Here is a 288,358-nt window from a genome sequence, read left to right as displayed (position 1 = left end):
CACTATAAATCTAATTTGAAAATCAAAATTTACTGTTATTAGCAGTCTGTCATTAAATATTAATGGTTTTAAATAGTTATAAAAGAAGAAGATTTCTTAAGTATTTCAAAATAAATAAATCAGATGTAGTATCTCTGTAAGAGATGCATTTATTAGAGAAACATATGCAGATATTTGGGCTTAAGGGTATGCAGTCTTATTCTACTTTATAAGAGAAAATAAGAGGGACCGATATTTTATAAATAAATAAGGCAACTGTGCTGGACGTTCTATATTCATATAGTGTTACCAAGAGAATGCTTGCAGGATAACTACTGAATAATAAAAAAGACGTATTGCACTAGCTAATGTGTATTGCATATCACTACCTCCAGCAGATTTGCACAACATATTTAAACATTTAATAATTTAAAAGGTATTCTGGTTCTAGAGGGTAATTTAAGTGTATATAATATAAGAAAGTATGTAGTTCAAATAGAGACCCTGGACTGTCGGCCTCTCCTAAAGCTCTTAAAAATTGGGTCAATCTCTTGAATCAAAAAGATCTAAATGTGCAGAGCCAGTCTTATTGTTTTCTTATTCAGTATCTGTGGACATGTAGTGACTGAATTTACATTTCTAATGAATTAAATATGTGCATAATTATTCAAGTACAAAGAGTGATATCCTGTCCTTTGTCTGATCACAGTAGTCTTTCACTCACATTGACTATTACTTTGAACAGATTGAAGAAGCTGCCAAAGTGGGGGGAGGGTACACTCAAGGGGGAGAGTAATTCACCCCACTGGACCAGCAAGCTGACTTGCTCCATACCATCTAACTCTCACAGAAAAATTGAGGGCCAATCATGATCTCTGGCTAGAAGCAAATATGCCATAGGGCTCTTACCTAGCCCAGGAATGCCTAAGTCTTGTCAGAATGAATGGCCTGAATGGGTGACAATAGTAAAGTCACTGGGCAAGGTCCTGGTGAGAGCAAAAAAAAAGTGATACTATTTTTCTTGATTTTTTAAGACCCTAAATAATATCAATTAATGTTAAATCACAAAATCGCAATGTCTCTAAAAAAGGTAAAGTTACAGTTACATTCAATAACTCTAATAGGCCTATGTAGACTAGCAACTAGTTATAGAATTATAGCTAGCTGAAATCAAATAAAATGTATTCAGATCCCAGGAAGTAGCAAGTACTATGGGTAATAATGACATGCAAGTAACAAATATTTTGAAAACATCTGTAAAGAAAAAAAAGAAAGTCTAAATGAAAGTTTATTAAATTCTATTTAAAAGTATGAATATAATGAATTATCAAAAGAAAATAGAAGATTTTTTTCTAATCCTATACTAAGAAACAAATGAGAAAATTAAAAAAAGGCAAATAATTATTTTTGCTTGGAAATATACGAGGACAGTTCCTTTACTTAAACTGAATTTTATAGACCTCTTTGCTTATTAAATATAGATTTTTAACCTATTTGTCACTCTTTTCTAATAGATTAAAACTAATACGGTCAGTTCCAAAAGACAATGACCAAAATGGATTTATTATTAGAAGGCAAGCATAAGATAACATCAAAGGAATGAGAACATTCCCTGGTATTCAGAAACGTTTGACACATTGGGGTAGGCAGTTGTATGTGACAAGTAGCCACATGTAAGGTGAGTACAATTCAGAGGCAGACTGAGTGCAAGTGGTAGAGGCCTGGTAGCAGAGCTGCTCACAGTATATGCTAATGACTGGCTAAACAGGTGGTAATGAGCAACGGTATTAAAATGTAGTGCTCTGAGTATGCAGATGAGGTAAATCAAGATGGCAGAGCGATGCAGAAATGTACAAAGAGCATAATATGGTGTACCAACACTAATGTTAATGGCGACAGCAAAATCCTTTTGTACATGCAGGGGAATAATGGAAATATGCTAGGAGTTGCCACAGCATTAGTGAATGTGCATATGCAGCCGGCTATAATTGCTTTTACAAGCCATGGTGATCTGCATCTTTGCCCTTGAAGGTGCCATATCATATGACCACATTCTGACAGGCACCTGTACATGCACCCATGTGATCACACCCCTCCTATAGGGCTTGTGGCAGACATTGATGTCTTAGGCAGAGAAGGTGATGCACTGCCCTGACTGTGAGTGTCTGCACTAATCTATTCTTCACTGTTGTATCTCTTCTTTGTCCACAGGAACCAAGGCTGTGTTTGCAATGTGGATATGGAATCTTGTGATCATATTTCCTGTGCCCTGGACAGGCATTGTTCTCCCTGACTTTGCTAGCTAGTCACTACCATTGTCCAAGTCAGGCAATTCTTCAACATCAGGTGGTAGAAGTTGCATGGCATTGGTGTCAGATAAAGAACTGCCTGTGAAAACAGCAGATAACAAAGTCCAGTAGAAATATTAACCTATTACCTAACTCTCTGATGTCCATACATTAAAGTAGGAAATAACCCTCATAAAGAAGTGGTGTACAGAAAAATGACTAAAATTAAATACAAAAAAGTGTATTATTGTCACATTTGGCAAGCAGATCTAAACAAATGCTGTTTGGCACAGTAACTATTGTGACTTCGCCCTCATGATCAAACCACACCAACCATGAGTAAATCCTGGTATACCCATGCACAGTTGTGGATTATTACTTTAATACCTTTACCAGGTCCAGGTATACTGTGTGCACTGCATAACCACCTTTACCTGCTTACATTGCCCTTTTGAAGGAGAGTACACAGTTAAGGAGGCAAGGTGTACCTTTGACAAAGCCAAGTTGATGTGGCTCCAGAGCTAAGAGATTAGCAATGTCTAGCTTTATGAGATCAGTACTGATCTGGTTCATGGCTTTACAAGCATGGATGGTAAAAAGAATGGGTCTTTAATTACTGAATTTAGTGGCTGAACCTGAAGAAGAAGAAGTGGCTGAACCTTTTTTATGCATGGGGCATCATAATGGCTATTCCCCAAATTCTGGGGACTAGATCATACTTAGTGCTAATTATTAAGAGCCCATGGCAGTCGATCTTTGTTTTAAAAAGGGTTGCAAGAACTTGTTTCATAATGATTTTACGGATGGGGGGCAGGATCTAAGGAATTTCTGTATGCCTGTGTGGAAGGGCAGCAATAATTGTTGTGTAATACTTACAGGTAAAGTGTATTATTTTGTACTGATGCATTTGTTTTAAAGGACAGCAGTATCTGTTGTTTACCTATATTTATATGTAAAGTATTTTACTCTGCACTAATGCACCTGTGTTACAAGATGGTCATGTCTGTTGTAAAGTACTTACAGGTAAAGTATGTTGTGGTTTACCTATGTACCTGTATTAAGGGAGAGGAGCATCTGTTCTACAGTACTTAGAAGTAAAAGTACTACTTCCACATCTGCCCTATCCCTTCCCTGCTACATGTCTAATAAACACTTCTCCTGTTATTAGCTGTTCTGTTGCAGCTATTAATATTCTACAGTTTCTGTTCTATTCACTGTTAAATTTTCCCTCCACATTTATATATGTTATACCTGGTCTTTTGGATGGACTACTTTAGCTAACCTGTAACACCTGTGTTTGGTATTGTATAATCCTGATCCTATTTCCTTTTAACCTTTCTTGTAAGTATGTGTATATGTCTCATCTGTGTTATGCCATGTTATGTCACTATACTGTAGAGTTTACATTTTACCTTTAATCTTACTTTTCTTTTCTTACTATGCATGTAACCCGGGATCAGCCTGCAAATGGTCATATCTGATCAGTGCTCTACCCGGGTAAACAAAATTAAATAAATAACTAAAATGTATGGTATATTGTCCCTATGCACTGTGGTAAAACAGAGAAGTGTATGTTATGTAATACTTCTTAGTGAAGCAAATTATATTACATGCATGCACTTGTGTTAAAAGACAATGCAACAGTGTCTGTTGCATGTTATGCTGCATCCATGCACGTGTGTTAAAGGACAGCAGCCTTTGTCAGACAGCACTAGCTAAGGCATGTTACACTTTTCCAGGCACATCTGTTAAAGGACAGCAGTTAAGATTGCAGTAACTGTTGCATTGTACGTATAGGTAAAGCATGTTACACTGCTCCCTGGCAGCTTTGCTAAAGGACAGCAGTTAAGATTGCAGTAACTGTTGCATTGTACATATAGGTAAAGCATGTTACACTTTTCCAGGCATATCTGTTAAAGGACAGCAGTTAAGATTGCAGTAACTGTTGCATTATACATATAGGTAAAGCATGTTACACTGCTCCCTGGCAGCTTTGCTAAAGGACAGCAGTTAAGATTGCAGTAACTGTTGCATTGTACATATAGGTAAAGCATGTTACACTGCTCCCTGGCAGCTTTGCTAAAGGACAGCAGTTAAGATTGCAGTATCTGCTGCATTGTACGTATAGGTAAAGCATGTTACACTGCTCCCTGGCAGCTTTGCTAAAGGACAGCAGTTAAGATTACAGTAACTGTTGCATTGTACGTATAGGTAAAGCATGTTACACTGCTCCCTGGCAGCTTTGCTAAAGGACAGCAGTTAAGATTGCAGTAACTGTTGCATTGTACATATAGGTAAAGCATGTTACACTTTTCCAGGCACATCTGTTAAAGAACAGCAGTTAAGATTGCAGTAACTGTTGCATTGTATGTATAAGTAAAGCATGCTAACACTGCTCCCTGGCAGCTTTGCTAAAGGACAGCAGTTAAGATTGCAGTAACTGTTGCATTGTACATATAGGTAAAGCATGTTACACTGCTCCCTGGCAGCTTTGCTAAAGGACAGCAGTTAAGATTGCAGTAACTGTTGTATTGTACTTATAGGGAAAGTGTTTTGCACTACTACCTGGCAGCTTTGTTAAAGAACAGCAGTTAGGATAGCAATGGCTGTTGAATTGTACTTTTAGGTAAGTTATCTTACTCTGCAACTACACATGTTAAAGGACAGTGATGTCTGTCAATAGTGCTTTTATGTAAAATATGGTCCACTGCACCATCACTCCTGTGTTAAAGGATTGCAGTGATTACTGTATATTATACAATGACCCCCCAATAATATTCCAAAACATGCACACTGATTGGCCAGCATGCCCATTGTAAATCCCACAATATACCAACGGAAAAAGGTCCAGTCACCCGGACTTTTTTCCGTTGGTATAAAGTGTCCAAACCTTTTTTTTTAATAAATAAAAAGAAAAAAGAAAAAAAACGGAGCAACGGAGACTTTCTTTTCTCTGTTGCTTCCATTTCAAAGCAAGTCCCATATGCATGCGCAGTACATCAACACAAGGAAGTAGTATACCACACCGATGGAAGAACAGTAATGCGCCATTATACAAAGACATTATTTAAGAAAAGTAAGTATTTTTTTTCTTAAATAATGTCATTGTATAATAGCAATTACCGACTCCGTGGTTGTGGTATATTGAAATTTACCCACTGTTGGTTCATAGGTTAGTACTAGGCTAACTGCCCTTGTCAGACATTTTAAGCCTAGCCAATTACCCCATGTGAGAATCAAACCCTGCACCTTGTGTATGTAAGGTAAACACCTTAACCTATATGCCAACCTCCCACCCTCTCGTGGTTAAACCATGCCAACCGTGGGTAAATCTTCAAAATACCACACTTCTCACGTGTTAAAGGACTGCAGTTGTTGTATAGTACTTATAGATAATACATGTTGCACTACATCTACACACCTGTGTTGAAGGACAGCAGTGATTGTTGTATAGTACTTATAGATAATACATGTTGCACTACATCTACACACCTGTGTTGAAGGACAGCAGTGACACCGGCATAGTACTAATAGGTAAAATGTTACACTGCATCTACACACATGTTAAAGAATGTTTGTGGCTGTCGCACAGGAATTATATGTAATGTGTATTATGCTTCAGCTGTGCTGAAGGACAGCATTGACTGTCATATAGTATTTACAGGTAAAGTAATTTGCACTCCAATTCCACACCTGTGTTAAAGGACAGAAGTGATTATTGTATACTGTTTATAGGTAGAATATGCACCTATCCCAAAGGACAGCTTTCACTGCTGTATAGTATTCATAGGTAAAGTATGTTAGCCTGTGCTTGTGTGCCTGTATTAAAAAGCAGTAGGGTCTGTTATGTAGTACTTACAGGTAACATGTTATGCTGCGTCTGTGCACCTGTGTTAAAAGATAGCAGCATCTGTCATGTGCTTGTATGTAAACTATACTACACTGCATGTATGCACCAGTGAAAGGACAGCAGGGCTTGATGTATAGTCACACAGGTAAATTGGGTTACTCTGCACCTGTGCACATATCTCTCAAATGTCCAGATTTTTGCCTCATATTTTTGGTCTGTTCTTCATGAAATTTGTGTTTTTCTGGTAAATCACTGCTGATTAAAATTACTAAATAATGACTTCATATTTCTCAGAAAGTGCATGGTAACACAAATCCTGTTATTCTAACAAGAGCAATATTTAAAGTCTACCCCTATTTTGGGCCTTTGTTCCCTCATTATTTTAGGTTTTGTCCAGCTTTCTTGCTCTAGAAGTTGACAGGTATGCCTGTGCACTGACTGTTCTGCAGTACTTCTAGACGTAATATGTTCTGCTGAACCTGTAAACTTGTGTTAAAGGACAGCAGTGCCTGCTGTATAGTACTTGCATGTAAAGTATGGTGTGCTGCAGCTGTGCACCTGTGTTAAAGGATAACAATACCTTTTGTGTATCACTTGTAGGTAACGTATGTTACACTAATCATATGAAGTATCTTAAAAGACAGCAGTCTGTGTTGTATAGTACATAAAGATGAAGTACATTAAGCTACACCTATATGCTCATGTAAAAGAATAGCAGTGCCTGTTGTACACTATTTATATGTAAACTATGTTATGCTGTACCTATGCACCTGGATTAAAGGACAGCAATGACTGCTATATAGTACTTATAGGTATATTATGGTACACTGCACTCATGAACATGACTTAAAGTTCATCATTGTCTGTTGTAAAGTGCTTATGGGTAAAAATTGTGATGCTACACCTACATACGTTAAATGACATACATGTATATAATGTATTTTGTTCAAGATCATAGATCATACTGGAACAACTGCAGTCTGAACAAAATGTGGCTGTAAATTCAAAGCCATTGTTTACCTGAAAACTGAACTTATCCTGCTTATATGTATATTGTCTTTTTCATATATTAGAGTAAGTATAGCTGTAACACTAATTTATTTTTACTCCATTGTTTTTTGTAAATTAGTGTACATATAACTGTAACATCACTTATTTTTATTTTATAGAATTTTTATGCTATATTTTCTATGACTAGGTTTTCTCAAAGCCCAGTCAGACTATCCCACTAATCAAAAATAAGTAAATAATAAATGCTTACAGGTAAATTGTGTTGTACTGTACTTACGCATCTGCATTGATGCACAGCATTGTCTGTTGTATGCATCATATTGGTAAAGTATATTAAAATGAAAGTGGAGTGGATGAGTTAGGAAGATGTCATGACGAATAAGGAAACAATGGGAGGGTATATTATAAAGTGGCTATATTGTAAGCATTCTAGTTTAAGAAATTAAGCAATTATACTTGTGATCATCAGCTTAATATTGTCATTCAAAATGTATAAAATCACTTACATACAAGTTAAAAGTTTTTGTTAATTATGAAGGTTGGTTTGACTTTATTTGCAAGAAAATGAGGAGTTAGTAGTGGTGACTCAATGGGGATACTAGGTTGTGGATTTATTTTTTAGATAGTGAGCCATCCTTAACTAGTTTAGTGACATGATGTGAAATAGGTGGGGTTTTTAAGATGAGACAGTATTTTGTATATTTGATTGTGCCTTTATTTGCTTATAAAGGGAAATGTTTTGCTAATGTTTAGTCATTTCAGCCTGGAACTTCAAAATCCAGTAAGCAATACTTTGCAGTATTAATGATTTAAGAGAATGGTTCCTTGGTGCAGAAAGATACATAGCTGGTTGGGCTAAAGATTAGTAATTTCGTCAAAAACCTGTAAAACCCTTCAAATAATACTCAGCAACAGTAAAACTTTAAGAGACAAGTTTCCTCTTCCTCTATACAACAAGACACCTTATTGCTTGGGATAGTCAGTGAATATGGTACCTTTGTAGTAGCTGGGAATGAGGTAGGAGGGGAAACAAAGGGAAAGACTGTGACAACGGGACCGTTTGTAAGGCAAACATCATATCAGTTAATCAAATGTGGAAACAAGATAAAGAAAGGAAACATTCTAGTGGGAAGAAGCCTATGTTTTTAAACCCTGTCTGCAGGCCTGTAGGAAAATAACAGAATAGTATACTCCAAGAACAACATAAGACAGTGCAGAATAAGCACTTTAGAAACCAGGGGCTTGGCAGATGAGAACATTTTTTTATTTATTTTTATGTGCTTGGTAAATGAACTCTTATACAGAAAAATAGGTTGTGATTCAGAAAGGGCTGCCACCAGTAGTAAGCCCTAACACTTGCAACCAGCCACTAATGGACGTCCTTTCTCATACAGAGACAGGCCCACTGCAGTGATTCTACTTGGTCAATAGAATCACAACAGTGGTTCATTTCTATAGCCATGCTGCATGCTATGTTAATTAGCCATGTGCTCTCCCTGGAAATGCCTACATGAATGGATTTACTCAATCGAGCAATTCAGAGACTCAGCTTGTAACTTAGCATAGCTAGCTATGTTAGTGAACATGGACAGAATGCTGTGGTCCATCACTATGATGATAGGATAGACGACGTTGTAGATAACATTAAACTGGAGCAGCAGAGATGCATTGGTGGAATATGTGTTTGCATGTATGTGCAGGGGTATAACTGGTCTGTGTGTGTGTGTGTGTGTGTGTGTGTGTGTGTGTGTGTGTGTGTGTGTGTGTGTGTGTGTGTGTATGAATGTCCGCAAGTATCTGGGATAGTGCCTGAGGGTCAACATCATACCTAGGCTGCCTATGGTAAGTATCTTCAACAAGTGCTGTTTACCACTGGCAGTGCTTAAGTGGGATTTAGAGACATATACATTAGATGATAATGAGGTCTTCCTTATTGTGGATAAGTATGTCTCTGAATCACATTCCCTGCAAATACATAAACTGACCTAGCTATGGTAGGCACTTTACTCGAATTTGGGAACATTTCTCTGAATCCCAGCTATAGTCCCTGACAATTGGGAGTGGAAGGGCTCAACGAGCTAAGAGAAGGTAGAGAGAAATAGAGAGAAGACAAAACTTTTCAGGTTTATTTATTTATTTATTGCCTCTTTTCACTAAAAAAATACTCATTCTGTACTATATATGCAGGAGGGAGGTCAGTCTAACAACAAAAATGCAGTTAATAGCAATTTTGCTTGGCACAATATAACTATGTAACTAAACAGAAATTAGATTTAAGCATAAGTACCACAAAATTAGTAGTATAACTTCCTACATCAGATTTTGTTTTACTTTTACTAATGCCATACAGTATATTACATTCATGTGAAGTCCTCATGCATACTGCAATTTCCCTGCTATAATAAAATGCATTTGCCCGGTTTTGTGTACTGGGCAGTGGCAGCGCAGGTTAGCTAGGGTATAACTATTCCTGGCTCCACAAAGTCTCCTCTTCAATTTTTCCCGTGGAACTATACAAAATTTCAACTTAAGCACTCAAGCAATTTATTTCTCAGCCCAGCACATGCTCAAAACTCATAGCAAGCACTTATAAACCCTAGCACTAGACCCCCCCCCATACTGTACAGAAGGACAAGGCTCTCTATTCAACCTTACCAGCCAATCAGTAAAACAGTTCACTGTACCTATCCAGGCATGTCCAAAGGGCAGTTTCAGGTGTACTCTCCAGTCCAACTGGTGAATCTGGGCATTTTGAGGCAATGTTACAACTGCCTCATGTACACAGACAACCCTCTCCCCCTACCACCAAACACTAATACATGCGAGAAATGCAATTATACAGCCAAACTGGAGGCTAAGCTCTCTCAACCCATGACCGGATCAGACAGTCAAGTGGAGAAGGGAAATACTTGCATCACACCACCAGTCTCACATAAACCAGCACCGGCAAAAAACACACATAAATACAAGAAAACATACTCGGAGGCTCTAAATAAAAATCTGCAAAAGCAACAGAGACCTCCAGAGCAGACATCCAAGCAACCTCCACCCCCCAACACAAACCCTGAAGCACATACTTCACAAAACCAGTGTGCCACGCAATCACAGCCCTTAAGGCAAAATAACATACCCAACACATTAGTAATAGGTGACTCTATAGTCAGACACACTGATGCCCCACTCACTAGGCTGAATAAGGAGAAGGTTACTGTTAGTTGCCTGTCGGGTGCCAGGATCCGCTACATAACACAAGCACTCAGGTCACTCCAGAACAAGTACAAATACAACTCTGTCATTGTCCATGTTGCTGTGAATGACCTGAGCCATACCTCCCTGGACTACATGAAAAGAGACATGGAAGAGCTCTCTGATCACGTAGCCCAGGCCGGTATGACCTTGACCCTGAGTAGCATCCTGCCCTCACCAAGAATGATACCACAGTATAAAGAAAAAAATTATCAATTTCAACAATTGGCTAAGTTTCTGGTGTCATTCAAAGGGGATCCAGTGTCTGTCTGCCTGATATGACATGCTCGACAAGCCACGCTGCTTCACTAGAGATGGCTTGCACCTGTCACCCTTAGGCTTTTGAATACTGGCCAAGGCTCTTGCTACCCCCATAGTGCCTTTTTTAGGCAAGGCTCAAAAGACAAACCCATCACCATCAATAGCTCAAGTAGCAAACAACTGAGGGTAATGCTACTCAATGCCAGAAGTCTAAACTTCAAAATGCATGCCTCAGTATGGAGAAAATCGATATATGTGCAGTAACAGAAACCTGGTTTAAGGCTCCAGAGAGCACCCCAGCACTACCAGGCTACAACTCATACCATACATTTTGGTCACAGAACCAGGACCGAAATACAAAAGGTGGAGGCGTATCCATATTCATCAAAGATACTCACACCTCCAGGTTAGTGACACAGCACGATGCTTCAGAGATCATACATGTGCAACTAACAATGGGTAAAACTGCAATTCAAATTGCAGCTTGCTACACATCACCCACCATGTCCCAGGACCCCCATTCTGCATTTCTGGAAACACGGGGAAATATAAAGTTCCTACCAAACACCCTAATATTGCGTGATTTCAATTACCCAAACATTAACCTGATCATCGCCAAAATGGGTGATCGGTGTTCCACCGAGGTCAACCCCCTTGCGTAAACAAATCACTCTAGATATCCACATTCTGCCCCCACCCCCCAAAGCCTTCAAAAGCAAACTTCACGCTACTAACAACAACGAGGTGGAAAGTTTCACCCCCATGCTAAAGGATAATGCTGTCCAAGCTGTAAAACTTTTACTAATACGCATCATACTAGCACCAGAATGCATGGATCGTGCTATCCAAGCTCTAGTGGACCCCTGCCATAAACAAGCTATACAATAGAAGGAGGAAACCAGTACAAAAAAAAAAAAGATGATCAGTATCAGCAAGAAACTACGATCCTCATAAAAAAATCATCAAAGGTGAGCTGAAAAAAAAAGGCCAAGGAAGATAACCACAAGGCATTCTTTAGCTATGTCACGATCTCTAAGTGGTAATCAGATCTGCTGAGTTACACAAAATACACTGAACCGACCCGACATTGCCAACATCCTGGCAGACAGGTTCAGTCCTCTCACCTTCAAAAGGTCCCATAACCATACCAAGAGAATGTAGAACCCTGAACATCCTCTACGAGCTCAAAGACCGATAACCAACCTTCACCACCACACACTGTTGTTCAAACTCTTCTCCACAGGCTATATGTACCCACAGACCACCACACAGCGGTTATTCTGCTCTGCTCCACAAAAGTGGAGCCACAACAGACCCTGGGAACCCTATAAGCCTAAGCCTGACTAGCTTGGTCTGGTGCTATGGAGCGCATCATCATTAACAGAGACATGGGAACCTCAAACACTGGACCCTACCCAGTTTCGCTTTGGTAATAAGCGAGGCTAGCCTCTAAACCTGGTGGACTTCTTTGAGACTGATTACCAAGCTATATTATGAGGAAGGTGGTGGACAGTCTACCTAGACCTCACAAACAAAGGCCTTCACCACCATTCCATTATCTGGTATTAAGCTCAAGCTCCACAGCCCTGAACCCCACAACCACTCGTCACACCATGGGTTGCCAACTGGCTCAACCCACATGGTACCCACAGGAGAGAGAAGTCCAACTCTAAACCAGTTACAAGGCCCAGCCCCAAGGCTCAGTTCAAAGGGCTCAGTTCAAGGTTACCTCATAGAGGGCATATACCAACAGGCAAATCTAGGGCTGACCAAGTTCGACCAGCTGGCTGAAATGTCTATAAAATTCTGCTTTCTAGGGGCTATCCACGTGACTCAAAAGACACAGACATCCTCACTACCTGTCTCACTATGATGATGGATAATCATAGTCAAAATCATACTCAAGCTAAATGCAAATAGTGCCTTAAACAAAAACAAAGTAAACACCACACCCACCACATACCACATAGTCCCTTAAACAGGATAAAAGATGTAAAGGGGATCTGGGGACCCAAGTAGATAGTAATCTCTCCATCACAAATCCACATTTCACAGAAAAAGAAAATCCTTCTATACAAACCAATCGTTCTTGGGCAAAAAGAGGTCATTGTGCCCCAGAAAAAGAGGTCATTCAGTCACTCATCAGACCCATCATAGAGTACCAGCATTTGGGATGTACACTTAACAAGGGGATGTACCTTAAAAGACACCAGAGTACCTCCCCCGAGAGGAGGATCTCAAACAGATGCCCTATGCAGCTCGACTGAAGACTGAAGAATCAGCCTATGTGCTAGGCATATAGCCGCTCCCAGCAGAGGAGTGATGCCTGCCTGACGCCACCATGCCCCATCCAGCATGGACATACAATGGACACCTAAAACTAAACAAAACCATATCCTCGAGCCTAAAAGAGATCCCTATCCCAACCTCACCACTCTCTAGGATGGGACATGATTAGATTCTGGAAATCTATGGGACATACTGGAGAACATGTGACAAGTTAGATTACTCAGAGCTAACACCTCTAAGAAACTTCAAAAAAAGGAGAAACAGTGGATGAAGTGAAGAAACCTTGCGGAGTGGTGGGGTCACTCTGCTGGCAAGAGGAACCAATCTACAGGTCTAGCAGGAGACAGAGAGTACGGAAGATTCTGATAAGGCTTATAAATGCCTTGAGGCAGATAACCTATGTTATCAGTGATTGGCCCCTTGAATTCTCTTTAGGCTGTCCTTCTTCATTCCCTATTTGTGATATTCACTCTTGTGGTATTCTAATACCTCTTTGCATTACTTTTTCATTTTCTCTTCCCCCTTTCCTCATTCTAGTTTATCTCTGCCATCCCTTACCAATGTCCAGGAACCTCTTATGTAATATATGCTCTTGTACTGTTTTTGCTCCTTCTGGATTTGAGTAATGGTGGTTTTAAATGTGGTTCTCAGCAGTGTGATACTGTTTAATTATCTTTCTTTCCAGATGCTGTCCTCTTTCTTTGTACCCCATATACAGATTTCCCAAGTATACTCTTCTTCCTTTTGAAATATGCATCCCCAAATCTTCTGTACATGGTTACAGACTTCTTGTGCCCACCAGCATTCTCAGAACATGTGCATAATTCCTACTTCTGCTTCCTGATACCTCCAGCATCTACTTTCCTCCTTTCTAACTTCTTTTATCAATCTCATTGGGATTAGACTTCACTGTCTGAATTGTTTGCTGGCAGTATTGTGCAATCCTCTTTCATCTTTTCTCCCTCCCTTGCACTCTCTTCCTTGACCTCATCCCTTCTTTCCCTTAATGCTTCATAGAGCTCTTTGGTCCTTTATCTCCCTAACCTTTTCCATTTCCTGGAAGGTGCCATCCCTTCTCTCTTTGCTCTCCCTTCCTGGCTGTTCCTTTCGCCTGTTGTCCTGTCTGTATTCTTTTTCCAGGTCTCCCTGAGTGCCAAGTAGTACCACCACTGGGTCCCTGGTATACTGTATTTCTGTATTAACTCCTCCATTATTTTAAATCTCTCCCCACCACCCTTTTCTCGGGGTACCAAATCTTCCTGAGCTATTCCACTTCTTCTTCTTCTCCGGGTTTCTTCATTTTCTTTCCTATTTTTGGCCTCTACCTTTCTGTTCTCCATAGATTTTTGAGGTTACCTTCACCTCACTTCATGTAACCCAGTTCTTTTTATGCTGTTTCAGTCATGTCCTTGAGTAAGTCTCTCCATGACTCCATCTCTCTTACTTTCTTTTGCTTAACAATCCTTCTGTTCTGTTTCTGTCTAGTGAATGATGTTACGTTAGTGCATACATTGGGATATGTGCTAACAGAACCGAGTCCAGCACTAGGCAACATAGGCAGTCGCCTATGGCCCTGTGGCTACAGCTGTCCACTCTGGCCAGGAGGCTTCAACATTTAAAAAAAAATACTTACCACAGTGGCAGCATCTTTTCCTTTTAGGAGGACCATGTGTGCATTGCATGCACGCACACCAATGTGGATGTAAATCCATTCCGCACTAGCGCATGGAAAACTAGCCATTCCATTTATAGAGAAGGTAAGAGTGTGTGCGCGTGTGTTTGTGTATAATGTTTGTTGTTCAGTTTGTTACTATAAGAGAGAGGGAAAGTGTGTGTATGCATATGTATGTGTATGTGTGTATGTAATTTAAACTATCCATTTTGTTTGTATGAGAGATGTGTATTGTTGTATGAGAAAGAAGGTGTGTTTCTGTGCATATATTACTATGTGGGAAAGTGTGAGAGAGTGTGTGTGTGAGTAGGTATGTATTTGTGTCTATTGCTGTGGGAGAGCAGAGAGAAGGTACATTTGTGTGTGTGTGTGTGTGTGTGTGTGTGTGTGTGTGTGTGTGTGTGTGTGTGTGTGTGTGTGAGAGAGAGAGAGAGAGAGAGAGAGCAGAGAGATGGCAGGTCTGTATGTGTGTATAAAAAAGCAGTGTATGTGTATGTGTGTGTGTGTGTGTGTGTGTGTGTGTGTGTGTGTGTGTGTGTGTGTGTGTGTGTGTGTGTGTGTGTGTGTGTGTGTGAGTGTTTAATATACCTCTGAATTATCCAGATTTAGCCTCATAGTTTTAGTCTGTTTCTCATAAAATGTGTGTGTTTTTGGGAAATCACAGAGGATTGAAGCCACTAAATAATGACATATATATATATATATATATATATATATATATGAATATCAGGCTTCATATCCTGCAGAAAATGCATGCTAACACAAATCATGTTATTCTAGCAACTTTCTAAGTTAAAAAGAGCAATATTTAAAATCTGTCCTATTTTTGGCCCATTGTATCCCCATTACTTTAGACTTTGTCCAGATTTATTGCACTAAGAGGTTGAGAGGTATGCATACCTTTAAATGTTCTGGCAAATCACTGAGGATTTAAATAATTAAATAATGTCATACATTTGAGTTTCAGACTTCATTTCCTTCAGAAAATGCATGCTAAGACAAATGCAGTTAATCTAGCGACTTTCTAAGTTTATAAGAGCAATAATTATAATCTGCCCCTATTTTGGAGCCTTTGTCCCCCATTATTTTAGGGTTTGTCCAGATTTCTTGTGCTAAGAGGTTGAGAGGTATGAAGATATGGTATGCAATGCCACAGTTGGGGGGGGGGGGCAAGTTCGTCAGTTAACTAGATCAGGCTTGACACTGTAACTTGGTTATAGAAGAGAAGAGCCTGAATCCTGTACACCATTACCAGACTGCTGACAGAATTGTGATTTTGAGTTTCAGTGCATTTTCAAAAGATTACGAGTTTCAGTGTATTTTAATGGAATTGTGAGTTTCATGGGAAGACAGGTTTACTGTTGCTCATGCTAAGTCTGTTTTCAATGTGCAATGAATGGTTTTGTTTATCAAATGGCAGTTACTGTTTGTGCAGTAGAATTTGAAAGCAGTGTTAGTAGCAAAATTGCCTTTGGTGCAAAAGGCTGTGGATTCTGCTCCCACATTTTTTTAATTTCTCCAAATCTTTTGGGTATCTAATACCATGACAGGAATGGACCCCATTCCTAAGTCAGAGTATGATTAAAGTTCATGAAATTAGTATTGTTTCAGTCTTTGATGTCAGCTGGTAACATATCTAAATCCAATTGTAGATTCTTTTTTTATAAGACCTGTTGCTCCTACTACTGCTGGAACTGTCTGGGTATCCTTCTTTTACAGTGCTCTCGTTTCACTCTGCAAATCCTGTATTTTATAACTTTGTGTCTCACTGTACGCAAGACACTGTAGTCACTGGGTGTACTGATTTCCGTGTTCAGTGCTACTTTTGTCTTCTTTTCATGGAGCAGTATATCTGGTTTTCTTGCATCTATCTTTTGAACTGTTGGCAATGGGTGATCCCATGTGATGTAGACTTCATCATTTTCTGTGAAACTTTGTGGCTCATGTTTCTAGTGTTTTTCAGCCACTTCAATACCATAATGTTTACACAGTCCCCATTGCAACAGTCTTACCACATTATTATGATTTTCAGTATACAGTCCTTCTGCCATTAGTATGTCACAATCAGCAATGAGGTGTCTGGCTGTTTCCAGTTCTGTTTTACAAAACCTACATTTGTCTGTTTCTCCCACATGTTCAATAGACTTTGTAAATCAACGTGTATATAGCCCATTACCTTGGGCTGCCAGTATTAACCTTTCCTCTTTTGGTTTTAATTCACCAATCTTTTAACTATTTCTGCATTCCATCTAGATCAACATGAGGTTCTTCCACAAGTTTTCTATACTTGCAACTATATTTATGCATTTTCCACATTTCTTGCTTTCTCATCTGATCCCTCACGTTATAGTCTTTCTTTTGTTTTTTGGTACATTCAGTTGCTGCCTGATTTTTTATCTACGTCTGGTTTTATTTCCATTCCTGCTTGATGCCGATATGCTTCTGCTAGACTAAGCAGGAAAGTCATCTTAGATTTATTCTCCTCTTGTTTCAAAACTTTCATTATGTTTGGGTCTTGTGAGGTCAGCAGATATGTGTGCAGTCCCACGATTGCAGATCTGTTCATGTAATCAGTTTCAAGGATGCCCATGCCTCCTTCAGAACAGGGAATATATAATCTTGGTATGCACTGATTTTTATAAATCATTTGGTGAGCATGAATAATCCTTCTTGTTTTCCTGTATAATCTATCCAACACTTTTTGGGGCCAATTAATCACTCCAAAGCTGTGAGTTAGGACAGGAAGAGCAAATTGGTTTATGGCTTGAATTTTGTTCCTAGATGTCAACGCTGTTTTCAGGATTAATTTAAGTCTTATAAAATATTCCTTACTAAGTTTTATTTGCATTTGTTCATGCTTTTGTTGATCCTTCATCAATTCCCAAATATTTATACACTCGCTCTTGCTCAAGTTCTTTTATATCACGTTCTTGTCCCAAATCGATGTTTTCTTGGTGCTGCAATTTTCCTGCTTTAAAGGTTGCTTTTGCACATTTATTAAGACCAAATGGCATTCTTGCATCATCTAAAAAAGTTTTAACAACTTGCACTTGTGCTTTCAGTTCCTCATCTGATGAGCTCTACAGTTGTAAATCATCAACAAAGAGAAGATGAGAAGTCTTTACACTTTGTTCTTTTCTAGGAGTCAAATTATAGCCATGCCCTAAGCTGTTAAGTAGACAGCTTAATAGGTTAAGGGTAAGACAGAATAGCAGTGGTGACAAAGTGTCACCCTGGAATAGCCCCCTTTGAAATGTGGTTTACCTTCATAAGGTTGAAATGCACATCTGTGATGGCCAGATGTATGAAAGTACAATTTCAAAAGTCTGTAATAACAAACTACGACTTGCCAAAATTACAAATGAGCAAATCCCAGTGTGCATTTGCTCATGTGGATTTGGCGTTCTGGGTGGAGATCGCACTACAATGGGGATTGGAACATGCACCCCTTCCCTCAGTGTAGTGTGATCTTGGAGTTAGTGTTTTAAATTAGCAGGGAGTGTGGAGGGTGCAGGGGGGGCTTGACCCCCTGCATAACGGTGTTTGAAGACATCTGGAAATGTTGGGTGTTTTGAAAATATTTGACATTCCCAAAATGTCAAATTCGTTTTTAGCACTTTCGGTGTTTTCAGCATTCAAAAGTGCAGTTTCTGACCTTTAGAGTCAGATATATGATGAGTCACACATGTTATTTGTGACATTGTAAAGGAAAATCTGAAATTTTTATCCCTGGATTAATAATTTGTCCTTTATCATGGCTTAATTGCAAAGAGGTCTGCCACTGTTTCATGATCCCTGTAATATAGTCCATCAGTGTAGGGTGTATCTTATACATTTTTAAGCACTCTTTTATCCGTGAATGTGGAATACTATCAAATGCTTTTCTGTAGTCAGTCCATGCCATGCTTAAATTTGTCCCCTTTTTACTGTTCTTCACTATGACTTTATTTAACAACAAATGATCCTTTGTTCCATATGACTTTCTTTTATTGACCTTTTGTTCTATTGTCATAATTGAGTTTTTTTCTAAATGACTATAAACAGTTCTAGTGTATAGTTTATATGTCGTCAGAAGCCAAGTTATTGGTCTATAATTTTTAGGGTAGCTTGCAGGTTCACTCAAGTAGGAGCATTGTTTTTCCTGCTGTTAGCTAGGTTGGTGTCTGTTATGTGCACATATAAATAGTTCTTCCTCATGGCTAAATCTTCATGCAAAGATGTTAATACTTTTAACCAGAAGTTAGGTACCGTGTCTGGGGCTGGGGTTTTCCAATTAGAGGCTTTTCTTAAGTTTGTTTCAATCTCTCTGGCTGTTACTTCATCCCATTTCATATCCTGTACCTTTAAACTTCTTATTCTTTCTTTTACTTCTTCTATCCATTTAGCATCTTTGTTATGTTCTACCGGATCTTCATAAATAGTTCTCCAAAACGTATCTATTTCTTCTCTTTTTGGTGGTCTTTCAATTCTTTTTACCTTGTTTGCCAGTTCTCTTTTTTTGGGTCATCAATAAATTGCTTATTTTTACTTTTTCGTTACATTTATCTGTTTATTTTATAAGTTTTTTTTAACGTATTTTTGTTGATCTTTCCCTCTTCTATACTCTTCTAACAGTGACACTTCTTGTCTTAATTGCTTTATAGTTTTCTCTAGTCAATACTTCCATGATGGTATTCAATTTCTCCCCTTCCTTTCCCTCACTACCCTGTGTTCTTGTGGTAGAACCTTTCAGTTATTAATTTAGCTGCACAGTAATATATCCTGTTTACTTCTGTTATATTGCGTGGATCTCTATGGACAGTCCTAATTACTGAGTTCATTTGTTTTATCAAACTTCTGACTTTTTGGGTTATATTGACCTTCTGCAGTCTATTCCGTTCATTGATCTTAATATATCTCTATCTATATTAAATCAAGCAGCTGTTCTCTTAGCTCATTTTCTTCTAAACTGAGGGCACATTTTTTGTTTTCTGTTTCCTGCGGGCATTCCATAGAAAGTTCTATAGCATCTTCCTGTGGCACATACTCTTCAGTTTCATCCTGTGCCATCCGTTGCTCTGTCATATGGGAACTCACTGGCCTATCACTCCTCAACATTGACTGTGTCAGAGTTTCTACAGTTTCCTGTTCCTTCCCTTGCTGACCAGCTTCAAGTGAACATTTATACTAATTTCCTGTGGAAGGCTCCAGAATATCTTCATATGGCATCTGACCAATTGCTTGAGGATGATTTCAGTTTCAGCAATACTACTGTCCTTTGCTGACTTATCATCTCTCCATTCAGACCCCATGTAAATGGAGTGCTGATATTGTAGTGTCCTTTTAATTGCCGATTATTTAGTGCATTTTAAGGGGGGATAGGGGTTCTGCATTCCTAAGTGTGTCCTACTTTGTTTGAGATGCCTGGTAACTATGAACTTGTCGGTTTCTCAGTCATTCCCTATTGCAGTATTACCAGCCTACTATTTTTTTTTTTATGTAACATAAGCAATTAATTCTTCCAGGACAGCAGGCACTGAATTTGCAGATGAAACACTGAAATGTAAAGTTGTTTGCAGTAGCAACCTCTTCATTAGTTATAAATCTATTTATGTGGAATGATTTGAATAACTTTTACTTCTGCATAGTTTGTGCTTATTGACTGATACAGGTAGATTGTAATGACAGAAGTCTGAGGGGCCTTTTATGGTTAAAATGTTCTGAAATAGGTATTTTTGTCATTATATTAGGTCTTACATTTTGTTTCATTACTTACTGGAAAAATGTTCAAAACTACAAATTTAAAATATGCTGTAACAAGTGGTGCTGTATTATATAAGGAATATAATTTAGTTAAATCAGGAAAGCGAATCAAAGAACACATGCATGTATGCATGGCCCTGAAAATGTGTGCAAGGAGCCCATGGTTTGAAAACAGCCCAAAGGTAAACTTAATTCTCCAGTGGCCAGATGCAGTTCATTTGAATGTGGGGTTTAATGTCGTTTCAATGAATGTAAATTTCAGTGTCAGAGAAGTTTACTGCTCATGCCAAGTCTGTTTTCATTGTGAGACTGTATTGTTTGTTTTTCAAATGGCTATCAGTGTTTGTGCTATTTTATTTCAATATCTGTAATCATTGTAGAAGTAAATAAGAAAACAGTATGCACACTGATAGGTTTGAACAATATTTATTGTACGTGGGGAGAAATAGCCAAGTAATGGAACACTGGAATGGCTGGGGAGGGGGCTGCTCTGGGCCCCCAGTCTATAACCCTGCCTAGAGCCCCATTTGACCATGAGCCAGCTCTGTGTGTTAACTTCCAGCTCCCACTTTTCCGATTCAATCTCATTTTTGCCTTGCTCACATTTTTCCCCTTACCTGAATTGACCCAGTCCTCTATGTCTATTTGCATGTGTTGTAGCCTTTTGTCTCTAGGGTCTATTTGTACCTTTCATAGTTGGTGGAGTATTGTATGTAGGTAGTATCATCACCCTTGCTGCATATATTCTCCCGATTTATGCATAAGCCCCCCCCCCCCCGAGAGTGTCCTCCTTACCTTTTTCTAACTTTCTTCAGAATTTTCCTATTGTCTTTCTCACCATGTTGATACATTGAGCCCTAGGTACTTTAGTAACTGTTCCTCTTTTATCTCACATATTCCCCCTTTCCCCTTCCCTTCTCCTAATCTTACTACCACGGTCATTTTGTTGTTGCATTTCAGTCCTACCACTTCCTTAAACTTTTTGAATGTCTTTCTTATAGTTCCCATTGATGTAGCCACATCTTCAACATTAATATATAACTAATATTAATCTATAGTGTATGATTAATGTGCAGTCATCTACATATAACACGAAGTGAGATTTTATCATGTAGTCCCTTCCTTTTCTTCAACCATTGCCAAATTATATCCGGCTTCCACTGGCAGCTCCTTGATTACAACTGTGAGCAGGCCTGGAGACAGTGGCTCCCAAGTCTGGTCTTCCTCTCTATTCTTGTCTCCTCAGATACTGACTAGGCTTTTGATCTGTGAGGATCTTAAGAAGCTTAGTCCTGCATTAATATAATAATTATTAGCCCTTATATTTTGCAATATGATGCTCCAAAATTAGGTCCAACAAGTATTTGTTGGGGTAATTACATGTGTCTCCTATCCATGAAGGCCAGTGGTGCTAATCCAGGGGTGAATTTGTTGTTACCCATTCATTTATCCAAGTTACATGTCAGTAGAGTAAGAGAAGTATTCTGCTTTATGTGAAAGGGGAGACGGTTGCATAAAAATGGTGTTCTCTATGATATATACCTATCCTTCTAGCATATTCTGTTACTCTTGCAAAAGAACTTGATGTCCTTTAAGTGGGTGTTTCTGATACCACAGGACTTCTGAATGTGTAATAGGTCTGACAGAACAGCATCAGTTGAGGGTGTGTATGGGAGACAGAGGTCACCTCTCAGTAGCTTGTATGATGCCATGAAGAGAGACAAGGCTTTGAGATGATCTATGCAGTCTTAAGGATTTAGGCCCTTGACTTTTTAAGGGAGGAAACATTGTAGTTCCATCTTTGACAAGTGCATTATATTCAATGATTGAGCTAAGGATTGCCGAGTAGAGGGCATAATTACAGCCCTGGATCTAGATACCATACCTTTAGATACAAGCTGTGCAATGAAAAAGGACTTCCTTACAACAGCGGATATATAGTGATCGAAAGACAATTCATCATCAGCGTAGGTTCCCAGATCTCTAACTATGGTATCATTCTTCAAGGATTTTTGTCAATGTGAAAGTTACAAAAGGAGTCATGCTTGCCAAAAGATGCAATTATACATTTCTTGGAATTTAGTTTCAGTCAGTGGTTTTGGCACCAACTATTTGTTTGCAATATGCCCTCTTATAGGATCTTGATGTCCTGTGGGGAGTTTATGATGCCACCAAGTTTGCAATCATATGCAAATCTGATCAGCCACAATCCCTTAAAATTAGCTTTACTTCTGAGAAGTAAATGCCAAAGGAAAGTGGCTCTAGAATTGAATCAATGGGTGCTCCACTAGTAACAGGTCTTTTGGAAGAGATACAGCCACCCAGCCATACTTCCTGTGTTCTATTTGTGAGATAGTTTGCTATCCACTGAGTTACATAGGGGTTAACATTTAGCTGGGAGAATTTATCTATGAAGCCTAAGTATGGGAAGGTGCTGAATGCCTTTGCAAGGTCCATTTGGCAAGGTACACTGATTTACCATCATCCATATGGCCTGAATGTTCCCCTACCTGCTTTGCTGCAGTGTCTTCCATAGGAATTTACACCTCAGTATATCAGAGGCCTTATGCAGGTCAAAGAACACAATCCCAACTTGCCCTTCCTGCTTCTATTTCTCTCTTTGCATAAATTTCAGCAAATACCCCCAGTTTTTTCTGCCTTCCTTCCTTCCCTACACAAAACCCACTTGCCCTATTTGCATTATTTTTTACAGTACTTCATCCAGTCTTTCCACCAGTACATTTGCCAAAACATTGATATTTTCATTAATCAAATAGAAAAGCCTACACTTTCTCACTTTCTCTCCTTCTCTTCCACTTTTAGGTATCATGGTTATCCTGGCCCTCCTTATACTTTTAAATATTTTGTCTGAGTCCTGTATTCTCTTGTATTCCTCCTCTAGGACCTTCCACATTTCCTTTCCTCCCAGTTTGTAGAACTCTGAGGGGAATCCATCTGGCTCTTCAACCTTTCTATATCACTTTACTTATCTTCCACCATTAACGTGGTTTTCTGTCATAGGTCAAAATAGGCCAGGTCCTCAACCCACTTATCACCGGCAAATATCCATGCCCATTTAGTGACATAATTTTACATGACAGAATCACGCATGTCACCACACAGAAGATGCTCTAACTGAGAATCGAACGGGCAACGTCTAACTGTGAGGTGATAACGCTTCTATAATGTAAAAATTCCACAATCCCAAAGATCTGAGTACCAATGCTCAAAACTTCAATGGAGATTGCTGTACAGTGAGAAACGAGAACTTTGCCTTTGTCTTCACTGTAGTGTGATTTCAGAGTTGGTCTTTTTAAGTTGCAAGGGATGTGGGGGGTGCAGGGGGCTTGCCCCCAGCAAGAATGTGATTCCTGATGTTTTTGTGTTTTAGTTTTTTTTTTCAATTCGAGATTCTGCAGTCTCGAAGTTCTGAGCGTTGGTATTCAGAGCTTCAGGATTGTGGAATTTTGACATTAAGAAGTGGACCCTGATCTGGACTTTCTTTTGTTCCCTTCCAATGTCCCTTACACTAATGCATCAAATGCCAACCCAGTAAAAATGTCACAATCTTTTTATTTATAGCACCTTCATTCATTGGTCTTACATCCTCACTGTCACTTATTGGTTGGTGTGCTAGCTTCATTAGTGTGATAGTCCAACATCTTTTTTTTTTTTTTGCAGTTTTAAGGCTCTTTACTATAGTGCTTATACACCACCATTCCTTTATTGTATGTTTGTCTGTGGGTTTTTCCTTACCTTATCTTCTCTTTGTTTCTCCATACATTCTTTTTCATGGCCCCCTTTTTTAAATGAACAATTATCACTTATTTTTTCTATGACTTAGACATTAAACTTATGTTTAGTGCAGTTTATTGTGCATCAGTAAGTAGTTATGAAAAATATATTATTTACTCTGGAGGCTAGCCCCTATGCTCCCCTTGACTGCATTACCCATCATTGCCCCATGGACTGATTAATTTCCTCATTGTTTGTAAAGTTTAGATGTTGCATTTCCTGGGGCATGTTTCGTATGGTAAGTATCTATATCATTTATTACATCCTTCCTGCACTGTCCACAGCTGCTTGCCTTTCAGTATCAATTCATTCCACTTATTTATTGTTTTTCTTTTCTGTAGTTACTTTCAGTCCTTCTATAGTCCAGCATTCCACCTTGTTGACTCTGTCATCCATAATGAATGCTTCTGTACAGTTTGGTTAGTTCCTCGTTTGTTCAACAGTTCACTTCTGAGTTGCCTGAATAATCCCACATACCATACCCTCTTCTCCTTACACCCATCCCTTGTCTGTCACTGCTTCTACTCTGTTTTTGTGCCTAAATATCCCTTGGAAGAGGCTTCCTGATCTTCTGTCCCTTTGATGTAACTCCTTCATTTGTTTCCTATCCTCAGTCTTGTCTCTTTTCTCACCTCCTTGTGGTTACTTTTGTGATTTGTTTACTTCCTGCTCATCTTTTTTACTGACATGCTGCCCACTGGTCCTGTCTTCTTCCCTGAGGATGTTTCAGAATCTGACATTGTACATCCTCCATCTGTCTCCATGTCACCTCTCCTATGTCTGAGGTTGCTGTACCAGTTTATGTCCTGCAGATTCACATTTTTACTTCCTCGGTTGTTTAGCTGTTAACCTTTGTTTAAACATTTGAACATCCTCTATATTTTGTAGCCTGAATCATTCCTCTCCAGCAGTACTTCCCGAATTGCAGGATATTTTAGCCATGCAGCTGTTCCACTCATTCTTAGTTGATGTAATAACTCCAGCATAGCTTTCCTTCTGAGTAATCCCCAACCAGCTTTATGAGCATCCCTGCAAATAGGATAGCATTAAGTCTTTTTGCTTGCTGTATTAGTTTGTTTTTGCTTTTTTTTTTTTTACAGAAAAGGAATAGAAACATGCAAACATATCTGGATCTGCTTGCTGCTGCCCGATTCTGTTAATTCTTTATTAGTATTTCTTGATTTCCAGGTATCACAAAATTCTCATGTAAAGCTGCAAAACAAATCGTTCCATTTCACTGTTGCTTACTATCTTGTATTCCAATGAGCCCGATGTTACTCTTCCTGGATTTCCAAGATCATCCATCTTTTCTTCCTGCTTTTTATTATGTCTGTTAGTTCCTGTATTCTTTGATTCTGTTCCTGCACCCATGTATCCTCTCCACTTCTGTTTTTTGCTGTTCTCTTGTTTTTTTTTCATGGAGATCACACCCTAGCCTACTGTGATACATTTGCAAACAAAATGAACAATTGTTCCTCTTTATTTGCATTTTTAGAAGCAGCAATCTTTCTTTTTATTCCTGTTTATTCATCTTTCCTTATGTGTTGCATTTTTTTTCTCTCTGTCTGTGAGAAAACCATTTTCATTCATATTTCTGCAGGCCATGTCTGATGCCTTGGGCTTAGGCAACCTTCTTTCCTAGGCTCTTCTGCAACTTATCTCTTTTCCTGCAACAGATTTCTCAGTATACTACAATAAACTCAGTAGAGTCTAAATAACTAAAAAAATTCTCTGTCATCACACACACACACACACACACACACACACACACGCACACACCTACCATTCATATCAGCCCAGAGATTCTGTAAGAAGGAAATATAAAGAATGAAGAATATAAAGAGCAATGGTGTGTGTGTGTGTGTGTGTGTGTGTGTGTGTGTGTGTGTGTGTGTGTGTGTGTGTGTGTGTGTGTGTGCACACGCACGTAATATCACTAATGGTACACTGCCTGCTGGTAGTTCACAGGGTATAGATAATTGTCCACTGTAATTTGTGTCTTCACACGAATAGACTGCCCATACATGTCAAGCAGAGCACCTCTTTGGCCCTCTTCAAAAGGAACTTTGATGACTGGATGGGAGAAAGGAAATTCACCCTAGGGATCACGCCAGTCGCCCTGCTAGACAGGGGTCCAGGGAAGTAAATAGTGTGGGAAGAAATAGCCAGAGAATTGTTATGGCTAGGCTTGTATAGGCCCTAGGGCCGATAGTCTAGTACCAACCTATGAACCTATTAACCTATGAACTTAGGTTGTGTACCCTTGGATTCTAATACTTAGCTTAGTATGGGGATCATACCTCTCAACCTCTTACACAAGAAATCTGGACAAAGCCAAAAATAATGGGGGGATAAAGGCTCAAAAATAAGGACAGATTTTAAAAATTGCTCTTATAAACTTAGAAAGTTGATAAAATAAAAGATTTTGTGTTACCATGCATTTCCTGAAGGATATGAAGTCTGATACTCAGATGTCTGCCATTATTCATTGACTCCAATCCTCAGTAGATCAAAAGTATGAGGCAAAAATCTGGACATTCTGCAAAAGCCTGGACAGTTGAGAGTTATATAGTGTTGAAATTCAAAATATATACAGCTTTATATAATAAAGTACGCTGATGTTAACATTAGCATATAACAAGGGTGGTGTTTTTGCTCTAAACAGTACCTGTGTAACCCTTTTTTTTTTTTTGGAAAAAATTTTAAAAATGCAGCCACACAGAACATTATTCCTTTCTTCCAGTTGAGAGTTATGTTCGGAACTCTGGCATTAAGTGGTTTCAAAAGCTCTTAAGAACTCACTTATTTTGCATAGCTTACTAACCCATTTTATCTACTTATTTTAGGCAGTTCATTCATATATTTTAATATACCAGTTTCTATGTGCCTCAGCTGACATTTTGTGCTAGAGGTTGTCAATTTCTGGGATTTCTTCAATTTATGTTTTTATTGGACATTGCCTAGTTATGTGCACAAGACTACCTGTATGACAGGTGTAAGCATGCCTACATTGTGTGCCATACATGCCATATGGTAGTCCTGATGTGCAGCTCTAGCCCACAGGTAGATCTTTTCTCAATGTAGTCCCATGTTCATGTATGCAGGGTATCAACAATATTGTAAATGCTGCACTCTATGAATTTGTCACATAAAATGATTTTGCCTGCATCCCTATTCAGTTATAGCTCTGGAACATTAGGAATGAATGTTACTGTCTGTGGAAGGAAACTGGAATGACTCATGTCTAAGCAGGACATTTGCATCAGTAGTATTATTGTGCATAATATGCAGCCTGCAGTAAGAGTACTGGTACAATAGGTGTTTATACTAGTAGTTTTTCTCCATTTGCAATCCTTTATGGAGAGGAATCTCCAAGAATGACAGAAGAAGATGGGGAGCCTATGGGGAGAGTCTTCTTTCTGTAGTGATTCTAGGCCCAAAGACCCTGCAGTAGAGCCACCATAGGAAGTTCCTACAGAAGCACTGCAGTCTCCTGAGTGCAGGGCTTGGAGCAAAGAGGATGAAACAGCATTGACCTCAACACTTCCCCTCATCCTGGGTGAGGTACCAGACTGCACTAGCACTGGGTTCTTGTACACTTGTTGTACTGTCTGGAGAGGGGCCCCAGGGTGAAGCCTGTATGCAGCTTGCACCCACTATGTGATCACATCCTCTCCGGCATCACATCTCTAACCACTCTGTCCATAGGTGTCCTTCCAGTGCAAATGCCCACATGTGTTTTATTTTCTTCCCTGTCTGTCTTTGTTTCTTTGTAAATCTTGGGCAATATTTCCTGTCAGAGCCTTGACTCAGGTGTGTCTTATGCTTCTAAGAACTCTCCTACTGTTTTCACTTACTTTTCATTAAAAACCTTTCTGACAGCATATCCCCACAAACTTTATCATTACTATTCCCTGTGATTTTTCCCATATGCTTTTCATTTAAATAGCAGTGGCCTGGGGATTACCCCTCCCCCAAGCCTGGGTGGAGGGTCTTCATTTCTCCTTATGAGTCACCATTTTAGATTGTGCCCAGGTAGGCAATGAGGTAGAATTTACAGAGAAAATTAGTAAAAAAAAGCCAAGGCTTGAGAGCAAATAACTAGAGAGAGAAAGGTTATAGAGTGGGATAAGGCAAAGCAGAGGTTTGGACTGCAGATTAGGGACTGTCTTCCCTACCAGTGATTGATAAAAGATGTATAGGCAGAGACATCGGGGAGTGCTAAGTGAAAGATCAGCTCTGGTAGAGCTTTAGTTGAGTCTAAAACAGACATTGCTATTAAAAATGAAAACTTTGTTTTTCTTTCGGCTTTTCTCGGTTAGGGGTCGCCACAACAGAACTCCAGTCCGCTAATGATTGGCAGTTGGTTTTTATGGTGCCGAGGTGCCAGCCCGACACCCAACCTTCAACGAAGGCACACCCATTTACGCATGTCTTTCGAACGCCACTCGACGCATATAAAATACTGTAAGATAACTATAAGAATAAATCAAAGGTTAGAAAAGTTTTGGAAAAGGGACAGAAATAAATAATGTGAGGGCATCTGTAATGCTCATAAGTTTGCTTTGAAATGTTTGCAAAGGAATGTTTATGCCCCAAGCAGACTTTTTTTTTTCTCAGACAGCAAATGCTGGAGTTGTGATAAGAAACAGAGATGTAATTTGGAACATATTTGTTGGGAATGTAATGAGATGGCAGATTTTAAAAATTCCCTACAGAGTACTTTGTCAGAAATGTTGGGGAAGCAAATGGTTGTAACTTCTGAGGTGGTATATACGATCCAAAATGCCTAGGCATAGGAAGGCCTAAGCTTAATACTATCGGATGCCAAAAAAAGTGATTCCTAGAAAATGGAAATCAAAATGTAAACCAACTGTAATCTGAAGTGCTGACTATTGTAAACAAATAAAAGAACTAGAGGTGAGATCGTTAGAAAAGGGAAAGAGCGCAAAGTACATAGAAATTTCATGGTAATACTACATGCAAAATAATGTTCAGGAGAAGGAGGAGTGAAATTTAAGGGAAGGCAGGAACTGAACAGTTTATGTAATGCTGGAGTGAATGAAAATTGTTAAAAAGAAAAAGTATATATGTATACTGCATGATCAAAATACACAAATGTCGAATGGCTATACATTGATCTCAAAAGTTCAAAAGTAAAAAAAAAACCCATAAAACCAAAACATTTAAATTTTTTGTCGGGGGTTAAAACCCCACCCCCTGCTAATTATGTATGCCAGCTCTGACATCACTCTATATTGGGGAAAGGACAAATTCCCCAATTCCTACTGTTCACAATCTCATATAGAGTCAACACCTGCAGAACTGATCAAATATGTTTCAGTGACTTCTGGTGGTGTAAAAAACAATAAACATTATGAGCGTTTGATTATATGTATGACTTACACACACACACACACACACACACACACACACACACACACACACACACACACACACACACACGCACACGCACATGCACACACACACACACACACACACACCCACATCATACATATATATATATATATATATATATATATATATATATATATATATATATATATATATATATATACACATACACACACACACACACACACACACACACACACACACACATAAACTTATTTCACTTTTTTAAAAAATATCATGTTTAATAAAGTATTAAAAATATAATTTACACAGCTCCATACTATTTAAATGATTTTAATGTGCTTTGCTTAGTTAAGTAGTTGGTAGCAGTTATTTTTGCTTTGCATCACAAGATCTGCAAACCGTGTTTATACTAATGCTGCTTTCTGGATATCTTGTTTGTCTGCAGTAATGTTGTATATGCATACCTTATCTGATATAAGAACAGCTTGCATATATTAGCTGTTACACTTGACCTATGCATAAATTGAAGATTCAGTACAAAAAAAATGGTTGCCCAGTTTCATGACACTAGACCTGGCAGTTTTACTCAATGCTGGCATTGTGTATTACATACCATCTCTGAACAGTTTTTTTGCATCTCTCTGCTACTTGTATTTACATTCACAACTTTGGTGGCTGAGGTGTAAAATATTCAACATGTGCTCATATGTTTTAATGTTTATTATATATGGAGGCTACATCTCATATTCGTTAACTCTCGTTTATCTTTTCTGCTATCTGGGACATGCGTTAGTCTCTGTCTCCAGATCTGGTTTTGGGTTCCTGTGTTGTCATTCATGACATTTGTGCACTGGTGAATTGAACATCTAGTACTTCTTACAGCTGTTGGTGGACTGTGTTTCGTACTACATGTGGTAGACATGCCTATGTTGGCATCCTGAAGCCATGTTACTTCTTGGCACTCCTACAGTGAGTTTGAGGATATTGTGGGGGCAGTATGTACTCAGTACAACATCGCTGTATCTTGGTGAATTCCCTTTTCTCTGAGGTACAGCAGTTTTGAAGTTAGTATAGTAGGAGTGTGTCCCTGCCAACAATGTTTTAGTTGTGTAACAGTGATTTTCACAGTTTGCTGTTAGTTCTTCTTGATGATACTTACATTTTCCTAGATTTGGGACTCACACTGTCACACAAAGGACTTCTACAAGGGCACCTAATTCTTGGTGCTAGAACTGCATTATCCTCCCTCTCTTTGGTATTTGATGCTCTGTTCAGTGTACATTCTGCTGTGTGGACTCCTCACGCTGCCAAATAGCATGTATGAATAACTGCTCTGCACATATAGAGATCTGTTATGTACTGCTGATTAGATCTGATTCTAGCATCATCAGAGGCATGACTTAACTTTCTCAGATATATTGCTCAGTACAGCAATGTTATCCTTTGTGGAAGATGTCTCACATGTTTAGCCAAGTAAGTATGCGCTGAAGTCTCTTTGCTTCCACAGATCAGGTAACTATCTTTTAATCTGATAATACATTACTGTTATGATCTTTTTTTAATGGCATTTGTTTGACATTTGTGTTTCCTGTTTATTGCTTTGCTAAATGGTTGTGGCCAGATTTGTTGCCAGGGTTTGACCCATGCAAGTCTTACGCATCCTTCCCCATAGTTCTGGGTATGACATTTAACTGTATGTCTTTCCTAAATTGTGGATGTGTAGCATGGATAGCTTTTGTCCTGCTATACATGTGTGTGTGTGTGTGTGTGTGTGTGTGTGTGTGTGTGTGTGTGTGTGTGTGTGTGTGTGTGTGTGTGTGTGTTTGTTTGTGTGTGTGTCTCCTGCCAGCACAAATGATACAGTACCGCAATGTGCCCTGGCTCCCAGTTCTGAATATACCCATTTGCCTCCCAAGGTCCAGCACTATAAAATCGTGGAATGTCTGCCGCTCTCCTGATATGAGGCCATACTGACCTACACTATGCTGTTCACAGGAGGTGCCATAACATGGGCTCAGTCTTCAACTGCGTTTTTAAGCCACAGTGTAATCTTTTATGGCTGTAGCTCTTACTGCTGCAGGCATCATGTCTCTTGCTTTCATCATTACACAGTATATCATTCCTCAGTTGGCATCTGCCTGCCGAGGAGGGCTGTTTGGCTCACAGTCCTCTGCATCTGCTGTTGTACTACAGGATGTAGTCCTGGCACACACGTTAGTCCTGTGTGCCTCAGATGCCTAGGCATGATGCAATAGTGTTTACTGGTCCAGCATGTTACGTTTGCCTTTGGTTCTCATTCTTTTTGGGGTTCTGGATTTTGGTATGCCTTTGTTGGTGGCATGTGTGGCGTTTTAACACCATGTCTATGTTGCTGCTCTTCATGTCTTTACACTGTAGAACTTCCTTGAAAAGTTAGTATTTGTGTTAGAATTCTGTTTGATGCCAGTAATGTTTCCAGTTACATATTTCCTGTATTGCACTAATTTATTGAGTATGTTTAATGTGGCTTTGTGCTGATGTTACCCAGTAATTTAATGCAGAACACAAAAGCACCATTTCTTAATTTTTGGTGCCAAACAACTGCACTTCCAGCAATGTAGCTATGGTTGTATTCCCATAAATTTGTGACTCAATTTCCCAGTGTAGTGTGCAGTCAACAGGTTTGTGAATCACTTACTATGCTGTGAATCTGTGTTTGCATAAAAGGTGCACACATAGATGTATCTAGCTATGCAGATGTGTATTTAGCATCCCCATTGCACATGAGCCCTTTTAGGAATCATTTTGTGATTTGGTACATATCTTAGACCACTCATCAGCCCAGCATGATTGTGCAACATGTTAATGAATAATACCCACCTTCATTAGATTTTATCTTATCTGGGGAGTGACTGTAGTCACTTCTAACAAACTGCTTTTCAATAAAACCCAACAGGGTCCTGGAATTCCAAATTTCATAGTATTTGGACTTCCACTTTATCAAAGTAGTTAAATATGTTACTTAGCACAGCAATCAAAATGCATAAGCTAATTGTTTATATAACGTTCTTCATCAATATGTTGGGAAATGCAAAATTTAACTGTATCACTTATGATTTGGATAATGTACACAAAACACTTGTCCACTAAACTGCTAGCTGTGGTTCACAATAACTGTCTAAAATGCATAACTAGGCTGCTACTCTGGGCAATAGGTCTTTTTCTGCATGATTGTGTCCCCAAGTAGAAGATTCAGTGTCCTTTTTTCGTTACTATGGTGGCTTGTGGGCATTTGCAACATTATTATACTGTTTACACTACCAGCTAGGTATCCTGTTCTTATTTTATAACCTGAAAGCTTGTTGTTAATTCAGAGTCAGGAAATATAGACAAGTATGGATCACTGGACTCAGGTTTTCTTTTTTTTTTCAGTAATAAATCTTTATTGTTTTACCATTTTCCATACAAACTTAAACAAAACAGAAATATCGATAGGTTCCAACTAATGTTTCTAATAATAACACAACAGCATATATGCAATATTTACATGAATGCTTCCAGCTGTAACAATAAATTATAGAAGAACATATTGGACTCAGGTTTTCAATATGACATCACAAGCTTTTTCCAGTCCTAAGTTATGAACCTTATTTTTCAGACTTCTCTCAGCTTTAAATCTACTTCAGTTATCAGACTCGTCTGGGCTTCCAGTTTTGATCAGTGGTTTGTTTACCTTGGAATGAAACTGAAAGCATTATCTTGGTGTAATTTATCTTTAAGTCAATTAATGCAGTTCACAGCTAAACTATCTTGCATAACTCTAATCAAGAATATGCAAATTGTGCATGAATGGTGCTGATTTTTTTTCACAGGGTACTCATACAACTTTCAGACGTCAAGTGAAACCATCGATTTATTATATCTGTAGGGAAAAATGTGTTAAAGCATTTAATTACATATCAGTTTATAAATAAGACATAATCTTACAAAACTTGTCTTGAGCATAGCGGACAAAAGACTTATAATAAAAAAAACATAAACTGATTATTTAATTATGTGCTTGTTGATCAGGTATTATATAACCCTTAATTTGAGACATTTATTAATTAATCTAATGGTTGGGCCTCTACTGTGATAGCAACATTAATTTTTTCTAAAGTGACTCTTCGTTTAAATACCAAGATGTAAGGAACTCTCGAAGTATTACTAATTGGGTCTGCTTTAATGAGCAGAACACCTTTCCTGTTGATTTAAAACACAATTTGCATTTTTTCCATATTATTGCATGCATATAATACCAGGGAATTACAGTTCTTGTAGTTAGTCATTTGGAATTGGTACTGATTCTGTAGCAAAACATATATAGGGTGTATTAACTGTCATTACTAAAAATGCTTTAGGGCAATCAGCGAGATTTGAGAGTAAAGGCAGCCAAAGCATGATTCATAGAGACCATTTATGCTAAAGCACAATGGCCACAAATAAACCTATACAAATTTAAAAGTAATAATGAGACAGCAATAAAAATGATAAGTGATGTATTCTAATAAGTTGTCTTCCCACCTGTTTGTGATTTATAGTCATAATTTGATGCATTTCCAAATCATGCACAGATATGCTACAAAAGGCAGAACCGTGCCTTTTCTAACTACTTTGCAGTATGTGGATATGCTTTCTCTTTGTGCTAGCTTTGCTGTTTGCCAATGTGAGCTGCTTGTCTTGGCTGAGCTAGAACTGCTTGTGCCCAGCTACTGTATGCTTTGCAAGGAGCCATGGAGGACACTTACCATGTACACTCTGTTCAATGTCATGATGTGTAGAAGTAGAGGCTTCACCTGTTAATAGTAAATGCCAGGTGTGGCATGCAGTCATTTAACCAGATCAGTCATTCTGTTTATGTAAATATGTTATGGAGCACAAACTAACTTTCTTGAATGAATCTGTGTGGATGCTGCTAATGTGGATATTTGCTAGTATGCACACTAAAACCAAGTCCATGGTACTCAGGAAAGATACCACCAGCAGAGCAGTTCCAGTTGAAGCAGTTTTAATATAAAATAGAACTTACATAAATGCATACACTTTAAACAAAAGCGTTTTTATTTCTACCAAAACTGCCTTTGAGCTTTACTTCATGCAGAAAGCTTTTAGTCAAACTATGTTATTTTATTTTAAGACATTTTAGTATATTTTATATTTCCTGAAGTGTGTTTTAAAAGATTTTAGAGATATTGACATGAATATTTATTTATTTTTTAATAAAATGTTACACACACACACACATATATATATATATATATATATATATATATATATATATATATATATATATTTTTTTTTTTTTTTTTTTTTTTTTAAGTAAATGTTTTATATTGTTTCAGAAACTTCACAAGGTCATGAATATTCATGAATTTTATGGTAATTAACGTTTCACTGTTTTTTTTAACTTCCTGTTTAATTTTATTGGTTAACCTGTGTTTTAGAAGGGTATAAAAGTAGCATTGTAGTTGTCCATCCACATCTGATGAAGTCTACTTGATAGAAATGAAAACGCTTTTGTTTTAAAGTGTATGCATTTATGTCAGTTCTGTTTTACATTAAAACTGTTTCAACTGGAACTGCTCTGCTGGTGGTATCTTTCCTGAGTACCTTGGACTTGGTTTTAGTGAAAGTTTGGTGCTTTTTGCCATCTTTTTGTGGATTATAGTATGCACACTACCTTTAATTATACCTGTGCCATTGTCATCTGTGACACAGTTATATGGCGAGGGGGTACTCCTCAACAAGTGTTAAAGGAATAACTGTTTGAGCCTTCCCCAAGGAGTGCTACCTAAATTGCATTTTGCCCTGCCTTTGCTCAGGCATGTCCTGCCTTATCATTCTGTCTCTTCTTGCACAGTGTTAATGTGTGGTTCCTTCCGCCAACAGCATTTATATACATATCCACTTGGTTCCAGGCCTTTGCCATCTCAGCTTGTCTGGGTCCCCCTTTTCCAAAAAGGCATTTGCCATATGTCCTAAGGACAATAATAAAGGTGCAGTTCTCGCCATTGCAAAAATTGTCTTTTCTCTGTCTGGATCACTGTTGCTGCATGTTTCATGTACCTAAAATAACATGCAAAAGTAACACACCAAAGTTTGATTCACTCATCAGGCAAAGATCATGCCAATGAAGCTTTCATCACAGATAAATCAAAGATCTGATTACAAATCCATTTTGGTGACACAACATTCATGTACACATAATGCAAGTGAAACATTACCCAGTTAAAATTATCTTTTATTAATCTGTACTGAGTCATCAACAAATGCATAATACTACTGCAAACTTTTCTATTTCTAACAGACTAGAACATCAGCCCCCTCTCACTTATCTCCATGTATGCTGCTATGTTTTTGTTTTATAATTGAAAGTCACAAATGCCACAGTAAACTAGCATTTATCCTGACAGAGCAGTACATTTATATAAATGCAGCACATACATCTTTCTCTGTAAATGTGTAAATGCCAAAAAAAAAAAAAAAATTCTTACAAACATTTATCTTTCACTTTGTCATCAGTAGTATTTCCCCATACATTTTTCATTACTCCTGCCATGAATTCCCATTGATAAGTAACACTCCCATCATCACTGTTCACATAAATCAACAGAAAACACAATTTTCCCACTACTCACGTGCCGTATTAACTAAATATGTTCTGCTTACAAATCATTTGATAACTTTATTGCTATTTTATCTTACTTGTTAATCTTCGTAGTTTCCCAAAACATTTGCCACCTAATTCAACTGATCAAAACTAAATATGGAAGTATTAAAGTTATTCATGTAAAACCAGGCTCATTTACACATTTTGCATACAAATTAGGCTGTATTGTGCTTATTTATGTGAATTGCAGTAATATGTGAGAATGCAAGTCAACAGAGTCATGTACCTAGTCCTTGGGCAGCTGTGGACGTGCTAAGTTGACTGGTGATGAGCCAAACTGGCCTTGGGAAATGCAAAAAAGCCTAATGTATCACAAATATCGCTATGCTTAGAAAAAGGAAAATGGAGTCAGCAGCAGTTAAGTTCACATAAATATGGTGCCTAATCCATGCCCGCCCTGCATACTGTGAAACACCATCACCTCAAAACACTCAGTAGTTTCTATTATGACATCAACAGAAACATTTATTTATTTAAAAAGGGAAGTAAAATAAAGAAAAAAAAAGATTTACTGATGCAATACTGAACAAGGCTTAAAGAAATGTTTAATACATGACCTTCAGGTTTATTGTTCATTGGAAACTTTTGCATTCCTGTGAACCAGGTGTCTTCCTGTGCCTAATTCCTTTCCCCTCCCAGCTTCCCCTATCTTCTCTTCTACTTAAGCTATCCTCTTACATAAAAAATATTTGAAATATAAAAAATATTTGAAATGTAGTGGGTCTATCCCCCACCAGAAATATAGTACCCCTCCTCTCCCACCTACTCCAGCACAGCCCTCTTAATGTGTTCCTTCTGTATGTCTCCCCTTTTTTGTCTTTCCTATCTTCTCCTTTCTACTGTTTTAAAGAATTCATAGATTAGTTCTAGACTAACTGCCCTTACTAGCCATTTTAAACCTAGCCAATTATCCCTTGTGAGACTCAAACTCTGCACCTTGTGTTTGTAAGGCAAACACCTTAACCATTAGGCCACTCTCCTAACCCAAGAAGTGAACAGTATGTCCAAATAAGGATACCCCTATATAAAACATATATTACCTCTACATTTTTTAAAAGTTAATAAAAATAGCTGTGTGATGCCTGCCTTAAATGTTCATAACATGCCTGCGTATATCGTTTGACCATAATACCCCAAAACTTCTGAAATTACACAAGCATTTAAGTTTTCACATAGTATTTTGCATATACTTAAAGATTAAATTCACCAGCTTTATGTATTTCATGAAAGTTGGCATTTCCTTGCAGAAACTTTTGCATTGCTGTAGTCAACACAAATAACCTGTGATTAGTGTATTTTCATAAAGGCATAATGGTGCTCTTCTTGAATAACAACTATGAAACTGTGAACTTTGGGGCTATATCATAGTCTCTGATATTCTCATTTAAATGCCACTAATTCCACAGATGTTGATATTGCAGATGTGCAACTAAAACCCATTCAGATGTCAAATGTTAGTCATGTAAATATATATTTTTGGAAAATAAACTATTATTAAATACAAATGTTGTGAAGCCACCCGAATCTGAAAACAGAACTCTTCTGTAAATGGATGCCCCAGTTGTAAATTTTAGACTAACAGCTTTCTGGCTTGGAAGACTTGACTTTATAAATAAACACATTTTTTTGGAATGAGTGATGCTACTATACTCTTCTTTCTAGTGACTTGCTTCTCTGGCTGGTTATTCCCAAACTTTCACAGCCTTCTACATCACAGATGTGTTCTATTGTTGGACTTATTGAAAAGTGTTTAAAAATCTTGTTTGCAAAAAGAAAATGAAGTATGTTACACATAAAAATAGTAAACAAGCAACTCTGTGAAATTCTGAATTTAAGAGTAGAAACAGACCTACGTAAGATACTTGGGTGTATCACAGGCAACTCCCAAATCCAGAAACTTGTTAACTTAGACACTCCAAAAACAAACAGCTTAAGTAATAAAATAAAGCACTAGAACAACAGTGGATGAATGTTACAAGGAGTTATTTTGAGCATGTTGTTATAAAAGCCAGCAAAGTGTTTTTTTACATATAATTTTAGACCGACAGTAATCATTTTGGAGCATTCAAAAGTTATAACAAACAAAATGGGCTCCATGGTGCGGGGTGGGGGTGGGGCTTACTGGGACCCACGTGACCTGGATTTGACTAGTGCACCTCATAGTTGAGAAACCAACTGTGGAAGATTGTAAAGACAATCTTACTTATAGGTTCATAGGTGCTTACTAGGCTAATGACCACAAGGGCCTTTTTAAACCTAGCCATGTATCCCAAATCTCTGACTAGTTCTGATACCCTTGATAAGTGCAAGCATGGGCCTGGGAGATGAACAATTTACAGGTTATCTGTGTCCATTAGAGACATAGGTGCTAAACCAGGGATGAATTTCCTGTTTCCTATCCAATTGTGAATTGGATTAGGGAGGAACTCCATGTCACATGGATGGGGAGCCTGTTCCATAGATGGGGTAGTGTCTGAGATACATACCTATCTCTCCAGCAGGTCCTATTTATATCACAGGCAAGGTTTAAGTCTTTAGAATGGGTAATTCGGTGCTGTTTGTTTTGTGGATATGCAAGAGGTTCATCAGAGTGTGGTCTGACAATGCCTTGTATGCCAGGCATAAATCCCCTGTAAAAAGTCTGTAGGAGACAGAATACAGGGAGAGGGCCTTGAAGCAGTCTACAAAGGGCATTTTACTTACACCCTGTATTCTTTTAGTGAGGAACCTCTGTGGATGTTCCAGTTGTTGGATATGACTGGTTAGGTACATACCAAAGGGGCATTGTACTCAATGATAGGTCTGATGAATGCTGAATACAGTGGAGCAATGACTTCCTTGGACTTAGATGCCATACCTTTGTTTATAAGTTAGTCAACATAGAATGATTTCCTCACCACTGTAGACATGTGATGGTCAAAGGCTAGACTACTATCTATGTGTGTCCCTAAGTCCCTGAGTACTAGGTCAACTCTAAGGGGTGTGTTGTCAATGTGATAGCAGGGATGGATGACTTCCCAAAGGATACTATTATGCATTTCTTGGCATTTAGTTTTAGTCCATGGCTATGACACCAGGTGTTTGTCTGTGTCAGCCCCTCCTGGAGAACCTTTATGTCAGTGTGAGATTCAATGATGGCTCCTAATTTGCAATTGTCTGCAAACTTAGTCAGCCAGAGATCACTGACATTGGCTTTAACTTCTGAGAAGTAAATGCCAAAAAGGAGCGGTACAAGGACTGATCCCTGAGGGACTCCACTTATGACTGGCCTCTTTGCAGAGGTGGATCCCCCAATTCTAACATCCTGGGTCCTGTCTGTGAGCCAGTTACCTATCCACCGGGTGACATATGGGCTTGTACCTAACCTCTTGAATTTGTCAACAATGCCCGAGTGGGGTAAACTGTCGTGCTTATACAAAGAGGGAGGTGAAGGATCATAAACAGAGATGGTAGCCCTGGTGGTGATACTAGAGTTTGCATCCCATGCTTACAAATACCAGGGCATGCACCAATGGATATTCTCAGATGTAACAGTCTTACATTATTGCATATTAGGTTTTGGAGTGGGGAAATGGCTAAGGCATATAAACAAAAAGTCTCAATGGAAACAACACCACAGGAATTTGTTGGGTTTCTTATTAGGTCCTGGGCATCAGGAATGACTCCTGGCATCTGAGATCGAGCCGATTGACCAGTGACACCTGATAGTCTACTCCACGGGTACAAATAAAATAATTAAAAATATATATAACAGAAGAAGAAATGCATACAAATTGGGATACAATAAACAGAAGAACTCTATTATGGATGGCCTGACTGTAGAATTTCAAAGAAATTATTCAGGTAGATGACCATTGCTTGATCACAGTGACTGCTGTTATTCCCAGGCCTGGAAAGGGGTCATAGTTATTTCTCATATGTAGATTGTATATTTTCAACTTATTTTTTACAAGATGCTTAGACAAATTAAGCAAGTAGGGATTACATGAGATCGGACAGGATTTGTGGTAAGAATACCTTTAATAAATTTAGAAACAGCAATTGTATAACAAGGATTTATGACTTCTTGCGATCCTGGAAGGATTCTTATTTCCTGAAAATAAAGAGGGCTGGTCACCAAAATATATAAAATATAGTGGAAAAGGGCAAAGTGAATAAGAAAATAAATGCCCTTTTCCCTTAGAGTTATTAGGCAAAGTACAGTTTTGTACCAACCATAAATGTAGATGTCCGATAGGTATGCATCTGCAGTCCTTACATATGGGTTGTCCTGCCTCAGGCAGCCCTTTGGTCGGCCGGATTCCAAAGTCTGGGTCCGGCGTCGGCTGATGTCGCCCCTTCCCCGACATCAGAGCGCCTGGGGTATAAAAGTGTCAGCCGACGCCACCTTCCATAGTTTTTCTTGCCCCAGATGCCAGGTGCCCTCTAAGGAAGGCTAAATTTGGTAGAAATACAAAATATTGCAAACATGCACAGTAATATAAAACAAATACACCATAACAGATAACCCCAGCTAGCTATAAGAGGGATAAGTACCCAAGAAGTACCACAGAGGGGAAGGAGGGAGGGTAAACTTGACTGCACATGCATACCTATCGGACATCTACATTTATGGTAGGTACAAAACTGTACTATGTCCTTCAAGGATGCATCTGCAGTCCTTACATATGGGTAGAATACCATAGCCAAGCTGGGGGTCGTAGGCTCTAAGAAAATGATGGTGTAGCTAAAATGCCCTGCAGGACTGCCGTAGCAAAGCCTGCTCTGGATCTGGAATATAAGGGTAAATTGTAATGCTTAGAAAATGTATGCACGGAGCTCCATGTAGCAGCTTCTAAAATGTCCTTGGTAGCCACCCCTCTTAAGAAGGCTGTGGAGGTGGCTGTAGCTCTGGTGGAATGAGGTCTGATGTTAGCTGGCACAGCTTTTCCATGATAAGAGTAGCAGAATCAAATGCAATTTCCTATCTATTTTGAAATTGTCTGTTTGGAAATTGCTTTTCCTTGAATGCCTGCAGCATATGCTACCAACAGCTGGTCAGTTTTTCTGAAAGTCTTAGTTCTGTCCAAGTAGTAGCGTAACTGTCTGTGAATGTCCAGGGTATGCAGAAGTTTCTCTCCCTTGTTTTGTGGGTTTGGAAAGAAAGTAGGCAGGTGAATAGCTTGGTTCAATGAGACCCTGGATACCACCTTTGGCATGAATGAAGGATTGGTTCTCAAGGAGACTCTGTCCTGATGAAAAATAAGAAATGGTTGTACTGCCATGAGTGCCTGCAATTCAGATACTCTTCTTGCTGAGGTTATGGCCAGAAGGAAGGCAGTCTTCCAAGACAGGAACTGTAACTCTGAAGATGCTGCTGGTTCAAAGGGAGGTAAAGTCAACTTTTCCAACATGAAGTTAAGGTCCCATGTAGGCACTGGTGGTTTTCTTGGAGGACTGATGTTTTAATTCCTCTTAGAAACTGCCTTAGGAGAGGATGAGAGAAGACAGGTGGATCAGTATTGTATTCTGCTGAAATTGCTGAAGCATGAATTTTATGGAAGAGTAAGAAAGGCCATTATGGAGCATGTCTGCCAAGTATTCCAGGATATGTGCCATGCTCATCACTGTGGCATCTAGGCCCTTTGCGGTGCTCCAAGTGTGGAATCTTTTCCATTTTGCTGAATATGTCTTTCTCGTGGAAGGTCTGCGAGCTTCCATGATGATATCCTTCACTCTCTTGGATAGCTTTTCCTGGTGAGGAGTCAAGGTATTCTCCAGGCTGTCAGCTGCAGGGTTTTCAGGCTGGAGTGCAGAGTTTTGTAATTGTGCTGTGTCAGAAGGAGTGTCCATAGTGGTAGAGGCCACGGTTTCGTGTGTGACAGGCTCCGTAACAGTGGGTACCAGTGCTGCCTTGGCCAGTCCGGGGCTATTAGAATCATTTTTGGCTGCTCTGTCTTGATTTTCAGTAAGACCTTGGTCATTAGTGGGAGTGGTGGAAATGCATACACTGTTAGAGTATTCCAACTGAAAGAGAGGGCATCCACTTTCCATGCTTGTGGGTGGTATGTCCTTGTGCAGAATTTCTTCAGCTGATGATTGTGGTGGGAGGCAAAAAGATCTATGTCCGGCCTCCCCCATGATTGTGTTATCTGAAGGAAGATGTCTGGGTGCAGCATCCATTCATGTGGGTCCATGGTATTTCTGCTTAGGCTGTCTGCCAGTATATTGTCTTTTCCTGGCACAAACTGGGATTGCAGCTCTATATTGAGTTTTAGGGAAAGTTCCCAAAGATTCATTGCTAGTCTGCAAAGAGGGTAGGAATGGGTACCACCTTTCTTGTTTATGTACCACATAACTGTGGTATTGTCTGTCCTTATTAGCAGGTGGCCGTGATGTAGAAAGAGCTTGAAGGCCTCGATTGCATGAATCACTGCCAGCATTTCCTTTTGGTTTATGTGCATGCGCAATTCTTTCTGAGACCATAGATCTTGGATGCATCTGTCCTCCATATGTGCTCCCCATCCATGGTCTGAAGCATCCGAGGTAATGGTTTGGCTGGTTACTGGTTTGCTGAAAGGCAGGCCCCTGTTTGACTGGCTTGCTTGGGCCCACCACAGGAATTCCTTTTGAAGGCATGGAATGAGTGGTATCAAAGCTTCTAGGCTGTTTTTGTGCTGAGACCATAAACTCCTTAGGTACCATTGTAGTTTTCTCATATGCAGCCTTGCTTGTGGAATCAGAAGAATGCACGATGCCATGTAACCCAGGGCCTGCAGGATTTTCCTTGCAGTCATCTGAGTTTGTTTTGCTAGATTTTTGAAGTAATCCGGTAGTTGTCTTTGTTTTTCTTCTGTGAGAAAAGCCATTTGGGTGGTTGTATCTAGTTCCGCACCCAGAAAAGTTATTCTTTGGGATGGCACAAGTCTTGACTTGTGAATGTTGACTGTGTATCCCAAGGCCTGCAGTAGGCAGATGGCATAATTCAAATGTTTTTCCAAAGTTTGTTGACTGTCCGCTTGTATAAGGCAGTCGTCCAGATACGGGTATATTTGAATCCCCTGAAGTCTGCAGTGTGCAATTACTGATGCCAGGCATTTCGTGAATACTCTGGGCACAGTAGATAAGCCAAAGGGCAATGCTGAGAATTGATAATGCTCTGAACCTGCAAGAATTCTGAGGTGTCTTCTGCAACTTTGTCTGATAGGGACATGCAGGTATGCCTCCTTGAGGTCTAGAGTTACCAGCCAAGACCCCTTGCCCAGCATGGGAAGGAGTTGCTGTAGGGTCAGCATTTTGAATTTTGGCACAATGAGATAAGTATTCAGTGCGGACAAATCGAGAATAGGCCTCCATTGTTTTTCTTTTCTTGGGACAAGGAATAGTCTGGAATAAAATCCTTGGCCTTGTTCTGCAAGAGGAACCTTTTCTATAGCTTTCATTTGCAATAGGTTGGCAATTTGTTTTAAAGCCTCTGCCCTCTGATTTGGTGGCAGGTTTGGCATTCCCTTTCTTTCTGGTAATGTATGGAAATGGAACCTGTATCCTTTGTCTATTATTTGCAGTGTCCATTTGTCCCTTGTAATACTGTGCCAATTTTTTGAGAATAAAGACAACTTTCCACCCAAGGGTGCTTCTAATTGAGCCCTGGTCGGCGGGGTCAAGGTGAAGTCATTGAGTCTGTCCTTGTGCAGCAGTTGTTGGACCTGCACTACCTCTCTGGTTAGGAGGCTGCCATTGACGTCCTCTGTAGGAGCCTCTAGCTTGCCCTCTACCTCTGGCACGCCTGTTCTTGCCTCTTTGAAATCTCTCTTCTGGAAAGGACCAATTCTTAGAAGGCCAATTTCTGCTGAATCTTGGTGGTTGTACCTGGAGGAAATCTTTCACTGTTTGTACAGATTTTGCCTTATCCTCAAATTTCTTTAAGACCTCTTGAGCAGTGGAGCCAAATAACTTTTGCTTTTCCAGTGGAGCATCCAGAAGCTTAGCCTTAACATGATCTGGCAGAGATTGTTCCTTCAGCCAGGCATGTCTACGTATGACTGCACCTGTCATTGCTGACCTACATGAAGCTTCCAATGCATCATAACCACACTGCAAGAAATGGTTGCTAACCTGTTGTGAATTATGTACCAGATCCTGAAGTGACTTACGATCTAGGGGTTCAGGCGAAGACAGTTTTTTCTGCAATTCATCTAACAAATACTCTTGGTACTGTATCATATGAAATTGACAATTTAAAGCCCTCATAGACAGAGTGGAAGAAGTGTACACTTTTTTACCCCATCTCTCTAAAGCCCTGGACTCCCTTTCAGAGGGGAGTGGATTTTTAGAAGTGGCAGCTGCAACCCCTTTAGGACCCTGGGAAATAGTTTCTGGGTCAGCAGAGTGGGCCTTATAAAGGAAATGATGTGAGTCCAGGACCCTGTAGTACCTATCGGGTTTAACAGGAGCCGGAGGAAGGGTGTCAGGGGTAGTGCTAGACTCAGAATACACATCATCAATGACACTTAAAACAGGAGGAATAGCCAAAGGTCTATGCTGAGGTAAATGAAGAAAAGTCTTTAATCTCTTCCTGGAATCGGAGAATTCCTGGCCCTGCCATTGGAAATGCTCTCTCATGGAGTGAAGGGTCTCCCCAAAGGACAGCTCTTCAGGAGGGGAGGCAGAGGGAATAGATTCCTCTGCATCAGAATCCTCGTAGGCCGTGAAGGCCTCCTCCTGGTAGTCTGATAGAGCAGAGCCATCAGAGGCCTCATCAGAGGACTGAGGTTCAGCAGACTCAACCCTGGGCCTTTTGTCTAGTGGGGGTTGAGAGCCCCTGTCCGGATGAGGCTGAGAGCCCCTAATTAAGGAAATAAGGTCCTCAGCCAAACTTAGTATCTGAGAACCTGTAGTGGATCCCTGAGAAATAGACTTGGGAGGCAGAGTTTTTTGTTGCTTAGCAGCTTTAGCCCTAGTGAAAGCTTTTATGGACACGGATGCAGGGGGCCTGGCTGCCCCACGTGCTGGAGTAGTTTTGTCTAGGGGAATGGTGTTGGTAGGTTCCTGAACACCGATTTCCAAGGGTAATTCTATAACCGACTCAGAAAAGGCCTCCAGGACCGAGGCTGTCGGTTGAGCGGTTTCTACGGATGGAAGTACCAAGGACTCGGTTTCAGCCGAGACCGAGACACTCGCGGCAGGCCTAGGAGCGGTTTCAGCCGAAACCACGGTCCATGTGTGTCGGTCCTTGTCCTTCCGTTTCTTGGGTAAATGAGAAGTCGGAGTCTCCGACGGCATTTTATAACAGAAACTAGCCCCAAAAAATTCCTCTGCAAACTCCGACCGACGCCTAAGAGTGCGTCGATTAAAGGAGGCACAAGCAGTACAGGCCGAGACGTCGTGGTCTGGGCCTAGGCAGGGGAGGCAGTAGGAATGGAAATCCTTATGAGGTATTTGTTTCCCACATTCAAGCAATTATTAACTTTAAGCGTTTGATCTGACATCGGCTGAGGCAAGAAAGAGTCCCCAACGGGGTACTTAGCTTTTTGAAGTCTTCGGTAGCTGAAGTTACAGGAGCTGGCCGACCGGCACTTGCGAACTGCTTCTGCTTCGGGCACCACGCGGCAAGAAAGACTGAGGAAGATGGCGTCAGCTGACACTTTTATACCCCAGGCGCTCTGACGTCGGGGAAGGGGCGACATCAGTCGACGCCGGACCCAGACTTTGGAATTCGGCCGACCGAAGGGCTGCCTGAGGCAGGACAACCCATATGTAAGGACTGCAGATGCATCCTTGAAGGACATCTGTTTTCTCATAGTTTTTGCTTTTAAATTATTATCACAAATTCACCATCTGAACCCACATACACAAAGAAAAAGAGTTGTGGGTATAGAGCAAAACATAGAGTTTTATACTTACAATGTAACTTACTTAGCGTGCTATTATAAATAGAATAAAAGATAATCAACAAAAGTTTTTGAGGCTTCAGGACATGCACTGAACCCTACAAAAAAGATGAGAGGTTTGTGAGAGCAGAGAATTATTCTCTAGATATGTGGAAGCAATCTGAAATGAAGTGTGAAAAAATACAACCATTGCAGTGTTTATAAACAAGCAGTAAAGATGTAAAATGTAAAAGGCTGTACAAAATATGATGAAGTTATTTTGTCAGCAGAGCTGGAATAAATATGTGAAATGTAACAAGTAGTACTGTACAGAGCAAAGTTTTTGTGTAAAAATGCAGAAGAGCTAAATTCTGCTTTTAATGAAGTTGTTTTACTTTTAAAATTTTAACTTAGGAAGTGAAGAATCTGTAATTGTCTACATAATGCAGAAAGTGGGTTTGTCTAAAAGGATTTTGCTAACTGAATATTTCCCAGTGATAGTTCATCCCATAACGCTCCTCTGGGGGGGGGGGGTCTAAGGAGACTTTTTCTTTGAAAATCAGTTCAGCAGTTAATTCAATGTCTTTGCCTTTTTCTTAAGAATTTTTGGAGGACTCTTAACAAATTTTGGAACAGTGAAGAAAATATTTACAGGGACAGCAGATGAGTTGAGAGCCATAACTCCAGAGTCAGTGAATTTCCACCTATGTTTACCTATTCGCTTTTTTTTTTTTTTTTTTTTTGTGGCTGCTAAAGTCATAAAAGTCACGGTAAGAGCACATTACATTTATCTTCCATTAGTAGAAGTGGTAGAACTAGCTAGCTGTTAGTGTTTTCCTTATGCTTTTATTTGTGAACTGTATACCAGGTGTACTTGTCTGTATATTTCATTTTCAGACTGTATTGCTTAATTTATTTAAGTACAGAATTTCTTTGTTCTATCTAAAAAGCTTTTGTGTGGTTACTTATTCATAAATATAAGGGTAACTGTAGAAAAAAATGGTAAATTACAACTGTTGACGTCAATCTTTTGAAGAGAGACAGATTGCTTAAGTATAGCTATTAGTTAATTATTCAGCTGGCTTATTTTAAGAGGTTACAACACAATGAATGAGTGTTTTCGACCCATAAATGAGAGACTTCATCAGATAACAGATTTCCACAGTTGGTCCAGTATAAATACTCTTCCAACAATAATTGATGTCCATCATTAAGTAATCACCACCATATTAACTCTTAAATGACTCCAGTATCAAGAAATTATTAACCACACTCTATAATGATTAAAAGTTGTCAGTTTAAACTTCAACATCATAAAAAATAATATCAATTATCACAATATGAAAACAGAAAATAAAAAGTAAATGTAAAGTGAAAAAATATATAGAGAGAAAGATATATATTTGTATGTATTTACACCTTAAAACTATGTCATGGGTATCATTTGCCAATTTTTATACTAAGGACGCTCTCTCCTGTAACACAGGCATAGGAGACACCGAATTGTTGAGTCCAATGGGGAAAGTAGCTCTCAATCTCAGCTGCCATTTTAACTCCCTTTTTAACAAAATAAGTTTCCAATCCCACCCAAGAAAGAACATCAAGAAGACATTAATTGTATGTAGTACAGGTGCTTCTATTTTTATGGTGTTCCTGTGCTCGGTACTGTTGTGAGTCTAACAGCTGTAAGGGTGCAAACATCCAGTGGCGACAGCTAAATTCCCATCCCATCCCCTGTAGCCTCCCCACTACCTTTTTTGCTTTTTTTATTTTTGTCAATCCTCCTTGGGTAAAGTTATAAATTTGATTTATTTGGCACTAAACAACTTCTAAAATAAATGTGCTCAACCCAGTCCCTAAATTCAGTGAGAAAGAGTCAGCTCACCAGTTCCCCAAGCATAGATTAAAAGAGCAAGGCAACAAAACTAACAGGGGAAAAAGATAAGCAGGGTCTCCTGCATATTTTTTTTTCCTTTCACTCAGGTCCCATCAGGAGCAGTTAAGCACCAGCAAGACTGCAATCCCTGCTACCCATAATTGCTTATCTCTACCAAACTATTTTTCTTCTGACTGTTTCTTTGGAGAAGAGTATTCCCTTCAAGGGTGATACCACTCTGTTCACCCCTTGCTTCATTTGGGATCACAGTGCTCCCCTACCCTACCCCCATTCCCACACACTACCTCTTTCATTTAATTTATATCCAACCATTTGTCAGCCATACCAGTATTTCCTTACATCAATCACATCCCAAGAACAAAACCACAACCTGTACTAATCTCACAATCATCCCAATCAATCATACCTCAATTAATTAACTCACCCCTCTCAGCCATCCCACATACTCAAACACTAACACACCCTTTGTTCACATCCACTCTCCTACAGCCCCTAAATAACTATCATACCCCTCAACTGATAATTAAAAAGAAAATACCCAAATTGAAAACATTAACATAGATCTGTTCAATCTAAAAAGCAGAACTAACCACCTCTAACTTAAAGCTGAACACCCTCCTTTCTAATAACCTCTGTCTCAAATCCAATCTTACTCCTATTTCTGTATGTATCTCCTGTTAACCATACTCATAATATCCCTCCCCACAGCAACCATCCTTATTTCCTAACATCATTCCCTTAGCTGGAACCTAAACTCTAATTCCTGCACTGAATTCAACTATCTGGTAACCCATTCAGAATTCTTACATATCTCACCTGCCATGCACAGTCACTCCATTATAGATTTAGCCCCATTTAAAATCTACCATTACCATTGTAAAGGACACATCAGTGTACAACAGAACCTCGTTATTTCCGACTACCTAATGACTCTTGTTAACCTAGCATCTCAACTGATACTCAGTGGTGATATCAATCCAAATCCGGGTCCCCTTTTAAATCCCCAATCCCTTTCAATCCCAAACACACAGCACCTAAATCCCCTAAGAAAGCATGCAGACCTACTAGTTCTTAGCATGAACATTAGAAGTATGCTAAACAAAATAGACAAACTCCACTCAACTCTTTTACTATATGGCCCTGACTTATTACTCCTTACTGAAACGTGGCTCAAACCACACAAGGATAATGAAATATTTCCTTCAGGGTATAATATATCCAGGTCAGACAGACTAGTTAAGAGATGAGGTGGTGTTGCCCTTCTTTTTAAAAAACAACCTAACCATTGACTGCATTAGCATGGACATCCCTATATTTAACAATGCAAAGACTCTTTTTACCAAGGTGAAAACTAATGATCTAAAACATATAAACTTACTAGGTATATATATATATATATATATATATATATATATATATATATATATATATATATATATATATATATATACCTCTTGGGGACAATATTAACACACTGGAATACATTCTCCATTGGGCATCCCTAACCCTCCGTCAGTAAACACTCATCTTAGGAGACTTTACTATAGACTGGTCCTCCCTTAACTCACTCCTCCCCTCCAAGCATATAAATCTCTATGGTTTCACGCAGCTAATACAAACTCCCACCCATATAGATAAAACTACAAATAAAGAGTCCATACTAGACTGGATACCTACCAACCACCCATCCTCAGCACAGCAATTCAGTACACTACCCAACACTTTAAGTGATCACCCCCCCCCACCTTCGTACTAAGACAACAGATCAAACCCACAAAAATACCATTCTTCCAACAAATACACTACTCTAAAAACTTCAACTCAGATGATTTCATAACAGCCTTAAACTACTGCAACTGGTCTCTACAAACCTGCCTTCCACTGAACATGGCAGTAGACCACTTTAACAATACCTTTCTAGATAAACTTAACCAGCTAGCTCCTCTCAGAACAATTAGAATTAAATCCAACCATGCCTCCTGGCTCTCCAAAACCACCCGTCTACTTCTAAAAGAAAGAGATAAGGCCTGGGATACCTGGCGTAACAATAAAACTAACTCAAATAGACAAATATTTCTTGAACTAAGAAATAAAGATAAAAGACAATTAAGAAATGATAAAAAAAGTCATTTCTCCAACATCCAAACTAAACATAGCTCAAAGCCACAGAAATTCTGGTTGGCTATTAACAAAATTCTACAACCAGGTAAAACTACTATCCCACCACCAAACATAAATGGCACCACTAGCAACATAACTACCCAATTCAATGAATATTTTCCAACTCAGTTATTCAATTGATTACTCCTTCTTCTACCACTAATCTCCCTAACCTACATAATCCCCCAAACAACCAAAACCTTTTTTCACTCAGACTAGTCCCAACCAGTCTCATTTATAAACACCTGTCCAAACTAAAACCTACTACCCTTACAGCAGACAAATTCCCAGCTGAATACATATGGATCTCAGTCAAAGCCATCTCATATCCTGTTTCCAAATTAATCAACAGATCCATAGCTAAGCAATCGGTACCTTCCCTCTAGACAATCTCCCACATAATACCATTACATAAAGGTGGTACATCAACTGAATTATCCAACTACTGACTAATAGCCATATTATCCCCATTTTCAAAAATACTGGAAAAAAGTATCCACTCTCAGATACTAAACTATCTCTTATCCAACAGCCTTCTTGCCAAAACACAGCATGGGTTCCACCCATGCTATAGCAGTACCACTGCCATCATCAGTTTTACCAACAATGTCAATCAATAATCGAACCTAGGTAATCTAGTCTCCACTGTCTTTCTAGACCTGTCTAAACCATTTGATATGGTCTCTCACAACAAACTCCTGCCCTCTCTGAACTCAACTTAGGCAACTCCACCCTCCTCTGGTTTAAAGACAATCTCTCCAACCCCCAGCAAGCCATTAAATGGATGGACTCCCTATCTTCCCTTCTTGCAGAAACCCTAGGTGTAACACAGGAATCTATACCTGGACCCTTGCTTTTCACCATTTTCACAAATAACCTACACATAGCCAACCATCAAGCAAATTAGGTCCAATATACCAATGACACCACACTAATCTGCTCAGCTCCCTCTCTCCAAATTCTTCAAAAAAAAAAAAAAAAAACAGGAAGCCTTCATCACCATAGAAACATGGCTGTCAAACTTTCAACTTATTCTAAATCCTAAAAAAAAACAACTCGAGCTTTTCTATCCCTTCAAAGCTATTGAACTTACTCTCCCTTTTAAAATATCTTCTACAGACACCAACCTCATCACCCCAGTGCCACAAGTCAAAATCTTAAATTCGATAAACATATAGCACAGACCATAACTAAAGTTCATAAAAAAACTTGGCAACCTTTATCAATGCAAAAACTACCTGACCACAGACAGTAAAGCCATCATAGCTAGAACTCACCTACTCTCCACATTAAGATATTCATCCCCTGTTCTAACCAACCTAAACAAAGGTGATTTAAACAAATTAACCACTTGCTATAACAAAATATCAAAATTTGCTACAAACTCCTCCTATCAATCCCATCATTGTCTAGCCCTTAAGCAATTAGGCTGGCTAGAATTGCTCAACTTATTATACTTTAATCAACTTACCATGGCACATCAAATAGTCTACCACTACAATAAAACACCAGCTGTAACAGGCCTACTCAACCTCTGCAACAACTGCTAACTAAGATCCATTAGCAAAGCACTTATAGAAATATCTAAAAGCAAATATACATCAGGTGACTCCCCTTACTCATGTGCAATTGGCAAAATCTGGAATTCTCTTCCCCTTGATATCAGAATGCAACCTAAAAAACTAACTTTAAAAATAAACTGAAGTCCTACCTATCCACTTCCTGGCTATGCAAATGTCCAGACCCAGACTAATTAACTTTGAATTGAAGATCATGAATATTTTTTTATTGTGATGTTCTATGTGGAGCTTTTCACCCCAGGCCTCCACTGAAAATGCGCAATTTTTGCCCAGTTGGACTTTCCAAGTAAACAAATGTAAAATAAATAAATAAATTGTAAAACTACAAGTGCTTATATCTTAAAATTGTGTGACACTCTTAATATGATAAATATCAAAATATTTAAAAATCCTTTAGAGTAAATGAATTCATAAACATATGTGCATTACTAAGGTCAAACAGAATGTCTTGCTATTTCTACAGAGTCAATAAAAAATTGCTGTCTATACTGTATTCAAAAGTTACAATGTGCTTAATTCAAATCCCATTGTCCCTTCCAGTGTTCAAACATCTTGAAAAAAAATCTACTTTACTTTCTATCAAAATGGATGTACTGATTCAGCAATAAAACACTCAAATTTCAGCTTTGACTTATGAAATGAGTTATTTCTGATAGTCATAGAGAAAATAACTTACAAATGCAAGAAGCTGCAAAGTTTACATGACCAAGTTTTAACTTTTAGCTTTCAGAATATTTTTGAATATTTTTATATGATTCTATATATCAATTATATGATATCTTGTACAGTCACATTCTGTGAAATGCAGGTATATATAATATATATCTTTTTATAAGCAGCTTGTTATTTAAATATAGTTTTCTGTCTTATTTGTACACTGATATTCTTTCATATTTATATAACTTGTATTTCTAAAAACCTTGCATCAAAGAGCTATTTAATCATCAGCTCTCTATTAGAGATTATAGTATGTGTATATATTTCTTAACATAATAATATTGCTGTTTTATTAATCTTGCATAGTAGAGGTTTCATTCCTTGTGCATTTGAATAATACTCAAGATGTTTACTCTTCTTATTGATTCTAGTATTATAAGCAATATTGACTATATATAAAATAATTCCTGCTTGTTTAACTTAAATGTGTGTTTCAGAAATTGTGAACTGCTGTTCTAATCTAAGCTTCACATCCTGACATTAGAATTTGATTACAGCATGTAAAAATAGCAACTCCCAGCACACAGCAGCTGCTAATTTCCTCTTTAAGGTTGTCATTCTTCTTAATTCTTTTAAACTGTTCTAATAAAAAAAAGCATCTAAGTTTACTTCTTCCCATTAATATGTACAGTTAGTTAGTAAAGCTACAGCATAAGCTATTAACATTCAGCAAAATGTAAGCAAATTATATGTCAGAAACAGCTCAATATAAAAAGTTATTATAGTTTTTGTTTTGCCAATTCTTCACTACTAAATAAGTATTTTAAAACAAAAGGTTATTTTGAGCAGATTTCGTATATATATATATATATATATATATATATATATATATATATATATATATCTCTAAAAAGAAGTTCATATCTTTTCTCCACATCACTACACATGATTAAGGGACTTCCTTTTTTCACAGACATCAATGATAAACTTTGAGCTCTTCTAGGACCCGGATTTTCTTCAAAACAGCTTGCAGAGCAGGTGGGAAGCAAGGCAAGCAAGAATCAAGCATTTTCACACAACTGGAACATTCTTTGGTTTTCAAGTTTTTTTAAGAGTTTATTGCTTCATAATCAGTCTGTGAAAGGAATGTGTTACACAGGAACAAAGAAAACAAAATTGACAGCACTTTAACACTTCTAATCAGCATATTATATAGATCTGACATTCAGTTAACACAGCATTGCACATACTAAGCAAAGTGAAAACAAAATACAATTCTTAACTTGTATAGTGTTAAAATTACCAATTCTATTGCATATAATTTAATGATATTCTCTTACAAGATGTATTTGTTTAACATTTAGAAATACATTTATAAGTTTAGTTAAATGAAATATACTGTATTTTACTGTAAATATAGTAAAACAGTAAAACTAATCATTTATATTCCTCATCATGAAAAATGATTTAGCTTAAAATATAAATACATACTTACATATGCTTTGAAGCTTGAAGTCTAATATAGACCTTTTATTTAAAAGGTAAATCTATCATTTCAGAAAATAAAAAGTCCTGCAGTCAGAGAATAAAAGTTACTTGTTTATAAGCTTTTTAATTTTAGAAGGAGTTTTTCAGGAATTCAGCTCACCCTGTCTCTTGAGGTACATAGCTTTCCAATCCATTTCTTCAGTATTATTAAGAATTTTATTTTTGTTAATAAAAGTATATGTCTCCTCCAGTGTGTCAAATATTTTAGTTCCTTCAGAAAGAAACAATTTGATCTTTGCAGGAAATACCAAATTGACTTTAATATTGTTCTTTTTAAGTTCTTTAATCAGTGGTAAGCAGGACTTTATTTTACTCATTACTTTACTGGAATAATCATTATCAAATCTGACAACATCTTTACCTATTTTAACATGTGGATTGGACCATGCTGTTTGTAATATTTTATCTTTTTCTAAGCCGGGCATAAACTAGAACATTCACAGTTTAAGTGGTAATGGGAGAAGTATGTGTCCCATCTCCTGTTTGTGTGCAGAGAGGTCCCTCAATAGTCCACATTTTTTTACCATTTGAACTACTTTATAGCCACTGAATGAGGGGCCTATTGATTTAATTTATGAAGAGTAAATTCAGATCCTAGAAGGAATCTGTTTTGGAGTATGTCCCATGTTTTAGGATCAGGTTTGGGGACTTCCTATATTTGGCACAGGTGTACCTAGCACAAGTGCAGCAGCAACAAAATTTCAGGTATGAATAGTCAACTACAGCTGAAGAATGAATTGCTGGAAAAAAAGTGAAGGAATTTATTTCTTTTCAACAGAATTTTGACAGGAAAAAATAGCCGAGTCCTTTCACCATTATAAGAAAGGTTGTAAAAATTAATTATGTTTTAGGGATGCCAGGCATGAGGTAAAAACAACATTTTTAACAAGATGAAACCCTACCATGACAGAGAGATACAGGTGCACAGTATATTCAGTGGGTTACAGGAGGAATATGATGAGGAGCTGGTGTTAGGCCTTCTCAGTTAGGCTTGGACTGACACCCAAGTGGATGAGGCATTGCTTCCACAGCAGCTGTCCCTACCTAATTTCAGGAAATGTGAGTAGCACTGTACAGATTTATTGACATATTTGCTAAGAGAGGGTGTACTCAACTGGTGGAGCATTATGTGAACACAGACCCAATGGTCAAACAGGCTCTTCACAGTGTTTCTGAGGGGATCAAACAAACAAACTGTGTAGGAATAACAGTTGAAGAATTTGGATTTGGGGGTACTTAATGAATCCAGCTGTCCCTGGCCCTCACTTTTTGTGCTGGTACAAATAAAAGATGGGAGCACTAGGTTCTTTGCACAAAACAGAAAACTAAACAAACAGTTGGATGTTTACCCCATGCCTGAGCCAGTTGAAACCTTAGAGCAGTTGGGTAAGGCCAATTTCCTGACTAATGTTGATCTGAGTAAGATTAACTGGCAAGTACCCTTGACATGATAGCAAGAGAGAGGTCAGCATTTGTTGACCCCCCCCCCACAAGTTGTGCACATTTACCACAATGCCTGATAGAATGAAAATGGCCTAGCAACTTTCTTGAGCTGTTAGTGCATACCCTGGTAGGAGCTGGCAATTATGCTTTTGCTTATATAGCTACTGTAAAAGTCTACAGTCAGTCTTGCTAGGAACATGTTCATGAAGTTAAGAAGATATAGGACAGTCCAAAGAAGAACAGGGTTACTGGACAAAGAAATTCTAGGTTGGAATGGCAGAAGTAGCTTTGTTAGTTAAAGGGTGGGTGGTGGAAAAAATCTGTCCAGAGACTACCAAGGCAGAAGCTTTTCATGCATGACATGCCACTACTACCAAAGAGGAGGCAGAGGTGTTCCTTGGGCTAGTGGGGTATTGTAGAAAGTCTGCCCTTAAGTGTAGCACAACAGCCACTCCTCTTGCATAACTTACCTGAAAGAACAAGCCAGCTAATAGGTATTCCAAAAACATCAAGAGGACTTCACCAGACTCCACAATTACAGTCGAGAGTTTATTGTGCTGGTAGATGTTTCAAGCCATGGTCTTGGAGTACCTGTAATCTAGGACTCCTCAAAGGGAAAGGATCATGCAGTAGTATATCTCAGTCATCACAAACTGCAGCTAAGGAAGAAACCATATGCACCTATAGAAAAGGGGTGTTTGGGAATAGCTTGGGCACTCCTGGAGCATAAAAGTTACCTAATAGACAGAAAACTAACAGTAGTTAAAGATCACAAATCATTAAAGTGGATACATAGTATCATTAGGTAATACAGTACACTTCTCAACTGAAGCTTGGAATTACAGTCCTAGAGAATGACAATTTAGCACAAGAGTAGTGTTATTTATACAAATACTGTCAAGACAAGGGATTGATTTATGCAACTAATGGGATGCACCTTCTACCCAAACAGTGTTGCTTAACAGTGTTTCGGGAAAGTTCAGTTGAGGTCTAGAAAGACGGGAGTAATGTGAAAAGCAGTGCAGAACCTGCAGATGTTTTGTTTTCAGTAAAGATACAACAAATCTGCAAGAAGAGAAAAGTTACACAAAATGTGGAATTGTTTTCAGTATAGATACAACAAAAATGTGAAGTTTTACAACCTAAACAGAGCAAGCATGTTTTCACTGGAAGTGCAGTAGAGCTTTGGAAAGTAAAGTAAAACTATCTTTCCTCTGTATCTTTCACATATATTGAGATTAAGTGAATTATTTCCATATGTTAAAAATAAAACAAATAAAAGTGAACTGATCACGGCTGATTGAGAAAAACAAAATTTTTTAATGAACAAAAGTAAGCGCTTTCACGATATATAACCAATCACTTCTTCAGACTCTAATTAACACGTACACAATCTCTGAATTTGAACCATAACATATCCAATCAGAAAAAGGTTCTCATTAATGACATCATTCATTGAACATCTATAATGGCATAGTAAAATACTGAAAACCAAGAAAACCAAAAATAATACATTAATATGAAGTGCAAATATACAACTCATTCTATAAAATATTGAGTAGTTTAAAAGTATGAATACAAAAACATATATAAAACTCAATAATGTTATCAATGCTTTAGTGACCTTGCTCTTAAGAAAGGTTTAAGTGACACTGCACTATTTAAACCTGGGGATTTATCTGCCTTCAATAATAAAATAATTTTTGTTCCACTTTTTCTACAATATTACTCATATCCCCTCCCCGAATATTTGGTTGTACTACGACACAAAAGCGCTTACTTTTGTTCATTAAAAAAATTTGTTTTTCTCAATCAGCCATGGTCAGTTCATTTTTATTTCTTTTATTTTTATTCTTTTAGGTGAAAACCAAGCGTTGACCCAGTCTAGGAAAATTTGTTTCTCTATTTTCCATGTATTCCAGGGAGAACAGGGCAGTACATGTATAACATATGCCAGCATGGTTAGCTGAAGTTTTGTAAATAGTTTTGCAAATAATTTTCTGTCGTTTGACTTTCACACTGACTTGTACAGATGCTTATGTTGGAGATGTGTCAGCAGTGGGTTTTTTTTCAAATACCTTCATTGAATTATCACTTCTGACAAAGGCAAATTTACATTCATATAAAAGTAATCAAACTATAGTAACATAACCAACATTATACTTCACATAAATTGCTATATAGCATACAACCTAAGTGACATTACATACATTATTCAATACCTGCCTTGTTTTTAAACAAGAAACATCTTTAGTAAACCATTACTTACTGCATAGGCAATCGTACAGTTACATAAATGAAAACCAACCATACCAAAACAATCCTAGTTGCAAGCATTTTACATCACAAACCATACTGACACACTCCCAGTTGCAAACATTATACATCACTTATAATTTACCCAGTCTTTCTCACTCAAACATTACATAAGGGATGTGTCAGCAGTGTTGTTGTAGCTGACTGGATGTCTATGTTTAAACAAAGAATTATGTAGTTTTCAAATACTGCAGCAGATCTTGGAAAAGCTCTGAGTCTGTACTCATACAGAATCATGTGATCACATGTGATGTCATCCTATAACCAGCACAGAGGGGATGGACCTCACAGATTAGCTTAGTTTGTTTTTTTTGGAATCTGATATAAAAATCAATGACAGTTATCACATTCATTTCAGTTGATTTCAGTTAGATCAGTATAAGTGGGAAGAACATCACATTGCATTGTGGAAGTAAGCAACTCAGCATCTAATCTTGCCTTGCTGTATTAATTAAATTAGATAAGGAACAGTTCTTCTTTAGACAGTCAGGAATTACAGTGAGATTAGCTAAGTACTATTTTTCTGCATCTGCTTGAATCTGTTCAACTGTGTTATTTGTATTTCTCCTGTGATTGAAACTCTGATGTTTATTGCACCTAAATATTTAATAATCTCATGTTTTCTATTTTGCTATTTATTATTAAATGTTTTTTCACCTTTTATTGTGTCTGGTCTTTTAGAGATTACTTTTAACATCTTGAGAGTACTTTACCTTGCCACTCCAAAAAGCCTTGCTGCTTGGGTTACGCTCTACCATTTATGTTAGTATTGATTTTACTCAACATAATTGGATACCCTTGTAAGATCCTGACAGTGACTGGCTGGTGGCAGCATCGTTACCTTATTGCCGGCCTTTCCCAGAAGTGTTTGTGTGTGTGTGTGTGTGTGTGTGTGTGTGTGTGTGTGTGTGTGTGTGTGTGTGTGTGTGTGTGTGTGTGTGTGTGTGTGTGTGTGTGTGTGTGTGCATGGGTGTGTGCGTGCACACATAAATCAAACATGCAGGTGTGGGTGTGTCAGTCACTTGGAACTGCTCTTGGGTGAAATTGTATTTGATGCAGAGAGCTGTACTGGAAAATACTGAGTAAATCTATTCGTGTTCTTAATGATGGTCTCTCACCACTGTTAGTGGTGAGGATTGAGGCATCTTGATTGCTGGCCCAGGTAAATAGGGTCCATTACATATTGGTGGCAAAGTAGTGGGATATTAATTGAACTTCAGTAACCTGTGGGCAGTTGTCACTGAAGATGTGTGTACTCTCAACAGCCACAAGGTAAATATTCAGAGTTTTATTCATTTGTGTTACTTTAGTCAGGGAAAGCAGGCAAATATGTCAGCAGAGGATTATGGTAAACTGACAAAGAACCAGTTGGCCAAGGTGTGTGAAAGCAAAGACTGCTGCATGCTAACTGAACAAAAGAGGAAACAATGTCAACTTTAATTGCAGCTGCAGTGTGGACCAGTGGCTAGGAGGACAACCAGTCTATTGATGGAGATGTGCAATTTTTAGAAACAGGATAGTTCACTTTTCCTCAGAGGACTTAAAAATCCATCTGGAGTTAAACTGACTTAAACTGGATGCCAAATGTTTAGAGAATGAAGAGAGACTGTGACAATTGAAGGCTGAAGAAAAGCAGAAGCAGAGTCAACTGCAGGCCAAATGTTTAGAGGCCGATGCAAGACTGTGACATTTGGAGACTGAAGAAAATGAGAGACTGTGGCATTTGAACATTGAAGAGAATGAGAGACTGTGGCATTTGGAGATTGAAGAAAGCAAGGGACTGCAGTGATTAGAGTCTGAGGAAAAAGAGAAGCAGTGACAAAATACAGTTGTGTACACTTACCATAAATGTAGATGTTCGAGTGTATTCACTGTTGCAGTCATTACATTTGGGTAGTCTGCTGGCAGGTTGCCCTCAGTTGGCCTGAATAACAAAGTCTTGGGTTCTGCACCAGTTGCTGTCTCCTCTTCCATGACATCAGGTCGTCAGAGGTATAAAACATGCAGCCAACGCCATTTTATTCAGTTTTTCTTGCCCCAGATGTTAGGTGCTCCCCCCCAAATGGGGAGCATAAATATATATAGATATATATAAATAAACAAAAATATATGTAAATGCACTTTTAGCAACATAAACTTTACCTTCATCTAACAGCAAATACACCACAAAGGCTTTAGTATATAGTGAAGAAAGAAAAGGTATAGAAAAGGGGGATGGCGGATGGGTAACCCGGACTGCAACAGTGAATACACTCGAACATCTACATTTATGGTAAGTGTACACAACTGTACTATGTTCTTCATGTTTCACTGTTGCAGTCATTACATTTGGGTAGAATCCCAAAGCTATGGATGTGAGGATGGAACTAAACAGCATTAGAAGCGGCTATGAAGCCTTGCAGAACTGCAGTGGCAAAGCCTGCCCTGGATTTGGAGAAGAGAGGCAAATGATAATGCTTTGTGAAGGCATGAAAAGAGCTCCAAGTAGCAGCCTCTAGAATGTCTTTGGTTGTACCCCCTCTGAGAAAAGCTGCTGAGATAGAAGAAGCCCTGGTGGAATGAGACCTGATCCCCTTGGGCACAGGTTTACCATGGTGCAAGTAGCAGAAATGACTGCAGTGGCTTATCCAGTTAGAAATAGTCTGCTTTGATATAGCCTTCCCCTCCGACCCTGCAGCAAATGCTACTAGTAGTTGCTCAGACTTTTTTAGAGATTTGGTCCTGTTTAAGTAGAATCTTAGTTGTCTGTGTACATCCAATGAATGCAGAATCCGCTCCCCCTTGTTCTGCAGATTTGGATAAAATGTTGGCAGGTGAATTGTCTGGTTAAGAGCCACACTGGATACCACCTTAGGCATAAAAGAAGGATTGGTCCTGAGGGACACCCTAACCGGGTAAAATGTAATAAAAGGCTCCACAGCCATGGGAGCCTGTAGTTCTGAAACCCTTCTTGCTGAAGTGACTGCCAAGAGAAAAGCTGTTTTCCAAGATAGAAATTTTATATCTGCAGTAGCTGCTGGTTCAAAAGGAGGCAGGATGAGTTTTTCCAGCACAAAATTGAGGTCCCATGTGGGAGTTGGTGATCTTCTGGGAGGCCTTAAATTTTTGGTCTCTCTAACATACTGTTTAAGCAGAGGATGAAAATAGGGGAGGCTCTATGTTGTAATGAGCCGAGATGGCAGAGGCATGGATTTTTATTGAAGAAAAAGATAAGCCCTTGTCAAGCATCTCAGTCAAATATTGTAAAATCTGAGGAATATTGGGTTTTGCTGTGTCTGTTCCTTGTGTTTGGTTCCAAGCACAGAATCTATTCCATTTATCAGCATAAGATTTTCTAGTACTAGGCCTTCTGGCTTCCAGAATGACATCCATCACAGATTTACTGAGAGGTGTTGTTTGAATAATTAAATGATCAGCCATGCTGCAAGGTTCAGAGTTTGGAGCTGAGTGTGCAAAATTTGATTGTTCTGCTGAGACAGTAGATGAGGTATTTGAGGCAAGTACCAAGGGGGAAGTTGAGACATATTCCTTAGAAGTGGGTACCAGTGTTGGCGAGGCTAGTCCGGAGCCACTAGGATCATTTTTGTTTTTTCCTATCTGACTCTTAGTAAGGCATTGGAGAGAAGAGGCAGAGGGGGAAAGGCATAGACTGATAGGTTTTTCCAACTGAAGGATAGGGCATCCACTTTCCATGCTTTTTTGTGATGAGTTCTTGTGCAGAATTTGCCCAACTGATAATTTTGTGGAGAGGCAAATAGATCTATGTCTGGGCTCCCCCATTTCTGTGTTAACATGCTGATGATTTGTGGATCCAGTTTCCATTTGTGTGGGTCCATAAGATTTCTGCTTAGGTCGTCTGCCAGAGTATTTTGTTTTCCTGGCAGGAATTGAACTTGAAGATGTATTTGGTAAGTCAAAGCTGTGTTCCACAATGCCATCGCTAGTCTGCAAAGGGGGTAGGAATGTGTACCCCCTGCTTGTTTATGTACCACATAACCGTGGTGTTGTCCGTCTTTATCAGTAGTTGTCCTGGAAGAAGTAAGTTCTTCAAGGCTGTCAGAGCATTCTGAACAGCTAGCATCTCTTTCTGGTAGATATGCAGAAGCATTTGATTTGGGCACCATTTGCCCTGAATGCATCTTCCTGCCAGGTGGGCCCCCCAAGCATAGTCTGATGCGTCTGTAGTTAGGGTTTGGGTGGCAGGGGGTAGAGTGAATGACAGTCCCTTGTCTTGGTGACATGTCTCTGCCCACCAAAGAAACTCCTGTTGTAGGCAGGGAATGAGAGGAATCATTGTTTACAGACTGTGACAGTGTTAGCTCCATTAACTTTTTAGGTACCACTGAAGTTTCCTCATATGCAGTCTCGCATATGGAATTAGTAGAATGCAGGATGCCATGAACACCAAAGCCAGCAAAATTTGTCTTGCAGATAACTGGGTTTTTGTTGCCATTTGTTTGAAATATATTGTCAGTTGCCTTTGTTTGTCTGGCATAAGGTAAGCCATCTGGGCAGTTGTATTCAAGCTTGCACCCAGGAATGTAATTATTTGACAGGGTACCAGTTGGGATTTCTTTTTGTTTATTGTGTACCCTAGGCATGTTAGAAGCCTTGTTACAAACGCCAGATGTTGAAGAAGAATGTCCTTGTCCTCTGCTTGAATGAGACAGTTGTCCAGATAAGGATAAATTTGTATGCTTGCAATTACTGGTGCAAGGTACTTTGTAAAGACCCTGGGCGCAGTAGATAAGTCAAAGGGCAGTGCAGAGAATTGGTAATGCAAAAAACCTGTCTTGAAGCGCAGGTATCTTCTGCATGATTCTCTTATTGGTATATGCAGGTATGCCTCTTTTAAGTCTAGAGTCACTAACCAAGCATTCTTGCCCAGCATAGGCAGTAGTTGTTGTAAAGTCAGCATTTTGAAGTTTGGAATGTCCAGGAACATGTTCAAAATTGATAAGTCCAGTACTGGACACCAAGAATTGTCTTTTCTGGGTACCAGGAAAAGTCTTGAATAAAAACCTTGTCCTTTTTCCTTTTCTGGTACTGGTTGAATAGCCCCCATATCCATGAGGGACATAACTTGTTTCTGAGCCTCTGCCCCTCTGGTATTGCATACCCTAGGCATGTTAGAAGCCTTGTTACAAATGCCAGATGTTGAAGAAGAATGTCCTTGTCCTCTGCTTGAATGAGACAGTCGTCCAGATAAGGATAAATTTGTATGCTTGCAATTACTGGTGCAAGGCACTTTGTAAAGACCCTGGGCACAGTAGATAAGCCAAAGGGCAGTGCAGAGAATTGGTAATGCAAAAAACCTTCCTTGAAGCGGAGGTATCTTCTGCATGATTCCCTTATTGGGATATGCAGGTATGCCTCTTTTAAGTCTAGAGTCACTAACCAAGCATTCCTGCCCAGCATAGGCAGTAGTTGTTGTAAAGTCAGCATTTTGAAGTTTGGAATGTCCAGGAACGTGTTCAAAATTGATAAGTCCAGTATTGGACACCAAGAATTGTCTTTTCTGGGTACCAGGAAAATTCTTGAATAAAAACCTTGCCCTTTTTCCTTTTCTGGTACTGGTTGAATAGCCCCCATATCCATGAGGGACATAACTTGTTTCTGAGCCTCTGCCCACTGATTTTGTGGTAGATCTGGCCATCTGTTTGGAATTGGCAAAGTATGGAAATTAAATCTGTACCCCTGGGATACTATGTTCAATACCCACTTGTCCTGGGTAATTAACTGCCAATTTTGAGCATGAAGTGCTACTTTTCCCCCCCAAGGGGGCTGCCAAAAGATAAGTGTTTAGTGATGGTAGAGGAAAGTCATTGAGACTGCTTACTACAGATTTGGAGGTGGAGGCACCCCAATTGTTTTGACCTGTAAGAACCCTGTGATTGGTATCTGGAGCATTTTGAGCACCTGGATTTGCCTTGAGTGGCTCTGTTGGACACAGGAAAGGACCAATTTTTAGTAGGCCAGTGCCTACTAAACCTGGGTGGCTGCACTTGCAAGAAATATTTTACAGTTTGCATAGATTTAACTTTGTCTTCCATTTTCTTTAAAATCTCTTCTGCCTTATTACCAAAAAGAGTATCATGCTGCAAGGGAGCATCCAACAATTTAGCTTTAACATGATCAGGAAGATTTTGCTCCTTGAGCCAGGCATGCCTTCTAATCACAGATCCAGTAACTGCGGCCCTGCAAGAGGCCTCCAAGGAATCAAAACCACATTGCAAAGTATGCTTTCCAACCTGTTCTGCTGAATGCAATAATTCCTGTAACTCTTTATTTTCCACACAATCAGAAATCAACATAATTTTCTGTTTCAGTAAATCCATAACATGCTGTTGATATTTAAGCATATGAAACTGGCAGTTTAAGGCTCTGATAGCCAAGGTAGCAGATGTATAAACCTTCTTTCCCCATCTATCCAGCACCCTGGAATCTCTATCAGAGGGGGTAGGATTTTTGGCTGTAGAGGCCTTTACACCCTTGAGACCCTGAGACATAGTCTCTGGATCAGCAGCAGGATTTTTGAATATAAATTTGTGGGAGTCAGGAACCCTATAATATCTCTCTGGCTTACTAGAAGCCGGAGGTAGGGAATCAGGAGCCATGCTTGATTCCGAAAACACATCATCAACAATGTCTAATACAGGAGGTATAGCTATGCTGAGGAAGAAGAAGGAAATCTCCAAGCCTCTTTTTTGATTCAGAGAAGCCCTGACTCTCCCAGTGAAAATGTTCCCTTAAAGTATGCAAAGCTTCTCGAAAAGAGTAATCCTCAGGAGGAGATGCAGATAGGATGGATTCCTCTGCATCAGAATCCTCATAGGGTGGAATAGAAAATTCCTGATCAGAAGAGGAATCAGAAGAAATGGAAACCTGATCTGAAGATTCATAATCAGTGCCTTGCCTAGGCTTCTTAGCGGGGGGGGGGGGTTGGGAACCCCTGATCAAGGTAATTAAGTCCTCAGCCATTTTGATCATCTGTTTTTTAGGCATAGGGGCCTGAGCGCATGGTTCATGCATCAGTTTTTTAGACATAGAAGATGTTTTTGACCTTGTTTTTGAGGCTGGCATCGGTTTAATGTAAAAATGTTGAGGCCTGAAAACACCCTCAGACGCCGGTGCCTGCTCAGTCGCTCCAGACCCATCCAAGGGAGAGACATCCACGGGTTCAATACTCTGAGAATCCCGCGGCATACCGGACTCTGAATGGGTCTTGGTAGAGGCCTGTGACTCAAAAGTAGCGGGTATCAGGGGCTGTGAAAGCACCTCACTGAGTACCGGCGACTGGCTTAGGAGAAGCTTCGTCGGTTTTGGACCTCGACGGTCTGTCTCTGTCTTTTTTTTTTTTGCATTTTTTGTGAACTCCGGTAGTCGGATTGCTAACTGATGACATTTCAGGATAATTAAATCTTGATCCAAAATATTTAGAAGAAAAACTATACCGACTCTTAATAGTGCATTGGTTAAATCTAGCACAAAACCGACAGCAAGGCACGTTATGATCTGGGCCTAGGCAAGGAATACAGTACAAATGAAAATCCTTATGAGGTATTTGCTTCCCACAAGTAATGCAATTATTAACTTTTACTAACATCGATAAGGAGCAAGAAAAACTTTCCCCAACAGGGTACTTAGCTTTAGTTTGAAGACTTCAGTTCTGAAACTTGAATGCAAAAATTGCAGGAGTCGGCCGACCAGCACTTGCGAACTGCTTCTGCTTTGGGCACCGTATGGCAAGAAAGACTGAATAAAATAGTGTCAGCTGCATGTTTTATACCCTGATGACCTGACGTCATGGAAGAGGAGACAGCAACTGACGCAGGACCCAAGACTTTGTTATTCAGACCGACTGAGGGCAACCTGCCAGCAGATTACCCAACTGTAATGACTGCAACAGTGAAACACAAAGAACATCACGAGAGGGAGATGCTGACTCTCCATCAGAGTCATGGAGGTAATGGGGAAGGGAATAACTGGACCCCAGAAGCAATAAATGGCTGTAAATTTCTTCCACAAGTTGCAGAGGGAGATGACTTTGATAGTTTTATTCATATATTTGAAAGAGTATGTAAACAGTATAATGCTGACCAAGAGCTCTGGGTATGGTTCCTGACCCCCTTACTCCATGGTAAAGCTGTAACTACTGTTTCTAAATTATCTGATACTGATTGTTTAAACTATGATAGTGTGAAACAATGTTTATTGAACTGTTATAAGTTAACACCTGAAGCTTAAAGGAAAAAGGTTTTGTGAACATAGATGCAAGGTGGATGAAAGTGCATGTGATTATATTGCTGAGTTAAGTACTTACTTTCATAGGTGGGTGAGTGGGTATCAGGTTACCACTTTCAAAAGGCTGGCAGACCTTTTGGTGAGGGAAAAAGACCACGATTCTTTGCCTGAGGATTTACAGACTGAGAGTGTAACTCTGCAGATGTGCTGAGGAGAAAAGGAGATCTCTACTTAGCATGCAGGGCATCATTGCACAAGAAGCGAATACCCAGTGCTGCATAAGGCTTTAAGGGAACCCATGGTGGGCAGCCTAAACCACCTCAACAGAGTCTACTAGTAATAGGGTAAGCCACTAGTTCAGGTACACAGCCCTGATTAGGGGTTAGATGTTTTAAATGTAACCAGAAAGGCCATGTAGCATACAGATGTCTACTGAAGAAAGGTGGGGAACAAAGGTGAGGGCACCAGCAAGTGAGAATAACAGCATCCCAGTAGTAAGTTGTTTGGAGACAACAGGGGTACCAAACTATCACCGGAGTTTGTATCCTGTCTTAGTGGATGGAAGACAGGCCACTGCTAAGACAGACACAGACTCTGACATAACCATTGTGAAGCCTGCAGTAGTTAAAGAGGAGCAGTACTTGCCTGGGCAGTCCACTCCAATCAGAGCTTTAGGAGAAATCCCATTCCAAACACCTTTGGCCAGGGTTCACCTTGACTGGGAGGGTTGAAAATGAAGCAAGCAGGTAGCTGTGTTTGTGGATATTTCTGCAGATGTCTTGATAGGGAATGATTTTGATAATGCAGTACCTTATGTGCATGCAGTTACATGCAGTCAGGCTTGGAGACAGGCATGTAGGGCTGGTAGGCTGGGGAAGACCCAGGCAGACTCCACACCTGAAAGTGGGGCTGGGGATATTTCAGGGAGGGATCTACCCTGTAGCAGTGAGCATGAAAGTGAGCCACAGCTGCTGGTAGGTACTGATGTTTGAGTAGACTGGGTGACTGCAAGGACAGAGGTGAATAGTAGTACTAAGGCTGACATTGATGCACCACTAAAAGAGGATACTAGACTTCCTGTGGAAGGGGGAGCTGGGAGGGGTCACAAAGGTAGAATTGAGACAGGTTCAGCTTTTGGACCCTACTTTACGAAGCTTGAGGGAGGTAGCTAAGGAGACATCTGATGCTCAAGGAAAAGGTGAGTCTGTATACTGGAACAAATGGTTACTCTATAGAAAGTGGAGCCCTGAGGAAGGGCTAGAGGGTGAGGTAATACAGCAGTTGGTAGTTCCCAGAGCCTACCATCTGGAACTTCTTGCCATAGCCCATGACATTCCTTTTGCAGATCATATGGGCATAAAACATACCAAGAGGTGTATTATGCAGAACTTTCATTGGCCTGGGATTGCAAAGGATGTAACAGCACAGTAATGCAGGACCTGTGAGCAATGCCAAAAGGTAGGCAAGGCAGGGGGTAAGGTCAAAGCTCCATTTATGCCTTTGCATGTGACTGAAGATCCATTTCAGATGGTAGATATGGATATCATGGGGTCTCTGAGTACCCCGGTTTCCACAGGGAAGAAGTATATCCTGGTGGAAGTAGATTATGCCACTAAATACCTTGAGTCGGTGGCTCTGTCCTCCATTAAGGCAGAGAAGGTGGCAAATGCTTTGTTAGAGATTTTCAGCAGGGTAGGTTTCCCAAGAGAAATACTGACTAACAGAGGTGCTAAGTTCATGTCAGACCTGCTGACTTGTCTGTGGAAGTGTTATGGAGTGAAGTGCCTAAAGACCACCCCCTATCATCCCCAGACTAATGGTCTTATGGAGAGGTTAAACTCTACGCTAAAGACCATGCTACAGTAATTTGCAGACCAGTTTAAGATAGAGTGGGACAAATATTTGCCCGATCTACTGTTTACATAGAAAAAGGTACCCCAGGAATCCACAAGTTTTTCACCCTTTGAGTTGCTGTATGGGCATAGGGTAAGGGGGCCTTTAGATTTGATTTGTGATGAGTGGGGTGGTGAGTGTGAATCCCACATGGAGTCTGTTGTGGCATATGTCCTACACCTCAGTACAAGGCTTAGGGGTCTCCTGGGCTTGGCCCAGGAGAACCTAGCAGGAGCCTAACAACAGAAAAAGATCTGGTATGACAGGAATGCTCAAGCTTGAGAGTATGCTGTGGGACAGCAGGTTATGGTAGTCATTCCTGTCAGACATAATAAGCTGCAGTTACATTGGGAGAGACCCTTCAAAGTGGTAAGGAAGGTCAGTAATGTTAATTACATGGTACACCTACTAGGCAGGAGGCAGGGGCACAAACTGTACTATGTTAACATGATGAAGTCTCAGCATGTCAGGGAGGTCCTAGGCAGACTGAAAAGGCAGAATTGACCATTTAGCCTATTAAGTGTCAGGTGGGCATGGCAGAGGTCTCCTACCTGGGACATAGAGTGAAAAATGATAAGATTAGGCCAGAACCTGCCAAAGTGGAAGCTATTCAGGTGTGGCCTGCCCCTGCCACCAAAAGGCAGGTGAGGGCATTCTTGGGGACAGTGGGGTACTATAGAAAGTTTGCTCCCAATTATAGTACAATAGCTGCTCTCCTCACAGACCTGATAAGAAAAAACAGACCAGATAAGGTAGTGTGGACCCCAGCCTGATAGCAGGCATTCCAAAAGCTTAAAGCAGCTTTGGGAGGACCTCCTGTGTTAGCCAGTCTAGATTACAGGAATGCCAATGCAGATGGACTCCCAAGAAGGGTATTGGTTAAGGTGTTCCCAGACAGGCCCATTTCTCTCAAGCAATGTTTTCTTGGGTCACTTGAAAAACTAGCTTGTATCTTCAAAAGGGGGGGGGGGTGATGAGGTGAGTTATTGCCATCTGTACCATGGAGTATAGGGCAGTACATGTGTAACATATGCTAGCATGGTTATCTGGAGTTTTGTAAATAGTTTTGTAAATAATTTTCTGTCATTTAACTATCACACTGACTTGTACAGATGCTTGAGTTGGGGATGTGTCATCAGTGCTGTTGTAGCTGATTTGATGTTTACGTTTAAACAAAGAATTCTGTAGTTTTCAAATACTGCAACAGATCTTGGAAAAGCTCTGAGTCTGTACTTTGCCAGAGTCATATGATCAAGTGTGGTGTCATTCTATAACCAGAACTGAGGAGATGGAACTCACAGATCAGCTTGTTTTGTTTTGTTTTCTTAGGAACCTGATATAAAAATCTATGACATTTATCACAGGCAGTTCATTTAGATCAATGTAAGTGGGAAGAACATCACATTGCCTTGTGGAAGTAAGCAACTCAGCATGCAATCTTGCCTTACTGTATTAAATAAATTAGATAGGGAACAGTTCTTCTTTTGACAGTCAGGAATTACAGTGAGATTAACTAAGTATTGTTTTCTGCATCTGCTTGAATCTGTCCAACTGTGTTATTTTTATTTCTAATGTGTGATTGAAATTATGTTTATTGCACTTAAATATTTAATAATCTCATGTTTTCTATTTTACTGTTTATTATTAAATGTTTTTACACGTTTTATTGTGGCTGGTCTTTTAGAGATTACTTTTAAAATCTTGATAGTACTTGTGCTTATTCTAGTGACACCTTGGTCACTATGAAAAACCTTGCTGTTTGGGTTACACTCAGCCATTTATGTTAGTATTGATTTTACTCAGTATAATTGGATACCCATGTATGAGCCAAAAGTACAATTATGTACACTTACCATAAATGTAGATGTTCAGAGTGTATTCACTGCTGCAGTCATCACACTTGGGTTATCTGCCTGCAGGTAGCCCCTCAGTCGGCCCAAATACCAGAGTCTTGGCATTTCTGCGTTGGATGCTGTCGCCTCTTCCATGATGTCAGGTCATCAGGGGTATAAAACAGGTAGCCAATGCCATTACATCAGTTTTTCTTGCCCCAAATATCAGGAACACCCAAATAGGAAGCTAGTATATGGTGTAGAACACCACCACTAAAATGTAAATACCACTGCCATTAAAAATGGCCATAGAGAGGACAGGTAGAAAGGATAGAGAAAACCAGGGGGCTGGAGGGAGGGAAACCAGGACTACAACAGTGAATACACTCAAACATCTACATTTATGGTACATGTACACAACTGTACTATGTTCTTCATGTTTCACTGTTGCAATCATCACACTTGGGTTGATTCCCAAAGCTGAGGAAAGGTGGTGCAGTCAAGAAGTGTTAGGGCTGGCTAGCAGGCCTTGTAAAACTGCTGTAGCAAATCCAGCTATGGATTTAGAAAAAATAGGTAAGTGGTAATGCTTGGTGAAGGTGTGTACAGAACTCCAGGTTGCAGCTTCCAGAATGTCCCTGGTAGGGACTCCCCTGAGAAATGCTGTAGATGTGGAAGTAGCCCTAGTGGAATGTGTTCAGATCCCCTGTGGGGTAGGTTTTCCATGGTGCTTGTAGCAGAAATGGATGCAGTGTGCTATCCATTTGGAAATGGTTTGCTTCGAAATGGCCTTGCCCTCTGCCCCTGCAGCAAAGCTGACTAGCAACTGGCCAGATTCTCTGAAAGGTTTAGTCCTGTCAAGGTAGAACCTGAGCTGTCTGTGCACATCCAAGGAGTGCAGGATTATTTCTCCTTTATTCTGAGGATTAGGGAAGAAGGTTGGCAAATGGATGGATTTGTTTAGAGCCACACTAGACACCACCTTAGGCATAAAGGAGGGGTTAGTCCTGAGGGAAACCCTGTCATCATGGAAAATAATGAAGGGTTCCACAGCCATTAGTGCCTGTAACTCAGACACTCTCCTTGCTGAAGTTATGGCTAAAATTCCAAGAGAGGAATTTTAACTCTGCTGAAGCAGCAGGTTCAAAAGGGGGAAGCATTAAGGTCCCAGACAGGGGTGGATGCTCTGCTAGGAGGCCTTAAGTTGTTAGCCCCTCTCAGGAACTGTTTGATGAGAGGGTGGGAAAATAGAGGTGGCTCAGTATTATAGTGAGCTGAGATGGCAGAGACATGAACCTTAATGGAGGAGAAGGATAGTTCTCTGCGGAGTAGCTCTGCTAGGTAATCAAGGATTTGAGGTAAGGAGGGCACTGCTGTGTCCTTTCCTTGAGACTGATTCCAAGAACAATCTCTTTTCCACTTTTCAGCATAGGATTTCCTAGTACTAGGCCTTCTGGCCTCAAGAATGACATCCAACACCTGTTTGCTGAGGGTTGCTGGTGGTGTATTCAGGGGATAAGCCAGGCTGCAAGGTTTAGGATTTGCAACTGTGGATGCACAATCTGTCCCTCCTGCTGAGACAGCAGGGAAGATTTCTGATGAAGGTGCCAGGATGGCACTGTTGTCAGACTGCGTAAGAGTGGGTACCAGTGCTGGTGTGGCCATTCTGGGGCAATAAGAATTGCCCTTGGCCTGTCCTGTTTGATTTTCACTAGTACTTCTGAGAGGAGTGACAGAGGGGGAAAGGCATAAATTGAGAGGTTTTCCCATCTGAAGGATAGGGCATCCACCTTCCAGGCCCTGCTGTGAGGGTTCCTGCTGCAGAATTTGCTCAACTGGTGGTTCTCGGGGGAGGAAGAGAGGTCCACCTCCGGTGTCCCCCACCTCTGGATTAGAAGGATGAAGGTGTTGGGCTCCATTTTCCACTCATGTGGGTCTAGGAGATTTCTGCTTGTCGTCTGCCCATGAATTTTGTTTGGCTGGCAGGAATTGAGCTTGTAAATGCAATTGGTTGCTCAAGGCTGTGTTCCACAGGGCCACGGCTAACCCGCAGAGTGGGTAAGAATAGGTTCCCCCTTGCTTGTTTATGTACCACATAACTGTGGTGTTGTCTGTTTTTATCAGAAGCTATCCTGGAAGGATTAGGTATTTTAAGGCTGTCAGAGCATTCTGTACAGCTAGCATCTCTTTTTGATTGATGTGCAGGAGAATTTGTCCTGGGCTCCACTTGCCCTGAATGCATTTGCCTGCCATGTGAGCCCCCCATACATAGTCTGATGCATCTGTTGTCAGGGTTTGGGTGGCAAGGGGTTGAGTGAAAGGCAGTCCCTTTTTGTGGTTGCATGCTTCTGCCCACCAAAGGAACTCTGCCCTTAGACAAGGTATGATAGCAATGACTGTTTCCAGGTCCTGCGAATGTTGGCAAGAGACTTTTTAAGTACCATTGAAGTTTCCTCATATGCAGTCTTGCATATGGAGTTAGCAGAATGCATGAGGCCATGAACCCTAGGGCTTGCAGTATTTTCCTTGCAGACAGCTGGATTTTGGTGGCCATTTGTTTGAAGTAGTTGGTCAAATAGACCTGTTTTTCTGGAGTGAGAAATGCCATCTGGGAAGTTGTGTTCAAACTTGTTCTCAGGAATACAATTTTTTGACTGGGCACCAGTTGTGATTTCATTTTGTTGATGGTGTACCCCAATGAAGTTAGGAGTATTTTTACAAATGCCAGGTGCTAACGTAGCAATTCCTGACTGTCCGCCTGAATCAGACAACCATCCAAATTTGGAAAAATTTGGATATTTCTCTGCCTGCATTATGCAATTGCTGGAGCCAGGCACTTTGTGAATACTCTGGGCGCAGTAGATAAGCCAAAGAGAAGTGCAGAGAACTGCCCTGAAACGTAGATATTTCCTGCAAGACTCCCTTATGGGGATGTACAGATAAGCTTCTTTTAAGTCTAGGGTGACTAACCAGGAATCCTTGGCTAGCATAGGGAGAGGCTGTTGCAGATTAAGCAGTTTGAATTTTGGGACCACCAGAAAGGTGTTGAGAATTGATAGAGCCAGGATTGGGTGGCAAGAGCCCTCTTTTCTGGGCACCAGGAACAGTCTGGAGTAGAAACCCTGTTCCCTTTGTTCTACTGGAACAGGTTGAATAGCCCTGATATTGAGCAGGGAAAGTAATTGCTTTTGAGCCTCTGCCCACTGTTTTGGAGGAAGGTCTGGAAACCTGCTTGGGGTTGGCAGTGAATGGAAGTAGAATCTGTACCCCTGGGATACAATGTTTAGAACCCATCGGTCCTGAAAAATGGACATCCAGTTTTTTGCATGAAGGGCAAGTTTTCCTCCTAGGAGTGCAAGTAATTGGGCAGGGCTGGGAAGGATAATTGAAAAGTCATTGTGAACTTTTTCCATAAGGGGGTGGCTTACCACTCCCTGTTTTAGAGGTGGGAGCACTCCATTGTTTAGATCTCTGCATACCCTGAGACTGTAGTCTTGGTGGTCTGTTTCCCCTGGGTTTGGACTGAGAACGTCTGGAAGGAAAGAATAATCCACGACCTTGAAGAAAGGAACCAGAACTCTGCTAAAGTCCACAAGGCTGTATGTTTATTTCTGAAGTGTTCCAAAAGTCACAGATAAAATCACACTGAAGTATTCCAAAAGTCACAGATAAAATCACACAAGCGCTTTCGCTCAGGCAGTCCTGAGCTTTATCAAGTGAAAACAAAATGCAGTATGCAGTAACCTCCATTAAATAGCCTGGCAATTATACAATTAATTAATTAGTAAGTCTAGTACTAAGGTGTGTGGAGTTGGATGTTAAAAAAGTTAGTCATTATACCAACTCAAAAAATGAAATGTTTGCAACAACATCTGCACTTAAATAAAAATGACTAACCATAAAAAACATTTTAAAATACCAGTTTCCTAGGTTTCAGAACATAAAAGTCTGAAGTCTGGTTGGGGTTGTAGATTGTTAAGGAATATGCTTAAAGATGTGTTTGGATTGTCAGTGAATTGTTAAAAAATTTTTTCTTTTTATTATTACTTTGCACTGATAAAGACATGCAATAAAATGTGCGTGAGATATTTTTGATGCCCATCCATATACCATTTCATATAGAATTTGATTTATTAGTCAGAATCCTAAAACCGTGGATGTTCAGTAATTTAATATGCTGTGTGGGGATGCTGTAGTATGAAGAGGGTCAAGTATGAGAGTTATAACCTAGCCCTCCTAAGCTTGAGGACGGTTTAATGCTGATCATCCCATTCAGACCTGGTGGCTTCCCTGCATTCAGTCTCAACTGCCATAATAGTTCACGGTAGCCCAAGGTGGATTCCCAGTCACCACCTCTTGCATCTGGCTCAACCTGTTCCAGAACTAGAAACTGAATTTTGGGATCTGGGCAGGAGGTGAGTGTTTATAGAAGGCATTGGTTTCCTTCTTCCTGGTCATGTCATAAAGATGCTCGTGAATCGTTTCCTTAATTCCCTCTCAGTTTTGCCCACATAGAAACTTTGACAGTTGGTGCACATCCCCAAGTATCGACCCCTCTAGAGGCACAGGTGTAAAATCCAGTGGGGTGTATCTTGTAGTTCCTAGGCAGGAGGTATGGTGCTGTTTCTTTAGATATGGCATGACATTGGGCACAGGCACCACATCTGAAAGTGCCCAGCCTTGGTTGTTTACCTTCATCTTTTTCTTTGATTTCTTTCAAATAATTCCTTTAGATTGGCCCCTCTTTACGAACAAAACTGGGTTTAGGTGGTATATAGTCTTTTAGTTCTTCAAAGAGGTTAAAACCGCCAGTGATGTAAGATTGTTTCTTCCAATTCATAGGAATTTGATGAGTATGTGTGTGCAAAACTGTTAGTGTGAACAGCATCCTTGTTTTGTGTATTGTTGGTCACTGGTACAAACCCCTAGTATTGGTTTGTAGAGGGAATGTCGTGCAGATTTTACCTCTGCTGCTAGAGTTAGAAATAGTTCAGAGGGTAACCTCTCTCCAAAAGTTTTTCAAAAATTCCACCTCAGAATCAAAATCTTTCTCCGTACTGCATATTCTACTTGCTCTGATGAGCTGCCTTAATGAGCCCCTCTTTTGATATGGTGGGTGGGCACTTTCGAAGTGTAGCAAGGAGTTAGAAAATGTTGCCTTGCGATGTAGTTTGGAATGGAAAGTTTTCTGATTGTAGTCCTTGTAAAGTGATGTCCAGATAATGAAGTTCGTGCTGATCCACTGTGTGTGTGAATTGTAGGAAATTCGTTGTTGAATTGATGTGTATAAGGAATTCAGATAGGTTCCTTCAGAGCCAGACCATAAAATACAGATGTCATCCAAATAGCGTCTGTAGAACAGAATGTGATCTTTCCATGGGGGTATTAGAGCGAATGTATGCTCCCACATGTGCAATATTACATTTCGTAGAAGGATGCACAAGATGCCCCATGGCAACCCCTTGCGTTGCGGTATAATTCACCATTAAAAAGATGAAGTTGTTGGACAAAACCATCTCCATCATTTCGGTAAGCAAGTTGGACATTTTGTTGCTAAGGGTTGTCTTCTGGCCTAGAAATTGGGCAAACCATTCCAAACCTATTTGATGAGGGATGCTGGAAAACAGATCTTTGATGTCCACTGTGACCATTAAGGTGTCTGGGGAGTAGCAAGAGGTGGGAATGTCCCGGAGGAAGTGCCAAGAATCCTTGCAAGCGTGGGACAATAAAGGCGTGTATTCTTTAGTCATGTAATCAATAAATTTTCCCAGGGGCTCAGTCACTCCACCTGCTCCTGATACAATCGGCCGGAATTGTAGTGGATTTATTCCTTTATGGGTTTTAGGTATCCCAAAGATGACTGGTATTCTGGGCTTTTCCACATGTAAGTAGTTATAGACCTTTTCATTGATGGCCTGTTGTAATAGAAGGTCAGTAAGATAGTACTTAATCTCAGCAAAGGCTATATTGATCTCGTTTCGTGAAACCGTCTCGTATTGTTAGTCATTCTGCAACATAATGTGCATGTGGGCTTCGTAGTCCTCTGAGAACATAAGGACAATTCCCCCTCCTTTATCAGGTTTCATGACCCTGATTTTTTCTTCATGCAAGTGTTCAATAAAATTCATTTCTTGTTCAGAAAAATTTGGATGAAGTAGAATTTCTTGATTATTGTATACTTTCCTGAAGTCATTCTCCACTAACTTTTCAAAGAAGAGAATTATTGGGTGTAGTGGGGGGTTAAAGAGACTTGTACGCGTTGGGCCTGCTGCATTAAGTGTTTGTCCTTTAAAAATCAAATTTAAATTTACAGCTCTGGTAAACATTTTTAAATCTATCAGGGCTTGTGTTAAATTCATGGGTTTAGTTGGGACAAAATGTAACCCCCGGGTGAAAATATCAAAACATTTGTAGGAAGGTTCATGTCCGTGTAATTGTATATGGCAAAGTTGTTTCTCCTTAAAATAGTGCAGTTACCCTCAATATTAGTAGGGTTTTGATTGTGTAAACCCAGATTTGGGGCTTGGTCAGTTGTAGGGTCATCCAGGGATGTTAGGGTAGTGGGTGTGTGGTGGTTTGTTAGTGAACAAAATTCCAAGACCTCGGTGCCTGTCTTTGTCTCTGTCCCAAACCCGGTCTGGCGGGTTCTGCTGAAAATCCTGGTTGTTAGTACCCCTTCTGTTCTTCTCTGCTAGCCTTTCACTTCTTCTAAGGGGTTCCTCTTGTCTGTCATATGTGTCACTAGCCCTATCTGTGTTTGTGGTGTTGTTTTGGAAGAAGTTTTATTGTAACCATTGGGGCTAGGGTAGGCGAGGCCATCCCTGTATTCGATGAGATCACGTTCTAATTTTCTTAGTTTTCTGTTAAGAATCTTATCACAAAAACATCAACATTATCAAAAACCTTGTCATAGTTTGATTTAAAAGCACTAAAATTAGTACTAGATGTTAACTCATTGTTTAAAGTGTCTAGCTCAGTCATTAATGCTTGTGCTTTCAGTTCATATTCCCCTACCATTAAATGCAACATCTCCAATCCAGCTTTATCAAAATCTCACACAAGTTAAAATAATAATCAGTACCATACTGAACATTGTTTGGAAATTTAAATGCGTAGCCCTTTCGGGACACGTTTTACTCTCAGACATTCATTCAAATAGTCTATCTCTAGCTGTGTACTCCTTAAGGAGTATAATTTGTCCTTGAACAAGTCCATGCTCTGATCAAAGTTAGAAAAATTGTTAGTGTTGTTACTACCTTTAGAAAAGGTGAAGCGTTGTCCAGCCCATTTTGTAAAGTTTACATCCTTGTTTCTATGTTTCAGAGCAGGATTACTAGTTCCATTGGTCCCTGGTTGTACGTTTGTTTCAGGAGCTCTGGTAGCTTCATGGCGGCAGTAAAGTTGTTTCTTTTGGATCCGGCCAGACATGTCCGTGGAGGATATAGTGGAGCTTGTACCCTCTTCGGGTCCGCAATTACGGTAATCCAAAGTTGTTTTGTAGTGCTTGCTGCTGGTTGCAAGCTAGCCCTGGTGAAGCAGCCGTGGTGGGTTTCAGCAAGTTAGTGAGCTCCTTGAGTGCAACCAGTACTTGGTTGAACTCCGCTCTGCTCACCGGAAGATCATTTGTAGTGTTTTTCAGCATTTCAGGAGTTTCTCCTGGGTTAAAGGTTTCTTCTCCATTGGCCATGGCAGACAAGATCAAGTGAAGTAATGCACAAAAAACCAAAGACAAGCAAAGAATAATCCACGACCTTGAAGAAAGGAACCAGAACTCTGCTAAAGTCCACAAGGCTGTATGTTTATTTCTGAAGTGTTCAAAAGTCACAGATAAAATCACACTGAAGTATTCCAAAAGTCACAGATAAAATCACACAAGCGCTTTCGCTCAGGCAGTCCTGAGCTTTATCAAGTGAAAACAAAATGCAGTATGCAGTAACCTCCATTAAATAGCCTGGCAATTATACAATTAATTAATTAGTAAGTCTAGTACTAAGGTGTGGTGCTTTGGAGTTGGATGTTAAAAAAGTTAGTCATTATACCAACTCAAAAAATGAAATGTTTGCAACAACATCTGCACTTAAATAAAAATGACTAACCATAAAAAACATTTTAAAATACCAGTTTCCTAGGTTTCAGAACATAAAAGTCTGAAGTCTGGTTGGGGTTGTAGATTGTTAAGGAATATGCTTAAAGATGTGTTTGGATTGTCAGTGAATTGTTAAAAATTTTTTTCTTTTTATTATTACTTTGCACTGATAAAGACATGCAATAAAATGTGCGTGAGATATTTACAACCCCAACCAGACTTCAGACTTTTATGTTCTGAAACCTAGGAAACTGGTATTTTAAAATGTTTTTTATGGTTAGTCATTTTTATTTAAGTGCAGATGTTGTTGCAAACATTTCATTTTTTGAGTTGGTATAATGACTAACTTTTTTAACATCCAACTCCAAAGCACCACACCTTAGTACTAGACTTACTAATTAATTAATTGTATAATTGCCAGGCTATTTAATGGAGGTTACTGCATACTGCATTTTGTTTTCACTTGATAAAGCTCAGGACTGCCTGAGCGAAAGCGCTTGTGTGATTTTATCTGTGACTTTTGGAATACTTCAGTGTGATTTTATCTGTGACTTTTGGAACACTTCAGAAATAAACATACAGCCTTGTGGACTTTAGCAGAGTTCTGGTTCCTTTCTTCAAGGTCGTGGATAATTCTTTGCTTGTCTTTGGTTTTTTGTGCATTACTTCACTTGATCTTGTCTGCCATGGCCAATGGAGAAGAAACCTTTAACCCAGGAGAAACTCCTGAAATGCTGAAAAACACTACAAATGATCTTCCGGTGAGCAGAGCGGAGTTCAACCAAGTACTGGTTGCACTCAAGGAGCTCACCAACTTGCTGAAACCCACCACGGCTGCTTCACCAGGGCTAGCTTGCAACCAGCAGCAAGCACTACAAAACAACTTTGGATTACCGGTAATTGCGGACCGAAGAGGGTACAAGCTCCACTATATCCTCCACGGACATGTCTGGCGCGGATCCAAAAGAAACAACTTTACTCGCCGCCATGAAGCTACCAGAGCTCCTGAAACAAACGCATAAACCAGGGACCAATGGAACTAGTAATCCTGCTCTGAAACATAGAAACAAGGATGTAAACTTTACAAAATGGGCTGGACAACGCTTCACCTTTTCTAAAGGTAGTAACAACACTAACAATTTTTCTAACTTTGATCAGAGCATGGACTTGTTCAAGGACAAATTATACTCCTTAAGGAGTACACAGCTAGAGATAGACTATTTGAATGAATGTCTGAGAGTAAAACGTGTCGAAAGGGCTACGCTTTTAAATTTCCAAACAATGTTCAGTATGGTACTGATTATTATTTTAACTTGTGTGAGATTTTGATAAAGCTGGATTGGAGATGTTGCATTTAATGGTAGGGGAATATGAACTGAAAGCACAAGCATTAATGACTGAGCTAGACACTTTAAACAATGAGTTAACATCTAGTACTAATTTTAGTGCTTTTAAATCAAACTATGACAAGGTTTTGATAATGTTGATGTTTTTGTGATAAGATTCTTAACAGAAAACTAAGAAAATTAGAACGTGATCTCATCGAATACAGGGATGGCCTCCTACCCTAGCCCCAATGGTTACAATAAAACTTCTTCCAAAAACAACACCACAAACACAGATAGGGCTAGTGACACATATGACAGACAAGAGGAACCCCTTAGAAGAAGTGAAAGGCTAGCAGAGAAGAACAGAAGGGGTACTAACAACCAGGATTTTCAGCAGAACCCGCCAGACCGGGGTTTGGGGACAGAGACAAAGACAGGCACCGAGGTCTTGGAATTTTGTTCACTAACAAACCACCACACACCCACTACCCTAACATCCCTGGATGACCCTACAACTGACCAAGCCCCAAATCTGGGTTTACACAATCAAAACCCTACTAATATTGAGGGTAACTGCACTATTTTAAGGAGAAACAACTTTGCCATATACAATTACACGGACATGAACCTTCCTACAAATGTTTTTGATATTTTCACCCGGGGGTTACATTTTGTCCCAACTAAACCCATGAATTTAACACAAGCCCTGATAGATTTAAAAATGTTTACCAGAGCTTTAAATTTAAATTTGATTTTTAAAGGGCAAACACTTAATGCAGCAGGCCCAACGCGTACAAGTCTCTTTAACCCCCCACTACACCCAATAATTCTCTTTGAAAAGTTAGTGGAGAATGACTTCAGGAAAGTATACAATAATCAAGAAATTCTACTTCATCCAAATTTTCTGAACAAGAAATGAATTTTATTGAACACTTGCATGAAGAAAAATCAGGGTCATGAAACCTGACAAAGGAGGGGCAATTGTCCTTATGTTCTCAGAGGACTACGAAGCCCACATGCACATTATGTTGCAGAATGCCGAACAATACGAGACGGTTTCACGCAACGAGATCAATATAGCCTTTGCTGAGATTAAGTACTATCTTACTGACCTTCTATTACAACAGGCCATCAATGAAAAGGTCTACAACTACTTACATGTGGAAAAGCCCAGAATACCAGTCATCTTTGGGATACCTAAAACCCATAAAGGAATAAATCCACTACAATTCCGGCCGATTGTATCAGGAGCAGGTGGAGTGACTGAGCCCCTGGGAAAATTTATTGATTACATGACTAAAGAATACACGCCTTTATTGTCCCACGTTTGCAAGGATTCTTGGCACTTCCTCCGGGACATTCCCACCTCTTGCTACTCCCCAGACACCTTAATGGTCACAGTGGACATCAAAGATCTGTTTTCCAGCATCCCTCATCAAATAGGTTTGGAATGGTTTGCCCAATTTCTAGGCCAGAAGACAACCCTTAGCAACAAAATGTCCAACTTGCTTACCGAAATGATGGAGATGGTTTTGTCCAACAACTTCATCTTTTTTAATGGTGAATTATACTGGCAACGCAAGGGGTTGCCATGGGGGCATCTTGTGCATCCTTCTACGCAAATGTAATATTGCACATGTGGGAGCATACATTCGTTCTAATACCCCATGGAAAGATCACATTCTGTTCTACAGACGCTATTTGGATGACATCTGTATTTTATGGTCTGGCTCTGAAGGGAACCTATCTGAATTCCTTATACACATCAATTCAACAACAATTTCCTACAATTCACACACACAGTGGATCAGCACGAACTTCATTATCTGGACATCACTCTTTACAAGGACTACAATCAGAAAACTTTCCATTCCAAACTACATCGCAAGGCAACATTTTCTAACTCCTTGCTACACTTCAAAGTGCCCACCCACCATATCAAAAGAGGGGCTCATTAAGGGCAGCTCATCAGAGCAAGTAGAATATGCAATGGAGAAAGATTTTGATTCTGAGGTGGAATTTTGAAAAACTTTTTTGGAGAGAGGTTACCCTCTGGAACTATTTCTAACTCTAGCAGCAGAGGTAAAATCTGCGACATTCCCTCTACAAACCAATACTAGGGGGTTTGTACCAGTGACCAACAATACACAAAACAAGGATGCTGTTCACACTAACAGTTTTGCACACACATACTCATCAAATTCCTATGAATTGGAAGAAACAATCTTACATCACTGGCGGTTTTAACCCTCTTTGAAGAACTAAAGACTATATACCACCTAAACCCAGTTTTGTTCGTAAAGAGGGGCCAATCTAAAGGAATTATTTGAAAGAAATCAAAGAAAAAGATGAAGGTAAAACAACCAAGGCTGGGCACTTTCAGATGTGGTGCCTGTGCCCAATGTCATGCCATATCTAAAGAAACAGCACCATACCTCCCATCTAGGAACTACAAGATACACCCCACTGGATTTTACACCTGTGCCTCTAGAGGGTCGTATACTTGGGGATGTGCACCAACTGTCAAAGTTTCTATGTGGGCAAAACTGAGAGGGAATTAAGGAAACGATTCACGAGCATCTTTATGACATGACCAGGAAGAAGGAAACCAATGCCTTCTATAAACACTCACTCTCCTGCCCAGATCCCAAAATTCAGTTTCTAGTTCTGGAACAGGTTGAGCCAGATGCAAGAGGTGGTGACTGGGAATCCACCTTGGGCTACCGTGAACTATTATGGCAGTTGAGACTGAATGCAGGAAGCCACCAGGTCTGAATGGGATGATCAGCATTAAACCGGTCCTCAAGCTTAGGAGGGCTAGGTTATAACTCTCATACTTGACCCCTTCATACTACAGCATCCCCACACAGCATATTAAATTACTGAACATCCACGGTTTTAGGATTCTGACTAATAAATCAAATTCTATATGAAATGGTATATGGATGGGCATCAAAAATATCTCACGCACATTTTATTGCATGTCTTTATCAGTGCAAAGTAATAATAAAAAGAAAAATTTTTAACAATTCACTGACAATCCAAACACATCTTTAAGCATATTCCTTAACAATCTACAACCCCAACCAGACTTCAGACTTTTATGTTCTGAAACCTAGGAAACTGGTATTTTAAAATGTTTTAAAATGTTTTTTATGGTTAGTCATTTTTATTTAAGTGCAGATGTTATTGCAAACATTTCATTTTTTGAGTTGGTATAATGACTAACTTTTTTAACATCCAACTCCAAAGCACCACACCTTAGTACTAGACTTACTAATTAATTAATTGTATAATTGCCAGGCTATTTAATGGAGGTTACTGCATACTGCATTTTGTTTTCACTTGATAAAGCTCAGGACTGCCTGAGCGAAAGCGCTTGTGTGATTTTATCTGTGACTTTTGGAATACTTCAGTGTGATTTTATCTGTGACTTTTGGAACACTTCAGAAATAAACATACAGCCTTGTGGACTTTAGCAGAGTTCTGGTTCCTTTCTTCAAGGTCGTGGATTATTCTTTGCTTGTCTTTGGTTTTTTGTGCATAACGTCTGGAAGGAGCTGGAAAGGACCAGTTTTTAGAAGGCCAATGCCTACTGAATCTAGGTGGCTGCACTTGTAAGAATTCTTTAACAGTTTGCATGGATTTAGCTTTTTCTTCCATCTTTTTAAGAACCTCTTCTGCTTTGGTGCCAAACAAACAGTCCTTATTCAAAGGAGCGTCTAGTAATTTTGATTTGACATGATCTGGCAAGGTTTGTTCCTTCAGCCAAGCATGCCTTCTCAATACAGACTCAATGACTGCAGCCCTGCAAGATGCTTCTAGGGCATCAAAGCCACACTGCAAAGTATGCTTACTAACTTGGTTTGCAGAATGCATTAACTCTTGTAAATCTTTATTTTCTGCACAATGTGGAAGTAACACCATTTTTTTGTTTAATTAGTTCCACAGTTTGTTGCTGGTACTTCAACATGTGAAACTGGCAATTCAAGGCCCTGATGGCAAGAGTTGCAGAGGTATATACCTTCTTACCCCATCTGTCTAAAGCTCTGGAATCCCTTTCTGAAGGGGTAGGATTTTTGGCTGTAGTAACCTTAATACCCTTAGTTCCCTGGGAAATGGTCTCTGGATCCGCAGTAGGATTCTTAAAGAGAAATTTGTGGGAATAAGTTACTCTGTAATACCTGATAGGCTTTCCTAGAGGCCGGTGGTAAAATGTCTGGAGTAAGAATGGATTCCATGAAGACATCATCTACAACATCCAGGACAGGGGGGTATAGCTAGAGGCCTGTGCTGAGGCAACTCTACAAATTCTCTGAGTCACTTTTTGGACTGAGGGTAGTCCTGGCATTCCCAGTGGAAATGCTCTCTTAAAGTATGCAAGGTTTCACCAAAAGAAAAATCCTCTGGAGGAGAGGCAGAGGGAATGGATACCTCTGCATCTGAATCCTCATAGGTTGATAAGGGCATGTCCTGATAATCAGAAGGGTCAGAGTCATTGGACTCCTGGTCTGTAGAATCAGAATGAAACTCAATTCTTTGTCTTCTTAGCAGGGAAAGGCTGGCTTCTCCTAATTAGGGTAATAAGGTCTTCAGCCATTCTAAGCATTTGTTTTTGTGGCATGGGAGCTTGAGCATGTACTTTGGCCATCGGTTTTCTAGGTGTAGTGTGTACTCTGGGGCCTGAGAAACTCAGTAGTTTTAACTAAAAATGAAGTTGTGCAGGACCCAAGACTTTGTTAATCAGGCCGACTGAGGGCTACCTGCAAGCAGATAACCAAAATGTAATGACTGCAACAGTGAAACACGAAGAACATCATGCCAGTATGTGGACAACTGACTCCATTTTCTCCTTACTTTAATATTTTAACATCGCCTTTCCCTTTCAAAAAAGTCAACTCCTATAAATTTGTTAGTGAATTGTTAAGTAATATTAAGCTTAAAATAAGCGCATAATTATTATACCCTTACTTTAAGTTGGATGTTAATTTGCTTGTCAACAATCTAACATAATACAGCTTTTCAATTTCTTTGCTGTAGTCCAGTATTATTGAAATAGGATGTGCAGTGAAAGAATGCATAGAGCCTTTGTTCATAATATTTGACTACAGTTAATATATTTTTAAGCTATAAAACAAAATATTCACTCTAAAACACAAAAAAACTACCATTTTACCTACTTGCAACAAGTACTCCTATTTCATATGTAAAATAGGACCTTTTTGTTGATTTATTTATTTATTTAACTTAACTGCAACAAGTACTCCAGTTTCTTCAAATCAATCCCTTGGGGCTGGTGATAATCCTAATTATAGTTTTATTTTCTTACCCAGATCTCTAGAAGCTCTTCTACAGGAGGTGGAGGTAAAATCATTGTGTCAGTATTTCATATAAAAAAAAAATGAGCACAGCATCATTCACTGTTTTCCATAGAGAATCATTGCTGGTGCGATTTGAGTTGGTATCTATTTATATATTTACATAAGTTCAAGTTACATAAGTGTGGAGGTCTAAAATGCTTAGAGTTCATTTTTTACCCTTCCACGTTTTTGGCCTTATTTTTCAGCATTTCAGCTCCTTGGCATAGTGTCGGTCAGTGTTTAATAGTAGAACTCTCCCCAGACGTGATGTCACTCTTGTCTGGAGTTGGACAAGATTAATGGTGGGGAAGACACCAAATAAAAACACAAAACCATCAGTGAAAACAGTAACTCCCTACAGGAAATGTCAAAATGGACAGCTTCACACAAGCAGTGCTCAGAGGTGGTTTTGATTGCAAACCAGATTATTTTTCTAAATGTACTTAAATAATTAAGTCCAGAAGAGTTTCACTGGCTATTAAGAGTACTCCAGATGGTGGGCAAAGAGTTTAACACCCTTGGTCTGATTCACTTACTTGATAGTCCAAGAGCTCTATATTTTTAAGACCCAATAAAAAATAAAAGTTCTGCAATCTCTGAATATGTTGGAGACCTGTGAGTAACTTGGTTGTATCAATTTTAAATACAAAGAGTTTTTAAAGTTAAATCAGGTGACTAGTGGCACAACTTGATGATGTGCAAAATGAAAACTATCCTCTTCAATGGAAACTGTTAAAAGTAAAAAAAAAAAAAAAAAAAAAAACACTACACATATCTGTTTGAGAGTTGCAGACAAGTGCCACTGTGCATAAAAATGTCTGCCACATAAAAGCCCTGCAGTAATGATGTGGATATTGTGCATGCAGTGATGAAAAGTTAATTTACTTTCATAAAATTAAGCGGAAGGACATAGACATTTGTCAGCCTATGCGTTTAGAGATATTTCTTGGCTTTATTACATTGGTAACATTCTGAGACCGAATGGTCATACATGCGATATTATGCTCTACATGTTTTGATGTTTATGGGACAGCTTTACACATTCTTCTTTTGAAACGCTTCCTTTTTATATGAGGTAGCCACCTGTTATGTAAATGCATAAATAGTTCATGTAAATTGCGACACATTTCAGGTTGCACTGCTGTCTCATATGGCATTTCTAAGTAACAAACAGGCAACATCCTTTTGTTAAGAATAAAACAGTAGCCATACATAAATCAAGACCACATTATGCTGTATATGTGCTATATTTTAACTCTTTAATCTGTATCAGTAATAAAACGACAGTCACCATCAAAAATTCCTTAAAAAGTTTATTTTAAGTATAGATCACTAAAATGTTTCCTCAGTTTTATAACAGTACTATATTGTATATCCAGATCACATTTGAAATAGAAAAAATTTTAATAATACAGAAAAAAAAACTCCACACACTTAGAAATCCCACAGCTTGTTTAAAAAATGGTACATTTAAGTAATATACAGTTAAAATCAGCGCACATTTTTCAGTTTACAATACCAGCTCAGCAAATATGACATTAACAAATTTCTGTAAATTGGTTACCACAAAATAATTACTGCAACAAATTGTAAGGAAAACTGGAGGTACACAGACCATATAATATAGAAATTTCACCCCCTGCAAAAATGTACTTTTAGTTATTGAAACAGCACATTTTAAATTAAGCAAACTTACTATGTTTCAGCCAAGGAAATTTATTTATTCTCCAGCAGAAGTTGTATAGCTTCATTATTTAAAACAAATACATTGGTTTTATCATTTGATACATAAAATGTGGAAAAACTATTTCTTCACTGAAAATAAGTCTGCATGCATATCTTTTTAAGATAAGTTGCTTCCAGTTATTTTCAGAGAAACTAGAAAACACAATGTTAGCGTATATTTACTACGTGTACATTCAGAAAGTCAACAGCAATCAAAAATGATTGTACTGCATCCAGTAGAAAATCAATATGCTTATATTTTATAAAAGCATGTAAAGTAGCTTACACAGTTGTAAAGTATGCTGATCTTTTTCAGTATTGTTTCTAGAAAATAGTCTGAATATTTTTTCTTAATGTTAGTTAAGCCCTGTTTCTTATTTAACAGTAGTGTTCATGTGAGGAAGAACTGACACTGTCCCTTAAATAGCACCTAGTACTGCAGTGATATCACAGTGGCATGACTGTATCAATGACTGCCATCAGTGGACTGTGTTTTAATGACCATGCAGCCAAACATAAGTACACTGTAGAAACAGATGCAGTGGCAGCAAAATATTTGCAATCAGTGTTTGCAGAAGCGATAGCTTCCAATAATGTTTGATCGACAAAACACTAGAGTGTCTACTCATGTTTCTATACTATATCTCCTATTTTTCATGGTTAGCACCAGAATGCAGATTATTTATTCTTAAATAAACTGCTTTGTTAAATAATGACTACCTGCATATGATACTGTTGTAAAATCCATGCAGACCTGTATTTCTTACCTATATATTAAAGTAAGGTGTGATAACACAATGTCACTGCCAAAAAGTCAAAAACAGAATTTGAAACTATTGCCATTTTCCCACTCTCATTAGTAAATGCCTGCATTATTTTCAGTATCTGTATGACCACAATTTCAACTACAGTAATATCAAGTAAGAATAAAGAGTAACACGATTTTTATCATTTAATGTTCTTTGCAGAAAGATTATCAAAGCACTGTGCATCAAAGGCACTCTGGGATACAGAAAGTACACCTGGATTAGCAATATAATCCATTTAACAGTCTAAAATATTGAAGATACCTGTTCCAGTACCCCAGCTGCTAATCCACGCAGAATGCAGAAAGCATAAGACACAAATATCTGGATTAGCAACCTTTAATCAAGTAATGTTTCTACATATAAATATAGTAAATAGATATATACAAATAGCCTATGCATTTACTGCAATGGCCTCAGTGCACATTTTTTGTAATCGTGGCTGGTTGCATGTAATTTCTGTCTGATGGAATGAGTTTGTACAGTGTGTCATAAAGCACCAGTTTTGCAAGATGAAATTAAAACAATGGTTTCCAAAGCATGTTTGCAGCAAAACTTTTGAAGATGTATGTTTAAATATCAGTGATGGTAAAAAACAAATAACTACATTTCCACAAAGCATGCATTTAAAGTATGTTCTCCCATTTATCATGTTGCATCTCTGCCTTTCTTTCATAGTCCTGTGTGCCTTCCTCAATCACTATTTGCAGTTCTGGTTCTTGCATTCTTTGAAAGTGTTGAGGCTCCCTCAGTTTCTTTTGCAGCCCTTTACTGTAGAGGAACTTACTTCACTGTCTCCAAGGACTAGCATTTATCTGGAAAAATAGATGTTGGTTACAGAACATTAAAATACTTCTCATAAAGGGAACTACTTATTTTACAAGACATTCAATTCAGTTCGCAATGCCAAATGAACACCAACAAAAGAAATACCTGCATGTCTGATAAGGCATTGTTTTGTGTCATATTTGCCAAGGTAAAACAAATGTATCTAAGATAGATATTTACTAGGTATGTGGTCAAAATAACTATTAAGTAGCCTAAGAAAAGCAATCCAAAAGACTTGCAAATCTGTTTGTAATGTAATACATTTACCCGTGAATTAACTGCCCTGTTCAGTGATCACCTTCCTACATTTCCCAAGTGTGAGTCAATGATTACCCATCCAACTATCAAAACTAGATTTAAAGGTAGCTAAGTTGTTACATTGTTTGATATGGAAGGGAAGTTTATTTCACAGATAAAGAATGCAGTGAGTTAGATATCTATCATGCCAGCTGGTCCTATTTGACAACGAGGACCACAACTCTTAGTGTGCATATTAATGGTGCTACCAGTTCCTGGATGTGAAGGAGATCTAATAGGACAGGGTCATTCCTGGAGTAAAAGGCCAAGGATAGTTCATCTCGTAGAAGGCTGTATGATGTGGAGTACAGTAGGCTTTCAATCTGGCTGGCTTACATAAAGTCCCTAATCCAGGGAGCTTCTTGGTTAAAAATCTTTTGATCTTTGAAGGTCAAGGTCAGTGATGAGTTTGGAGAGAATCATGCTGAAGGGGGCTTTGTATTCTAAGATGAGCTTTATGACAGAATGAAAACAGAGGGATTATGACTTCTTTGGATATAGAGGATGTTTACTTGAAAATTAAACAAGCAAGGAATGAATGATTTCATAACTATAGCAGAAAAGATTAAGAAATACAGTGTTGGCCTGCAAACAGAAAAAAATACAAAGACACTGGCGCACAAATGTTATATAATACCTTTATTGGACTGATATAGATGTTAAAATTACTTGAGCTTTTGGGCTAGCAGAAGCCCTTCATCAGAAAGTACAGTTGTGTACACTTACCATACATGTAGATGTTCGAGTGTATTCACTGTTGCAGTCATTACATTTGGGTTATCTGCTTGCAGGTAGCCCTCAGTCGGCCTGATTAACAAAGTCTTGGGTCCTGCATTGGTTGCTGTCCCTTCTTCCATGACGTCAGGTCGTCAGGGGTATAAAACATGCAGCCGATGCCATTATATCAGTTTTTCTTGCCCAAGATGTCAGGTGCCCCACTAATGAGGAGCAATTAAACATAAAAACGCAAATGTATACCTCCAACAAAAAAGAAAATACACCAAAAAGGCTTTTAAGCATAGTAAAGGAAAGTAGAGGTATAGCCAAAAGAAGTTGGGGGCAGGAGGGAGGGTAACCAGGACTGCAACAGTGAATACACTCAAACATCTACATTTATGGTAAGTGTACACAACTGTACTATGTTCTTCGTGTTTCACTGTTGCAGTCATTACATTTGGGTAGATTCCCAAAGCTATGGTTGGGAGGAAGAGCTTAGATAGCATTAGGGCCAGTTATAAGGCCCTGCAAGACTGCAGTGGCAAAGCCAGCTCTGGATTTAGAGAAAATTGGCCTCTGCCCACCAAAGGAACTCTAGGCATAGGCAAGGTATGACAGGAATCATTGTTTCTAGGCTGTGAGAATGTTGACTCCATAGGCTTTTTAGATACCACTGTAGTTTCCTCATATGCAGTCTTGCATATGGAATTAGAAGAATGTAGGAGGCCATGAACCCCAAGGCTTGCAGTATTTGTCTTGAAGATAGGAGGGTTTTTGTGGCCACTTATTTGAAGTAGGTTGTCAAATGAATTAGCTTTTTTGGCGTGAGGTAAGCCATCTGGGAAGTTGTTTTCAAGCTTGCTCCCTGGAATGTAATTTGTTGGCAGGGTACCAGTTGTGATTTCTTTTCCTTTATGGTGTACCCCAGACAAGTTAGAACCCTTTTCACAAATGCCAGATGATTCAAAAGTATGTCCTGGCTTTCTGCTTGAATTAGACAATTGTCTAGGTATGGGTATATTTGAATACTTCTTTGCCTGCAAAATGCAATAACTGGAGCTAGGCACTTTGTGAATACTCTGGGCACAGTAGATAAGCCAAAGGGCAGTGCAGAGAATGGATAGTGCTTGTAGCCTGCTTTGAAGTGTAGGTATCTTCTGCAAGATTCCCTGATTGGGATGTGCAGGTATGCTTCTTTTAAATCTAGTGCTGCCAACTAGGCATCTTTGCCTAGCATAGGAAGTAATTGGTGAAGAGTCAGCATCTTGAATTTTGGAATCTCCAAAAAGGTGTTAGAGTAGACAGGTCCAGGATTGGATGCCATGATTTGTCTTTTCTGGATACCAGGAAACGTCTGGAGTAGAAACCTTGTCCCTTTTCCTCTTCTGGCACCAGTTGAAAAGCCCCCATGCTTAAGAGAGAAAGTACTTGTTTTTGAACCTCTGCCCACTGATTTGGGGGTAGGTCTGGCCACCCACTTGGCATTGGCAACGTGTAGAAGTGAAATCTGTATCCCTGGGACTTTATATTTAAAACCCATTTGTCCTGGGTAATGAGTCCCCAGTTCTTTGCATGAAGAGCAATCTTTCCCCCCAAAGGGGCAGTCAGAAGATAAGTGCTTGGAAATTTTAAAAGTAAGTCATTGAGACAGTTTACCATAGGGGGGTGTCTTGCTATTCCCAGACTTGGAAGTGGAGGCCCCCCACTGCTTAGTTCTGTGAGTTCCCTGGGACTGAAACCTGGGGTTTTTGCTGTGTCTGGATTTGGCTTGAGAAGACCTGGAAGGGGCTGGAAAGGACCAATTATTAGAGGGCCAGTGCCTACTAAATCTAGGAGGCTGAACTTGTAAAAATTCTTTAACAGTTTGCATAGATTTAGCTTTATCTTCCATCTTTTTAAAAACTTCTTCAGCCTTGTTGCCAAACATACATTCCTGATTTAAAAGAGCATCCAACAATTTAGCTTATTTAGCTTTAACATGATCAGGAAAAGATTGCTCCTTAAGCCAAGCATGCCTTTTAAGCACAGACCCAGTAACAGCAGCCCTGCAAGAGGCCTCTAAAGAATCAAAACCACATTGCAAAGTATGTTTTCCAACTTGTTCAGCAGAATGCATTAAATCCTGTAAGTCTTTATTTTCCACACAGTCAGGAATCAACATAATTTTCTGTTTAAGCAGACCAATAACATGTTGCTGATATTTTAACATATGAAATTGGCAGTTTAAAGCTCCAATTGCCAAGGTTGCTGAAGTATAAACCTTTTTACCCCATCTACCCAGCGCCTTGGAGTCTCTATCAGAAGGGGTAGGATTTTTAGCAGTAGAAGCCTTAATATCCTTGGGCCCCTGTGAAATAGTCTCTGGATCTGCAATAGGATTTTTGAAAAGGAACTTGTGGGACTCAGGGACCCTGTAGTATCTGTCAGGTTTACTGGGAGCAGGAGGCAGGGAATCAGGGGCCAAACTGGATTCCGAGAAAGCATCATCAACAATGTCTAGTTCAGGAGGAATAGCTAAAGGCTATGCTGAGGTAGGAGAGGGAAATTCCTAAGCCTCTTTTTTGAATCAGAAAAATTCTGGCTTTCCCAGTGAAAACGCTCCCTTAGAGTATATGTAAGGTTTCCCCAAAAGAAAAATCCTCAAGAGGGGAAGCAGATGGAATGGAGTCCTCTGTATCAGAATCCTCATAAGTAGGTATGGACAAATCCAGGTCATCAGAAGAGTCAGACAAAATAGAATCCTGATCAGAAGACTCATAATCAAGCTCAGCCCTAGGCCTCTTAGGGGGGGGGAGTTAGCTACCCCTGATTAGAGTTATTAGATCTTCAGCCATTTTTATCATTTGTTTTTTAGGCATAGAGGCCTGAGCATGTGGCCTGGGCATCAGTTTCTTAGACATGGATCGAAATTTAGGCCTTAGTAATGAAGGAGGCATTGATTTAATATGCAAATCCGTAGGCCTGAATACACCCTCAGAAGCCGGTGCCTGCACAGCGGCTCCGGACCCATCCAAGGTAGAGAAATCCACAGGTTCCATAGCTGAAGTATCTCGCGGCATACCGGACTCCGAATGGGTCTCAGTAGAGGCCTGCAAATCAGAAGTTGCGGGTATCAGCAGCTGTGGAAGTGCCTCACTGAGTACCAGAAAACTGGTGACTGGCTTAGGAGAAGCGTCATCAGCAGTTTTGGACCTTGGCAGCCTGTCTCTGTATTTATCTTTGCGTTTTTCGGAATCCCGGTAGTCGGATGGCTAACCGATGACATTTCTGGATAATTAAACCGAGAACCGGAATATTTAGAGGTAAAAATATACAGACGATGGATAGTGCGCTGATTAAATAATGCACAAAACTGACAGCAAGGTACGTCGTGGTCAGGGCCTAGGCAAGGAATACAGTACGAATAAAAATCTTTATGAGGTATTTGCTTTCCACAAGTAATGCAATTATTAACTTTTACTGATATCGGTAAGGAGCAAGAAAAAGTTTCCTCAACGGGGTACTTAGCTTTTAGTTGAAGACTTCGGGTCTGAAACTCGAAAATGAAAATTTCAGGAGTCGGCCGACCAGCACTTGCGAACTGCTTCTGCTTCGGGCACCACACAGCAAGAAAGACTGATGTAATAGCATTGGCTGCATGTTTTATACCCCTGATGACCTGACATCAAGGAAGAAGGGACAGCAACCGAAGCAGGACCCAAGACTTTGTTAATCAGGCCGACTGAGGGCAACTGGCAGGCAGATTACCCAAATGTAATGACTGCAACAGTGAAACACAAAGAACATCTTAAGTTACAGAGGGAAAGTGCATCAGTTCTTTTAAATTGTCTAAAATAGATACTTGAAAAATGCTAGTGTAGAAAGAAAGTGAGCACATTGGATGACTAATATAACAACTACTCCTCAGAGGCAAACACAGTGTGTGTGTGTGTGTGTGTGTGTGTGTGTGTGTGTGTGTGTGTGTGTGTGTGTGTGTGTGTGTGTGTGTGTGTATATGTCTGTGAACCAAAAAATCTTGAAAGTCTGAAAACAAACTACATAACTTGAGATGTGGGTTTGCTGTGAATTTAATCCCAGTGTTCTTAACACAAAGCCATAATTAATGACTTAAAAAAAGACACATGGAAATAATTCTAGTCTTTGGAGTCAAATATTTTCCCCAAGCTGGTGCATGCAAGGCCCATAGTATAAAAAGTAGCTGTAAGTGATTATTGTAACTCAGGTGCAGAATAAAACACTAACCTACATTTTCAAGTTAATGAATGTTTTTTTTTTTTCTCTTTTCTTATTTTTTTTAGGTATTAGTGAATGTTAGCTAATATTTTAGCTAAGCAAATTGCAATGAAAATGAGGCAACTAAATCAGCCTGTGATTATTTAATAACCATGTATCTTTATAGTTTTCAATTGACATCACAGCGCAACAATGAATACAGTCATTAAATGTGCAAAACTTTTTTCCCTGATCCTCATTAAATGTTTGATTTTTTTCCCACTGGTAAAACACTGAGGATTACAAATAGTCAGTAATGACAGAGTTTCATGTGTCTTATTCTTCAGAAAATCATACTGACGCAAAACATATTACTCTGTTAACTTTTTAAGTGAATTGGGATAACATTTAAAAATTGTCTCTGATTTTCAGCTTTCGTCCCCTATTATTTTTAGCTTTGTCTAGAATTTTTCAGGAAAGATGTTGAGAGAGATGCTAGTTCACATCCTTGTCAGAAGGTATTACAGGTTTGGTGCATGGGGCCTTAGAAATAAGAGTTAGTCCTTATCCATTTGCTTTTTTAAACTTGTAGGTAAGATATTTCACAAATATTTAATAAATTATAATTTATTAAATTTGTATCAGCCCCACAAACATGCATTTAGGAATTTTATAAGACGCAGTCCTTAGCCTTGCTCTAATGCATATAATTAACTATTTTTATACAACCTCTCTGTATTATGTACAACACAACATAATAGCTTCTATGTGACTTGTTGATTTTTGATAACACAGTAGCTGAACTGGTCTACAGATCCTTTTCAGCCACCGCCTGATCCAAAATAGGCAGATACAAAAACTACAAAATGCAGACTATATAAAAAAGCTGTGAATTCAGCCACTAGTTACACTAAAGACTATTTATTTCATAAAAAAAAGATCAGAAAAGTAAAGGAGTGAGCAGTAAAAGTAACAAGCAAAAGCGGGGTCTGAGCAGTATGACCCGGATAGCAGTAGCATGCATGCACATTTAAGCCTGTACTGAGCTTAATTCACGAAATCCTGCTTACTGTTGTATAAGCCATAAAGCACTTATGTCACAAAACAGTTATAGGAAGTCAACAAAATAACTCTACTCAGAGCAGGTTGAATACACTTACATTTCTGCTGTAATGACATAATAAACTGACACAAAATGATTGTTGAAAATTCTTTAAATGTTGTAGTGTATACAGTGACCGCTCATTTAATCATAAGATTTAAAATGTAATCTCCACAAAGATGACATGACTATAATAAGCACAACACTACTACAAATGGCAAACATTACAACTCAATTTAAACAGCTAAAAGAAAATATATATTTTTTTCTGTTGGTTAGATCCGCTGCAATCCCTTACTTTAAATATACTAACACCAAAATTGCATTAATTCAGGGAGAAAAAAGAAAAATAGATTGTAACAAAAACGAAATTCCTCTTTTTTGACTCTATATCACATTGTATTTTGTATAGACTGAAAGTATTCAGAAATAACTTTAAGCAAAATGATCTTTTCACAAGTTATGCATCTACTCTGTTATGTATTAACTGTCCAATATTTCCAGAGGCTTGACTATGCATAATTACTAACAAGATGTTTTGAAATCAAGTGATATCAACAGCTTATACTCACTGTTATAACATTTGCCAATAAAGACATGATCATATATACGTTCCTGAATGTTTTGAAAGAAGACTGCTAATATGAAACTGGTAAGTCTATTAAGTATGGCCATTTTTCTACAACTTAAAGAAAAAAAAGGGGGAGTCTTGAGATGCATATAAAAATAGTTCTGAATGCAACCTAGGTGACCTGGGTTTGATTAGCAGATGTAATCCTTTAGATGTTGGCTGAGGGAGAGGGACTGAGCAGAAATTTTGCTGGATTGTCTATCCTGGAAGGAGGAGAAGGATTTGTCGGTTTGGACTACAAGTCCTCAATGAAGACCTGGAATGTTAGTGCTGAAGTGTGAGCTGTGGTCTAATGTAACTGCACATTTTGTGATGGTTGGGACAATGGGTAGATCATAACAAAAAGTCATTTACTGTTGTCAGGATGATGCTATTCTAGCTCAGCCTAATTTTCATTTCACCTGCTTTCTAGACACTTGCACAAAGGATTTCCTCACTCAAAGGGATGCAGTCCATAAGGTGTAAGGCTGACAAATGTTAGGAATGTCAGAAAGAAATATTGGAGGGGAGTACCAGAGACTTGGTTGATGTCAGTGGGCTGTGAAAGGGAAAAAAAATAGAACAACCCAGGATCTGATGAACGTAACATTATTCAGTAAAGCACTATTACAGTACACAGAGACATCACATGCAACATAATGATACTTTGAAAAAGATCTGGCTTAGAATTTTTCCCAAATTTCCAGGAAATTCAGGATGCACATACTCACATTAACAGGGGGGACTGAGGATAAATGCCATTACCATTTTATGAGTGGGTACCTATTTTCATAGGCTAAGCCAGGCTCTTTAAGCTGTGTCCAACTGATTTATAATGCACCTGAATCTGAAACATTACTGAGGCCTCCCAACCATGAGCTAATAAAGAGGGTATGCGGCAGGGCTAGCCATCTGGCAATATAAACCTTGGCTCTAAATGATTGTCACTGGTGAAGTGACACCCCAACCCCATGTGTAAAAATGGGGAAAAGGGGTTGTGGATGGATGGATATAAGTATTTTGTAATACTGCACTACATGATTCCTGCAGTTTAACTTGTTCAAAATTATTAAATGTAATGACAGTCAGCGAATGTCGACACAATAAAAAATAAAGTGAAAACTCCGTTCGCTGTACTGGGTGTCAGGATTCACAAGAAGCACCAATGTTACATATAGAACGAACACTTCTTTATTTAACAAACGAACCACTTCAAACCACATTAAGCGCTTTCATCTACTACAAATAGACTTCATCAGAACACATTCATTAATTTCATGCTGGGTTGTATACATAAATCCAACCTATCAAAACATTTAATTAATCTGTCAATTAAATATACTCATTCATTTAAAGTGCTCAGTGCTTAATAAAATCACTCATACATACTACTCGTTCATTCCCACTTCTTATCACAAATAATAATGTGCAATGTGTTAAAAACATGAAATAATAATACATAAACCCTATCATAAACTTTTGTAAAATGTTATAACACTTTATAAAACTTGTAAAACCACCATTCAATCATAACTTCCATTACTTGTGTTGTATACTATTCAGTTTTTACTTCCAATACAGGCGTAATAGAAATATTATCATTTATACCTGGGTATACAGATGCATTTAACAAGATCTGCCACCTAGTTTCTCTTTCCCCTAATTTCTTGCTAATATTGCCGCCCCTAGGATTAGCCATTATTTGCTCTAAAATTGCAAATTTAAATGTGTCACAACTTGGACTTTTGACAAGGTATCTGTATAATGCATTTTTTTTATATCTTTTTTCCTTACACAATAGAAATGATCATATATTCTATTCCTTAAGCACCTGTCAGTTTTGCCCACATAATAACACGGACGTTTTGTACACTTGGCTAAATATATCACGTGTTGGGTACGGCAATTACCATTCTTAAATCTTACCACAGTCTGGTTGTTATCTTCCAATGTAAGAGAAGTATCTTCCATTACAGCACAACATTGGTTGCACTGTCCACACTTACGCGTGCCCCCATCCTTTCCTTTACTATTGCTAGTAAAGGGCTTACTTTCAAATTTGCTCTTCAAATTTTGTCCTGTTTTGTGGATGAACACCGGATGTTCACCTAAGATCTTATATGTATTATTGTCAGTTTTCAATATATTCCAACTTTCTTCTACTATTTTTTGTATTTCTTTAACATAAGAACCATATTGAAATATACAAGCTCTTTGGAATTTATTAACCTTACGTTTGTCTAAAATATTGCTGTTGTCTGGAATTCTGCTGAGCCCAGTACCTAATAAGGGTTTGTACTTTTTGCCCCATTCTTCTTTAACATATTTTTAATGTTGTCAATCAATTCAATGGGATATGCTCTTTTACTGAACATATAACCTATGTTATCAAGTTCCTCTACCATGTCATTATATTCAGAAGTCATTCTAGCTGCTCTAATGTACTGACCTTTAATTATACTATGTTTCTGACTATATGGGTGACAGCTAGAATATTCTAAATATGAATTACTAAAAGTATTTTTCCTAAATATTTTGGACATAAATCGACCATTTACTATGGAAATATAGGTATCTAAATAAGAGATACCTTTCTTATCAAAATTATATGTGAATTTCAAATACTCACTAGAAGAATTAAGATACTCAAAAAACAATTCCAATTCATTAATGGTTCCTTTCCACAGAATAAACATATCGTCCAAAAATCTTACATAACAACTTATGTAATTATACCATCTACTGTTAAATATATGTTCAGTCTCCCAGTCAAGAAGAACTAAATTGGCAAAAATGGGAGCGCAAGCTGCCCCCATTGCCACCCCCATAAATTGTCTATAGTGTTCTCCTTCAAAAAAGATATAATTGTATGTTAAAACTATATCCATAAATTCCAAAATCAACAACACCTTCTCCCATGACAGTCCAGCAAATTTTTGAATACTATTAGTAAACTGCCTCATTCCATCTTCCTTGGGAATACAAGAGAATAAGTCAACTACATCAATTGTAACAGATATTGTATCCTTTTTACACAAGTCAGGGGTAAGTCGACCTAAAAAGTCCCATGAGTCAATAACTATACGTGGTACTTTTTTGTATATAGGTTTCAACCAAGTGTCTATGACTGTACCAAATGGAAAGGATTTGGATTTATTCCCAGATATTATAGGATGAAAAGGAGGGTCAATTATGTCTTTATGCACTTTAGGGATCCCCACTATCATACCTAAAACAGGAAGTCTCACTTTTAAAAAGTTGTACAACTCCGTGTCTATCCTACCATCCAATAAGAATTCTTCCAAATATAAATCTATCTTATGGTGTCCTACATTTACTTCATTTAGGGATGACACCTCATAATTCCCTGAATTAAGTAATATAGTATTTATTTTATTAACATATTCAAACGTATCGTATAACACTACACCACCCCCTTTATCAGGTTTCATAACCCGGATTTGATTTTTTTCCTCTGAATTTCTTTTAAAACTAGGAACTCACTTTTGTTTAAATTGTATCTCATCATTTTATCTTTACACTTGCTCCAATATGCATACATCCCATCCGTTACTACTTTCTCAAAAGTTGCGAAGGTAGCATTCATAGGGGGAGTGTTAAGTGCTTCTCTTTCTGAAAGGTTTTTCTATTACTTCGTCCCTATTTTCCACAAAAATGGATGGCAATATTAAATTTCCGCATATACAGCTTAAATTCCACTACACAGTCAGTTACATTGAAATTAGTATTGGGAACATACTTCATTCCTTTAGAAAACAAGGAGAAATGTTCCTTCTCCAATTCTAACTGTGTATAATTAAATATACTAAAGTCACCTAGACTATAATGTATATCATTGTGTTTAATTATGGTCACCGTCTTGTCCAATTCTTTCTGCCCTTGTGTTGCCAATTCTCCTGACCAGTGGGATTGCTCCAATTTTTGTATGTCGGTGGTCCCTGTTTTTCTACTCCTTGCCACCCTTGTTTTTTTTCCTAAAAAATTCCTATTATTGTTTTTCCAACCTCTTCTCCCCCTGTTGTCATATACCTCATCCACACACTCGTCTGTTTTATTACCAGGATAGACACGGAGTTGTACAACTTTTTAAAAGTGAGATTTCCTGTTTTAGGTACTATAGTGGGGATCCCTAAAGTGCATAAAGACATAATTGACCCTCCCTTTCGTCCTACAATATCTGGGAATAAATCCAAATCCTTTCCATTTGGTACAGTCATAGACACTTGGTTGAAACCTATATACAAAAAAGTACCACATATAGTTATTGACTCATGGGACTTTTTAGGTCGACTTACCCCTGACTTGTGTAAAAAGGATACAATATTTGTTACAACTGATGTAGTTGACTTATTCTCTTGTATTCCCAAGGAAGATGGAATGAGGCGGTTTACTAACAGTATTCAAAAATTTGCTGGACTGTCATGGAAGAAGGTGTTGTTGATTTTGGAATTTATGGATATAGTTTTAACATACAATTATATCTTTTTTGAAGGAGAACACTATAGACAATTTAAGGGGATGGCAATGAGGGCAGATTGCGCTCCCATTTTTTCCAATTTAGTTCTTCTTGACTGGGAGACTGAATATATATTTAACAGTAGATGGTATAATCACATAAGTTGTTATGTAAGATTTTTGGACGATATGTTTATTCTGTGGAAAGGAACCATTAATGAATTGGAATTGTTTTTTTGAGTATCTTAATTCTTCTAGTGAGTATTTGAAATTCACATATAATTTTGATAAGAAAGGTATCTCTTATTTAGATACCTATATTTCCATATAAATGGTCGATTTACGTCCAAAATATTTAGGAAAAATACTTTTAGTAATTCATATTTAGAATATTCTAGCTGTCACCCATATAGTCAGAAACATAGTATAATTAAAGGTCAGTGCATTAGAGCAGCTAGAATGACTTCTGAATATAATGACATGGTAGAGGAACTTGATAACATAGGTTATATGTTCAGTAAAAGAGCATATCCCATTGAATTGATTGACAACATTAAAAATATGTTAAAGAAGAATGGGGCAAAAAGTACAAACCCTTATTAGGTACTGGGCTCAGTAGAATTCCAGACAACAGCAATATTTTAGACAAACGTAAGGTTAATAAATTCCAAAGAGCTTGTATATTTCAATATGGTTCTTATGTTAAAGAAATACAAAAAATAGTAGAAGAAAGTTGGAATATAATGAAAACTGACAATAATACATATAAGATCTTAGGTGAGCATCCGGTGTTCATCCACAAAACAGGACAAAATTTGAAGAGCAAATTTGAAAGTAAGCCCTTTACTAGCAATAGTAAAGGAAAGGATAGGGGCACGCGTAAGTGTGGACAGTGCAACCAGTGTTGTGCTGTAATGGAAGATACTTCTCTTACATTGGAAGATAACAACCAGACTGTGGTAAGATTTAAGAATGGTAATTGCCGTACCCAACACGTGATATATTTAGCCAAGTGTACAAAACGTCCGTGTTATTATGTGGGCAAAACTGACAGGTGCTTAAGGAATAGAATATATGATCATTTCTATTGTGTAAGGAAAAAAGATATAAAAAATGCATTATACAGACACCTTGTCAAAAGTCCAAGTTGTGACACATTTAAATTTGCAATTTTAGAATCCTAGGGGCGGCAATATTAGCAAGAAATTAGGGGAAAGAGAAACTAGGTGGCAGATCTTGTTAAATGCATCTGTATACCCAGGTATAAATTATAGTATTTCTATTAAACCTGTATTGGAAGTAAAAATTTAATAGTATACAACACAAGTAATAGAAGTTATGATTGAATGGTGGTTTTACAAGTTTTATAAAGTGTTATAACATTTTACAAAAGTTTATGATAGGGTCTATGTATTATTATTTCATGTTTTTAACACATTGCACATTATTATTTGTGATAAGAAGTGGGAATGAACGAGTAGTATGTATGAGTGATTTTATTAAGCACTGAGCACTTTAAATGAATGAGTATATTTAATTGACAGATTAATTAAATGTTTTGATAGGTTGGATTTATGTATACAACCCAGCATGAAATTAATGAATGTGTTCTGATGAAGTCTATTTGTAGTAGATGAAAGTGCTTAACGTGGTTTGAAGTAGTTCGTTTGTCAAAAAAAGAAGTGTTCGTTCTATATGTAACATTGGTGTTTCTTGTGAATCCTGACACCCAGTACAGCAAACGGAGTTTTCACTTTATTTTTTATTGTTCAAAATTATTCAAATAGTGAGTAAGCTTCCTAAATCCTAAATATACCATTAACTTTTATCACAATGGATGTTTTTTAATTACAATTCCCTGTTGGAAAAACAACATTCCCCAACAAGGTATTAATGTACAGGGACAGCCGGGAACAAGTCAGTGAGTTCACTGTTGCATACTGAGCCACCATGAAGCACAGAGAGAAAAATAAATAACTGCCATATTGCTTTCGCTCGCTAAATGTGACTATTTAGTGAGTTTCAGTTAGAAAACTATGCAAATAATCTTAAGAAAAAGGAAAAATAAAAAAAAGTAACTGCAACAGCAGTTACAAATGTTCCCCCTTTGTAATACATTCTGCACTTAGAAAGCCATGTTTAGTAAGCATGAGAAAGTAAAACAACACTAATGCAGTTCAGTGCATCAGAAGTGTGTGTGTGTGTGTGTGTGTGTGTGTGTGTGTGTGTGTGTGTGTGTGTGTGTGTGTGTGTGTGTGTGTGTGTGTGTGTGTGTGTACCAGTGTTTCTTAACATAGTTTACTCAAGAATTCTGGCCAAAGCCAAGAAAAATGGGGTGATAAAGAACCAAAATCAAAGACATTTTAATATTACCCTAATTCACTTAAAAAAGTAATAAAGGAAGACAGCAGCAAAGAAAAATATGGTAGCAGTTGTACGAAGTATAGCTCCAGACCACATAAAATAAACCAGGAACTTTAATATTCAGTAAGCGCTTTCACCACTGTCCGTGGCTTCTTCAGACCATATACAAATATAAAAAAACACACAAAGAGGTTTATAAGGCTGTCCCTATACACCTCATTAACCTGAAAGACCACTCCCAGTCAATCAAGCTACTATAGACACATCCTCTTTTAAAAGCATCAGTACATTCATCTACATTGCATAGTATTACTTTTAAAATACAGTTCTTATAACACATTAAAAGTCTATTTCAGCAGTCAAAGCATTCGGAAATACCATATGTTTAATATATTTGAGGATAGAGTTTATCCATCATAAAGCAGTGATACTGTCTGTGTATAATACATTTATTACGCAAATAGTATGATGTGAGTGATTATTTGTATGGTGCGTATTTTTACAACTATGCATAATCTATTTGCTATATTAGAATCACCTTCTGATTCTATATATGATATCTGTAAGCATTCTATCATATAGATGCATTATATAACTATAACTGTACACATAGAGTTATATCTATTTAACATATATACTTATACCAAAGCATCTATCCATCTTTAAAAGGGCTATTGGAAGACCTTACTCATATAGAGGACACTATATTTAAAGCACTATATAGCTGTGTAAAAATGCTTTTGGTAAATAGCAATATAATGCACCGAGTGTCATATAAAGGATATACTGGGGGTCTATATGTAGGACAAGAACATGCAATAAGTCCTGATTTTTATACAAACTGGTGACATATATATTTGCATCAAATTGCCTATATATATCTATATATATATATATATATATATATATATATATATATATATATATATGTATGTGTGTGTGTGTGTGTGTGTGTGTATTGAACTATTATTATCCATAGAATACATATTCTATGGTTTGAATGGGTTGCCCAGAAGTATACAGTTAAAGTTATGTACATTATATTTGTTTGAAGTTGAGTCTTGAAGTATCCATACAATGTGTCGAGTGTTTATATTATATATATTTGACTGACATATGAAAGACAGAGATGCAACAGTATGATTTGATTCTATGGGGAAAAGCATAAACTTTCCTTGTTTAAAACTGCTTCCATATATGAATTTGTGACTTGGTGTATTCTAAATCATTTAGCAATGATATATATTTTATAATACTTGGTTGTCTATTGTAACTAAATGAAGAAAGTGGGAAGAAGTAAACGGAGCATCTGTCGAGTGTGATGACGTCACTGCGCATACACAGAGGCGCTGAAATGACGACAAGCACACTTTTTTCACTTCTAACATTTCTAACTTTTGGAAATGGGATATAACACAACGAGGTTGTAATATAAGTATATCTTAAGTGGAACACACTCGCTGGACAAGTTTAATAGTCGACAATGTGATGGGAAGAATTTGAGTTTTAAAATGGAGTTTGAGCACATGGCATGGATAACTTGCTTGCATTTTAAACTGCAGCTCTATTTACACTGTTAGAAGTAGTAGGAATGTATAGAAGGCTAGACCTAGACTTGTTATTGTAATAATTTTTAAGTAACAGCATATATTTGAAGCAAAGCAGATAACATAGAGCAACATAATTCTAGCAAAGAATATATAATGAAAAGAGACTTTCAGTATCACTGTTGTTTAAATAATGATGCTTAGCATAATATATTGCATTTGACATGCTGCTGACAGAAGCAATGTTCTGAAATGTTTTCAAACATTAAATGCTTGTAGATGCCTATGAATGCTTTGACTGCTGAAACAGACTTTTAATGTGCTATAAGAACTGTGTTTTAAAAGTAATACTATGCAATGTAGATGAATATACTGATGCTTTTAAAACAGGGTGTGTCTATAGTAGCTTGATTGACTGGGAGTGGTCTTTCAGGTTAATGAGGTATACAGGGACAGCCTTATAATGTTTGAAGAAGCCACGGACAGTGGTGAAAGCGCTTACCTAATATTAAAGTTCCTGGTTTATTTTATGTAGTCTGGAGCTATACTTCGTACAACTGCTACCATATTTTTATTTGCTGCTACCTTTACTTGTTTGGTGGAACAGTTTACGTTGACCAGCTGGTTGCTTGCCTGTTTCTTGTTAATAAAGGAAGATGTTTTGCATCAGCATTTTTTTCCTAAGCAAAAAGAAGTATGAAACTATTAATGGCTGGGTTTATTGACTATCTGCAGTCCTCAACAGATTTACTAGAAAATCAAATATTTTTCAAGGGACATAGCATAAATATGAGGTAAAATCAGGAATATTCAACAAAATCAGGGGTAATTGAGAGGTATGTAGGGTTGAGGCATTACTCTGCACTGTATGCAATTTTCACTCATTTTATTAAGACATTTGAGGTGTAGACAGTCAAAAAAGTGTTTGTAGTTGCTGGGCATGTTTGTGCATGTATATTTATGAGTTTTCCTGTGGCTCTGCATGTGTGTGTGTGTGTGTGTGTGTGTGTGTGTGTGTGTGTGTGTGTGTGTGTGTGTGTGCGTGTGCGTGTGTGCGTGTCTGTGTGTCTGTGTGTCTGTGTGTCTGTGTGTGTCTGTGCACACATTAAATACTTACCTAATGTATATATGTATACTCTGTATGTAAAATATTTCCGCTATCATCAATTACATATCTTACAGCAACTATGAAACATTAAGTGGAGGAATTATTTTATGTCAAAATATGAAAAAAATGTATATACTAATAATAAAGCACAAACAAACCAATTTAACAGAATAGACAATTTTCTAGGCGTTATAATGTCCTCCAGGATGGGCATTATAGGAGAAATTAATAGCCCTTTCAATGCTTAAGTGGCCTCACAATACGACTGGGCAACCCATTATTCCCTCAATAATGCCTGCCCTGGTAGGCATTACTGTTTGTCTAGCATTTCTTATTATCAATACAAATAACAGAAATAACAAAGCACATAAATCCAATTTGCATTCTCAAATATTCTGGATGTGGGTCCAGAGAAGTTAAAAGTGAGGCACAAACTGGTAATGAGTACGTAGAGAAAGGCTGCTAACATGACAACATGTGGGGAGGTGCGAAGGGAGGATACATGTTATGAGTACGTACAGAGAAAGGCTATGAATATAATAACATTTGTGGAGCTATAGGGGAAGAGTGCATGCTATGGGCATGTGCATATGGAAACAGCATGGCGATTGAGACATAAAGACTTTATATTGTCAGATGGAGGAGGGGTGTATGGGTTCAGAAGGGCAATACATGACACCAGGAAAGAAGAAGTGGCACATGGAAAGTTCACCCACAGCAAGAGTGGTACACTACAAATGAACAGTCTGATTATAAGGAGCCAAGTTATGGTGGAGTGAGGAGAAAAAGTGTTGCATAACGGATACCTGTGGCAACTTGGCAGAATCAGTAATGTGGTGTCTGTCTTTTATTTGCTTTTTTGTTATTGTGTATATTTCTAAGTTACAGTTAGGAATTAAATATAGTGGCATAGCTGAGTTGGCCCAGTGGTGCAGAAAGGGAATACCTCCTATCTATGAAACTGGTGACATAAAATAGATTAGTGACCTGGGTGTTAGAGGTGTGCCAGGTATGATAATTTAAGTTGGTAGTGGCTGACTGTCGTTTCTATGGTAGGTTGGTGTGAATTGTTTGCCCTGCTTGGCAGCCCCTACATAGATCCCACCCTCCATGGCTGAAGGCATGCATACAGGGCAGGTCATAATAAATGTAATCCCATTCATTTTGATGGTGACACATTCCACCATCTATCCAGCCTTTATCCTTGAAATTATGAATAATGTGAAGACAAGAGGGTGTTCCCCTGGGTGTTGAGGTCAGTACCTAGAAAACCACCAAAAGAAAAATAAAATTAAAGGAAACGTCATAGTTGCTCAAAGTACAAAATTTGAAAATTAGCAATCTATACCCATGAAGAGCCAGACTTCAGAACCTGAGAAACCTGGAGAAAAAAACTGAGGTTAACTACTTGTGTGTATAGCAACATAATACTTACAGGATATTTAAAACTTTTATTATTAATATTACAGCTCTAATCAGCAGCTGTTGGCAGTAATATAGACAAAGTAAAACTTGCTACTGAAATTAAGCTTTACTATTACAGCATACCATCTCTGGAATCTGTTCATTGCAATCTATGCTCATACTTTGTTTTATTTTGTATTTTATGTATTTTTATTTATTTAGTTGTGTATTTATTTGTGATTGATTTACAGTAGTTTCTGGTTGTTATGATTTGTTCAGTAAACTGTAAGTCTAAAAGGTCTACCCTTTGTCATCATTAACCTAGTGAAAAAGTACCCCATGAAAGCATTATTGGTAGGCTTGCTAGCTTAACCCCTGTACCACTTAACGGATTGCAAACAGGCTCTCAGATTGAATACACAGAGTAATAGTTGGTGGTATTTTATTATCTAAAAGAGTAATCATTAGTGGAGGTCCTCCAGGTTCTGTACTTCATCCCCTTTCTCTTTGAAACCTGTTTATCTGATATGAAAGCAGATGTACATGGCTTGTTGCTGACCAAGTATACAGATGACTGCAAACTGGGTGCTATGTCTGAAACCCACAGAGACTCCTATATTCTCCTAGGTAGATAGAATCATCACTCAATATTCTATGGTCCTACACTTAACCCCCAAAATGTAGCATAATTATATTTGGAAAACAAGTCTGTCCCTTTTATTATCTTCTTCTTCTTCTTTCGGCTTTTCCTGGTTAGGGGTCGCCACAGCAGATCACCCGTCCGCTCATGACTGGTAGTGGAGTTTTATGGTGTTGAGTTGTCAGCCTGGCACCCAACCTTCCACAGAAGGCAGCACATGCATGCATGCCTAGGGCCAATTTAGAGTGTGCAATCCACCTACAGGTCTTTGGGATGTGGGATGAAACCGGAGCACATGGAGGAAACCCACGCGACCACAGGAAGGACATGCAGACTCTGCACAGAAGGCACCCCAGCCGAGGATCAAACCGGAGAACCTCTTGCTGTGAGGTGGCAATGCTAACTGCTGCACCACTGCAGCCGCCCTATCCCTTTTATTATCACATAAATGGAATCTCACGGTTGATACTGAAATTGTCAATGAAAAGAAACATGTAAAAGATGAAACATGAAAAGAGCATGTACTTTTGTGTATCCCTTACATTAAGAAAATCTTTTTACTGTGAGATTAATTATCAAAAGTATATTCTCCAGATCTAGAGATTTCATAATCTCTCTGTATTATTCCCTTGTTAGGCCAATCATTGAATATTAACATACCACTTACTATGTATTTCTTCAGACATTTTAGCTGACTTGAAAGATCTCCACATTTTCTAAATGTCAAAGGGCTTGGTTAACTTAGTTAATCACATACACTAAACCCTCTCAATTTTTTTTCTGTTTTTACAAACTCCTGCATGGAGATGTCTGTCTTGCCTTCAAGGCTGGGAAATACTCTGTTTTACTAGACCTTTTTCAAGACAGAAACATGTGATATTAAGAAGATGTGATCCAAAGTTCACAGTTTACACTGTAATATTAACAGGACCTTGGATGCATAGGTTCATTATTCAAAGGAGATCCCTTGCATGTTAAACAAAGCAACATGGTGACCTCTTTCAAGTACTCACAATTGTATGAGTTCAGATGAATTTACTGCCAGAAGTATGTCCCTTATCAAGAAGGGATGCAAATGTACCAGCTGCATTCCAGAGAGTGCATGACTGGGCTCTATATGATCATTCAAACCACTTGCCTAGTACTGACCAATGACCCTATAAGACAGAATGTGCCCCAGAATATAAATGACTCACATATCTTCTACTCCTTTTTTACAGACTATGTGCAAATGTCACTGATCATATGATTAGCGTATTCTTTCGCTGGGATTTTAATGGGTAAGCTATTCCAAGAAGATGCCACACTTTGTAAATAAATACTCCCTTCTTTTATCCCACAGTTTTCTCCATACGGCTTTATCTTATATCCCATGTTCCTTGTCCAGCATTATTACCATAAATATTACTGCAATATACTTTACTTACCCTTTATGGCTGAACTGACCATGTATCTATGGTGTCAGCCTCCTGATAGCACATCTTTAATAATAAAAAAAAAAAAATTAGTTATAGAATGTTGAAAGCGTCTACATTTAAAAAGTATGGAGACCTCCCACACATCCTTTAGGGAATGAGGTTAGCAACAGGCTGGTCTTTAGAAGGCTGATTATGCCAATCTAGCAAATATGGGGGTGTGCAGTACAGTCTTCTGTGGGTGTGCTTCTTCTTGAGGTTACCATGGAACAGTAGGTAGGATGAGCTGCCATGGGCCACTAGCACCCAACCTACCCAACCTAGCTCCTCCAGCACCCAAGTTGCTAATTGTATGGATCATCTGAGTTACAAACAAGACTTCATCCTTTTATAGAGATGGGCACAAGTTGCACAGAATAAAAATCATTTTAATTTCACTTTTTTGCAAGTTAATAGATTGGGATAATCAAATGTGGGAGGGCTAATGGTTAGCAGGCAGCTATGGATAAAAAATATGCAGACATAGACACACTGTATGCTCTTACTTATTGCCAGTGGTAAAGTCAATGCATTTCAAGGAAAGGGATTTGATGACTTTGGAGTGTCAGCAACTCTGTAGTCAGCTGTATCAACTGGTATCACACAATTAGTTTTCAACCAGACTTGGTGACCCTCATCCTCATGCAGATTCTTGCAAATAGTGAAACAACATAGACAATTACTATACAAAGGAAAGAAGAAAGTACAGTTGTGTACACTTAACATAAATGTAGATGTTTGAGTCTATTCACTGTTGCAGTCATCACATTTGGGTTATCCCTGCCAGGGTAGCCCTCAGTCGGACCGAATACCAGAGGCTTAGTATTTCTGCATTGGTTGCCGTCACTCCAGGACTGACGTCAGGTCGTCAGTAGTATAAAATGAGGCAGCCGACGCCATTACATCAGTTTTTCTTGCCCTAACTGACAGGAGCCCCCAAGAGGGCGCTAGGTTATGGTGGAAGAACACCACCAGTAGAAAGTAAACACCAAAAATTCCTTGTAAGGAGAGAGAGAGAGAGAGAGAGAGAGAGAGAGAGAGAGAGAGAGAGAAAGACAAGGGGGATGGAGGGAGGGAAACCAGGACTGCAACAGTGAATACACTCGAACATCTACATTTATGGTAAGTGTACACAACTGTACTGTGTTATTCATGTTTCAGTGTTGCAGTCATCACATTTGGGTTGATTCCCAAAGCTGAAGAAAAGGGTGGAGGCAGTCAAGAAGACTGGGGGCTGGTTAGGATGCCCTGCAAGACTGCGGTGGCAAAGCCTGCCCTGGATTTGGAGAAGATAGGCAGGTGGTAATGCTTGGTGAAGGTATGAACTGATGTCCATGTTGCAGCCTCCAGGATGTCCCTGGTGGGGACCCCTCTGAGGAAAGCTGCAGAGGTGGAAGTTGCTCTGGTAGAATGTGTCCTGACCCCTTTAGGGGGAGGTTTCCCATGTTGCTTGTAGCAGAAATGGATGCAGTGTGCTATCCATTTGGAAATGGTTTGTTTGGATATGGCTTTGCCCTCTGCTCCTGCAGCAAAGCTGACTAACAATTGATCAATCTTTCTAAAGGATTTAGTCCTGTCTAGATAGAAGCTGAGCTGTCTGTGCACATCTAGAGAGTGCAGTAGCCTTTCCCCCTTGTTTTGTGGGTTAGGGAAAACGGTGGGCAAATGAATGGATTGGTTGAGAGCCACACTGGACACCACTTTTGGCATGAAGGATGGGTTAGTCCTGTGGGAGATCCTGTCAACATGGAAAATGATGAAGGGCTCTACAGCTATTAGTGCTTGTAGCTTGGATACTCTTCTTGCTGAAGCGATGCCCAGAAGCAAGGCTGTCTTCCATGAGATAAACTGTAAATCTGCTGAAGCTGCTGGTTCAAAGGGGGGCAGGGTGAGCTTTTCCAACACAGAATTTCAGTCCCAAGCTGAGGTAGGTGCTCTTCTGAGTGGCCTCAAGTTGTTATCCCCTCTTAGGAACTGTTTGAAGAGAGGGTGTGAGAAAAGAGGTGACTCTGTGCTGAAATGAGCAGAGACAGCTGAGGCATGAATTTTAATAGAAGAAAAGGATAGACCCCTGTGTAGTAGGTCAGCAAGGTAAACCAGGATGAGAGGCAGGGAGGGCTGTGCCATCTCGGCTCCCTTAGCCTGGATCCAGGTGCAAAACCTTTTCCATTTGTCAGCATAAGAACTTCTAGTGCTAGGGCGTCTGGCCTCATGTATAACATCTAGAACCTGTTTGCTGAGATTGGCAGCTTGTGCAGTGGTCAGGGAATAAGCCAGGCTGCCAGATTGAGGTTCTGCAGTTGGGGATGCATGAATTCTCCTTCCCTCTGGGTCAGGAGTGTTGGGATCTGAGGGAGATGCCATGGTGGCAGAGGTGACAGACTCGGTTTTTCCTCCCTTATTTTGAGCAGTACCCTTGTAATGAGTGGTAGTGGGGGAAATGCATAGACTGAGAGGTTGACCCACTGGAAGGACTGAGTATCCACTTTCCAGGCTTTGCAGTGAGGCTCCCTAGTGCAAAACTTGCTGAGCTGATGGTTGGAGTGGGAAGCAAAGAGGTCGACCTTCAGCGTGTCCCATTTCTGAGTTACAAGGGTGAAGGTTCTTTGGTCTAGCTGCCACTTGTGTGGGTCCAGAAGATTTCTGCTTAAGCTGTCTGTCAGAGAGTTTAGAGAGCCTGGCAGGAATTGTGCTAACAGATGTAGTTGCATGGCTGAGATCGTGTGCCAAAGGGTCATGGCGAGCCTGCACAGAGGGTATGAGTGAGTCCCTCCCTGCTTGTTGATATGCTACATCACAGTGGTGTTGTCTGTTTTGATCAGTAGAGCCCCCGGGGAGAGAAGGGGTCTGAAAGCTGTCAGCGCATGCTGGACAGCTAACATCTCTTTTTGACTGATATGCAGATGTATTTGATGTGGGCTCCATTGGCCCTGTATGCACCGGCCATCCAGGTGTGCACCCCAGGCATAGTCTGATGCATCTGTGGTGAGGGTTTGGGAGGTGTGGGGTTGTGAGAAGGGTAGTCCCTTGTTGTGGTAGCATGCTGCTGCCCACCAAAGAAAATCTTTCCTTAAACAAGGTATCACTGGTATAAGAGTTTCCAGGTCTTGAGAGTGCTGACACCAAAGACTTTTTAGGTACCATTGTAGCTTTCTCATATGCAGTCTGGCATATTGAATGAGTAGAATGCAAGAAGACATGAACCCCAGAGCTTGCAGGATTTTCCTTGAAGATTACTGGGGTCTGGTGGCTAGTTGAGAGAAATAGGCTGTCAGGTAGGTTTGTTTTTCTGGTGTAAGGAATGCCATCTGGGATGCTGTGTCCAGGCTTGCTCCCAGGAATATAATATTTTGGGTGGGTACTAGTTTGGATTTCTTTTCGTTGATGGTATACCCTAGGGAGGTCATTAGGTCTTTTACAAAGGCCAGGTGCTTCAGCAGCTTTTCCTGACTGTCTGCCTGAATTAGGCAGTTATCTAAGTATGGGTAAATTTGAATATTTCTTTGCCTGAAAAAAGCAATGGCGGGAGCCAGACATTTTGTGAAAACTCTGGGACCAGTGGATAAGCCAAAGGGAAGCGCAGAGAACTGAACGTGCAGTGATCCTGCCCTGAAACATAGATATTTCCCACATGATTCCCTGATTGGGATGTGTACATAGGCCTTTTTTAGGTCTAGGGTGGCTAACCAAGCATCCTTGGAGAGCATAGGTAGTAGTAGTTGTTGGAGGGTGAGAATTTTGAATTTTGGTATCACCAGAAAGGTGTTTAGAATGGATAGATTGAGGATGGGGCACCAGGTGCCCTCTTTTCTGGGTACCAGGAAGAGTCTGGAGTAGAAACCTTAGCCTATCTGTTCTGCAGGAATGTGCTCTAGTGACCTCATAGAAAGCAGGAAAAGGACTTGCTTTTTGGCCTCTGCCCAGTGGTTTAGGGGAAGATCTGGGAACCCTTTTGGAGTTGGTAGAGTTTGGAAATAAAATTTGTATTCCTGGGACACTATGTTGAGGACCCAGAGGTCGTTGGTAAAGGTGGCCCAGGTGCTTGCGTGGAAGGAGAGTTTTCTTCCTAGGGGCAAGTGCAGGTGGCCAGAGGGAGGGGGTGGAAGTGAAGAGTCACTGTGAGTTCTTACCATGGGGGGTGGCTTAGCACTTCCTGGTTTTGAAGATGAGGAACTCCATTGCTTAGATCTCTGCATTCCCTGGGGCTGCTGTCTGGGGGGCCTGCTTCCCCAGGGTCTGGGCTGAGCTGACATGGAGGGGGCAGTAAAGGACCAGTGCTTGAAGGGGCAATGCCTACTTAACCTGGGTGGCTGGACCTGCAGTAAGTCCTTAACTGTCTGCATAGATTTAGCTTTTTCTTCCATCTTTTTTAAGACCTCCTCTTCCTTGGTGTCACAACAAGTTGTCTTTGCGTAAGTGTGCATCCAATAATTTGGATTTGACATGGTCTGGCAAGGGCTGTTCCTTAAGCCAAGCATGCCTTCTAAGGACAAAACCAGTGACTGCTGCCCTGCAAGATGCTTCTAGGGCATCAAAACCACATTGTAAGGTGTGCTTAGTTACTTGACTTGCAGAATGCATTAACTCTTGTAACTCTTTATTTTCTGCACAAGCAGGAAAAGATGATATTTTTTGTTTGAGGAGTTCCATGGTATGTTGCTGAAATTGTAGCATATGGAACTGACAATTTAGTGCTCTAATAGCAAGAGTAGCAGAGGTGTATACTTTTTTACCCCATCTGTCTACTGCTCGGGAATCCCTATCTGAGGGGGTGGGATTCTTAGCAGAAGTTGCTTTAATTCCTTTAGGCCCTTGAGAAATAACTTTAGAGTCAGCAGTAGAATTTTTGAAAATAAATTTGTGAGAGTCAGGGACTCTATAGTACCTGTCAGGTTTCCTAGGAGCAGGAGGGAGGGTGTCAGGAGTCAAATTAGATTCCATGAAAACATCATCCACAACATCCAGGACAGGAGGAATGGCCAGAGGTCTATGCTGTGGAAGATCTAAGAATTCCTTGAGTCTCTTTTTAGACTGACGGTAGTCCTGACATTTCCATTGGAAATGCTCTCTTAAAGTAAGTAGGGTTTCCCCAAAGGAAAAGTACTCAGGTGGAGAGGCTGAAGGAATGGATTCCTCTGCATCAGAATCCTCATAAGCATGTCTTCATATTCAGATGCCTCAGTGTCATCGGACTCCTGTTCAGATAAAACTACTGGGAAAAAATCTCTTTTTCTTTTGGAAGTGGTAGCTTGGCTTCCCCTGATCAGCATTATAAGGTATTTCACCATTTTAAGCATTTGAGACTGAGGCAAGGAAGCAGGTGCCTGAGTTTGGGTCATCTGTTTCTTGGGTGTAGTTCATACCCTGGGCCTTAGAAACTTGGTAGTTTTCGAAAGAATGGTAGATGTGAAAGAAGTCGTCGGTCTGTGTCAAGAATCGGTAATGTGAAGTACTTCTCAGAAGCTGGTGCCTGCTCAGCGGCTCCGGACCCATCCAAGGTAGAGACATCCACAGGATCCTTAGTTGTTGAAGAGTCTCGTGGCATACCGGACTCCGAAAGGGTCTCGGTAGCAGCCTGTGAATCCACAGAATTGGGCATCAGGGGCTGCGAAAGTGTCTCACTGAGGACCGGAGAACTGACAACTAGCTTAACAGAAGCTTTGTAGGTAGGTTTGGACCTGTGCAATCTGTCTCTGTCTTTATCCTTTTACTTTTTAGGAAGATCTGGTGTCAGATGGCTTACTGAAGCCATATTAGAATTCAAGGACTGACAGCGAAAATATCTAGTTACAATAAGGGCCCGACGACATACAGTTCTGGCGTTGAACAAAGCACAAAAGCAACAGCGGGGCATATCATGGTCTGGGCCTAAGCATGTGACGCAGCAAGAATGAAAGTCTCAGTGTGGTATTTGCTTTCCACAGGCGAGACAATTGTTAACTTTTTCTGACATCAGTTAGAGCAAGAAAAAAGAATCCCCAATGGGGTACTTAGCTTTAGAAGACTTCAACTTCAATTTGGAAAATGAAAACTCAGGTAGTGGCCAACTGGCACTCGTGCTTCTGCTTCGGGCTCCTAGGCAAGAAAGACTGATGTAATAGCATCGGCTGCCTCATTTTATACTACTGACAACCTGATGTCAGTCCTGGAGTGAGGGCAACCGACACAGAAGTACTAAGCCTCTGGTATTCGGGCCGACTGAGGGCTACCCTGGCAGGGATAACCCAAATGTGATGACTGCAACAGTGAAACACGAAGAACATCTGTCTTCTACACCTTTGTGCTTCTGTTTATTTACATTTCACTAGTATCTGTGCAGAAAGTATTCTTGTTTGAATATAAATAATTCTCTGATCATGCTTTTACTCACCTGCAGATACATTTATATGACCTGCCCCAGGAGACGTGCTGGGGAGATCTACTAATTTATTTTCAGTTTCACTCATTACTGCACCTGAGTCCCATTCTTACTACTCTGTGAGATAGCATGTCCTGATTTTACACATCAAGGAATCCCTAAAGGCTATACAACTGAGGACCAGCTTATGAAAACAAGATACTATGTGCGTGACTAACCCAGCTCTACCTGTACATGTTGGATGGGAACAAAGATGAGGTCAAATGTTTTCCTGCTGTAACATCAGAATTTGGACTGTTGTCATCTGTCAGTATAACACCAAAGTCAGCTCTTCAAGTCTCTTGGTTTGAAAAGTGATGTCATTTTACCACCTTTGTCTCAAATAATGTTTCTTAAAAAAAAATGAAGCAAATTACTAGTGATAGATTTTCTTCCGATCAAATTTTAGCTTTTATCTCTTGAATTATTGTGTTATAAATCAAGAATGAGAAGAGGTAACAATAAGAATAAGGCATCAATGCATCTTTAGAATTTATTTGTTTTTTTCTGCGGTCACTGTTTTGTCACAAAACCACATTTCATGAGAGGTGCATAGAACTTCAAAGACAAAATTAGGAGCTCTGAAAAACGTCAAAGATAAGTGAGACGTCTGATCTAGATGCACTGCTACTTAGCTGATCATGAAATGTGGTGGTAAATAATAAAACAATGCATACTTACAGTATCAAATAATCTGTGAGAAGACCCTCCTTGATGATTCCCCTGGTTGGGTTTGTCCTTTCTACCATTATGAATTTACCATCTTTTTCTCAGCAGATCAAACAATTAGGTATGAACATGTGCCCATGATATAATGCATGATGACATAAACAAGCTTGTCCACAGTGCCTGCCAATTTGCCATGCCCCTCAGCCAATAGAAAGCACTTTTCTGAAAATCAAAAATAAAAAAAAAAAAAAAAGAAAAGAAACTGAATATTTGTTACCCCTATTGTTAAAAAGCATTAGAGAATAGGCGACCTGTAGATTGGCACCCTGACTGGAGAACGAACATTCTCCAGCAGAGTGTTAATCTACAAGTAATACCCAATTAAAAAATGAGTCCAATGCTTCATGGCAGCATATTAAGCCACCGTGTTGCTCACACTGAAAGTAATCTAGTGGCCACATTATTATATGTTCACTAAGCAGTGATTTTGCTGTTTAGTAAGTGTAAAATACAAAAAAGAAGAAAAATAAAAAAAATAAATAAGAATTTTGTGTGTGTGTGTGTGTGTGTGTGTGTGTGTGTGTGTGTGTGTGTGTGTGTGTGCGTGCGTGCGTGCGTGTGTATACGTGTGTGTGTGTATATATGAGTTCCTGTCTGCATGTGTGAATGTATGCTTGCTTAAGTGCATGAAAGTGGAAGTGTGTGGGTCTTACGGCTATATTGAATCTGAAGCCACTAAATTGGAACAAACCAAAAGGTCACACAATAACAGAGCTCCGAAATTTGAGTCCATGAGTGGAGTGCAGTCTAGCCAGAACAGGCCTGAATTACGGAGACGTGGTCAAAATAATAATACTTGGAGAGAGTAACCACCACAGACCAATGATCCTGGCACCAATGTCTACAAAAAAAAGATATTCTAAAGCAAGCACTTCAGGCAGCTACTCCTGGAATGGAACAATAGCAGAGCAGGCCAGTGGATGGAGCTGCTCCAGGGGTGGAAGAGAAAGTAGTTGTTATTCCATTAAGAACTGCCTAATTGAATAAGCGTATAATTAATTATTCCTACTTTGAGGCTGCACAACTTCAGAGGTTAGTATAGTACTTGGGTTCATCCGAGTGGGACACTGTGACCTCAGAAATTACTGTAGTACATGGGTTCATCTAAAACCAGACATTGTTAATGCCATGGGTTCATCTGAAGCCAGACACTGTGACCTCAATGACTACTAGTATACATGGGTTCATCTAATGCCAGACACTATTAGTACTTGGATTCATCTGGAGTCAGGCACTGTGACCTCAGAGATTAGTTTGCTTTACATGGGTTCATCTGGATCCAGATATTGTGATCTCAGAGATTAGAGTAGTACTGGGTTCATCTGTAGCCAGACACTACTAGTGCAGTACATGTCTTCATCTGAAGCCTGGCACAGTGACCTCAAAGATTAGTATACTACTGGGTTCACCAGAAGCACTAAGAATAGCTAAGTAGTGGGTGAGGTGGTATAGCCCCACTGCCCCTGCATAAGCATGGACTTGGAGGTTTGCAGTAGAATGTTACAATGACTTTAGGGATAAGTCTCAGGACCTCAGCAGGACATCAAGGAATCCGTATCCATATGCAGTCAGGATCACAGAACCTATTACCAGTCCACCGATCAATTAGGATCATACAATTTTCTGTTTCAGTGACTTGTTCCACAGACAGGGTCAGCTGATTCCACAGGGTAGCCCCTGGTGCACAACAGTATTTCCTTTTTGTTTTTGATTCTTTCCATTGTTGTGACATCGTCATTCAAGCTATACAGACAGAATGACGATCAATGCTCTATGCTAGGTCTTAACCTGTACCATTAATGCTAGTGAAAGAGCCATATTTCTAGATGAAACCTTGTGAAAAATATAACATATAATCACCGGGCGTTTTTTAAGTATAACATTCACATTTAGTACAAATGTAAGTGACTTGTGCACTTAAACCCTAAGGTTTTTAAGTACTTTGACTAAGTACAGGCTATCAGTTCTGACATAATATGGGGCAATACCTACTTACCTTCTTCAAAGTATATGACAGAACATTCATTTTTTTTTTGTATTGACTGTAATGCTGGTTGATATAGCCCATGAATAGTCAGTCTCATGTTCCAAGTTGGTTAGTGGCAATGTCAGCACTGTAGCAACTTTTTGAGGTACTAGCTGTAAAATTTTAGTTTTTATTAGTGTTCCATTTGACATATTATGCTATAAATCATTTTAGTTTTAGGATTTTGTGATGCATTGATGTGGGCATGACATTAGTCACTGGCTTCTTGTTTAATGCCCTTTCCACCCAAATGCTGACCTCTACCTTTTAGATTCTAACCAGTTCCCATTCCACAGTGTCAACTGCCTTAATGAAATCTGTAAGAAATGCATGCATTGGTTTTCTGTTGCCAGCCTTGCACTTGGGCACACAATAGTATCAGGTATGACTGAAAGTAATGTTGCTTAGTAAAGTCTTACTTCACTCATATGCTGCACAGTTTGCATTCTGGAACCCCACCAACCTGAACAGCTGCACTACTTTAATAACGTTTGGTGGAAAAATGTGAAGATAACTAAATTGTAATGCACCCCCTCTTTCCTGGACTGCCGAGGCCACTTTACGCCCAGCCTCTCCAAGGAGAGACAGTATGGTTTCTAGTTATTAACAAAACAAATCGTCCACTTCTGTCAGCATGCATTGTTGTGGACTGAGTGACACTGATATCTTGTCCATTTACATTTTGTTTCTTTACCACTTCCATGGGCACATCTTGAAATGTACATCCCCACCCATAATCACCTTCCCACTTTGGGTATCTACCTTAGTGTTTGTTGTTACAAATAATGAGCTAAAGGACTCGTTTAGTATCCAAGCCCAGTCTCCTGTTTTTTCATACCTCTTGTAACTCTCATTACAGTTGACATTTCTTTCATCCCTATATATTCCAGTGATTTGTGCTGCTCATCCTGTGCTCCCCTAAAATGTTATCATTAGGTGCCTTGTCTTCAGGGAGGACCACTGAAATCCTTTTTTATCCTCATTAGTCTCACGTATCATGCACCTTTGTGTCCTCCTTTTTCTCTCATAAACTTCCTTACTTCCTCTCTTGTCTTGCCACACCTTCAGTTTCTTTTCATACAGATACTTATTCCATGAGTCACTCATTCCTTAATGCACCACAGCAGATCCTTCACTATTGTGGGTTCATCTCCAGCCCCACAACCCGCAGCTCTTCTCGCTAAGCTTCCTGCCTGCTGTGGTTCCACACTTCTCATTTAGCGGTCCTTCTCACTCAGTGCATAAGGGTATGCCCAGCTGCATGCACTGGTTCATTCCAACTGCTTCCATTTGATGCACTAACAATTGGATATGCTTCAGAATTTTGTTTGCAGTTATCTTTATTCCTATTAGTACAACAAATCTATGCTCTCCCGATTTCACACTTCCCTGCATCAGCACTTAATTCATGGCACTGCCTGCTTAAATTTGTGAGCGGGCACTAATTATTATCAATGTTTCTTTCCATTACAAAATCACATTAGTGGTGCCATTAAGAAGCATTAAAACATTATCACATTTGAGAGAGTTCGCACATTTGCCAGCACCACTCAGTCAGTATTCCCAGGGAAAGTAGCAAGTTAATTTATTTATTATTTTATTTATTTATTTAATTTACATTTGTTTACCAGGATAGTCTGACTGGATACATGTCCATTTTCAGCGGACACCCGGGGAGAAAAGCTCCAAATAGACAAACTTACATAGATTACACAAGAAGTTAGATAACATTAGAAATTAGAAGTTAAGGAAAACACAAACCACCAAACAACTGTCAGTCAAGCTAAACACGTTGCTAAGTAGTAAATATCAGTTTGCCTGTTTTACTATGACAGAAAATAGGCATAAAAGAAAATACTTCTTAACATGAGCTGGATATGAACTTGAAATAAATATCAGGATGATGCCCTGGAATTTATCCACATGTAAATCACCATAGACAAAGTCCTATACCACATCCCAGCAAGCTATAGGTCACCATCTATGTCCCTAGAATCCATTAGCTTGTACCTAGACCCACTAAAGACACTCACCATTAAACCAAATACCCTATTCATGGGAGACTAACTACCTCTCAACAGAATGGGAAACATACACTGCCTCCAATGGATAAGAAATCAGAAACTCACCCCGTGTCTAGCCCCCATGTCTCTGATAAACAATGGGGGACAGTAATGTCCAAACTAACATATGACCCCACATAACCTCTACAAAACTTCCTAACTAAGACAGCCCCTCCTAATAAATGCCCGTAATACATAGGGGCACAACTGGGTTGAACTGCATGGCTAGGATTATCAAGGTTCTCTGGTGGTCATTAGCCTGCTATGTACCTATGAACCTATGAACTGAAATGGATAAACTGAGCACAAAAAAGTCTCTATTTTCCACATTTCTTACTTGAGGGGAGAAGGTCTGTTTTGAAATCAGCAAATAACAGAGTTCCAGGGTAACAGTTTGATATTATGATAGAAAATGGGAAGCAGCAATAAATGTAAAAGTCTATTTCTTTCTGATGTACAAGATGAATGACCCTTCTTTTGCAATCCCCTGCTCTCCTTAGACAGCCAAAATAACCATCTACCTTATTGTTAAATTGTAGTTTGTAGGCTAACTAAAAAATGTACTATAGACACACAGCAAAGAAGATGTAGCCTGTTGTGGCATGCTTCATCAGATCAATTTCACAAACTTTACTGTATATGAATAGAAAAATTGAGGCATGTCATCTGGTGTACACCTTCTCAAAATCCTGTCATATTTCCCTCACAGAAATGCTTTGGGCAGAGAGCAGATCATATAGTACAGTTACTTATAAACAGCAGGCATTAGTAAGTTTCTGTCTTTGCGTAATTAACAGAGGTGATAATTAATTTTAGAGCTATGACAAATGCACAGGCAGTATCTGTGCTACATGAGCTACTTAAAGGAGGCATGAGTCCAGTGTATGCACCTATGTCATATGCAGAATCAGGTCTGCTAGTAAAATCTGTAAAGAAATGCCAAAACACTGTTCACTTATTGGTGTGAAAATCTTGTTTTAGAGGAACATGACAGTAGGCATAAGCAGGTTAACAATAATATTAGCAGTGATAATGAAAGGGTCTCCTTAAAAGAATTGAATCCTAGGTGGGTTTGTGACTGAAACTAAGCAGCCTGAAAAAAACTATTGGTGGTTATTTTGCATGGCATTGCATTCTGGTTCTAGAGGAGAGTACAAAACCGTCTCCTCTAGGTCAGTACTGCATAATACAACACATTGCATACTTAATGTAAATTCAGGCAGATGAACTCTCAGGTCACCTCTTCATACATATATTCTGGGGACAGACTTCCATTGAATGTCATTGTTAAATAACACATTTTAATCAAATGAAGCAGAGAATGGTTAAGGCCGTTTTTTTTCTTTTTACCTCTGATACCCTGTCTTCATGGTTAGACTGACACATTGATGTTTCACTGATGGTTGGGTTTATGGCTGAGTGATATTTTCGAAAACTTCTTTGTATTAGGAGCTGCATAAATACTTTATCTGTGCTTGGTTTCTAATACTATTAGTTCAGCGTTTAATAAATCAGCAGTTCACAGCAACAATGTTATGCTGATTGCTGGAGACATTCATAAGGGACTGGAATATCCTCCACATAAGCATTTTCAGAGCTGAAAAGTCATTCAAACCATTAAATGCAGCCCATCATTTTACAACCTGCAAATGTTCTGTAGGATAAATAAATTCTTTAACAAACTGTAATTACCCCATAGTACCAGTGTGCCAGTCAGTTCTGATTTACAATATGATTAACAGTCAAGTGATCTAGTTCCTGGCCAAGCCTACATAAATAAGGACAGTGAGATATTTTATTAGCAATGTGCTGGCTGCTGTTCTATGGAATGTAACTGCAAGCCCCAAAACAGTGCAACTAAAAGTGCAATGTTATGTTGTCTCAGAATATTTTCTGCACTATAGCAGTGTTTGGGGATACTTTCTGATCATTAAGCCGTGTTCCATGGGAATCATCAGGTAAGCTCCATCCAACATTCCGCAGACTAAGAGCAGACAAAATAGCCAAAACCCTCTCTCATACCTTTAACCATTCACTCACAACTCTCAAAGTCCCTGTTTTTTAAACACATCATGATAATCCCATTACGAAACATAATCTTTCTCAATGACCCTAAGTACTACCAACTAATATCAAACCTCTGTCCCATTACAAAACTATTTGAAAAAATGATTCTACAAACAAGAAAAACAGTCTAATGGTCTTTAAAATTATTCAGAAAGTTCTTCACTTCCTCCTCTGTCGAAGGGCAAACAAGACAACACCATTCCCAAGGTCTCAGAACATAAATACCTTTGACTTAAGGTCGACCTATCACTTTCTTTTACCACACATACAGATAAAATCACCAATAAAGTTTTGCTGCAACTAAAATTTTACTACAGAATTGCATACCTTCTTTCACTGATTGTCATTGCCAACGATGCTCTACTTCCAAAACTTATTTAAATAAGGCCTGCTTTTGCTGGATCTGCCTGCTTCTTTACAAGAGTCACAGATTACAAATCACACGCAACAAAATCTTAAGCGCCATTCTTTTTGCAGATCCTTTTATACACTACTGCAACCTACTTAATGGCACAAAGTGTCTACCAGTAATGGAGTCATCATTCTTCCTGGCACTTTACTTTTGAAAATCTTAAACTTGAGCTACTGCTCCCTTCTGAAAGCAGCACTAACATTTAAGCACCAAACAGTACCCCTAGAAGCTCTCAAAATGACAACCTTTCCCTCACCCATCCATGCTTCAAAACTGTGTTGGGGAAAGAGCATTCTCTAGACTATGGCCTGTCATTTGAGACTACGTCCTACAGAAAAAAAACTCAAAGATACACTTGAGGCCTTTAAACATGCTGTCAGAGACTATCTTCTTATATAAGTCTAATGAACCTGCTACTGCGGCAATGGTTAATACCAAGTAGCAATTATCATTACTAGACATACTAATGTCTTAATATCTTTGTACCTGAACCCATATGTATTGCTAAACAGTATCTGACATGTTTCCCTATTGTACATACATGTGCATAACTCTTGCTTATAACTAATTTTTGGTAATATATTTCTACTTATTTAACTCATATTTATTGTCAGTGTGCTAGCACTTAGACTTTGCATACTATCACTTGTTCTTCTTTTTTTTTGAACTATGTATTGCTTTCTATGATTATTCTGTATTTTATATTTTATGTGTACTGCTGTTCCACTGATATGGCTAAAAAGGGTCAATGGCCCATCCCATCTACCTGTTGAACAAACAGTAAATAAAGAAATAGTTAAACTAGCACAGTCGATTCCCAAGTTCATTGACAAAAGGCCGTTATAAAGACTAAGATCACAGAACACTGTGGGTAAGGACGTTTTTTATTACCTCCAAGGCTGTGCAATCTTAAGACTTAATATTTTTACAGATGCAGGGGTGGGGGTTCTCCTCAATTAATTCTGGTTTTCTCTCTCTCTCTTTTTTATTTTTTTGGTTATAACCAAGATACGATGTGAGACGATGAGTACTTCTTGGTGAAAATAATTTCATGGAATATTGCCCATATATCCCAAACTCATATTTAGTATATATAGATTTGCAGGGTGTAGCATACCACCTAACACACATACATACCCACATTAAGGGGTGCAGAGAATGAAGTCCCATATAAAAATGTATAAAGATAACAGCTACTTTCATTTCTTTTTTAATCACAACAGAGTGTGAAGGTCCACAGGACTGGGTCTTACTATTTCTGACAAACAGCCATTATGATATTACAATGGACCCTTCAATATAGCAGAAAATATTGAGGTCTTTTTATAACAAATGATTATCATTAAAATGGCTTGTTGATATGCAATTACCAGTACTTTAAATGCTAACATCCACACTGTACTGTTTGCACGAAATCCATCCTCAACCCCTTTTCCCATCTTTGGACATGGGTATGGTGTGTCAAAAAGTGACAATCATCTATAGCCAAAGTTTACACCGCCAGGTAGCTATGTCATGTTTATTTTCTGTATTAGCACTGTCAATATCAATGAAAGATTCATAATGCATGAACAAATCTAGCATTAGCTGGGGCTTGGTTTTCAACAGCTAGCAGATGGTTTGTCAAGCCTTTTTCTCAATGACTGCATTTGCATCACGCTGCTATCTTGTTTAGTTTACCAAGCACAGTTACAGTATTTTCCAAGAATATTGGCATATTGTTTCAGGGCAGTCTGTTTTATCAAATCCAGATGACAAATTGTCAGTGACATGTTTTTGCACATCACAAAGTGAAACTAGCTAAGGTCAAATTGAAAATCAGTCTCTATGTCCAGTCATAGTTTTTGCAGAAGAGCACCAGTAATGCAGAGGACATTTATTATCTTGAAATGTAATGTTATACTTCATTTATGCCCTACTAAAAAAAATATCATCAAGAACTGTTCAAGCTTAAAACCCTTCTTTTTCCAGGAACCAACAAGTCTGCACACTGTCCCCATTTTCTACACTCTCTCAGTTCACATACTTGCGTAATTTAACTGGTCAGACTAGCTGCAGCACAAGACTTGACCTTCAAAAATGAGATCAGAAAATGAGTTTGTGAACTTGGAACTCCAAAAGGGGAAGGCTGTTGGTGAAAGAAAGTACAGTTGTGTACACTAACCATAAATGTAGATGTTCGAGTGTATTCACTGCTGCAGTCATCACATTTGGGTTATCCTGCCAGGGGTAGCCCTCAGTCTGTCCGAATACCAAAGGCTTAGTATTTCTGCGTCGGTTGCTGTTGCTCCAGGACTGACGTCAGATCATCAGTGGTATAAAAGCAGACAACCGACATCATTACATAACTTTTTCTTGCCCCCACCTGTCAGGAGCCCCCTAATAGGGAGCTAGGTTACAGTGGAAAAACACCACCAGTAGAAAGTAAATACCAAAAATTCCCTGTAAGGAGAGAGGAAGAGACAGAGACAAGGGGGATTGGGGAGGGGGGGGGGCAGGACTGCAACAGTGAATACACTTGAACATTTACATTTATGGTAAGTGTACACAACTGTACTGTGTTCTTCATATTTCACTGTTGCAGTCATCACATTTGGGTTGATTCCCAAAGCTGAAGAAAAGGGTGGAGGCAGTCAAGAAGACTAGGGGCTGGCTATGATGCCCTGCAAGACTGCGGTGGCAAAGCCTGCCCTGGATTTGGAGAATATAAGCAGGTAGTAAGGCTTGGTGAAGGTATGAACAGAAGTCCATGTTGCAGCCTTCAGAATATCCCTGGTAGGGACCCCTCTAAGAAAAGCTGCAGAGGTGGGGGTTGCCCTGGTGGAATGTGTCCTGACCCCCCTTGGGGGAAGTTTCCCATGCTGTTTGTAGCAGAAATGGATGCAGTGTACTAGCCATTTGGAGATTGTTTGCTTGGATATGGCCTTGCCCTCTGCCCCTGCTGGATTTAGTCCTATCCAGATAGAATCTGAGATGTCTGTGAACATCTAGAGAGTGCAGAATCCTTTCCCCCTTGTTTTGTGGGTTAGGGAAAAAGGTGGGCAAATGAATGGATTGATTGAGAGCCACACTGGACACCACTTTAGGCATGAAGGATGGATTAGTCCTGAGAGAGGCCCTGTCAGCATGGAAAATGAAGGGATCTACAGCCATGGGTGCTTGTAGCTCTGAAACTCTTCTAGCTGAAGTGATGGCCAGAAGCAAGGCTGTTTTCCAAGAGAGGAATTTTAACTCTGCTGAAACTGCAGGTTCAAAGGGGGATATGGTGAGCTTTTCCAACACAAAGTTAAGGTCCCAAGCTGGGGTAGGAGCTCTTCTGGGTGGCCTTAAGTTTCAGTCCCTCTTAGGAACTGTTTGATGAGAGGGCATGAGAAGAGAGTTGGCTCAGTGCTGTAATGAGCAGAGATGGCAGAGGCATGAATTTTAATAGAAGAGAAAGATGGACCTCTGTGCAGTAAGTCTGCTAGGTAATCCAGGATGAGAGGTAGGGAGGGCTGTGCTGTTTCAGCTTCCTTAGCCTGGATCCAGGTGCAAAACCTTTTCCACTTGTCAGCATAGGATTTTCTAGTGCTGGGGCATCTGGCCTCACGTATAACATCTAGGACTTGTTTGCTTAGGCTGGCAGCTTAAGGAGAGGTCAGGGAATAAGCCAGGCAGCCAGGTTGAGGGTCTGCAATTGGGGATGCATAAATTCTCCATTCTTCTGGGTCAGGAGTGTTGGGACCAGAGGTAGATGCTATGGTGGCAGGGGTGACAGGCTGCGCAGAAGTGGGTACCAGTGCTGGTGTGGCCAGTCTGGGGCAATCAGGATTGCTCTCAGTTTTTCCTCCCTTATTTTGAGTAGTACCTTTGAAATGAGTGGTAGAGGGGGAAAATGCATAGACCGAGAGGTTTACCAAATGGAAAGATAGAACATCCACTTTCCAGTCCTTGCTGTGAGGTTCCCTGGTGCAGAATTTGCTGAGCTGATGACTAGAGTGGGAGGCAAAGAGATCCACCTTTGGGGTGCCCCATTTCTGGGTTACAAAGGTGAAGGGTCTGTGGTCTAGCTGCCACTTGTGTGGGTCTAGCAAGTTTCTGCTTAAGTTGTCTGCCAGAGAGTTTAGGGAGCATGACAGGAATTGTGCTAGCAGGTGTAGTTGCATGGCTGAGGCCATGTGCCAAAGGGTCACTGCGAGCCTGCAAAGAGGATAAGAGTGAGTCTCTCCCTGCTTGTTGCTATACCACATCACTGTGTTGTGGTCTGTTTTGATCAGTAGAAGCCCCAGGGAGAGCAGGGGTCTGAAAGCTGTCAGGGCGTGGTTGTTGGTTGATGTGCAGATGTATTTGATGGGGCTCCAATGGCCCTGAATGCACCTGCCCTCCAGATGTGTACCCCAGGCATAGTCTGATGCATCTGTGGTGAGGGTCTGGGAGGCATGGGGTTGTGAGAAGAGAAGTCCCTTGTTGTGGTTTCATGCTGCTGCCCATCAAAGAAAATCTTTCCTTAGACAAGGTATCATTGTTATAATAGTTTCCAGGTCTTGAGAGTGTTGACACCAAAGGCTTTTTAGGTACCATTGTAGTTTCCTCATATGCAGTCTGGCATATGGAATGAGTAGAATGCAGGAAGCCATGAACCCTAGAGCTTGCAGGATTTTTCTTGCGGATAACTGGGTTCTGGTGGCTAGCTAGGAGAAACAGTCTGTCAGGCAGGCTTGTTTTTCTAGAGTAAGGAATGCCATCTGGGATGCTGTATCCAGGCTTGTTCCCAGGAATACAATTTTTTGTGTGGGGGCTAGTTTTGATTTCTTTTCATTGATAGTATACCCCAGGGAGGTCAGTAGGTCCTTTACAACTGTCAGGTGCTATAACAGATTTTCCTGACTGTCTGCCTGAATCAGGCAGTCATCTAAGTAGGGGTAAATTTGAATATTGTCTGCAAAAAGCAATGGCTGGAGAGAGGCCTTTTGTGAAAAACTCTGGAAACAGTGGATAAGCCAAAGGGAAGCACAGTGAACTGAAAGTGCATAGATCCTGCCCTGAAACGTAGATATTTCCTGCAAAATTCCCTGATTGGGATGTGTAGGTAGGCCTCTTTAGGTCTAGGGTGGCTAATCAAGCATCCTTGGAAAGCATAGGAAGAAGCTGTTGGAGGATGAGCATTTTGAATTTTGGTATCACCAGAAAGGTGTTTAGAATGGATAGATCAAGGATTGGGTGCCAGGTGCCCTCTTTTCTGGGTACCAGGAAGAGTCTGGAATAAAAACCTTGGCCTGTCTGGTCTGCAGGTACACGCTGTATTGCCCTCATGGAGAGCAGGGAAAGGACTTGCTTTTTGGCCTCTGCCCACTGGTTTGGAGGAAGATCTGGGAACCCTTTTGGGGTTGGCAGAGTGTAGAAATAAAATTTGTATCCCTGGGGCACTATGTTGAGGACCCATCAGTCATTGGTAATAGAGGCCTAGCTGTTTACATGGAAGGAGAGTTTTCCTCCTAGGGGCACAAGCAGGTGGGCAGAGGTAAGGGGTGGAGGTGTAAAGTTATTGTGAGTTCTTATCATAAGGGGGTGGCTTAGCACTCCCTGTTTTTGAAGAGGAGGAATTCCATTGCTTAGATCTCTGCATTCTCTGGGGCTGCTGTCTGGGGGGGTCTGCTTCCCCTGTGTCTGGATTGAGCTGTGCAGGAGGGGGCCGGAAAGGACCAGTGCTTGAAGGGGTAATGCCTACTGCACCTCAGAGGCTGGACTTGTAAAAAGTCTTTAACTCTCTGCATAGATTTAGCTCTTTCTTCCATCTTTTTTAAGACCTCTTCTGCCTTGGTGCCAAACAAATTGTCTTTGTTCAATGGTGCGCCCAATAATTTTGATCTGACATGGTCTGGCGAGGTCTGTTCCTTACACCAAGCATACCTTCTAAGGACAGAACCAGTGATTGCTGCCCTGCAAGATGCTTCTAGGGCTTCAAAGCCACATTGCAAGGTGTGCTTGTTAACGTGGCTTGCAGAATGCATAAGCTCTTGTAATTCTTTATTTTCTGCACAAGCAGGAAAGGAAGATATTTTTTGTTTGAGGAGTTCCATGGTATGCTGCTGATATTTCAGCATGTGGAACTGAAAGTTTAGTGCTCTACTAGCAAGAGTAGCAGAGGTGTATACTTTTTTACGCCATCTGTCTAAAGCTCGGGAATGCCTGTCTAAGGGGGTGGGATTCTTAGCTGAGGTTGCTTTAATTCCTTTAGGTCCTTGAGAGATGACCTCTGGGTCAGCAGTAGGATTTTTGAAAAATAATTTGTGAGAGTCAGAGACTCTGTAGTCCTTGTCAGGTTTCCTGGGAGCAGGAAGAAGGGTGTCAGGAGTCAAACTAGATTCCATAAAAACATCATCAACAACATCCAGGACAGGAGGAATGGCCAAATGTCTGTGCTGTGGTAAATCTAAGAATTCCTTGAGCCTCTTTTTCTGACTGAGGGTAGTCCTGACACTCCCACTGGAAATGCTCCCTTAAAGTATGAAGGGTTTCACCAAAAGAAAAATCCTCGGGTGGAGAGGCAGAAGGAATGGATTCCTCTGCATCAGAATCCTCATAAGCAAAGAGGGGTTACATGTTTTCATATTCAGAAGCATCAGAGTCATTGGACTCCTGTTCAGATAAAACTACTGGGGACAAGTCTCTTTTTCTTTTGGATGGGGTAGCCTGGCTTCCTCTAATAAGCATAATAAGGTCTTCTGCCATTTTAAGCATTTGAGATTGAGGCAAGGAAGCAGGTGCCTGCGCTTGGGTCGTCATTTTTTGGGCGTAGTTCGTACTCAGGGCCTTAGAAACTCGGTAATTTTAGAAATAACTGAAGATGCGAAAGAAGTCCTCGGTTTGTGTTGCGTATCGGTAGTGCAAATTACTTCCTCAGAAGCCGGTGCCTGTTTGGCAACTCAGGACCCATCCAAGGTAGAGACATCTGCAGGATCCTTAGTAGAAGAAGAGTCTCGTGGCATTCCGGACTCCAAAAGGGTCTCAGTAGCAGCCTGTGAATCCACAGAAGAAGGCATCAGGGGCTGTAAAAGTGCCTCGCTGAGGACCGGTGAACTGATGACTAGCTTAATGGAAGTGTCGTCAGCAGTTTTGGACCTGTGCAGTCTGTCTCTGTCTTTATCCTTACGTTTTTTCAGAAGATCTGTAGTCGGACGACTTACTGAAGCCATATCAGAATTCGAGGACTGAGAGTGAAAATATCTAGCTACAATAAGGGCCTGATGACGTATAGTTCTGGTGTTAAAAAAAGCACAAAAGCAACAGCAAGGGACGTCATGGTCTGGGTCTAAACAGGTGACGCAGTAAAAATGGAAGTCTCAGTGTGGTATTTGCTTTCCACAGGCGAGACAATTGTTAACTTTTTCTGACATCGTTTAGAGCAAGAAAAAAGGATCCCCAATGGGGTACTTAGCTTTAGAAGACTTCAACTTCAATTCGGAAACAAAAACTCAGGTGGCGGCTGACTGGCACTCGTGCGAACTGCTTCTGCTTCGGGCTCCTCAGCAAGAAAGACTGATGTAATGGGGTCGGCTGCCTGATTTTATTCCACTGACGACCTGACGTCAGTCCTGGAGTGACAGCAACTGACGCAGAAATACTAAGCCTCTGTTATTCGGACCAACTGAGGGCTACCCCTGGCAGGATAACCAAAATGTGATGACTGTAACACGAAGAACATCATGGTGGGTGTGCATTTGTGTTTAAAATGTCACACTGTCATTGTCCTTCCATCAGTATTCATGTAATGTATATACAGTGAAGTAGGGACAGAGGTGATTTCTAAAATAAGGTTTAGAGTATCTGCAACAAATACATAGCAATGCTGCCCTTTATGGCTGGTTACAGGAAAGAGAATGGATGGAGAAAAGGAGAAAGTTCAACTTAAGAGAAGATACACTAATAAGGAATGCTTCTCTGTATGAATGTACTGATTTGCTGATAATTTAGGAATTTCTAGTGGACTACCCTAGCTCAATCTGTTCTTAAGAAGTTCAGAAGTAGATATTCCAACACAGAATGCAACCCTGACAGAAATTGTTTAAATTCCCCACTTTTCAGAAGAGATTTCATTAATTATACCTTTTTTTAAGAAATACCAAAGCCTGGTTACTACATATTTAGATAATATGGTTCTACATCAGCTGACTGAAACAATGTTCTTAAATCTTACCTCACCAAATGCATTTCACATTCAGGTAGTCAGCTTACAGGAGGTTGAAAGTTAACTTGCCAAACATAATACGTCACAACACCTCAAACAGCAGAAATGGAATACAGATAATGCTTTTTTTTTGCAGGGGGCAAACCCCTTGAGCTCCCTGATATGGAGAGCTGAACCCCACTTATATTCTAACTGAAGTAACACCACTCCACATAAAAAGGCAAACAGTAATGTCTGACCTTTTGCTTGCCCCAGAAGTTAGAATATTTAGTAAAGTGGACAGCGTTGTCTTCATTCTCCTTTCTAGCAGCACTTAAGGCAACAACCCTAATGGTTGCAATAGGCAAGGGCGCCCGCAGGCAGGTGCAAGGGGGTGCACTTGTACCCCCCTGGAATCGGCTGGCTAGATAATTAAAAAAAAAGTTTTTTTTTTTTTTTTTACATGCGTTCTTCTTTAAGAAGAAAGAATGCACTAACAGTCCAGTCGCGGGTGTACTGACGTCATCGCTCTCGCTCATATTTGGAAGTTTGTGAGCGGGAACTCACACGGACGGTTTTACAAGAGGGATGATTCGAGCGGGAATGGAAGATGGGACCTGAAACGGAATAACAAGCGGGAGTAGACGGACAGAAGATGGGACACTTTCAGGTAAAGGTGTGTGTCTAATATAATTGCTCCTGCAACATAGCCTAAAATTATTGTTTTACATCTAGCTTCTATTCATTTACTCAGAAAGCTGCATAATAAATATCAGTGTAGACACACCTTGCTGTGGGTCCGCTATTAGCTAAGAAAATTAATGTTTTAATATTTAATATAAAGCCGTGTTTAAATACGTATCTAGAGTACAATATTTATATGCAAATGCTGTGTAAAAACACAACTGGTGTGTTCTTTTTGCAGGAGTAAGACTGTATTAATACCCACTACCTCAACCTTCCACAGCAAAGCTCCATAGTACCCGACTGAAAATTAAGTTAAACATTGCTTTATTAAGCCTTGTATTTTACTAAATATAGCTTCAATTGATCTTTGTCTGCATCTTTTCCCCTGTTTTACATATTTTTCTTTACATATTTGAAAATATACAGTAGCATAGTACAGTTCAGCCTACGGCAAAGAAAAAGTCTTTTCATAACTGTCCCTGATAGATAACAGAAAAAAACAAGTATGTCATGTATATGTATATGTGCATGTTATGGCATACATGCATCACAGTGAAACACAAGATCGTTATGGTTAAAAACAGTATTAATAAAAATACTTTAGATGAAAGAATAATATTGATATGCAATACAGTCGATCAATCATGAAAACATAAATGTCATTTTAAGGATAAATTACCAGTGAAGGTGTTAAACGAATCAAATCCAAATATGTTTACAAAATCCAAGGTATGGTGAGTTTATATTGGATAAATGATCATTTAAGAGCATTTAAATATATTACCTTTGAAATGCCCTCTTCATTGGCATCCATTTTCCTTCGCATCTGCATGAATTTCCACATGTCATTAACAGGGGATGTTTATTCAAGTCCACTGCTCATTTTTAAAGTTCTGCACTACTAGGTAGTTTGTTTAGGGCATCAATTTGCCTCTCAATCTCTATTAGTTCTTTCTCCATCTGATGGTATGGACTTGTTTCCTTTATGTCTTTTCTGTTTCTAAGGTTGATTTCTGTAGGTACAAGCTTGGAGGAGGTTTGAAGAATTCTCTGTCTTCTTCTCTTATTTCATCATTGACATACTGAATATTAAGGTTCTTTAGGATGGCATGCAACAAAGTGTGAAGAGCATTGAAATTAACTGTGCCAATCTCTGGGGTGCCAATGGACAAATTGGCCAAGTCAAACAAGCTGATTGCAGTTGTCATTGTTATTATTATTTTTATATTAACAGTCAACTACGGTTTACTATATTACGGTGCTCTACATTCTCTGTTGAGATTTTTGCTATATTTATCAGAGATCATGTTTTGAGCTTGTTCCTTAAATCCTTTTGCAAGCTGCTTTCCAAATCTTTGCTCATGTTCTTCATTTTCGAACCCTGCTCATGGGGAAAAGTTGTAAAAGCCTGACAAATACTAGCGTTTTTAAAGACTCACTAATATTTCAGTCTCTCTTCCCCGCTGGCCAGCACCACCTATCTTTATTGCTGATTGGTAAAATAGATGTATTCTTGCTAGTTCAAGTTTTGATTTGCTATGTTCCCTGCCCGTGAGTCTTTGTTTAGGTCCTTCGGTAATAGATTAGCATTGTGAGTTGCTATAACGGATCGCTCTGTCAGCTCTAGACAGACAGCGGCGAGTGTCATGTTTGTTCAGCTACTCAGGACATACTACATATTATGTCAATTTGTTGATCAGTAATTGACCCAATTTTGCTGTTTTTTTCCCTCCTGCATGGCTATTTATCAGCAAAGCATGATTTTTTTTCCATGGGTGCAAGTTAGAGCTGCCTCTAAGAAACGAGTACAAGAAGCAACATCTAGCCCTACAGACTGTTGGCTGCTTTTCCAACAGTGCGGTTTTATACCTAATGAAGGAATTTTTAAATGGGTCAAATATGGAATTGGTTTTATCGTGAGTAGCAAATGAAAGCAGTTACCATATTAAACGTATTTCTCCTAACTTGATGATTCACAATGATATAGGCATCCAATGTATTATATTCTGTGGTTTCTGCATTTGTGTCCTTGTTGCCTGACAGCTACATGTTCTCTGGTTTTATTCTTGGCTGTCTGGACTGTTTCTCCCTGGGCCTCTGCTAAAATAGCTTTTTTTTTTCAAAGTCAGACTTTCCTGGTTAACAAATGTTAAAAAAATGGACACATTTCAATATCAGACTTCATATTCTTCAGAAAGTGCATGGTGACAAAAGCTTTTATTCTAGCAATTTTCTAAGTGTACAAGATGGATATTTGAAATGTATCCCTGTGTTTGGGACTGTATTCACCCCATTATTGGCTTCATCCAGGTTTTGTGCTAGGGTTGAGAGTTATGGTAAGAACTGAATTCACTGAATATGTTTGGGGGCTGTATTCACCCAGTATTGGCTTTGTTCAGGTAATGTTTGGGACTGTATTCCCCCCATTATTGGCTTCATCCAGGTTTTGTGCTAGGGTTGAGAGTTATGGTAAGAACTGAATTCACTGAATATGTTTGGGGCTGTATTCACCCAGTATTGGCTTTGTTCAGGTATTTATTGGCTTCATCCAGGTTTTTTGCTAATGTTGAGAGCTATGGTAAGAACTGATTTCACTGAATATGTTTGGGGCTATATTCTCCCATTACTGGCTTTGTCTGGGTGTTATTTGCTAAGAGGTTGAGAGCTATGGTGAGAACTGAATTCACTGAATGTTTGGTGGTTGTAGTCACCCATTATTGGCTTTGTTCAGGTATTTTGTGCTAAGAGGTTGACAGCTGTGCTGATGAGAACTGAATTCACTAAATGGTAAAATTTCAGTCTTCCTCTTTCACAAAACAGCTGATTTGGCGTAGTGGTATGTTGCTTTGACTGTTTTGCACGGGTCCCCTGGGTTCAAGATGTGGCAGTAAAATGTATGGTGGTAACGCAGCATTTTATTCTAGCAACTTTCAAACATTATACAAGCAATGTTTAAAATGTGTCCCTGTCTTTTTGCCTTTTGCCCCCCCCCCCAATAAATTTTGGCTTTTTCCAGATTTCTTGTACTGCAAAGTTCAGAGATACAGCAAAGTGCAGAGATACAGCTGAGTGTCGAGTAGATTTTACAAGGAGCTGAGAGCTGCAGGGGAGCAAAAGTTTAGTGCTGTTTATGTTTAGTCTGCTTGCATTGTTAATAGCACAACAGAAAGTGTACTTGCTTTAGATGCTGAAGGCTGTGGGTTTTACTCCCACAGAAGGTAAATGCATTGCTGATGCTGTATTGTGTTGTAAAGGGGGTGGATGCTGCAGTCCTTTTGGCAAAGATACCTAGTAACTATGAACCATCCATTCTCTATTGCGGTATTACTAGCTTTTCATTTTTGTATTGCATGCAACAAAGGCAATTTATTCTTCAAGGGTAACAGGCACTTTATTTGTAGATTAAACAATGACATATAACGTGTTTGCTAGCAGCAACCTCTTTATTAGTTACAAATTTCTTCAATGTGGATTTTACTACTTCAGAGATTGTGTATATTTTTTACTGATACTGGTGAACTTGAGTAGACTTTTTATGATGGAAATGTTCTGAATTGGGCAGTTTTGTCACTGGTGGATGCTTTTTTTTCATTGTTTACTGGAAAAATGTTCAAAACAATAAATTTAAAATGCCCTTTAACAACCGTACTGTATTGTACAAGGAATATAATGTAATACAGTCAGGAAGGTGTATCAAAGAGCATGTGTATGTTATGTTCGAGGGGCCTATGATTTTGAAGACAGCCCAGAGTTAATATTTGCCATTGGCAAAATGTATTTTCTCTGAAAGTGGGTTTCAGTGCTGTTTCAATGCATGTGAGTTTCAAGGGCAGAGAAGTTTTAATGTTAGTCTATTTTCATTGTGAGACTGCATTGCTTTATCAGATATGTATTAGGGTTTGTGCTGTAAAATGCAAAATAAAACTTTCAAATGAAATCCTAAATCATCATGAAGTAAAGCAGTATGCACATTAGTGTTTATGGTAAATGGGGCAAAATAACCAAGGAATGGGACATTGGAATGGCTGCAGGGGGGAGGCTCCATTTGACCATGATTTTGTGAGGGGGGGTAGCAAACTCAGACAGCCCTGGTTGAACTATACCTCTCAGTTGTCCATATCTTTGCAGAATGAATAGATATTTGCTGCTTGTTTTGGTTTGTTCCTCATAAAATTTGTGGTTTTCTAGCAAGTCATTTAAGAATGAAGCCATTAAATGACAGACATTGAGTTTCAGATGTCATAACCTTCAGAAAAATGCATGCTAATGCAAGACTGTCTTTAAGTTTATACAAGAGCAATTTTCAGTAGTGTTTGTATGTTCCCCAATATATTTGGCCTTTTCAGATTTCCTGCATTAAGAGGTTGAGAGGTACGTGCAAATCACTTTGTAGATCAGGAATATCCAAACATCTCAATTGTCCCCAAGTCTGGCTCAAAATGTTGCTCTCCCTAATAATCCCTCCTCCAAAATGGCAATTTTGGAAGAAAATGTGGAGGGTTTACAATTATAACTGTAATGATCAGTTATAGATTACCTTTATTTCAGAAATGCATGTGGATGCTCTTATTTTGTTAGCTGCTTCAAGTTAACTGTTAATATTAAAAGGTGTCCCTTTTTGACAGGTATTTTGCATCACATTTTGGTCCGTTTTCATAAAATTGTGGCTTTCTGGCAAATTAGTGGCAAGTCATTAAAGACTGAATTTAGAAAATAATGGCAGACATTTGAGTTTCAGATTTTATACCCTTCAGAAAATTTGTACTAATGCAAGATCTACCTGTTCTAGTTAAGTTAATAAGAGCAATATTTAAAAATTGGCCTTATTTTTGGGCCTGTGTCCCACTTCTAGTTCTATGTATGGCTTTGTCCAGACTTCTTGCTCTGAAGTTGAGAGGTATGAGTGTCAGAGCCATCACCGTCAGCCAGAGACATTTCAAATTATGACATACTTATTGCACCCCACCCCCCATTGTAGTGGCTCTGGACGTGTCCAAGGAAGGCAAGGAGCAGTTATGCAGTGTAAGTGTGCAGAGTATTCCCCCATCCAAGATAGATCACAAATACGACCGTGGCTTTTCATCTGTCCTTGATTTTGCAAAATGTTCTGGTTTTCTATCAGATTTTTATACTGTTGATTTATGCTTCTTATTATTCAGGAGCTGCATGCTGTCACAGTGCCCTGTTGCTCTGTTTAAGTAGCCATGGTTTAATGAACATCAGGTAAGCTTGTCGGAGATTGTAAGATGCAAGTAAGCTTTAATAAGCTTGTTGGACATTGTAAGATGCAAGTAAGCTTTAGTAAGCATATTGTTAAAGAATTACCAGCATTGAAAGCCTTTTCGTTGTTGCCATGCAGAGAATATTTACATGACTAGATAATGTATAAGCCTTGGGTATTGAAATGCATATGACAGTATTTGTAATAAAAGGACAGGATTACAATATTTTCAGAAGCTCATTACATTTTATTGGAGACCAGTGTCTTATAGCAGTGTCTGTGTGTCAGTACACTTGTAGTTGGGTGGCTTTAATGGTATATGGTAAATAAGCATTGCTACCTTACTTAAAAGCCAAGCTCTGCAACAGCTAGCTCCACACTGAAGTCAAAACACAATAGCTCTGGTGGGTAAATGTACTCTGTAGTAATCAAAAAAGGCAAATGTTTGAAATGACTACAGCTTATGTGCAAACACAATAGGTAGTGATGAAATAAAACTCTGCTAAAAATGCTTTAATGCTCCACATTGCTGAGCTGCAGATCAGTTATCACTAGCTACGAGGATTTCACCCACTTCAGATCAAGCACGGTGCCGTTCAGTGCAACCTTCCCAGAACTAATTCAAGTCTGACCAGAATTATTTGGTGTGTGTATAAGAGGGAGGTAGCATACCCCTCAGCTGTCCAGATTTTTGCCCCATATTCCTCTTAAAAAGGATTGAAGTTGCTAAATAATGAGACATTTCAGTTTTAGATGTCATGTCATTTAGAAAAATGCATACTAACACAAATCCTGTTACTCTTGCAATTTTCTAAGTTTCTGAGAGCCATATTTATAATCTGTCCCTATTTATTTTAGGCTTTGTCAAGATTTCTTCAAGATTTCTTGCATTAAGGTTGAGGCCTTGAGGGGTGTGGTATGTTTGTAAGAGAGAGAAAGTGAAATGCCCAAGTTAGAGTTAGCAGGTGGAATTTTCAAGGAACTGTGAGTTTTAAGGGAAGCGAAGTTTACTGTTGCTCATGCCAAGTCTGTTTACAATGCGCAACTGTTTTGTTTAGCAAATGATATTTCTACTGTGGTATAAAGTTTTAAAGCTATGTTAGTAGGACCACAAGTAGAATACTTGCATCTTAATGTAAAGGCTTGAGGTTCTATTCCTACAGCATATACATTTGTATGCTGCAGTCCTCAGGATGTCCTCCTTTGGATGAGATGCCTAATAACTATAAACCTGTTTTTCAGCTTGTCATCCATTTTCTATTGCAATATACCAGCTTACCATTTTCTTAATTTAACATAGGCAATTTATTCTTTGATGGCAGCAGGCACTGAATTTGTAGATGAAACACTGAAATATACAGTTTTCTAGCAACAACATCTTCATTAGTTTCAGATATCTTTAATGTGGAATTATTCAGATTACTTTTACTTTGGCAGAGACACTCAAACAAGTGTTGCTGTATAATACAAGGGATATAATTCAATGATATATTATAATACAAGGGATATAATTCAATTATATATCAAATAACTTTTGCATGGCCCTAACGGTGTGCAAGGAGCCTATTGCTTGAAAACAGTTCAAAGGTAAATAACCTGCCACTGGCCAGATGCATTTTCTTTGAATGTGGATTTCAATGCTGTTTCATTGAATGTAAATTTCAAAAGTAGAAGCTTTAATGCAAAGTCTGTTTTCATTGTAAGACTCTATTGCTTTGTTTAGGTTTAGTAAATGTCTCAGTGTTTGGGCTATGTTTGAAATAAAAGTTGTAAATTAAATCCAGCTGCCTGTAATCCATTGTAGAACTAAAGCATAAAACAGTATGCACACAGATTTGAACAGTGTCTACAGTAAATGGGGAGAAATAGCCAAGTAATGGGACACTGGAATGGCTGTGTGGGCGGGGCTTGGGTGGGTGGACTTGGGCGGAGCTGTGTTGGAAGGGGGCGGGGTGAGCTATGTGGGTGGGGCTCTGGGTTTGCACCCCCCTGCAAAAAATCCTGCGGGCTCCCTTGGCAATAGGGTAGTTAAGTATTCAAGCAAAGCTAAATAACTCACTTGCTTAGTCCTGGCAACAAATGTTACTATGTTTTTGATAGTCTGAATAACTATTTTCATGTTTGATTTTTTATATCTTGGACTGGCTGTTGTGTCCTTTATGTCCCACTCTTTAAAGTATGAATGAAATTCTTGACTTGCAAATTGAAGCTGTCTACAATCCAATGATGTGATAAAAATAAACTTTAAGAAGCATAACGACTGAATCTAATGATATATCAAGCAACCTTCTAATGTATGGAAACTTAAAATAATAGTATACATAAAATACTGATGCCCTAAAGTGGAATAAATCTGCAGGGAGTTTACTCCATGGTCTTTAGATATTTCATGAAAAAGCAAAGTGTTGTTGGTAATCCTCTCAACAAACATTGATCATCACATTTACGATACTTTGTGATTGAAAACATCTGTACTGGACTTTTGAAATATTTTAATTGTGGGGCTTTCCTCCTCGGGCCTCCTCTGAAAATGGGCACTATCTGGTCTAGTTGGATTTTCCCAGTAAACAAATGTCAAACAAATAAATAAATTTGGTGAGACACAACAGACAACATATTAACTCTCTGAACTCAACTATACAGAAACATGCTTCATGAATTCTCTCTAGTATTTTGTTGATAGGTTTGGTATAATCAATTTTGTTGGATTTATGCAATAATAATTGTGAGATATGAATTTTACTATTAAAAGCACAGTTAAGTAGGTGGCCCCAAGGTGCAGAGGAATAAAGCCCTTACTGTGTCCTGGACAACCCATGTTCAAGTACCAGCCCAGGTGCTAAAGGGATCATACTGGCAAGGAGGGGAGTGAGAGTAGCCAGTCAACTTGCCCATCCAAGAGTGAGTGAGAAGGCCTATGCTCTCCGCAACAGCACCATTCAGACCCTGACAAGCTCTGTGCTGCAAGATGTATAATGATATGTATAACATACACATAAACTGCATTCACAGCCAACTCTTTTCCTGTCTTAACCATTTGACTCTGACTATACAGTCAGCAGTTTTATTTACATCATCCTTTGCAGAACATTTCTCTGACCTTCTTATTCTTCTACTCTTGTACATTTCAGAGAAATTAAGCAGTCCGCAATTTCTTAATTTTCTCTTCAGCACAGGACATGGTTTCTTATTGTGTAAATAAATACTAAATTCGATAGCAGCCATTCTAGCTGAATGCTTTTCTTAACTGTGTCATTATGAACAAGAATACCAATGGCTCTCTTTCACACTGCACAATTTAAAACATATGTCATGTTACATTATGCTGCAACCAATTTATTTTGCTTATTTTAACAGATATTTGCTTCATGTTAATTTTGTACATGTCAAAATCTTCTGCAAACTCAGAATCATTCTGAAGTAAATAAAAAGAAAGTGATCAATATCTTGTGTTTTTATTCTGAGTTCAGTGTGTTCGGCATCCTTGGCTACTGGTGAAGGGCTTTTTTTGTAGTTTTGAGTTTAAGATTTTGCCCTACAAGCTCTAGTTTTTTGAATTCCTAAGAAGGCCTGAAAAATTCTGGCACGAGGGAAAGAATAAAAAAACAGCAAGGTAAAGCTTTGAACAGACAGAATTTTGCAGATGATGGTAGGAAGATGAAAGACCCTGAAATGAATTTAAAAATACCTCAAATTTAAAATATTAGTACCTAAACTGGAAAAAAAAATTAGGGCCATCAAATCTATGTTCATGCTCTTTTGTGGTAGAAAAAAACTGGAGGCTTGTAGAATAGCAATGCATTTCTAGGGTAAGAGGAAGGTTGTCGGTCTGGGAATGTTTTCTGTCTTAATGTCCTTAACGGCCCTGATATTTCTGGCACCTAAAGTTCCAGAAAGTAGATATGGATTTTTGCTGGTATGGCAACAGATTTATCCTTCATTTATTCAACACAAATTTGCTTTTTTTTTCTTTTTTTTCAGTTGCTCATGCATGATTTTTGTTCACTACATACTGTAACAGTTTGTGTGGGCTCAAAATGTGCAATTTTTTTCAGTCCTAGATCACAGTACCCTCAGAAAAAAAGTACTCCAATTTTTTTTTTACTTTACTACATGATCCCTTTTTGAGATGGAGCAACCTCAGAGTGACAGTATAGAAGTAAGACAGGGTGCAAAAAGTACAGTTTTGTACCTACCATAAATGTAGATGTTCAAGGATCCACATTGCTGCAGTCCTAACTATTGGGTAGTCCGCTGTCCCAGTCGGCCCGAATACCAAAGTATATGGCTGACGTCGGTCAAGGCGCATTAGACTGACGTCAGTACGTCAGGGTACTAATGCGCATGACCGACGTCATATCCTCAGTCTTTTCTTGCCCCAGATGTCAGAAGACCCTAAAAAGATAAGGCCAAAACCAAAAACTCCAAACATTCCTGCACCAAAAATATGTACAATATATACAAAATTACCAGAGTATAACCTCACCTACACAACCACCCCTAAACACAGAGGGAAGGAGGGAGGGTAAATTGGACTGCAGCAATGTGGATCCTCGAACATCTACATTTATGGTAGGTACAAAACTGTACTATGTTCTTCATTCCACATTGCTGCAGTCCTAACTATTGGGTAGAATCCCAAAGCAGAGGTAAGGGAGGCTGGCAAATCATAAGGAAGCAGGAGCTGACAACATGCCTTGTAAAATAGCTGTGGCAAAACCAGCCCTAGATTTAGAGTAGAGAGGAAGGTGATAATGCTTAGAGAAAGTATGCACTGAACTCCAAGTAGCTGCCTCCAAAATATCCTTAGTTGCCACCCCCCTTAGAAATGCTGTTGAAGTGGCAGTAGCCCTAGTGGAATGAGACCTAATCCCAGCTGGAATCTCCTTGCCATGATGGGAATAACAAAATGCAATGCAAAACCCAATCCACTTAGAAATAGTTTGTTTTGACACAGGCTTGCCCTGAGAACTCAAAGCAAAAGAAACAAACAACTGCTGAGACTGCCTAAAATCCTTAGTCCTGCTTAAATAATAACGCAATTGCCTGTGCACATCTAAAGTGTGCAAAATCTTTTCCCTTTATTTTGGGGATCTGCATAAAAAGTAGGCAAATGAATAGTTTGGTTTAAAGCCACACTAGAAACCACCTTAGGCATAAAGGAAGGATTAGTACGTAATGATACCCTATCCTTATGAAAATCAAAAAGGCTCTACCGCCATAAGGGCCTGCAATTCAGAAACCCTTCTTGCAGAAGTAATGGCCAACAAAAAGCAGTCTTCCATGACAAGTATTTCAATTCAGCAGTAGCCGAGGCTCAAAAGGTTGTAGAGTAAGTTTCTCCAACACAAAATTGAGATCCCAAGCAGGAGTAGGAGCTCTATGTGGGGTCTTATATTCTTTGCCCCTCTAAGAAATTGCTTGAACAAAGGATGCGAAAACAATGGTGGGTCACAATCATAGTGAGCTGAAATTGCTGCAGCATGAATCTTAATGGAAGAGAAAGACAAACCTTTGTCCAATAACTCAGTAAGATATTGAAGAGCCACACTCAAATTAGGCTCAGAAATCTCCAAATTGTTTGCTGCACTCCAAAATAAAAATCTCTTCCATTTTTCTGCGTACACTTTCCTTGTACTAGGTCTTCTGGCTTCCATAATCACATTTAAAACTTGTTGAGGAAGTTGAGACCTGCTGTGTTTCAAAACAGAATATGCCAGGCTGTTAGATGAAGAGAGTGAAGCTTGACATTGAGCAGGTGACCGTCCCTCTGAGACAACAGGTGTGGAATCAAAGGTAAAGGCCATGGAGGCTTCCTTACCAGACTCCTCAGTAATGGGTACCAGTGTTGCCGAGGCCAATCTGGAGCTATTAAAATCATCCTTGGCTTGTCTTGTCTGACCTTTAGGAGCACCTTTGGGAGAAGAGGCAGAGGTGGGAAGGCATACACATGAAGATTTTTCCAACTGAAAGAAAGAGCATCCACTTTCCAAGCTGTGTGATGAAGCCTCTTTGTGCAAAACTTTGGCAGCTGGTGGTTTAGTGGAGAAGCGAACAGATCTATGTCTGGAGTTCCCCATGACACTGTCAATTTTCGAAATACATGAAGATCCAGTTTCCACTCGTGGGGATCCATGATTTGTCTGCTTAACACATCTGCTAAGGAGTTCTGTGCTCCCGGCAGAAACCTTGCCTGAAGAGTTAGTTGCAAGCTGAGCGCAGTCTCCCATAAAATCATTGCTTGCCTGCACAACGGGTAAGAATGTGTTCCCCCTTGTTTGTTGATGTACCACATGACAGTTGTGTTGTCTGTTAGAATCAACACCTGCCCTGGAAGAAGTAACTCCTTGAAAGCCATTAATACAAACTGGACTGCTAACATCTCTTTCATGTTGATATGTAGATGCTGTAGTCTGGCAGGCCACTTGTCTTGTATCCACTTTCCATTTAGATGAGCTCCCCAAGCAATGTCTGAGGCATCTGTCGTTAGAATCTGACTCGCCTCTGGCCGGGTCACAGAGAGTCCCTTGTTTAGGTGACATTCCTGAGCCCACCACAAAAATTCCTTTTGAATGCAAGGTATTATTTGAATGACAGTGTCCAAATCCTGGCAGTGCTGTGTCCATACATTTTTGAGATACCATTGCAGCTTCCTCATATGCAGTTTGGCATTGGGAAGCACCAGAATACAAGATGCCATGAACCCTAAGGCTTGAAGGACTGTCCTTGCAGTCAGCCCGGACTGAAGAGATAGTTGATGGAAGTAACTGGAAAGATTCTTTTGTTTGTCCGGGGTTAAAAGGCCATCTGGGCTGCTGTATTCAGTCTCACACCCAGAAAGCACATGTCTTGAGAGGGTACTAGACTGGACTTTATTTCGTTCACAGAATACCCTAGGCATCTTAGCACTGCTATCACAAATTCCAAATGCTGTAAAGGTCTTCCTTTTCTTGAGCCAGAATCAGGCAGTCGTCCAAGTAAGGATAGATTTGAATTCCTTTTAGCCTGAAGTAAGCTATCACTGGAGCCAGAACCTTTGTGAATACTCTGGGCGCAGTAGATAAGCCAAAGGGCAATGCAGAGACCTGATAATGAGAATTTCCAGCTCGAAAACGCAGATACTTCCTGCAACTTAGTCTGATAGGCACATGAAGGTAAGCTTCCTTGAGATCTAAAGTTACCATCCAGTGATCTTTGCCCAGCAGAGGTAAAAGCTGTTGTAACATCAACATTTTGAACTTGGGAATGTCCAGATAAGTGTTGAGGATAGATAAATCCAAAATTGGTCTCCACGTGTTCCCCTTCTTCGGTACTAGGAACAGGCGAGAATAAAATCCTAGGCCCCGTTCTGGCACAGGAACTGGCTGAATGGCCCCTATTTGGAGCAACAGAGAAATTTGCTTGTGAGCCTCTTTTCTTTGTAGAGGAGGAATGTCTGGCATGCCTTTGAAAGGAGGCAAGGTATGGAAATAAAACCTGTAACCGTGGTGAATGATATCCAAAACCCATCTGTCTTGGGTAATTAAATCCCAATTTTCTTTGAAAAGAGCCAGCCTTCCTCCCAAAGGTGCTGCCAGGCGAGAATGTACTGGCAGCTGAAAAGGTAGGTCATTGGGTCTGTTTACGAAAGGACTGACCCCTGCCCTTACCAGAAGTCTGAGCAGGTGAACTCCCTGTTCTAGGCCTAAAAGAACCTTGAGCTCTGCCCCTACCACGTCTAGACCTACCCCTAGACTGGGAATCATAAGCAGGATATGTCCATCCCTTAGTAGGCCAATTTCTACTAAACTTCGGAGGCTGCACCTGCAAAAAATCCTTAACAGTTTGCATAGACTTAGCCTTGTCCTCCATTTTCTTTAAAATTGCTTCCACAGGCGAACCAAACAACACATCAGACTGTAAAGGAGCATCCAAAATCCTTGTTTTAACATGCTCAGCTAAATTCTGATCCCTCAACCAGGCGTGCCTACGAAGAACAGAACCAGTGGCAGCCACCCTCGAGGAGGCCTGCACAGCATCAAAACCACACTGCAAGGAATGCTTACCCACCTGTTCAGACACATGAACTAAATCCTGCAACTCTTTACACTCAATACCTTCTGCCAGAGCATCCACCTTAGACTTCAATTGTGAAAGGAGATAATTCTGATATTTTAACATGTGAAACTGACAATTCAACGCCCTCATGGCTAAAGTGGAAGAAGTATACACTTTCTTTCCCCATCTATCCAAAGCCCTTGCCTCTTTATCAGGAGGAACAGGATTTTTAACAACAGAAGCCTTCACACCTTTAGGCCCCTGAGAGACAGTTTCGGGTCTGCCCTAGGACTCTTAAAAGATACTTATGAGCTTCAGGCACCCTATAGTACCTATCCGGTTTAACTGGGGCAGGAGGCAAAGAATCAGGATTCAGGGAAGCCTCTGCAAAAACATCTTCCACCACATTCAGAACAGGAGGTATAGCTAAAGGCCTATGCTGGGGTAAAACAAGAATTCCCTAAGCCTCTTCCTGGAATCAGAGAAATCTTGACCTTCCCATTTAAAATGCTCCCTCATGGAATGCAGAGTCTCTGAAAATGAAAAATCCTCAGGAGGAGAAGCTGAAGGAGTAGAATCATCCACATCAGAATCAGAATAAGGAGGATACTCCTGCAAGTCTTCAGCCGAAGACTCAGAAGCCTCCGAACATTGCTCAAAACTCTCAAACTCAGGTTCCACCCTAGGCCTCTTGTCAGGAGGGGGCATAGAACCTCTAATCATAGTAATCAAATCCTCTGCCATTTTAAGCATATGTTTCTTAGGCAAAGACCCTGAAGCACTAGGAGAAACCCCCACTGAAGCTAAACTTGGCCTGTCTCTCAAAGAAGCCTTGGAAACAGAAGGGGAGGCTCTAACCACCTTAGGAAGAGAGGGAAGAACAGCCACCTGAGAAGCCCCTTCAGCCTGGCCTATTTCCTGAGAGGACACATCCTGTAACATTAAAGTCTCTCCCTGAGACTCCAAAGAAACTCCTGGCAGAACCTCCGGCTCCATTGAGCCTTCTAAAGAACCGACGTCCGGGACTGTCGGTTCTTCCACTCTAGGCTTTGCTGCTTTGTCCTTGCGCTTTTGGCGAAGCGGCGCCGGAGCATCCGGCGGCATTTTATAATTACAACGCTTCCCAAAACTAACCTGGCACAGGCTAACCTTCTCTTAATAGTGCGTTTGTTAAATCTAGCACAAGAGCGGCATCCAACAACGTCGTGCTCAGGCCCTAAACAAGGTATACACAAAGTATGGTAATCCCTATGAGGTATCTGTTTCCCACAAGAAATACAGTTATTCACTTTTTCTGACATCCGGTTAAATACTGAGGCAAGAAAAAACCAAAATATTCCCCAACGGGGTACTTAGCCAACTTTGATTCGGTCTGCAACTCTGACTTCAGAAACTTTCAGAACGCCAACCTGCACTCGCAAAACTGCTTCTGCATCGGACCATGCGGCAAAAAAGACTGAGGATATGACGTCGGTCATGCGCATTAGTACCCTGACGTACTGACGTCAGTCTAATGCGCCTTGACCGACGTCAGCCATATACTTTGGTATTCGGGCCGACTGGGACAGCGGACTACCCAATAGTTAGGACTGCAGCAATGTGGAATGAAGAACATCTGCTTGTGGTAGTGTTTTGTATGTGTACTTGGTTGAAGTTCAGTGTTACTTGAGTGCATTTGTTTTGACCATTAACATATCTGAGCTACTGAGTTTCATGTCATAATGAATGAGGGAATTAGATCTCATGGATTATTTATGCCGTGACCTTGTAACTTTGTGCAAGTCATTTAACTAAATAGCACTGCTGGTACACCTCTGAAAATGGAGAAGTGTCCAATGAGCTTACTTGGTTAACAAATGTCTAAAAAAAAACAAAAAGTTATCAGATTAAGTAAATCCATGCCAGTAACATAAAGAGAACTTATACCTGACAAATTCTGTCTGAGAGGGTGGGGAAGGAAGTTTGGAGATACCAAGGATAAAGCAGGGATGCTTAATAAATGCCTTGGCATTGTCTTTATCACAGGATATTCTTGAATATCCCAGCTCAGGAAGTGTAAGCAAAGAAGGGCATTGAGGGCAGATGGTTACCCCCACTGGGCTAATAAGACTGTTGAGGATAGTCACAGGATCCTGAGTAGGACAGTGAACATGTTAGGAAGCTTCTTCCACAGGCTGTTTGGATAGAATGCTGTAATATGAATAGAAAACTGAAAAACAGCAGAGAAAGAAAATTTATTCCAACAGACTTAAAGTAACAGAGAAACAATACACTGATGAGCACTGAATTCCATTTTGGGAAAGCTAAAGGGAAAAAAAAAACATAAGGGTTCACCTGTCATGACCCTTAAGACAGATTATCTTCTTTGATTTCAGACAATATAATTCCACGGACTAAAGGTTTTTTCATTCCTGCATTCATTATTACAATGAGTTAAGACAAGTTAAACATGGAAACGCCAGTAAAAAGAGTCTGCCTGGACATTAATGATGTCTTCAGCTTCAACACAGGAGGTTGGAAGGTAAATTAGGAGGTTTGGGGATCAGACTGAGTTAGTAAGCTAGGTCAAGTAGTGGCTAAGGGAAAGTAAACATGATACTGCACCTTTGTTATCAACTTGATAAATGACTGCTGGGGTTAAACAGGGCTCACTGTTTATAGCCACACTGTTTGAATTGTTTACAATGGGTATTGCATGCTATTTGGAAGGGCCTGTCTGACCATGGATGTTATAAATGTGAGCAACAGTGACTGTGGATGATATAAAAGTGAGCAACATTTATTAATGATTCGACAGTTGGCCCCTGGGAGGATTTGGTTAAGTTACGGCTTGGTCAGAAGAACAGAACATCAAAACAATGGCAGTTGGACTTCATTGCTATAAGGTACAACTTCATGTACACTGGCAAAGAAAAAAAATTCAGCATTACTCCCAGTTGGACGTAATGCTTGGTAAAACAGAAGAGGCAAAATAAGAAAAGGACTGAGAGTAGATATCCCTTAAAAATCGCATTGCTCAGTGCAGCTCAAAGTATAGAACCTAAGGATGGGAAAGTCATTTTTCTGTGTGCATCCCTATGGCAAACTTAAGAAGAGTGATAAAAATAAATGTAGGAGTGAGGTAGTTGAAATACAGTGGCATGCACGTACAATTGTACAGCCTGAAAGGGAGACAGGAAAGTCATGATATTATCTGCACCAACAAAACGTTAGGTCTGAAGGTAGTAAAAGATGAATTCTGAATAAAGAGAAGGGTAAGGGAAGGAAAGCGAAGTGACAGAATAGGGGGAGTAGGTTCAAGACTGGCATAATGAAAAACTTTGTGAAATGAGTGTTGGAGGCATCAGAGTTCACTCTGCAGGGTGAGGTACTGCAGGTAGTAAAGCCTAGCAAAACAGTGGCAGAGACTAAATGGATAGATCCAAATGGCCATTACACCTTTTTCCAGTGGCAGTGGCATAATGTCCATTTGTAACAAACTCTGACAGTTATTTAGCAAAACAAGGAATGCCCACTGTGACTCAAGACAGCTATGCAGACGATAAAAGACCAAACGGGCAACAATATTTTACTGTCTACATTTCAAAATACAAAAGGAATGCAATCACCTCCCTGATTCAGTGTCTCACCCTCTGATAACAATGTACACAATAATGAAGATATAGTTATACCTTTCACCAGCACAGCTACCTGGGACTGGATTAATTTACTCTCAGATGACACACCAGTTGATCTACTGGGTATTTACCCCAAGGGAAGCAATTAACAGCATTCACTATTCTTACACACTGTTAGTCATGTTTGTGCCTCTTCAACAGACAGAAAGAATGCAAAGCAGTCCTAATTAATTTTTATTTTTGTTATGGGAACCTAGCTGTGTCTAATGAATCATTTTAATCAAGCCTAGCTTCTTCACTGGACATATGCAGTGTACCACAATGCAATCCCACAAAAGACAACTGAAAAAGTTTTATACTTTCTTGTCCTGCACTAAATTTGTATTATTTTTCCTTTTTCTTTGCGACTGCACTATTGTGTGTTTTCTACAGCAACCTGTTTCTCATATATTTATGTGAAACTCTATACTACTTTTTATAGTTAGACTGTTTCACTATTTTTTCTCTTTTATATGTCGCCTAACTGATCCTGACTTTGCTTCTTAGAAATGTCATCAGTTTTAATGCTTGCACTGGTCATCCTTCATACAGTATGCTTCTCTGTCACATTGGAAAATGGGTACAATGTATATTCCAAATGTGTCTGTCTGTGTATTGCAAGGCAAATAACTATTTCTTAACAAACTGAAAAATGTTTGATACTATAATTTTAAGCAATGTACTCTCTTGTTCAGCTTCTGGCATGACTGACTGGATTGCCAAGACACTGAAAATTATTAGGTCATTCAGATATTTTCCAGCTTCTTCAGAGTTTATAACTCTACTGTAGACAAACTTACACATCTGTATTTTAAACATATCTGCTGTATATCAAGATTGCAACTTCCAGGAACTTTATTTACTGATTGCCTGAAGGGTTTTTAAATCAATACTGCAGGATGTTCTTCATACTGATCACTGCTGCAGTAGCTTTAGCTATATGGGTTAAATCCTACCAAGGATATAACAGCCATCTGGGTTTTAAAGCTTCAGAGCACCTTCCATGTACCCAAACTGTCAAAACGAAATGGTGTCCTTAGAAAAGGGCAAGAGTAAATGAAATAGAAAAAAATGGAAATTGTGGGAAAAATACATGTTTTGGAAGCAGAACAAGGTTTAAGAAGAGGCAAAATTGAACAATTTATGTAATGTGGCTTTGATTATATGATATATAACAATATATGTAATGTATAATGTTTATAAATGTGAACTTATTAATATGATTACTTTTATATAAATATAAGTTTGCCTGTATCAGAACTGAATTTCAGTAAAGTTGTTTGTTAACCAATCCTAGTCTAATTTTTAAGAGGGGGTGTTTTTCTTCCTTCATGCCTGCTGACCATCAAGCCATTAACTTGACCATGACTGCCTGTTTTTTCCTCTTTATGGAAGAGAGCACAGCTATGACATAGATATCCTCCAGGCATCTGTCAGAGTGTTTTTATCTCTGTATTTTTTAATTGCTATCATTCTTGTGAGCTTGATAAAAAGTGCACTGACTTCACAAGTTCTGCCAGAAGTGGTAACAAACAGCTGGAATTAGTCAAATGTGCTTCTGTCAAAAATGATTAAGAGGAAGCAACACACAGCATTTTGTTCTTGATAAAACAAAAAACACTGCTTTCACCGGAACAATTTCAGAAGTACAGGTAAACAAGTGAAGCTGATTCTCCCCTGAGATGAGTTGAAACATTCTTACTTCACAGTATATTATTGTGGGGAAACAACATGCATCATTTTAAAATAATCACAGGATCATGCAATCATAAGAGTTACAAGACAAGTAAGTCTAGAGACCATATACACCTTGTCAAAATCCACTGTAATGTAGTAACTCCTCTTTCTTGAAGGGGAAAATAGGCAGGGCAGGGATGATCCGATCATCAAGCTTCTGCTTGAAGAATATGACGGTGTCACTCTGTTCTACATGTTTGTCATTCCAGTCTGTTTTATTTATACATTGGTGGAGATTTAAATGTTTAGTTCCTGTGTTTGGGGAACTGTCTGTCTTGTGGAACTGCAAGAGATAAAGGAGGGTTGGGTCCTTAGCACAGAATGCAAGACATAGATCTCCATGCAGGATCTATAGGAGAGAGGCTACAAGAATAAAACTTCAAGCCTATCCTAGTAACTAACGGTCTTTAGATCAGTAGCCTTTTAGTTAGGAATACCTGGGGCCTTTTTAGCTATATGATATGTCTGTAAAGTTACCATGTTAAAAGGGCATTGTAACTGGTCTAACTGGGATTAGAACAGGGAGATAACTTATTTTGACCTAGATGAGCTGGCTTTAGAAAACAGTTGTGCTATATAGAAGGATTTTCTGACTTCTGATGTTACAAGGTTGGTTAAGGAGGGGGAGTTGTCAACAGATGCCTAGATCCCAGAGTACCACATCAGTCTGGAATAGCATATTTGCTATACCATAAGTGATAGATGAGGGTTACTTCCCAAATGTGATAATATTGCACTTTTTACATTTAATTTTAACAATTTCTTATACACCACTCGTTTAAAAGTACTGGTTCCTTCTGTAGTGATTTTATATCACGAGTTCAAACAATAACACATAGCTTACAATCATTGATACATTTACTTAATCAGAGATCTTGGTTTCTGAGGTTAGAGAAATATGTGGGAAAGAGAAGAGTTCCCAGTACTAAGACCCATGGCACACTGTTAGCTACATATTATTTGAAGTGGCATGTTCCACTTTTACTATATGAATACTATTTTTTAGCTCATTTACTATCCATCTTACCATGTAAAGGACTAAATTTAGATTTTTTTTAGCTTACTTACAATACCTGCAGCTGTGATGGTTGGAGAGAGATTCAGACACACAGTATGGACTGAATGACCACTATCCTCTACCACCATGACATTTCTGAAGAGGTTTACTCAACTTCAGTAAGTAGACACTCCCTATATTGACAAAAACAAACTGAATGTCTAGTTGCATGATGTTTTTGATATCATGTTTGATGAAGTCCATGGCACTGCAAATTAGGTTAGTCAGGCTGAAGGGTTTACAGTACTCCATGTCTGTGGCAGTGCCTCCTTTTGTAAAAGGGTATAATAACAGTGATTTTTCATGCCTCAAGGATATGTCCTGTGGCTAACCATAAATTAAATAAGTTCAGGAAGGGTAGTGTTAGCTTTTGAGAGCACAGTTAGGACATATTCACTGATTATCTTCAGTATAATGGACTTGGGAATATGTGAAAATTCAGTGACTGCTTCTGAAGGAAAGAAAGTTAGCACTACATTTTTTTGCAAGTATATTAACCATGGTTTTACGGTGCAAGTGGGTGATGCCATACTGAATTAGCCCAGAACATTGCTGGGAGTTACATCCTAATTTTCAGATGTTACTAAAGAAGGATTTGCAACTATCCTTTGCTTCATGTGCCAGTTTCAGTTAATGTTTTACTCCATTCTTCCTGATGGTTGTTTTTAGTTATTTGCTAATCTTTTCACATAGTCATTAACATAAGTAGATTTAGATTTTCTTCTTCTTAATAACAAAACTGAAATGCATATAAAAAAATAGCTGTCAGAAGTGCTAGCAAACAGATAAACCTGATGTGGCATAATTCAGGATAAAAAATGAGAAAAAAATATGTAGCATTTACTCATGAAAATAAAAAGTTAATTGCATTGCATTTACTATCATTGTCATAAGTACAAGCAAATAACTGAAACTGATTTTACCTGAGCTAAGTTGAAACATTCTTCCTTTGCTGTTATCATAATGCAATTTTAAAATCAGCATGGGAAAACAATATATAGCATTTTGCTCATGATCAAAAAAGAAGAAAGAACACTTCTTTTACAAGATTGCATTTCAACAGGTGAATCACTTCATCCTCCAGGTGCTATACTTTATTAGCCGTTGATGCTGCTTTGTGTAGTTGGATAACTAAAGCATTAATATGTACAAAACCAGCATCATAAGACAGGCAAGGTAAAGTTGTTCTACATTCTTCAAATAAGGGAGACAACCTACACCAGATCCTCTTTATGCAAAACAAATTAATTTGCTTCTTCCAACACAGATTTAAGCAATTGAATACTTCCTTCAGATACTTCACTGGCATATAATGTTGTACTTTGTGTAGCTGAATGAATACAGTATTCAAACATGCAAAGACCACTATGACAAGGTAGTCAATGTGTTCCACAGTACTGTCATTTCCCCCCTCAGGAGTGATGTGGTAGCTTATCACTTTAGGCTTCTTTTGGATTCATTTGCTTAATGATGGATATTTCTGTTTTGCCATTTTTACTGACATTTTGAATGGAAATTGATTTTGAATAGAAATTTGAATAAATTTCCACCATTAAACATCTCTTTGACCTTGGTATTCCTTAACTGAATTGAAAGGATATTTGTATTGCTAAATTAAAGCAACATCCAGATGTTATGTTTTACTGGCCTGAGCTGCTTTCTTTGTGTAGTTGAGTAATTTCAGTATTCAACCACACAAAGGCCACCATCTTGGGCCACACAAGGGTTGTTTGTGAGGAAGAAAATGGTGCTGATTTTGCTTTCAGTTTCTCGTGGCAAGATGCATCTCCTTATCATTTAATATTTGTCAATTTAGGAGTAGAAATATTCATGAAGTAATGCTTTTATATTGGCTTCATTAGTTCACAAATCTACAGACGGATATTTTTGTCTGTTTGCATACTGGCTTGCTAAAGCAACTCTCCTTCTAAAGCAATGTGCTTGGCTTGTGCATGCGATCAGGCCAACATATTGATCTTCCCAGATCCTCTAGGTATATGCTAGACTATTCTGAATGCTACAGTGTTAAACTCTATAGTAAAAATCATTCCAGTAAAACTTGAGACCATAGGTTCATACTAGGCTGTTAATAAAGTGGTCTGTTTGTAGTAGGCTTCTAAAAGACCACTGGATCAACAGCCTAGTATGAACCTATGGTCCAGTTATACTGGAATGATGTGATCCCACCCACTTACCAAGAACTGAATTAATACCAGACCTCAGTCTAGGTTCAAGACCCTTTCAGTAAGGGCTAAAAGGGCTGGCCCAGTGGGGTGTTTAAGATTGCCTATCCAGTCATCCAGGTTACACTTAAAAAGGGTTAGGCACTACTCTGATTTATCTGTAAGGGGAATCTGTGAAAGATACATATTGCAAAAAACAGGCCCTATTTATGTTTTGGTGGAAGGTTAGGTCTCTTGAATGGGTGTTTAGGGTGGTACTAGTTTTGTGAATAGGCAGAAGGTTACATAGAACTGATCTTTATAAGCTCTCTAGGTAAGGCAGAGATTTCTTTTCAGTAGTCTGTAGGAATTAATGGAAAAGAGCGAGAGCACATTAAGACAGTCAGGGTAACTCAAGCAGGACATGCCCTTGAAATATTTTGGTAATGAAACTTTGTGGTCTCTCATGCTGGGTCATATGCCTAGTCAAGTAGATACCAAAGGGAGCATTTTATTCTATTACTGGTCTAATAAGGGAGGAGTAGAGGGGAATGATGACTTCCTTGGATGTACAAGATATATCCCTGTTGATTAGTCTACAGAGCATAGTACGTTTAAAACAACTACATATAAACAAGTCATATAAGAAACTCTTTACACCATAGTGTTTTCCTAAATTTTGGTTACATGAAAGACAATGCCAGTTTGCTATATAATTTAGTAAAAATAATCCCACAACCAACATAAGTGCATTAGTCATTTGTAAATCAAACCAGATATCTGTGCAGCTGAATGCAGTTGGTGTTATTTAAGCATGGTTTTATCTATGGTTACTCTTTTTTAATGCCCCACATAATAGACTTTTACTCATCCTCTAGTTATATTATTTGTCCCCAGTGTAACAAAACACTTTGCACCTTCATACACAGCACTTTATTTACAAGTAGAGCCTAGCAGGCAGAATGCTCCCAATGACATTAGGTGCCATTCAATAATGGGTGGTTGGGAGCCAGAAGATCACGTTATTGAGCTTAAAATTGTATTAGGAAGAGCACAACTTAGCAGAGCATATGTTTCCTGTGTAACCAGGGATAATGAGGCAGGAGAACTGCAGGCTGTCTGTCAAACTGCTTACTGTTCAGTTTGGAATTATGAAGGCTAGAAGGGAAAGAAGTCAGTACAACCTATGCACTTTGCAGCTAGAGATAAAGTAATGGAAAGATTGCAGGTTTCCTGTCACATTACTTACTATTCAGTTAGGAATCACAACTTATAAGCAGATTCTCTGCCTAGCAGTGACATTACTTACCCACTGTACCAGTTACTTGCTATTTAGTCCGGGACCATGTGGGATGGTTACACTGAATTACTCATCACCATATAGGGATGATAGAGGATGGTTTAAAGAAGAATAAATAGAGCAACTTCACTCATCTAATTTTCAACATCCATGTAGTGTATATCAGTAGTTACATAATCTGTACAGACAAGTATGTACTTAATATTGTATTTAAAAAAACTTAGAACCTGTACACCAGGACATTTTGAACATGAACTCTCGAGTTCCATCAACATGAGATACTTTTACAATGTAGTTCTATTTATGTAACTGCTGAAACCAGATTCTGAGAAAAAGCAATGCAGTATTTATAACTCTTGCTAGTTTAAAGATGCTTAGTTTGTCAGCTTTAATAAAACTTATGCTGTACTACAACTGGTTTTGTGTACAGTACTTTGTTATCATACACCTAATAGCAGTAAGTTAAAAGATGACTCATTTTACACTGAGTCAGCTGACAGGCCTTAGTTGTGTATTTCTGGACATGAACACTTACATCTAGTTACATGATAGTTCTTAGGTGTATATTTCCCAGATCTGCAAACCCTCAGGTTGCCTTTTTTATGGCAAATAAAAATGGTACTTGGCAGACTGGGGGAATGGGCAAATTATTTTGACATTTTGCTGAATTCAGAACTTGTTGTTTATTCTTCCTATACTATATAACGTGAACTACCTTTTTTCATCATATTTAAAGGTAAACCAACATCTAGTTGTTAGACCCAATGTGACTCCTTGATAATGTATATTTTAGTGTAATTTTCAATAATGTTTTCAACATCCCTCTCAAACCTGGTTTCTGCAACCACACTGTAAAATCACATTTAGGATAGAATTTAGGATAGAATTTTTAAATTCAGAGTACATTGGTCATAACCCAGAACCTCTCCCTGATCTGGTACCCTTCAACACAAACTTGAGGAACAAAAAAAAGTCCTTTAACCAATCTGGTTCTCCTCCCTTCACTAAAGAACAGCACCAGGTCTTAATGCCCTCATGCTCTACTCTCCCACAGAGGACATGTGAAGAGTATAAATAAAAAAAATAAAATAAAAACAAAAATGGATCTGTTGATCGCTCCACCTAACACCTTGTGTCCTGGCAGACTGCCCCCTTTGCCCCACCCGAGCTATGCTTCAGTCATAACATATGACTATACAAAAAGCTGTTGAATATCTGACATCAGGACATGGTAGTCAAACTATACTGCTCTGTAGAGGGTATTTTAAGATGCAAAGCAGAACAGGATACCTCTGAACATAAAACTACTGAAGCATTTCATCACATTCTTCTGTGTGGGGGTGAGTAGGTGTGTATGTGTCTGTATGACATTAGGCCTTTGTAAGTGTTTAACGCATAAGTGTGCACACTAATCTGTGAACTAAAGCCAAATTAGTAAAAGTAAATACCCACTGTAGCAGTTAGAAAGCATTCCTACAGGGGATCTTTACCCAGCTCTGCCTACTGCTATGAGGGGGGCTGTGCCTCATAGTAAGAAGAATCTTTTGAGATACTCAAGTCTTAAAACAAGTGCATAGTCAAAGGTGTTTGCACAGTAGTGTTTGCACTTGTGAATACTTGTGTGGCAAACTTCTGTCTTGCACTGGAGATATACGTGTGCATGTGTGTGTGTGTGTGTGTGTGTGTGTGTGTGTGTGTATGCATGCGCATTTATGTCTGTATGTTCTTGCATGTGTGTTTTTGTGTGTGCGCAAGTATGTGTGAGCACAAAAGTGTGTGTGCACAAGTGTGCATGAATGTGTGTGTGCGTGCATGAGTGTGTGTATGTGTGAGCTGGATGAATATGTTCACGTGATATGGAATAAATAACTAAATGCATAAATGAATAAATAGATGCATAAAAAAGTCGCATTCTTAGTCAGCATCAAATCAGAGAAGACATCTTGACCCAGGCCTACATTACCTTTACTGTGACCATGTGATTGATGTTATTTCTACTTGTTTATGCCTTTATCAGCTTGAATGTCTAGCTCACTGTTCCCCATTATTGCCCATTGGGACAACACACAGTGAGGCCTCCTTCTCTAGGAAGATTACACTTTCTGTGATCATACTTACTAGTGCAGTACTGGGAAGTACAGCATTTGGTGTCTAACAGCTACAACTTGTTGGGATTTTTTCAGTTCTGCTTGTATTCCACTAGCTGTTCCTGTGTGTTAAGCATGTGGTGAATGAAAATATCAACTCCTTTGGCACAAAGGCGCTCTCAAAGTCATCTGACAATGTGCCATCTTCAAGCAAGCTTAGCTGAAATGTGTGCCGGGGGTAAGTCTTCTAGTTACTGCAAGAGGACAGTTCTGCAGTAGGACTGCCCTCTTTCTGAGATAAGAGAGTTGCACATCTGCTTTTCTTGTCTTACTTCATCTGACAGATGTCCCCCGAACAGTAACTGTGGCATTTTTGAGGTGTGTACACAGACAGCCCTCTTTTCACACAGCATTCAAGTGATAAAGACAGTCTTTGCAAATATCTCATAGAGATGTCCATAAACAAAATACCACCTGTGTCACCTTTATAAGTTATGTGTTTGTATAACTGTGCAAAACTTGTTTTTTCCAGTAAAGATGCAGCAAAGATGTGAAAAATGAGAAACTGTACAAAAGATGTATATTTTTCATCTTCCAGCAAAAATGCAACAGAGTTTTGAAAAAACACTGTTTCAGACACACACACACACACACACACACACACACACACACACACACACACACACACACACACACACACACGCACAAATTGCATAAATATTTGCAAAGCTTACCGCTCCTTAGATTGTTGCTTCCTGTCAAAAGCTATACTGCTTCAATTGCAAACTTTGCTTTGGGGGATGTGGGATTCAAATTTTGACCCAGGAAGTACAGAGGCAGGGCTCCCTTAAGAAAAGCAAGGTGGAGTGTACTACCCCATTCCAGGAAAGCCCCTCTGAAAAGTTTTCAAGACTTGCGACTCTTTTAGTCTTTGCTTTCCACTTGCATTGTTTCAGTGGAGTTCTTGAAATGGGAGCCGACAAAAACTATTTCATGGACTACAAAAGAAAAGAGAGACAGCCTGCTACCCACAGTCATTGAGTTCATATGTCTAAACATTGTGAGTGTTCTGTAGTTGCTAAATGGTTTTAGTCAGAGGTAAACAAAGTATAGTTATCCTCACTTAGTAGAAGCAGTATGACCTGCCAGCTGATTATCTATGTTTTTCTAATGCTGTTTGGCTGTTAAATGTTTTTTTTTTTTAGTTCCTTGAGAAAGTGTATATTTATATTTGTTTATATATCTAATTTTCAAGTGTGCTGCCTCATTTCCTTTAGGTTTTATTGTTGAATTTCAAAAGCTTATGACTGTTTTAATTTATATAAGAGAACTCAAACAGAAGGATTAAATTTCAAATGTTGTCACACACCTTTTAAAGAGAAATTGCTCAGCAGCAACTACAATAAGTTAATAATACCATTGGTTAATTTTAAGACTATAATAATTATTTCCTATGTGTGCCAGCTTGGTCTGACTGTTGGCTGGATTTTACCACAAAAGCAGTAAGAGGTACTAGCACTCAAAGGGTACTATTAACCCCTCCTGGGAATCAAGGTGTGTGGAAATTCTATAATTGCAGCCAGGATACTGCTACTGTTGGTAAAATAGCACTGAAAGGCACCATGCTGACAGTAAGGTGTATTCAGTTTTGGGAAGCCAATGGTTATAGCTTTGCTCTGCAACGGCATTACATGACCCTATCTTGATGTCTCATATATCGTGTACTTGCAATATTTATTATTTGAAAGTGAATGTCCCCTTAGATGAAAATATGTCTGCAGAATAGTTTCTAAAGAAACAGTCAAGTATGTGTGTGTGTGTGTGTGTGTGTGTGTGTGTGTGTGTGTGTGTGTGTGTGTGTGTGTGTGTGTGTGTGTGTGTGTGTGTGTGTGCGTGCGTGTGTGTGTGAGAGAGAGAGAAACATTAACACTGAGTATTAGGAATTTAGTATTCAGGTAGAAATATGCTATTCCATACACAGACACATCATCTCCAAAAGAAAGTACAGTTGCATAACTCCTTCTTCTTCTTCTTTCGGCTGCTCCCGTTAGGGGTCACCACAGCAGATCAACAGTTTCCATTTCTTCCTGTCCTCTGCATCTTGCTCTGTCACACCAACCACCAGCATGTCCTCTCTCACCACATCCATAAACCTTATCTTAGGCCTTCCTCTTTTCCTGTTACCTGGCAGCTTCATCCTTAGCATCTTTTTCCCAATATACTCTGCATCCCTCCTCAGCACATGTCCAAACCAACGTAATCTTGCCTCACTGGCTTTGTCTCCAAACCTTCCAACCTGGGCTGACCCACTAATATACTTATTCCTAATCCTGTCCATCCTTGTCACACCCAGTGCAAATCTTAACACCTTTATCTCTGCCACGTCAAGCTCTGACTCCTGCCTTTTTGTCAATGCCACTGTCTCCAAACCGTATAACATAGCTGGTCTCACTACCCTCTTGTAGACCTTCCCTTTCACTCTTATTGGTACTCGTCTGTCACAAATCACTCCTGACACTCATCTCCACCCACTCCATCCTGCCTATACTCTCTTCTTCACCTCTCTTCCACACTCACCATTACTCTGAACTGCTGATCCCAAGTACTTAAACTCATTCACATTCGCCACCTCTACTCCCTGCATCCTCACCATTCCAGTATCCTCCCTCTCATTCACACACATGCTGACCTTCATTCCTCTTCTCTCTAGTGCATATCTCCACCTCTCCAGGGTCTCCTCTACCTGTTCCCTACTCTCACTACAAATCGCAATGACATCTGCAAACATCATAGTCCACGGGGACTCCTGTCTGATCTCGTCTGTCAACCTGTCCATCATCATTGCAAATAAGAAAGGGCTCAGAGCTGATCCTTGATGTAATCCCACCTCCTCCTTAAACCCATCCGTCACTCTCACCGCAGACCTCACCACTGTCACACTACCCTCGTACATATCCTGTACCACTCTTACATACTTCTCTGACACGCCCGACTTCCTCATACAATACCACAAAGTACAGTTTTATACCTACCATAAATGTAGATGTTCGAGTGTTCACCCTGCTCCAGTCATCACACTTGGGTTATCCTGCCGTCAGGTGGTCCCGCAGTCGGCCTGAGTTCCAAAGTCTTGGTCCGGCATCGGCTGCTGTCACTTCTTCCCTGACGTCAGTGCGCCAGGGGTATATAAGAGGCATCCGATGCCACTTTCTTCAGTTTTTCTTGCTCCAGATATCAGGTGCCCCCAATAGGTAGGCAATATATATATATAGCTATATAAAAATAAAACAATACCTTCAGGCACAAGCAAATACACCACAGAGGTTGTATAGGATAGAGTGGTAGAGATAAGTTCAGCTAGTTCAGAGGGGATGGAGGGAGGGTAACCTGGACTGCAGCAGGGTGAACACTCGAACATCTACATTTATGGTAGGTACAAAACTGTACTATGTTCATCATGTTACCCTGCTGCAGTCATCACACTTGGGTTGAATCCCAAAGCTAAGGATGGGTGGTGGAGTTAAACAGGGTTAGAAGAAGCTAGTAGGCCCTGCAAAACTGCAGTGGCAAAACCAGCTCTAGTCTTAGAATGTAGAGGTAAGTGATAGTGTTTGGTGAAGGTGTGCACTGAACTCCAAGTTGCAGCTTCCAGAATATCCTTGGTTGTCACTCCCCTGAGAAAGGCTGCTGATGTAGCTGTAGCCCTGGTGGAGTGGGACCTAATGTTAGCAGGTACCGGTTTCCCATGATGCGTGTAGCAGAAACGTATGCAATGCCCTATCCATTTAGAAATGGCCTGTTTAGAGATAGCTTTTCCTTGTGATCCTGCAGCATAGGCTACAAAGAGCTGGTCAGATTTTCTGAAAGCCTTAGTTTTATCCAAGTAGTAACGTAATTGCCTGTGAATGTCCAAAGAGTGCAGGAGTCTTTCTCCTTTGTTCTGGGGATTTTGGGAAAAATGTGGGCAAATGAATGGTTTGGTTTAGGGCCACACTGGATACCACCCTTGGCATAAAGGAAGGGTTAGTTCGTAGAGAGACTCTGTCTTGATGAAAAAAGAAAAAAGGCTCCACTGCCATTAGTGCCTGTAGCTCTGAGACTCTTCTAGCTGAGGTTATTGCTAGTAGCAGGGCAGTTTTCCATGAAATAAATTTTAAATCAGCTGAAAAAGCTGGTTCAAAGGGTGGCAGTGTAAGCTTTTCCAGAACAAAGTTGAGATCCCAAGTAGGTGCTGGTGCTATCCTGGGCGGTCTTATGTTCTTAGCCCCTCTGAGGTACTGTCTTAGGAGTGGATGTGAGAATAAAGGAGGATCCGTGTTGTAATGAGCTGAAATTGCTGAGGCGTGGATCTTAATAGATGAAAAGGAAAGTCCTTTGTGCAACATCTCAGTTAAATATTGTAGAATCTGAGGAATGTTTGGATCAAGGGGATTTTGGCCTTTAGCCTGGTTCCAGGCGCAAAACTTTTCCATTTGTCTGAATAGGTTTTCCTGGTGCTGGGCCTCCTGGCCTCCAGAATGACATCCATAACAGCTTTGGATAGAGGTGTTGGCTGGTTGTTTAGGTAATTTGCAATGCAGCCAGGTTTAAAGTCTTGAGCTGGCTGTGTAGAATCTGATTGTCTCGCTGGGTGAGCAGGTGAGGAATTTGTGGTAAATTCCATAGTGGGCTGTGGGCCATGTTCCTTAGAATTGGATACCAATGCTGGCGTGGCCAGTCTGGTGCAATGAGTATCATTTGTGGCCTCTCTAATCTGACTTTCAGCAGTACCTTTGCTAGAAGAGGTAGTGGAGGAAAGGCATACACTGTTAATGTTTTCCAACTGAATGAGAGGGCGTCCACTTTCCAAGCTTGTGGATGGAATGTCCTTGTGCAAAATTTTTGAAGTTGGTAGTTTTGGGGGCTGGCAAACAGATCTATGTCTGGGCGTCCCCATTTTTGAGCTATCATTGCAAATACTTGTGGAACTAGTTTCCACTCGTGTGGATCCATGATGTTTCTGCTTAGGTCGTCTGCCAATGTGTTTTTCTTTCCTGGCAGGAATTGTGCTTGTAATTGAACCTGGTAAGACAGTGCCATGTCCACAAGGTCATTGCTTGCCTGCATAGAGGGTAGGAATGTGTGCCCCCTTGCTTGTTTATGTACCACATTACTGTGGTATTGTCCGTCTTTATTATTAGTTGTCCTGAGTGTAAGAGGTCCTTGAAAGCTGTTAGGGCATTCTGTACTGCTAGCATTTCTTTTTGATTGATATGCAGATGCCTTTGATCTGTAGTCCATTTGCCCTGAATGCACTGTCCTGCCATGTGTGCTCCCCAGGCATAGTCCGATGCATCTGTTGTCATAGTTTGCCTGGCTGTGGGTAAGGTGAAAGGCTGACCCTTGTTGAGGTGACATGCCTGTGCCCACCATAGAAACCCTGTTGAAGGCAGGGAATGAGTGGTATCATTGTTTCTAAGCTGTGGCTGTGCTGTCCATATGCTTTTCAGGTACCATTGTAATTTCCTCATATGCAGTTTTGCAAATGGTATTCGTAGTATGCAAGATGCCATGAATCCCAAGGCCTGCAGAATTTTTCTTGCAGGGAGTTGGGTCTTTGTTGCCATTATTTTGAAATATGGAGTCAGCTGTTGTTGCTTGTCTGGCGTGAGATAAGCCATCTGGGCCGTTGTATTCAAGCTGGCACCCAGGAATATTATGTTTTGTCAGGGCACTAGTTTTGATTTCTTTTTGTTTACTGTGTACCCTAGGCAACTTAGAAGGTGTTTGACAAATGCCAGATGCTTTAAAAGAATGTCCTTGCTTTCTGCTTGAATAAGGCAGTCGTTCAGGTATGGGTATATTTTAATTCCTCTTTGTCTGGTGCCAGGCATTTTGTGAAGACCCTGGGCGCAGTAGATAAGCCAAAGGGCAGTGCAGAGAATTGATAATGGCTGAACCTGCAGTGAAGCGGAGGTATCTTCTGCAATTTTGTCTGATAGGGACATGCAGGTATGCCTCCTTGAGGTCCAATGTTACTAGCCAAGCATTCTTGTCCAGCATGGGAAGAAGCTGCTGTAGTGTTAGCATCTTGAATTTTGGTACTTGCAGATAGGTGTTCAGAATTGAAAGATCCAGAATGGGTCTCCATGCTTTGTCTTTTCTTGGGACTAGAAAGAGTCTTGAGTAAAATCCTTGTCCTTGCTCCTGTGTAGGTACCTGTTGAATGGCTCTCATGTCCATGAGAGCTGTAATTTGTTTTTGTGCCTCTGCCCATTGATTTGGTGGCAGGTTTGGCATTCCTTTTATCCTTGGCAAGGTATGAAAGTGGAATTTGTATCCTTGTGAGACAATGTTTAGGACCCATTTGTCTTTTGTGATGATGTGCCAGTTGTCTGCAAAAAATGCTAATTTTCCTCCCAAGGGAGCTGCCAGGAGAGATTTGCTTGGTAGTTTGAGGATTGAGTCACTGTGTTTGTCTTCTGCTAGTTTGGGGCCTGTCTTCTCCTCTTTTCTGGGTAGCAGCACCCCATTGGTGTGGTTTGTAAGGGCCTTGTGACTAACCTCTGCCCCTTGGGCATCTGTATTTGCCCCTCTGTGATCTGTCAGAAGCTGGAAAGGACCAGTTTTTTGTTGGCCAATTTCTGCTGAAACGAGGGGGTTGTACCTGTAAAAAATCCTTGACCGTCTGCATAGACTTTGCCTTATTCTCCATTTTCTTTAAAACCTCTTCTGCTTTGACACCAAATAATACATCCTGCTGTAAAGGTGCATCCAATAATTTTGCTTTAACATGATCAGGTAGGGTTTGTTCTTTTAACCAAGCATGTCTACGTATGACAGACCCAGTAACAGCTGCTCCACAGGAAGCTTCCAATGAATCAAATCCACATTGTAAAGTATGTTTGCCCACCTGTTCAGCTGCATGCAACAGATCCTGCATTTCCTTGAATTCAGACTGTTCAGTATGTGTGCTCATTTTTTGTTTTAATTGAGACATTAGGAATTGCTGATATTTCAGCATGTGAAACTGACAATTTAATGCTCTCATAGCCAGAGTAGCTAAGGTGTATATCTTCTTTCCCCATCTATCTAGGGCTCTGGAATCCCTTTCAGAGGGCACAGGATTTTTAGCCATAAAAGCTTTAGCCCCCTTGGGACCCTGGGAAATTGTTTCTGGGTCAGCCACAGGGCTTTTATAAAGGAATTTGTGTGAGTCAGGTACTCTGTAGTATCTGTCTGGTTTGGCTGGAGCAGGAGGTAGAGAGTCTGGATTTAGACTAGACTCCAAGTAAACATCATCCACAATATCTAAAACTGGAGGGATAGCAAGTGGTCTGTGCTGGGATAGTAAAAGGAACTCACGGAGTCTTTTCCTAGAATCAGAGTAGTCCTAGCCTTCCCAGTGGAAATGTTCCCTCATGGTATGTAAAGTTTCCCCAAAGGAGTAGTCTTCAGGGGGAGATGCTGAGGGAATAGAGTCTTCAGCATCAGAGTCTTCATAAAGGGGAAAAGTGTAATCCTGTTCCTCAGAAGAATCTGAGGAAATTGAAACCTGGTCAGAGGAGGCATAATCCACCTCTTGTCTTGGTCTTTTATCTGGAGGGGGATGGGAACCCCTGATTAGGGTAATCAAATCTTCAGCCACCTTAAGCATCTGTTTCTTAGGCATGGGGCCTTGAACTGTAGACTGATGTACAGTCTTTTTTGGTTTTAAAGGAGTTTTAAGCCTAGCATAAGATTTAATGGTGAGTGTAGTCAATCTGAAGACACCTTCTGCAACCGAAGGTGTTTCCACTGCACTGGGGTCTCCTTCTGCTCTGGTGTCAGAAGGGCCTAAAGAAGATGGCTGCGTCAGCCTAGTAGACTCTGCTTGAGAATCCGCAGCTGTCTGGGGTTCCAATTCTGCAGTCATCAGGGGCTGCGTAGGCGCCTCACTGAAAACTGGAGAACTGGCGACAGGCTCAGCAGAGCCCTTGGAGTCTGGCTTGTTCCTAGGCTGCCTGTCCTTATCCTTGCGTTTTTTATGCATGCTGGTCGTTGGCTGCTCTGACGGCATGATATAATTAAATTTCCTACCAAAGTAATGTCGTGCAAAGTCAAAACTGCGTTTGATAGTTCGTTTATTAAACCTAGCACAAAACCGACAACCTGTGATGTCATGGTCTGGGCCTAGGCAAGGAATACAGTAAGAATGGAAGTCCTTATGAGGTATTTGCTTCCCACAAGAAATGCAATTGTTAACTTTTTTTGACATCGGACTGAGGCAAGAAAAGGTTCCCCAATGGGGTACTTAGCTTTATTGAAGACTTCGGACTGAAATTCGAATCGAAAATCTCAGGTGTCAGCCGACCGGCACTTGCGAACTGCTTCTGCTTCGGGCACCACGCGGCAAGAAAGACTGGAGAAAATGGTGTCGGATGCCTCTTATATACCCCTGGCGCACTGACATCAGGGAAGACGCGACAGCAACCAACACCGGACCAAGACTTTGGAACTCAGGCCGACTGCGGGACCGCCTGACATCAGGATAACCTAAGTGTGATGACTGCAGCAGGGTAACACGATGAACATCTCCTCTCTAGGCACCCTGTCATATGCTTTCTCTAAATCCACAAAGACACAATGCAACTCCTTCTGACCTTCTCTGTACTTCTCCATCAACACTCTCAGAGCAAACATTGCATCTGTAGTGCTCTTTCCTGGCATGAAACCATACTGCTGATCACTAATCATCACCTCCCTTCTTAACCTAGCTTCCACTACTCTTTCCCATAACTTCATGCTGTGACTGATCAGTTTAATCCTTCTGTAGTTACTACAGCTCTGCACATCACCCTTATTCTTATAAATCGGTACCAAAACACTTTTTCTCCATTCCTCAGGCATCCTCTCACTTTCCAAGATTTCATTAAACAATCTAGTTAAAAACTCCACTGCCAATTCACCTGAACACCTCCATGCTTCCACAGGTATGTCATCTGGACCAACAGCCTTTCCATTCTTCATCCTCTTCATAGCTATCCTTACTTCCTCCTTGCTAATCCACTGCACTTCATGATTCACTATCCGCACATCATCCAACCTTCTCCCCCTCTCATTCTCTTCATTCATCAACCCCTCAAAGTACTCTTTCCATCTGCTCAACACACTCTCCTCGCTTGTGAGTACGTTTCCCTCATTATCCATTATCACCCTTACCTGCTGCACATCTTTACTAGCTCGGTCCCTCTGTCTAGCCAATTGGTACAGGTCCTTTTCTCCCTCCTTAGTGTCCAACCTTTTATACAACTCTTCATATGCCTTATCCTTAGCCTTCGCCACCTCTCTCTTTGCCATGCACCTCATCACCTTATACTCTTGTCTACTTTCTTAATTTCTTTGACAATCCCACTTCTTCTTCGCCAACCTCTTTCTCTGTATACTCTCCTGTACTTCTTCATTCCACCACCAAATCTCCTTGTCCTCCTTCCTCTTTCCAGATGTCACAGCAAGCACCCTTCTAGCCATCTCTCTTACTAGCTCTGCTGTAGTTACCCAGCTATTCAGTAACTCTTCACTGCCACCCAATACCTGTCTTAACTCTTCCCTGAACATCACCTCACAATTACCCTTTTTCAATTTCCACCATTTGATCCTTGGTGCTGCCCTCACACTCATCCTCCTCTTCTTGATCACCAATGTCATCCTACAAACCGCCATCCTATGCTGCCTAACTACACTTTCCCCTGCCACCACTTTACAGTCTCCAATCTCCTTCAGATTGGCCCTTCTACATAAGATATAATCCACCTGTGTGCAGCTTCCTCCACTCTTGTATGTCACCCTATGCTCCTCCCTCTTGTTAAAATACATATTCATCACAGCCATGTCCATCCTTTTCGCAAAATCCACTACCATCTAACCTTCTGCATTCCTTTGCTTAACACCATACCTACCCATCACTTCCTCATCCCCTCTGTTCCCTTCACCAACATGCCCATTGAAATCTGCTCCAATCACGAGTCTCTCACCCTTGGGTACAGTCATCACCACTTCATCCAACTCACTCCAAAATGTTTTCTTTCTCTTCCACCGCACACCCAACTTGTGGAGCATATGCACTAACAACATTCATCATTACACCATCAATTTCCAGCTTCATAAACATCACTCTATCCAACACTCTTTTCACCTCCAAAACACTCTTAGCATAACTCCTACTTACCTATAACAGTAGATGTTCAAATTTCACACTTCCTCAGTGGCATATGGGTTTTGTGCCTGCAACCCACACTGTCAGCCTTCTAGAGCTCAGAATCCCCTCCTCTGACTGTCTGTGATAGGGGAGTGACTATGCTCCTCCCATCAGGGGAAACCTAGTGCATTTTACAGACAGTCATTCACTCTTTTGTTGTTAAGTAGGATGAACCAAGAAGGACCAAAAGCAAGAATTGCCTATGACTGCCATTTCACAGCTACAAAACATTAAAACAAATAACCATAGCCAACCAACAACACAATATGGTTGGATACCATCGGACTATATATAAAGTAAGGGGGATGGTGGGTGGTGCTGCCACTGATGGTTGTTGTCACAGGTGAGTAGGACAAATGCAACTGCACTATTTTAATCCTTCACACTGCTTCAGTGGCATATGGGTAGATTCCCAGGACTTACCCTACCTGGCAGGAGGAAGGACAAGGATCAAGGAGCCACTGGAGAATGGCCCTTGAAAAGCATTCCCAGGAACTTGAGAAAGAATTCAGTTTGTAATGTTTCATAAAAGTATCAATAGAGGATCAGGATGTTGCCTCTAGAATGTGTCTAGAGTCCACTCCTTTCCAATATGCCACTGAAGAGGATAAGGTTCTGGTAGAATGTGCCTTAACCTTGCCTGTAATAGATTTACCATGGTGGGAGTAACAAAAAAAATAGCAGAGGCTAACCAATGAGCAATAATTTGCTTAAAGACAGGTTGACTCATTTTAGCACCAGAACAGGAAGTAAACAACTGTTAAGCTTTCCTGAAGGGCTTAGTTCTGTCAAGGTAATACCTGAGCTACCTGTGCACATCCAAAGTATGCAGTATATTCTCTCCCTTGTTTTTAACTTCTGGAAAGAAAACTTGGAGACTGATGGCTTGATTCAGGGTAAATTCAGAAACAGCTTTTGGCATGAAAGAAGGATTAGTGCATAAAACAACCCTGTCCTTGTGAAAAATCAGATAAGTTTGACCCACCATGAAAGCTTGCAGCTCAGAGACTTGCTTTTCAGAGGTCAGAGCAATAAGCAAACCAGTTTTCCAAGTGATAAAACCTGAAATCAGCCTGAAAGGAAGGTTCAAAAGGAGATAAGATCAATTGTTTAAGGATAAAGTTGAGATCCCAAGGAGGAATTTGTTTTTGAGGGGGTTTCAAGTGCAATACTTCTTTTATAAACTGTTTGACCAGAAAAGTAGATGAAAGAGGGAGATCCATGGCCAGGCAAACTGAGATGGCTGTAAGATACAACTTGACAGGCACATAAGATAAGCCAGCATTAGGTAGTGCACACAAATATTTTAAAACCAGAGGAGTAAACACCATATTGGGCCCTTGGTATCACTTGGGCACCACCTAAAAAACCTGTTCCACTTGTAAGTGTAAGATTTTTCTAGTTGCAGGTTTTGTTATCTTCAATACTTGCTACAAATCCTCACAGAACAAGTGTTTAAAATGTATCATGATAGAATCATCCAGGCTGTCAACAGCAATTGCTCAAAGTTCGGGTGCACCAGTTGCCCCTAACATTGTGTGAGCAAACTGAGTATGTGTGGAAACTTGTGGTAATTGCCCTTAGCAAATTTTATTAAAAGGGAGATTCAACTTTGCCTGGGATAAAAGTGGGGTCACCACAAAAATCTTTGGTAATTCCTTCTGAATCTTCAGAAGTGTTTTACATATCAATGGAGAGGATGGAAATACATAAAGGAACATTCTGTCCAAGGGAATGAGAATGCTTCTGTCATCCAAGTATGACTACAAGGATGTCTTGAACAGATTTTTTTTCTATTGTCTGTTTTGAAAGGAGGTGAACAGAATTATTTGAAGTGTTCCCCACATCTGGACCAAATCCAGGTAGACCTCTGTCCTAAGTTGCCACTAGCGAGGGTCTGTCCAGGATCTGCTTAGTCTGTCTGCACTATGTTTTGCTCTGATGAGATGTATGAGGCTTGAAGTGTCAGAGAATGTTGTAAGGATTGCTCCCAGGCCATCATTGCTAACTGGCAAAGAGTGTATGACATTGTACCCCCTTGTTTGATCAAGTACCACATGTCTGTGATGTTGACTGTGATAAAAAAGGGGACCTGGATACCATAAGTGGCGAAGACATTTTAAGGTCTGAATCACTGCTAACATTTCTGTGATGTCTATGTTCTTTGTAGCATCCAAAGGACCCAATTTGCCATGTACTAGAACTCCCCTGGACACTGTTCCCCATGCAAAATCTGACAAGTCCATCTGGACTGACTGACCTAGTGTCAGGAGGGAGAAGGGCAGGTCTGGACTGGTACACATCCAGTCCCTCCACCACTGTGGCTCTCATTTAACAAAATCCAGCATTGATACCTGAAACTCCAAGGAAAGTAGGTGCTGGCTCTAACAATTTTTTAAGTACCACTGAATTTTTGTCATGTAAAGTCTGGCAAGATAAACAGACATTTAAGAAGAAGTAAAAAGGAGGTTCCAAAAAGAAGCCTCTAACCTCTCAAACCCAAGGACAGTCCAACAAGTCTGAATGACTATTCAAGAGACATTGTGACCCTCTCCCACCATAGCCCTTTTTCTCCTCCAGAAAGTCTGAATCTATTTTTTCCTCTTTGGCAACAGATCTAATTAGACAAATGGGTTCTGAAAATCATTCATCAGGGTGACAGATGGCAGTGGGAGGATATTACTCTTCCAGGGGTACATTCCTTATCCTGCTGATCAGACTCTTTTGTTTCCACCTGCTCATCACATGGTGTCACAAGGAGTGATAGAATCAGTCCCTCCTTGCCAGGTGGTGAGGGTTTTTTTATTCAGGGATGTTCCTAGTGCCCAAGAAAGAAAATGCTTGGAGACCAGTTCCAGATCTTTCTTTTTTAAACCTGTTTGCGACAGTGGCCATATTCAAAATGACTTCATTTCACTACTTGTTACATCATCTTCTTCCTAGTTCAAGTTTCCTGGTAATACTAGACTTAAAAGATGATTATCATCACATCCCTATTCATACAGATTTCAGGCATTCCTTAAAGCTTTGTGTGTCTGGATCACATTAGCAGTTCTCTGCCTTACTCTTTGAACAATTCACTGTACCAGGAATGGTCACAAAGTGTCTAGCTCCAATTATAGCTCAGTGCAGGCTACAGGGTATCCACATTTTTACATATTTAGATGATTTGCTTATCATTGCAGAGTCTTTTTTGAAATGTCAAGAATCTCTCAACTGGATGAGAGAACTTGTGCACATGCTGGGATTCCAAAAGAACATTTAAAGGTCTTTCTTGACTCCCTCATTCAGGTTTATGTTCCTGGAATGTCAGCTAGACACCTCAGTTCAAAAAGCTCTTCTTTCACAGGAAAAAAATAGACATTTATTTAGATCTATTTCTAAGATTTTCCAAACAGACTTTGGTCACTGTGAGGGAATACCTAAGAATTTTGGGTCTCATGGCATCTATGACTCTCTACCACTGGCAAAACTCTACATGAGAAAGATATAGTGGTATCTGAAATATCTTTGGTCCCAACAGCATGAATGGTGATTTCCGCAACAAATAATGTCGCCTCATACATATTAAGTAGGTTGTATGGTCGACGCAGCAAAGTCGACAAATTCTGTCGAACATAGTTTCTAAATCCCCCTTTCACAGCAATGCTGTGAATCCCTGCCCTGTGTACGTCCTTCTAAACGGACGTACACATGAACATCGACATTCCAACTGTCGCTCCTACCATGGTCGAGGAGGTGGCTGTTACAGGCTGGTTGACTGCAAACCATATATATATATATATATATATATATATATATATATATATATATATATATATTTATGGATCCACTTCATAACACTGAAAGCTCAAAACACTGAAACTTCAAAATCTTGAAAACTCAAAACACTGAAAACACATAGCATACATATTAAACAACATAAATCATAGCAATTTCCACCAAGTGTAAGAAGGGGGGGGCAAGCCCCCTGCACCCCCCCCATGTGGGGGGCTGTCTCCCCCACACCCCCTGCTACTTCTATATATCAACTCCAAGATTGTACTTCACTACACTAAGTAGTACACTTGGTGGAAATTGCTATGATTTATGTTGTTTAAACTCAGTATATGTATGATATGTGTTTTCAATGTTTTGAGTTTCAGTGTTTTGAGTTTTCAGTGTTTTGAAGTTTCAGTGTTTTGGTCTTCTATATTATGAAGTTTTCTCATTTTCAATGTTTTGAGTTTTCAGTGTTATGAAGTGAATCCATATATATATATATATATATATATATATATATATATATATACATATATATATATATAATATATATATCTACACACACACATGCGCACATTTTGTGTAACTCTCTCGCTATACATATATATATATATATATATATATATATATATATAAACATACACACGCGCACACACATTTTTCTGTCAGTTTATCAGCAGCACATTTGACATGTGCAATATAATCAAACTGAAAGTCCAAAGTCAAGTAATTTTGTAGTGGTAAGGCAATATTCCCTCATCCCCTATACCGTGTGACCCCCTACTCACTATGTATTTAAAATGGAGAGGCTTACTCCAATATAAAAACACTTTTCATTGTGTTTTCCTAAATTTCAATAATTCTGTATTATGGATGGATTTGTTCCAATGAGATGGCATTTGAGTATAGCAACATCAATGAATTGTCATGTATGTGTTTTAAAACGTCTTCCTTCCTCCGTTAAATAAGATAAAGCTAATATTTGAGTCTGAATTCTACATCAGGATTCAGTGATCTTTCAAATTTGATGCTGAGACTTTCTAGCAATGATGGAAATCCGCACAGAAGAGACAACTGTAGAGAAATCATATTTGCCCTTAACAGAAAACACAGTACCTTTATATAGTAACTGAATATCATTGAGAGCACAGCACGCCAGCATCTAGAGAGTTGTGATTGTCTCAGAAGTACAACTAATAGAACTCAAGTCAAAAATAGAGTTGTTATTCTTAACTTCTGGATATACAGTAATCAGTTTACAAATCAGTGTCTCAGTGGACAACTCAGCAAATAAACTAATTTGTAATTAACTGATTTAGTTGGACTACTTTTCTTGTTTGCTTTGTAAAGTATGGCTGATGTTTTCGCAGTTTGCTGCCCCTTGACCATGTTTCAAATCAATTAAAAAAATTAAACCATGTGGCCTCACAGGATGGTTTGACTTTATATCCCACTGCTATTCTGAAATTATTGTTGACTCTCTTTGAGTTAATAAAATGATTATTATTGATGGAGAAGTCAGAAATTACATCACAGCCTAAGTACTATGTGAGAAGGAATACAAAATTATGCTTCATGGGTATTACTCTTTTCAGTAAACATGCACTCACACAAACACACAAACATTCACTGTGCCAGACATCTAAGATTTGTAACCAGAGAATCAATGCACAAGTAAAACAGAAAATGTAAAAGCTTGGCCACACAAATAGTAGATACACACACCTTTACAGTTAGAAGGCAGTAGGAGGCAGTAAAAGTACAGTTGTGTGCACTTACCATAAATGTAGATGTTTGAGTGTATTCACTGTTGCATTCATTACATTTGGGTAATCCTGCTGGCAGGTTGCCCTCAGTCAGCCTGAATTCCAAAGCCTTGGGTCCTGCGTCGGTTGCTGTCGCCCCTTCCCTGATGTCAGGTCGTCAGGGGTATAAAAGATGCAGCCGACGCCATTTTCTTAAGTTTTTCTTGCCCCAGATGTCAGGTGCCCCCAAAAGGGTAGGCTAGGTATCTATATATAACATACATGCACCAAAATAAACTTTACCTTCATCTACAAGCAAATACACCACATAGGTTGTATAGATCAGAGAAGTAAAGATAAGTGCCAGCAGAAATAAGGGGGATGGCGGATGGGTAACCTGGACTGCAACAGTAAATACACTCCAACATCTACATTTATGGTAAGTGTACACAACTGTACTATGTTCTTCGTGTTTCACTGTTGCAGTCATTACATTTGGGTAGAGTCGCAAAGCTATGGTTGGGGGGCTGGAGCTAAACAATATTAGGAGCGGCTATGAGGCCCTGCAGAACTGCAGTGGCAAACCCTGCTCTGGATTTAGAGTAAAGTGGCAGATTGTAATACTTTGTAAAGGTGTGCACTGAACTCCAAGTAGCAGTCTCTAAAATGTCTTTGGTTGGTACTCCCCTGAGAAAGGCTGCCGAAGTGGCTGCCGCTCTGGTTGAATGTGGCCTAATGCCCTTAGGCACTGGCTTGCCATGCTGAGAGTAGCAGAAACGAATGCAGTGACCTATCCACATTGAAATAGTCTGCTTGGAGATCCTGCAGCATATGCCACTAGTAATTGCTCTGTCTTTCTGAAAACTTTAGTTTTGTCCAAATAGAATCTAAGTTGCCTGTGTACGTCCAAAGAATGCAGAATTTTCTCCCCCTTGTTCTGTGGATTTGGATAAAAAGTTGGCAAATGAATAGTTTGGTTAAGGGCTACACTGGACACCACCTTAGGCATAAATGTAGGGCTTGTCCTCAGAGAGACCCTGTCTGGATAAAAAATGATAAAAGGTTCCACAGCCATGAGAGCCTGTAGCTCTGACACTCGTCTTGCAGAAGTTATTGCTAGGAGCAGAGCTGTTTTCCAAGATGAGAACTTTATATCCGCAGTAGCAGCTGGCTCAAAAGGAGGTAGGGTGAGTTTTTCCAATACATAATTGAGGTCCCATGCAGGCATTGTTGGTCTCCTTGGAGGCCTTAAATTTTTGGCTCCTCTGTGGTACTGTCTTAATAAAGGATGAGAAAAGAGTGGTGGCTCTGTATAGTAATGAGCCAAAATGGCAGAGGCATGAATTTTAATTGATGAAAAAGATAGGCCTTTGTCCAGCATCTCAGTTAAGTAGTGCAAAATCTGAGGAATATTTGGTACAGCTATGTCAGTTCCTTGAGCTTGGTTCCAAGCACAAAATCTCTTTCATTTTCCAGCATAGGTTTTTCTAGTACTAGGCCTTCTGGCTTCCAAAATGACATCCATCACAGCTTTACTGAGAGGTGTGCTTTGTATGGCTACATTATCCGCCATGCTGCCAGGTTTAGAGTCCTGAGTTGGCTGTGCAGAATCTGATTGTTTTGTTGGGACAGTAGGTGAGGTATTTGAGATAAGGTCCAGGCTGGGCATTGTGACAAGTTCCTTAAGATCGGATACCAGTACTGGCGGGGCCAGTCTGGGGCAATCAGAATCATTTTTGATTTTTCCTGTCTCACCTTTAGGAGTACCTTGGGGAGGAGAGGCAGTGGAGGAAAGGCATATACTGACAGGTTTTTCCAGTTGAAAGATAAGGCATCCACTTTCCATGCTTGTCTGTGATAAGTCCTTGTGCAGAATCTTTTTAGTTGATAGTTGTGAGGGGGAGGCAAATAGATCTATGTCTGGGCGTCACCATTTCTTTGTTATCATGCTGAAGACTTGTGGAACCAGGTGCCACTCGTGGGGATCCATGAGGTTTCTGCTTAGTTCGTCTGCCAGAGTACTGTCCTTTCCTGGCAGGAATTGTGCCTGGAGATGAACTTGGTATGTCAATGCTGTGTCCCACAAAGTCATGGCTAGTCTGCAAAGGGGGTAAGAATGCGTGCCCCCCTGCTTGTTTATGTACCACATGACCATGGTATTGTCTGTCTTTATCAGTAGTTGTCCCGGATGAATTAGGTCCTTGAAGGCTGTCAGGGCATTTTAAACAGCTAGCATCTCTTTTTGATTGATATGTAGATGCATTTGATTTGAGGACTAGGTGCCCTGAATGCCTCTTCCTGCCATGTGGGCCCCCCAGGCATAATCTGATGCATCCATTGTTAGGTTCTGCCTGGCTGGGGGAAGTGAGAATGGCTGTCCCTTGTTTTGGTGACAAGCCTTTGCCCACCATCGAAACTCCTGTTGCAGGCAGGGAATGAGAGTAATCATTGTTTCCAGGCTGTGGCAATGTTGTGTCCAGACACTTTTTAGGTACCACTGAAGTTTCCTCATATGCAGTCTTGCATATGGAATTAGTAGGATGCAGGATGCCATGAAGCCCAAAGCCTGCATATTTTTTCTTGCAGATAACTGGGCCTTTGTTGCCATTTCCTTGAAATAGGTAGTCAGTTGCCTTTGATTGTCTCACGTGAGATAAGCCATCTGGGCAGTTGTACTTAAGCTTGCACCCAGGAATATTATCTCTTGAGAGGGTGCTAGCTTTGATTTCTTTTCGTTGACTGTGTACCCTAGGCATGGTAAAAGTCTTTTCACAAACGCCAGATGCTGTAGTAGGATGTCCTTGTTCTCTGCTTGAATGAGGCAGTCGTCCAAGTAAGGACATATTTGTATTCCTCTTTGTCTGCAGAAAGCAATTACTGGTGCCAGGCACTTTGTGAAGACCCTGGGCGCAGTAGATAAGCCAAAGGGCAGTGCAAATAATTGGTAATGCTTTGAACCAGCCTTGAATCTGAGGTATCTTCTGCATGATTGTCTGATTGGGACATGCAGGTATGCCTCCTTTAGGTCTAACGTGACCAGCCAAGCCTTTCTGCCCAGCATGGGCAGAAACTGCTGTAAGGTCAACATCTTGAATTTTGGTATATCCAGGAAAGTATTTAGAATAGATAGGTCCAGTATTGGTCTCCATGCTTTGTCCTTTCTGGGTACCAAGAACAGTCTTGAGTAAAATCCTTGTCCCTGCTCTTGCTGTGGCACTTGTTGAATAGCCCCCATGTCCATGAGGGATGAGACTTGTTTTTGAGCCTCTGCCCATTGATTTTTTGGCAGGTCTGGCCAACCATGTGCCCTTGGCAGGGTATGGAAGTGAAACTTGTAGTCTTGTGACACTATGTTAGAACCCATTTGCCCTGGGTTATAATGTGCCAGTTTTGAGAAAAAAGTGCTAATTTTCCCCCTAAGGGTGCTGCCAGTAGATAAGTGCTTGGTGCTGGCAGGGGGAAGTCATTGGGACTGCTTCCTGTATGGTTGTGATTTGTCTTCTCCACTTTTGGAGGTAGAAGCTCCCCATTGCTTAGACCTGTATGAACCTTGCGGCTGGGATCTGCCTCTAGGGCACCTGGATCTGCCCCTTTGAGGTCTGTCTGACACTGGAAAGGACCAATTCTTTGTAGGCCATTGTCTGCTAAACCTAGGTGGCTGTACTTGTAAAAAATCTTTGATCGTTTGCATAGATTTAGCTTTGTCCTCCATTTTCTTTAACACCTCTTCTGCCTTAACACCAAACAAGGTATCATGCTGTAATGGTGCAGCTAATAATTTAGCTTTGACGTGATTAGGCAGATTTTGTTCCTTTAACCAAGTGTGCCTCCTAATTACAGAACCCATAACAGCGGCCCTGCAGGAGGCCTCCAGAGAATCAAAACCACATTGCAAAGTATGCTTTCCAACTTGTTCAGCTGCATGCAATAAATCCTGCATTTCTTTGTTATCTGCACATTCAGAATTTACCAACATTTTCTGTTTAAGCAGTGTCATGACATATTGCTGATATTTGAGCATATGAAATTGGCAGTTTAAAGCCCTTACAGCCAAGGTAGCAGATGTGTAAATCTTTTTTCCCCATCTATCCAATGCCCTAGAATCTCTGTCAGAGGGGGTAGGGTTTTTTGCAGTGGAAGCTTTAACTCCTTTGGGACCCTGAGAAATAGTTTCTGGATCTGCAGCAGGGTTTTTGAAAAGGAATTTATGAGAGTCAGGAACCCTGTAGTATCTGTCAGGCTTAACAGGAGCTGGAGGTAAGGAGTCAGGGGTCAGACTAGACTCTAAAAACACATTATCTACAATATCTAACATAGGTGGAACAGCTACAGGCCTGTGTTGAGGCAGTAGAAAGAAGTCCCTGAGCCTCTTCTTAGATTCTGAAAAATCTTGGCTCTCCCAGTGGAAATGCTCCATCATGGTATGCAAGGTTTCCCCAAAGGAATAGTCCTCAGGAGGAGAAGCTGAAGGAATAGATTCTTCAGCATCAGAATCCTCATAGGGGGGAAGAGAACATTCCTGATCAGAACAAGAATCAGAGGAAATGGAAACCTGATCTGAAGATTCATAGTCTGTCTCTTGCCTAGGCCTCTTATTAGGAGGGGGATGGGAACCCCTGATCAAGGTAATTAAGTCTTCAGCCATTTTGAGCATCTGTTTTTTGGGCATGGAGGCCTGTCCATGTGGCTGGTGAACTTGTTTCTTTGCTTTTAAAGGTGCTTTAGTCTTTGCCTTTGAAGCTGTAGTCGGTTTAATGTATAATTGTTTAGGTATGAATACACCCTCAGAAGCCAATGCCTACACAGCGGCTCCGGACCCATCTGAGGGAATAGTCTCCAAGGCTCCAATATCTTGAGTTTCAAGCGGCCTGACCGACTTCATGTGGGTGTCGGTAATGATCTGCGACTCTAAAGTAGAGGGCGTCAGGAGCTGCGAAAGTGCCTCACTGAGAACCGGCAAACCGGCGACTGGCTTAGGAGAAGCTTCGTCGTCGGTTTTGGACCTCGGTTGCCTGTCTTTTTCTTTTTCTTTGTGCTTTTTGTGAACTCTGGTAGTCGGATGGCTATCCGATGACATTGTATAATTAAATCTGCACCCAAAATAGCTTAGTGCAAAGTCGTACCGACGCTTAATAGTGCGTTGGTTAAATCTGGCACAAAACCGACAACTAGAAACATTGTGGTCAGGGCCTAGGCAAGGAATACAGTAAGAATGAAAGTCCTTATGAGGTATTTGCTTCCCACAAGAAATACAATTATTAACTTTTTCTGACATCGGTCTGGAGCAAGAAAAAAGTTTCCCCAATGGGGTACTTAGCTTTTAATGAAGACTTTGGATCTGAAACTCGAGCACTAAAATCTCAGGAGTCGGCCGACCAGCACTTGCAAACTGCTTCTGCTTTGGGCACCGCGCAGCAAGAAAGTTTGAAGAAAATGGCGTCGGCTGCATCTTTTATGCCCCTGACGACCTGATGTCGGGGAAGGGGCGACAACAACCGACGCAGGACCCAAGACTTTGGAATTCAGGCCGACTGAGGGCAACCTGCCAGCAGGATTACCCAAATGTAATGACTGCAACAGTGAAACACGAAGAACATACCCCCAACACACACATGCGTGTACACACACACCTATTACTGCATGGAGGTAGTAAGCCTCTCACACCTCACATAAGTATTCACACACTCATCTATTACTATGAGGAGGAAGTAGGAGATAGTAAACCACTAGCACAGACATCATACACACACACACACACACACACACACACACACACACACACACACACACACACACACACACACACACACACACACACACACACACCTACTACTGTGAGGTGATAGTAGTAGGTAAATCCCCTATAGCACATGCATATACAGATATACACAACCCTAGAAGGAGGTAGGTGGAGGAGGTAGTACACCCCTCCCATTAGCCCATGCAAGTGCATGGCCACACACACAAACATATAAACACACCTACAAACACCTACATTTGTGAGGAGGTAGTAGGAGGATATACACTATTCACATAAACATACACACATACATGCACCTCATACTCTGAGGAGGTAATACATCCCTCACATGTGATGTGACAAATACACACACACACACAAAACTATGACAGTACACAGTTACACGTCACAGTTATTACTTTTTTCAGTAAACATACACAGACACAAACACACAGAAGGTCACTGTGCCAGACATTTAAGGTTTGCAACCAGTGAATAAGACAGTGAGGAGTTAGCAAGAGGTAGCACACCCCTCAGACGTGCAGGCACACACATTTACTACTATTAGGAGATAGGAGGAAGTAGCACTCCTCTCAAATGCGCACACAAGGGCACACACACACACACACACACACACACACACCTCCTAGTGTAAGGAAGTAGTTCACCCTTCTGCATTCTTGTGTGCACACTCACACTCCTAGTACAATGTACTCACATATACACAAACACGCTCACACCTATTATGAAAAGGAGGTAACAGGTAGCATATCCTCCCCCACGCCTACTGATGAGAGGAGATAGTATATTCCCACAAACACATACGGTATGTATACCTCTCAACTGTACAGATTTTCTCTGAATGTCATGATTTTTACCTAGTATTTTTGGTCCGTCTTTCATAATATTGTGGTTTTCTGGCAAATTAGTGGCAAATCATTAAAGACTGAAGTTAGGAAATTATGACAGACATTTAAGTTCATATCCTTCAGAAAATTCATGCTAATGCAAAAGCTGTTATTTTATCAATTTTCTAAGTTTCTAAGAGCAATGTTTAAAAATTGCCCTTATTTTTGGGCCCTTGCCCCACTTTTATTAATAGCTTTGTCCAGATTTCTTGCCCTAAGAGGTTCAGAGGTATGCATACATATCCACTATCGCTGATTCCGCATGGTAGGCAAGAGTGCTGTGACACTCTCCCACTGGCATATGTCTGTTGGTTTTATGCAGAGTTCTGCTATTTTGTTATTGTATTCAGCTTTTCTTTTTGCCCTAGTGGCCCATATCGTTGCTACAAAGGATCCTTGGACCAGCTCACCTACCTAGTTAACAAAGTTAAAAAAAAATAAATATACATATATAGCTTTTGTTTGTATTAAATTATTAATAAAGACATCGACAAACATATATTAATATGAAATAAAACAAACCATGTTAACATACTTTCATTTATATACATTATACATTTTATATACATATATATATATTTTTTTAATTATTAATTTATTTACTTTTACTGCCTCGATCCAGCATTACATAAATTGCTGAATTCCTGCCTTCCATTAAATCTTACTCCTACAGAACATTATTCTGCATTTATTGTTCCCACAATTTCCATTTATTTATATGTAATTTAATCTTTCCCATTTCTAAAGATCCCAATTCCAGTTCTTTTATCTATTATTAAAATATTCAGTACTTCAAATACAGTTGTTTTAGAGTTTGATTTCTATTTTCTGGTAATTGCTTTTTAAGCAGCCACCAGAATTAAACTTAACAAGTCCTTACTATGTCTAGGCAGTTTAGATCATGTGTCCCCAGCTCAAAATAATAATTTCCTTAATTACACCCATTTGCTCACCCAATATTTTTGGCAAAGTACTCTGTAGGGAAAAAAAAAACGTATGTTTCCAGTTTCCTCTTTCTTCCCCCATCACATTCACACCTCCAACATTTGCCATCTACCCAAGGAAAAATTCTTCCGAGTCTGCTTGGGGTATAAAAATACCTATGCAAACATTTCCCAAGCAAAAATCCTAAATCTTATAGACTTTGCTGCATACCTGGGAGCCATACACATCTTCCCATTGTTCCCTTTCAAATTGCTTATCCAATCTGTCTTCCCAGTCTTTTCTAACCTCCTCTGATTCTTATAGTTATTGTGCAATATTTTATATGCCCTACTAATTATTCCTTTTTAACAGCAGCATCTGTTCTAGATTCAGCTACAGCCTCTACCAGAGCAAGTCTTTCACTTAGGATCCCTTATCCCTTTCTCTTTGCCTATACTGTGATAGCAATCCCTGGTAGAGAAGGCAGTATCTAGCCTGCAGTCCAAATGTCTTCTTGGCCTTTTATTACCTTTCCATCTGTACTTATTTGTTCCCAATACCTTGGTTCTTTTGCCAGTTTTTCCAGTAAATTCCAGCCCCTTGTGCATATTCTATGTACCCCTACTTGCAGTCATCCCTATCAGCAAAATTTCCTTTCTCCATTCTTTTGTTGGGTTAGTTCTTAGGATATTTTCTGATACTTTACAAATGTAATATTCTGTATGGCTGTTGTTATTCTCCTTAAAGATCTAATTCCAAAATCCCACCCCCTCCTTATTTCTTGAATTCCCCCCACTGTTTCATTATCATTCCTTTCTACATTGAATTATAACGTTCTGTTTGTGTTATGTATACGAGCCTTAATTGTGTAGCTCTAAAATATCCCTTCAAATCAGGTAATCCTAAACCACCTTATAGGTTCATAGGTGTATATGAGGCTAACAACCATCAGGTATTTTATAAGCCTAGCCATGCAGTCCATCCCAATTGTGTCCATGTGTGTTATGAATGTTTATTACAAGGGGCTATGTTAGTTATGAAGTTTCTAGAGGTTATGTGGGGGGTGTATTAGTTTAGGCATTATTGTCTGCCTCTGCATTAGTCAAGGGTATGGTTAGAAATGGACTCTGCTTCACATGGATGGGGAGCCTGTTCCAGAGCAAGGGGATGATCTGAGACACATATTGGTCTTGTGAACATGTCTTATTTATGTCACAAGCAAAATTTAAATCCTTGAATTTAATGGCTCTCATGCTGTTCATTTTGCAGATGTGCAAAAGATCAATCAAAGCTGGATCCAGGGATGCCTTGTATACCAGGCATAGATCACCTCTCAGTAGCCTGTTGGAGATTGAGTGTAGAGACAGGACTTTAAGGCAATCTGTACAGGACAATGTGTTTATACCCTGGATTCTCATGGTTAGGAACCTTTATGGGTGTTACAACTGTTGCATATGGCTGGTCAGGTACATGCCGAAGGGGGCATTATACTCAATGATGGGTCTGACAAGGGTCGAATAAAGTGTCACTGTGACTCCTTGGACCTGGCTGCCATGCCCTTATTTATAAGAATGACTTTCTTTTTACTGCCTTGGCCACATGTTGTTCAAAAGCCAGATTACTGTCTACACGTGTTCCCAGATCCCTCACTACCAGGTCAACTCTTAGAGGTGTCTTATAGATGGAGTAATTAGTACCTTTTGAGAATCCTGCTACCCAGGCTATTATGCATTTCTTGGCATTGACTTTTAATCCATGACTTTGGCACCAGTCCTTTGTCTGTGTTAGACCCTCTTGTAAGATGCTTGTGTCATGTGGGAATCTATAACAGCTCCCAATTTGCAGACACCTGCAAACTTGTTTAGCCATAGGCCTTTGACAGTAGTCTTTATCTCTGACAAGTAGATGCCAAATAGGATTGGTCCTAGCATGGAGCTCTGAAGTACCCCACTGGTGACCAGTCTGTTAGTGAAAGTGGCCTCACCAATTCTGACTTCCTCGGACCTGCCTGTGAGCCATCTGGCAATCCAGAGAGTTATGTAATGGTTTATGCCCAGTTCAGTGAGTTTGTCAGCTATACGTCTTCTATTGGAGCGATCAGCTTAACCCACTTATCCCTTGCCATCTTCTCATTCCAGATAAATTCCTTCAACTCTTTATCAATTATTGTCCACAACTTCTCCTCTGGCTGATAAAAACTTGCTTGAGCTTCCAGTTTTCAGTTTTTGCATTATCTTTTGTTTAGTCTCTTCTGACATATCCTTATCTGCCATAACAGAAGCCCTTTTAATCCATGGTCCTAAATATTTCATCTTATTGTGCCTACACTGATATGGATATGGATATTGCTGATCCAATTCATGTGTGGGTACATAACTTACAGTTATAGCCTTTGTGTTACTATATTAATTTTTCATCCTGAAAAAACGTCAAACTTTTCTGGATTATTGACGTACAAAATACGTTTTTGTTTTTACTTTTTTATTATTTTTTTATTAGCTTTAAGAAAGAAGGAAAGTAAAGGAGTAGAAATAAAATGTAACAGTCTACCATTAAATGATCAGATTTGTTGCATTTTTGGATCTAGACGAGATTAGTGAAATTCATCATCTTACACGCCAACAATCCAATATAAGTTTTGCAAATACTATGTTAAATGAACAGTAGCATATTGATTTATGTATTTATTTATTTGTTAGCCAAATAGGGGAACTGGTAATTGGACTCATTTTAGTCACAAGCTGGTTTACATTGTATTTATTTTAATATGCATACTGATGAAAAGGAGAAAGAGAAAACGTCTCTGAACACAAGTCTTAGATAAACACAGGTGTTGCAATACTTTTGCTTGTTTTAATGTTTGTGTGTGTACTTTGGGGGGGGGGTGCATGTGGTGTGTCACAGAAAAAAGTGTTGTACCTAATCACTAAGAACAACTGCAGGGTTTTTATTGTAAAACATAATAACCACAAAGCACTACCATCTTATGGACTCACTTCTACTCTTCCCCAGGGTTCTGTGACCTTAGAGTTCCATTTGAGTCCAGAGGATAAGGAGATGTAGGGAGGTTTGCTCTCTGCAAAACTGCTTTAAAGGATGTGCCATTTTTTCCAGTTTTAAACCACGTTTATATTATTTGAACAGTGCAGTTATATGTGACTGCAGTATCTGTGAGATGGCATTTTAAAAAAGATGAGTTTCACTAAACTCAAGTAACATCATCCTGCACTCCAGCAAGTGTGAACTGAATGAGGCTTAAATTCAAGTTCACTTCCACAGTACTGAACTCACCAGTCACATAAATCATTGTCACTGCAGAAGGGACTCACCATGTGTGGACTTTTTTCCACAGTCATGCAGCCATGGAATTAATATCTATAAGTAAGGGGGGGGGGGGGCTTGTCTATCCCACAAAAAGAAATGCTTTCTTTAGGTTTCATGAGCATGAAGCTTCATCCAGCTTTCTTCTTCAGTTGGAAGCTTCAATTAAAATGGGAGAACATTGTTGAAGCTTCAGTTAGATCTCTGCATTTCTTTTATTTACCTTTTCTGTGCCATCCTGGTTTTACCCTTTATTGGTGGCTAAACCTTCCTCCATACTCAGAGCTGATATTCCATCAGCCAACACACAGCATATCATATTGTACATACAGATCATGTGAATGCCCTATCGCCTATGAATTTCCTGATGTACTAGCAACATTTAGATAATGGCTGTCCTCTCACAGTGAGCTGTTCCTGACCTAAGTGGACAGGTTGTAGTAAAGCAGGTAAATGATTTTTGACAGTTTTCCTGATGGAACTGAATTTGCATTATCCTACACAATCTATCTAGTCTCAGTTCCATAGAAACAAGCATAGGTTCTGCTACATTATAGTGCATATATATATTTTTTTGTAAATAATTTGGCTCCTCAAACATGCTGACCATCAAATATCTTCCTTGCCTATAGCCTTCTAAATGCTGGGGCAAGAGCCATTTGCTCTTTGTTCCCCACAGTATTGAAGTTGTTGGGGTGACAGCCATTCAGCATACAGGCTATTATCCATACAACCATGAAAAGAGGATGCTTTTCCCTATACAGGTCCCTGTTTCTATTGGCTGCCCTGTCCTTCCTCTGCTGCAATGGGAGTTACAAATGTTGGCCCATTTAGCGTGTGTGTGTGTGTGTGTGTGTGTGTGTGTGTGTGTGTGTGTGTGTGTGTGTGTATGTGCACGCGAGCCATCCTGGTACATTCTGACAACCTCTGACAACAGCCACCGGTGCTACTGGACAAGCAATCTTCCCTCCCCTGGGGATGAGTGAGATGACATTGGTCACTCACTAAGAATTTATTTGGCTGGCTTCTCCAGTATCCATGTCACTACTGAGTCCTGGTCTTTTGGATGACAGTCAGGGCATCATCACTCTCTCTCATAAGACTGGCAGAAATTACAATGGATATCTTATCAGCGGAAAGAGAGAGTTTGCCCATCTATTAAATCATTCATGCATCTTCACTCCTTAGTTTGTCCAACCCCTTTTAACTATCACATGCTCTCTGAAGGGTTTCTTTGGATTCACCTCCCACTACTGACTCAAGCAGCCTGTTCCAAGATCCATAACTGCATGTGAGGAAGCACTTTCCCATGTTCTAATTAAACTGAGTACCCCTTACTACATCCAGTGACTGCCTCTCCCAAATACTCTGTGTACCATCTTGTGAGCCCCTATCATGTTCTCCTTTTTTTCTTCTCCCTATTTTTCAATGAGCACACGTGTGATAACCTCAACCACTGTACTCTTTCCCCTGCATCCCCTGAAGACCTCATGACATTTGTCTGCATGCTTTCCAATTGTAACCCACCCTGGATAACAAATAGAGAAATACAGAAAAGATAATCAAACCCTACGATAGTGCTGGCAGTCACTTTAACACAGGAGGTGGGCACCATTCCATTACACACACTTCACAGCACTCTGTAGTTTTGTATCTTGTGCAATCCAAACTCCAAACTCATTCCACACTTGCCTCTCTCTCTCTCTCTCTCTCTCTCTCTCTCTCTCTCTCTCTTTCTCTCGCTCTCTCTGGCAAAACACTACACATGTAATTACTTGACCTTGTAATAAAATCAGGTATATACCACTAATATACCATTGTGGGTTGTGGTGCAAAAGAAAGTACAGTTGTGTACACTTACCATAAATGTAGATGTTCGAGTGTATTCACTGTTGCAGTCATCACATTTGGGTTATACCTGCCAGGGTAGCAAAACACGAAGAACATCACGAGAAGCTGTTAGCCTCTAGTCACTAACCCACACCGTAAGCCCTCACCCATTGTCTTAAAGAGATATTCAACACGTGCAGAACTCTTCCTAATGGTAAATCCATATTCTTGGACTGAGCATTAAATGGGAAACATACATTTTAGCAGGGCATGACAATCTTTCAAGCCAGTCATTTTACAATTTCAAGAAGGAGAGGGAATTTTTAATCACTGATCATACTATTATATGGGAACTAATAATATGGGGGGAGCACAAACCCTGGTAACAAATGTCATTATAAAATATATCTGGATTGCATTGTAGATCACTCAGCTTACTAAAAATGTATCCATTTTATTGATTTGAAAAGCCTCAGGAAGATTCTCAGATTTTGTGAAATCTATCAAAAGAAGTATTACACATTTCATGTAAGCTGATGAATATTTGTAGTGGGGTTTAGACTACACAAGGGCAGCAAGACAACATTGAGGTACCATAGACTGTAGGGTTGCCAACTGTTCAGAATTTTTGTGGATAGTCCAAAATTAAGGGACACTGTCACTGACATTTAAGAACACAACAATATGTGTGATTGAGCACAATAACGTTGTATGACAATCCTCTCGAGGGGAGGTCATTGCATGCTTCTGTTCTGCACACATTTTGCTTTCATGTACATGTCCAGAATTTTTCACATGAAAACTTGACAACCCTACCATAGAGTTAAGTGAGAACTCTTATTATTCAGACTGCATTCACAAAGATTTGTTTATGTCTTGTGATAATCTGCTTAGATTTATGTAGCCAGACATAATTACTATTATACCATGACCCCCTATTAATATTCCAAAACGTGCACGCTGATTGGCCAGCGTGCACATTGTAAATCGACTTATACTAATGGAAAAAGTTCCGGTCGCCCGGACTTTTTCCATTAGTACAAGTCTTTTTTTAAAACACTGTCTCGCTATGTTAAAAGAGTTTAACATAGCGACACAGGTTTAAAAAAAGCAACGGAGATCTCCGTTGCTTTTTTTAAAGCTGTCTCACTATGTTAAACTCCTTTAACATAGCGACACAGTGTGTAAAAAGCAACGGAGATCTTGCTTTCTCCGTTGCTTTTTTTTTAAACCTGTCTCACTATGTTAAATGGGTTTAACATAGCGAGACAGCTTTAAAATAAGCAACGGACATCTCCGTTGCTTATTTTAAAGCTGTCTCGCTATGTTAAACCCATTTAAAAAAGGGAGACAGGTTTAAAAAGCAACGGAGAAAGCAAGATTTCCATTTTACTGTTCGCTATGTTAAATGGGTTTAACATAGCGACAGCTTTAAAATAAGCAACGGACATCTCCGTTGCTTATTTTAAAGCTGTCTCGCTATGTTAAACTCATTTAACATAGCGAAACAGTAAAAAAGCAATGGAGATCTTGCTTTCTCCGTTGCTTTTGGCAACAGCTCTGATGTACTGTGTAGGCATGCGCAGTACATCAGAACTGCCGCGGATGCCAGACAGCTGCGGAAGGGCAGCAAAGAGGCATTATACAATGCCATTATTTAAGAAAAGTAATTGTTTCTTTTCTTAAATGATGTCATAGTATAATAGCAATAACCCACTTCTGGGTGTGGGTAATGCGGGATTTAACCACGGTTGTCTTTGTTTGGTCCCGAGGGCGAACCACGCCTACCATGGTTAAATCCCACATTACCCACACCCAGGCGTGGGTTATTGCTATAATATCTCAGAATTTTCTACGTTTGATATCAAATGCTAGTTGGCAATGGAAAGTTTAGCAGCCTGTGGCACATAGCAGGATTCTCATGCTGTCAGAATTATTTTTATTTACTTGTCATGTATTATGTATGAGATTGTTCATGCATGTACATGCATGTGTATGTGTGTGTGTGTGTGTGTGTGTGTGTGTGTGTGTGTGTGTGTGTGTGTGTGTGTGTGTGTGTGTGTGTGTGTGTGTGGCTTCAGCAATAATTTCAAAACCCATTCCCTAATCGATCAGTACAAGAAATATTATTTAGTGTTCAAGTGAGAGCGCCACATACTGCATTTGTCCATTTTCTGTATTTTTAAGTCATTTATTTCAGAGGGATGCAGTAACTGTATAAGTTATCTGTTGAACAGGGCTTGTATATGGTACATACCTTTCTATGAACTGCTGCCTCATGGGTGTTTTCTCTACTGTGAAGCAAATTTTAATATTTTTTTAATACTGCCAGGTAATTTCTTTGTATTATTTTAATAGTGTGGTTTGGGTTATATTTGTATATCTAACGTTTATAATTTAGTTATATATTATACTTACTTTGACATTATTTAGTGTATCTCTTTAAATCTGAGCCCTTATTTCTGGTAATGCCATTTTCTGATTACCTGACTCTGGATTCCATTTTCTTTTATTTTCTACTCTTTTCTTTCTAAGTTATTTCATTCTAATTTTAGTTAGTTTTATTTCTAGTGGTTTAATTATTAGTGTTACCGTTTTTGTGAATTTTTTGTGAAGTAAGAGTATGTACAGTTTGTGTGTGCTGTGTATGCAGATTATTTTTTTCTGAGTTTGCATAAATGGGGCTAAATTAGAGACAGGGTTACACTGCTAGAACATAGAGGAATACAGTGGGTAATAATAATAATAATAATAATAATAATAATAATAATAATAATAATAATAATAATAGTAGTCACTGGAATAGGCTTTGGCTCCCCTACAGCCTTATTGTAGATTAAGCAGGTAATTGGGAGTGAATAAAATGAATATACACAGTAAGATAACCAATCAGCAAAGGCAGTGGTTCTTGATCATGCTATTGATCACATGCTACACAGGCTACGGCACCTGACACTTCTACTGTAAGCTTTAGAGATTCTGCGACTTGTATTACAGGATAGGTCCATGCAGAATTAAGAATAATAAGCCTGTAAATGGTGATGAAATCAGAAAGTCCTGTACACAAAGTTTGTAATTCAGCCATCACTAGGCTTTGAAAAAAGATACCCAGATGCCCATTGAAAATAAATTATGTACTTCAAAATTAGCTCTATTAAACTGCATTCCAAAAATATTTAGAAGCAGTTAAGACATTTTATATGAAATTCTAGTACCACATCCTGCATTACTTCATCAGTTACATTGCTCAGGAATAATAATGCTCTGATCACACATTACCTGTGCCTTGTCTAAGAAACAAATTCTGTGGACAACCACCTCAAAATGTCTCCCATTTATCTGACTCAAAAATATGTCTGAATAATAGAAGAATACAGCCACTGCCATGTAGCATTACAATACAATACAATAATGAATAGTTACACAAGGCAAAAAACATTACAAATCTGAATAGCATTAAAAGCTCTTTATGTCATGGTAATCTGAGCATGTTTTTTGCACAACAAAGTCAGCAACAAAAGAGCTTCCATAACAAAAGGTGATACCTGTGTCTACTGACAAAGAAAAGATGGGCAAGTCAGAGCAAGTTTAAATAAATGCCTGGTTCAGCTTGGCTTGATCTACGGAAGTAGTTGGGAGTATAAATTAGGGACAGTTTTTTTATTTATTGCAATGTAGAATGTTTATATATAATTAAATGAAGAATATTTCACAACAATTGACATCTGTTTCAAATATGGCATCTGGATCCATTAAATAATTTGAATATTTCTGTATTGTTGGATTTTCTACAATATAGAATCTAAACATAGAACTTTTACAACATCCATATATTCCAATAAATGACAAGCTAAGTAACTCTTTCTGCTGAGACATACATGGGCCACTTGCGTATGAGTTTTCTATATTACCTGTCCAGCAACTTCCCACTGTTTTATTTTTATCAAGTTTTGTTAGGATTACTTCTGCCTTTGTGGTAAACCTGTCTTAGATATTTGTTAAGAATAACATTTAGTGTTATTTAATTAGGTTTTGTTTACCAGACTGCCCATCTTTCCATTTTTACTAAAGGGTCTAGGAAAAAAATGCTCCACAAGTGAACAGAAATACAAAAAGCAAATATAAAAACACATTTCAGACATTGAAATTACAGATCAAGACAAGCAAATGCAAATATATAGTCAGGCATTAGAACATAACCAAAAAGCAAGACAGAATTATAAAGAATATGTACTATCCTAAATAACCATTTGCATCTATGATTTATAAAGCAATTTGATGTACATGGCCAATATTTATTGTTAACAATACACATGTATGTCCACAAATAGTCAACATAAAAATATCATGCAAAGATGTGATACCACTGTCAGCATTGTAAATACTTTTAGAATAAGTTATGCATATTACAATATTTGCTGTAGGTCAGGGAAATGGCAAATGCTTATGGTCAGATAATACTTTTTTGCAAAGACAAATATTTGTGACATATATATATATATATATATATATATATATATATATATATATATATATACATATATATATATATATATATATATATATATATATATAGACTGTGGTGGTGGTGCTGCGGTAGCGTTGTCGCCTCACAGTAAGACGTTGTCCTGTTCGACTCTCAGCTAGAGTGTCTTCTGTGTGGAGACATGCGTGAATGGGTGTAACTTCGTTGAAGGTTGTGCGTCAGGGCCGGCAACTCAGCAAGTAAAAATCTACTGCCAATCATTAGCGGACCAGAGTTCGGCTGTGGTGACCCCTAACCGGGAAAAGCCGAAAGACACAAACAAAATATATATATATATGTTGTGTCTTTCGGCTTATCCCGTTAGTCGCCAGCGAACTCCGGTCCGCTAATGTTTGGTAGTGGATTTTTACGTGCCGAGTTACCAGCCCTGATGCACAACCTTCAACGAAGGCACGCCCATTCACCCATGCCTCCACACAGAAGACACTCTAGCTGAGAATCGAACGTGACAACGTCTTGCTGTAAGGCGACAACGCTACCGCAGCACCACTACCACACACACACATATATATATATATATATATATATATATATATATATATATATATTTATGGTTTACCATCAAAAGCACGACAGTAACATGCTCAACAGCCACCTCCTCGACCATGGTAGGAGAGACTGTCGGAATGTCGACGTTCATTTGTACAACCGTTTTGAAGGTTGTACACGGGCAGGAAGTTAAGCATGTATGTCAATGGGAGAGTTCCACCTTAAGGTCGACAAAATTTGTTGACGTTGCTGCATTGATCATTCAACCCACTTCATATTCATGAGTCAACGTTATTTGTCACGGAAATCACCGTTCGTGGACGTGATTTTCGTCCTTTTGATAGTAAACCTATATATATATATATATATATATATATATTAATTTATTTCTTTTTATAATACCTTACAACTGCTTTTTATTGCAGATGGCACCAACATAATCAGAAAGCATAACAATGCCAACACGATTATAACTTATTTGTTTTGTTATGTTGAGATTTGTGCATACAAGTTTACTAGATATGTCCCAGTTTAAGAGGATTGTTTTATATATTACAGAAATGTGACCTAGGAGCAGAGCTGGCTGGCAGATAAACACATCTTTATCCTGTACTCCCTCAGGATAATTTAAATTCCATCCAGTAGTCCAATGTAAAGAATGCAACCAATGAAAAGTTTGAAGATGAGCACTTAGAGTGAAAGTGTAACTCTAGAAGAGATGATAAGGTAGTCCCTAACCTTGTACAGGTTGCTTAGAATTTAGTAATACAATGTGACATTTATCTGTTCATGTAATATAAAGACTTAATCAAGAATTACTCATAGATATTTTCATAATGATGTTATGTACACACATCCACATGCACAAATAGGAGTGGAGAGTATGTAGGACTCAGTACTGATTACTACACAATAAAATAACCTTTTATCTAATTACTTTCTGCCACCATGCCTTCTGACCATCAAGCCTCCCCAGCTGTTCCCTTATTGGGGGATTTAACCTTTAAGTGAGCAAAAACTATCTGGATGGGAGTTATCATTCAGGCAACCATAATGGTGCTTTGGACCCTTGCTGGCATCCTGGCTATGAGAGTATTTGTACTGACCCAACCTCAGCCCTGGTCAGAGGAACATATGATCTCCTCCGCAGTGGAGGTCCACAATCAATGTCTTCCTCATGTGAGTGCACACTCCCACACAATCACTTTTGAAGGCTAGCACCCACTGGTGGCTTGGCGACCCTAATGTCCACTTCCAGGCCATATTTTTGTATATCAGCCCCATTACTACCATCAAAGGATTTACGCAATATATGTTCTTTTCATCAGGACAAGCACACAGATCTACTCCTGCAAACTCCATCTGTTGCCCAGGCCACTAAACAATCCAGGGTTACTGGACAATAACAGTCAGAAATTTCTTCCTCTACGTTGCCAGAGCTGTGTGCAGAATAAACTACCATTAATTTATTGGCATTAAAATCTGTAAGAGTTCTTAAGAAAGCTTTTTAGTGACTGGAAAATTCTATTGTAGTGTTTTGATTACCAAAATGGCAAAATGGGAAGTATGTATACAGTAGCAATGAATTGCTTGAGAAATGTCTGTTTCACTTTTTTGACATATCTGTGCAAGATAAATATTTTTTTTTATTTAATGTGTGCTGTGCACTATATTCTGTCTGGGTCAGGATCACTATTCTAGTTCCTTATTACCATAATGTTTATGGAAGATAGGACCATGCATTTCTTTTCATATTCATGATAGAAAAAAGAAAAAAAAAATGAAAATGCCTGCTTCCTCCCCATAGAAGAGAAATCTTGTTTATAATGGCAATCACAGGCTCATTACAATACGGTGGTCCCCAATATCCCAAAAAATTGGCTTCCTGCTAAATATACATCATGAAAGGAATCTTGAAAATGTAAACCAAGAGGAAGTAGTGCAGATTCTAAACACGCAAAGCCTTTCCATCATTAAAGTGCATAGACAGTCTTATTAAGCAATCCTGAAAATTTAAACTAGAATGATGAACAGATGAATGCTCACATTTCTGAGGGGTATAAGTTATCCCAAACCTCATGAAGGCTACAAGACCTCTTCAGTTTGTCTCTAGCCCTGTATCATTTTGATAAAGGTATTGGAAAAGAGCCATAATGTGGTTCCTGAATGTCATACTTCAGCCTTTGCTCAATGTCTAATCAGAAAGCCCTCTCAAAATTGTCAGTAAGATTTCCTTCCAACTGAATAATATGCAGTACATTCAATGTTTGCCTACAAGTATATGCAAATAATGACAGTAGGTTTCCCAATATCTGGTGTGGGTAATTAGCTCACCTCACAACATAGCTCTCAACTTCTCTGCTCAAGAATTCTGGACAAAGCCAAAAAAACAGGGGAGGGGGTGCAAAGGCCCAGAATCAGACTCATTTTTAAAATGATACTCTAATTCACAGTAAATGGCAGTAGAAAGTACAGTTTTGTACCTACCATAAATGTAGATGTTCGAGGATCCACATTGCTGCAGTCCTTACTTATGGGTAGTCCGCTGTCCTCGGTCGGCCCGAATACCAAAGTATTAGGCTGACGTCGGTCATGGGCGCTTAGAACTGACATCAGAGCGTCAGGGTATAAAAGCGCATGACCGACGTCATATCCTCAGTCTTTTCTTGCCCCAGATGTCAGAAGGCCCTAAAAAGTAAGGCCACAGCCCAAAAACAGGATACCTCCCAAAAACATGCCTAATAACAACCATCACCCAAACCATATTACCATGAAAAACTACAGAGGGGAAGGAGGGAGGGTAAATTGGACTGCAGCAATGTGGATCCTCGAACATCTGCATTTATGGTAGGTACAAAACTGTACTATGTTCTTCATCTCACATTGCTGCAGTCCTTACTTATGGGTAGAATCCCAAAGCAGAGGTAAAGGGAGGATGGCAAAATCATAAAGCATTAGGGGCTGCTAAAATGCCCTGTAATATAGCAGATGCAAATCCAGCCCTAGACTTAGAATAAAGAGGAAGGTGGTAATGCTTGGAAAAAGTATGTACTGAACTCCAAGTGGCTGCTTCCAAAATATCTTTTGTAGCTACCCCCCTTAGAAAGGCAGTAGAAGTGGCAGTAGCTCTAGTGGAATGAGGTCTGATTCCAGCCGGAACCTCCTTACCATGATGGGAATAACAGAAAGAAATACAAAACCCAATCCATTTAGAAATAGTTTGTTTTGACACAGGTTTTCCCTGAGAACCCAAAGCAAAAGAAACAAACAACTGCTGAGACTGCCTGAACCCCTTGGTTCTGCTCAAATAATAACGTAACTGTCTGTGAATATCCAAAGTATGCAAAATCTTCTCCCTTTATTTTGGGGTTTGCATAAAAAGTAGGCAAATGAATAGTTTGGTTCAAGGCCACACTAGAAACCACTTTAGGCATAAAGGAAGGATTAGTACGCAAAGATACCCTATCCTTATGAAAAATCAGGAAATGTTCCACTGCCATAAGGGCCTGTAATTCAGAAACCCTTCTTGCAGAGGTAATGGCCAACAAAAAAGCAGTCTTCCATGATAAATACTTTAACTCGGCAGTAGCTGCAGGCTCAAAAGGTTGTAGAGTAAGTTTTTCCAACACAAAATTGAGATCCCAAGCAGGAGTAGGAGCTCTACGTGGGGTCTTATGTTCTTTGCCCCTCTAAGAAATTGCTTAAACAAAGGATGGGAAAACAAAGGAGGGTCACAGTCATAGTGAGCAGAAATGGCTGCAGCATGAACCTTTATCGAGGAGAAAGACAAACCCTTGTCCAATAACTCAGTAAGATATTGAAGAGAAACACTTAAATCAGGCTTGGAAACATCAAAGTCCTTCGCTCTGCTCCAAAGAAAAAATCTCCTCCATTTATCTGCGTAAACTTTCCTTGTACTAGGCCTTCTGGCCTCCAAAATAACATTCATAACTTGCTGTGGAAGCTGAGACCCTCCAGGGTCTAGAACAGAATATGCCAGGCTGTGAGATGCAGAGACTGAATTTTGACATTGAGGAAGTGATTGCCCTCCTGAGACAAAAGATGCGGAATCAGAGGCAGAGGCCATGGAGGCTCCCGTACTAAACTCCTCAGTAGTGGGTACCAGTGCTGTCGAGGCCAATCCGGCACTATCAGAATCATGGATGGCTTGTCTATTCTGGCCTTCAGGAGTACCTTGGGAATGAGAGGCAGAGGTGGAAAGGCATAGACATGAAGATTGCTCCAATTGAATGATAGAGCATCCACCTTCCAAGCTGTGGGATGAAACATTTTTGTGCAAAACTTTGGCAACTGGTAATTTAGTGGAGAAGCGAACAGATCTATGTCTGGAGTCTCCCATAACACTGTCAACTTTTGAAACACATGAGGATCCAGTTTCCACTCGTGAGGATCCACAATTTGTCTGCTCAACACATCTGCTAAGGAGTTCTGTGCTCCTGGTAGAAACCTTGCCTGAAGATTGAGTTGTAAACTGAGAGCAGTCTCCCACAAAATCATTGCTTGCCTGCAAAGAGGGTACGAATGGGTTCCCCCTTGCTTGTTGATGTACCACATGACAGTAGTGTTGTCTGTTTGAATCAACACCTGTCCTGGGTGAAGTAAATCCCTGAAAGCCATCAATGCAAATTGAACTGCTAACATCTCCTTCAAGTTGATATGCAAATGTTGAAGTCTGACAGGCCACGTGTCTTGCACCCATTTTCCATTGAGGTGTGCTCCCCAAGCCTTGTCCAAGGCATCTGTCGTTAAAATCTGACTCGCCTCTGGTCAGGTCACAGAGAGTCCCTTGTTTAGGTGACATTCCTGAGCCCACCACAAAAATTCCTTCTGAATGCAAGGTATTATTGGAATGACAGTGTCTAGATCTTGGCAGTGTTGTGTCCATACATTTTTGAGATACCATTGAAGCTTCCTCATATGCAGTTTGGCATTGGGAAGCACCAGAATACAAGATGCCATGAACCCCAAGGCTTGAAGGACTGTCCTTGCAGTCAGCCTGGACTGTAGAGACATTTGATGGAAATAAAGAGAAAGGCTTCTTTGTTTGTCCGGGGTCAAAAGGCCATCTGGGAAGCTGTATTCAGTCTCACACCCAGAAAGCACATGTCCTGAGAGGGTACTAGACTGGACTTTGTTTCATTCACAGAATACCCTAGGCATCTTAACACTACCATCACATACTGTAGATGATGAAGAAGTTCGTCCTTGTGTTGTGCAATAATCAGGCAATCGTCCAAATAAGGATAAATCTGTATTCCTCTTAACCTGAAAAAGGCTATCACTGGAGCCAGAACCTTTGTGAACACTCTGGGCGCAGTAGATAAGCCAAAGGGCAATGCAGAGAACTGATAATGTAAATTTCCAGCCCGAAAACGCAGGTATCTCCTGCAACTGGGCCTGATAGGAACATTGAAGATAAGCCTCTTTGAGATCCAGAGTTACCATCCAGTGATCTTTTCCCAACAGAGGTAAAAGCTGTTGTAACGTCAGCATTTTGAACTTTGGAATGTCCAGATAAGTGTTGAGGATAGATAAATCCAAAATTGGTCTCCACGTGTTCCCTTTCTTTGGTACTAGAAACAGGCGAGAATAAAATCCTAGTCCCACTTCTGACAGAGGAACTGGCTGAATAGCTCCTATTTGAAAAAGCAAAGAAATCTGCTTGTGAGCCTCTATCCTTTGCCGAGGAGGAACGTCTGGCATGCCTTTGAAAGGAGGCAATGTATGGAAATAAAACTTGTAGCCTCGGTTTATAATGTCCAATACCCATTTGTCCTGGGTGACTAAAAGCCAGTTTTGCTTGAAGAGTGCTAACTTTCCTCCCAAAGGAGCTGCCAGGCAAGAAGAATCTGGCAGCTGAAAATGCAGATCATTGGGCCTGTTTACGAAAGGACTGGCCCCTGCCCTCACCTGCAGATTGTGCAGGCGAACTCCAAGTTCTAGGCCTGAATGTACTGTGAGCTCTGCCCCTGCCACGTCTAGATCTACCCCTAGATTGAGAATCAGAAGAAGGGTAGGTCCACCCCTTAGTAGGCCAATTTCTACTAAACTTTGGAGGTTGCACCTGCAAAAAATCTTTAACAGTCTGCATAGACTTAGCCTTGTCTTCCATTTTCTTCAAAACCGACTCCACAGGGGACCAAACAAAACTTCAGACTGTAAAGGGCATCCAGAATTCTAGTTTTAACATGCTCGGACAAATTCTGATCCTTAAGCCAGGCGTGCCTGCGAAGAACTGAACCAGTGGCAGCCACCCTAGAAGAGGTCTGCACAGCATCAAAACCACACTGCAAAGAATGCTTACCCACCTGTTCAGAGACATGTACTAAATCCTGCAATTCTTTACACTCTATGCCCTCTGCCAAAGCATCCACTTTAGATTTTAGCTGAGAAAGGAGGAAATTCTGATACTTCAACATATGAAACTGGCAATTTAAAGCCCTCATTGCTAAAGTAGAAGAGGTATACACCTTCTTACCCCATCTATCCAAAGCTCTAGCTTCCTTATCTAGAGGAACCGGATTCTTTACAACAGAGGCTCTAACACCCTTAGGCCCCTGACTAATAGTTTCTGGGTCCGCCCTAGGACTCTTATACAGATATTTATGAGCCTCTGGCACCCTGTAGTATCTGTCCTGTTTAACTGGCGCAGGAGGCAAAGAATCTGGATTAAGGGAAGCCTCCGAGAAAACATCTTGAACAACATCCAAAACAGGAGGAATAGCCAAGGGTCTATGCTGTGGTAAAAACAAGAATTCCCTAAGCCTCTTCCTTGAATCAGAGAAATCCTGTCCTTCCCACTTAAAATGCTCCCTCATAGAATGCAGAGTTTCTGAAAATGAAAAATCCTCTGGAGGCGAAGCAGAAGGAGTGGAATCCTCTGCCTCAGAATCCGAATAAGGAGGAAAATCTAGAATATCTTCAGCAGAAGACTCTGAGTCATCTGAGGCCTGATCCAAACTTTCCAACTCTGGCTCCACCCTGGGCCTCTTATCAGGAGGGGGCATAGAACCTCTAATTAAAGTAATCAAATCTTCTGCCATTTTAAGCATGTGCTTTTTAGGCACAGACCCTGAAGTACCTGGAGGGACACCAGAGGAAGGCAAAACAGACCTGCCCTTAGAAGAAGCCTTAGGAATAGAAGCAGAAGGCCTAACCACCTTAGGCATAGAAGGGAGAACAGTAACTTGAGAGGCCCCTTCAGCCTGACCTGACTCCTGGGAGGCCACATCCTGCAAAATCAAAGTTTCCCCCTGAGACTCAACAGGAACTTTAACCGGATCCCCCTGCTCTACTGTAGCTTCTGCAGGACCGGCGTCCGTAACGGACGAATCAACCTGTCTAGGTTTCAAGGATTTGTCTTTGCGCTTCTTCGTGGAAGTGGGCATCGGAGGATCCGACGGCATATTATAATTACACCGTTTACCAAAGACTAACCTAGCACAATCTAACCTTCTTTTTATAGTGCGCTTATTAAACCTAGCACAAAACCGACACCCGACTCCGTGGTCCGGTCCCAAACAAGGAATGCAAAGAGAGTGATAATCCCTATGCGGTATCTGTTTCCCACAAGAAATACAATTATTCACTTTTTCTGACATCCAGAATTAACTGAGGCAAGAAAAAACAAAAATATTCCCCAACGGGGTACTTAGCCCAACTTGGTTTCGGTCTGAAACTCAGAATTTGAAAATTTCAGAACGCCGAACGGCACTCGCAACGCTGCTTCTGCATCGGACCATGCGGCAAAAAAGACTGAGGATATGACGTCGGTCATGCGCTTTTATACCCTGACGCTCTGATGTAAGTTCTAAGCGCCCATGACCGACGTCAGCCTAATACTTTGGTATTCGGTCCGACCGAGGACAGCGGACTACCCATAAGTAAGGACTGCAGCAATGTGAGATGAAGAACATCGACAGGTTTTGCATCAATATGTGTTGCTTCTTCTACTCTAATGTCTGGCATTACTGACTGAATGTAATCATCAGTGATTTCCCAGAAAATCAAAAAATGCAGTGAGGGATATTCTAAGTAATTCTGGACAGTTCAGAGTTATGCTTAGTGTAGATTAGTACAATTCCAAACGGGGACATATTAAGTTACTGAAGCAGCTGTGCACAACACTCAGATCTTTTGCCTTATTTATAAGGACCTTCAAGTCAAAAGTACTTACATAAATGGGCTGCTTCTGGTGTCTGTCTTTGAACACTATTAACCTTATATCATGCTAAGGATGCATATATCTTTTCAGCAATGACACGAAATCTAGGGTCAGTCCATATATTGTATCAAAGATAAGCTTCAGTAATTGCCAAAGTGATTAATTAACATGAAAGCAGCACTCCTTTGTTAGTCTGCTTAGGAATGTTTCCTTAGAGTTCACTGCACCTTCCTCAAGGTCTAAGCTGAAATATTTAGGCTGTATTATGAGCTTCAGTGACACAGCAGCTTCATGCACGTCATTCCAGAAAATGTTGTACACGTTGTGATTTGTGGGTCACCATGGTAAAGGTTAAGGAAACTGACTTACTGTTGTCACTGTTTCCTTTAAAGCCGTGCACTGTGCAGACTACATAGCTATCTACAGAATGCAGACTTAAAGGGACAAGTTCCTTCTATAATGAAGCAATCAATCCTTAAGTACCTTGCATGCTTTTCCTAGTAGTAGTTATATTCACCATCACCTGCTTATAGGGTAACATTTTGTGAAACAAACTCACCATTTTTTTATGGGTTACTGTTCAGTTGTGATTCAGCAAAAGGTATCACAAAGATATATGGTGTATGTGTATCACCAAGACATGTTTATGTGAGTGCATTATTACTTGGGAGATTTTAACATCCATCTGCTGAGGTGTCAGCCCTGCTTTCTATATTATTGGAAAAGGGTCATCCTGTATTATGTGATACTTCAGCCTTCACCTAGTAATTTTCACAGCTGTTATACTTTCACATCAGGAATATGATTGTGAGCTGTATGCTTATGTTCCTGTCCACGTTCCACAGACAGGGGAACTGCTCATTTGCAGCACTTTTCAGACTTTTCTCAAGATACATGCTCAATAATTTTCAACACATTTTTCCTTTAAAAATTGACCCGTATGTGGTAAGATGGATAGCAAACTGTCTGAAAGACAGAATCCACGCAGTGTGAGTTGTGGGTGCTTCATTAGAAGTTATGAATGTGACCAGTGGTGTCTCTCGGGGCTTGGTGCTGGAACCTCTCTTGTTTGCTACTTACTTCTCAGATCTCCAAACAGATAGCTGAGAACTCTGGCTAACAGTATTTGCAAATAACTGCAAACTGGAGGTTGTAGTTAAGTCACTCTGTGACACCCAAATCATATAGAATAAACTTTCCTAGCAAACTGTTAGTAGATTAAAAATGCGCTCAAACTCAGTGTTAAAAATTATAGTATCACCACTTTAGGTAAACAAACTCTCCCCTCATCATACTGTATAGACAACAGACCACTGCAAAATAAAAATATAGTCAAGGTCTTGGCTTGATAACTCCCTCTCTTTTAACCATAATGTGTCAATGATTGTCAGGAAATCCTTTTATTTAGCCAGCTAATTGCCAAAGGAACATCATCAAAATTTAAAAAGGTAATCACTCCCTTACACTCAGCATTTATCTGGTCAATTATCAAGTACAACACCCCTTTGGGATGTAACTCTCAAAACATATCAGACAATTAGAAAGAACCAAAAGGTTCCTAACCAAAAAGATCACCGGCCTATTTCCCCTTTGTTATTTGTATTACATTTTGAACCACTGTCAGATAAAATATCAGACTCAGAAATTCAAGGATTTATGTCACACAATGTTCAAGAAAAGTTGGCTTTATCTGCAGGTGATATTAATTTGTACCTGATGGAACCAGAAAAGGACATCTCTGTGTTGTAGAATATTCTGAGACTGCTCTGTGTTGTTTTGGGATATAAAGTTAATGAAAATAAAACCAAAGGCTATAGCTATAAACTATGTACCCGTACATGAATTGGTTCAGCGATACTCATATTTATGGGGACATGATAAAATGCAGTATTTAGGACTATGGATTAAAAATGATTCAGTTATGGTAGCTAAGAATATGTGCAAAGAGACTAAAAAAGATAATACTTAAACTAAGAAACTGGAAGCTCTTTCTTATGGATATGTATAGCAAGATACAAGCAGTAAAAATGTTTTTAGTCCCTATAGTTTTATACACAGGTCAGGCATATTTTTATTATACAGAGGAGAAGCTGGGGACAGTCATTACTAAAGAGTCGAAATATTTTATTTTGGAGGGGAAAAGGGCAAGATTCAAGTGAGATAAAGTGATCCTCCCAACAGAACAAGGACGTTTAGGATCTCCTGACATGAAGGCATAGTTTTAGAGCTACACAGTTAAGACTCTTATACCTAACACAAGCAGAAAACTACACAAATCAAAGTGGAAAGGGATGATGATGAAGCAGGGGGTAATTCAGGAAATAAGGAAAGAATGTGATTTTGGATGCAAACTCTTAAGGATAACAACAACAGTTATACAGAATATTATACTCATAAAGTAGCAGAAAGTATACTAAGAACTAAGCACCACAGCAGGAAACGGATCTTGAAAAAGCCCAGGAGAGCCCGGGCGAAAGCGCTTGACTTATTGGATTATTTAGCTGTGTTGTACGTTGTTTCCAGTGAAGAACAGTATTTTATATATATTTGTTGGTACAGACTTCACCTAATATTTGTGGTTCTACTTGTTTGACTTCAATAAATTTGGACTGTTTAAGAAACGCTGGTTCCGTTCCGTTTCCTGCTGTGGTGCTTGGTTCAAACTTGGAGGTTGTCCTGCATTGTTCTTGTTTGCATACTAAGAACTAAGCCAACACGAGAATGGAGAAAGGAGATTCTGCCGATAGAGAAGACTTCTATTAGAGGTACTCAAAATACACAAGAGGGAGATGGAATTTACTGGTAGAAACTGACAAAGTAACCAAGGTATTGGGAACAAATAATTAGAGAAGGAAAGGTAATAGAATGAGAAGAAGCCAAGAAGACATTTGGTTTGTAGGCTAGTGATTGCATTCCCTATCAGGGTGTGATAGTGTACAGACAAAGATAAATGAAAGACCTGTTCTGGTTGACTTTTTTGTTGAATTTAGAATAGGAACTGCTGTAAAAAGGAGATAATTTGTAGGTCATATAAAATATTGCAAGGTGACTATAGGAATCGGTGAGAAAAGGTGGGAAGAGAGATTAGATAAGCACTCACAAAGAAACAATAGGATAACATGTGTATGGCTCCCAAATATGCAATAAAATCTAGAAGATTTAGGATTTTTGCTTGGAACTGTTTGGATAGATACTTTTATACCCCAAGCAGACTCCAAAGAATTTTTCCTCTGGTAGATGGCAAATGTTGGAGGTGTGATGAGGAAGAAAGAGGTAACTGGGAACATATATTTTGTGAGTGTAATGCTTATGCAGGCTTTAAAATTCCCTACAGAGTACTCTATGAGAAATACTTGGTGAGCAAATGAGTGTAACTAAGGAAATCATTTTTTTTTTGAAAACACACACTGTCAGCAGTCAGGAAATCTCAAAAAGGTTTTCTTGTGTAGTCAAACACACATAGCAGCAACCAAAGAATTCAGCAATAAAATCTACTTTAATAGTAAAACTGGAAAATCACCGGATTGAGCGCTTTCTTCCCCTGACCAGGGATTTCATCAGAGTCAACACTCGTTTCATTTGAACCTGCGCTCCATTAAGCAGATAACTCATTTCCTTCTCAGCAAACTGAAAGCGCTCAATCCAGTGATTTTCCAGTTTTACTATTAAAGTGGATTTTATTGCTGAATTCTTTGGTTGCTGCTATTTGTGTTCGACTACACAAGAAAACCTTTTTGAGATTTCCTGATTGCTGACAGTGTGTGTTTTACACTAGCGGTTTTGGTCAACACTGGTTGCTCCATTTTGTACATTTATGTTTTTTTTAGCTAGGGTACAGGATCTGAATTGGCTAGACATAGTAAGGCCTTATTAACTTTAATTCTGGTGGCTGCCAAAAAAACAATTACTAGAAAATGGAAATCAAAATCTAAACTGGCTATACTTGAAGTAGTGAATATTGTAATAGAGGTAAAAGAACAGGAAGTGGGGTCTTTAGAAAAGGTTAAAAGTAAATTGTGTAGAAAAAATGGAAACTGAAGGAACAATGCATGCAGAAAATGTTTTGAAAGAAGAATTATGTTTAAAAGATGGCAGGAACTGAATAACTTATGTAATGTTGCTCAGATTATAGGATATATAACATTATACAACGACCCCCCCCCCATTAACATTCCAAAACGTGCACGCTGATTAGTCAGCCTGCACATTGTAAATCAGACTTATACTAATGGAAAAAGGTCCGGTCGCCCGGACTTTTTCCATTAGTATAAGTCTTTTTTTACAGCAACAGAGAACACAAGATCTCCATTGCTGTTTAGACACTGTCTCGCTATGTTAACATAGAGAGACAGCTTTAAAAAAAGTAATGGAGATCTTGCTTTCTCCGTTGTTTTTTTTTAAAGCTGTCTCGCTATGTCAAACTCCTTTAACATAGCGAGACACTTTGTAAAAAGCAACGGAGATCTTGCTTTCTCCGTTGCTTTTGTTAAAGCTGTCTCGCTATGTTAAACTCCTTTAACATAGCGAGACACTTTGTAAGAAGCAACAGAGATCTTGTTTTCTCCGTTGCTTCCACCCACAGCTCTGATGTACTGCGTAAGCATACGCATGCGCAGTACATCAGAACTGCCGCAGAATACCAGACAGCTGCAGAAGGGCAGCAAGGAGGCATTATACAATGCCATTATTTAAGAAAAGTATTTTTTTTTCTTAAATAATGTCATTGTATAATAGCAATAACCCACTTCTTAGTGTATGTAATGCTGGATTTACCCACGGTTGTCTAGGTTTGGCCACACGGGCTTCGCCCTCGTGATCAAACCACACCAACCATGGGTAAATCTAGCATTACCCACACCCAGGCGTGGGTTATTGCTATATTGTACAATGATGGGTCATTGTTATTCAAAAACGAACACGCTGATTGGATGGCCCAACCAGCATGCCAGTTGTAAATCGAGCCTATACCAATAGAAAAAAGTCAGGCCACTAAAGTACCATTCAGTAGCCAGACTTTTGTATTAGAATATGCTAAGGAGGGACAGAGCAAACAGAAGAAAAATCAGGTACATTCTCAGAAATCATCATCATCTTCTTTCAGCCATTCCTGTTAGGGGTCGCCACAGCAAATCACCTATTTCCATTTCTTCCTGTCCTCTGTCACACCAACCACCTGTATGTCCTCTCTCACCACATCCATAAACCTTATCTTAGGCCTTCCTCTTTTCCTGTTACCTGGTAGCTTCATCCTTAGCATCTTTTTCCAATATACTCAGCATCCCTCCTCAGCACATGTCCAAACCAACATAATTTTCCCTCTCTGGCTTTGTCTCCAAACCTTCCAACCTGGGCTGACCCTCTAATATACTTATTCCTAATCCTGTCCACCCTCGTCACACCCAGTGCAAATCTTAACATCTTTAACTCTGCCACATCCAGCTCAAACTCCTGCCTTTTTGTCAGTGCCACTGTCTCCAACCCATATAACATAGCTGGTCTCGCTACCCTCTTGTAGACCTTCCCTTTCACTCTTACAGGTACTCATCTGTCACAAATAAATCCTGACACTCTTCTCCACCCACTCCATCATGCCTGTACTCTCTTCTTCACCTCTCTTCCGCACTCACTGTTACTCTAAACTATTGACCCCAAGTATTTAAACTCATCCACCTTTGCCACCTCTACTTGCATCCTCACCATTCTTCTATCCTCCCTCTCATTCACACACATATATTCTGATTCTGTCTTAGTCCTGCTGACCTTCATTCCTCTTCTCTCTAGAGCATATCTTCATCTCTCCAGGGTATCCTCCACCTGTTCCCTACTCTCACTACAGATCACAATGTCATCTGCAAACATCATAGTCCATGGGGACTCCTGTCTGATCTCGTCTGTCAACCTGTCCATCACCATTGCAAATAAGAAAGGGTTCAGAGCTGATCCTTGATGTAACCCCACCTCCACCTTAAACGCATCCATCACTCCCACCGCAGACCTCACCACTGTCACACTACCCTCGTACGTATCCTATACCACTCTTACATACTTCTCTGACACTCCCGACTTCCTCATACAATACCACAACTCCTCTCTAGGCACCCTGTCATATGCTTTCTCTAAGACTACAAAAATCACAATGCAACTCCTTCTGACATTCTCTGTACTTCTCCATCAACACTCTCAGAGCAAACATTGCATCTGTAGTGCTCTTTCCCATCATGAAACCATACTGCTGTTCACTAATCATCACGACCCTTTTTAACCTAGCTTCCACTACTCTTTCCCATAACTTCATGCTGTGACTGATCAAGTTAATCCCTCTGTAGTTACTACAGCTCTGCACATCACCCTTATGCTTAAAAATCAGTACCAAAATACTTTTTCTCCATTCCTCAGGCATCCTCTCACTTTCTAAGATTTCATTAAACAATCTGGTTAAATACTCCACTGCCATTTCACCTAAACACCTCCATGCTTCCACAGGTATGTAATCTGGGCCAACAGCCTTTCCATTCTTCATTCTCTTCATAGCTATCCTTACTTCCTCCTTGCTAATCCATTGTACTTCATGATTCACTACCCCTACATCATCCAACCTTCTCTCCCTCTCATTCTCTTCATTCATCAACCCCTCAAAGTACTCTTTCCATCTCCTCAACACACTCTCCTCACCTGTGAGTATGTTTCCCTCATTATCCTTTATCACCTTTACCTGCTGCACATCTTTCCTAGCTTGGTCCCTTTGTCTAGCCAATCGGTACAGGTCCTTTTCTCCCTCCTTAGTGTCCAACCTTTCATACAACTCTTCATATGCCTTATCCTTAGCCTTCGCCACCTCTCTCTTTGCCATGCACCTCATCTCCTTATACTCCTGTCTACTTTCTTCATCTCTCTGACAATCCCACTTCTTCTTTGCCAACCTCTTTGTCTGGCCTAATGGTTAAGGTGTTTGCCTTACAAACACAAGGTGCTGGGTTGGAGTCTCACAAGGGATAATTAGCTAGGCTTACAATGGCTTGCAAGGGCAGTTAGCCTAGTACTAACCTATGAACCTATGTATTTCCTCATTCCACCACCATGTCTCCTTGTCATCCTTCCTCTATCCCGAAGTGATACCAAGCACCTTTCTAGCCGTCTCCCTTACTAGCTCTGCTGTAGTTACCCAGCTATTTGGTAACTCTTCACTGCCACCCAGTGCCTGTCTTACTCATCCCTGAACTCCACTTAACAATTACCCTTTTTCAATTTCCACCATTTGATCCTTGGTGCTGCCCTCACACTCATCCTCCTCTTCTTGATCAGCAACGTCATCCTACAAACCACCATCCTATGCTGCCTAACTACACTTTCTCCGGTCACCACTTTACAGTCTCCAATCTCCTTCAAACTGGCCCTCCTACATAAGATATAATCCACTTATGTGCATCTTCCTCCACTCTTGTATGTCACCCTATGCTCTTCCCTCTTGTTAAAATACGTATTCACCACAGCCATGTCCATCCTTTTCACAAAATCCACTACCATCTGACCTTCTGCATTCCTTTATTTAACACCATACCTACCCATCACTTCCTCATCCCCTCTGTTCCCTTTACCAACATGCCCATTGAAATCTGCTCCAATCACCACTCTCTCGCCCTTGGGTACAGTCATCACCATGTCATCCAACTCAACCCAAAATTTTTCTTTCCCATCCATTGCACACCCAACTTGTGGAGCATATGCACTAACAACATTCATCATTACACCATCAATTTCCAGCTTCATAAACATCACTATCTGACACTCTTTTCACCTCCAAAACACTCTTCACATACTGTTCCTTCAGAATAACCCCTACGCCATTTCTCCTCCCATCCACACCATGATAAAACAATTTGAACCCACCTCCGATACACCTAGCCTTACTCCCCTTCCATCTGGTCTCTTGCACACACAATATACCAACCTTCCTTCTGTCCGTCATATCATCTAGCTCTCTCCCTATACCAGTCATACTGCCAACATTCAAAGTTCCGACCCTCACTACCACAGTCCTAGCCTTTCTCCTCTCTTCCTGCCTTCGGTCATGCCTTCCATCTCTTCTCCTCCTTCAGCCAACAGTAGCCCAATTTCCGCCAGCACTCTGTTGGCTAACAGTACTAGTGGCGGTCATTGTTAACCCGGGCCTCGACCAATCCAGTATGGAAATATTTACTGGTGACTGTATGAAATGATTTGGTGAAGTTTTATGCCGGATGCCCTTTCTGACGCAACCCTCCCCATTTATCCGGGCTTGGGACCGGCACAAAGGAATGCACTGGCTTGTGCATCCCCATGGCTGGGTTAGGTATATTCTCAGAAATAAAGACACATAAATGTACCAGATTTTCCTTCTTTCCATAAAACTTGGCAGACTCACACATCTCTCAACTTGTGATCAAATCACGCCAACTGTGGGTAAGTCCTGACATACCCACACCCACCTGTGGGTTATTGCTTAAATATATGTAATGTATAATGTTTGTAATTGTGGACTTGTTAATATGGTGTGATTACTTTTATTTAAATATACGTTTGCCTGTGTCACAAGTTATAATTAAATAAAGGTGTTAAAAAAAAGATCATAGGCCTAAAGTCCCGGATCTATTAAGACAGACTGGAAGCTCTATCCCTTTATTTAGTGTTTTACAGACTTTTGAGCAGACCTCAGACTCACATAATGCTCCATTAGACACCTGATTGCCTTAGACTTTCTGTACCTCCTCAAGTCCAATATCATCACCAGTACTAGAACCAGAGACTCACATCTTCACCAACAAATAAAACATGCTGGAAGGACGTGTTTATAATCCAGTACCTCCCAAACCTCTGGAATAAACTTCCCTTCCCTGTTGAAAAGTGTGACTCACTAACTTCCTTTATATATAACCTAGATAACTGGATGAGTAAACACAAATTTACTAAGACTCAATGACCTAAAAACTTGCTTCTTGCATTGGTATAGATAACCATTTATATTTAGTATTCATGTTTTTTTTTTTTTTTTTTTGGCTTAGTGCAGTGGTCAAAATTTCACCAATAACTCCAGGTATGAAGATGATCAGGCTAGATGTACAAAAATCATCAACAGTGCCCATGTTTACTGTGCTGAATTTGCGATGCCAGCCAAGCATGCTGTTTTATACTTTATGGTCATTTTTGATTGGTTATTTCTTTGCATATTTAACAATGTTATTATCTGTTACAGTGTAGCTGCGGTGGTGGTGCTGCGGTAGTGTTGTCGCCTCACAGTAAGACGTTGTCCTGTTCGATTCTCAGCTAAAGCGTCTTCTGTGTGGAGACATGCGTGAATGGGCGTACCTTCGTTGAAGGTTGTGCGTCAGGCCTGGCAAGTCGGTACGTAAAAATCTACTGCCAATCATTAGCGGACCGGAGTTCCATTGTGGCGACCCCTAACCGGGAAAAGCCAAAAGATACAACAACAACATTTGTCTGTTACAGTGGTTATGAAAGCTTGCTTACCCTGCCCAGTTATGATATTGTAGTTTCTTGTAGGGAATGTGCTGTTATGTCTTACTATGTGAAATCCAAATTGCTTGACAAAATATGTACATGTAAAATATGTATATCTAGATCTAAATATAGATATACATACACGTGCATGTACATATATATATATATATATACATATATATATATATATATATATATATATATATATATATATATATATATATATATATATATATATATATATATATATATATATATATATATATATATATATATATATATACACATATATATATATATATATATATATATATATATATATATATACATATATATACATATATATATATATATATATATATATATATATATATATATATATATATATATATACATACATATATATATATATATATATACATACATATATATATATATATATATATATATATATATATATATATATATATACACATATATATATATATATATATATATATATATATATATATATATATATATATATATATATATATATATATATATCTACTTCAGAATGTCGACCGTTCAGAATGCTGACTTTCATATGGTCGACACCATATGATCAACATTCTGAAAGACCGACATTCTGAAATAGCACCATTTACCTACCTGTAAACACAGTAAAACTGTGTTATGCAGGGGGGCAAGCCCCCCTTCACCCCCTGCTACTTAAATATTCTCACTCTGAGATCGCACTACAGTGCAGGATAGGGAAATCTCTCAGTCCCGCACTGTAGCGGGATCTCAGCTATCATTTGTTGGCCTTTCAAATGTTCGCTCATATGGTGTCGGCCATATGAGTTTCGAACATTTGAAAGTTCGAACAAATGAAGGGCTCCCATATATACATACACACACATACACGTGTGCATTAGTTGAAATGATGTGCTGAAACTTAGTACTCAAATTTAGGTTATACAGTTGTTAATCAGCTACATAAGATGATAACATTGTATTCCTTGGTGTGTTTGTGATTACAGCTTTTATGTGTTCCCTTTTTGGACTGTAAAAATTTGGGGTTTTGGTGTTGGGATCACTTCATTTCAGGAAGTTGTTAACAGTCATCTGTAGTTAACCAAGCTAGTAAATTCACTGTTTTACACAGTTTTTATGAAAAAAGATTTCCTACTGCCTTTTGAATTTGTCTTGTATATTCCAGACATTGTTTATTCTAGGTAGTTTCTATGACAAAGACTTCCCACTGCTTCTTTCCACCTCTGTGTTTTATCTTGCAGACATTGCTTCCCTAAGCTTTGCAGAGTAAGAAGCCAGTACATAATTGTTCAGAGTTGATATCACTTTATCGAAAGATGAAAATAGCGAACGCTATTTAATCGAACCTAAAATATCTAAACCACATAATATCGAACATTCAGAGCAGTGAATTTTTTCCTTGGGGAAAAAATTTGCTATTCCCAAACACATACACACAACACAAGCACACCTAAAAAACATCAATACACACACATACACTTATAATCCTACAACTAACCCTACACTAAACTATACATACACTACTATCTATCCACTTACCTTAACCCAAACCCTAACCCTAAGGTCTGTCACTATCGCACACTCACCTTACCCGCACCCTAACCCTAACTCACTTAACCCACCCCTAAACCTAATTCACCTAACCCATTCCCTAATCCTAACAACCACACAATCGCACACTTATCTGACCCCAACCCGTAAATCTCCACCACAGCACTGTAAATAGCGAAGCCACAGAACCGACCAACCAAATTCTTTCCCTAGGAAAGAATTCAGTGTTCTGCAGCTTCGCTATTTTTAGCGTTCAATTAAGACGGGTCGATATTAGAACATTCAAAGTTTTAAAACTTCAGTGTTCTGATATAGACCCATTGTTCACTAGGGCAGGAACAAGGCATCGTCTTATGCTACCTGTTACAAGGCTTTGACCTTTGTGGTCAACTCTCCCTTCATGGGTGGGAGGGCGTAGGCCTTAGCTTCTGCAAGCTGACATCCTGGTGACTATTAGGCCCATCAGTCATGAGACAGAGTGTACATAAAAACTGCCACTGACAACACTATGTATTCACCTTTGAGGGTATAATAAAGCCTTGCCCCAGTGCAACATACAAGATGCAGGACTACTAGCATAACAACTACTCCCCAAGAGGTCAGGTCACAAAAGAGATAAGCAAGGAAAAAATATCTAACATGGTCTGAAAATCTAAGATATCACCCCCATATTATAATTAAAATACAAGCATTCACTCTCACAGACAGCAATAACTCATAATTAAGTCCTACAGCAGCAGAAGAGCTCATACTGTGATTTTAATAATACTTCACAATAGAAACAGACATGTTTTTCTTTAGATTTGATGACACTCCAAAAGAACTGTATCAGTTTCTTTTATGAACTGTAATAACATTTGAATTCCTTTGGTCTCTATTTTATTTATTTAACAGTCCTGAGACTTTCCTTCAGAATATTCATAACTGTGACTAAGATATGTACAGTCTCACTCATGGAACCTAGGCCACACCATAGTTTCAGATGTGGTGAGTTTTCAATAACTACGGGCATCAATATTATTTTTGCTTTGGGATAAGTGATAGTAATATCCTATAACTGAAGGGAAGAGAAGAAACTCAGCAAGTGTAGCTTATCTGCATAGTATGATCTTAACAAGAAAGGTCACTGCACTCTGCTGCAGACTGGGCGGCTCACCTAAATCAACAAAGGATAGACGGCATGGTGACCTGAAAGCATTCCTTAATATTGGAAGAAGCACCATGCTCCAAATGCTATTAAGCTGCATCTGACTTCAGTAGAAACCCCCATGGACCGCTGATGTCATTCACATAATTTATATGAGGACATCCACAGAGTTTACTAGGCAACCAGGTTGCCAAGCATTTCTTCCATGTCACACACACACACACGCACTCCCATCAACAATTTAGATTCATTAATCCACCCACTGCATTTCTTTGAAATGAAGGAGGAAAACAGAGTATCCAAAGAAAACCTATGACAACACACGGGAGGACATGCAGACTCGGCACAGCAAGCACCCAGCTGAGAACCCTAGCAGAGAACCTCTTGCTGTAAGGCAATGATGTTATTCTACTAGTAAACACACACACATGGTGCTATCACTGTGCCACTCTTGAGAGAGGCACAGTGCCTGTCATTTTCAACCGCCACTGTTTCATTTACTATATATTCCCTATCCCTATGAAGTAAAAATTCTATTTATGCCACTTTTTAAAAAAATATTTTCTTTAAAGACGGATGGACATATTTGCCAGAATATACGTTATGGGGGCATATATTTAAAGTTGTCTGGGTTCTATGAATTAAGGGATACAGAAGATTCCAGATTCATAAATAGTTTTCTTTTCTTTTCTTTTCTTTTTTTTTTAGGAGGAAGGTGAAATGTCCAGTTCTTCTGATCACTTCTTGAGGGATGTTGCTGTCAGCACTGCATTCAACAACCAGCATTGTCTACTTTGGTCTTTAGTTTGGTGCATATTTTTGGCTTTGCTCTATCTCGACTCTAAGCAAAACATTGCTGGCTTGCCCTGTTCAGGTCATCATTATTTGTTTTTGTCACTATTACTGTAGCTGTTAGGAACAAAACTAGTACAAAGAGAAAGCTGTACAACAATTGTTTTTCCTGTTGGTTGGTCTTTGTCAGAATGATGGAAGATTACCAGTTGATTGCATCATTACCTACAAGTAATAAACCACAGTTTAGTAGATATATGTGGATATTGCCGTTCTTCTTATCTGTTGTTTATCATCTACTGGGCATCTTTATTTTAGAGGTTTTTGAATCTTGTGAAATATTCACATGAATACCACATAATAAAAATAAATCAACAAAGAATGTTTTAAATATGTTACTACAATTTTTAATTGTTGTTTTATGGTACTTGGTATTTTTTTCTGTTTCCCCTGGTTCCTTCTGCAGAATGTTTTATATCAACATTTCTCCTCCTTTATACCCACAGGATTCTACACTATTTCTGCCTTCTGCTCAAGCCATCACACTCCTTCCTGTGCACTGACCTGCAGTGATTAGCTCAAGCCCTTAGCTAGCTTAATGCAAGGGCAATGGAAATGAAGACAATTAACCATGACCAAAATAAATAAAGGCAATGTTTGTGGAGACTACACATCTATTTACTAATTAGGCAATAGCCCATGACTCAGTGTGGGAAATGCTAGATTTACCCACGGATGGTGTGGTTGGGTAAATCCAGCATTACCCACACCCGAGGTGGAGTACTGCCATTATACAATGACATTATTTAAGAAAGAAACTGCTTACCTTTCTTAAATAATGTCTTTGTATAATGGTGCTGTAATGTTCCACTACAATGTTTCTCTGTTCTTCTGTGTTTTCTGATGTACTGCACGTGCATATGGGGCTTACATTCTCATGTTTGCACAGTACATTAGTGCTGTTCAACGGAGGCAACATAGAAAAAAAGAATCTCGGTTGTTTTTTTTTTTTTTTTGTATGAGTCAAAAATGTGGGCATTCTCTGAAAATCCAGACAGCTCAGAGGTACGACAGTGTAGCAATACAGGAAAATCTGGTAAGTTTCTGTTTCTTTAGTTTTGCAGAATATACCTAAGCTTTCTTGTATTTGGTCTGGTCTTCATTTCATATATGAATAAAAAAAGTATGGCTACTCAATTGTACTTCAACTGCTGGACTTTTTTCTATTGCTATATGCTCAATTTACAATGGGCATGCTGGTTGGGCTGACCAATCAGCGTGCACGTTTTTTAATACTAATGAGAAGTCATTGTATAATTTATAATACAATGTACACCTGGTGTGTGTGTTTATGCACGTGCATGCGCCTACATATGTGTGTGTGTGTGTGTGTGTGTGTGTGTGTGTGTGGGTGTGTGTGGGTGTGTGTGTGTGTGTGTGTGTGTGTGGGTGCGTGTGTGTATATATCTATATATATATATATATATATATATATATATATATTATATCTATATATATATATATATATATATATATATATATATATATATATATATATATATATATATATATATATATATACACACACAGAGAAAGAGAGAGATTCAGATCTTTATTTTATTTTGAATTTGTTAACCGGGGTAGAGCACTGATCCCACTGGACCCATTTCAGTCTCATCCCAGGAAAAACACAACAGCTACATGACATATACGGAGAGAATGACAAAATGCAATATATACATATATACAAAGTAAATATCACAGTTGGCTTGAGGGTATAAAGGCAATAGATAAATAATATTATATACAGAATGACTGAAAAAACACAGTATATGCTTGCATTAAATATAGAGTGGCATCAGACTTGGTATGCTGAATGAATCACAATCAAAAACAGAGTCAGAGTAAGGTATGTAGACAGAAAGGAATGAAAATTTTAAGTTATAGGACCAGAGAGATAGCAGTTGCATTTGTCTAGAGTCTTGAAAGGTGCTTTTATTTGTGAATGGAAAGTGGGGTAAGGAATAGCCTTTAAGAAAAGAAGGGAGAGATTCCCATAGTTTGGGACCAAGGACTGAAAAAGCATGGTGTGTGCAGCAAAGCCTAGTTTGGGGAATTTGGAGGAGAAGTCAAGTGGTTAAGATGTCTAAGGCTGTGTATTGGTGCATCTCTGAATAGCCTGGAAGTTAGTGAAAGGAGGGTGTCATTCTTGATAAGTTTAAATAGCTGAGAAGCAACTACAAAGTCATTGTTTCATAGGCAGTCAGTTAGCTTTTTCAATGGTTTTGCAACGGTGTTCATTTCTTAGGAAGACAGTGATAATTCTGCAAATGGTATTTGAAATGGACTGAATGGTGGCTATATTTCTTTTAGAAGCTGAAGCAATTAGCAGGAGACAATATTTTAGCTGACCAAGTAAGACACCTTTACCTATGAGCCTGGATAGAAAAGGGGAGATACTATCAGCCCAGAATAGGAGACAGCTTATATTTTGTGTGTGTGTGACCCATGTGAAGTTAAAACAATGAGTAACAAGGTCACACACAAAAAAACAATCAGTAAAAACTAAAAGAAAAATCTAGCCACTCTAGATTTTCCACTGTGTGATTCCTTAAAATCTCTTGCAGACACCCTAATGGTTATGGACATCAGCTGTGTATGACAGCCCTGTGTTTCCAAAGGTTAGCCAAACAGTCCACTTATGCTGTGCTGGTGAGGCCATAAGAAGACTGAAGCATGCATGTCCACAGCTAGTGGGGTTTGGCTTTACTGGCCTGAATTTGTCCATAACAGATTTAAAAAGAAGAAAAGTCAAGGGCGTTCAGAACTGCCATATAGCTGAAACACCTGATGTCCTTAAGGGGTCATTTGCATATATCCCATGTTACCTCTAATACAAGAGGTTTTAAGGAATTAGACAGTGGAAAATCTAGCTTGGCTAGATTTTTCTTTTAGTTTTTAGCCCATGTGAAGTTGGAAATTTAGAAAGGGGTCCAACTAAGCCCTTGGTATTTGAATGAAGTGACATTTTCAACAGGGTTACCAAGTTGATCAAGGATTTTAAAGATCTGCAGAGAGAAATGACATTTTGCATAGTGCCAAAAAAGCACTGTTTTTGTTTTAGAGGAGTTCAGTAGTAATTGTTTATCACGGACCCATCCATCCTATATATCAGTCTTAACTATGTTATGTACCAGTTCTTAAACTATTTTGGTAAAATTGTACAGTTTGTAACTGTAGTTATTTTTCTCTCTAACTACTTTAGAGCTTTTTCCCTGGGCCTCTGCTGAAAGTGGGCTCTTTTTCAGTTGGACTATCCCACTTAATACATATAAATAAATAAAAACACTAACTCCACCTGGTAATGTACATGCCTTCATTTGTGAGTGAGTGCTCTGGGCAGTCAGTTTGACCAAGACATTTACATTTTCCACTGGCTGTCATGCCCCCAGTATCCTCCAGGGGTCAGCTTTACATTGGGAATAACTTTTACTCTCCTCCCAGACTCAGAACTGACACACAGTCATCCATATCCACTCTGCCAGCTCACCTTCTACTTTTAAGTTTGTTTGTTGAAGTCAGGACAGAAACAGTATAGCCAGGAAGAAAAAGACTGGTGTGCCAGATACAGCTGACATCTGCTCTCCATATTGTCTGCACATGTTAGTCTGTCTTCACACACACACACACACACACACACACACACACACACACACACACACACACACACACACACACACACAGGCTAAGTTTGCAAATAATAGAAGTTATACTAAGAAAGCAATAGTATGCCACTTGAGATAAAATGGGAGACACGTGTTGTAGGTAAGCGATTCACTTTACCGTATTTGGAGTAAATTTTGGGGGGTTGGGTTAGACTTTTACAGTTAGGGACTGATGTTTAGGTTTAGAACATTTAAATGTTGTTGGTTACTGACAATGAATAAGCTTTACTCACATTTACATTCCAGAAAGTAAGATGAACAAATTTGTTATACCTGCATGCTACAAATAAACCAATGCCATATTTTAAATTAAAAGAAGAAGACAGTTAATTGTTCATTTTTTTACCTATTTGTTTGCCAGATAAGTCCTCTACACAAACTGTCACTTTTCAAGGGCAACCCAGGAGCACTTCTTGATTAAGTGACTTGCTCAGAGTTGTACAACAGGCAAATGAAGGTGGTCGGAATCAAACCCTGTACCATGGGTATAGAAAGGAGCTCATTAACAGCTCTGACATTTAGTCCTCAGTGCTAACTGCCAGACTTTACATAGGTAATAGAGTGTTTTACATGTTTTCTGTTTATCATCATCCCTAAGTAAAACCAGTTTACAAAAATGAAGATGAAACTATTCCATTTATTTGCATAGTTCCAAACAGTAGCATTTATCCAGCATGCTAACAGTTTAGCTTTGTGCCTCAGCCTAAAGCACAGTCAGTGGAGATGCCTCAGACTGATCAACTGGTTAACTGGTTACTCAGACTACATTCTGTTAACTGGTTTCAATGTTACCTATCTAGCCGCCAGCAAGCTGTGAAATGGAAGCAAAATCTATCCCCACTCCTTCCTGTTACAATTGGAGTCCCTCAGTGTTCAATCCTAAGGCATCCTCTTTAGCATATTCATAAATCATCTTAATTCTGCCTCCTGTCAAGCATCAACCCTCATATCTGACTGCAGCATCCACAATAACTCAACTTCTTACAGTCACAAGTGGCTAGCAAACTCACAACTCATTCTCAACCCTAATAAAAATAAAATTATGATATTTCATCCATCTAAATCTACTAGCCTCCCAGCTAACTTTTAAATCACTGCCAGTAATAATACTAGGGTTCTCCCAGAATCCCAAACAAAACTATTAGGCGTCATAATTGACAACAGACTAAAATTTGACATACACATTTCTAATACAATCAAAAAGGTTCATAAGAAAATGGGAACAATGTATAGAAACAAACAATTCTTAACAGACACTGCAAGATATATATATATATATATATATATATATATATATATATATATATATATATACACATACACACAGACACACACACACACACACACACACACACACACACACCCTCTTTCAGAATACACACATGCATATATCCAAACACATGTAAAATACATACAAGTTGTTGTTGTGTCTTTTGTTTTTTCCCGGTTAGGGAACTCCGGTCCGCTAATGATTGGCAGTAGATTTTTACATGCCGAGTTGCCAGCCCTGACGCACAACCTTCAACGAAGGTACGCCCATTCACGCATGTCTCCACACAGAAGATGCTCTAGCTGAGAATCGAACAGGACAACGTCTTACTGTGAGGCGACAATGCTACAGCAGCACCACCACCGCAGCTGAAATACAAAATGCGCAGACAAAACACACATGCAATATGAACTTCAGGTCCAGACTAGAAAATTATGGGCCCCCAGGAGAAGAATGTGGAATGGAAGGCGCTCTTCTGTATCATAATACCCAGAAGAATCCTTACTGCACCCCTTCCATAGCAAAGACCGACAATTCCCTCTCTGCAAACCATTTCCCAAATCTCTTCTGGCCCCCAATTGCAAAGGAATACATTTTATAGACTAACGCTATGGCAGTAACAGGAACAGTATTTTAACATTTTTAGAGTTTGTAGTTTTGAAATGTCTTCTTCTTCTGGCTTTTCCCAGTTAGGGGTCGCCACAGCGGATCACCTGTCCGCTCATGACTGGCAGTGGAGTTTTACAGTGTCGAGTTACAGAAGGCACATACACACACACACACACACACACACACACACACACACACACACACACACACACACACTCACACCTAGGGCCAATTTAGAGTGTCCAATCCACCTACAGCATGTCTTTGGGATGTGGGAAGAAACCGGAGCACCCGCAGGAAACCCACGCAACCACAAGGTGGGCATGCAGACTCCGCACAGAAGGCACCCCAGCCGAGAATCAAACCAGAGAACCTCTTGCTGTGAGGCAGCAATGCTAACTGCTGCTGCACCACCGTGGCAACTGAACAAAAAAAGCAGAAAGGATCAAAATTAAAAACATAAGGTAAAAAAAGATATATTTTTTAAAAGCTTTGAGCCCAAATGTTTTGTTAGGAACATGTCTGGGACAGCTATAGAGACTATATAGTAAATAATATAAATGGCAACATATGAATTCAGTTTAATCACAGTACAGAATAGCACACCCCACCTCCGATCAGGAATTGTAAAAGAGGTTAAACAAGTTATTCATATGTGGCTGTTCTGGGCATTGCGACTTACCATGACACAGGGAACTGCTATGAGAAAGAGCTACATCAAACAATGCAGCTGTGACTACAGGTTAACAGCCTCTTTTACTCTCACCACTTTATGCTTTTTTTTAGTTTCCCTCCCACAAAGAACACAAAGAAGCTTGTTAACATGTAATGTATCTTGGCCACATTCACTTCTAACTTGTACATTCAAGTCTCATCTTAAGGAATAACCAAAATTTAAGCACTTGAAATCCCTTTTTTGACAGGCATGGATAGCTTGCTTTGCTTGCCCATATACTTGTCTGCTGTATATAACTGAGACTGTGAACCAAAGAGTAATGCAACAACTCATTTAATTCATTCAATGTCTTCATTTAGTAATAGGACATGATTTGAACTTGGACAGCTGTCGTAGTCTAGGCACTTGGTTAGCACTACACAGTGAATAAGCACCTGTTATGACCTGAGGCAAAACCGCACATTTCACTTTCTTTTCAGACTACTAAAATTTGTGTGTAGATAAAGTAACTAGCTCAAGTCTATACACACACACACACACACGCGCGCGCAAGTTTAAATTGCCTTTATTTTCACACATGTGAGCATATACTCGCAGTGGGCATAAATAAATGTACAGGTCCTTTCTGAAGTATGAAGTATGAAGTATTTTTTATGTATGCTCTACAAGCATCATTACAGATATACACTTTAGCAGAGACATCAGGTTCTAAAATCTCATGCAAATATTTCCATTTACTGCACAACTGCTCAACATACACAAAGGCAAACATCTTAAAAATAAACCAGGTATATTTTATCCTGTAAACATAGCTATTAAGCATAAACAATCTTCTACGTTATTTTTATACTAAAGGGATTTCACATGTAGGCAATCAAACTTCCTGATGAAGTCTTGTAGCACCTATGTTTGTGAGTCAATTTTTGAGACAGAAGCACTCATTTCTTTGTGGTTCCTTGACTGCCTTTTACCGTTGGAAGTTTTCAGATTTGTATAAATACATGGTGGACATGTCTGGGCATGTCTAGCTATGCTCTGGCATGTAACTGTGACAGTTTTCTGTTGATGCTGATGGTTGAGACTGTCATATAATGTATATGTGTCATACAGTAAAGTATAACACAACTCATTGTTTTTTTGCATTCATTTGGTGAGCTGGTAACATTCCAGAAGTATGCATACTGATGTTTATACTTGATGATCTATTAAAAATTATTTTAAAGTATGCTATGCACCATTATGTATATAGTTTCCACACTTTTCTGTATAACAAGGAAGGTGATAAGTATTCCATGCAATTGCTTTGCATTTTGAAGTTGTTAATGTTTAATGCTGACTCGTTCACAGGTACTAGATGACTGAGCCTGCTGAGACACTCTGCAGCTGTTTGTCTTACTGCTTTATGGTTGCCCACTGCTAAGTCCATACATCACATTACCACTTTCCACAGCTTACAAACAGTTGCTAATTCACCCCATTCTTAAAAGAAAAAGAAAAAAGAAAAAAAAGAACAGTAATAATGGTTCCAAGTATGTTTCATTTCTTGAGCTAACTTATGACTTTCTATACCTGCACAGCGATTTTCCATACGATATAGAAATGCATAAGTCCAGACTGTTCTTGACTACTGTAAGCTTTCTGTAGAGGTAAAAATGTAGGCCGTTTCTAAGCTACAAGAGACGACATTTTGCAGTTTCACCATGTTATTATCGATCGCCCACTTTCAAGAGCAAAAGCATACTTGTAACCTAATGCTTTGATCTGGACATGGGTTAAAGATATTATATGCCACTGAGCAGTGTCTTGATATTAAGCACAGGTTATTTTGTGGCACTTTTTGTCTGGAGGCTTTTGTTACCTGCTCCATGGATGTGCATTATGCGTCCCTATAATATGTGCATTTTAGTTCTACTCTTAGTGTAAACTTTCACATTGCAGGTTTTCTTCAGCATTATGTGTAACTGTTTTCACTTTTTCACTACACTGCAATGCTTGGTTTACTTTTATGAATGTATATGTTCACATTGTCATAAGTACAACTTATGGCATGCAGGTAGAAAATGTCACCTATTTATATTATTGCTGTATGCAAAAGAGCATACTATAGTGAACCTGACAACGCCAAATTGTCAAAAACAATGACTTAACATACAAATATAGTTACACCTGTATGTTTAGACATGGATTGTATTTTTAATTAGGACAGTATTTTAATAATAATAATAAAGAAAAAACTTCATAGCCTTTTTATTAAAGCATATCCCAAATAAATTCAGTGCAACCATTGATAATATCGCCTTGAGGCAGCGTGAGCTGCACTTATCGATGTTAATGGACACCTCTTGCGCATACACATGGTGCCTCCATTAAAGTCTGTAAACTTGTTTCACTCTTTTTGTTAAGCTGGATTTTACTGATGTTAAAGTTCACTGTTTAAACACAGTGGCATGACTATATGGAAAATACAAGTTTTAAATTTGTTTTAAACAGAAAAATGGAACAGAGGCTGAAAATATTAACCAGTGAGGTGAAAATGCTGTTTGCCACTTTATGCACCACATGCTGTGGTGCAAACCTAAGAAAATAATCACTTTAACAAGCAAGCAAGTGCAGCATCTGAGACTAAGCTGCTGTTATTTAAAATATCATTGCAATCTATGCATGTACTGCCCACCATCAATACATATTACACTGTAGTTTCAAAATATATGGACCGACTCAAAGCCATGTCACTATACTCCGTGTCATACAGACAGCTAATAGGTGCCCTGTGTCTGGCATACCAAGGCATCCTCTGACCGAATACTGGTAGATTTACTACACATCAGCAAGTCAAATGGCACTAGAAATACTCAGTCTAGGGATCTAAACCTCTTCTTCAACATTAACAGAATGGTTTGGAGGGATAAGTATATCTCGCAGAGGATACTGCTACTCTGGAACAAAATTCATCCCTGTCTGTATTCAAGTTCAGCTTGGATCTCTTTAAAGGAAAACAGAACATGTACACAGACTGCCCCCTGAGCCACCAATGAACAGTGGCAACTCATAAGTGCTTTATCTCATGCATTGGTCCCCTCAGTTTATCTACAGAATGATCCCAGTTATTCTCATTAGGGGTAATAGATAATTATCGACTATAATGGGTAGGTAAGACCAATTTCTAACCAAACAGGATAGGTTAATTCAAGCACAAAAAAGGAAATTGGATAGGCTTAAAATGGTCTGCAGGGGCAGCTAGCCTAGTACTTATCTATCAACCTATGAACCTAATAGGAATCATTCATTTATTATGTCACTGCATAACAATTAGTATCTACCTTATTCTTAAGTATACAGTTTTAATAGTTCCTCTACTTGCTTCTTCCCTACTTTTAATAAACATACCATGACAGACAATTTTATTTGCATTTCTTGAAAAAGTGACAGTTGCATTAACACTTTATCTATAAATACACACCTGATTAATTTTCACTATGACTACAGTTTTCAGAAATAAAAAAAAAAATCAGTTGTCACAAATCATCACATCCTCTTCCCCCCTCACTGCTATTTAAGCTTCATGTTCATGACATGGGTGTTAAGACTTTTCCCCAAAAGCCTCTTAATAACTAGTGCAATCCCAAAGCAAAGAAACATATTCCAAATTATGGCCCCATTCCTCCCAACACTCCTGAATTATGCAAACATTTAATGTACTGTACAATTATTACTTGCCAAAACTTGGTAATGTACCTATGTTTTTGTTATTCTATTCTGAAGTGCGGAGCTTTTCTCCCCGGGCCTCCACTGAAAATGGACATATATCCAGTTGGACCAGCCCGGTCAACAAATGTAAAATAAAAATAAATAAAATAAATAAACATTTATTCTGCTGGTCAGTCTGACTGTCTTTCTTAGTCCCACAGCCTTCAGTGAGCCTTCAAAACCCCTCTTTTAAAAAGTCTGACCTGTAATAATATTGTTCACGGAGATAGTGTTGCTGGAACCTCATTCTATAGTTCTCTGGTCTTCTCTTTACTAACATCATTGTCATATTTTAGGTAACAGCAATGAAATTTAATATACATTTAATAGCCACTCAAATGTAAATATACTGTTGTATGCAACCCATTACTCTATGTTTATTGTGTGTGCAGATTATGTCACTGCTCTATTTCTTGGTTGTGTGTGTTAGCTACACTCAATTATGAGACATCAATACATGCATCTGTACTGTCACAGACATCCACACCTCTCAACCTTTTACAGCAAGAAATCTGGACAAAGCCATAAATAATGTGGGGACAAAGGCTCAAAATAGGGATATTTTGTAAATATATTTCTCTTACAAACTTATATCGTGGATGTAATAACAGATTTTGTGTTAGCATGAATTTTCTGATGAGTATGAAGTCTGAAACTCATGTATGTCATCATTTTCTGACTTTAATCTTCGATGACTTACCAATGACTTGTCAGAAAATAAACATTTTTATGAAAAACGGGTTAAAATGTGAGGCAAAAAATCTGGACATTCTGCGAAAAATCTGTGCGGTTGAGAGGTATGCGTTCTAATCCCCAATCGTGGACTAGACCAGGAAATTATTAACTTATAAAATGCTTATTTTGTTTTTCCAAAACCCCTTTATCTTTCCTTCAAGCAAGCCTAATTATACAAAACATTTATTCTGTCAAGTCAGTTAAAATATCATTCTTTGGGACAGTCCCAAAACCCTTATGTAAAAGTCAAGGTTCTAATGGAATTATTTTTAATGTGTTAGCCGTGGTAGAGCATTAATTGATTTAAATGGACCGTTTTCAGGCTCGGCCCGAGACACAGTACAAAAAGTCACACATTAATTGCGGACAGACAAGTTAACGTTGCAGTCAGTATAAAAGTGCTGCTAGTTAAATCTCTTTGACAAGAAAGTAGTAAAACTGTAGACAGAAATTGTCAGGTGAAATTAAGCATGTGGTAATGAAATAAACTGAATACAGTGATAAAAGGTTTTGAGTTTTTTGCACCTTATTTATTTCTTGACTTTGTACATGTTTATTTATTTAACGTATTACGTCTTACAATTATTAGTCGAAAACATTATTTAGAGGTAATGATCCTTCTGTTTCATTTATTATGTCGCCGCGTAACCATTATTCTCTTTAGTAAATACATCATTTTTAAGAACAGCGTTTTATGACTTTCTTTACTTGCGTTCTTCATATTTCTAGTAAAGATAAAACAGCAATTTTTCAAATTTTAAGAATCGCATTTCTTAAGTAACTGACATCTACACAACTCAAGAATTTTGACTAACACTACAGTTCACTGAAATTTTTTTCAGAAAATCTGGAGAGTAATCTTGCATAACCCATAATTATTATGAGGACTTTTCACGCCCACATTCACTTTTGCCTAGGTGAAAGAGAGAGGCTGCTTTTGCCATAAAGCCCCTAAGCACATACCCCGTTGGCGTGTTCCCCGTGCAACAAAAAATAAAACGACTTACAAAAAGTAGTTTTTGAGCTTAATTTGGAATGAACAAAAGTAGTTGTTAACTGCCAGGCGCTGCTAAGCTAAGTGCATGCAATTCAAGCCCTGAGAACTGGAGACTTGTCGTTAGTACCGGTTAAAAAGCCATACCAGTAAATGCCGTCAAATCCTCTATTCCACACGGAAAAGAAACTTCCATGGGACACGAATAAAACTTGCTAACACAAATTCAGGTACACTATACTTAGCAACACTGCAGAAAGCCACGAGCAAGTACGTTTTATTTTCATTTCTTTGTGTCTTGTTTACTTACTGAGTTTGTCCCAAAGTTCTTCCAAACCCACAGCATTTGCTGTTTGGGTGCAAATATGTTGAAGACCCAGGCAAACATCAAAGAAGCACAGAGAATGTATCAGTCTACACCACTCCATGGTGACACAAAATCCGAATTATAATATACACAAAAGCAGCAGTAATTAATAGCCGCTATTATAATGATAGTAATTTTGTATTTCTACTTACTGAGGCAATCTAATCTGTGGTACCGACCAACAGAGGTACTCAAAACTAGACCTAATTTCTTCCTTACCTGTTGCCGTCTCTCTCCAAGTGATTGTGCCAGGTTATTTACAGCTGTCTCCTTCGGCCGATAAACAGCACTAGTTGTGTAGTAATCTGCAGCAGTGCCACGCACAGTGAGCCCAGAGAACCGCTGGCCAGGACGCCCTGCAGCCCGAGATGGTGGTGCCCGGGTCCCCACATCATGAATCTCCACTTCGCCGTTTCTGCCCGTCGCCTTCGGGCCTGGAATTGCTGCAGTTCATCACCGATGCTGCGGAGACGGGCAGCAGTGAGCTGAGCCCCAGAGCTACAAGGGGCAGGTTCACTTCCCAGAGATACAGAACTGCTGCTGCAGGAGCAGCCTGGGCCTGAGGTGCTTCTACTTGTCTTCATGGGGCAGGTGCACATAGCTGGCAGGGTAAAGGTGTAAGAGTTGCAGAATTGTTGTAAAAGGCAGTGCAGCTGTAGCGGGAGTCAGCTAGTGGGGTAACTGTGATACTGCGGGATGCTGGTGCTGATGCTGCGATGCAAGGAGATGCGTGCGAGTATTGAGTTGTTGTCCTTAACAGTTCTATTATTTATTCAGATGTCACGTGCTGATCTTTAGGCTTTACATCATCTTTTTCCCTAAAGAACGAGCTCCTACGTGCACGCGCTTCTGCGTGTGTTTGTCTTGTAATCACTTAACCCCCGAAATTCTAGTATGTTTATACGCATGCAACTTGCACCTGAGTCTGACTGAGCTCTATACGATCAGAAACCAAAACAAGAGGACAGACTCCTCCTTTTTCTCTTCGCTTTTAGCTGACGTCAACTTGTTGACTGGACAGCGTCTTCCTCGGTGATGGACATTCCTGGGGGTAGACAGACAATCCACATAATAAACCGAGATGACTGATGTCAGGGTTAACCCTTGCAGTACTATGCTCGGTCTTGTAATATTAGGTTGGCATTCGCGGTCAGGCAAACCTGTAGAGAAAACCTAGAGAAAAGAAAGATGATAGACATACAACTCACATCTGCTTTCTCTATGTTTCTTTATGTAAAGTGTAGTCAACAACAGATACATACTTTGGTTACAATCTCTCAGACAGTGATTTTCAAAGTCTGGTGACTGGGCTTATAAATATGTATACCTCTCAACTGTTCAGATTTTTGCCTCAGATTTCGATCTGTATCTAATAACAGTTTTGGTTTTCTGGCAAATCCCTAAGATGATCTGAGGAATGACATTTGTAAATAATGTCATTAATTTGAGTTTCAGACTTCATGTCCTTTATAAAATACATGTTATTCTAGAAACAGTCTTAGTTTATAAGAGCAATATTTAAAATTTGCCCCAATATTTGGGCCTTTGTATCCCCATTATGTCAGTCTTTGCCCAGATTTATTGGATTAAGAGGTTGAGAGGTGGCGTCTATATCATGTTATCGAAATCTTACTACATTGAATCACTAAAGGTCGACCTCTACTATCACAACCAAAGTGTTTGCCTTGTAAGTAAGTAATGTGAAGTTACAGGTATAACTTGTATGTCTCTATTATGGTGTGCCACTCATTTGAGCTCTCGAAAACATTCTATACTACAGCGAGAAAGCAGTTTAGAAGGGACAAGTCTGCAAACATTATAAATATTATTGTACCCGATTTCACAGTTTTTTTTTTTTTTGGATAACTACTCAAGGTGTGATCATGGGTCATTCATTTTGCTCACTTGTCACACAGTCTGGTGAAGAAAACGTAACAAGTATGAAGTAATATAGCCCTAAGACAGCTGTGGAGAAAGAGGCATTTGTTTTATATTACAGAAATTGCTGTAGGCAAAATTTGCACCAGCTTTGTTTATCAGGCACAGTTGTTCAATTTGTTTTTATCTTTTGTTGGATTACTGTTCTTTAGTGTTTTATATTTTAAGCAAACTGTTTATCATACACTGTACTTCATCATATAAGTATGTTGTAGTTAAATACTTTGTTGTGACTTTGACATATTGCTTTTTATGGCTGTTTTATGTGAATTAGTATTTTATTTTGTATTATTCTATTAATATTTGTATGAATGTATACTCATATAATGTTTTTCATTTAGTAGGCATTTTATTTGCTTTTAACTATGTTTTATTAAACAATTGTATGATTGTATTTCATCTGCTTTATAAAGTGCTGTATGATAAAGCACTACAATAAAACTGAAATGAATTGGGTACACATGCACATCATTGCAGTTTATCTTCTAATCAGTGACATAGAACAGGCAGTCATCAATGTCTGAACATTTATCACAACTATGTGCCCTGCCAGCTATTTTTTATTTATTGCTGCTTTATTTCCAGCTTTAGATCCAGCAACGGGTGCCATGACAAGTACTGGAAATGTACCACTTGCATAAATGTTACTTTACTCTGCGTTTGCAGAAGAAATGAGAATATTAAATACTTCATCATTTCTATGGCAGCCATTGACAGAGTTGGAAACTAGCTCCTGAAGGCTGCCATGTAGATGTTACTGTTTTTACATAAGATTTATTTTGATTTTACCCAGCGGAATTTGCACCCTGTATTGTTTACAATTATTTAAGGATCAGCAGTTTGTCGAAGCTTTCCTCCAGCCTTACTGAACTCACTAAAGCCAAAGACACAGCCTCTATGGGTCCAGAGAACACTCTGGGATATTTCTTAAATAACATAATCACTGCCTCTGGATGGGTTTTGTTCCAGAGGAATGGAGGACTGTAACAGTCATCCCTTTGCACAAGGGGAGCCCATAAACTGACACAGGGAACTACATGCCCATAAGCTTGAGCAGTATTATCTGCAAGGCCATGGAGAGAATTATCATAGACCTGATCAATAATGACACAGAAACTCTCCAAAAACTGGGCCAGACCCAATTTGGCTTTGTCAAAGGGAAGCCTTGCCTGCTCAATCTGGTGGGCTTCACTGGAAAGTCACCAGGGGCATGGATGAGGGAAAAACGGTGCACACCACTTATCTAGACTTGGCCAAAGCTTTTGACACAATTTACCCACTCAGGAATCATAGATAAATTTACTGAGTTAGGTGTAAACCCCTACACTGTCAGATGGACAGCCAGCTAGCTCACTGACAGGACTCCTGTTGTCCGCATAGGTGAATCCACTTCCAATAAGAAATCTGTTAATAACAGGACTCAGTGTTGGGACCCCACCCGTTTGGTATATACTTCTCTGAAGTGAAGGCCAATATTGGGGGGCTCTGGCTCATAAAGTTTGCTGACAATTGTAAGTCAGGACCAATCATTGAATGCCCAAATGATGCTGATATCCTAGAAACAGGCCTAAAAATGATGAATGACTGATGCAAAAAAACATGGTCTGAGACTAAATTCTAAAAGATGCTTAACCATACCCTTCAGTAAATCAGATATCCCTACAAATTATAATATTGATAGAACACCCCTAAAAGTAGACCCAGTGGTGAGGGACCTAGGTACACAGGATAGTAACCTAAACTTTGACCACCAGGTAGCTACAGTAGTGAGGAAATCCTTCTGTATGGCTCAACCTATAAGTAAAGGCATGACATCAAGATCAAAGGAAGTAATAGTGCCATTGTACACGGCCCTCATCAGGCCCAAAACTGAGTACAGTATTCCCTTCTGCATATACCTAACCAGGCACTTACATCAGTTGGAGCAGCCCTACAGGTTTCTCACTAAAAATACAAAGCATAAGACGTATGTTTTATGTAGACCAACTAAAGGCCCCCTCCCTTTACTCCATCTCATATTGTTTATTGAGAGAGGACTTACGCCTGACCTTCAAGGGATTCTCAGATCCAGCCCTTATGAAAATATTACATATTCACAAGAAAAATTATGCAATGGTTACACGTTCCATGGACCTGAACCTTATTTGTGACTCTAATAGAACTTGCTGGAGGGACAGATTCGTATTTTCCCAAAGACTATGTCATCTATGGAATAAATTTCCCATCTTTGTAAAACAAAGACCTGTCCCTTGCACTCTTAAAAAAGAATTTGGATAAATGGATGGGGAACCATAAATTCACTCCTGGGGTACTGTCCATAACCTTTATAGACAGAGGCAGTCTGTAAAATGACTCAGGGTTCCAACACCCAAACACCCACTACTTGATACTAACCCATCCTATAGCTGGGGAATTAAGATATAATATTGTCATATCCTGGGTAATATTGGCTAGGCTTGTAAAGGCTCTTGTGCCACTAGCCTAGTAATCACCTATGAACTTGACTTATACCTGCAGACTGCATTTTCTGTCAATAATCTTTGGAAGGGGGCAAGACAGGCATACTCCTTTAGACCTTCTCCTCCTTTAGAACTAGAGGTAGGACTTGCATTTGTGCCAGTCTCCTTAAATGGAATTAATAGAAATTCAGTTTGCCAAATTTGCATTCATGTTTCATTGAAGAAATGCATCCAGAGACATGACCACTTCATTTTAGTCATTATGCATTTTGCAAGGTGAAGCTATTCACTAAAGACTTTATATGGGGGAGAGTAGATGTAAAATTATATTGGGCCCACCGTTATCACTCTAAGGTAATACAAAATCCATGGCTGTGTCTGCTTTGTTTTTTTGTTTTCAGAGACTACATGCAGCAAGGGACTTTCTGTGCATGCAAGGACTTGTAGAAATAGTTGTTTCCCACAGGGATTGGATGCACCCTAATGGGACCTGCTCTGACATTCCAGTTCTTACTCATACCCTAAATTCTGCATTTCATTTATCCTACCCTCTGTTTTCCCACCCCCTCCAGTTTTGCATTCCACACGTTTTCCCTCCTTGATAAGCTGATCAAGCTCTCATTACTTTTCCCTCTGTTATCTCCCTTCCACTTTCATTGTCATTTACTGTGCGTTAAGGCCACCAACACTCCTCTTCTTTAGTGTACATGCTGTGGTGATCACCTTTTAAGTTAATTATTCCTGAGTGCTATACAGTAGATTTTCACTGTTAACTCATGCAAATAAATTAAGCCATTCCAATCAGACACCACCAGAAAATGTACACTCTTTGCATACCTGTTGTCAAGCCTCCTTTATGGTGCCCCTATTTTCACTAACCTACACTCCAACCTATTGTAAAAACTAGACCAGTGTTTCAACAAAACTGCTAAATTCACCGCTAACAAGCTAAACAAATCCAGTCACTGTTCTGCCATTAAACAGCTACAGTGGACATGAATTTCCCAATTATTGCAGCTTTACTTGATTAAAAATGCTTGCAAACTCTTCAGCATACTGACAAATGCCCTACACTCCAGGGCAGCTTGGCAGTAAATCAGTAGCACTGAATGCAGACACTTAATATATACAGTATTGCTTCTGGTACAGCTAGAAAAAGCAAAATGACATTTTCAGCTTTCCTTCACCTGGCTGAAAATTATGCTATGAAGGTACTTAATACATACATTTAATCTTATTACAGAAAAACAGACTGAGTTACTTGTCATTAAAGACAAGTTCAGGCAGTATTGAGAACCTAAAAATAATTTGCCATACATTCACAATCTGTTTTTCTACTACACATGTTACTGAATTAAAGCACAGACTGTGAATCTGGTAGGCCGCATGATCCCCTTCTAGAAGATCCAATTGTTTTTGGTATTAAAAATGTCAAATAAGAAGCAAGCTACTGTCCAAGTCTAAGTTAACAATGAATAAAACCGTGAGGGTTTCTATAGACCCGCAGAAATAACTGGCAATCCGATGGAGGAGTCCAATAAGCATTTGAATGTATGTAAAAATTAAAATTAATCCAAAATCTGACAGTACTAGACAAAATAATTATGTCAGGCTAAAGAACAGTTTGAAAGATCTTCCAAACATTTTGGAAAGAAATTTACTGTGTACACAAGTTTAATAATGCGGCTAAAATGTAAAACTCCTCGGCACAGCAGCTGCCATACTGCTCAAGGTGAGGTTAGAATATGCAAAGTGCTGCCTGTCCATTTTTCTCAGGTTTGCATGTCAAAAAATAGAAGAATATTTTCCAAGAGATTTATGCAAACAAAATTGATGATTCTGTTATCACCATTTTCAATGATTCAGTGTTTGCACTACATAATTCTGATGCTAAAGAGTTGTCTGAGACTGTAAATGATATGTGTGAACTATTTCTTTACCACATACAGAGACGGAGCAGCATTTTCACTGTAAAAAACACTGGACTGAAAAGCTATTACAAAGTGAAGACATGTAAGCTACACTCTGGTGCAGAATGAAATATAACCGAAATGCATTTAAGGAGCTGGGCTTGAAAAGTTCTCATTAATGTATAGCTTCTTTGCTGGCTTATTACATTCACAGACTAAAACCTTGGAGTCAGAAAGACTTGTGTTGTGTGTGTAAAATAAAGAATATAATTTACTGTTTTAAGTTGTGTCCTTACAGCAATCAAATATTTTAGGCAGGTCTGATTGTGAACATTTGTGGATACAATCAGTGCACAGATGAACATACAAAGCTATGTCAAACCCAGAGCTGTTGGACATGCTACACTTAGAGAAATCCCAATCTCTCCAAATCACACGCTCCAGGGACCTAAACCTTGTAGCCACAATAAGCCGAACATGCTGGAGGGATAAATTCCTGTCCCAGAGACTTCCCATACTCTGGAACAAACTACCCATTCATGTCAAGTAAAGCTCCTCATTGTCCCTCTTTAAGAAAAATATTGACGACTGGATGGGAAATAGAAAATTCACCCCGGGGATCACTTCTGTGGGACTGCTTGACAGGGGCACAGGAAAATAATTTTCTTGGGTGGCAAAAGCCAGGAAATCTTTTTGGCTAGGCTTATATAGGCCACATGGCCGATAGCCTAGTACCTACCTATGAACCTATGAACCTATGCTCTTAAATCTCTACTGTAATGGTATAACCTTAGTAGAACTTTTTGCCATAGTCACAAATGCCTAGCCAGCATTGTAAGATCTCTCAACTCACACTTTTTTTCCTCACTCTTTCATAATATTGTGTTGCATCTATATTTTATTCTATGCTTTATTCTTTGTTTTTCTTCTGCTACTGAAATTGTATCTAGTGCACATTACATATCTATATCTAGCTATCTATATATACATACATATATATGGCTGTGACAAAAGGACATACTACCAGCCCAGCTAGCAGGAATTTTGTAAATAATTATATGTCAATGGGGGATGTTGAAATGATTCATATAAGATGCTTGTGTTACAAATGTATTACAACTGTATGTCATGTGTATATCAAACTGATCTGTATAGATGTGTGTTGAAAAGGGTATTTGCAAAAGGCTTGTGTTTAAAATGGATCCACAGTGTGCCCTGCTGAAAGAGAACAGAAATGCACATACACTATTGTAACTGTTTAAGTGTATATATATTAAATAGTGGAAATTGGAATACAGAAATAACTAATAATAATAATAATACAGAATAATAAAATAACTGAAATTTAATTATTTTATAGCAATGCCATAAAAAGATGGTATCTTTCAGTTTCGATGCAGCAAGGAGACACAATGTCTAAAACTAGGGAGCTTTCTGTATTGTCTCTAGGGTGAAATAATTACTAGTCTTGAAATGTGATTGTTTTACTACTTCCAGCATCTGCTAAAGATCTAAGGTCTATGTATTTTCACAGAGACATGCTGAATACTGCCAGCTTCCAGCAGTGGGGGTTTCACCTGGGATTGAGTCAGATGACAAGAAATTATGTCATTCTGCAAGCTATCCCAGCAATAATATTTGAGATATTAATTTGAGAACTCTCTGAGAGAAACAGGGCATTCTGTGGTCTGTCTTGGACCTGACAACAACAAGATCCATTCACCACATGTCTGCCTTGTTCTGATGAAGTAAGTTATTATGGAGTAGTATAATTCTCTTAGATATAGTCAGAAATATAGCAAAGCTTAGTTTAGATATTTTCTTTATTTATTTGAGACTGTCCTGCAATATTGTTTTAAATATTTCCTATGATTTTGAACTTTGATATCACTGTAAATATATACTATTTCCCTGTTCTTTTATTATTTATTATTAAATATATTTAAACCTTTCATTGTGGCTGATCTGTCTAGAGATATTTGGGTTTTAAGAGTATTTGCATATTTATTTGGTGACACTGTGTGGCCCACTCTTAATAGCTTTGCTCTTGGTCAAACTACCATTTGTATTAATATTAATATTACTACACAGTAAGATTGGACATCATTTGTTAAGGCCCTTAAAGTAGCTGATAAGGAGTTGGCTGGTGGCAGTGATAACTACCTTATAGTCTGGGCAAAAGGGGGCATAGCTAGTAAACCTATGTCAGCCTTTCCCAGGTGTGTGTGTGTGTGTGTGTGTGTGTGTGTGTGTGTGTATGTGTGTGAATCAAACCTCAAAGTGTGTGTGTGTGTGTGTGTGTGTGTGTGTGTGTGTGTGTGTGTGTGTGTGTCAGCTACTTGTGCAGGGACACAAAGTACTGGTTGGACAGAGATGGTGCTGGAGGTCTTGGCTTGGCCACTCAGCTGAGATCTCAACTCTATAGCTGTGCTAGTGGGGAGTCTTACTGGGGATCTGGAGAAAGAGGGAGAAACCAGCCTCAGACTGACTGTGGTCTCTGTGTGTTCTTAAGAGAAATTGCACTTGATTTAGAGAGCTGCATCTTGAAATAATGTGTGTGTGCCTTGTCATCCTCCCAGTGTATGTCCTCCACTGGTGCCAGTGTTGAGGATTGAGGCCCCTTGATTACTGGTCCAGTGGTGGGGCATCACACATTTATTGGCTGGAAGTGGTGGGATCACCACATCACATATTGGGATTCAGTGATGTGGATATTGAATTCCTATAGCTTGTAAACAGTGGTCACTAAATAAGGTGTTTGTACTCTCAAGCAGCCACATGGTATACATTCAGAGTTTCATATCACAATAGTTTTATTTATTTTGTTAGCTTAGTTTGTCAGGGAGAGCAGGCAAGGATGTCAACAGAGAAGTATGGCAAGCTGACAAAGAGCCAGTTGGCTGAGATATGCCAAGCCAAAGGACTGGAGCATGCCAACCTGACTAAAGCAGAAATTATTGCAGCCTTATTCACAGCTGCATTACAGACCAGCAACCAAGAGGACAACCAGACTGGCCTTGGGGATGTACAACTGTCAGAAAATGGACAGTTCAACTTTGCCTCAGAGGACTTAAAAATCAATCTGAAGTTAAAGAGACATGAGCTAGAGGCCAAACATTTGGAACTAGAATCAGCAGAGAGACTGTGACAGGAGAAACAAATGGAATTAGAAGCAGAATAGAGACTGAGATATCTGCAAGCTGAAAAAAAGGAGAGGCAGAGGCAACATAAAAAGGAAATGCTGACTCTTTGCCAGGGTCATTGAGGTAACGGGGAAGGGAGTAACCAAATCCCAGAAGCAATAAAGGTCAGTAAATTTATTTCACAATTTACAGAGGAGGATAATTTTGACAGTTTTAGTCATATGTTTGAAAGGGTATGTAAACAGTATAATGTTGACCAAGGGCTCTGGGTATGGTTCTTGACCCCCTTACTCCACGGTAAAGCTATAACTGCCATTTCTAAATTGTGTCTGATACTGATTGCTTAAGTTATAATACAGTTAAAAATCGTTTATTAGAGTGTCTTAAGTTAACACCTGAAGCTTATAGAAAAAAGTTTTGTGAGCGTAGACGCAAGGCAGATGATAGTGTGTATGAATATATTGCTGACTTAAGCACTTACTTTAATAGATGGGTGAGTGGGTGTCAGGTCACCACTTCTGAAGGGCTGGCAGACCTTTTGGCGAGGGATAAGCCCTTAGAACATTTCCTGAGGACATGAGAATCTGGTTAGCAAGCAGAGAATACCACAGGTGAGTTGGGTAAAAAGGGAGACCTATGCCTAGCAAGCAAGGCATCACTGCCCAGGAAAGGGATAACCAGAGCTGCACATGGGTCTAAGGGAACCCATGGTGGGTAGCCTAAACCACTTTAACAGAGTCTGACAGTAGCAGGGGAAGCCCCTAGTTCAGATACACAGCCAGGGTCAAGGGTTAAATGTTTTAAATGTAACCAGTGGGGCCATGAAGCATATAGATGTCCATGGAGGCAAGGGGGGAACAAAAGATGGGAGAGTCAGTAAGTGGGAATGGCAGAATACCACTAGTACATTGTCTGAAGGCAACAAGGGTACCAAACTACCACAAGAGATTATATTCTATCTTAGTATATGGGAAACAGGCCACTGCTAAGTGACACACAAGCTCTGACCTAACCATTGTGAAGCATGCAATGGTTAAAGAGGAGCACTACTTGTTTGGGCAGTCTACTCCAGTCAGAGCTTTAGGAGGGACCCAATTCCAAATACCTTTGGCTAGGGTTCACCTTGACTGGGGGGGGTGGAAAAGGAAGCAAGCAGGTAGGTGTGTTTGAGGATATTTCTAGCAGATGTCCTGATAGAGAATGATTTTGATAATGCAGTACCTTGTGTGCATGCAGTTACATGCAGTCAGGCTAGGAGACAAGTATGTGGGTCTGGTAGTCTGGGGGGACTTAGACAGACCACACACTTGAAGCCAGGACTGGTGAGGTGGCTACTCCAGGGACGGAGTTACATTGTAGTACTGAGACTGAAGGTGAGCCACAGCTGCTTGTGGATACTGATGTTCCCTTGGGCAGAGTGACTGCAAGGACAGAGGTGAGTATTAGTACCCAGGCTGAAAGTGAGGCACCACTGTCACAGGATACCAGACGTCCTGTGGAAGGGGAGCTGAGAAGGGTTACAAAGAAAGAGCTGAGACTGGCTCAGCTCTCAAACCCTACATTACAGGGCTTGAGGGAGGTAGCCAAAGAGGTGCCTGATTCTCAAGGAAAATGGGTATCTGTATACTGGGACAAAGGTTTACTATATAGAGATTGGACCCCTGAAGGAGGACTAGAGGGTGAGGTAATACAGCAGTTGGTAGTGCCCAGAGCCTACCATCTGGCACTACTAGCCATAGCCCATGATATTCCCTTTGCAGGTCATATGAGCATAAAATGTACAAAGAGATGTATTATGCAGAACTTTTATTGGCTTGGAATTTCTAGAGATGTAACAGGGTACTGCAGGACCTGTGAGCAGCACCAAAAGGTAGGCAAGGCAGAAGACAAGATTAAAGCTCCTTTAGTGCCTTTGCCAGGGAGGAGCCATTTCAGAAGGTATCCATGGATATTGTGGGGCCTCTGAATACCCCAAGTTCCACTGGGAAGAAGTATATCCTAGTGGTAGTAGATTATGCTACCAGATACCCTGAGGTGGTGGCTCTGTCCTCCATTGAGGCGGAAAGGTGGCAAATGCTTTGTTAGAGATTTTCAGCAGGGTGGGTTTCCCAGAAGAAATATTGACTGACAGAGGTGCCAATTTCATGTCAGACCTGTTTGCTTGTCTGTGGGAGTGCTGTGGGGTAAAACACCTAAAGACCACCTCTTACCACTCCCAGACTAATGGTTTGGTGGAGAGGTTAAACTCTGCACTAAAGACCATTCTATGGGCATTTGCAGACCAGTTTAAGAAGGAGCAGGACAATTATTTGCCCCATCTGTTGTTTGCTTACAGAGAGGTGCCCCAGGAATCCACAAGGTTTTCCCCCTTTGAGTTTCTGTATGGGCATAGGCTGAGGGGACTTCTAGATTTGATTCACAATGAGTGGAAGGGTAAAAGTGAATCCCACAAGGAGTCTGTTGTGGCATATGTCCTAAACCTTAGGACAAGGTTCAGACAACTCATGGGCTTGGCCCAGGAGAACCTTGCAGAAGCCCAACAGCAGAAAAATGTCTAGTATGACAGGAATGCTCGAGCTAGATAGCATGCTGTGGGGCAGCAGGTTATGGTTCTCATTCCTGCAACAAAAAGTAGCAGGCAGCTTGGGAGGGACCCTTCAAAGTGGTAAGGAAGGTCAGTGATGTTAACTACATGGTAGAACTGCTAAGCAGGAGGCAGGGGCACAAAATGTACCATGTTAACACCATGAAACCTTACCATAATAGGGAGGCCCTGGTGCTAAGTATTTGCAGTAGAAGGCAGGAGGAGTCTGAGGGGGATATATGGCTACAGGCAGCCAGCCAGCAAAATCCCAAGTTACTATGGTGGAGCCTAGGGTAGCAGGTATATGATGGAACAGTGCAGCACTGTACTGGGGTCAGCAATGCCAGGCCAGCTGGAATCTCAAGAGAGGGCATGGGGTAACGTATTCCGAGATAGGCTCATTCCTATCAAGCAACATTTCTCAAGGGTCACTTGAAAAACTAGCTTGAGTCTTCGAGGGAGAAGAATTATAACAAAAAGACATACTGCCATCCCAGCTAGCTGGAATTGGAATTTTGTAAATAATTATATGTCATTGGTGAATATCAAAATGATTTATATAAGATGCTTGTGTCATGTGTATATCAAACTGGTGTGTACAGACATGTGTGTTGAAAAGGGTAATTGCAAAAGGCTTGTGTTTAAAATGGATCCACAGTGTGGCCTGCTGGAAGAGAACAGAAATGGGGTCTATATTTGATAACCAAATGTTTTTTAAGCGAACGCTCACATGAGCGAAAATTCTGGAAATCAAACTTCTTATTGTGGGGGCTGCACCCCCCCACACCCCCCCGCTAACTATATATTCCAACTCCGAGATCGCACTACAGTGAGGAAAGGGCAAATATCCCACTCCTCACTGTACCATGACCCCACAAACACCCTTTTGATTCCCAGCATTTTCGCTCATGTGAGCGTTCGCTTAAAAAAACTTTTGGTTATCTAATATAGACCCACAGAAATGTACATGTACTATTGTAACTGTTTAAGTGTATATATTTTAACAGTGGAAACTGGAATACAGAAGGTTAACTTCAGAAAAATAAATTAAATTACTTTATGGCTAGACCATAAAAGATGGTATCTTTCAGTTTCAATGAGCAAGGAGATGCAATGTCTAAAACTAGGGAGCTTTCTATATTGTTTCTAGGGTGAAATAATTACTAGTATTGAAATGCGATTGTTTTATGACTTCCAGCATCTGCCAAAGATCTGAGGTCTATGTATTTTCACAGGTAGAAGCTAAATACTGCCAGCTTCCAACAGTGGGGGTTTCACCTGAGATTGAGTCAGATGACAAGAAATGATGTCTCCTGCAAGCTAGCCCAGTAGTAATATCTGAGATATTAATGTGAGAACTCTCTGAGAGAAACAGGGCATTCTTTATTCTGCCTTGGACCTGACAACAACAGGATCCATTCACCACACTTCTGCATTGCTCTGATGAAGTAAGGTATTAAGGAATAGTATAATTCTCTCAGATATAGTCAGGAATATAGCAAAGTTTAGTTTAGATATTTTTCTTTACTTATTTGAGACTATCCTAAAATGTTGTATTAAATATTTCTGTGATTTTGAACTCTGATGTCACTGTGAATATATACTGAGTATTTCCCTGTTCTTTCATTATTTATTATTAAATATATTTAAACCTTTCACCGTGGCTGATCTGTTTAGAAATATTTAAGTTTTGAAAGTACTTGCATATTTATTTGGTGATATTGTGTGGGCCACTCCTAATAGCCTTGCTCTTGGTTAAACTACCATTTGTTTTAATATTAATATTGCACAGTAAGATTGGACATATTTTGTTAAACACCTTAAAGTAGCTGATAAGGAGTTGACTGGTGGCAGTGCTAACTACCTTATAGTCTGGGCAAAAGGAAGCATAGCTAGTAAACCTGTGCCAGTCATTCTCAGGTGTGTGTGTGTGTGTGTGTGTGTGTGTGTGTGTGTGTGTGTGTGTGTGTGTGTGTGTGTGTGTGAGCTGCTTGGACATGAAGCACTGGTTGGACAGAGACAATGCTGGAGGTCTTGCCTTGACCACTCAGCTGAGATTTCAACTCTATAGCTGTGTCAATGAGGAGTCTTACTGGGGTTCTGGAAAAAGAGTGAGAAACCAGCCCCAGACTGACTGTGGTCTCTTTGTGTGCTCTTAAGAGAAATTGCACTTGATGTAGATAGCTTAATCTGGAAATACTGTGTGTGTGCCTTGTCATCCTCCCAGTGTACATCCCCAACTGGAGCCAGTGGTTTAGAGTGAGGCTCCTTGATTACTGGCCCAGTGGTAGGGTGTCACAATGAATCTATGTCAAAAGATCTAAAGTTCAAAAGACTGAAAATCCAAATATCTAAAACTCAAAATATTGAAAGTATTTTTAGTGCAGAGACAAACACCCGTCACCCCCCCCCCCCCCCGATAATTATATATACCAACTCCAAGACTGTACAACACTGGAGAAAGGACAAATTCCATTTCTGATATTTTGGGTTTTAGATATTTTGATTTTTATTCTTTTGAGCTTTTGATCTTCTGAAGGGGATCTATATATATATATATATATATATATATATATATATATATACACACACACACACACATATATATATATATATATATATGTATATGTTGTCATTGAAACTGTACACCTAAAATGTGCTCCCTAAATGCAATGCATTGACATTGTAACTTGTCTATCTTGAATGTGTTTCAGATTATTGTATCTAATGCTTGTTATATACATATACACTGTGATTATCACTGTATGCCTTTAATGGGTATCAGATTATTGTATCTAATTCATACTACATATACATATACATCTCTGACTGCAATGTAGACTACTGTCTAGGGTAATGGTTACATTGTGCTCATAAATGTGTTTGTACTTAACTGGTCTGAAATACAACATGCATGCTATGGGCATGGGTGTGATTTAGAATCCTGACTAGTGTGCTGGCTATTATACTCTTTCACATATGGAGCATTAGTTTCACATGTTGAACACATGTATGATGACCCAGCTCCAGCTTCAGTTAGCAGCTTTTCATTAGTATTTAAGAAATCTGCTCATCTTTGTGTTAATGTAGCATATCAGATCAGAAGAAACACAACAACTATTAATTTTTGTAGCTTTTATAAACAACTTACAGTATCTTATAAGGTATTGTTACACACATCATACATCTCATTTCTGTATATACCCCTGATGTTAAAGATGCAAGTGCAAAGGTTCTTAACATAGAAAACAGTTTTACTGATTGCTCTGACCTCTGCAAGAAAGGTATCTGAGTTGCAAGCTCTTATGGTGAGTTAACCTTATCACACATACTGTCAGCAACATTTAGTTTATACAGCTGTGAACTTTCATATGAGGCTATGCAGTTCAAGTGTATCACCTGGTTGTTGAGATACTTGAAGGTATGTCTGTGTCAATAGCTCGACAGATGGTACACTCACCTTTGGTGCTGGAAGATCAGAATGTTGCTGGTTCTATTTCCATATCAGGTGCTTGGATTAATTTTCCAATGCTGACAGTGCACTCAGTAATGGGGTGGGGATTTCTGCACTCCTGAGTATGCCATCCTTCAGATGAGACATCAAACTGAGGTTCCACATGTCTGAGTTGGTGGTAGCTCAGGAGGATGTAAAATATCCCATGACACTTACTGACAAAAAAAATAGGGGTGCTTTATTAACATTTACATTCATTTTATACAGTATAAAAAACTTTTAACTCTATTATTTATACTCTATTTTTGTAGCTTCATAGTTAAAAATTGTTTACAAGTTATCAACATAAAAAGACCAAACATTTTTATTTCTTTCATTCTTTTTTTATTTACCCTCTGTCCCCCACCCTTTCTTCTACAACCATCTTCTTATTTCAGTTAATACATTATTATCTTCAGTTTTCTTGTTATATAGTACATTCTTTTTTTTTTCCACAGTACCTTATCCCTTTTATCAATATCATATTTCTTGATGTTATAATACTTTCCATATAATATCATATTCATATTTATACATTTAAACTATTCCCATTTATATTTTTAAACTTTTCACAAAATTCTTTATTCTTTTTGCAATCTGAAAAACAATCCCCCGGATTTACTAATCTTCCGTGTAAGACTAGATTAGTCTTACACGGAAATGCCAGTGTAAGAGTATGATGGCAGCGCACCATGCATATTAATGAGGGCACGCTGCCTCAACTCTAAAGCTTACACGGAGCGTGGATGAGTGTAGGGGGCGTGTCGGACTGCCGAGCAGTCCAAAAATCCACGCCCCTACAATGAAGAAATGCTGCAACTTCCAGTTACATGAGCGAGTCCGCTCACATGTGTACAGTGTAACACTACACTCCCCCATATGTTAAACAACTCAATAAAATAAAAAATAAAAATAATTTTTTTTCTTCCGATATAGCTGCCTGTAGTTGCGTGTGTTTGCACAGGTTTGCCCATTGCTTAGCTACAGTTAGCGGCTTAGACAACAGAAGAGGATAATAAGAAAAATATATGCAAATGAAGCAACATAGCAATAGCGTAGTGGTTAGAGCCTTCGTACAAAGAGGAGGCATTCCCACTTTGAGTCCCACTACTGCACATTTCATTTTCTGTGGGAAATCTGTATACAAAAATATTTCCTGACATTTTTTATGTATAAGTTTTGTAAAAAGCATTGAAATGTTAAATGTAGTAGTGAACGAATTATATATATATCTATATATATATATATATATATATATATATATATATACATACATATATATATATATATATATATATATATATATATATATATATATATATATAGATATATATATATATATATATATATATATATATATATATATATATATATGAAGGTGAAATGGTTATGCATTCTGAGGCATGAGTAACCTATTTTAAGCAATATAAAGCACTGCTAAGCACATTTTACCAGTATTGAGCCTATTTAAATACAATTGCGCTTAGCTGCGCACCACGCTAACAAGCGCAACATCTTTGCACGTAGCTGCGCACCGCCCTAACTAGCGTGACATCGGGCAACGTTGGGTAACATCGGCCAACATTGAGGAACATTGAGCAGCGTTGAGCAACGTTGGGCAAAGTCGGGCAAAGTTGAGCAAAGTCAGGTAAATACGCTCACACCTGTTTTACTGTTCCTTAACCAGTCAGGTCTGCCGAGCAGGAAAATAAAAAGCAGTCCCAGGGCTCAAACTTAGGATACTGTGCACTATAGTTACAGTACTTAACCACTAAGCCATGACAGCATTTCACAAACATGCACTTTCCACAGGCACATATCTATCAAAGGAATTTTAAACATTGCCAACATCAGCTAAGCAGGCGTGCCTACAGCTGAGTTTTTCCAAAACTGGCCAATCACAAATAAGTGCGAGAAATGGGGCATATTTAAGCTCCACAGGTGGGAATACTTGCTATAACTGGTTGTAGCTTCCTTCTGCAGTCAGCATGGCTGGTGTTGGTGAAGGCACTCGATTTAGAGTGCAACGCTGGGGCATCCAGGAGTCCAAAATTATGGTTTGGCTCCTCATCCACAAACATGAGAAAAGACTCTGCGGTGCCAGTACCAGGGCACACAGTATAAAACGGAGGCCTGGAACAGTCTTGCCCATGATCTCTTCAGTGCCACTGATGTTCCTTGGACTGGTGAGCAAGTCAGGCACCATTATTCTGACCTGAACCATTGTAGGGGGGGATAAACTGGACTGGTGGATCCAGGAATCCCATACGATGCCTAATGCCCCAGTACTGAGTAAGTAGCCATTGTATTAAGTAGTTAAGAATTGCTATGCTTGTCTATACTATGGATAGGTATGTCTCAATATCACTGCATTTACTTCACAGCTGCAGGTGACCGGGCTATGAACCAGCAAGCCCATGAATTAGGCTGCAAAGGCTGCGTCATGAGGCAGGTTAGTAATTATTCTGCATATACTGTTATATAAAATAAATGAGAGAGCCTTCAAAAAGTCTTTTAACCCAATAAATAAAGGTGTAATAATCCTTTAATAAATGTATGCTTCATGGAGTGCGTCTGTGTCATTTTCTTTGATATGTTGTTGTACTGTTGCATTCTACAAATAGTAGTGTTGTATTAAGCAATGTCAACCCACACTTGGGTAGGCCCATATAACGTGGATGAAGGGAGTTCCAGTAGTTTGTATGCATATGTACAGCCCTCAACTGTTGGTTCAAGGTCAGCATGTACAGGTTAATCTGGCACATGATTAGCTTGGTACTGCATTCCCCAGAAATGTCAGTGTGCTGCCAGAAATGTAGGGAGCTGTTAACATATAACTGATACTTTCACCTACACATATGTAGATAATTATATGAAAGTAGAGCTGTCAGTGTACCATCTTAGCAGTAATGCGTGTAAACAACTCTCAAAATATGTTGCAGTAACATCTGCATCTTGGACAGTTTGTATGTAAGATACAGCTCATGTATATAATGATCTAGAAAAATCCAATTGCACAATATAAGGACATTGGGTAGCGTAATAATACATGTAAGGAACATATAACTGCATTTAATAGGAATGTAGTGAAAACTAGAAAGATATATAAGTTGTTAACTGAGCTATCTTTTTCCACCCTACTGTATGTGCATAAAAAATGCAATTCCACACCTCAATTGGTATGTTTAATCTCAAAACATTTGTTGGGACATATGTCCTATTGGTTTATAAATATTTGCATTTATTTCTATGCACATGCCCTGTTAAAATATCACAATATTGGTGGCCTGTTGCCATCAATTAAACCTGCATGCTGTTGTAATGTCCACTATTGTTCTATATATGCATGTGTCATTCTTGCTTTTCAACTGTTGAAAATCTGGTATGTTGGGTTAATGGGAATACTTCTGCATGCTGTTATAACTAATTGACAATGCTGTTGACTGTTACTAACCCATATCTTTATTAAACTCTCCAAAACATAGTTCGTATGGGAAGGCCTGTCCCAGCGGACCCACCTGTCCCACCTCAGCTGGCCATGGCACCTGGCACCAGCAGATCCAGTGCCCAGCCTGGGGCCTCCTCCTCCATTGGCCCTGTGCCACCTTCAGGTGGAAGCACTGCAGGGGATGGGGCTCGGCCCCTATGCAAGCGTGGGCGGAGAGGCACTTATCACCCTTCATAGGGTCTGGGCTGTGGTGCATAGAGAGATTGAACGTTCTGTTGCAGAACCTCTATGCCAGCTTTAGGCCCGAGTGGTGCAACTCATGGGTCAGTCTGCCCCTCCTACACAGCCCCCAGCACAGCCACCTTCTGGGTCGTGAAGATGCAGTGGTGACTGCCCATGGGTGGGGACCTCAGTCCCACTGTTTTTATCTGGGGGCTCATGGGCTTGCGATTTCCAAACATCCCTCCCCATCAAAGGTGTTCACCCACCACATGTGTCATATACTGCCCCTGTATGCATCTTGTTTGTCTTGTCTGTTTACCTCCCCAACCTACCTCCCCAAATATACCTACTTCCCCTACCCCACATTCCACTCTCACCTAAAAAAAAAGGGCAATCTGCTCCCAAAAAAAAAAAATTACGCCCCATACATAGCTGCCCATTTTGCACACATGTCCACTGGACACATGAAATGTTATTTAATTGGCATTACAACATACTTTGTTCTCCTCACCCCTCTCTCAGGGGTTGAAGGCTTCATATCTACCTCCAAATTTATTGCATATGCACAGCTGTTGCTGTTGAAGAAATGGGCATCTATGTGGACCTTCCCTACATCCATCCTGCACATCGCGAGCTATTTTCCATACTGTCTTTCCCTCTTTGTGCCCCTTTTTTTACCACTTTCCTATCTCCCCATTTTTCTTTTCTTTCAAAGAAATTAGCGTGGTGGTGAGCAGGAGTAAGCGCTATTAAGCAGTAGTGAGCGGGTTTGCGCGAGTTTGCACTTGTTTGCGCTTGGCTAAGCAATCCCGTGCATTGCGCAAACCCACACAAGCCCACTTACAACTGCTTGAAAGTGCCTTAGTCACTCTGTATGTGAGGGCCCTTGTTCTGCTCAGGAACAAAATAAAACACCTCTGTAAGTCTCGAACCCCAGACCTTGCACACACTACACACCATGAAGTACCACTAAGCCACGGTAGATATACATCAAGTTGGTGATTAAATAATTATATCATGCATCAGAATGTAAAGGAAAATTAGGAATACCATACCACACAATTTGTTCTGTGGATGTTGACCAACAGTTGTTGTGGGATTACATTACATGATTGTGATAAGAGAAGCAGCCATTCTAGCAGGAAATAATGTTACACCATCACTTTGCAACCCCACACAGTATCACAGCAGGACAAACACTGGCATATATGTTTAGGGCAGAGGCCATACCTCTCAACTGTCCCTAATTTTCAGGGACGTCCCTGATTTTGACCCAAATTTTAGCTCTGTCCCTCTGAATCTCTCCTAAAACTACTGACTTTGGGCAGAAAGGTGATGAATTACACTTAATGAAAAATGAGAATAATTAAGAGTTAGACACTTCTTTTACTTCAGAAAAGGTGTATTAATTCATATGCTCTGATTCTCTCAATGTTTCAACTTAATGGCACTAATATTTTAAAGGTGTCCCTGATTGTCCCTGAGTTTTTCTTGACTTTTGCCTGATTCTGTACAAATATGTACCTGATTGGTTGAGAGGTCTGACAGAGGCAGAAACACAGAGGCATATTAGCCTTTCTGCTGTTACACACTGTGCAAATAGCTTTGGAAGGAATTTTGGAAGCATACCCTTATGTAGGAATAAAACACTGAAATACAAATCGATGTAGCCATATACTGGTAGCAACCAACTGTAAGAATGCCATTGCTCTATTGCTGAAAAGACCTGTGTGGTGCACAGACAAAAAATAACAGGCTATTCTCTGGCTATCATGTGGATAGGTCCACAGTTGGGAGTTATGCAGACAGACTACATGCTTTGATAAACTAATATGTACACAGCAACCCTGTAAGTCCAGCAAGATAAAATTCACACAATACTACTTACGCTCTCTGTACTTCTGCACCCCTACCCAAATGTAGAATATACCTGTGTGTGCAGGGTCTACCAAGGATGTAGGTAAGCATACTCACTGTACTGAAATGTGTCCCATTTTTCTGAGCAGCTCGTGCTAATGTCAACACTAAAAAAGCACAAACTGTTTAGAACTGAGTAAATGAATATTCACAGTATAGCAGTTCACAAACAATTCTTGTGCCAAAGGACTACATCTCTATAACTAGCTTTTTATGGCGGTTAATTGTAACAGTTGAAAAGAAAGTACATCTTTCCATATACCTTGGGGTAGCATTCTAAGGGGTGAGTACATTTCTACACTGACAAGTGGGTAATGGAAGCAGCAACATTAGGTCTGAGTACAAAATGTAAATCTCTGGCTACACCCCTGGCTTCTGATATAAGAACTATACCAACCTTCTGTCTTAAACAATGATGTCCACACCAAACAAGAATGATCTCCATCTTGGAAAGCTGAAAGGGCCACACCTACATGAGTCAGCAATTTATAGTACTGGGTTGCTATAACAGCGATTACTGCAATTACTACACAGCAGGCTGCATGTAATTAGCAAATGTGTGGCACTAATTGGTGCAGAGGCCATCACATGCTCATGTGCAATTCCTACAAAAGCAGGCTGCAATCTCTGCCAACAAACTCAATCATTCTATTGCAGAGACTGACAGAGAGAGAGAGAGAGAGAGAGAGAAAAAAGGAAAAAGAAATATTACCAAATTATACAAAGGAAAGATATGTGACACATATGTATTTACTGGCATGTAGTAGATGTTATTGAAGAATAGTCTACATAATGAAACATTCATATGTGGCAGCAGTACTTCTTTCTGCACAGATGTTCTGCTTAACTACTGCTATGGACAATACTGTGTGTACCTGTGGGCAGTGGGACATACCTGTGAAATGTGTAGCTCAGCATTAAATATCAAAGATATGATCCATGTTATCTGTGTTCTGTGCAGTAGTGTGGCCAATGGCTGTTAGGGAGATTAGCGCTGACATTATATAAACATGGGTGTGACAGAACAACACATGCATGATAGTCATATTAAAGTGTAGCTTAGCATTGGCAACTGCTGTAGCAGTCTAGTATGCTTATCTAGCATCTGTTTCCATATATACCCCCCCCAATGTTAGTTTGTGTTCATATGTGACACCTGTTTGTGTTGCAGCAAGGCCCAACAGTTCAGCTGTGAGGTCCAGGGACTTACAACAGTGTGGACCATGTGTGTGTATGCCACACACATACGGAGAAATATATATGTATCATATATATTCACATCTGTATATGTGCATAGAGCAGGGGACATATTGCAACTGTTTGCGAAGGGAGGAGATATATATGTTGGTGAGGGTTAGTATGCACATATTTGTATGTAGGTTTAGTGTGTGACAAACAAGACAGCATACAGTGCTGGTATATGACATGTGGTGGTTAAACACTGTTGGTGGTTTGTTCAGTTTGCAATGTTGAAGCCAGTAAGGCCTGCTAAAGCTACCTGGGCTGTGAACACGTTCAATGCATTTATCCCAAGACTGTGCAATTTTATTACATTACTGTACACCTTACATCCTTTGTATAATTTATATTCTCACTATGAAAGGTGAAATGTATATGTGCCTATATATATATATATATATATATATATGTATCTGTAGACAAATGGATGTGCATATGTATATATACATACATATATATATATTTATATATATATATATATATATATATATATATATGAAACAACAAACCACTCTGTAGCCAATGTCCTACAACCTCTGTATCGAACCAAGTTTATTAAAATTCAAAAACACGAGCAGAAATACACAAAATCCAGTAAAAAACAGTGGTCAAGCGCTTTCGTCAATAGACTTCATCAGAACAATTTGAAATAAATACAACTGCCCTTTATATACTCCCATAATCACTTCATTGAAGTAAGCAAATCCTATGCAGAATTAAACAAGCTCTTAAAGGAAAACCGTCTAAAAGAATTCTAAAAAACTGTTTTCTTACACTCTTACCAAAAAAGAAAAAACATATTTAAAACTGACAAGTGAAGCCCAATGTAAAAACATATAACTTAATATTGTAAAAATGGATCCAAGAGGAAGCTGGAGAGATTACAATTTATATGCCCTATACCTTAGTTCGTGTCTTATACTAATGCTATCGTTAATCCCTGGTGGAACAGTGGTATTTAACTCAAGTTGCCATCTTACCTCATCTTGTAACAGTTTATTAGTCCAGTCACCTCCCCTCATGTCCTTGCCAACCACCTCAAGTATACCAAACAAAAAAGAATGGTCAGGATTTGAATTTACATGTTTAAACAAAGCATTATTCTCATCTTTCCTGGAAATACTGTATAAATGCTCATAAATCCTCCTATTCAATTTTCTTTCGGTCTTCCCAACATAATAGTGGTTGCAAGTTTGACATACAGCAAGATAAACCACACCCATAGTGGTACAAGTACCTGCCCTAAATTTAACAACTGTATTAAAGGGTCCCAGTACAACGGAAGGTGTTCCAATAATGTATTTACAGTATTCACAAGCCCCACATTTAGTGGTCCCTTTGTTATTGACTTTTTTAACTTACTCATGATTTTCCAACAAACTTTTTAAATTTCGGTTAACCTTATAAGTAAAAGTAGGTTTATTCCCTACAATGGACACAAGTTCCTGGTGACCTTTAAACATGGTCCAGTTGTTCTTAATAATACTTTTAACTCCAAAAGAAGTTTCATCATGGGTTAACACCATAGAATGGGTGTAATTCATAGTAGGACTCTTGACCTGGTTGAAATTAGCCTCCATGGCACCCAGTAATGGTTTAAATCTCAGACCCCATTCTCTGACCACCTGGTCCCTAATATTATTCACAAATTCAAGTGGGTAACCCCTAACTCTGAACATATTAGCCAGTACCTCAGTTTCTGATTTTACCAAGTCAAAATTGGAGCACGTCCTGACCACACGAACCATTTGTCCCTTCACTATATTTCTTATTCACAAAGGTTGGGTGACAACTTGTGAAATCCAAGTAATCATTAGAAAAAGTCGGTTTTCTGTAAATACATGATTGGAAAAATTCAGTTCCTACATCCTTGGATAATTTTACATCCAAATAATCAATGTGAGAATTATCACTAGTACCAGTGAATCTAAAATATTCACAAGTCCCATTAAGAAAGTCCAGGAAATTTTCATGCAACCCACCACCCTTCCATAAAATGAAAAGATCGTCCAAGAACCTAAGATAGACCAACCAAGATTCTTCGTATGGGGTAACAAAAACAAAATTAGTTTCCCACTTGTACATAACAAGGTTGGCAAAGAGGGGCACACAACTACTACCCATCACCACCCCTTTAACCTGTCGGAAAAATTCCCCTCCAAAGCTAAAGTAGTTGTTTTTTAAATAATAATATATATATATATATATATATATATATATATATATATATATATATATATATATATACTCATACACACCTACATCTACTTGTTGCAATAGATTCTCTGTACTGTTGACTGACTGTGAAGGTCAATATGTTTGTGAATACATCAAAGATATGTATCTGTGGGACAGCTTAGTGGGAAACTGTTTATGTTATTGTATTATGGGTCCTTGCTTTGATCCTAGGAAAAGCTGTGTATTCTGTTGCTAGGCAGAACAAGTGCTATTGCATACAGTGTGATTAAGGCCTTTGGTTTTAACTAGGCTGTGTCATTGGAGGCTAAAGCACTACATCTATGATTATTGATTGGTACTGATGTTGAATGCAAATCCTGTGTGTACTGTAGTACTAATTGAAGCTCTGGGCCTGTACAGCAAAGTATGGTGTATGTCCACCTTGCTTGCATCCACTGTTTTGTGTGGTCCCTGTATTCATCACAGATTACATTTCTCAAGATTAAGGTTGTGTAAGTACTGACACACAGTACTGTATAGTACACCCTGAAAGCTTATCTGGGTTGTCATACCTTTGTGTCCTGTAATTATGTCTGACGTGTGTGTGGGTATGTCTGTAACATGTCCTTTGACATAGGTGTGGTAATACATATAACTGCGTATCTAGCAAAATTCATAGTGTACTACAGCAGTATGTGACCTATATTCCCAATTGTGCACATATTTTGGCCACGGGTTTGGTATTAACAAGTTGTGTGGTATAATAGTAATGCATTTACTGGACCTTACACTGATTGTGATGGATGATATATTTCTTTACACATCAGCTTGATGTATATCTGCTGTGGCTAGGTGGTGCATCGTGTTGCATACAGTGTGCCAGGTACTCTTGTATAGTCTTATATAGTGATTTTATTTTGTTGCTGTGCAGAACATGGTTCATTGGATAGAGAGTGAGCAAGGCACTTTCAAGCAGTTGTGGAGTGAGCAGTGATAAGTGGCTGTTACAGTGTTTCACTCTCAGTTAGCTTATAGGTTGCTATATATGGCAGTTCCGTGATATCTGTTCTGTATAATGTTAAATGTGCCATATGACTTGCTCAGACATATTTTTGTATTTATGTCTTCCAGGGATCATGGCCCACCACAGGAACCCAAGCTAAGTAGGGCTGAAGATGATATCATCACTAGCAGTGTGATTCAGTACTACTGTCTAATGTTTTCATGAACCAGCCAGGACCAGCAGGAGCGTACTGCAATGTGGCAAGATCTTGTCCGCAGGGTCAATGAGGTAGGCCTGCATAACCGCACATATGAGCAGGTACACCACCACTGCAGTGATCTTCTCCGACATGTCCGTCAGCGCGCCGCTGATGTGCATAGAGAACAGCTTGCAACAGGGGGTGGTGTTAACATCCATCTCCCCCTCACCAGAGTGGAGGAGCTGCTCATGAGCCTGGTGGCACTTGCCCAACAACAACAGCAGCAGACATACACCATGATGGAGGTTGGAGCCACCCAGCAAGCACACATGGAGCATGCAGGTAACATGGCATATCTGTAGACTACTGTTATCTGTATTGGTAGATCATGCATAAGTGAGATGTGGACTGTGTCGTTCAAAGATGTGGAGCCTGTTGTTGTGCAATACTGATCATTTGGAACATAATCTGTAGCCCTGTGAATGTAAACTGTTGTTGTACTGTAAGATTGCAAACACACAGTAGCAATGCCACAGTTGTGGCCACTGACAAACTGTCTCATCTCTATGTAGGTACCTCTGAGGTGACATCAAGGCAGTGGGCAGATGCTGGTGAGTGTGTTCTACATTTATTATTGTAAATAGAAAGTGCATGTCATAGTTAAGGTGTAGGCCATGTACACATGTAACACACCTACCCATAATGCATGCTGTGCATGTTTGGTGTAAGAGCACGCACATCTCACTACTGTGATTAGCTGCCTCAAACACATGCAATACCCAGACTATCTCAAACAAATGTGGCTAGACTGTAGTGACCATTGTATAGGCACAGTTGATACTCAACATGCACATAACATACACATCTATGTCATACACAGAGCATTTTAACATGCTACACATAAAGGATTCCCAAACCCTCTGTAAAGACACACTCCAGTATCCAAAATCTCATCCACACATTACACAGAATATACCTGAGGGGTAGAGGCCTATCCTGGGGCATGTAAACACTCTGCAACACACTACACATTCATGTCAGGGAATGCTCCTTATTGGCCTCCTTACAAACTCACATAACAACTGGTTGTGAAATGGTGAATTTAGCCAAGGTAGTACAGTTCTGGCACAGCATGATTTGTGTTGGTTTGTGAAACATTTGTAGCTTTGAGTGACCACCTGATGCTTCATGATGATGGCCTATGGTACTATACCCCATCCAGTTATTGTAACCGCAGTACTACACATAGCTGTCATTGCTACACACCATAATGATGCGTGTGTGCACACATATGCACCTCTAAACAGTATGCATACCAATCACCATTTGCACAACTGACACATATATGTCTTGTGATGCTATTGAGTGGCTAGGTCATATGACACATATTGGGTATGTGTAGTGTTTAAATATGCAGTTGTGTTTTAGCATGCCATGTCATGGATGAGACTGGCATGTCCACAATATGATCTACACTCACCATAAGTACTGTACATTGGGTATGTGGCCAAATGGTATTCCATCAATTATCCATGCACCACTGATGATTTTGTGTGAATACTCATCATGCATGTGCTAAAAATGCATCCACAATTATTTGCTAAAGACACAGAGGCTGTAATCAGCATTGGATACCTATCTGACACAGACACACATCCAGCAATGGTACGTACACCTGTGAGTTATGGTGCACAGTACATCATAGGGTTATGAATACCTGCACAGCAATGTTGTGTCCATGTATGCATTGTGTTCCAGGGGGGGGGGCATCACCTAATAACAAAACACATGCATCAAAGCCATGTATATTGTTAGTAACAAGGACTGACTACACTTGCACTGCATGCTGTTGAGCAACACATGTCCTGCATGCTGACATGTGTGATATGACTGTTTTGCTTGTGATACTGTACCCCACCATCACCTGCTATTGTGTATGTTCTGTGATTGCTGGTGTTGTGTGTGTCTGCTTTCAGGAGGAGTGTAGTTTTGTGTGTGTGCATGTGTGCATGTGTGCATGTGGTCTGAAGTCATGTTCAGGTCTTAAAGTGTGTTTCCTGTTTTCCTCTCACAGGTGGCAAGGTGGGGTTGGTTCAGTACAGCAGGGAACCTGATGTCACTGAGACAGACAGTGATCATGAGGATAGGTGTGTTGAGGCACAGGCAGGTTTGTCAGGGTCTGTTGCTGGGCCACAAATTGACAGTACACAAGTCTCCACCCCATCCATGCACACAGTCATACTGCCTGTACATCCATCATCACCATTGCCCTTAGCTGAGGGACAGTGTACGGTTGGCACTGGCCAGGACAGTGTGGTATCTATGGCACATGTATCAGGACACAGCAGCCATAGCCAGATGTCTGGAAATGTACCACATAGGCAGATGCTTAGGGGTTCTCATCAGAGCACTGCTGGTCATCATGCCCCTGGCATACATGCCACATCTCTTTCTACAACATGCATGTTCCAGGCTGTCATGGAGGCACAGTCACAAATGGAGTGGTACACCGGACAGGGGCTAAGGGCACAGAGGGCTCATTACACCTCTGTAAATGACAGTATCCATGACCTAGCAGGTGCCATACGTAACTACACTGAGGTCATTGATAGACTTTGGGGTGAGACATTGGATGTCCTCCACAATGTCATGTCCATGTGTCAGGACAGTGCAGGACGGTTGAGACGTCGATGTGGACATATGCCAGCAACATCACCAGATGGAGGACCCCATGGACGTCCAGCAAGTCACATCCGCTCCTGTAGTGCCAGTACCAGCCCAGCAATGTTGGGGGGGGCTGTCCATAGACCGTCCTAACAGACCACATGCACGTGGCTCTGGCCAGTCCCAGCAGGGACCTGGATCCAGTGGACATTTGTCAACCTCTTCGGATAGTACCCAATCTGGATTAGTACCTGATACTGTCTGTAGCACCCCTGCCAGGCACAGGTTCCATATCCATGGCCAGAGATGGCAATCTGTAAAGCCTGCCAGGTACAGTCTGTAGCTGTCTCACAAATCCCCGTATATGGCAGCCACATGGTGGAACTGTGTGCATGCAGACACACACACATAAACCAGAAACCTAGGGCAAGCACATACCTGCACACATGACATCAACATTGGCCCATAACAGTACTCATGGCTTTCACACACACACTCACACACACATGTTGATTGTATGGCTCAGTGTAGGCCTCTGGCAGACCAACAACACACCCTGTGCATATGATGAAACCTGTGCCACTTCCTGTCATCTGTAACATTGATGCAGGAACAGGCTAACATGGTGCTGATGAACAGGGTGACTTTAATAAAGTATAGCAATGGTTGAATGTGTAGTATGTTGTCAGCAGTAAAGTGTAATGATATCCTTGAAGGTGTAGCTGAGCAGGCATTATGCATTAAAGCTGTAATTAGCAATGTTGTATTGTTTTCACTAGTGTTTATTTCAATTGTATTTTGTTTGCCCATGTGCCACTTGGCTGATGTGTGTAGTTATGTCAGCATGCGTTATACAGTGGACAGTAAGTGTGGGGTGTGTGCAACACAGGTTTGCAGGTGTCCATTTGTGAACATGGTGGAGGTGTACTGTCTGCATGTACATGCATATTGGACACATGGGCAGGGTGACATGCCCTGTATTGGCCAGTGTTAACACTCCATAATTTCTATTGGTGGCCAGTATGCATTGTACTACACACATTTTGGAACATGAGTATGCATGTGTGTGTATGACACGGGTTGACACTGTGCTGTGGGTGATGCTGTTTTTGCTATCTGTCATTGGTTTGCATTACTAAGGTTAACACTATCCCAGCTGCATAATCCTTTAGTAATGCACACTGTTCACCTACAGGGTTGCATGGATCGTGCTACCACAAACACAAGAAATTCTCACTTATACAGTAAAAGTGCATTAGTATCATGGACCCCTGCCATACACTAAATATATAATAGAAGGTGTGAAGTTGTACCAAAAAAGAGTTACATACCAAGAAGGGATAACCTCTCTGGTCAGTATCATTCGGAAAATACAAGCCCTCATTAAACATACAAGGCAAGCTTCAAAATACAAATTGGTAAGGATTCCAAAGACAACACTAAAGCTTTCTTTAGTGTTGTTTATAATCTACAGGGGAAATCTCAGATCAGGTCACAGTTAATGTAAATGGTCACAAAGTACACTTATCTGACTGACATTACCAATTTCTTGTCAGACAGTTTGAATGCGGATTTCACCACCCTGACGTTACACAACGGATACATTTCCAGACCTGAAGAATGTAAAACCTGATGATTCGCAGACACTCTAGTTAAAACATCTCTTTACCAAAGTCCAAACCACAGTGGCAATGGTACTGGACAGTGTCCCTGGCTGTGTCATACACAAGCTGACATATGAAGTCACCACCCACCTAAACACTCTTTTCAGATGCAGCCTCTATACAGGTTACATGCTTGTGGAATGACGCACGGTAATGGTGTTTACAGTCCACAGGGGTTGAGCTGCAACTTCTTCTTCTTCTTCTTCTCCTTTTGGATGCTCCCATTAGGGGTCACCACAGTAGATCATCTATTTCCATTTCTTCCTGCCCTCTGCATCTTGCGCTGTCACACCATCCACCACAAAGTGAGCTAAATGCTACTCATTGCCAGAAGTCTCAGCCTCCAAATGCACACACTCCAGGCACTTCTCAGTATGGAGAATACTGATATCTGTGCAGTAACAGAAACCTAGTTCAAGGCTCCAGAGAGCACACCAGCACTACCAGGATACTACTCATTCCATACCTTCCAACATCAGAACCTGAATCATAGCACATAGGGCGGGGATGTATCCATATTCATCAGGGATGCCTACACCTCTCTCTACAGCCTCTCTACAGGATATCTTCTTCTTTCTTCTTCTTTCAGCTGCTCCCGTTAGGGGTCGCCACAGCAGATCAACTGTTTCCATTTCTTCCTGTCCACTGAATCTTGCTCTGTCACACCAACCACCTGCATGTCCTCTCTCACCACATCCATAAACCTTATCTTAGGCCTTCCTCTTTTCCTGTTACCTGGCAGCTTCATCCTTAGCATATTTTTCCGAATATACTCTGCATCCCTCCTCAGCACATGTCCAAACCAATGTAATCTTTCCTCTCTGGCTTTGTCTCCAAACCTTCCAACCTGGGCTGACCCTCTAATATACTTATTCCTAATCCTGTCCATCATCGTCACACCCAGTGCAAATCTTAACATCTTCAACTCTGCCACGTCAAGCTCTGACTCTTGCCATTTGTCAATGCCACTCTCTCCAACCCATATAACATAGCTGGTCTCACTACCCTCTTGTAGAGCTTCCCTTTCACTCTTACTGGTACTAGTCTGTCACAAATCACTCCTTACACTCTTCTCCACCCACTCCATCCTGCCTGTTCTCTCTTCTTCACTTCTCTTCCACACTCACCATTACTCTGAACTGATCCTCTCTACAGGATATGTACCCATAGAATGTTGCACAGCAACGTTCTTCCCACTCCACAGGGGTGGGGCCACAACAGACCCTTGGCATTCCCGCTCTATGAGCCTGACGAGTCTGATCTGCAAGGCAATGGAGCCAGTCATAATGGAAGTCAACAATAAAGACATTGGGAACCTTCACACAGTTGAGCACACCCAGTTTGGCTTCGTCAAATGCAGATCATGCCTCCTGAACTGGGTGGATTTGTTTGAGACAGTTACCCAGGCTACAGATGATTGAAAGGAGCTCCACACAGCCTACCTATACCTTGCTAAGGCCTTTGACACCATTCCCCAATCAGGTATCATAGATGAACTCCCCAACCTGGGCATAAATCCATACATCACAAGATGGATTGCAAACTGGCTCACAGATAGATCCCACAAATTAAGAGTTGCTGGCTACATGTCAGACTCTAAACCAGTAACAACTGGTGTCCCCCAGGGTTCAGTCCTGGGGCCCCTCCTGTTTTGTATATACTTCTCAGAAGTACATGCCAACACAGGAGGGTTGTGGTTGACTAAGTTTGCTGGGAATTGTAAAGTGTTTGCCATAATACATTCCCCGGATGACACAAATATTCTCCAGAAGGGACTCTATGAGACAGATGTGTGGTGTCAGAATCATGGCCTCAAGCTCAATGTGAAAGAATGCATAATAATCCCCTTTGGGGAAAACAAAGTACCCACAAACTACCACATAGGTGTTACCCCCTAAAAACTGACAAGGTAATAAGGGATCTGGGGACACGAGTAGATAGTCATCTTTCCTTTGACAACCATGTTGCCAAAGTGATTAAGAAATCCTATGTGGCCCACCTAATCAACAAAGGGTTTGCATCAGGATCAAAAGAGGTAGTGGTGGCCCTCTACTCTTAAGTCATCAGACCCATCATTGAGTACAATGCACCATTTTGGATGTACTCAACTAGGCATATCCAGCAGCTGGAGAGACCACAGAGGTACCTCACCAAGAGGATTACTGGCCTCAAACTGTTGTGTTATGCAACACAACTGGAAAAACTAAATCTGTTCTCTGTTGCATACCGCCTACACAGAGGCAAACTCTGCCTAACATACAGAGCCATGTCCAACACATAACTGTTGAACATGTTCCATCTAAGGAAAACAAAATTGAGTCGCACTACATACTCCAGGGATAAGAACCCCATCACAACAATGAATACAACATGCTGGTGGGATAGAGTACCATCCCAGAGACTTGTCTTTCTGTGGAACAGAGTCCCAATGTACATCAGACAGAGCCCCTCGCTGACACTCTTCAATAGGAACCTTGATGAGTGGATGGGAAACAGACAATTCACACCAGGGATCACATCAGCAGCCCCACTAGAAAGGGGCTTAGGGTGCTAACTATTAGAACTAGGGCTTAGGAGACTAACCAATGGGGTGGTGAAAGCTGCACAACTTGCCTAGGCTAATATATGCCTTCGTGAAGATAGTCTACTACATACTTATGAACCTATGTGACAGGTACATGTCTACAGATAGTAGATGTGTACTTCATTGTACAGTCATGTTGTACAGCAGGCACATGCGCCACATACACTGTAATGCTTACAGATACTGGTGGCTATTATGTACAGTGGCTGAGATGTGCACCTCATGTCTTTTGTGCCATTGGGATGTGTGCTGGGTGGGACAGTCCTGGATGGCTCCCTGTCATGGTCACCCTCTTACACACATCTCTGCCCATCCATCTTTGGCTTATTATACTGTGTTCCCCCTACATATATAGGTACATAGGTATGTAATAGGCTATCTGCCTGAAGGCATATATTAGTATGGCCAGAGTGTGCAGCTATCACCACACCTGGGGTTAATTCCCTATGCCTCTGTGTAGTAGAGCTGATGAAGTGATCCATGCTGTGACAGTTCAGTTTCACATACACTCATCAAGGCTCCTCTGGAAGAGTGTCAGTGAAGGACTCAGCTTAATGTAGGTTGGGAGCCTGTTCCAAAGCAAGGGAAGTCTGTGAGTTAGTAATGTATCCTTCCAACATGTTCTATTTATTGTTGTGATGATTATATCCCTAGAGCATGTGGCACAATGAGCTTGGGTTTACTTCAGATAGAGCATGTACATCAGTTCTGCATTGGACATGGACCTGTCTGTTGGGCAGAGATTGCCTGAGTAGACAGTATGCAACAGAGTACAGAGTGAGTTACTTTAGTCTTGTTGCATGGGTCAACTGTTTGAGGCCAGTAATCCTCTTGTTGAGGTACTTCAGTGGTCTTTTCAGCTGCTGACGGTGCCTCGTCAGATTCATCGCAAGTGTGTCGTGGTACTCTCTGATGGGTCTGATGACTGATGAGTAGAGGGAACCTCCTTTGACCTACATGCAAAGACTTTGGCAATTTGTGTGAACACATAGCATGATTTTCTAACCACTTTGTGAATGTGTTTCTGAAAGTAGAGATGACTATCCACATGTGTCCATAGATCCCTTATTATTACCTCCATATTTAGGGTGTTGGCACCTATGTGGTATTTGTATGACTGTAGCTCGAGGCCATAATTTTGACACCACATCTGTCTGACTGAGACTCTTTTTAAGGATGTCTGTTGTCCCAAACATCGATTATGACAACCTTTTTGCAGTCATCCACAAACTTTGATAACCATAGCCCTCATGTGTTTGACTGTACTTCTGAATAGTATACACCAGACAGGAGGGGTCCCAGGAATGAGCTATGGGGATAGCAGTGGTTACCAGCTTACAGTCCAACAGGGAGACCACAATTCTTACCTTGTGGGATCTATCTGTGCCCCAGTTGGCAATCCATCAGATGACATATGTGTTTATGCACAGGTTGTTGATTTTGTGGATACAACATGTGTGTGATGTTGGAAAAGGGCTTTTCAAGGTCTATGTAGGCAATGTGGAGCTCATTTCATTGATGTATGCCCTGGGTAACTGCCTTGCAAACTGTCTAGCAGGTTTAGGGACCATGATCTGCCCCTGACCAAACAAAATGGATAGGGTTGGGTGTTTGTAGGTTCCCAATAGCTCTGTTTATGAGTTCCATAATGATGGACTCCATGGCCTTGCAGATCAGGCTTATTAGGCTTATAAGACAATAGTTCCCATGGTCTGTCATGCACCAACACTTGTGGAGTGTGCCAAACGTTGCTGTAACCCATTCAACAGTTTCATATCCTGTACAGAGGGTGAGTCTCAACAGACTGTTCAGGTGCAGGGTCTGTTTTGGATTTCACATATGACACAGCCAGGGACACCAAGTCAGCCCATAGATGCTGTGTTTTTAGGTTTGGATAGAGCTGTTTAACCATTGTATATGTGATTTCTGGGTTTTCACAATCTCCAGGTATGGTAATGGGCCATTTTGTCAGTGAGAGGGGGATAAATATGTATGAACCTGTCTGACAAGATGTTGACAATATCAGTCGTGTACATGTATTCGTTTACACTTTGCACTAACTCAGAACATATATGAGTTTACATTGATATTTATGACATCGCTAAAGAAAGCTTCATGGTTCTCTATGGAATCTTTGGCAACATTTTTGGCAGAGTTTGGCTTGGATAATGCTAGGAGTGCTCATTGTTTCTTGATGATACTGATCGGAGATTTATTGATCTTCTTTGTATTTTAACTTTCTTTGAACAACTTAAGTACTTGTATTACATAGTTTGATTATGACAGGGGTCCAATATATTATATGGGTATGTTTTCATATCACTGTGTGTGCAAGGCAGGATTGGTGAATAGTGACATGTGTCTGGAGTAAGAACTGCAACTGCCAGATATGTGTGGCCCACTGCTGTACTCAGACATGGCCTAAGTGTGTGAGCATGCCCAGTATGACCTTTCAGTATGTTGTTGACTGACATTTGCTTTGTTTGTTTAAGTGTGTGAGCATACCCAGTATGACCTTTCAATATGTTGCTGACTGAAATTTGATAAATTTGTTCAAGTGTGTGAGCATGCCCACTATGGGCATATATATTATATGTGTGTGAAAAATCAAGTTGGTTTTTACTTCAGGGCTCACCTTTGTGTTGTACATCGACAGGAAGCACGCTGTGCCTGCAGGGCTTCCATGAGTCAATTTGCATAGACTTATCAACATTTCTACATACAGGGGGGGGCAGCTATCATTTGTACATTTCACACCTGATTGTTACTGTGGGTGTACATAGGATGAGGGGTATACCTGACACTTATACACATTTGCTAGGCCTGTACTGCTATGTCAGGTATTCCATTTCAGTCTGTACTTTTGCCTATCGTACTGGCTTGAGGCATACCACTGTACTATAGACCTTAGCTTCCAATTGCACGCATATTAGTTTGTGACTTCATAGCCTACACAACCCACATCACACTGCCTGGCCTGCTGTTATCTGTCTGCATAGGCCTGGGGGGAGATTACCCATATGCCTCTTCAGATTCATTTGTTTGTGTTTACATTTGTCTACAATTATCCTGCTGGCTGTGACTGTTAGGTATGTGACCCCGCCAACTGGTATGTGTGAGTGACTTAAGTTGTGTCTGTGCCAGTGAAATGCTGTCATGGCTTAGTGGTTCAGTAATGTGACTATAGTGCACAGTATCCTGGGTTCGAGCCCTGTCACTGCTTTTTATTTTTCTGCTGGGCAGACCTGACTGGTTAAGGAACAGTGAAGCAGGTGTGAGAGTGTTTAGCCGACTTTGCTTGACTTTTCTCGACTTTGCCCAACTTTGCTCAACGTTGCTCAATGTTGCCCAACATTGCCCAACGTTGCGCTGGTTAGTGCAGTGCACAACTATTATCAATCTTATTTAAATATGCTCAATACTGGTAAAATGTTCTTAGCAGTGCTTTATATTGCTTAAAATAGGGAACTCATGCCTCAGGTGGTGCTGCAGGGCTGCCTATATTGGATACACATAGTGCACTCTCTATACATGTTTGAAAACAGGTAGTGTCAAGTTAGGCATCCCTTTTACTGTATGTGTGAGTCAGAGAGAGGTGTCATTTCCAGGGTTCCTACTGAGTGTATGTGCTATGCGTTGCCTCTTTGCTAAGGCCAAGGCATACTGGGCACACCTCCTTCTGCCTACTGGGGCAGGCTCAGGTTGTTCCTCCTCCGAGTCATGCTGTGCCTGTGCAGGCCTTGGCAATAGTGGGGGGGCTGTTTGGCCCTGCCCAATGCTGTTCCTGTTGCAGCTGTTTCTGCAGAATCATATTGTGTAGCATTGCACATACCATAACAATTTGGGTGCATGTAGTTGGTGAGTACTGCAAGGCTCCACCAGATGTGTCCAGGCACTGGAGCCGTGACTTGAGCATCCCAAACACACGCTCAATTATGTTTCTTGTTTGTGCGTCTGCCTCATTATGGAGTTCTTGTTCAGGTGTGTGCACATTTCTGATGGGTGTCAGCAACCATGGCTCCAGTGCGTATCCAGCATCCCCCACTAGGTGACAATCAGGGATTTCCCCATTGGCAAATCTCTGGTACAGCTGCGTCAGATGCCAGATGTGGGAATCGTGATAGCTTCCAGAACAGCCAGCACACACATTCATTATTATGCCCTGGGCATCGTACATGACCTGGCAGTTGATGGAGGGGAAGCCCTGGTGGTTGATGTAGACCCTACCCCACTCACCGGGTGGTGCTTTGATGCATATGTGTGTGCAGTCTATTGCACCCACTACCTCAGGGTATTCTGCTATTTGGTGGAAAAGAAGCATATTGCTGGTCAATGCCTCACGGGATTTGGGGAAATATACATGGTCACTGACATGTGCTGACATGGCATCCAGGAACTGGTGGAGAACCCGGGATGCTGATGCCTGTGAAATCTCCATCATATCACCAGTTGGTCTTTGGAAGGTACTTGTAGCTAGTATTCTTTGGCGAACACATACCTTGGTATCCACTGGGATGGGTTCCCCTCTGTTGGGTCTGTGTGTGAGGTGTGGCTGGCACAGCTCAACAATTTGCTGTAGGAGGTCTCTGCCCACCCTATAGCGCTCCACTATCTCCAGCTCATGTAACCCCTGGTAGGTTACCCTGGGTCTGTACACTCCTCTCTGTCTCCTCACTGTGGGTTGCTCAGCAGCATTCATAACATCACCACCCTCAGCACCTTGCACATGTTGGTTTATGATAGCAAGAGCAGCCCCTAACATTTTGGCTGACTTAAGCTTTTTAAGCTTTCCCTCTTTGTATACTGCAGTGTTGCAGAGTTCCTGAGAAAAAACAGGGGGGATGGCGTTTGCAGAGTTTAAAGTGCTGGGCTGGGCTAGTCTGCTGCCTGTGTAATTGGCTGATTCTGATATATTTCACCTGGCAGCTCTGCTAGTTCTCCTTGGTTAACTTTCTACTACTTATTTTCCTTCATTTTGCCTTTCTGTTTCTGCCCAGGGCAGCGCTGCGCAAACAAGCGAGAATGCACGCACACAACTGCGCACACACTGTGTGCATGTTTGCAAGGAGTTTCCTATCTTTTAACAGTGTGCACCTTGGGTTTGAGGTTTTCAAATAGGACAACTGTAGGCATGCCTCTTGCAATCCTGAGCAACTCAAGGCAAACACAAGCCACTGTGCTCCAATTAGCTTGCAGCCTGTCTGACACACACCCCCATGATGTCACCTATATTCTACTCTTCTACTAACCTACTCCTACTCTTACACTCTTGGGACATGCCTCACATGCTGGGGAAAATTGGGATTCACTATCCTTATCCTCATTTGCATAGGATTGCCTAGTAATGCATGGTTACATCTTTCACACTGAGCTTCCCCCCCCCTTAGCAACCACTAGTCAGTGGCCATGTTGTCTTCAGCCTGCCATTCACCTGCATGGCAGAATAAGCTTTTTAGTGAAAATGCCTATTTTTGGCTTTTTAAAAATTATTTTCTTGTTTTTATAAGCGCCACACGTTTGCGCGGTGCTGCACTATGCTTAAACATCGGAGTTCTGGGAAAAAATGTTAAATTGTTATATTTTTAAACATTTTAAAATGCCAGTGGCCTTATATTTGGCCATTGGCATGCTTCCTTAACTGTGTGCATCCTTAATTTGGAGCTGTCATAGCTCCATTTAGCTATTTGCGGAAATGTACTTCGTTACCAACAGAGTACATTTCTACAGCTAACACTAATCTTCCATGGACAGGTTAGTGTTTCCTGGCTCACAAATTGACCTCATTTGCATGGCTTCCACCAGCAAATGAGGTAATTTGCATACCATGATGCTGTCCGTGCAAGAGTAGCTTTAGCAGCTCTCGAGCACACCCCTGCCGGCTGTTCCTGGATCGCACAGCAGACATATTGCCGGTGTGAGCTCCTACACTCTTCTTGCACTCCGTGCAAGCTTTCATAAATCCAGGGGAATGTTTAGTTGTTTCTTCGTCACTAGCATCAACACATTTTATTTCCTACATTATTTTATATTTCATCTTCTTTTTCACCAGTAGCATGTCTAATAAAATTCTCCACAAAAACATCTGCTAAATAAAAAATTTCAAAATTATTCTTCTGTCTTTCATTGCCTCTTTTCAGTAAAGAGTTTACGTCTGTGCAGTGATGCGTGGTGAGCAGCAATGCTGATTACATATTCATGCCACACACCATGTTTAAACTTAAATAAGTGCAGTTTCATGGCTGGCAACAGTGTTGCCAGGCAGGAAAACATTTAAAGCAACATGGATAGCAATCCTGTTTATATCAGAGCACAGTCAGTTACCATGTTTGTGCAGAATGCCAGAATGATAACAAGGCTTAACATAAGTTTTCATAGTTCTCAATCTCTTAGTGCAAGAAATCTGGACAAAGCCCAACAAAATGGGGGAGCAATGACTCAGAAATAGGGATGGATTCTACATATTTGTACGTTTAAACTTAGAAATTAAATGGAATAACAGGGTTTGTGTTAAGATACATTTTCTGAAGAATATGAAGTCTGAAACTCAAATGTATGTAATTATTTAGTGACATCAGTCCTGAGATTATCCCAGTGATATTGCAGAAAACCACAAATTTTATAAGGGACAGACCAAAAGATACAAGGCAAAAATCTGGACAATTGACTGGTATGATATGTATACAGTCCAAACACAGTACAGGACAGTGTACATTGTGCAGAGTATTGTGAAATCCCATTCCTGGCATTCTGTACTGATGTTGTGTAAATGATCTGTAAGGGTACATGGACTGCCATGTAAAATAAACACTCAGGCGAAGTATGTGTACTGAATAGAGACACACAGATGAACTGTAGGAATAAACACAGGGAAAGAAGACAGGGGAAACAACTTAATCTACAGCAGATGAGGGCATGTCAATGAAAGACAGCTGTAGCAGCATCACCAATCACATATCAGTATGGTACACTAGGGACTGCACAGTGAAATGTGCATTATGTGACTGTCACACAAGGTGACATAATGATGGGGAAGATGTCTGTGTGAAATAAGCATCCTTACATAAAGTAATGCCTTTCGGCTTTTCCCAGTTAGGGGTCATCACAGCTGAACTCCGGTCCGCTAATGATTGGCAGTGGATTTTTACGGTGCCAAGTTGCCAGCCCAACGCCCAACCTTCAAAGAAGACCCACCCATTCACGCACGCACCTACCTGCATGTCTTTAAATGTCACTCGACCGCGGGGAGGATAAGCATCCTTACATAAACAATGCAAAGGACATCTATCAGGGATGTTATATACAACTAGGGTAGGGTGCATTTTGTGAAGTTGTGCAAACTGATTTGCCTGAATATGCGTATAATGTCAGAAGAGGTCTCCAGCAAGTGAGATACAGGTAAAGGCTCATGGACAACATTAAAAGAAGCACACATGATCATGGACAATATCAGAATAATACCACCAGTAATCCCATGTCTCTGACATAACATATGTGATTTAGAATGGTCATAGAGGGTTTTGCACAAACACACTTGTACAACTATTATGACATGTCCGCACTCTATGAGGGTAATCACCCACACCGCACTGACACTGTAACATCTGCTGGAGGTGTTAGGAGAGACACTGCCATACAGGCTAGTTGATTGGCATGCATGACATATATATATATATATATATATATATATATATATATATACACACACACACACACACACACACACACACACACACACACACACACACACACACACACACACACACACATATATATATAGCACAATCCACACTGTCAGAAATGTTACCCATGCCATTAATGTTGTCAAACAACTATGTTTGCACTGTGAGCATCACCAGAACAGGTATCACACATGCATTCAATGTAACAATTTGATAGGGTTTCCACACCATCAGACAGAAATGTTTATGCCACAAAAAGAATACCTAGGTATGGCCAATAAGATGTGTGACAGCTTACTGTTGCAAAGGTGGTACACTTTAGTTACACATCACTGGAAGATGTATAGTGATTTACATGATAACGGGTGCATTGTTCTCAGTTATTGGTGTGATGAAGGCTGTGAACTATGAAGGTATTATGGCCTATGATGTGGATGTCCTTCACATACTTAGTAGTTGTGTTACATACAAGGGAATAGTCAGCACTGTGGCCACATGCTGGTGTATGTTCCACATACCATCTACCCAAGGACACAGATCACATACCTATTGGTCTGATTATAGGGTGTTGTGTGTTTGTTTTCCTGATGTAACAAATACCCCCATCTTTTTCTTTCATTGCAGTTGTTGTCATGGCTGTGGCAGAAATCTTTTGGTATGTGTTTATACTGTTTGTATTATACTAATATCACAGCTGGAGGCATTAATTGCCATAATCTGTAGTCCTTCAGAAAGCTGTTTGGACACAGGATGTGTATGTCATTTGTGATGTCTGTATCTTAAAGAATGGACAAGAAAGGGCCTAGCAGATAGCCCTGATGTTCAGATCTGATCACTGGACCTGAGATATAGTTTCATTTCACACATTTCAACATATTTCAATGCCATGTATGTGATACTGTGGTCTCCTCACTTGGTGATATAGATGTTTAATGGCCACATCTGACAGTGCTGAGTGAATACCTTGTGTGGATTTGTGTCAAATTTCTTTGGGCTTGTCAAGTTCAAAAGGATGATAGTGTTGTTGTCATGCAGGCCCCAGATGACCTCTTTGAGGACATCTAACAGATGTAACAGACATGATGTTGCATTAACAACTCACACAGGTCTGTTGCACAAAGCCAGGATATTACTACTGCCCATTTAGTAAAAGGTCCATAATGACATGTTGGTCTACCTCACAGATGAGGAGAGTCAGGATGTGTGTATACATGCATGCATTGGGTGCTGCCCCCCAACTAACATGGATGCATGTCGATGTACACTCTTCTACAGAAACATAGTCTGTGTGGAGGGTGTGTTGAAGTGTTTATTCAACTGTGTCAGGAAGGTGTATGTGCTGAGTCATGTGATAGGTGATCTGTGATGTTGTCACAGCCCATTGATTCTGTGTGATAAGCCTGGATGAAGGTAAGACAATGCATACTGGCTATTCTGATCTGGCCTAGGGGTTTGGACACAATCCTTAATGCAGGTATAATTAAGAAGCTCACCCAGCTGAGGATTGACCCTTATGTCACTAAATGGGTAACCAATTAGCTCACTGACAGAACACATACTGTGAAAGTTGGTGAATTAACCTGTACTAGTAGAGCTGTCATTCTTGTTGTACCCCAGGGATCTGTGCTTGGCCCTTTACTATTTGGACTTTATTTCTCAACAGTTCAGGCTAAAGTATACAGCCTTTGGCTTACCATGTTTGCTGATTCTTGCATACTGGGTGCAATCATTGAGTCCGCTTATGATGATAACATACTACAGAAGGGGCTAACACAGACAAATGATTGGTGGCAAAGTCAGATGGTCTACAAATAAATTCAAAAATGTGTCTTTATTTTGTTCTTCTACAAAGTGGAGCTACCTGCAAATTACAGCATTGACAACAGTCTAGCACTGGGAACACACATAGATAGCAATCTGAACTTTGACCACCAAGTGTCCACACTAGTATTGAAAGCCTATGTTGTGCACATCATAAGTCACACCATCATATTCAGATCTGAGGATTATATTACAGCACTGTACTCGGACCTCATCAGAACACTAATACAGTAAAATGCTCTGTTTTGCATGTAACGTACCGGACATGCACAGCAGCTGGAGAAACCACAGGGGTTTCTCAACAAGAAAACACAGGGCCTACAAACCATGCCATGATGTATGTGGATAGACTGAAAGCCATGTCACTGTAACCGGGATAATATAGGATGAGGTGACTTCTGCCTGGCCACCAGGTCAGTGTCTGACCCTGCCATGGTGGGAATAGTACACATCCACAAATCAAATATAGCTTATGACATCAGCAGTATCTGGTGAGGAGATTATGGTAACAGTGGTGTCCCACATGCTGGTGTAAAAGGCTATCTGTAATGGCAAGTCAGTGCACAACCACATACACCCCAGTTGACTATAGTGAGAAAAAAAATACCTATCTAAGTACACAAACTACAGAACTCTGTATTTAAGACAAGTGCCACAGCTCTGATTTAGACTGTCTCAGACTACACTTTATAGCTGATGGCATTCTCAGTTTCTGGTGAGGAAAATATAGTAATAACAGTGTTCAACATGCTGGTGAAAAAGGCTCTCTGCAATGTCAAGCAAGCGCACAAACATACACACACCCTAGTTGACTGCAGTGAGAACAGAATCCCTACCTAAGTACACAGACTACAGAACTCAATGCTTTATGCAAGTGTCATGGTACAAGTCTGACCTTTACAAGGCTGCAGGACAGCTTATAGTGGATGACCTCAGCAATGTATGTAGGAGAGAAAATATTAGGAGGCCTGCATGAAATGGATGTGTAGGCATGTGCAAATGACAAAATACTGTCAATTCATGGGATTGGAGTGGTAACTGTAAGATACTCACTTATGCTCTTCTGGCTAGATGTGCACACACACACACACACACACACACACACACACACACACACACACCTGACTACAGTGAGAACAGACCCCCTACCTATCTAAGTACACAGACTACAGAGCTCAGTACTTTACTCAAGCACCTCAGTACAAGTCTGACTTTTACAAGGTCACAGGACACCTGTCAAAATACTGCCAGTTCAGGGGATTGGAGTGGTAACGGTAGGATACACATGTATTCTCTTCTGGCTAGACACACACACTTGACTGCAGTGAGAACAGAACCCCTACCTATCTAAGTACACAGAATACAGAGCTCAGTGCTTTGTGCAAGTGCCATGACACAAGTCTGACTTTTACAAGACTGCAGGACAACTTATAGTGGATGACATCAGCACTGGATGTAGGAGAGGAAATAGGAGGCCTGCATAGGTTCATAGATTTATAAGGTCATAGGAGTTTACTAGGCTAATGACCCTAGGGCCTTTACAAGTCTAGTCATGTAAAAACCCAAGCACCCTTATTGCTCATAGTTAAGATGTTCTTTGTTAGAGTGATTTTGTGATCAGCACTGACTGCCCCTGTCCATGAAGCACATAGGTGTACTCTTGGTGTGAATTTACGATCACCCATCCAATTGTCAAAGTTGCACTTAAATAGGGTCATTGAGGAACACTGCTTCAAATGCAGTGGGAGCCTATTCCAGAGGAGCATCAATCACTGGGAGATATATCTGTATCCCTAGCATGTTCTGTTTATGTCACATGCTAGACTGAGATCCATGGAGCAAGTTATTCTTGTCCAATTTGATTTGCAGATGTCCAGCATTTCCAGTAGGGAAGTGTTTGAGACTGCTCTTTAGGCCAGGCTCAGGTCACCTGTCAGTACCCTGTATGATACTGAGTGCAGTGACAGGGCTCAGTATTTCCATGTATGTCATGTTTTGGAGGCACTGGATTCTTTGGGTCAGAAACCTCTGTGGTTTTACCAGTTGCTGCAGGTGTCTGGTGAGGTACATACAGAAGGAAATATTGTACTCAATTAATAGTCTAATAAGGGTTGAGTATAGTGGAGCTATGATCTCCCTGGTCTTGGATGAGATGCCCTTATTTATGAGGTGCACAATGTAGAATGCATCTCTTATCACTATGGACACAGTGATCTAAGTTTAGATTGCTATCAACCTGTTTTCCCAAGTCTCGCACCACTGAGCTTGAGCTTAGAGGAGTGCTATGTGTATAATAATTAGCAGGGGTACTTCTTTGCCAAAATGGACAATGAGGCATTTTTTGCTTTAAGTTTCATTCTGTGAGTTTGACATCAGCCCTTTATGTAATATGTTAACATTGTTGGGGGACTCTATAGGATTGTGCCCAGTTGACAGTCATCTGCAATCTTGGTAAGTCACAGACCATCTACCTTCACCTGGACTTCAGAGAAATAGTTTCCAAACAGTAGAGGTGGTTCCAGCACAGATCCTTATGGTAGTCCACTGGTAACTGGTCTACTGGTGGAGGTGGACTCCCCAACTTTGAAAGTGTGCATTTTCTCGGTGAGCCAGTTGGCTACTCATTTAGTAATGTATGGGTTAATCCCAAATGGCAGATTTTCTATAGGATACCTGAATGGGGGATTGTGTCAAAGGTCTTGGCTAAATAAACATAGGCAGTATGTTCTGTTTCCCTCATCCAGGGCTTTAGGGATATTATCAAAGAAGTCCACTAGATTTAATAAGCAAGATCTACCCTTGACAAAACCAAAGTGGGTTGGGTCAAGAGTGTTGATAAGGCCCATGATGATTATTTCCATAGTCTTGCAGATAAGGCTGGTTAGGCTTATGGGTCAATAGTTTCCAGGGTCAGTTGATGGATGTCTAGGCATGCTCAACTGTGAAGATAGTTGTAGTTCTGCATGTTACCAGATTGACGTGCATTGCATATCACACAACATTTAATATTAATGGATGTAGTGTAGTTGATATATGTGGGAAAAAGTACTGATTTTCACAGACATTTTGTCTCTGGCTGCAATCAGAACTGTAACATACAATCTTTATGGCCTAAACCAGGTAATTTAATTTCAGACTATTTTTCAAAGTTAATAAAATAAGAATGAACAGAAGAAACTTTAGTAGTTTTAATAAAACAGAGCTTTCAAGTTTCCCCTTCTTCAGTATATAAAAAGGAGAAACCTGAAAGCTTTGTTTTATTAAAACTATTAATGTTTCTGCTGTTCATTCTTATTTTATTTACCTTGTGGTTTTTGGATGTGGTCTACTGCAGTTTTGTTACTCCTTGTTGGCTATTTTTCAAAGTTAGCAGGACTGAGGTTAACCTCTTCTCTTCCAGTGTCCTCTGTTAAAATATATTCATTTCAACAGTTACAATACAGTGTTACATACAGGTGTATTTATTTTCTGTCCAGCAGGACCCACTGTTAGTACATCTTTAACACAAGCAGCTTTACAAATACATTTTCAACACAAGCACATGTAGAAATCAGTTTGATCTACAAATGACATACTCCTGCTAGCTATGCTGGCATATCTTACACAACCACTGCCCTAATTCTCCTGGCATAGCTGGCAATACCTCACATCATTACGCCAATAATAACTAAAATAAAAAATACAGGGTAATTAAATAAAAATGAGATACTGATACTTTCCCACCTGTCTGTTGAAAAGAGAGGAATTTAAGGAATGGGTCTATATTATATTCTCGAAAGCTGATAATTTCGAAGCTGATATTGTTGACACGAGAATAGTGAAAGTGGAGAACATTGAACGTGTAAAAGGAAATCTCCGTAAGGGGAGATTTCCGTTTACTGCAATGTAGTGCGGTCTCGAGTTGGTATATTTAAGTAGTGGGGGTGTGGGGGGTGCAGGGGGGCTTGCCCCCTTGCTTAAACCCATTAGGGTACTTCTATTTTCTTTTTCTGTTGGTTTTATAAGTTTGATGTTTGAAGACATCAACCCTATGGTGTCGACCATATGGTGTTCGATGTTTTCAACCATCGATCTTATAATATAGACCCAAAATTATTAGGGAGTTATTAAAGGAGATAGGAATTTCTTCTTTTTCTTAACATATAGTATGGAGTGGGATAAAATTAAGTGGAGCTTAAAATAGTGCATAAATAAAAGAAAGATAGATATAGTTAAGAAGCAACAATAATTATTTACAGGGACTGACAAAGGTTAAAGTACTGCAGATTAGCAGGAATCTCACAGAACAAGAAGAGAAGCAATTCCAGAATGCTAAGCAGAAAATAAAGGATTACCTTGGCAATATGCATGAGTTTAGAAAGACTGATGTTAAGCAACTGTTTTTTGGTAGTAATGCCAGAGCAAAAAAAAAAAAAATTAGCAAAATGACTCAGGCAACAGAAAGTGTAAAGTTTTGTTGCCAAGCTTCGGGGGTCTATAACAAGGAAGATAACAAGAGATCCTTTAGGAGCGCTAGAAATATTTCAGAAATTTTATGAAAGCCTGTAAAAAGCATAGAAATATGGAAATCAAGAAAAGGTACAAATGGAAATATTTATGGAAGAATTAAATATGCCAAGATTAGAGATACATGAGGCTCAATTACTAACAGTTAGGACAGGAGGAGATGGGAGAATAATGGTGATATATATCAACAGGAAAGTTCCCAGGTATAGATGGTATTCCTGTGAAGTTTGGAAGCTAGGAGGGAAAAAAACTGATAAAGATCTGGAAGGTTTTGTTTAACAGTATTTTAAGAGGAGGAGAAGCACCAACTTCCGGGAAGAAATTGGCAGTAGCTGTAATACTTAAGCAGGGTAAAGACCCATCAGATCCAGCTTCATATAGGCCCATTTAATCCTAAACCATGATTATAAAGTGTTTATGTCTATAATGGCTAAAATAATGGCAAAGGTGATGCCAACATTTATAGACATGGATCAGTGTGGTTTTGTGGAGGGGAGGCAAACAATTGACAACATTAACAGAACATTGATGATCCAGAGGGAAGCTGAATGTATGAAAATACCACTGCTATTGATGTGTCTTCATGCAAAGAAAGCATTTGATGGAGTAAGCTGGGAGTTTATGAGCAGGGCAATGGAAGCAATTGCATTCCCTGATAAAATTATAAGGTTGATTAGGAGGATATATGAGGGATCAGAGGTGAAAATTAAAGTGGGTTGGTTCTTCTCTGATAATTTCTGTTTGAGCAGAGGAACCTGGCAGGGGTGTTCTCTTTTCCCTTTGTTATTTGCACTATATTTAGAATCATGGGCAAAGAAAATAAGAGACTCAGAAATTTGAGGATATAATTATTATTTTCCTAAAGAAAAGCTGGCTGTATTTGCATATGATAATATTTTATACCTGATAAAAGCAGAAAAGGCCATTTCAGTGATGTGGAACATTTTGAGGCAGTTTCAAATCTTTTTGCAAAACAAAATTAATGAAGCTAAAACAAAGATAATAGCTGTAATTTATGTACCCACTCATTAATTGGTTCAGCCATATCCATATGTATGGAGGACTTGATAAAATAAAGTACTAAAGAGTATGGATTAAAAAGGATTCTGGTTTGGCAGCTAATGATATGTGGGAAGAGACTAAACAAAAGATAATACAAAAACTGAGGAACTGGAAGCTCTGTTATATGGATATGGATAGCAAAATACAAGCAGTTAAAATGTTTTTTGTTCCTTTAGTTTTATACACAGGTCAGGCATATTTTGTATCAACCAGAGGAGAAATTATTGATAGCAATTAATAAAGAACTGAAAGATTTTATCTGGGAGGGGAGTCAATTGGGATAAACTGATTCTTCCAAACTGAATAAGGTAGTTTGGAATTACCCGATTAGAAGTGGTATTTCAGAGCTACACGATTAAGATTCCTATACATAGCGCAAGCAGAAACATATAATTCAAAGTGGAAAGGGATGATGATGAAACAGGGGGAAGCTCAAGAAAGAAGGAGAGACTGGGATTTTGGAAGCAGATCCTTAAGGAGAATAACAATAACCATGCAGAATATTATTTTCATAAAGTAGCAGAAAGTATTCTAAGAACTAAGCCAACATGGGAATGGAGAAAGGAGATTCTGCCGATAGGGATGACTACAATTAGGGATAGAGACAAGGGACAAGAGGGGGCTGGAATTTATTAAAGAAAACGGGTAGAAGAACCAAGGTGTGATGATGTGAGGTATTGCCAGCTATGCCAGGAAAAGTTCAGCAGTGGATGTGTAACATATTTCAGCACAACTAGCTGGAATTTTGTAAATAATTATATGTCATTTGTATATTAAACTGATTTGTACAGATTCTTGTGTTGGAAAATGTATTTGTAAAGCTGCTTGTGTTAAAAAAGTGCCAACAGTTTGCCCTGCTGGGCAGAAAAAGACATATACATGTATTATTGTAACTGTTTAAATGTATATGTTTCAACAGAGGATACTGGAAGAGAAGAGGTTAATCTCAAACTTTGAAAATAGTTTGAAATTAAATTACTTGGCTTAGGCCATAAAGATTGTATTTTACAGTTCTCAATGCAGCCAGAGACAAAAAGTCTATACTAGAAAGTTTCCTGCATTGTCATTGGGGTGAAGTAATTGCTACTCTGGTAGAGTGGAGGTTTGAAACTGTTTTTGTCTTCCAGGAGCTACAGCAGATCTTAGCAAGGTTCGGTGTGTGTGTGCATTATTGACACATATGTGCTAAATCCTGACAGGTTCTAGCCATGGGGGGAGCATGGGGACCAGAAGTCATATAACCAGATGTATTTGATGTCATTCTGTAATCCATCACTAAAAATAATGTTTAATATTAGGTGAGACTGAAGTCTCAGAGCACTCTGTTTCTCTAATCTGATCCCTCACCTACTTCATCTTGCCTTTCTCTAGTAAGTGACCAGGGAATAGTAATTCTTTAGATCAGTGAGGAAAATACAGTGAGATTGGTTAAGTACTGTTTTTCTGTATCTGTGTGAATCTATTCATCTGTGTTATTTTAATATTTCCTGGTGTTTATTGTAAGCAGATATTTAGTATTTTAATGTTATTTTATTATTTTATATTAAATATATTTAAACTTTTCATTGTGGCTGGTCCTTTTGAGAATATTTTAACCTTTGAGAGTACTTATATTTATTTGGTGACACTGTGGTCACTCCTGAAAGTCTGGCTGTTTGGTTAACATTACCATTTTTATTAATATTGATTTCACTCAGTGTAACTGGGTACCCTTGCAAGAACCTTAGAGTAGCTGGCTTTGGAGTGTCTGGTGGCAGCGTAACTACCTTATAGTCTGGGCAGAAGGGGGCATAGCTAGTAAATCTTTGTCAGCTGCTCCCAAATGTGTGTGTGTGTGTGTGTGTGTGTGTGTGTGTGTGTGTGTGTGTGTGTGTGTGTGTGTGTGTGTGTGTGAAACTCAAATCTCAAAGTGTGTGTGTGTGTGTGTGTGTGTGTGTGTGTGTGTGTGTGTGTGTGTGTGTGTGTGTGTCAGCTACTTGCAGCAGGGACATTAAGCACTGGTTTCACAGAGAGGGTGCTGGAGGACTTGGCTTGGACACTCAGCTGAAGACTCAAACCTACAGCTTTGCCAGTGGGGAGTCTTACTGGGGATTTGGACAGAAGGAGAAACCCAGACCCCAGACTGAGTGTGTTTACTGTATGCTCTTAAGGGAAATTGTGCTTGATGCAGAGAGCTGCGTCTGGAAATACTGGGTGCATCCATTTTTGTTTCAAGTGAATATCCCTCTACAGTGTCAGTGGTGAGGATTGAGTCTCCTTGATTAATGACCCAAAGTGGAAACACCACACAAGGTTTTTGGAGCAAATAGAAAGGAAAAAATAATAGAATGGGAAGAGGCCAAGAATTTATGTGGACTGCAGGATAGAGATTGCCTTCCCTATCAACAATTGATATCAGAGTACAGGCAAAGAGAAAGAAATAGGAAGATTCTAAGGAAAAGACCAGCACTGGTGGAGTTTTTAGTAGAATGTAGAACAGAAGCTGCTGTTAGAAAAGGAATAATTAGTACAGCATACAAAATATTGCATGTTAACTGTAAGAATCAATCAGAGGATGTTAGAAAGGATTGGTAAGAGGGACTGTACAAGCAATTTACAAAGAAACAATGGGGTACATATGTATGTCTCCCAAATATACACCAAAGTCTAGAAGACTTAGGATCTTTGCTTGGAAGTGTTTACATAAGTAGTTTTATACCCCAAGTAGACGCCAAAGAATTTTTCCTCAGGTAAACAGCTAATGTTGGAGGTGTGATGGGGAAGAAAAAGGCAATTGGAAACATATTTTCTGGGAGAGTAATGAGTATGATAAATGCTTTGTCAGAGGTGGGTGCCCAAACTGGTGTAACTAAGGAAATTATTTTTGAGCTATGATAAAAAATCGGAATTGCCTAGACATAATAAGGTCTTGCTGAGTCTAATTATGGTGGCTGCCAAAAAAGCGGTTACTAGAAAATGGCAATCAAAGTCTAAACCAACTTTACTAGAAGTAATAGTAACAGAGATATAAATGGAATTGGGATCTTTAGAAAAGGGCAGGAGCAAATTACATAGGGAAAAATTGGAATTGTGAGAACAATACATGCAGGGAAGAAATGAAGTTTAAAAGAAGGCAAGATTTGAATGAGCTATGTAATATTTGTCTGACAATGACTGGATAGATTGTAAGTGATGTATAATGTTTTGCAACTTCAGTTATGTCAATATGGTTTGTTATGTATAATATTTGCAAATAAAATTATGCCAATATGGTTTGATTGCTTATGTCATGTGATAATTTAATAAAGATGTTTCTTGTTTAAATAAAAAAAAAAACTCTTGTCAGAAATGGCATATTTGACTGGATCCTTGTATCTACACCTGCCTGGATTGCATCAGCTGGCATTATAACAGATATCTGTGTGTATCCGCTATTTTATGTTAGGGCAAGATCTGGATAGTGCGTCTTTGTTTCTATTTTAGAAACCTCATGAGGCTGGAGGTTTGAACAGTCACTTTCATACTTTGTAGTCTGCACTAAACTGTCTTATTTACTCCTTCACTGAACTTTGCATTTCAATTTCTTAATCTCATATTTGTCCTTCTTTAAAAACTTGGTTCAATATAAGACTGTGCCAAGTTAGTTCCAGGACGTTATCCTGCATCTCAGTACAGAATAACATATGGATATTCCACAGAAACAAACTGGTATCAGTACCCAAAACAGGACTGCTGCCTTTTTAAATGTTTCAATCAAGAGGACAGGAATCATACCAAAACTTGCTAATAAACAACAAAAGAAAATACTTTACTGGCAATCAAAGAAATAACAAAAGCTGTCTGAAACAATTCTGGTCAGGTTGTAACATCCATTACATTATGTCAGATCAAAACAGGATAATCACTGTATATGAAAGAAGTGTTCCCAAACTCTGGAAGTCAGTCCTAGAAACAGCAAATGGCATTCTGTGTCCTACCAAATACTGGAAATGTGTACACTGTCAGGTTTATCCTCAAAAATGCACATCTGATGCTCAATGTAGATTGTGTTCTGATTATGAAACTGACAAGTTCTCTTTGATACAAATGAAAAAATATATACATGGAACAACCATAGTGGTGTTGTCAAACCTTTACTTTTTAATGTGTCAGAGGCATATATCCATAATCATGTCCTTATCTGCAGGCACTACCCAATGGTTTGGCAGCTACCTTGAAAGCAGACATCAGGCTAGCAGATGACAGAATATCACTTTCTTCTGTTGACAAGTTCTTCTGGGTGTTCTACAGGATTCTGTACTTGTTTCACTTATGTTTTCCATGCTTGTGAATGACATGTGGAAATCCTGTGCTGTGACCAGTTTAACCACTTATTCTAATGACCTGACACTGCTTTCTTCTCCCTCTGCTGTTTTACCTGTACACTCATTACTTCATCATGCATTTAACTCTGTTCAAGCCTTATCTCACAATTTGTTTCTTACATTCTAAAAATAAAATGCTTGCTGATAATATTCCATCCTCTTCTCCACCTGCTCCTAACTTTTTGAAGTCTGCAAAGCTTTTTGGACTCTTCCTTGAGAATAAATTCAACTTGTACCTCCATATAAAATGTGCCATTGCCAAAAACAGAAAAACACAGGATGTTATACTAGTCAAGGGTCTTTATGACTATCTACTCCATAATAGACAGTCTGTGCTTTCCTCCCCTGGTATGTTTCCTGCTGTACTTGAACTACTGCTCTCACCTCTTTGAAGCTTCCCCAAATAGTAGAAGTTTCAAAGGTATTGTCTGGGAGAGGGCAATGTTCTTCTGTTAATATTATGCCTTATTTTGAAATGTATCTGAGGCCACAACCACAGTTACTTCGTATATATCCAATCACAGTAAATCTATTAACCAAATTTAAGGAAGTCACACATGGTACACAGGGATGAAGTTGAATGCCTGCAACCATGTGCTTGTTAGCAGCATTAGCCAGACTGAACCAATTACTTTTACAAAGAGATGTGGACAAGCTAGGACATTCAAGAGTAACCTCTGAACTACATCTGTACAAGATGGATTCCTCGTCTGACACTATAACACTCTGTCAGATATTTCAAACCAGTTTTTACTTCCAAGGAAGTCCTAGCTAAAAGTCACATTGCCTTACACTGGGATCGTCTCCATCTTGTTGAAGACTGGCTAAGAATTGATATATGTTCTCCTCCCTTTTTAACTTTTTATCCTTCTGAACCAATCCTGCCTTCCACCACAGAAGTAAACCACCCTTCTGCAAATTTCACTTACCAAACAACTACTGTAGGGTTGCCCTTACATCTGGCATAAGAATTATCCTACCCTGGTGTTATAAATGCATTCCTTCCTTATAATACAAATCTGTCTATTTATAATTCATGTATATTAAATAAACAGCTGCATACTTCACCATCATCTTTCCCTGAAAGAATTGTCTCCTTCTAACCCTCTTTCCTGTCCAGATTTAAGTTGCAGTATGCCATTTTATTTCCAGTCTAACTGGTTTTAACTTGGGACACTTTGATACAATAGCTTCTTTATATTAACTTATAAAATCCTCTCGACTCTTATAGAACTAAACACAACTGTCTGTGCCATTCCAGCTACACCAATAGTTAATGCCATTTCATTCCTGAAATTCCTATCATTCAGACATCTCAGTGCTTAGCACCAACCTACAATTCCATTCTGTCGTGTCTCAGCCTTTTGATGAATGAATGTACTAACTGCCTCCTGCTTCCTGATGGATTAGCAACATTGAAACAGAAAGAACACAGTAAAATTAAATGACTATACAAGTATTCTTTATATGCATTTAACTTATAACATCCCAACATCTACATGTTTTCTACTGACACTCCTTCCTTTTGTACTTGTGATGCTGCATATATTCTGAATTAATGTGAAGTATATCACATGGCAACTATCTTCACAGCCTGTATCACATTGCATAATACACTATTAAATTGGTAGTGTATTACTGGCTTTCCCTGTTAATAATAAAAAACAATCTGGCCAAGCTCCATCAGGCAAGCTGTAATTGCCATAGCCATGATGTGATGTTTCAGTGTAGCATCATGGGAGGCTGTAGCAATGCCCACTGCTCATTAGCACCCTGATCATTTTTAGAGTTTGCCAAACATGCATAGCCTATCTCTGGAAGTTTTAACACCAGAGTGTGACAGCACTGTGGATTTGCTCACAGCATGGCTGGGTTGCACTAGTTTTGAAACCCTGAATACTCTTCAGAGAGTTGCTAGACAGCATACCCAAACAGGAACATAGATCCCAAACAGGAAAATACATTCACTACAACACACCCTTGGAGCACTACCCACATTGCCTTGAATACTTTTGGACAAGTTGGTCATCTTTTGTACATTTCCCAGGGATGTGCCTTGCACAGCCATTTAATACATATATATTTTTTAATCTAAAGACCCTGTTATTATCCTCCTAGCTCATTGACATTTAGGATCAGCTAATGGCTGTCATATACATGGCTGCCTCTCTATAATATAGGCTTGTTTTGAACATAAGCATTATACAATCCCATTCAATGAAGAATGGACATTTACACAGTCACTTCTGAGTCTGCATGGTTCTCACAAAATGGCACACCACTGATCTTTGTCTTCATCTTTGCCACCAAGTTTGCTCTGATCTTCTTTGTGTATATGCAAGAGTATGAATTCTGACCCTTCCAGCCTTAGTCAGCAGTGTCCCCTTTCACTTTTCCCAGACCTTCTGTATTTTCTCATCAAGTAAGGGGATGACGCAGGAGCTCATTTTCATCTTTGTCTTAACTGAAAGGGTAATCTGTAAAACCTGAAACAGTATATTATCCTAAATTATATTTGTTGTTTATAGGGTAATACCTCTATAAGAGAACACTAAAGTCTTTCTACCTTTTTTGGTTCATTGAATGGTCTTAGAAAAATGTCCACTCTGCTTCCCTTTTTTAACTTCTTCCAAAATATCTTGGTCTGTTTGCATACAGACTTCAAAATCTATATTTCATCAACATTCCTCAGCCCCCCCTCTGGAATTCTGAATTCTGAAATGCCATGAAGCCCCCTAACACAAGAAGGCTGCCATCCTCTGGTCCAGGTACTTAACTAGCACCCATGTTTTTACTGGAATTAACAAAGAAGGGAGGCATCCCCCTTCCCGAGGTCAGAAAAAGATTTCCTCCTCTTCCAGGCTGCCACCCCCCCCCCCCATCTTGAATCACATGTTAATATTCTGATATTGAGGCCTGCATTCTCACATGCCTAACAAATGTGTAAACATTTAAAGTTAATATGTGTTGTAGATGAAGCTTCTTCCCTCTTTTTGGTATACCTGCCTATCTTCTCATCCCTCATTCTGTTCCTGTGTATCCATTCTCACCATCCATGTTTGTTGCCTCACCAGAAGCGCATGGCCTAATGCACTAATGCCACCACTCCTATGTCTACTAGTCACAGCAGCCCAATGTATGTCCATGTGCATGGCCTGTCTGGATGGGCTTGCCTGTTCTTTCTATAATCTCCATCACCCCACAACCACATGTCACCTACCCTTCTCCCAGATTTCATTACTGATATTCTATAAATGTACATCTTCAACCCTGTTGCTCTCTTTGGGCATCTTTCCTCCATCACAGTTGTGCCATTTGAAAATCCCACTGTCTAATTATCCTAAATTCTCTACTTTACTGCCCTTCTTCTTTGTTCAATCACATTGTCGTACCTTCTATCTTTACCTCATTCTTGCAATATTTCTCTGTTGACTAAAGAGAAAACATCCACATGCTTGTGCTTGCAAATCTGCTGTTCTACGTTTTCCCGTAAGATGTGCTCCTATTTATTGGTCCACAGACACAAGTCTGTTACTGCAACATGTGTTTCTGTTGCTTCCCATGTGTTATATCACCTGGATTTGTTTCCTCCCTGTCACTGATGCTTATATCTGTTGAACCTGCTTTTAGTTTCATGCCCTTTTGTGCCTGACCTAGTATCCTTACTCTCTGGACCAAAATTGCTAATGCATTAGTCAATTCACTCTGTAGCATTCCTTTCTTCTTCCCCAGTAAAACACCCTTTCTGTAAAAGACTTCCCTGACCCTACCTATGCCTATGACTCCATGCTGCAACAGTTGTATGAAAGGTATTCATTGCATAAACATGTGTGTAGTACTAAATTATCATGCTTGACATGCAGGTGTGTGAAATACCTCATTTATTTACACTTTCCTCTACTTGACAAAGTTGATTCTACTCAACATTTTCATTACATACACACACACACACACACACACACACACACACATATAGATGTATATGCGTCTATGACAGATGTTTGAAGTATCAAAATTTTGAAGACTCTTGTCATAGCACTATAATAACATAGATTTGAACACTCTCTAGTTAGAATCATAAAGATTCAGAAAGAAATACAAAAATCTATTCCACTGACTTCCAAGATGACTGCAGTTTGAGTAACAGCTTAATTTCAGCTCTCCCAGCGTGAAAACAGAAATTCAGGGAGAGCCAGTAAACTCGTATTTTTGGATAAATGTCAGTAACTGGCTAGTCAGTGCACTGCCTGGATGCCAGCAAAAAGAACTTCAGAGAACTTGAAAGAAAGGTCAATCACAAAAGGCAAGGAAAAAACACTGAATGGGAAAAATTCTGCAGCTGCCCAGCAAAAAGCAGCACAAGCTCCAGCTTTGGTGCAAGACATGACTTCCAGTAACCCAGAGGAAAAATAAGTCAAATGTACTCAGAGCTGATTAAAACTGATGGGGTATATCAACTCAAATATCAAAATGCTGAAAAAAATGGAAGAAGCTTTAAACAGATATTCAGATGAGGTGATAAAACTGCAAAAATTAGAGGTCAAAATGAAGAAAAGGCTGGCTGTATATGATACTCTTCAAGAAGAGATGTTTAAAAAATAATAGAATTAGAGGACAGAGAATGTAGGGAAAACCTGAGATTTTCTGCTGCACCACAGAAGCTGGAAGGAACAGATTGTATTAATTTTATGAAAGCACAAATAAGCAACTGAACAGGTATTCCACTGCAGGAGTTGTTAATTGAAAGGGCAGATTGTGCATATGCTCCAAACTTGGCAATGAGAAAGCAACCTAGACCTTTAGGAGTAACGATGCAATCCTATCATTAGAAGAGTTGACTCTAACAAATCTGTGGCAGAAGGACAAAGTGCTAAAAGAGGGAGATAGTACAGTGTTTGTGGAAAATGATTACTCACTGTACACCAGGAAGACAAGGAATACATTTATTCCACTAATTAGGGAATATTGAGAAGCAGGCATTAGATTCAAACTGCTGTACCCAGCTATCTTCAGAATATTAGTTCCTCAAGGGACAAAATAATTTTTTGATGCAGACCATGCTAAGAAGGAAATACAAAACTTTGTCCAACAAAAAGTGAGCTGCAAAACAGATGGAGATTCTGCTTCATGTTCTTCCGGTAATAAAGACCACAGAGAGACTGTGCCAGTGAAACCTTTTCCAGTGTTTCAAAGGAAAATGCTTGAGAGAGAGGAAAAAACACAAGAGTTGATGAGAAGAATTGAGAGTACGTTGGCAATGAAGCAGAGACTGGATTTCGGAGATGGAGATAAACAGGAATAGGTTCCGAGAATCATAGGAGATTACTAGGCTTTTGGCCCTAGAGCCTTTATAAGCCTAGCCATGTTATACCCTTGTATGGTCTATATTTGTAGCATGAGTCTATGGTCAGCACCGACTGTCCTTATCCAAGAGGGACATAGGTGACACCCCCAGGGTAAATTTACAGTCTCCCATCTAGTTGTCTAAATTATGGCTAAATAGCGTCATTGACATACTTGTCAACCTCTTAGTGCAAGCAATCTGGACAAAGCCTGACAAAATGGAGGTGACAAAGGTCGCAAAATAGGGTCAGATTTTAAATATTGCTTTTATAAACTCAGAAGGTTGCTAGAGTAACATGAATTGTGCTAATATACATTTTCTGAATGAAGTCTGATACTCAAATGTATGTCATTATTTGGTGACTTCAGCCCTCAGATCATCCCAGTGATTTGCCAGAAAATCACAAATTTTATAAGGAACAGACCAAAAATATGAGGCAAAAATATGGACATTCTGTAAAAATTTGCACAGTTGAGAGGTATGGTCATTGAGGAGCTCTGTTTTATGTGAATTTAGAGTTTGTTCCAGAGGAGTGGCAAGAGACATATCTGTCGCTCCAGCATGTCCTGTTAATGTCACAAGCTAGGTTAAGATCCCTAGAGAGAGTGAATCTTATCCTATTTGACTTGTGGATGTGCAGCATTTCCATAAGGGGAGGGTCCGAGACTGCTCTATAGGCCAGGCACAAGTTTATTCTCAGTAGCCTATAAGATACAGAGTACAGTGACAGGGCTTTCAATCTGTCCATGTAGGTCATGTGTTGGAGGCCCTGAATTTTCTTGGTGAGAAACCTCTGAGGTCTCTCCAACTGCTGCAGGTGTCTGATGAGGTACATACAGAAGGAGGTGTTGTATTCTATTAATGGTCTAATGAGGGATGAGTACAGGGGAGTTATAACATACTTAGCTCTGGATGCGATGCCCTTACTTATGAGATGTAGAACATAAAATGCCTTCCTTACCACTGTGGAGACATGGTGATTGAAGTTAAGGTTGCTGTCATCCTGTAATGCATTGTTTTGCATTTAGTTTAAGTCCATGGCTTTAGCAACAATAATTTATCTGTTTAAATCCTTTTGTAGTACGTCAACATTGTTGGAGGATTCAGTGATTGCACCCAAACCATCAACTCAGAAACTGACAAATAAATGTGGTATTATAAAGCATTAATTATATTTGAAAAACATGACAGAACAAGAAAACCTGGAAAATTTTCTAGTCTAATGGGAATACTAAAGTAAATAAGAGACCCTATTTTTATTTTCCTTCTTTTCTCTTTCTCCTTGTTCAGTTTAAAAAAAATTAGGCATTGCAGTGTAAAAAAAGAAGAAAAGTACAGACAAAAGGGCATGATACAAAATTGGTTTGCTTTTTCTCATTCTTTCATAGGGAAATGAGTGGATTAAGGCCCTTGCTTGATCTATTAACATGTTTTAAGAGAAAGCAAATAAATAAAAAAGAACATTGAATATAATAAAGCGTTTAGCTAGCAAGTAAATAAATGCTTGTAGGAAACATCTCTGTATCTGGTTCTCATCTCCACAGAGACAATCTGAAAAAGAGCAATAAAAACATAATATTGCTTTCTTTCAATGGATAGGAGATAATGTTTCTGAAAGGTTTTCCCAATCTGGAAGATATGTAAAGATAACACAAAACCAGACAGCACTTAGTTGAAGCACAGGCTGTACTATGCATCTTAGAATGGATAATCTTTCTTTTATGTTAACCCAAGTCTGAGAGTGTGGCTGTCAGTTTGAGACAATTGTTCCTATTAGGAGGGTAAAACTTCACTATTTGAAGATGTACATATTTTTGTGTATTAGTATTAAGTTAATAGGTTTTAGTGGTGTATTGGGAGTGTATTTTATTTTATTTTTTGAGGGCTTTCAATAAAACAAAATGTTTTGTAAGGTATGACATAGGCTCACATGAATATGGCAAGAAACAACTGTATAAAAGATTAGCTTGCCAGACATTGGTGTATGCATGTAACACAAAAGTTGGAACTAGATATTTAACAAAAAAGCTGTTACACATAAAAGGTGGGAATAATAACTTTTTAACATAATGACACTTTCAATATTATATTTAAATGTTAATGGTCTCACAAATATATACAAAAAAGAAAGAGTAGTGAACTATATTAAAATGTACAGTGCAAATAGCTTTGCTACAGGAGACACATTTGGAAAGAATTGAACATGTGAATTTAATACAGAAAGCTTTTCAGGGAGGTTATTCAGTGGAACAACTGGGACAAAGGAAAAGAGGAGTACTTGTATTAATTGCAAGAGGAACTCCAATAGTGATAGAAGAGGATAAAAAAGAAAATAATGGTAGATATATAGTACTGAGGGGCAACTGGCAAGGGAGGAAGATACTGGCACATATTTATATTCCACCTACAACTGCTATAATGAAGCTTAAGAAAATTCTGTGAGAAATAATCAACTTTCTACAGGGAATATTACTTATGAGTGGGGACTAAAATTTGATTTGCAGCAGTGAAGATGTGTCTTGGAGGCCCGAAAAAGAATATATAATAAAGGAGGGTAGATTTTTGAAGAAACTGATGAAAATATTTGGTCTGTAAGATGTGATATCAGTAGTAGGAGTTTGGAATCAATTTACATATTATTCCCCAAGATACAAAAACTGGGCTAGGCTAAACAAAACTTGCATTTCACAGGAACATGTGCATTTAATTGAAAGTTTAATATGCATCCAATAACTATTTCAGATCATGCACCAATAATAACTAAAATAAAATGCAGGATAATGAAACAAAACTGAGACACTGGTACCTTCCCACCTATCTTTTGAAAAGGATGAATGTAAGGAATGGGTAGTGGAAATTATTTGGGAATTATTAGGGAAGATAGAAATGTCTTATGAAAATATAGCTAGGAAGTGGGATAAAATTAAAGTGGAATTTAAAAATAGGGTGGAAATAAAAGAAAGAGAGATATGGTTAAGAAGTAACACAAATTATTTAGATGGAATGACAAATATTAAAGTATTGCAAAATAGGGAGAATCTCACAGAGCAAGAAGAGGAGCAACTGCAGAATGCTAAACAGAAAAAAAGGGATTACCTCCATAATATGCATGAGTTTAGAAAGATTGCTGTTAACTCCAGAGCACAAAAATGTTTAGTACAAAGACTCAGGCAACAGAAAGTAGAAAGGGTTGCCACCAGGCTTAGGGAGGGTATAACAAGGAAGATAATAAGAGATTCTGTAGAGATACTAGAAATATTTCAGACATTTTATGAAAGTCTGTATAAAGCAGAGAAATATGGAAATCAAGAAAAAGTACAAAAACAAATGTTTATGGAAGAATTAAATATGCTAAGGTTAGAGGTAGATGAGGCTCAATTACTAACAGTTAGGATAGGAAGAGAAGAGAGAACACAGTGATGTATAACCAATCCACAGGAAAGTCTCCAGGAATAGATGGTATTCCTGTGGAAGTTTGGAAGCTGGGGGAGGGGACTGATAAAGATCTGGAAGATTTTGTTTAACAGTATTTTAAGATGAGGAGAAGCACCAATTTTCTGGAAGAAAGTGTTGGTGGCTATAATACCTAAAGAGGGTAAAGACTCATCAGATCCAGCTTTATACAGGCCCATTTCAATCCTAAACCATGATTATAAAATGTCTATGTTTATAATGGCTAAAAGAATTGCAAAGATGATGCCAGAATTGATAGATATGGATCATTGTGGTTTTGTGTAGGGGAAGCAAACATTTGATAACTTTAACAGAAAACTGATGATCCAGAGGGAAGCTGAATGTAAGAAAATACCATTACTGTATGTGGGTCTTGATGTAAAGAAAGCATTTGACAGAATAAGCTGGGAGTTTATGAGCAAGGCAATGTAAGCATTTGCATTCCCTGATAAAATTATAAGGTTGGTTAGGAGGATATATGAGGATTGGAGGCAAAAATTAAAGTGGGTGGGTTCCTCTCTGATAATTTCTGTTTGTACAGAGGAACCAGGCAGGGGTGTTCTCTTTCCCCTTTATTTGCATTATATTTAGAACTACTGGCAAAGAAAATAAGAGACTTGGAAATTCAAGGATGCAGTTGGCATGGTAGTCAAGAAGAGCTGGTTTTATTTGCAGATGATATTATTTTATACCTGATAAAAACAGAAAAGAACATTTTAGTATTGTGGAACATTTTTAGAAAGTTTTAAATCTTTTTTTGGGATGTAAAATTAATGATGATAAAACAGAGGCAGTAACTCTAAATTATGTATACACATTAACTGGTTCAGCAATATCCATATTTATTAGGATATGATAAAATGAAGTATTCAGGAGTTTGGATTAAAAAGGATATGTGGGTAGAGACTAAAAAAAAATAATACAAAAAATAAGAAATTGGAAGCTCTGTTATATGGATATGGATAGCAAGATACAAGCAGTTATAATGTGTTTAGTTTTATACAGAGGTCAGGCACATTTTTATCAACCAGAGGAGAAGTTGTGGCTAGCAATTGATAAAGAGATGAAGGATTTTATTTGGGAGGGGAAGACAGCAAGAGTCAAATGGGATAAGCTGATTCTTCCAAAAGAACAAGGTGTTTTGGGATTACCTGATTTGAAGGTGTATTTCAGAGCTACACAGTTAAGGCTCCTATACATAGCACAAGCAGAAACCTATAGTTCAAAGTGGAAAGGGATGATGATGAAATGGGGGGAAGCTCAAGAAACAAGGAGAGACTGGGACTTTGGATGCAGATCCTTAAGGAAAATAACAATAACCATACAGAATATTATATCTGTAAAGTAGCAGAAAATATTCTAAGAACTAAGCCAACACTGGAATGGAGAAAGGAGATTCTTCCGCTAGGGATGACTACAATTAGGGATAGAGATAATAGGCAAGAGGGGGCTGGAATTTATTGGAGAAAACTGGCACGGAAACCAATGTGTATTGGGAGAAAATAATTAGAGAGAGAAAGGTAATAGAATGGGAAGAGGCCAAGAATTTATTTGGACTGCAGTCTAGAGATTGCCTTTCTTAACAAGGATTGATATCAGAGTATCAGCAAAGAGAAAGAAATAGGGGGATCTTAAGCAAAAGAGCAGCACTGGTAGAGGTTTTAGTAGAATCTAGAACAGAAGCTGCTGTTAAAAAAGAAATAATTAGTAGAGTGTACAACATATTGCATGATAAATATAAGAACCAATCAGAGGAGGTTAGAAAGGATTAAGAAGAGAGACTGGAAAAGCAATTCACAAAGAAATAATGGGGGACATATGTATGTCTCACAAATATGCAACAAAGTCTAGAAGATTTAGGATCTTTGCTTGGAAGTGTTTACATAGGTATTTGTAGACTCCAAAGAATCTTTCCTCAGGTAGACAGCAAATGTTGGAGGTGTGATGGGGAAGAAAGAGGTAATTGGGAACATATTTTCTGGGAGTGTAATGAGTTGTCAGACTTTAAAGATTCCCTCTAGACTACTCTGTCAGAGATACTGGATGAAAAAAATTGGTGTAACTAAGGAAATGATTTTCTGAGGTATGATACAGAATCAAAGTTGCCTAGACATAGTAAGATCCTGCTGAATCTAATTATGGTGGTTGTCAAAAAAGCAATTACTAGAAAATGGAAATAAAAGTCTAAACCAACTGTACTAGAAGTAGTGAATATAGTAACAGAGATAAAGCAACTGGAAGTGGGGTCTTTAGAAAAGGGTTGGAGCAAATTGCATAAAAAATAGTAATTGTGGGAACAGTGCATACAGAGGAGGAATGAGGTTTAAAAGAAGGCAGGATTTGAATGAGCTTTATGTAATGTTTGACTGACAATTACGGGATAGATTATAAATTATGTATAATGTTTGCGACTAAAATTATCTCAAGATGGTTTGTGATGTTCATAGGTGAGTAGGTTCATAGGTGTGTACTAGGTTATCAGCCCTGGTGCCTATGTAAGCCTAGCCCAAAAAGATTTCCTGGCATCTTGCTGCCCGAAGTTAGTTCCCAGTGGTCCTATCAAGCAAGGCCACTGAAGTGATCCCTGGGGTGAATTTTCTATTGCCCATCCACTCATCAAGATTTCTCTTGAAGAGGGCTAGTGAGGTGCTCTGCTTGACTTGAATGGGATGTCTGTTCCAGAGCATGGGTAGTCTCTGGTTTAGGAACCTGTCCCTCCAGCATGTTCTGTTTATTGTGGTAATGAGGTTGAGGTCCCTGGAGCGTGTGGCACAGTGGGATTGGGATTTCTTCAAATGCAGCATATCTAACAGCTCTGGGTCAGACATGGCTTTGTAGGTCAAGCAGAGATTGCCTCTAAGTAGATAATATGAGACAGAGTATAGTTGGAGCTTTTTGAGTCTGTTCATATAGGGCATGTGTTTAAGGCCCAGGATCTTAGTGAAGTATTTTTGTGGCATTTCCAGTTTTTGTAGGTGTCTAGTGAGGTACATGCCAAATGGGGTGTTGTATTCTATAACAGGACTGATGAGGGACGAGTAGAGAGGGACAATGACCTCTTTCTTCCTGAATGAAAAACCCTTTGTAATGAAATGTGCCACATAGAATGACTTTCTGACCACAGTGGCAATGTGGTTGTCAAAAAAGAGGTTGCTGTCAACCTGTGTCCCCAGATCTCTTATCACACCTTTGGTGTTTAGTGGCCTACCGTCAATGCGGTAGTTCATGGGCACCGAGTTTTTCCCAAAGGGAATGACGATGCACTTTTTGGCATTGAGCTTAAGGCCATGCATCTGGCACCAGTCATTGGTCACAGTGAGGCCTTTTTGAAGGATGTCTACATCAGCTGGAGAGTCAATAATGGCTCCCAGTTTGCAATCATCTATGAACTTGGTCATCTAAAGTCCCTTTATATTGGCTTGAACTTCAGAAAAGTAAATGCCAAACAGGAGACGGCCCAGGACTGATCCTTGTGGGACTCCACTTGTAACTGGTCGGTAATCAGATTTGGAATCTGCTACTTTCACCGTGTGGGTTCTATCAGTGAGCCAGTTTGCGACCCACCTTGTGAAATAAGGGTTTATGCCTAGTTTAGTGAGTCTATTTATGATTCCTGAGTGAGGGATGGTGTCGAAGGCCTTGGCAAGTTCGAGGTAGGCTGTGTGAACTACCTTGCCTTCATCCACAGCTCTGGTGACAAACTCAAAGAAGTCTATCAGGGTGAGCAGGCATGCTCTACCTTTCACAAATCCAAACTGCGTGGGGTCCAGAGTTTGGAGATTCCCTATATCCCTATTTATAAGGTCCATGATGATGCACTCCATAGCCTTACATATCAGACTAATCAGGCTAATGGGGCAGTAGTTCCCAGGGTCTGCAGTCGCTTCTCCTTTGTGGAGTGGGATGACCGTATTGGTGTGGCATTCAGTAGGAACAAAGCCTGAAGTGAGGCTGTGATTGAACAGGGCAGTCAGGTGTGGTGCCAGTTTACTTTGTAATTCATGTAGAACACAGCCAGGGATATTGTCAGGTCCCATGGAAGCTGTAGTCCTGGCTTTGGACAGTGCGGTTTTAACGTGTGCAAAAGTGATATTAGGAACTTGGCATTCCTCTGGTATTGTGATAGGCCCTTTAGGGGGTGAAAAGGGGGTAAAGTTCACACTGAACCTATCGGACAGTATATTGGCAATATCAGTTGGCTCGGTATATGTGTTGCCATTGTGCTGTAGCTCAGAGCAGATCTGAGTATTGCCATGTAGGTTCTTGACATAACTATAAAATGCCTTGTGGTTGTCTTTAGTATCAGCCGCAATTTTGTTTTCGCAGCTAGCTTTAGAGGATTTGATGAGGGATCTCAGTTTTTTGCTGAGGCTAACAAGGGAGTTTTTCCAGTCTTGGGACTTCACTTTTCTCTGCATCAGTTTCTTCCTTCAGTTGTAGAGTTTGTTTATGGTAGGGGACCACCAGATTGGCTTCTTTTTTTGGAGGAGAGTGTCTTGGATCTGTTTGGTATGGCCTGTGCCATGCACTTGTGTATGTGTTCATACAGTGCATTGGTGTATGATTCAGCAGTCATGCATCTATTTTCCATTTGCCTGGGCATCATGAAGTTGGCCACCTCTGTTTTTAGAAGCCCAAAGTTAGCTTTGGAGAAGTTTTTTATGGTGGGTGAGGGTGGGATGTGGGTATCCAAGTTGATTAGCTTGTGGTCAGATCTGACCAGTGAGGAGTTGATTACTGGTGTAGAGCAACAGTCGTCCATGTTAGTAATGACCAGGTCGAGGATGTTATTACCCCTGGTGTGGGTAATAATGAATTGGTCCAAGGCATTGGAATTTATGAATTCCAGAAAATGTTGAGCTAGTGTGTTGGTACATGAGTAATTTTCTCAGTTAACGGAGGGGTAGTTAAAATCCCCCAGTATACGGGTATTGGGTTGTACCTTAATATTTCCCAGGGTGTTTAGGAATGTGGAGTGGGAGTCTTGGGACATGGGGGGGGATCTATAGCAAGCTACAAGTTGGATTGTAGTCTTGCTCACTGTTAGTTGTACCTGAAGTATCTCTGATGCGTTATGTTGGGCTACTAGTGTGGAGGTATGCATACCCTTTATGAATATGGAGACACCACCACCTTTAGGTCTTCAGTCCAGGTTTTGGTACCGAAAAGTGTGGTATGAGGTATAGCCTGGTAGTGCAGGGGTGCTCTCTGGAGCCTTGAACCAGGTCT

At 39.8% G+C, this 288,358-nt stretch overlaps 1 long non-coding RNA gene across 1 annotated transcript; it reads right to left on the bottom strand.

The window, feature by feature from the left end:
• Window positions 1-85,690: 85,690 nt before the first annotated feature.
• LOC122799291 lies at window positions 85,691-223,346 on the bottom strand. Its single transcript, XR_006364449.1, has 2 exons — window positions 222,496-223,346; window positions 85,691-87,738 (listed from the first exon to the last, which is right to left on the bottom strand). It is a non-coding gene; the product is annotated as an uncharacterized LOC122799291 (long non-coding RNA).
• Window positions 223,347-288,358: the final 65,012 nt, after the last annotated feature.

This window comes from Protopterus annectens, chromosome 4.part0, assembly GCF_019279795.1.
Source record: "Protopterus annectens isolate FY-2018-M chromosome 4.part0, PAN1.0, whole genome shotgun sequence".
Classification (NCBI taxonomy): Eukaryota; Metazoa; Chordata; order Ceratodontiformes; family Protopteridae; genus Protopterus; species Protopterus annectens.
The sequence above is the reverse complement of the archived record's forward strand: the minus strand, read 5'-3'. Positions and strand labels throughout refer to the sequence as shown.